The sequence below is a fragment of the Numenius arquata genome, chromosome 23 (assembly GCF_964106895.1).
Source record: "Numenius arquata chromosome 23, bNumArq3.hap1.1, whole genome shotgun sequence".
Lineage (NCBI taxonomy): Eukaryota > Metazoa > Chordata > Aves > Charadriiformes > Scolopacidae > Numenius > Numenius arquata.
Window position 1 is genome coordinate 2,043,639 of NC_133598.1, and position 282,702 is coordinate 2,326,340.

At 50.8% G+C, this 282,702-nt stretch overlaps 7 protein-coding genes across 9 annotated transcripts; 4 read left to right on the forward strand and 3 right to left on the reverse strand.

Annotated features, from left to right (window-relative positions):
- The first annotated feature begins 17,625 nt into the window (after positions 1-17,625).
- On the forward strand, positions 17,626-69,405 carry WNT3 (Wnt family member 3). The gene is made up of 4 exons (XM_074162990.1): positions 17,626-17,705; positions 57,303-57,544; positions 66,670-66,935; positions 68,926-69,405. Exons 1-4 carry the CDS (start codon positions 17,626-17,628, stop codon positions 69,403-69,405), a joined length of 1,068 nt encoding a protein of 355 aa, XP_074019091.1.
- Positions 69,406-73,494: 4,089 nt separating this feature from the next.
- Positions 73,495-170,166, reverse strand: NSF (N-ethylmaleimide sensitive factor, vesicle fusing ATPase). Of its 2 annotated transcripts, XM_074162988.1 has the most exons (21): positions 170,106-170,166; positions 152,141-152,226; positions 143,959-144,058; positions 139,519-139,558; positions 134,716-134,882; positions 133,365-133,472; positions 132,645-132,720; positions 127,238-127,393; positions 115,227-115,426; positions 113,235-113,400; positions 112,648-112,722; positions 108,563-108,750; positions 101,217-101,312; positions 100,453-100,609; positions 97,755-97,888; positions 96,373-96,439; positions 96,106-96,185; positions 85,559-85,693; positions 84,616-84,729; positions 75,611-75,666; positions 73,495-75,014 (listed from the first exon to the last, which is right to left on the reverse strand). In XM_074162988.1, exons 1-21 carry the CDS (start codon positions 170,115-170,117, stop codon positions 74,996-74,998), a joined length of 2,232 nt encoding a protein of 743 aa, XP_074019089.1. In that variant the 5' UTR covers positions 170,118-170,166; the 3' UTR covers positions 73,495-74,995. The 2 variants fall into 2 exon arrangements, with proteins under 2 accessions (XP_074019089.1, XP_074019088.1); XM_074162987.1 differs by lacking the exon at positions 170,106-170,166 and having other exon boundaries at positions 74,958-75,012; positions 152,141-152,223.
- A 6,341-nt stretch (positions 170,167-176,507) lies between these two features.
- Positions 176,508-192,233, forward strand: MEIOC (meiosis specific with coiled-coil domain). The gene is made up of 8 exons (XM_074163057.1): positions 176,508-176,513; positions 178,040-178,165; positions 179,197-179,354; positions 179,480-179,584; positions 181,028-182,882; positions 184,547-184,681; positions 188,517-188,697; positions 192,010-192,233. Exons 1-8 carry the CDS (start codon positions 176,508-176,510, stop codon positions 192,231-192,233), a joined length of 2,790 nt encoding a protein of 929 aa, XP_074019158.1.
- A 5,399-nt stretch (positions 192,234-197,632) lies between these two features.
- Positions 197,633-208,611, reverse strand: CCDC43 (coiled-coil domain containing 43). Its single transcript, XM_074162961.1, has 5 exons — positions 208,409-208,611; positions 201,976-202,063; positions 199,737-199,872; positions 199,102-199,160; positions 197,633-197,902 (listed from the first exon to the last, which is right to left on the reverse strand). The coding sequence occupies exons 1-5, from the start codon at positions 208,586-208,588 to the stop codon at positions 197,715-197,717; spliced, it is 651 nt and encodes a 216-aa protein (XP_074019062.1). The 5' UTR covers positions 208,589-208,611; the 3' UTR covers positions 197,633-197,714.
- A 363-nt stretch (positions 208,612-208,974) lies between these two features.
- Positions 208,975-222,035, forward strand: DBF4B (DBF4B-CDC7 kinase regulatory subunit). Its single transcript, XM_074163059.1, has 11 exons — positions 208,975-209,085; positions 212,234-212,425; positions 213,522-213,572; positions 214,233-214,302; positions 215,216-215,286; positions 215,864-215,900; positions 217,927-217,969; positions 218,846-218,962; positions 219,177-219,303; positions 219,984-220,093; positions 220,664-222,035. The coding sequence occupies exons 1-11, from the start codon at positions 208,975-208,977 to the stop codon at positions 222,033-222,035; spliced, it is 2,301 nt and encodes a 766-aa protein (XP_074019160.1).
- Positions 222,036-227,113: 5,078 nt separating this feature from the next.
- On the forward strand, positions 227,114-236,942 carry ADAM11 (ADAM metallopeptidase domain 11). 2 transcript variants are annotated; one of them, XM_074163019.1, is made up of 26 exons: positions 227,114-227,171; positions 228,452-228,633; positions 230,047-230,123; positions 230,489-230,555; positions 231,037-231,122; positions 231,215-231,281; positions 231,450-231,498; positions 231,601-231,668; positions 231,988-232,062; positions 232,158-232,229; positions 232,747-232,913; positions 232,990-233,074; positions 233,165-233,255; positions 233,366-233,417; positions 233,571-233,670; positions 233,985-234,056; positions 234,160-234,252; positions 234,367-234,447; positions 234,533-234,583; positions 235,060-235,123; positions 235,215-235,314; positions 235,405-235,524; positions 235,615-235,783; positions 235,869-235,983; positions 236,266-236,356; positions 236,897-236,942. In XM_074163019.1, the coding sequence occupies exons 1-26, from the start codon at positions 227,114-227,116 to the stop codon at positions 236,940-236,942; spliced, it is 2,298 nt and encodes a 765-aa protein (XP_074019120.1). The 2 variants fall into 2 exon arrangements, with proteins under 2 accessions (XP_074019120.1, XP_074019119.1); XM_074163018.1 differs by having other exon boundaries at positions 228,452-228,631; positions 230,009-230,123.
- A 14,060-nt stretch (positions 236,943-251,002) lies between these two features.
- On the reverse strand, positions 251,003-257,220 carry GJC1 (gap junction protein gamma 1). Its single transcript, XM_074162776.1, has 3 exons — positions 257,107-257,220; positions 255,313-255,388; positions 251,003-255,181 (listed from the first exon to the last, which is right to left on the reverse strand). The coding sequence occupies exon 3, from the start codon at positions 255,160-255,162 to the stop codon at positions 253,981-253,983; it is 1,182 nt and encodes a 393-aa protein (XP_074018877.1). The 5' UTR covers positions 255,163-255,181; positions 255,313-255,388; positions 257,107-257,220; the 3' UTR covers positions 251,003-253,980.
- Between the last annotated feature and the right edge of the window lie 25,482 nt (positions 257,221-282,702).

Genomic DNA, 282,702 nt, shown 5'->3' on the forward strand with positions numbered 1-282,702 from the left:
TCAATGGCAAGAGACAATTGCCTATATTCCACGTATGTTTCCTGTCTTGGTCTCTAGCAGTAATTCCTGATGTTCTGCTCTCCATGATGAACACCCAGGAGATTTGAGATGATATTTTGTAGAAAGCTGTACTTAATTAAGTGCCTATTGTATTTTGGAAACTTATTGTCCATAAAGAGAAACTGGTGAATTAGCACAGATGTCCTATCACTAACAAATGATAGGATGAGGAAATGGCCTCAAGGAAAAATTCCTGCACCAAAAGGGTTATCAAGCCTTGGAACAGGCTGCCCAGGGTGGAATCACCATCCCTGAAGGTATTTAAAAGATGGGCAGACATGGTGCTGAGGGACACGGTTTAGGCAGTGTTTTGGGCAGTGTTGGGTTGATGGTTGGACTCAATGATCTTAAAGGTCCCTTCCAACACAGACAATTATATGAATCTGTGTAGACATTCACATTGTAGACATCTTTCTGTCATGAGATGGAGGACTCTTCTCATGTCATAGAATCATAGAATCATAGAATGGTTTGGGTTGGAAGGGACCTTAAAGATCATCAAATTCCAACTCCCCCCTGCCATGGGCAGGGACACTTCCCACTAGACCAGGTTGCTCAAAGCCCCATCCAGCCTGGTCTTGAACACTTCCAGTGATAGTGCATCCACAACTTCTCTGGGCAACCTGGGCCAGGCTCTCACCACCCTCACAGTAAAGAATTCCTTTCTAATATCTAATCTAAATCTCCCCTCTTTCAATTTAAAACCTTTCCCCCTTGTCCTATCACTACATTCCCTGATAAAGAGTCCTTCCCCATCTCTCCTGTAGGCCCACCTCCCGCTGTGCTGCATTATTCTGCAAAAAATAATGCTTTTTCCCCCAGCTATCCAACTAAGGAGTAAATAAATCCTCAATTCATCACAGATAATGTGGAGGACAGAATTCTACAGCTGACTAGCTCTTCTAGAGCTTCTGTACTTCTTGACCTAAGCACTGCTCTGCAGCTTTACTAACACTCAACTCATCTGTATTTAGATGGTTTATGTTCTTCCTCAGCTCATGCCAACAGGAACGTCAAGAAACAGACACTGTTGTCTGTGAGCAGTCTGATTTCATGGTGATTTAAGTTGAGAACCAGGCATAACTCAGCCCTTGTCCCATCTCAGCTAGGGGTGTAATAGAGCTAGGGAAGGTTTGGAGAATTACAGCAACGCTGATCAAAGAGAAGGGCATCTGTAGAATGAGCTACTGAGTAGCTGGGATTCTTTAGTCTGGAAAAGAGAGAACTGATGGGGATACAGTAGAGGCCTTCCAGAGCAGGTGGCCAATAGAAGGTGGACAAGAACTTAAATATTGGGACATTAAATTAAGCCAACTGGTGTCATTAAAAAAAAGCCAACCAACACTGGATGCAATTCTTCACACAACCAAGATATAGTCACCAGGAGCTGTGGGACTGTAGGCTGCACCATGTCACAGAGGCCAAATGTCTGCATGCAGTTTAAGGAGAAACCATATAGATTTATGGAAGAGAAAAAACCCCTGTCACTAAAACCTTCAACGCTACCTTGGGCTGGGGAAGTCCCTGAGCTGCAAATTCTTGGTGCCTGGGAAATTTTTCAGGGGAAGAGTCTCTACGTGCACATTCTGTTCTTGTACTTTTCCCAAGGAATCTGCTTTTGCACAGTGTCGCTGCTGGGCATGAGCCAAGTTTGAAAACCTAAACAGAAAATCGGGAAAATTGGGAAACAGATCAAAAGTAAAATCAAATTACAAAGTTGGTAAAAATGAAAGCAAGGGACAGGTCAAAGGATCAGAAATATGCAAAACTTGAAAAGAAGAAAGGCAGAAGGGAAACTGATGGAACTCCTCTGGAAATGCCCACTGCTCCCTGAGGGCCCCCAAGTAGCTGGCGGGAGCTTCCTAGTGTAGTCTTGTCTGGAGACGCAACGGGGCCAGGGACCAGCAGTTGGATCCACAGTCACCTGTGGTAGTGGGCAGCCATGTGCACCTCCTTGTCCCGTGGGCAGAAGCTTAGCCCAAGCAGGGGGACACTGATGGGAAATCCAATGGCTCTGTGCGCCCTCAGGTGAGAGGGACACAGGTAAAAAGAAGCATCAGCAGGAGTGTCTAGAGGACCTGAAGGACGGCTTGCAGCCTTGAAGGACATGTTCACCAGGGTCTGCCTCTCACCACCAAAAAAACTGTGTGAGGGGTGCTGTGAACTACACTGTGAGCGCATCCACCTCCACCACGCAGTGGTTGATTTTCCAACCTAAGTCCCAGTCTGCACCTGATATAAACTGAAATCTTGGATTTCCACCTTACTTGCTAGTGAAAGGTCCTGCCACCGTACGTCTGTGCAGCAACCCGGGAAAAAAAGGGAGGGAGTGATCAGATATTCCTCAGACCCAGTTTGAAGTGAACCATTGTGGTGTTACTTGTCCAGATAAAATGTTGTGTTGGGCCATTCAGGAAGGCTGGTGAGAGTGAAGTCCAACAATGAATCTTGCAGAGTCAACATGAGGAGTCATCAGAGGCTGCACAGCTGTTTGATTGCTCAAGGTAAAGAGAAGAGCAGGGTCAAGGTAGTCCTCGCGCCCTGGAGGAAACAGGAGAGTAGAGAGGAGGTCATCCATCTCTGATCATCCCAAAACACTGTCAGTTTTGCTAAGGTCCTAGGAAAAGGCCAGCAGCTTAGAGAGACCTCCAAGAAGGTATCTTGGATGAATGAAAAGAGCTGTTGATCATAATTAATATACGAGCAATTCATGCAGAGTTGCTGGGATCCAACAGAGAAATCTGAGGATGCCAATAAATGACAAACTGAGGCAGTCTAACAGCTCGCTGCTGCCTAAAGGGGAATCATTCTCCTCCTCCTTTCTCCATCCCCCTTCTGCTCCCAACAGCAGTCCTGACCACTATTCTGCACAAGCTCTTTTTTGTCATATTCTGCGTAATCAGTGAGCTGAACTGGTCCATGGAGATTTCTGTGGCCACCAAGCTGGTTCTGGCTGGGATGTGTGGGTTCATAGCCCTTGGTGGAGAGGCAGAAAAGACGTGGAGAGCAGACCCCTCCTTTTATGATGTTGGATGATGACCTGTCAGGTCTTAAACATCGGAGAAGATTCCTTAAAGTATGCCGTTATTACTTCTTTCTGGAATTTACTGGATGCAAAACATTAAACTTCTAGACTGTGACCATAACTCAACAATTTCTAGACATAAACTATGTCTCCATAAATGTTTGGGGGCTGTGGAGAACCACAACACTGGAGTAAACCTGTAGTTTTGATTTTCAATCAAAAGTTTTCAATCAAAACTGCCCTCCTGATGAATCTGTAACTCTGAAGTATTACGGTCCTTGTCTTACTAGAAAATTTGGTATTTCCTTAGTTGCTTAAGTTGCTTAATTGCTTAGTCCTTTTGTGAGTAGCTAGGTGTTAGCTGAGCTCACACCATCTCATGGAGATTCCCCTGTGAACATCCAGTCCCAGACCCATGTGTGGCCTGGTGACCAAACCCTTCAGCCACAACGTGGACCAGGCATTAGACGCCCTGCTCGGACTGAGCCCTGCATCATCAGCATCTGAGCTCAGGTGGGCTGAACCTTACCCAAAGTGTCTTGAACTCAAAACCATCATCTTCAGTTTCGTCCCTTTTCCAGTTAACCCCGGTGTGTCTACAACTCCCAGGTGCTGCAATAGTACAAGCTGATAATTTTGCAGGTATGAAAAAAATTGTTATTTCCAAAGCACTTAGCACACCTCTCATCAGTCAAGTGCATTTTGATAGATCAGTCAGATTTCAGAAAACAAAATCCAGGGAGTGTAGCCAAGCAGGGACTGTAGGGATTCTCCTGTCCCTTCCTCATCCTCAACCAGTGGGACCACATTCCAAGTGTGGGATCAAGTCCTAGATCGTATTTGAACCCACATAGCTTAACAATTGCTTTCAGGAGTTGTGTTTTGAATCCTCTGGGTTTTCTTCAAACCACGGTTTCCTGGCCACATTGTGTGGGCTAGTAGCTAAGTGCACAGAGCTTCCTTTTGCAGTCAGCTCCGTGCTCCAGAAGACAGAAACTGCTCTCTCAAGTAATCAAGGAGAGGACAAACAGCAATGCACAGGAGCAAGAAAGTGATGAAGAGGAAACAAAGAGTGAACATGGCTACCAGACTTGAGGGTTCTGAGAGCAGGAAGGAACTATTGACAGCCTCAAATCAGTTATCTGCTATTTTTTAACCAAATAAATTTAAGTGGCGTAGAGCCTGGGAGAGTTAGAGGCTAAAGACTGTGCCGAGATGAACAGAAAAGAACAGAAATAAATTTGGGCTGAGAGGGAAGGTAGGAAAGGTTGATGTAATGCACACCCCCGTGAAGAGGAGGGGAGGGGTTGAAAACATTACTGTTCAAACTACAGCTTAGTAAGAAACCAAAGAAAAAGCTATAAAAATCTACCCAAATAAAACTTCCATGCAGATTTGGTAAACTGGGCTCTGTTTTGGGATTTGTGTTCCCTTCCTTTTGCAGATGGAAAAAGGTTGCAGCCTGAACATCAGTGATTCCAACTGTCTGAGGGAAATCTCTCCCTCACGAGGATGGCTCGACTTTGAGGTATAAACCTTCAACCTAAATATTTAAAACTGGACAGCAAACATGAGTCTTGCTCTAATTCTGGAAAAGAACAAACTGCCAGGGCTGGTTTTGATCCCTGTGTCCCCATCCCTCCCTATGCTACCGTCTCACTGCCAGCAGGTGGTACTGTGCCCCCAAGGATCACAGAAGGAGCGAGGCCTTTGGAGGGGCTTTTCCGGGAGAAATCTTTCCAAACAATTGGGAAAGGTGCTGGCTATTTTTCTCTGCACATCTTACTCACCCTACCACTCCTGGAGCCCTTTTCTCCCCTTTTCTTGCCCTGTCCTCCTGCGATGAGGTGCATGGAGTGTGAGGGGGCGGACCTCCCACCACTCCTCGGCAACACCAACCACACAGGTGAGTGTTAACTTGGATTTTGCTTCCCCTCCTTCACCTGGAGTAGCTCGATCCTGAAGCGGGGGGAGATGGGGTGTGATGGACCTGTCTATGGTTCTTCCAGAAGACCCATTTCCTCCTGTATCCTCACAGCTGGGACACCCAAGTGATGGGCACTGTCAGGTACCCAAAGGGGTATCTGGCACCCCCTTGGGGAAGGTGTTTTCAGGGATATAACCTGTGCTTCACTGAACAGCCCAGGTTTGTTTGGGGTGGGACCAGGAAAGCATCATATACAGCCCAGTGCCTCAACACACATCAGGAGTGGCCAATGCTACGTTATAATGCTACATGGTCAGTGGCAGCAGCTCCACTGGATGTCACTGTGTCCCACACTCCCGAGCTCTCCTGGCAAGTCACTCTCATCACACTTATTCCCCAGATCATAGACCACAGGGAACATAGGTCGGCTGGTCTGCAGGTCAGCAGTAGTTACTGCACCGCCTGTATTGCATTTTAGGACACTCTTTCTTTAAAATATGGGTGGTCTTTGAGAAACACTAGTAACTGAGAATCAGCCACTGGTTGCAAAAGTATGAGCAGGACACAATATGCTGCACATCTGAGTTCTGGTACACGATATACACTCTCATGATCATAGAGACAGTGGTCCTGCTCCAGCACACAGAAACCCTACTCATTCCTGTATGTGCTTTCCACCAAAAATGTGATAACAAAACAAAAGGAACAATATTTGAAGGTGTCACTGATGTAAATAGAGATTATCCCTCCAAAACAGGTTATTTGTACAGCAGCTCAGTCCCCAGTTGTGATTCACCACTTAGCCCCACAAATAGGGTACCAGGATAGCTGAGGGGGTAATAACAGGAGAGGAATATGTGGCTGTGGCAACACTGTGATGAAGAAATTAAAGCCAGGACATCACCAAGGAGGGTCTGAGGAGCTTTCACCACCCTCTCTGGACTAGGAACACTGTGGGGCAGGTACAAAGAGGACCGCACCAGCTGGGAGATGCTCCACCTGGCTTTTCTGCTTTATTATGGAACGGAAGTGGATTTACATGGATCAAAAGTGAGGCTTCACTAGCTTTTTAGCTCCAGAAAGCTCCAGCTTCCCCTGGCAAGAAGACCTCCAAAGGTGACACACTTGCCAAGCTACATGACAGGAAAACACTCCAAGGGATGCAAGTTCCTTTTATTTTTGTCTGAAGACAACAGGCAGGAGTGTCCTCAGACAGTGAAAAAGCATGAATCACAAAGCCTGGAAATGACCAGCTGCTCTGCAAAGCAGGACCATGGTAGGAGCTGAGAAATAAGGCCCACCTGGGGGTTAGGAGGACAGGCTGCAGGTTGTGTCCAGGGAGCAGAGGTGGGAATGGGAGCCATAGCTACCCAGAACGCTAAAACCTGGCAAAGGCAGGCAAAAACATCTCTACAAACATCTGTCCAAATAATTCTCAGTTGTTGCAGCTGCTCTTCATTTAATGATATTAACTTCCCTTCATTAAAGGCAGGTCCCTCCTGAGCAGAGAAGTTCACCGCTGGGAATGGGTTGTCTGCCCAGACATCACTCAGCTTCTGGCGAGCAGGCAGGGTTCATGTCTGTATTCCTGCTGTGATCCCAGGACTGTGCCCACTTTCGGGACAGTTCCCAGTGGACATATGTCTGCTTGCACCATGCACAGCGTTTATCTGGCCACCCACACACCTTACCTGCTGTATGGGGCCTGGGAGAACAGGCAACCAGGATCTTTGCTTTGTAACCCATTGGTCAGATGACTCCTGTGAAGGTGTCCTGGACTATTTAAGCATTTTGTGTTATTATCATGCACAAAACCTGGACTAAATAGTTGATTAACTTGTGAAACAATACAGCATCATCATCAACTCATAGAAGTGCTGGTGGGAAGGAACCTCTGGAGGTCTCTAATCCAACCTCCTGCTGAAAGCAAGACTAATGCCAGAAGGTTTCCCATGGTTTTGTCTGCCTGAGTCTCCAAAACCTCCAAGGATGGATATCCCACAGCCTCTCCACATAATAAGGGCCCTTCAAACACAGTTCTGGGTTTAAAAAGAAAAACGGGAAGCTGATGGAAATAAACTGAGGGCTGCGCAACCGTATGAACTCCATCAGTCTGCCCCCGGCACTGGCACTTTGACCCTCCAGTCCCACTTGGTGTTTGGCTCCAGGAGTAGCTCTGCTCTCAGCAGCGGAAGACTAATGCAGAGTAGGAGCCAGAAGCAGGTCACCCACCCTGGCTTGGCCTCTCCCCTCTGTCCCTCTGCCTCACTCATGTCACAGCATCCAACACCACAGCACAAGAGGGGCACATGGGCTCTGGAGCAACTTCCTAAGGGTTTGGAGGGAGCGGAGCCCAGCGTTGGTCACCACCCCATGTCCCGAGCCATACCTGCTCTTTCATGACTCACCATGACACTCACAGCACCAAAGAGCCAAGAAGACCTGAATACCCCTGACAACACATGAAAAAGGACAACTGAACTCTGATAACCCAGCTGGGTCCAGCTTTGCTCCCAGCGCTGTGCTGTCCCTGCAGGAGACTCATTTCTCTTGCTGGCACCTCCACTTTCCCTTTGCTTTTTTGTCCCTTGTGTAAAACATCAAATGGGCCTGAGCAGGACGTTTTGCAGCATGTTACATTATGGACTGGAAGTGCAAGCTCTAACCCCACGATGAGGAAGACTGAAGAGCATAACCTGAGCACTGCAACACATTTTCGGGGCTTGCATTATGCAACTGTCACTGAAGAAATTGGAGGAGGCAGCACAGAGCTGAATTTATCCCTTTCACTTTAATTTCTGGCATTTGGTAAGCCAGATCCCTCCTGAAAACCTGAGAGCTGTGGCAAGCAAGAAAGCTGTCTCCAGCTCCCCTGGAAAAGGTCTTGAGCCCCCCTTCCTCATGGAGGCTGTTTCGTTGCAGGGGCTGGTGTGACGGCAGACGGCACGAGCTGTTCATCAGCTCTGAACACGAAAAAATTTCATAACTACAGAGGAAATGGGGGTGGTGCATTTTGGAGGGGGGAATAATGGGCTGGAAGAGGTAGGGGTCTGTCTTGCAGGGATGGGTCCCCAGGGCAAAGGGTGCACCACTTGTCCTAGATTTTTTTTTCTTCTTCTTTTTTTCCTGAGATCCGAATGTATAATTGCAGGAGGGGACAAGGGGGAAAATGAGCTGAAGCCTCGTAACTGCAGAGGCCGGTCCCTGTGAGCAAAGGGCCACATGTCTCCTTTTATCGCCAGCCATAATTCCCTCCTTGGCTCAAAGGCGGCTGTGAAAAGAGCAGGACTGGTTCAAACTTCCTTGGGGTCTCCGTGGCAACCAGCCCTGCAGGAGCCTTTTCTTCCTTTCCCCCCTTTCCTCTTTTGTTGTTGTTGTTGTTGTGTCATTAAAACTTCCCGGATTGAATCCCTACCAGGCTGCTCCGCAGGCACTGCTCCAGACCTCCTGCCTGCCTCCAGCCAGCTGCCCTTGCCTTTTCTCATCCCCTGGACCAGCAAAGATCAGACCCAGCCCAGAAAAGACCAGTCCAAACTCAGCCCCAGTCCCAGCCCCAGCTCAGCAAAGCCCAGCCCAGCTTCCCTTGGGGACATTTGTCCCGTCCCCCCTACTTCATTCCTCCCTGGTATTTTATCTTCTTACAGTTCAGCCCTCATAGTGATTAAGCAAAAATTGTGATTCTCTGCTCTTTCACACTGAGCTGTCTCAGAAGGGGCACAGGACAATCCAGACCTGGCATCCCTGCTCTGCTGTGCCCACACGTCACTGAACCAGGCCAAGCTGGAGCAGAGCTCCTCTTGCATCAAGTGTTTGGGCTTTCAGGGACCTGCAGAGCACTGTGCCCTTGAACAGTCAAATTCTTGGCCATGCCCAGCAATGCCAGATCCAGCACTGACCTGATACCTGTTCTGTGAATGCGGGTGAGAACCCAAGATGCAAGAAAGACTGAGATCTGTGTCATCAATCCCTACCTTTGGCGGTAGCATTAGCATGGGGGAATACAGCTCCTTAGAGTCACATAAAATAAGCAAAAAATATTGTTCATACCTGCTCTTGTGTTGTGTTGGCTCTGCTGGACTATGACACTTCCCTGCTGGCATGCTCAGGACTGAAGTGTGAGTCGATGGGGACCTTATAGATGGGCACTGCAGCCTGGGCAGGTGGCTGAGTCTCAGTAAGGAGAAGATCTCCAGTCCTGGCAGTGTTCCCATGGCAGTGCTGACCATTACCCTACAGCATGGCTGATCAAACAAGCCCAGGAGATATGCAACGTTGACGTAAAATGCATGCAGCACCTTTTGCTCCAACAGCACAAGCACTTACCTACATCAGGGGCCCCCATGGTTTCCAGCTACAGCATCGTGGAAAGCCACAACCTGCAGCAAAACATATCTGGGCTCATTTTTTACCATATATTCTCCAGCTTCCAGGATATTGCCAGGCTAGAGTCCTGGGGAAGGAAGGAAGGGAGAGGAATGACTCTATTCCCTTTGCTCTCCATCCCTTCCCCCCATCCCCAGGATGCATTCCTGCAGATGTCAAGGTAGACAGAGCTGTCTTCAAACAAGCCCAGGACCTGGGGCTTAGTTTCTTCATATGCTCAGCTCATCCAATTAGTCAGATTTACTGCAGTTGTGAAAGGCAGCTCAGCCTCTCCTGTAGAGCAAGGTTGTCCGCAAACACACCAGGCATAAAGCTGCCCTTCACTGCGCAGTTTCAGAGAGACAACGTGCACCAGCCTTACATTGCTTTTTATAATGGGCCAGTTCCCCAGAAATCTCTGGGACTTGGCTTGAGGCTGCTTCCCCATCAGCAAGGCCTTATGCACCTATAACCACTCTCAACCATCTCTGCTTGCTCACACATACCTACGTATAGACCATGTATACATACGTTGGCAACCAGGGCTCTCCACATACTCAACCATCCTAAACATACCTCTCCTGAGCTATTGCTTCACACTCAGGAAAAAAATCACAACAATGTGTGAGAAATCCTTCTGAGACCTCTTCCACTGGGTGTTACTCTGCCTGAAGAGGCTTTGGTGAAGACTGAACAGAACCGTAAAAGTTGTCTAGAAATAATTTTACCACTAAAAACTGGTGGCTGATGGGACAATTGTCCTTCTCTACCAAACTCGGATCCCCCTTTACTTCAGAAGAGAGTAGGGATGACTGGATGACTTGATGACTTGGATAGAAGAATAGAAGGTTAACAGAGAAGACCTTAAAGCTTCACAAGTACTGCCTCTTTCCAAGTCCATTGCTGTGCCAGTCAAACGTAGTATTTGTGTCCTTGTGTTTACTGAAGTTCGAGATGGGTTTCATCGCTAGCTGTCTCTGTTCCAAGTTGTCATAGTCACTAAAAAAACATGCATCTTAGGGTTTCATTAGGTGATTATTCTTTTTCTGAACATCTGCATGGCAAGATAGAGGAAAGATCTGAAAATCTAACCAGAGTTTGAACTGTGAGGTGCTAAAGAAATTTAAGTTAAAGTGACAGTGAAAGAAAGATGTTTTTATTCTGCAACATCTCCAGTTCAGCAGTACCCAGGCACTGAGACCAAGTGTCCTTGGGAGATTTCTGTCTTACTGGAAATGGTGGAGGAACCAGCAGTCAGCATTTCCACTTCACATACTTCCTATGATCCCCCGGCCACAGAACAAGATATATGTGAGTAAAAAGGGGAAGAAAAACTAAACCACAGGGAGCACCGTTTATCATTCTGTCTGCACTTCAAATGCAAAGGACTGGGATTCCAGTTCTGCTCATATGCTCAGTAACAGTGCTACTGTTAATAATGAAAAATATTTTTATTATTAAGGCTGTGATTCATAGATGTCACAATGTTCTAGCTCAGGTCTGCACAAACAGAGGGTAAGATAGTTCCCTCCTGAAGGAAAAAATAGGATACACATAAAACCAATTATTTCCCAACTTTTAAAGCGAGAGATACAGGGACAGATAAGGAACCTGAGCCATCAAAATCATATGAGGAGTCATTGGCAAAGTTGAGACCACAACCCAAGTTTTTTGAGTTTGGATATGACAACAGGTACTACAGCAGGTACAACTACCACCAGTGTTTTAAAAATGTAATCTTTTGCTTCTAAACAAACAAAAAAAAAAAGAGAAAAAAAAAACCCAGAAGTCCCAGTCCCATAGTCACATGATCTTCAGGGATATTGCAGCAAAAGTTTGGTTCAAAAAGTTTCTACCATCACTGGAAGACAAAAAATATCCTAAGTGCAGGATTTCTATACCATGAGCTTAGAAAAGTTTGTAAAAAATTGGAGTGAGGTAAGGATATTTGCAGGAGGGGGGGGAAGCCATAAAGTTAGTCCTAAAACACTAAAAAGAGTGTTAAAGTGTTTTGCTAAACTCAGAACTTTCTATTACCATCCTTTCAACAGCCACCAGACCTTCAGCTAAATCACAGAATCACAGAATGTCACGGGTGGGAAGGGACCTTCAGAGACCATCTCGTTCAACCCCCTGCCAAAGCAGGGTCACACGGAGCAGGTTGGACACGAACACATCCAGGTGGGCTTTGAACATCTCCAAAGAAGGAGACTCCTCTAGGTCTCTGGACAGCCTCTTTTTTTAATTTTTTTTAATATTTTCAGAAAAATATTAATTAGAAACAACATCATGGTGCTCACCTGAACAGGTGAAGATCAGTTTTCTTGTAACAGTGGATCCTTTTTCCCTGTGGCTGCCTCTCCTGCAGGCACCTAACAGCTTTACAGGTCAACCTCAGGCAGCGTTCCACCAGGCAGACCAGGCAGGCAAAGGCAGAAGGCAGATTTCCCTCAACCCCACGTGAGCCATGAGCTTACTTGGAGGTGGCATTGAAGTTTTGCTGGAGTAGACGTGGAGAGGAGGCACCGAACAGGAGTGAGGGGAGTGAGGGGTCAGCCCATGCAATGTCAACATGCTGGAGGGTACCTCCCAGGTCATCAGTGACAGGGCACATCGAGAAGATACGTGGAAATATACCAAGATGTTCCTGTCCAAAGAAGATCAGAAATGATGTAATATCCATAGAGGCCCTTCTTTACATCAGTCTGCTCAGGGGTTAGTACAGGATTACTGTTTCCAGGTAAATGACTGCCTTGGTGTGCTCTGCTAACACGAACTGAGATATGAAGAACCAGGAGCAGCAGAGGAGGACATTGTTAGAGCCAGAGGGACCATAAGAATCCAGAAGAGGGGAGATTTTACCATGAAAACTGAGAAAAGGGTAAGTTTAGAGAGAAATGTTAAAGTTACCAGTTGTAAGTTAGCAGCAAACACAACCCTCAGAAACACAGGATTTGAGTCTTCTAAGATGGAAGGGACCCAGATGTGTCCTTCATACTCTGGGAGAGGATTTCTTCAGCCCTTTACATACTTTTTAATAATGATTTGCTGATGGCCATAGCTATCAAAGAACTAATTTCTATTTAGATACTAAGACCAAAATTTAGGTCTTCAACAAATTCAGCTGCTTCTGAGACTGGAAGCCCCCTAAAGGACCATGGTCCCAAGGGACCCAGATTCTCAATTACTGTTTCTGGCCATGCTCAGAAGTGCCCGAATGTGCAATTCAATGTCCAGCGCCCAGCTAAGCCACCCTCCACCACTGAACATGAGTCGATCTGCAAACTGAGCACTCCGATGCCATTGTTTAGCCCTGCACCATGGTCTTGTACGTTCCCTGCCTTTCCCAATACACCCAACCAGGTGTCTAAACCCCCTCTGTCATCCATCTCTTGCCCTTCACTGTGTGGTTTGAGTCATCCTCTTCACATCATACTGACTGTGGGGGAATTCCACCAAGGGCAGCTGAATGGCACCAGGAAGGGTTTGAGCTCCTGGTGTCTCACACTCATCAGCGGGTTGGTATGTTCAAAGACACGCTGAGAACAAATCCAGGAGACTCCATGGTCCTGTCACCTTCCCCAGCCACTTGGTTTCTTCCTGCTGGTAGATTCTGATGGAGAAAGAAAGAAAAGCTAAAAGAAGGAAAAGTGACAAAAGTTAGTGTCGAGGGGAAAGAGGGGCACGTTTCCAATGTGATTGCATTCCTCCTTCACTGGAGGGTCGTTAGAACAAACCAAAGGATCCCTCCGGATGCCTTGGCACCTACAGTGGTTGAGTTTGCAGTACCACAATGTTACCACAATACAGAAGGAGCTTTATACTGACATTGTAAAGGCAACAGGACTTTTCTTGAGCAGCCAAACCTCTAGCTTCCTCAACTTTTTTCATTTCTGGGCATACTGAAACTGGTCTATAAGAGTCAATATTGCCAAACTAGACAGACCAACGTGATTGAAAAGACCCGCAGTAAATAAAACTGTCAGTCAGCAGCACAAGGAGGTATCTATGAGTGAAATTTTGAAATTGCACTTTTTCGGATAACTGTCATTTGCTCTTAGAAATTACATTTAAAATTAATGTTTGCTGTAGAACTTATAAATATTTGTTCAGGCTAGCACGAAATATCCCCAGGATAATTTTAGCATGTACGCATCAGATTTTCATTTTACAGCAGAGAAGACTGAAAGTAAGTCTGTTCATTTCACAGACAACGTAGTCTTCATCCCTGTGAGACAGGGCGCACTCCTCGGTGAGGCATGCCTGCCATTTTAAAGCTTTGGGGGTGTAGGCTGATACAACCAGAGACACAACTGAAACCTGCCATTGTTTTTCTACTCATTTTTCTACTAATTTTACTACTCATTTCAGTGGGACAATCTTGGAGCCAAAGTCACTGTGAGTCACAGGATTAGAGACAAGTACCTTCTACTCACAGGATCTCCCGGGATCTCCAAGCCAAAGCAACTGTGGGAACACTCAAATCACAGTCTCTTCCCAAAAGGTAGGACAACATGAATTCCTCATGATACTGGTACAAACAGTCCATAATATCCAGAGCAGACAAAGAGAACAGTGGATGGGTGAAGTTAAAAGGTGTGGGAGGACAAGCAACTCATGAAACTTCATCACATCTTTGTCCAAGTCTATAGAGAGCTTTCCCTTGACTTCAGTCTGCTTGGGACGAAACCTTTACTAACACCCTGTTCATCCTTCAAAACCTGTCTGCGGCCACATCGATATGACATTGGGCAGTCACTGGGATGGGGGTGTGTACTTTAGCATCTTGGCTGCTTTTGTAGTGTAGCCCTTCCTGAGGCAACACTGGGATCTCTGCCTGAAGCACAACAGCAAGTAAAGTCTCTGGGGTTTGGGTCTTGGGTTACTTTCCCCCACTTGGTTGTCGGCAGCAGCAGCACTTTATAGCTTTTTATTGGCTTGAATTATAAATCCTAGCATCAAGCAATGGATAAAGAGCACTTTGTAATGCTCCCCTGTGTCTGATGGGCAGGAACACCCCAAACACCAAGACCCTGATGATGAGGAAATCCTTTTTCCCTGTTGTCTGGCTGAGTGTCCACATATGGTCCAACCAATTACTCCATTCAGATTTCAAAAGCTTTCCCCAGTGGGATTTCTGCACTGTTGTGGATTTTTTGTCCTTTTCCATGGGATGTCAGTCACCTGTAGTATCACCTTAGATATTTCACTTCAGTCTCTCTTTTTGCTGCCTCTTTAGCAGTTTGACATTTTAATGATGGAAATGCTTTCACTCTGTATTTTCAGTTCTTGTTCTGTTTATGCAACTCCAAGACATCCACCAACAGAGGTACAAATCCGTGCAGCAATTTAAGGTCTGCTTTTGCTAGACGGACTTATAGGCTCTTTAGTGAGAATTCACATACACCGTGGCCCACTTTAACCAGTAAGTTAAAAGTGCCTGCAACCATTCCCTGACACTGGAACCAGAGAGACAGGGATGCATGACCGCCTTCATCTATCCTGCTAAACTCACTTAACCTCCAAAAGAGGTGGGTAACATCTTAGGGATCTATTTGGAATAGTTCTTGCCCAACACTAACCCCCAAATTGTGACTAAAATTTCTTCAGACCTGAGCAAATTGGCCAGCTCAAGCTCATGCCAGGGTCCATCATTCATAGCTAAAAACTTGGACAGTAGAGTTCAAGATCTGCTGCCCAGCAGAAAAGGATCTGGGGGTGTTGGTAGACATCTGGCTTAACGTGAGCCAGCAGTGTACCCAGGTGGCCAAGAAGGCCAACAGCATCCTGGCTTGTATCAGGAATAGTGTGGCCAGCAGGAGCAGGGCAGTGATGGTGCCTCTGTACTCGGCACTGGTGAGGCCTCACCTCAAGTGCTGTGTTCAGTTCTGCAACCCTCACTACAGGAAGGACATTGAGCTGCTGGAGCATGTCCAGAGGAGAGCCACCAAGCTGGTGAGGGGTCTGGAGAACAAGTCATATGAGGAGAGGCTGAGGGAACTGGGCATGTTTGGTTTGGAGAAGAGGAGGCTGAGGGGGGACCTCGTTGCCCTCTACAACTACCTGAAAGGAGGTTGTAGAGAGGTGGGTGTTGGCCTCTTCTCCCAAGGGAATAACGACAGGACCAGAGGAAATGGTCTGAAGTTGGGGCAGGGGAGGTTTAGATTAGATATTAGGAAGAATTACTTTACTGTCAGGCACTGGAACAGCCTGCCCAGGGAGGTGGTGGAGTCGCCATCCCTGGAGGTATTTAAGAAACGTGTAGACATGGCACTTCAGGGCATGCTCTAGTGCCCGAGATTGTTGGTTGGGTTTTGTGTGTATGGATGGACTCGATGATCTCAAAGGTGCCTTCCAACCATGAAGATTCTGTGATTCTGTGATCTGGGGAAGATTCCCAGGTAGTGTTTGATTTAGTGGAACAGATTAAATCCACGTCTCCTAACGCTCATTTGAAAATCATGATTTTCTTAAACCCAAGTGATTACGTTCAATAAAACAGCTGGGTGCCAGGTAAGAGATTTGCCAGGGTAGACTACCCCCAATAAACACTTTTGGGATTTGAAATCCCACAAGAGAAACAAGCCATGTTTAACACCTATGATGGGTCATAGGCAGCTGAAAAACCCATAAGACTAAACCTGGGGAAGCTTCGCCTCCTACTCCTTGCAGCAGATGCAGAGACTGGTGCAGAGGTAAGGTGCAGAGCAACCAGCTGGTGGATGTCCTCTCTTGGAGGCATGATGGCCAGGAAACCAGTTACCACTTATGAGAACAGCTCTGCACTAACTCAGTGTCCAAATGCACTAAGATTTATAAGAACCAGGAATCAAGGAGGACAGAGGAATGGGGCAGGTGCATCCCAGTAATTAGATATCAACAAAGAATGCATTTTTATCCAGAGCCTTAACATCAGGAGAAGGTCTGTAACTTTCAAACCCATGCGATATGTTGGGCTGCCCCAGATAGGACCTTGGACCCCAGAGCAACCCCCGTTGCTCTGCAATAAATTGATTTGCTGGCTGCTCCTAAAGTACCCCATCTCCAGGTGGTTATAAACCGGGCAGCTCCACTGCGGGCAGCAGAGCTGGGATTGTTGAGTGTGCTTTATAGGCAAAAGCACCTTTTTCGGCTTCTCCCCTTTCTTTGTCCCATTCTGTTGAGTCATCCCCTAAATCTACTCTGACTCCATAGTTCCTGTAAAAATAGCCTCTCCGTGCAATAACAAGGATTTTCAAGGAATATCTTTGTTGGGTCTATTTGCAACATGCAACCTCTATACAGAAGTGATAACACTTGTGATTCTTTTTTTTATAAAGTATGTGGGTTTCTGATAATATTTTCATCTTTTGGCATCCAGAGATGCACTTCACGAGAAATCCATTAATGGGACATCTTTCCATCTGCCTGCTCCGCTCTCGCCATGACATGGCTTGCTTTTCTCAATAGAAAACCAGGTTCCCAGTGCTTCCCCCCTCCATCCATCCCACCCACACACTTTGAAAAACCCAATTTCGTTTTAAGTTCCTAATGAGTTTTGCCCACGTGGCTCACATCAATGCTCTCAGAGGGTTATTCTGCCTCCTTGGTGCTCCCATGAGCCCTGTGTCCTGCAAGGGTTAATGTTCACCTCCCTCTCCACCTAAAGAATAAGTCATCTATCTCACCCCCACGATGAGATTAAGCACAATCGCAGTCACCCTTCATCCTTACCTTGCAACGCCTTGGCATGCCAAGCCAGAATCAGGGTCTGCACCTCCTGGGTTTCTATGTGAAATTAAAAAAAAAAAAAAAAAAAAATTTAAAAAAATTTAAAAATTGGGAAAAAAAAACCCAAACCCAAACGCCAAAAAATCTGACTGCCCCAGTAAAGTCTCTTGCAAAGAGGGTTTGTCTGTGGAAGCGAGGGCTAGGAACAAAGTTGTGGGGTGGAGGGGGAGGAGAGCGTGATTGACAGCCCTGAGCTGAGACTCATCCCTTACCTTGGGCCATGCGGTCTGATTGGCTGCCTGCTGACATCCCCAAGCCCTGCACTTTTTAATAGACGCTTTTGGATGATCTACAGGGAAAAGGCTTGGAGAGGTGTGTTTCTGACAAGCCAGAAAGTCATCCGCACTACAAGGGACTTTGTTTAACTCTTTTTTTTTTTTTTTTTTTTTTTTTTCTGGACAGAGGGGGATTCTTCATTTTTCGCACTTAATGTTTTTCTGAAAACTTCACTGAGATTTTCCCCTTGCACCAGCCTGGACTAATGGATTACCACCTGCTTGGACTAATTTTATCTTTTCTCTTCAATGGCACAAAGGTCTTAGCCGGTTACCCAATTTGGTGGTAAGATTCCCTCCCCCCTCCTTCCCTCTTTCTATGATTGATTAATGAATTAATTAATTATTAGCTATGGGATTTGTGTGTATGCATGTTCCTTCCTTTTCACCCTTCGCCCTGCTGAGCTGGGCACAACTGCATGTTTGATTCTAGCATAATTTCTTCCGATTTGACCAGTAATTAATCAAAAGTTTGGGGATTATTTTTAAAGGGCAATGTCTAGGTTTCCCTTTGCGCAAATGGAGTCTTCCCCACCACTCTTAATTTCTCCATTTTCGTCACTGTAGCAATAGGCATTTGTTTTAGATGTAAAAGGATACGGTTTTATTTTCTTGTGCAATAGGAATTTTGTCTGTGGCGTGACTGTGTAGCAGGCATTTTCTTCCTTTCCATTAAACTGTGATCAATCCTTTAAAAAAATATTTAATTTTATTTTCTTTTAGCTGCTGCAGTTTTTGGACTTCTTTCTCTTCTTTTGTTGTATTCTGTCATGTGAATTTAGTCCGGCAAATAAGCTGAGAACGCAAATGGCACCTGAGAAAATATTCATTAGTAAAATTCCTCAAAGACGGATTTTGTGCTTTTTAATCATGGAAATGTCACTTGTTTCCTTGCACCAACAATAAAAATAATTTTTAAAAGATTTGGTTATATCTTATAATGTGGCTGTTAAGAAACCTGAGTGAGTTATTTTAAAAATAAATATAATAGTATATAAATAACTATATTAACAAAATGTAATTGGGAGCACTTTAGGAAAAAAAAAAAACAATAAAACATTTCAGGTCATTTAAACACAGCAGACAGCGAGTTGCATAACAGAATTTTTCAGTTAATTTATCTCTTTATCGTGTAGGATTTCTCATTGGAATATATCTTGTTAAGTTTCTGTATGTGCCAGGTAGGGGCTGTGAGCCCAATGATCTGTAGGGGAAAGAGGGAGATGTTGGAATTTGGTGCTACTGAGATTCTTGGGTTATTTTCACCTTTCCAGAAAAGTCTCCTTTTTTTTATTACTGAATTAGATCTTTTCGGTACCAACATGGAGATGGAAAGAAGTAGGTGGGAGTGAACTTGAAAATGGACTGCCATGTCTGGGAATATTTAGAAATTAGAAGGGAAAAGCCTAATTTTTTTTTTAATAATCCACTTATTACCGTGGACTTTGAGAATGAAAATGTGCAGTTCCAGTAGAGAAAGACCGAGAATACAATGAGAAGTCCATGCTCAGGAAGCATTTAAAAGCTACGCAGGTTCATGAAATGGCTAAATCACAGCATGTTTTCCTGAAGAATTAAATTATTTCCTCGCCCTGAGCGTGGCTGCCGAACTTCAGGACCGAAGCCTGGGGCAGGGGAGCCTCCTGAAATAGAGACAGCATCGCTTTGATTCCTTACATCCCTTTTCTCCTTCATCTCGGGGCCAATGTGTCTGAACAGGGGTGTGCGGTGGGTTTAGAACAGGTCAGAATTGCGTGGCTGGATCTAAAGGCGAGAATCTGTGTGGGGCAGCGGTACCTTGCCGTGACATCAGCTCTCCTGGGGTCTCACCAGCTCCTGACCTGCCTCGGGCTTTGATACAAATTGGTATTTAACACCCGAATCGAGGAGGGTTCCGACTCTCAGAGCGAGGAACCGAAATCTTCTTGAAGAAAAGGTCTGGGTTTTTTTTCCCTGTGAAACAAAAATGTCCCTGTGAGCAAAATGTCTCTCCCTGCTTTCAGGAGAAGAGGCTGCAGACAGGTGCCTGCCCCATGTCCTTGTCTTCCCCAAAATCCCTACAAGTTCACCCAAAATGAACAATATAGAGTAAGACAGGAATACCAGGGGCATGGCAAGCAGCATCCATGGGAAAGGAGGGAGCTGAACAAGCTCCCTGCAAAATTTCATTCAATAAATCCATATCTTGCAATATTTTTTGGAGATTCTGGCAACACTGATGTGCCAAAGAGTCTCCGCTGTGCTGAAGTATGTGATGAGGTGACCCACGTAGGACTGAGGGGGCTATCAAAAACGGCACAGGGTTTTAGAGGCCTCGTGAAGGCTGAAGGAGCAGAAGGGCAGAAATATCTAGGCCAGGGCTCCCCAACTGCTCGGGCAGAGACAATGTTTCCCATAGCACACAAAATTAAATATCTCCTTCAGTCCCACTGAAGGCTTTGAATATCTGCTCTGTGGAGCTGAGATCTGATATATGGTGTACTCTAGCATGATGTGATATGTAATCTCCAAAAAAGCATGCTTTTCCAGCTGTCTTCCTGATGCTCTGATCTTTAGGCAGGCATACGGCAGGCTTTGGGGAATAAGTCCCACTTGCAGGGTTCAACACACCCCAAAACAGGGGTGTGGAAACAAAAATGGGGCACGGCATCATCCCAGTCACTTGCACTGGGCTCCTGCGCCCGTCCAGGCCAGGCTGGACTGGAGATCATCAGGGCGTCCTTATCTTCAGCTAAACCCGAGACTTTCAGGAGGACTGTTCATCTTGCAGGACCCCAAGACTGCTGAAGACAGTGCCCGGTCCTACTGGTGCAACCTTTCTGGGTATTTTTCTACTGGGTAGGGAATATTTCGGCAGCAAAATCAAAACAGATCATTGCTGCTTTGGGCATAAATGGGAAAAACATTTATTCCTGTAGCAAGGAGGAAGTGTCTGAACGTGCACAAGAAGGAGGAGTGCAACGAGAGCAGGGTCTTGGCACCTTGTAAATGTGTTTTGGGGTGGCTGGAATAATCCGTCTGCTCCACAGTGCAGTCAGACAATGCCAGCACACACGACACCGATGACAGTGTGGTGGAAGGGATAAAAGCGAAAAGATGAAGCTGCTGAGGGTTTGCGCTGAGTGGTATTTTTATTGAGGGCCAGGGAAGGATGTTGGTCACCTGGTTATATTTTCTAGAGAGAGCCCAACTCAACAGCACCCCTCCAGGTTGCTCCCCATCATGTCGGAGGGTGGGTCCTGCCCTTGGCCTCGGTGGTGAGACGTTGTATGCGAGGCAGCGAGGCTCAAGCCATCAGCCCTCGGCGCAGGGAGCAGTCCGGACGGACAGCACGCAAAGGGAAAGACTTTGCAGTGCAAATACACATCTGCAGTGCCCAGGCTCACTGGTGGCAGCGGGACAGTGGAGCCCCTGGGCTGCAAAGCCAAGAGCAGGGGTTGCAGTCCAGCCTGTTTGATTGCTAGCACCTCCCTGACATCCTCCTGTCCACGACCAACAGGGCAACGCCTGAGCAAGGTGGAGGGGTAGCACAGACTGTAGATGTAACCTTCAGCGAGCGGGGGTAGTATTTTGCTATAGGTCCAGCCCTGCTTCACATGGTCCCGTCCTATTATAGCAGTGAAAAGGAACAAATGGGGCACAGATGGGAAAAGGTCATCTAAATGCTGCCTGTGAGAGTGTTGACAAGAGGAGCTGAAGCCAACAAAAGCTTCCTCAGATGTGTGTCCAACACTTATGCTGTCTGGGTTGTTGCTGCTAATAGAAAGGCAGACAAGGAAGAGACTGAGAGATGCGTTGAGGCCATGGGGACCCAGGACTTTCAGGGATGGCATGGATGGAACCAAAGTAGGCGGCAGGGCTGAGGCAGGCACCGCAACCCCGCAGGCAGCAGTCATGGGTCATACCAACAGCCTTTTCAGGTGCCAGCAAGAAGGGATGGTGGTGACATCAATCACACCTGCAGTCACTTTTTTAATCGCAGATAGCCTTATGGCAGTGTGGATAACAGAACATCTCAGCCACTGGGGGTGGGGGGTGTGAAGGTATGAAAGACTGGTCAATGCAGGTATAGACAGGCTGATGGATCAGCCCAGAGCTTTCTGGTAATGTCCTGAGAGAATTTAGATTAAAATCTAGCCCATGGTCAGAGCTGTGTCAGTGCAGGCCAACAGAGATATTGTGGCCCAGGAAACAGCTAGAATGTGGTCCCAGGATGCTAATACATGTGCAGGGACTCATGAAGGCAACCAGGGAGACAATTCCACCCATGAACTGTGAAGAAACACCACATACTCTCCTCTTCCATGACCATCATTCACCAAGGAGTCTTGGAGACCTCTGGCGTGTGGCCTGGAGAAAGGAGCCAGATTTGGAGTCATTGACGTAAGCAGGGAGTTAAAAATTCAGCCCCATTCCTCTCATCGTTCCTCAATGCATAGTATTAATAGGTCACTGCCCATAAATGTGACTCTCACCAAGTGCATCTACCCATCCAGCATTTGTTGGCCTCTAAGCAGACAACTGGGCAACTGGAAGAGTGGCTTTGACCATCATATGTTATGAAATTTTATTTCTATCCCTCAGAAATAGCAGGAGGCTGGAGGCTTTGGCAGCTGGCTGAGCATCCCAGTGAGCCCTTAGGAAGAGGCAGATAGAAATGTAAAAACATGTTCTCACCGGTCTCACAGTAGCTTCCTCGTTAGGAAAAACCTGTATATGAAAACCATTTGCATGTAGATGCAGTTTGAGGCGACAGGTAACTCTTCATGTTCAGCTTTCAGTGTCTCAGCCTGCTGGAATGAATGGGAGACTTCTTTCTCTTGGCGCTCTTGTTTTTTTCATTCTCTGAAGGTTCAAAATATCTATATCCTGTAGTCTGTGTTTTGTTACAGGCATGTGGCCCTTAAAACTTTATTCAAAAATAATAGAATTGCAGAGCAGCACCAGACTATGGGAGTGGGTTTCCTGATGCAAATCCAGCTGCTGTAGCACTGCAAAGGAAGAAACAAGACCCCATGTATAATTTTTCTACAGCTAAAAACGCAGCCAGTTCTGGGGAAAAATGACTAAGATAATGACGGAGTTTGTCAGTGACAGAGCTTACCGTGCAAGCCCAGAGGTGCTGCTCTGACTCCTGGTCTGGCACGGGAAGCCAAAGCACCTCCACCAGCAGCCTGCGCTGGCACGTGGAGCTCTGAACTGGAAGAGCTGAGGCATAAACCCCACGTCGCCTTCTGCTGACGCCGCTGGAGGGATGTTAACAGCCGCTGGTGGGTGATGCTGCAGATTGCTGCCCCTGCATGTGTCAAAGCTTGTCTGCCAGAGCTGTAGGTGAAGCTACCTGGGATCAGGGCTGATGAGGAGAGGGGCCAGGGTGACATGTGGCTGGTCATGAAAACAGTGGTCAATAAATCGCCACAAGCATTCAGGATCTTGTGGGTTTAAAGGTTTTCTTCAGCATTTTACGCAGCCAGGCATGGCCCGTGGGAACCCACATCACCACCCTGCCAAACGGGGTGGTTGGTCCAGGCCATGAAAGCAAGAGCTATTCAAGCTGGAATTCAGATTCATCACCTGTCCTGTACAGCAGACACACATGGGCAGCCCTAGACATTGCAGAGGAGAGCTTCTGAGGGTGCACAGCCTCGTGAACCTCAACAGACCCCAGGTCCTGGCAGAGTGTTAGCGTGGGCAGGCAGGGCCTCTTGTCAGGACCAGTGGAGTCCTGAGTTCAGTAACAGCTTCAAAATGCTACTAGAACACACCAGTAAAGAGCAATAAGAAAAGTACGCGTTTCCCCAAATATCAGGAAGTCTCATTCCCTGGAAAACTCAGCACTCACACCTCCGGGATTGTCCCAGCACCAGGAACTCTGCCCTGCAGGGCCAAGGCAAACCTGGAGCCAGAGGAACACAGGGAGAAGGGCTCAAAAATAAAGACTTGGAAGTGTTTCTGCCCTTAAGCCAGAAACCTCTTGTCACCATTCTTGTAACAAAATTCAGAGGTAAATTTCAGTGGTCACAAAGAGCTTTTAAGAGGCCATTTCATTGCAAACCAATTGCTCTTCATTTGAATCTTTCATTAAAAGTAGCATTTGACAAAGTGAAGCATCTGCCTAAGGGACTCCATGCAAGAGCACGGGAAATTCAAGGGGGGCTTCTGGCCACCCATTACTCTCAGCTCAGGTCTGGCTGCGGGGTGTTGGGGATGCTGGAGGCCACCAGCCAGTGAATTCACATGCCAGATGTTCTACATGCTGACTTCCTTCCCCAGCTAGATGTTAACACACACCTTGACATGGACAGGTCGACATTTCACACCCACGAGCACAGTTGTGTGTGTGTGAAGGTGGGGAACCGGTGACGGTGGTTACCAGTAGGACTGTGAGTCCACAGCTGTGCTCATCTCAAACAAAATGAACTGCGTGATCAGCTACACTGGGAGGAGGAGTGTGGGCAGCAGGTTGAGGGGAGCTGTCATCCTCTGCTTGGCATTTGGGGCACCTGTAGTACTGTGCTGAGAAGTTTCCTCTTCCCCACGCCCTGCTCTCTTGAGATGCAGAGAAACTGGAGGGTGTCCAGTTTCTGGATGCTCCCAACATGGTAAGGATCCCGGACGCATGGCTTATCAGGAAAGGTGGTGGGGTCCGGGCTCATTTAGTCTGGCCAAGAGGAGACTGAGGGGCGTTCAATAGCAGCCTATGGCTTCTTGAAGGGCTCGTAGAAATGTGATGGAGCCAATCTTTTCTCTGTAGTGCCAGACAATATAACAAAGGGCAATTGCCACAAGCTGGGACTTCAGAGGTTTATGCATGAGGAGACCCTCCTTGCTCAGGAGGGTGGTGTGGCCCTGAGGCACGTGCCTGCAGAGGAGAGGAGGCTCCTTCCTTGGACATTTGCAGGACTCAACCACACGAAGCCCTGGCCACCCTGGGCTGGTGCTGGGGAGTGCCCAACCCTGAGCAGATGCTTGGACTAGAGACCTCCAGGGATCCTCTCAGCTGTCATTTCTGTGACTGTGATACACCCTTTACTGAGGCCAACAGCAGTGCTACAAAAGATGCAAAGTGGAAATTACAGGTCCTGGATTACTCAATCCCTGGCCTATGTCTAATGGGCAGTGGGACCTTCATTAGGACCCTGAACACAACAAGGCAACTCTCATTCACATGACAGCCCAAGGCTTATGATGGCAACATATGGCTCAACAAACACTTGCCAAGGAGAAACCTGATGGTCACTCCTGTCACCCCTGCTATACGACACACATCTTCTGTGCCCAGATACGGTCATTGCCACTCCAGCTAGGTCAGGACAGGTCTTTAGCTAATGCTTTCTCACTCTGTCTTGGCTCTGTTGCTCTCCAGCTCCTGCACTGCAGCCACTGCTCTAAGAGGGCGTGAGCCAAGGAGAGATGCAAGGAAGCCTCCATCCCTTCCTCCCACCCTGTAGGCACAGCACAGACGTGGGCAGTTTGAACCCTCAGAGGACATGACTCTAAGGTCACTAAATCACTTCTGACTTTTAAATTGCTCTTTAATATTTAGCTGACACTCTGAGGGCACTTGATTTCCGCTGCTCTCCCGGAGGCCCAGTGGACACTGCCTACATACTCACCAGGGCTGGTAACCAGGAGGTAGAAGGTTATCTTCCACCTGACACTGGTGACAGGATCTTGGTGGTACTCATCAGGCCTTTCCACTGCCAAGTCAAACAGTTCAACCTAAACTAGTGGCTGGGTTTTGTATGGAAAGGCAGGAGAATATCCAAGTTGCCAGTTTTAAAGAACCGAAAAGCAAATCTTAATTATGAAATCATAAAGAATTGTTCTATGTATTGAAAATATGCAGATATAATACACAGCACTTTAATTATCTCTGTCATGTATTCAACTGAAAAACGCCTTCATCTGGTGTGTGCTACAAATCCCAGTTTCTAAGGCTCACCAGCAGACAGGGCATCTAGAAAGACACCCCATCTACTGTTCAGACACAGAAGCTGTTGGTCCATCTGCCGACAGAAATATCTGTGTGAAGAAGAGTGCAATACCCCTCTTGTATCATGAGCACCAAGCTGCCTTAATCAATGTATGCTTAACATACACCACAAATCGTAGTCCGTTGGGTTAGCGATGGTATTTGTTTAGATACCCCTCACTGCAAATACCCTCAGCCTTGTAGATCCTATTTGCATGACTTGTGTTGAGCCCAAGTAGTATCTATGGCAATTTGGCTCAACTTGAGCCTGTTTTGAAATTTTTGCCAGGCCTGAGTGAAACATCCCAGGCACGTCTAGTAAGAGTCTCAGCAGCTGCTGCTTACTGTGTTCCTGCTGACTGGTCTTTGGCTGGTTTTAATATGTGACAGCATATCAAATATGGAACATTTCTGGGCATTAAAATAGAAAGAATTATGGATTCAAAGTCCAGATATTCAGCAATGTGGACACGCGCAAAGTCCTTGATGAAAGTCAAGCACTTTGTACACCCAAGAAATATTTCGGAAAAGTTATTAACATTTTTACAACATCATGAAGCTCATACCAAAGGCTTTTTGAAGGTGAATCCATGGATACTATTTGTGTCCATATGGATAGGATCATGTCTCAGGAGATATGATCAAACAAATCCATTAGGATGACATTCCTTCTTTATTTAAGCACGCTCTTAACCTCGGTTTCCTAAAGGCAATGGCTCTAAATGGAGCTCATAGTGGAAATCATGCTCAACCTGGCATAGTTCTACAAGGTTATAAGTTACTTCTCAAAGTAATAATCTATGGCAAGAGAATTGTGATGGGATTTCTCTCCCAGAAAGGTCAGATCCTACTGTATTGAAATCTCCAAGGCACAGTCTGCTGCCGAGGGGAAGATGCTACCTCTGTAAGGTAGACCTCCGGAAGATGTCTTAGATCTGACCTTGGAATGGAGGAAATCACCTAGTCTCTTTCCTCTGTTGGTAGACAGAGCTATCCAATACCTGCAGACTAGACACCAGTTTCCCACTGGCTGTTGTTGGGATGAGACAAATATGACATTCACCAGCTCCAGCATATGCCCATAATCTCATCCTTCTTCAGTTCCCGGAACTGCTGAGTGGATCAATCAGTGATTTTGCTAAAACACTTGAAATGGGAAGGATTTGTCAGGAACTTGGCTGCATAATTTTCAAATCTCATATACAGAGAGTTATTGCTCATGTTCCTTAAATTAAGGTTCCTTTGTATCTACAAATGGAAGTGTTTCAGTATTACTCAAGTTTGGAGGTAACATTACAGCAATACTGAATACAATGAGAAGCTTCTGATATAAAGGGGGTATCAGGCAATATTATTTAGGTTGTTTAGTTGAAGTTTCAGGACAAAGACCATATCAATATCAGGAATGTGACATGGTAAAAACCACATCTCAGGACCAACCACAGGGCTCAGGCTGAGAAACATTGTGTTATGTTTAATATTTAGTGCCTTTTTAACACTACCTGTGCATTGACTGCGTGTGAATTTACAGCTTTTCCTGTGATAATACCTGAAAACAAAGTTTAGGATTAGGCATATCTTGAGAGTCCCCACCTCTTCCAGTCCAGGAGCCCTGTGTTTCTTACTATTTACTCGGTGTAGGAGTGTAGCCAGGACTCCTTAAAAATTCCAGACTCACCCCAGAACAGAAGGTATTTGCAAACCGCTGGGTAAGACAGTGGTCCTTTACAAATCGTTTCCCTTTTCTAACACATTACCATAGCTAGAGGATGCCTGTTTCCAAACCATCCATCCAGCCAGCGTATTTAGTAGACAGATCAGGTAGTGCTGATGCAGGTTAGTCAAGAAAACCTCCACCACCACCTAAGAAAGAAACTGTGAGCCATTCTTTGCTGAAAGGGCTTCTACTGCACAGGCTTGAAAAATGGAATATTTACCCTGTAACAACAAAAATGTTTATCGCCAGGATTATTAGTGTAGTTGCTTTGTCATCTTTGAAAACATGAAAGAACTGTGCTTTGATAAGCAAATTTGCTATGATACAGGAGCCAAACTCTTTCTAATTCCTTTTCTAAAGATGGGTTTCCTGATTTGCTAATTTGCTAATTTGTTCTCTGAACACAGTTCTCTGTTCACAGTTCTCACAGTTCTCTGAACCTGTCTGGTTTTAATTAATCTTACAAATCTAATCAAGTCTAACTGGCACTTTTCCCAGTACTTGCACCTTTCATATTTGAATGAGAAGCACTTCCCCTGAGCCACTCCAGCATCACGTTGGCTCAGACACCGGAGATCTTCCTCCACCTTTTCAGAAAATAGACCCTCTGAGTTTAAAACAGAAGGGGTTAGTGTTAGCTGATAAATTCTTGGTTTTTAGCTGATAAACTCTTGGGGTTTTTTTATCATGGTCGTATTCCTATGTCTCACAGTCATCCAGTTTTCCTGCAGTTACTTTCTAGCCATTGTGAAGAATTATAATTAAGAAATTTGCAGTGATCCTTGAAAACTGTCACAGGGGCTTTTCACAGCTCCAGTGGAGTCCCAACAAGGGCCACTCAATTCCTCACTCCTTATTTCCTCCGCCCACTGGAGATACCTGCAGCTCAGGGAGCTTCACCTTAGCCAGTTGCCTTGCTAACAATGGCATGTTGGCAGCCTGAGTTTTACTTGCAGAGGTCTCCGATGAGATGAGTGTCTGTTTTGCTCCTTGGGCTACGGTGGCCGACCAGGACAATGGTCTCAGCTGAACAGTCTGCAGTCCATCAGATCATAGAATCACAGAATCAGATGGCTCCCATCATCTGCATGTACAGTATAGATGGGTCCAGACTTATCTGCAAACCCACAAAATTATTTATTTTCTGTGGGAGTCACTGGTTCAGCCTCCAGCCCAGATTTCAGCCAAGAGCTCAGAAATCCCACACCTCAGCCGTGCAATTCCCTCAATCACTGATCTGTTCTCACCTGATTTCCTAATATGTGTTTCCCATGATTGTCAATGTTTTCAATAGTTATGTTTTTCTTTTGGCTTTGTTATTGCAGAACATTTTCAATGGTCTTTTAAAATTCTAACTGATTATTGCATTGTACGTGCTCTGGCCTCATTATCCTTGGTAACAACCAAATTGCCTTTAATAAGTTTTTAATGAAATCCATCTGATTTCTGTTTGGCAAGTAATTTATGTCAAACACTGAGTTATGGTTACCTGTATATTTTCATATTTTCATTTCAGTTTGCTCATTTTTTCCTGTGAATCTCCTAAAATCAAATTCTCCAGAAATTAAGATCTCCTTTGTGCCTTTTGTGGGGCACAGCCTGTTGCTTCTCTTTGGTTAAGTGAGAAAGCTGAAAGAGTCTGGGAGCTGACATAAGCCCTTACAAAAAGCAAACCTTTGCCTCAGACTAAGGCAACAGTGGTGCAATGTTCAGGATTATAGTTTTGGAGACTTAAGTTCTCCCAGAAGCCCTGAAGGAGTCTCGCCCTATGTCTGCTGGGGCTGTGTCTGCAGTCCTCACAGTCTTATCACGAACAGTGGTCTCACACCTTGGGGGCAACCCTAATTCAACCTTTGATCAGATAAATGAGAGCTTGCACAAAGGCACTACAAGGAGAATTAGAAACAGCCAGACAATAGGGAGACACACTGGTGACAGCACTATCGTCTACAGCCTAAATGGTCTAGTAGAAGCTCTTGAAAATAAGCCTTAATACCCAGAGGACACAAATGAGTTTTCCCAGATGTTCCAAGATGATGTTACTCCATTTGCAGCTTTTTCTAGAGCTGAGGCAGATGTGCATTGCCATGGTGGTGTCTCCCACCATACTAATTAGTATTAATTAATGCTACTCCACTTACCTGCACTGCAATAATTACTTTGGTTTAATCCAATCCAGGAGGCCTGGCTCAAAGGGTTGTGGTTAGTAATAACAAAATGATCAATACAGTATCCATGGTATTAATGGTCTGTGAGTCTTGAGTCTTTGGTGAGTGACCCTGCCTGAACTGTGATTCCCTGTTATTCCATTCAGCCCAGCAGCCCTGTAATCCAACATCCAGAAAGTGGGACTGGTGACAGCTGATGGGGCTTGTCCATGGGTTAGGCTTTGGTGGAGAAAACATTTGAGTTCTACTTTGAGCCTTGAGACCATGGCTATTAGGTGCGTGTGGTTTTTGTTGCATGGGTGGAAACCATACACAAACTGGAAAAACAGCTTTCTGATGTGGTTTTGAATATTGTGAATTCAAGCCTTGCTGGTAACCCATGAGAAACGGACAATTCAGTGTTAAAAATCTCTGCTGAGTTCTGGAATGACTTACATTAGAAAAGTTTTCTTTAGGAAAGGATGTAGATGTTCAAATAACATTTGCTTCAGGGTTGTGCTTTTAGCCTTTTTTTCCTGAGTCATATCAGGCTCCAGGGTACCACTAATGAATTTTCAGTAATAAGTCAACAGCCCAGTTCTGCCTGGCCTTACACATTATACCATCTATTAGAGGGTCCCCACCCCTCCACCCAGTTCCTTAGGATGCTTTGAACTTAACCTCAATATAGCTGCTATTGGCTATATTGAAAAAAAAAAAAAAAAGAAAGCCAGATCTCCAATGATTTAAAAGAACAAATTTATTGGCAATAATCAAACCTGTAAGAAAAAGTATCATTTTTCAGATTGAATCTTCTCAATTCATGACTGAAAACTTCAGGAGGAAAGGATGTTTCCCATGACTCCAAATCAGGCTATTTGTTAGAAAATATGGAAAAGGTAATTTTTTACATTGGTAAGGAGTTGTCAGTAGAGTCTGGCAAGGACAGACACTGTCCAACATGTTGAAAAGGATTGCAGTGTGGGAGCAGGGATGTGGTGAAGTTTGCAAACGTAACACATTGCTCAGGATGGTCCAACATGAAGGTGACAACAGAAGACAGGAATGGATGACACTGAATAGATAATTAAAACACAGATTAATTGCAAATGACTATGAAGTAATGTAAATTGGGAAAAGAATCCCAAATCTGCACAACATTAATATAGGTTAGACTTTCTATTACAATGGACTTTATCATGAACAGGTCTTTGCAGTTGGTAGTTCAGTGCTCAGTAATCAATGGGTAGAACAGTAAAATATCTACAAGCTTTTCACCTTGCTGCTCTCTCCCTTGCCCAGATATTTTGGGTCTGTGTTGGTTAATAGGTGACAGAAAATGTGTGTTAGGACCCATTGCTGGATTTGTTCTCAAAACAGAAAATATCTGCATTTCATAATTTCAGTCATTATTTATTTTCTTATTGCACCCTGGGGTTTGTTTGCAATCTGATCGTTGCATTTCCCAAAACAGTTACATAAAATGAGAAAAGCACACAAACAAGACAACAGCAACAAGGAACCAGAAGGGTTCAATGCTTTCAGATGAGGAGACAGTATTTAGATTTGCAGCTTGGAGAAAGAGAATTATGAGTGAATACAATACAGATCTTGCAGATCGTGAATAATGACAAGAGTGTGGCTAGAAAAAAGATGTTTATTTCTCAGCATATAAGAACCTGTTGTGGGTTAACCCAGGTAGGCAGCTGAGCACCACACAGCCACTCACTCCCTGTAAATGGGATGGGGACAGAATTGGAAGGATAAAAGTACAAAAACTCATGGGCTGGGATAAAGGCAGTTTAATAGATAAAGCAAAAGCTACACGCACAAGCAAAACAAATTAAGGAATTCATTTAATACTTTCCGTTGGCAGGCAGATGTTTAGCCATTTCCAGGAAAACAGGGCTTCATCACGTATCATGGCTACTTGGGAAGACAAATGCCATAACTCCAAACATTCTCCACTTCCTCCTCCTTCCCCCCACATTTTGGTTGGTTGATAATTCATCTTACAGTGGGAACTCTTCAGCATGACTCACCTCCCCTGGCTCCAAATTTCCACCTTCTGGCCAGTCATAGGATCATAGAATCATGGAATGGTTTGGGTGGGAAAGGACCTTAAAGCCCCCCCAGTGCCACCCCCTGCCCTGGGCAGGGACACCTCCCACCAGACCAGGTTGCTCCAAGCCCCCTCCAACCTGGCCTTGAACCCCTCCAGGGATGGGGCAGCCGCAGCTTCTCTGGGCAACCTGGGCCAGGCTCTCACCACCCTCACAGCAAAGAAGTTCTTCCCCACATCTCATCTCCATCTCCCCTCTGTCAGTGTCAAACCCTTCCCCCTCCTCCTATGGCTCCCCTCCCTGATCAAGGGTCCCTCCCCAGCTTTTCTGGAGCCCCTTTAGGGACTGGAAGGGTCTCTAAGGTCTCCCCGGAGCCTTCTCTTCTCCAGGCTGAACACCCCCAACTCTCTCAACGTGCCTTCATAGGAGAGGGGCAGTCCATGATCACTTCCAGGATTCCTGGGTCATCTGGGTTTTCCATTCAAGCCTGTGATCAGTGTGATCCACTTACTCCATGTGGCATCAGTTGCATGATGCATAGAGGGGACCTTCCCTTTGAACGTCCAGCCCAGCACCAGCAATCGAGGTGCCAGGAGGAGCTGTGCTTCAGCTGTGGCTCACACCCCTTCATATGTCACTAATATCTCTTTTTTCATGCTTTCGTGCTTTCAGGGTCTAAAGCACGCTTCTCATATCTTCTCTTGTCTGGACTGGCCCAAGGGCTACCACAAGAACTATCTCCTGTTTAATTTGTTCAAAGATTTATTGCTGCTCCCCAGTGAAATTATTGGTCCTTGAGTTTAAAATTAAGTGAGAGAAGTGTGTAATTATATTGTGGAACTTGTTCTCAGGATGCACTGTGGAGGCTACGTATTCTATGGGGTGAGAAGTGGATTGGAGAAAATGGCTGAGAATCACTCCATCAGTAGTCCTTAGGTATGAGAATCCAGAGCTCAGCTTCAACTTGGGAAATCCCACATCCCACCACTGCTGGAACCTGCAATCACTGGGCAAAGTGATCTTTTACCCTTGCTTTGTTTCTCATGGTGTTTCCCTCCGTAGCTGAGATTACTTGTGAAGGAGGCAGAACACTGGCTACACTGACCTTTGGAGCAGACCCAGTGTGTCAAATGCTTCAGTATTTTCTGCAATATTCATGGCAGTTTGTGTCTCACATCTTTCTGGAGCCCAGTACCCCTTCTCTCCAAAGGGCACTGCTTTGCTCTCCATGGAAAGAGGATGGCAGAGGCATAATTTTTCACCACAATAAAACACTGGGACTAGTTCTAGATTTGTTTTCCAGAAGATTCAGTTCAGCTTTTCCATTTTGTATCTGACATAAGACACTTTCAGATCCAGTTCATCCAGATAAGATAGGACTAGGTGCCTTAGTCTCAGCTATAGTGCTCAGGGTGGGCAGACCCAAGCTCAGTGCAAGACCTTGGCACACAGTTTCCTCCTTAGCCAGGGTATGTCCTTTTTGGGGTAGCCTCAGGCTGTTTATAGGAGCAGAATCACCCCTGTCATCTTTAGTCCTTCCTGGTCTCAGGGCACACCTCTCCAAAGAGAGGCAGCCCAGGCATCCATCTTAGATCACAATTATGGGACAGGGTGTAGTAATTCTCACCCACAGAGTTCAACTGGATGTTCCTATAATATCTGAGCACTGGACAGGTGCTTTTCGGTGCCAAAGTTGGTGGCTCACAGTGAGTGACTTCCAGGCAGTTGGCACTAACCACTTATTGAGGTTAGATCTCGCCAAGTGTCTCTCCAAAGTGACACCCCCAACTGGAGGCATGTGGAGAGCTCTTGGCTGACCAACAGGGGATGACGAGCATCTCTGAGTGGAGAGATCGCCTTTCCCTCCCTCCATTTCTGCAATGCTCCATTCTGGAATGAGTGTTCCATCACCTCCTCCTTCCTGGTGGGAAATATTTCCCTCCATCAGAGCCAGCCTTGGGGAAAGAGGCGGGAAAGAGGCAGGAAAGGAGGGCAAACTCGAGTGGTGGGTTATCCATTTACTGGGAACACCTCACAGGCAGGACAGGTAGTGGGAGTGTTGGCAAAGGGGCAGCAGCACCAATAAATGAGGTGGCCTCAGTCACACAGGGGGCATATGTGCATCTGCAGCCCTGCCAGGACTCGCCAGTTTGTAGCAATCAGGTCTCCAAACAAATCTCAGCGTCTCTCTCTCTCTCTCTTTGGAGGAAAGGTTTTGCAGTGCTGAAAATCTTGCTGTGTTTATTGCGGTCACAGCCTGGAAGCCTCCATTTGCATATGCAAATCATATGCATTTATGTAAATTCATGGGCGAATAATATTATCACAGTCCCTGCAGAATAGATTCTCTCCCATGCCAAATCACTTGATTGTATTTTCTAAACTGAGAGTGGCATTGCTTTGACCAGGCATTACTGAACATAACATTTATATCTGATACAAGAAACAATAAAGGAGCCCGGTTCCTGGACACACACCCTTGTCAGCAACTTTATTCAGGCTGCGTTCGTTAGGAAGAGAAGCAGACTCCAGCTCCCAAGCCCTGCCCCCCCTCACCCCCTCATCCTTCCAGCATTTGCTGGCAAATAAGTCAGAGCCCAACCATGTGCGATGCCAAGACAAAGGGGTGGAGGCAGATGCCAAATCACTTTCAAGCCCATGACAGAGCCCTGAGTCACCCAAACTGGAGCAGCTCTCCCAGAATGGGCTCCCCTTACAAAAGTGCTGTTGCTGCAGCAACACTAATCCACACGCCAGTGGGCAAAGAGATAATGCAAGGGATGCAATGGCAGATCCGTTCGCTCAACGCCGTGCTCAGACAAGGGGAAATTATAGTAAACGAGAGGGATCTGCTTGCTCTGTTTTGAAGCCCTTTGTTGTGGGTACTCTGCAGGCAAAGGGCTTCTGACACCGAAGGGAACCGGTCTCAGTGCAGGCGAATGGCTGGGGTCTGACCCCGCTCTCAGGCTGGGACATCCCACAAACTGAGCGAGAGGTGATTCAACAAAGCTCCCTTCACTGTCTGGGCTGGGAGAGGGACACCTCCACGAGGCCACTTGAGGCCCTGAGATCTCAGCTGGTCTGTGCATCACACCCTGTTCTGACCTGAGGAGGACTCAGGTCCTGTCTCCAACCCCCCCCGGCCATCACTCTATCACCAGCAGGCTCCAAGGCCACCAGTGTTGCAGCAATGACCCCACTCTGCACACCCATCCTGTCCTGCTCTATATTGCTCCTCCAGTAAGGAAGGTGCTTCTAGGGCCAGGCAGGCAGTGCGATCACCATCACCAGAGACTGGTTAATGGGGTAATATGAAAAACATACGCAAATGGGAACATTGGCTGGTTGGGTCAGTTGAGGCAATAACCTCAGGAAGTTACACAAGATTTAGGGTGGGCTAATTGTGCCTCGCTGCCTGTTCACTCACCCCATGGTCAAGCAGGGGGTGAAAGCCAATTGTCCCACCAATGAGGCTGGAAAAAAAGGGATAAAAAAATAGGGACAACAAAAAAAGTTTCTATAAATACATCAACAAAAAGAGAGTGACAGAGAATGTCCATCCCTTACTGGATGCGGGGGGAAACCTTGCAACCAAGGACGAGGAGAAGGCTGAGATACTTAATGCCTTCTTTACTTCTGTCTTTAATAGTCAGACCAGCTACCCCCAGGGTGTTCAGTTTCTTGGGCTGGAAGATAAGAATGGAGAACAGAACAACTCCCCTGTAATCCAGGAGGAAGTAGTTAATGAATTGCTTATGCACCTGGACACGCATAAGTCTATGGGGCCGGATGGCATTCACCCAAAGGTTCTCAGGGAGCTGGCAGGAGAGCTCACCAAGCCTCTCTCTATTATTTACCAACAATCCTGGTCAACAGGAGAGGTGCCAGATGACTGGAGGGTGGCCAATGTGACGCCCATCTACAAGAAGGGCCGGAAGGAGGATCCCGGAAACTACAGGCCTGTCAGCCTGACCTCAGTACCGGGAAAGATCATGGAGAGGATCATCCTGAGTGAGCTCTCAAGGCAAGTGCAGGGCAGCCAAGGGATCAGGGCCAGCCAGCATGGGTTTATGAAAGGGAGGTCCTGCCTGACCAACTTGATCTCTTTCTATGACCATGTGACCCGCTTTCTCGATGAGGGGAAGGCTGTGGATGTTGTCTACCTGGACTTTGGTAAGGCCTTCGACACCGTCCCTCACGGCATTCTCCTGGAGAAACTGGAGAATCATGGCATAGACAAGTGTACCCTCCGCTGGATAAAAAACTGGCTGGATGGCCGTGCCCAGCGAGTTGTGATTAATGGAGCAAAATCTGGTTGGCGGCCGGTCATCAGTGGTGTCCCTCAGGGCTCAGTTTTGGGGCCAGTCTTGTTCAATATCTTCATTGATGATCTAGACAAGGGGATTGAATGCACCCTCAGTAAGTTTGTGGATGACATCAAGTTAGGTGGGAGTGTTGATCTGCTTGAGGGTCGGAAGGCTCTACAGAGGGACCTGGACAGGTTGGATCAATGGGCCAAGGCCAATGAGATGAGGTTTAATAAGGCCAAGTGCCGGGTTCTGCATTTCAGTCACAACAATCCCAAGCAACGCTACAGGCTTGGGGCTGAGTGGCTGGAAAGCTGCCCGGCAGAAAATGATCTGGGGGTGTTGGTGGACAGCCGGCTTAACATGAGCCAGCAGTGTGCCCAGGTGGCCAAGAAGGCCAACGGCATCCTGGCTTGTATCAGGAATAGTGTGGCCAGCAGGAGCAGGGCAGTGATGGTGCCTCTGTACTCGGCACTGGTGAGGCCTCACCTCGAGTACTGTGTTCAGTTCTGGGCCCCTCACTACAGGAAGGACATTGAGCTGCTGGACCGTGTCCAGAGAAGAGCCACCAAGCTGGTGAGGGGTCTAGAGAACAAGTCATATGAGGAGAGGCTAAGGGAGCTGGGCATGTTTAGTTTGGAGAAGAGGAGCCTGAGGGGAGACCTCATTGCCCTCTACAGCTACCTGAAAGGAAACTGTAGAGAGGTGGGGGTTGGCCTCTTCTCCCAAGGGAATAACGACAGGACCAGAGGAAATGGTATGAAGCTGCGGCAAGGGAGGTTTAGATTAGATATTAGGAAGAATTACTTTACTGAAAGAGTGGTCAAGCACTGGAACAGCCTGCCCGGGGAGGTGGTGGAGTCACCATCCCTGGAGGTATTTAAGAAACGTGTAGACGTGGCTCTTCAGGGCATGCTCTAGTGCCCGCGATTGTGGTTTGTGGTGGGGTGTTGTGTGTGAGCTTGTGGGTGTGGGGTTTAGTTGGTGGGTGCTTTGCTTTTTTTTTTTTTTTTTTTTTTTTTTTTGGGGGGGGGGTTGTTGTTTGTTTGGTTTTGTGTGTTGTGGTTTTTTTGTTTGTTTGTGTGTTTTTTTGGTTTTTTTTTTTAATGTGGTTGGACTCGATGATCTCAAGGGTCCCTTCCAACCACTAAGATTCTGTGATTCTGTGAATTGGCCTTTGCCAGGGCTCAGAGTTGCCCAGCTCAGAAAGCAGAAGTACGTCTGGAGAGGAAGCAGCGGTCACCCAACAATAAGGAGAAAGGACCACAAGAACAGCGTGGAAGCACTAAGCGTGATGGATGTGGAGGTCAGGATCACGCAGAAAGAGCCTGGCTTCAAGGGAGCAAAGGCAATATGGAGACTGCAAAGAGGGTTGACAGTAGCAAAGGACATGGGGCCAGGCTGTCCCTTCAAGGATATGGGCAGGGGAGCTGAGAATAAAGTGCATCAAAAGACTCAGGAGAGAAAAACAGAGCTGGGGAGACAGTTGGAGCTTTAAAGGGAGGGGACATGGCTCAGGACACAACCAGGAAGAGATGCATGAAGACCAGGAGGTAAAAAGAGACCTTTCAGCACCTGGAATAGGTCTTGGAGGCAGAGGAGGGGAGGGGATGGTTGGGAACAGTAAAGCAGAGGTGTAGGTGACATGAGAAGAGGAGGGATAGTTAAGATTACAGTAGGAGACAAGAGGCTTGCGATGAGTAACAGGTAAAAGAGAAGGAAGAAAGTCCGGGAGTAGGAGGTTTATGGAGGAAGAAAGCTGTGACTGGGCGAAGGCAGTGTAAATAGAAGATATTTTTGGGATGAGACATTCTCCTGCCAAAAAGAGAACGGTTTTTAAGCTTGGATTTTCAACAGGTGATGCTGGGTGATAGTACCCAAACTGGAAACAAGAGGCTTTCCAGGCCAGGTGTTAAAAAAACACAAGGTTAGGAAGTTTGAGATTTTTGCGTTGCCAATTCCCATCTCAGTACTGACTGGGGAGGACACAGGAAAAAAAGAGGAGAAATAAGAGACGGGGAGGAGAGTGAGAAGAACTGAACTAGCAGTTATGCTGGCTCTGGACAGACAGATGACAATTCCAGCTCCCAACTGTCTAAGAAAGCTCAAACGGGTAGGAACGGTTGCAAGAATCGTTGTCCTTGTGGCAATGGCATTCACTCCATCTAGTACATCCTTCTTCGTTTTACACTCTTCTCCCCCATCACCCCACCACGTGTCTCTCCATCCTCCCCTCACAGCATGATGAATCCCAGATGTGGACCAGTCAGATCTACCCCAAAAGCCCCACAGCAATGCTTTTGGTCCTTCAGCATCAAATCCATGGTGTGTTGCCAAAGAATCTAAATATTTAGTCACAGAATCAAGGAATAGCTGAGGTTGGAAGTGAGTTCTGGAGATCATCTGGCTCAATCAGCCTGCTCAAAGCAGGGTCAAATGGAACAGGTTGCCCAGGTCTGTGCCCTGTTGGGCTATGAGTATCTCCAAGGATAAAGTCTCCACAAGCTCTCCAGGTAACCTGTTCCAGTGGTCAGCCACCCTCACAGTAAAAAAGAGTTTTTCATATGTTCAGACAGAATTTCATGTGTTTCAGTTTGCTCTCATTGTCCCTTGTCCTGTCACTGGATACTGCTCAGAGGAGTCTGGCTGCATCTTCTCTGCTCTCTCCCACCAGTTATTTATACACATTGACAAGATCTCTCCAGGGCTTGCTTCTCTCCTGACTACTCAGTCCCAGCTCTCACAGCCTCTCCTGATGCTCCAATCCCAAAACATTTTCGCTCTTCCATCAGCTGTACGGATGATTCACAGCCCCACAAAGGCCAATGAGGAGATAATTTAAATGCTCTTTAGTCCTCTTACATGCCTACACGTCTTACATGACTACGTCAGCTTAAACAGAAAAGTCCCTTGTTGGCCAGAAGGTCAACGCCACTTCACTTACCTACATCATTTACCTGCATAAGCTTTGTTTGTGCAGAGACAGGGGTGCTGCGGTGGTACTGATAGAGGTACCACCAATAGTGGGACCCAGCTCACCTCTGAGTGAGTTTGTCCACTGGCCATTGTTATTTCTGTTATAGTCAAACCCTTCCTGAGCAATGAGAAATAAGTAGCACAGTCCATGACATCCCAAGCTTCCAAAACAGCTTTTCTGAATTGCTCTGTAAATGGCAGGCAGGTTTCTGGCTTTCACAGGGCATCACTACAGGTAAGGTCCATGTTCCTGTGCTGGCTTGTGTGAGAAACCTCTCTGTGGCTTTTCTAACACATTGGTTTTTCCTGCTTACCTTTCAAAAAGATAATGCTCCCTTCATGGTTTGTGCTTGCAGCCTCATCCGACCCTGGTGGGGATGAAAAGTCAGTAAGTGCCATCTGAGACAGATGTGTAGGCACAATTTAAAACCGAGTGTCTAGACCACATGTCTAGACCACAGTCCAGAGAAGTTCATTCAGAGGTAAACAGGTAAAACAGGCCAGTGGATCATGTTCTAAAAGTGCATAATTTTCTCTATTTGTTACTAAGTGAGGCTGAGTGACTGACTAAGGTGGAGATGGCCATAATGGGAACATCTATAGGTGAGTTCCCCAAGCCAGCCACCTTTTCAGTGTAAATTAATCAATGGGGCATCAACGCAGGTGGGTCAACCTCCAGTCTCAGGTACTTTTCATGGCGTGCAATGGGAAGTAACCTCCCATGGGTGCCTGTTCTTCTCTATTGACTGGAGGAGGACCCAGCACAACCAGCTGCAATTTTGACAACTAGCTTTTAGATATCTACAGTTTGGAGAAAAACATCCACCACTATGAACTTCACAAACCCACTCTGAGTGGGTGACCAAACCAGGATTGTGCAGCGCTCATTGAATTGTTGTATCATAGAGTAATTTAGATCAAAAGGATCATTTGTCGGTTTCTTATCTGGAGGGCTTACTCAAAGCAGCCCCCTGACCATCATGGTGGGCTCCGCTGGACTACTTGTGTGTCCCTGTCATGCCCGTCCTAGGGAGCCCCAAACTGGACATGGGATTCCACTTGTGGTCTCACAAATGCTGAGTAGAGGGGAAGAATCACATTCCTCGATGTTCTAGTTCCTGTCTTGCTAATGCAGCCCCAGGATGCAGTTGACCTTTTTTTTCTGCATGGACACAAGGGACTCCTGTTGTTGTCCCTCCAGGATCCTCTAGTCTTTTTCTGCAAAGCTGTGTTCTAGCAAGTCAGCCCCCAATCTGTCCTGGTGCATGGGGCTGTCCCACCCAAGAAGCGGGACTTTGCATTTGCTTTTGTTGAGGTTGCCATCAAAACATTTCTCACCCTGCTGAGGAAATTCTTTCTGAATACCTGCCCTACCCTCCAGCCCATCACAACCAGCTGCCAGTTAGACTTTGAGCCATTGACTGAGCTTTTCAGCCCAGTGGGCCACCCACCTCTCAGTTCATCTATCTAGTACATATTTCATCTGTTTTTCCATAGAGTATTGTGGAAGATAATCTCAAAGGTCTTGCTAAAGCTGAGTTAATAACATCCACTCTTCTACCCCCACCACAGAGCCAGTCATCTCATCACAGAGAGCTATCAGATTGGTCGGGTACAATTTGCTTTTGGTAAATCCATGCTGGCTGTTCCCAATCACTCTCTAGTTCTTGATGTGCCTGGACAGGTCTTCCAAGAGGATTTTCTCCATAACCTTCTACAGCTGAAGGTATTGTTGCCCATATCCAGGTGCTGAAGCGGGTGCTATTTGTGTGCCAGATTTTTTCCATGTTTGCAAGAAGCAATGTGTCCATATTTTGGACCACCACATGGGAGAACACAAAGCCAGCTGCATCTTAGAGGGGGCTGCTCATGACCACCTGAAGTGTGACAAACCTAAAACACTTGAAGTGCATTTAGCAGCATGAAGGTAGACATAGAGAACAGCACTGAAAAGTGCTATTTCTCAGCAGTTCTACAGCCTTCAAAGGATGAGCAGGGAGGACTCTCAAACAGAAATGTTCTCTAACTTAGAAAAAATCTATAACAGTGCCTAATCAAATTCCTTAGGAACACAGGAAGCATCCATGGAAGGACAGCTGAGATGTCTTTAAATATACTATATACTGGACAATTAGTAGAAGACAAGGAAAGGCACCAAATTTACATTTATTCAGAGATTCGGGCTGGCCATTAGGAAACACTCTTTTCTCAAGGAGGTTGCACAGTCCTGGGAAAGGTTCTTGTGGACATGGGCAATCTTCATCCTTGGAGGTTTACAAAATTTGGCTTCTCAAAACCATCACCAACCTAGTTGGTGGTTGTCCTGCTCCAATTCAGGTGGTCCAGCATCCACTTTTTAATATGAGAAATATTCCTATTTGTTGTTTTAACCAGATACAAGTTGTAGGCCTCAAGCTGAGGGGGGTGGGAAGTCCTTAAATTGCATTACAACAGTCAGACTACACGTTCCAATTGTTTCTTCTAAACTGCTAGTTCCAGATTTCTACAAGAAAGCTGTCGAGGGACTTTTTACAAGGTCATGTAGTGATAGGATGAGGGGGGAAATTTTTACACTGAAAGAGGGGAGATTGAGATGAGATGTGGGGACGGACTTCTTTGCTGTGAGGGTGGTGAGAGCCTGGCCCAGGTTGTCCAGAGAAGCTGTGGCTGCCCCATCCCTGGAGGGGTTCAAGGCCAGATTGGAGGGGGCTTGGAGCAACCTGGTGTGGTGGGAGGTGTCCCTGCCCAGGGCAGGGGGTGGCACTGGATGGGCTTTAAGGTCCCAAGGTCCCTTCCCACCCAAACCATTCCGTGATTCTATGATTTTCTGGATATTTTAGTATTCTTCTCTAGAGGACATTTTTAAACCATTTACCAAATGGAGTTAAATCTGACAGTCCTACTTTATACACAGGTACAACCTTATATTATCTCATTGTCACAGAGAAATTAATATTAATTAATGTTGATAGCCTGAATGGTTTAATAACCACCTTCTTCCAGCCTTGGTATTTCTTGCTTTTGCCAGTTCACCACCACATCCTCCTCTCTTCTTATGTCCAGCAACACTTTAATTCTGCCTCTAAAAACTGCTGCTGGTAGTGAGGACGTTATCTTCTTCTTACACTTCTTACGCTTCTTACCTGTGATTAAAACCCTTGTGCACAAGTCATTTAACAACCAGCCAATATCTTTATCTTCCTTCTGTCTCTTCCTTCTGTGCTTGACATGAGCATCTGAATTTCATTATTTCTTTAATTATCAGCACTTTGAGGGTCAACTTAGATTTCCAACCACATCTAGACCACCTCTTGCGCTTCTTGGTGCCAGACCCCTGCAAGAATCAACACACTTTTGAAGAACTGGAATGATGTTGGCTACTGAGTAATTCTGTGTGACTAAGAAAGAGATTTGTATGATGAGGAACATTCCTGAGGATCAGGAATGCATTTTCTTTTACTTAGGACTCTCCTCACTCCACAAAATGCAACAGTAATTTAGTACAAGTGGCAGGACTTCCTGCCTAGGATGTGGTTTGCCATAGTCCTTTCTCAGTCACGGTGCCTGGTGTTCTCCACCCTTTTCTGAGAAATGTCTGCTTCTCTGACAGGAGATCCAAAAAAAGTGTGGATCTTCCTCAGATCTACACCACCATCAGTGATGAGCTGTTGTTCCAGCACACACAGATGTCTGGACTACTCTTACGAGAGACAAGGCTACTCACAGCCATGTTCTCCTGGCTCCATGCTCTCCTGGCTCCACGCTCCACAATGATCCACATGAGCTAAGAGGAGACAACCGAAGTCCTGATCCAAGAGACATCAATCTCCTATACAAAGGGCTTAGCCCACCTGGGAGAAATATGAAAGCAGCTGAGCAAACAGGGCATGCAGGGCAAGATCCATGCTAGTAGCACACATAGAATTTTGGAAATGCCTAATAAGGGTTCTGCCTCCAGAACAAATTATCTCTGGTAAGGACGGGGAACTGAGGGAATCAGAGGGTACGCAGGAAGCCTCTGACAGATCAGTAAACTGATCCAGGTTTGGTCCAGGGACACTGCACTTTGAGCTGCTGAAGAGGCTACTGGCCCATCTTGACATGCAGGGCTGCTCTGGGCCCTGTAGCAGAGATTGCGTCTGCACTTGAGCCATCAGGACTTGAAACCCAGCTGAGACTCTGAAAAAGGTGCTAGAACCCTGAAAAAGGTGCTAAGACGGACACTGCAGGGCATGGGAGGGAACTAACCAGTCGCCTGGGGTGGTGGGAGCAGGTCCCAGGTTTTCACTGGTATTTGCAGACTGTGGATGCTTCTGTGACATGAGCTGCAGCCAGAGCACTTGAAAAATGTTCAAAGCTAATTTCTTTATAAAGCTTGTTTGGATCAGAAAGGAACAGAGCAGATCCACCAAAGAAAACAATAATCTGCAGGGGACAGAGGAACTTTCCTCAGTGCTCTTCGAATTTAAGGACAATACTTCAGCATCACACGCCATTGCACTGGGAGGGTGTTCAGCACTGCCATTTTGGGGAACCCAGTATTATTCCTCCATCCCTGCGCTGGAGACTCCGGGATTTGTGTATGGTCTGCGGTTATCATAATGTTATTTCAAATTACTGAGTTGGCTTAATCATGTTACATACAATACTCTTATGTCCTTCCATTTGTATTATCTGATAATTGATGGAGGAATTAACCTTTGTTTAGAGAGGAAATAAGGAATATTAATTTCCCAGAAGCCCCCCCCCTTACCCTACAGCCAGATCCAAACTCCTCTAACACTGCCCCAGCACATCCTCCTCCTTTTGCTGCCTCTGTCAGTACAGCCACTATTGATATGCACAGAGGACCATTGTGGCAGAAATCACAGCAAAGCACAGACCATATGGGCTCTCCCTCTTCAGGAACCCAGAGGAAAGGGGGAAAAAAAATCCTCCTTGCAAAGCCAGGCAGGGCTGCGTACTGCAACCACTGAGCTTGATCCTTTTACCCCAAGGGTAAGGAATTCATTTGTATTGGCTCAAACAGTTCTTTTCAGAAAAGCACAGGCTGGATTTGAGGACAGTCGGTGTTAAGAGACTCTGCAACAAGTGTTGGACATTTGTCTTTTTCTTTGAAACTTGTGCCTTTGCATTTTGCTGGTCTGAATTCCCACTCACCAGCCATTGTCCTGCCCTCTTCTGCTGGACAGAAAGTCTTAATCTTCCCCTTCTTCTCACTGTAACTAAATAATCTCTCAGAAGTCTTTCCAATAGACTAATCAAACTGTCAACATAAGCCACTGCCTCAGCTCACTGCTATTGCTCTTTTGTCCCCTTTCCATGTTTAACATCCTATTTACAACAAGGAGGAGGCTTAAAACACTCCAGTTTCTGCAGTGATGGCTGCAGCATCATGTGCTCTTGACTGGGTAAGAGAGCACAGGCCTGGCCAGAACTTGATGAAGGCAACAGAAGCACAAAACCATCCTTAATGTGTCCAGGAGGGAAGATGTAGGCAACCCTCAGAGCCTGGGAGCTGAGTAATCCAATTTCATAAACATGACACTGTCCTCTTCCCCCTTGGATGTCTTATTTAACGTTGCTGAATGTCAAAGGAGGTGGTTGCATTCTCATGGAGATACCATTGTAGAAGGCGATGACTCACAGCCTCCATGAGCTTCATTAACGTGCTGCGCGGCTGCTGTGTGAGCCGTCTGCCCTCAGAGAAGTCACGTTTCTGATCAGGCTTTGATGTGCCCCCATAGTACATTTACACTGCAGTCTTGAGCAGATCTCTTACACCAACAGACATATCCAAAAGGCTGTCCTTGTGTGAAAGCTGCTCTGTCAGTAGTGTCCTTGGGCTGCTGCCCATGGGTTTGGTCAGTGCCAGGGTGTCACGATGCCTTAGAGATTGTTTCTGGCTCATGAGTCATCTTGGAACTGGCCACTTCCCATCTTAGTTAATCCTAACTCCTGCCTTGGAACTGGGGGAAAAGAGAGGTGTTGTCATGGCAGGGGGACAGTGGGGTGCCACAGAAGGCAGCTGGGTAGTCACAGCCAGGTGGTGACCACCACCAAGGTCATTCTTGAAGAACTTTATCCTTCAGCATCCTCCACCATCTTTTTCCTTTTCAATAGGTATTCCTGAGCTTCCCACATTCAAAATGCAATTGCAGTACCTAAGAGATGAATGCTGAAGCTCAGATTAGGTGTCCTCTAAGGGTTTTGCATTTTTCCAGCCAAACTCAGCTGACTTCCACCTAGAGAGAAGGTACCAGCAGCAAAGTCGAACAATTCACCCCTCTCAGAAGGGGACAGACCTGCTGCTCCATCTCTCTTCCCTTTGCCAGCACCTGGTCCTCCCTGCCAAGTGCTCCCCCACCCATCACTTGTCTCAGGTCTGGCACCTCTTTTGATCAAAGCCAAAACCAATTTGACTTGCTAAATCCTCAGAACACTAACTCAGCAAAACCAAAACTCGAGTCAGTGGCAGGGGGAACACCTGGGGCTTTGGTCAGGGGGGCAGGTGAGACACCCCATTCTAGTTTATTCCAGCCCAGCTGCAACCTGCGCTGTGAAAACTGCACCAAATAGTGCAGAGCGGATGCAGGGATGTGGGTGATGAGTGGCAAGATCACACATAGGAGGACAATCCTCAGGACAAAAGGAGATAAGAAAAAAAAATAATGGAATAAACCAACAAGGTTGAACTCAGTTCATGTGGCAAAAATCTCACCCCAAACCTTCTGCCCTTGGCCAGCCCTTGGAGATCTGCCCTTGGTCATACTTCTCTGTAGCTGGCCTTCACCCAGTAAAGCCCATGTGCAGTCTGTGAGTCAAGGGCAGGTTCCTCTGACCTAATTTGAGAAGTCCTTCCCTAACTCTGTGTGGAGTCAATGGAGCTTTTCTGGAGTGTGATACCTATCCTCTACAGTAACTCTACATGGACAGATTAGCTGTGCCCCACCAGTGCCTGCTTTTCTCCATCAGAAAGTCTGGGAACAGCCACCTGGAGTTTAAAGTGGAGAAGTGAACCCAGTCCCAGTGCCAGGGAGAACAGGAGGTCCTGTCAGTTCGTTGCCACACTCAGGTTAGGAGGAAAGCTAAAGACATCGATGTTTTCTGAAACTCTGATGCTGGGTAACAGCACTCAATATGTGCTGGCCCTTGCACCCAGATGAACTTTCACCCACCGATGCCACTTCTGGTCTCTGTCTGGACCTGTTTGTACTGGCAATATTTGCATTTGCCTAAAAACTTTCACATCAAAGAACTTCAGCTCTCCTGGTAGCAATCCCTGTGAGGCACTTCCCAGGGCCCACAGACCTCACCGTCCCTCCAGGCAGACCACGCAGTGCACAAATGGCAGCACTGAACTTCAGCCACACCCAGGTTAATTGCAGCATCCTGCGTATTTCAGAGATGGCTGTTAGTTTTCCACAGTCCTGTCTGAAGAAGGATGCTTCTCACAGATGAGGGTCACCATCTCCAGCCCATCCGAGGGCACAAGACATGAACAAGTCTCTGCAAATAGGCTCACATGTGAATTTGCTGCGTCCAACCAGCAACAGCTCTCCTGCATGTGTAAAGCTGAGCTTGTTTTCTCCTTGTCACCGTGCAGCATGCTAGTTTACCTTGGCAGCAAACGCAGTGAACAGGCAGGTATTGCTGAAATGCTGACCCAAAGCATGATCATGCTGTATTATTTTGGTGTTATCCATCAGCTTCATGCAGCCTCTGCCAGCATCACTGACAGAGCTGACGGTCGTGCCACTGAGGGGATGGACACTTCCCCTTCTGCCTCAAAATCACCTGTTACACCAAGTCACAGCAGTGCTGGTGGGAAAGGAACACTTAGGGACCTGTAGTCCCACCTCCCCTGGAGCAGAGCCATCCCCAGAACCACCCCAGGGCAGCAGGGGCTTTGTCCAGCTGAACCCCAGCTGAACCCCATGGATGGAGACCCACACGCACACTTTTCTGGGTTCCTGGAAAGAGAATTTTTTCCTAATATCCAACCTGAACTCTCAAGCCTCACTTCTAGTTGTTGCCCCTTGTTATATCATCTGGTACAACGAAGAAGAGTTTGGCTCCATCACATTTGCCTCTGCCCCACAAGTAGTTGTACGTTGTTGTTAGACACCCCTCAACCTCTTTTCCTGCATCCTAAACCAGCCCAGCTCCCTCCCCCTCTCCTGGCACACTGCAGTCTCTTGGCCCCTGACCATCATGATGCATCTGAGATGGTAAATATGATGCAGATTATTTGGTAGGTCAGTGGGAGATTGAAGAAAACACATTTGGGGTTTAGACATTGAATAAACTGACCACACTATCCATGTGGAACTCCTTCTTTCAGCCAAGAAACCATCACATGATATAAGCCCTGAATGAACGTTTGGGTTTTAAGTGATGCATTTCCCCTACACCCCTGTAAGGACCTAAGAGTCATTAAACCTGCAGAATTTGGATGCACTTTATAAAGGGAATGAGGGAAACCACATCCCACTGACAATAGTGACTTTTCTTTTAGAGCGGAGGAAGAAGATAAAACACAAAGAGGATGGTCCTCTTTAGGAGGGATGCGCTGTTGTTACTAGGCATCCATTGGCAATTTTTTTAATGGTTGAAATCACAGAATGAGAACTACATAAAATGATGGCTAATATTTCCCTGAGTGTAGACACTGACAGAGAACCACCCGCACTGAGCAGGGCAACCTCCTCCCCAGCTGCCTCCTCCCAACACTCCCCCTCATGCTTCCTTCAGCCTCATCCTGGCTTCCTCCTTCTCTGGCTTTCCCTTGTTGCCATATCACTGCACCCATTAACCTCCTTCCCATTCATGTCTCCCTGGGATTAAATGCTCAGAGCTTAAAGTAATCCAGCCTCTGCCAGTCTGTCTACAGGACAAGCCTCTTCTTGCCTTCCCTGCCATCCATCCACTTGCTGGCACTTCATTTTCCTGCTGCGGTGTCTCTGCCAGACTCACCACCCCCCTTCAGTGCCCAGTTAGCAATAATCTGGGACAAGGCTTTTTGAGCCCTTCGAAAACCAGCTGGGGACCCCCATCTCAGGAACTTTGGGAGACACTGGCCCCTCTGCTCCTGGAAGGCTGGCCTGGCCAGCCCTGGCATCAGCATCAGGAACCGAGCCGTGGGGCTGAGATCCCCCATTCAACTTTGAGTGGTCAACGCAGGGCCTTTGGCAGGACCTTACTCCTTCCTTTTTCCAACAGATTTGAGGAGGAGATAATTTAGCGAGGACTTTCCAGATGGCCACACGACCAGTGCTGGCAGCTGTAAATCCACCAGCTCAGGAGGGAAGGGCACTCTGTCCCCCCAGACTTTGCCTGTCTGCAGTTGAGCCTGGTATTCAGCCCCCTTCATTCAGGCAGACCCCATGTCTGGTCAGAGGAATTGCACACTCCATCTGTCTTTGGAGGCTGCTGCCTGCCCAGTCCTGTCTTCTCCTTGTCTGCTTGAACTGCCAGCCTCAGGTGACTTTGGGCAATTTTTGGGACACAAGTGTTTCTTACAACCCCTCTTTCCCATCCATTATGCCCTGCTTCACTTCCCAAGAAGTGGCAGTAGCTCCTAGGACCCAGGCCAGACCGAGAGTTTGTTTGTCCTCCTCTGTCTCCTCCAGCAGATCTCAGGGGATTGACCTGGTGTCCTGCAGCCCAGGCTTTCCCAGGTTCAATTTCCCATCGAACATACCATCAGCAGGTGACAGTCACCATTTCACTGGTGCCTCTGTGTGATTTGACAGCTCTTCATACTTAGCAGGACCCAATCCCTCCACCTCTTGCAGAAGATATTTCATTATTTTGACATTGTTCCCAAATGACACAGCTAATGGGAAGGATGGAAACCTGCTCACAGCAAGCCCAGGAGTGAGTTCAGGGTGGATCAACTGCTGCAGACCTCAGCACCAGCTCACTCATGTGCTGTTCACAGCAGGAGTCACAGGGAGCTGCCAGAGGGCTTGCAAATCTTTTTTGAGTGAAATAATCATACTTTGCCCCACTTTGAGAGGCCCTTAAAGCATCATCTGTAAAAATGGCTTTATTGAGCTCTGCTGCCTCCTCACCTGCAGTACAGTCGAGTGGTAGGTCACAGGGAAATGAGGTTATCACTCCAGAATAACCAGACCATTTGGAATCCAGACAATGTGAAAAAAGTCTTTGTTTACAAAGAACAATTTCTCCTCTGTGCAGATATGGGGCTTTTTGTTTGACCTAATGTAGATATAGCCTGGGATGTGTTTCAATAGCTCCTTCAACATCAGTGTTGATTGGAGGCTAAAATAAAACAACATCAGCCCCTCCCTCTAATTCCTCAGACCCTAAGCAGCCTTCTCTTCAGCATTCCTTTGTAGCATCCACTTTTTAGCAACACCTGAGAAATCATCATTCTGCTACCTCAAATTAAAAGCATGAACATTAATGGCACCTCTCACTTCACCTGGGATTAGCGGCAGGATACAAGCTGTCCAACCCTCGCACACTGATCAGGGGATCATTTCATTAAGTGCTTTCTCCTTGTGTCCTTCTGGAAATAATTCACATTACTCAGCCTGGTCTAATGGAAGGTGTCCCTGCCCATGGCAAGGCATTGGATCTAAATCCTCCCATGGGGCACTGCCCCACCACTGGGAATGTCTCTCTGTCCCACGTGCTTGGAGGAAGGATTAACCCCTCCTAGACGAGGTTGCTGGAAGAGGACTGTGCAGCTGTAGGTAAGACACAGCTCATAGAGGGAGACACCACTGGGCTGCACAGACAAGAAATAAAAATCATCCAGGACCTAGAGGAGTTGAAATACCCTGAGCTGTCCCTCTGGAAGAGCTCTCAGAGGGATGTTTAACCTGTTTCTAAATAGCCACAGGTTTGGGAGTGATTCCTGGGTGAACTTTTGCCTTTGTGAAGGTTTTAGGAAGGTTTCTAGCCCTTAGCTGTGACTAAATTGAAAGAGAATCTTAATTGGACAGAATATGGCCTCATGGGCTGCTGAATTTTGTGCAGATCATGCAAACTATTTAATGAGGTAATTTTCAAACACACCAAAAAAGCCCTCTTGTTCAAGAGGTCACATCACACTGGTGTGTAAAGTCTACAGAGACTTTCCAGGGCAGTAATACAAAAAAACCCCACATCCGTGCTCATGCCCATGGGGCTCGCCCTTGTTTGGGGAATCAGCCTCTAATGCTCGGGCAGCTGAATCTCATTTTTTTAAAAAAATTACATTCCTGTCTGTTTTGCAGAGCCCACCAATGATTGCAAAGATTGGTGGCGAGTCTGTGGTACCGGCGATATCCCACACCAGGGACACAAGTGCCTGCTCTACAGAAAAGCTCAAAACTCAAGACACATTCAGTAGAGATGAAATAGTGGGTGATTTATGAGCAAAGGCATGCGATTCATTACAGCTATCCAGGTCCCTGGTAAACGGCAACGTTCCTTATTTGAATTCTGTCATCTTTTTGTCTGTTCTCCGTATTCCGTCAAGACCTGGTATTTCTCAGGCTCATATGTGCATATGTATTGCATGCTTTGACTTGCAAAAATTTCCCTCTTGCTGCTCTTGATCTTCAGACAAACCCAAGAATTTGTGTCTTACCCTGTTCACAAAGGGCTGCAGTCAGCAAATCACAAGAATTAAAGGATATGAATATTATAGCAGATGTAATACCCCCTCAAAGGCCAGGCAGCAGAACAGAGTTAGCAGCTGGAGGCACTTGTTCGCGTACGAGGACACCTCTGTCAGAGGTGGGGTGAGGTTCGTGATCTCTGAGCTTAAAACGAACGTCTGCCACTTGGTAAAAACACTTTGAGCATTGCGTTAGGCTGAGTTAGAGAGTTCAAAATGTACCATAGGAAAACAAACAGGGTCTGGCTCTCCTGGAGGGTTTGTGCTAATCGTGCACCGCTGCTTGCAGTGATTTTGCACAGCCCTTTACTTACCCGGACAGCAAGTGTGTGATGCTGCCTCTGCCAGGAAGGGGGAAAGGGCAAGATTGGTGGGAGCTGGGAAGGGCTAATACGGAACTAAATAAAGAGAGCCAGCGTGAGAACGCCTGGCTCCCAACGTGCATTTCAATGTATCACCCCTGAGCCACTCAGCTCTACAAAACAGTGGGGTTCCAGCCTGTACTACTGTCCGTCTTAAGGAGAACATGGTCCAGAACTGCAAAATACCGAATATGTCTAAAAATAGTACAATAAACCCCCTCTTCAGGCAGAGAAAGGCTTTCTCCCAGACAGTGGATGGCAAATGAGATGTGAACTGGAACCTGGTTTCCTCCTCCTGGTGCACAGCTTTCCCGGTGCACTGTAAGAATCGCAGGGATCAATACGGGACTTCGACAAGGTGTCAGAGGGCACAGGCAGGACGGACCTTTGCCTTGTAACATTGTGCTGCAGTGCCCTGGATTGCCATGGGAGGAAATAGCATGGTTAAAAGAGCCTGATTTCTACCAAGGAGTCCTCAAGGAGTGTTGCCAGCCAGGGCTATTAAGCCTTGGAACAGGCTGCCCAGGGAACTGGTTGAGTCACCATCCCTGGAGGTATTTAAAAGACAGGTAGGTTTAGTGGTGGTTTTTGTCAGTGTTGGGTTGATGGTTGGACTATATGATCTGAAAGGTCCCTTCCAACCTCGGCAATTCCATAATCCTATGATTCTGTGGCTCTCAAAGCATTTAGGAAGAGCAGTTGCTATTTAATTGATGCTGAGACAGAGGGAGAGGGAGACGGTGCCGTGGCCCCCAGGACTTGCATGGCAGAGCCCTGGTGGGAGCTTTGCACAGCCCTGCTCTGGCTCTGGGCAGGAGGGAGCCAAAGGAAGGCTGAGTCTGTGAGCACATGGTACTTACTAACCTACACGTCCCACGGGCACGGCGGCTGCTGTGACCTCCCTCCGTCACTGGAGTCACCACCACCACCAGCATCCTCTGGGCAATGCTCACAGCCAGGCATTTCTTCATGGATCTCCAGGTGTGATGGGGCCTCCAGGGATGAAAATATAAGCACTTTCTAACAATTTTGTCAAGGGAAGTGGCACAGCAGGGTACAGGATCCCTATAGCATGTCTACATTTACGTGGGAGATCCCTCAGGAGAGGCACGGAAGAGCTGCAATGCAGGGAGTGTCCAGCTCCATGGCACAAGAAGCTCCCTTGGAGACCTGCAGCTCTACGGCCCAGAGCTTTCCTGCCCGTCTGGCCACAGGGCTGGTGGGGTCCTCAATACGCTGGGAAAAAGAAAAACTGCTCTTCATTCATCTGCTTTCGGCTGCTGATTTTAGAGCTAGAAAACACTCCCTTAGCAGCACATCCCAGAATTTTTGTCCCTGCATTTTAGCACAGTCACAGCAAGCACAAATGCTGCCCCACTTGGGAGCTCACTGGAGACTGTAGTACACTCCTGACATAAATGTCAATATTTTCCAGGGCTGAGACAGGAAAAAAAATGTTCTTGTCCATCCAGCTGGGCTCCCAGGACTCACTAAAGATGGCAACAGGTTTATGGGACTGTAGAAGAAACAGAAAGGGGTGATCACACCGGATTGTTTCCCAGGAAACTGGTCCCCTCCTGGCACTTCACTTTCACAGAATCATAGAATTGTAGAATGGTTTGAGTTGCAAGGGACCTTAAAGCCCATCCAGTGCCACCCCCTGCCCTGGGCAGGGACACCTCCCACCACACCAGGTTGCTCCAAGCCCCCTCCAACCTGGCCTTGAACCCCTCCAGGGATGGGGCAGCCACAGCTTCTCGGGGCAACCTGGGCCAGGCTCTCACCACCCTCACAGCAAAGAAGTTCTTCCCCACATCTCATCTCCATCTCCCCTCTGTCAGTGTCAAACCCTTCCCCCTCCTCCTATGGCTCCCCTCCCTGATCCAGAGTCCCTCCCCAGCTTTCCTGGAGCCCCTTTAGGGACTGGAAGGGGCTCTAAGGTCTCCCTGGAGCCTTCTCTTCTCCAGGCTGAACCCCCCCAACTCTCTCAGCCTGTCCTCACAGCAGAGGGGCTCCAGCCCTCCCAGCATCTCCGTGGCCTCCTCTGGCCCTGCTCCAACAGGTCCATGTCCTTCTCACATTGGTGGCCCCACAGCTGGAGGCAGCACTGCAGGGGGGTTTCCCCAGACTGGAGCAGAGGGACTGAAACTGGAATGCGAAACATGTGTGAGCAAACCCTTTGGGTCAGCCTTCACCATGCCCTACACATGGAACAGTCAATGGACAAACCTCTTTCCAAGAATCTGCTTTCTTGCCAGACAGCAGCCAAGCAGGACATCACCCCCAGTGAGGTTTTCAGTCCCCTCGCTCCACAGGGGCAGTGACTCACCAAGGTTTGTCTCTGGCTGGTAAAACCCAGCCTGTGCCGCACTGGGCAGTCCAGTCCTGCATGCTCTGAGAAATGCAGCTTCCAGCCCCTCACAGAGAGGAAAGAAGAAATGTCCCAGAGCTTTTGCTCTCACTGGCAGGAAGCCTTTCTCAGCGTTCGTCCTAAAAGCTCCTGTTCATATGTTTTGGCACAGTTTTGGCCAAATCCTGCTACTTTCAAATTCTCCTGGGTCTAATTTCTCTTGATGCCGTGTGTCTTTCCAACCAGTGGCCCAAATAGAAGACAAGTTTTCTGGCCGTCTCGATAGGAAGGATGAAGTTGAGAGGGTGGGCACAGGCACGGTATCTTCCACACTGAGGCAATGTGAGGATGAGTCACCTCTTCAAGGATGCACCCACCAGAAATTGCAGAAGGAGGATCTGCACAAGACCATTTACTCCCAGGGCTTCAAAAGCTCATCCCAGACCAATGGGATCCACGGAGAGTCAATTGGAGACTGCTGGATCCAGGGCTGTGCTCTGTCTAGCACTATCGGACGGGAACAAAAGGAGTCACTGGCCTGACAGACAGTGTCGGGACTCCTGAGAGATTTAAGGGATTAAGCAGGGAAAGAGAAAAGGGATTTCCCATGTGTTTGCCACAGGCACTCATGCTCCTTGTGTCGTGCACTGCACTCACACGCACACACACAAAAGCCTACCTTTATGTGCACATCTGTCTGCTCACACTTGTACACGCAGCAATGAAAGGGAGTCTCCCAGCCCAGCAGAGCTGTCTGGCTTTTATGGCTCCTACCCTTGAGTGTGCAGAACCTCTGGGTTGTGAGTTGACACGTCTGCCGCCTTCTGTGGGTAAAGCTGGGGCAGTGGAGCAGGGGTATGACACGGCTATTTCCCTTTGGAGTGATGGGAGCTGGAGAAACATAGGCTCAGGCAGCAAGGACGGGCACCAGCGCTGGAAGAAAGACAGGGCAGTGTGGGGTCTGTCGCTCCTGCCGTTGCCAGCCTTGGAGTTTGTGTTTGTGCTCTAAAAATTGCCCATGTCCTCTCCCTATCCCAAATTCACCCTGTGGTAGCTCCTCTCCTCATGTATCCGCTTCCTCCCCGTGAGCTCCTGTGATTTCTGTGTTAGAGCCACACAGAGCCAAGATGTGCCTCTGGGATCTCAGATCTGGGTTTCAAATAGGTTTTGTTTCATCTTCACATCTGAGCCACTACATAGAGAGATCATCAGTCCATGGGACCCAGGTGGTCAGGGCAGAGCTGCAGCACCTTAACCACAGCACCCTGACCCATGTGCCCTCCCAGGACTTCTGGGGAGATGAGCGGTGATGGGCCAAGAGGAATGAGAATTTTTTATATCTGTCTTAGAAGGATCAGCAGTGGGGAAACCACAAGTTCATTGACACAAGAACAAAACTGAAAATTAGGTGGTGACTGGCGAGAAGGTGCTCTGAGTAATCATCAGCAAGGAAAATTAGGAGCAGACCCTTAGGAATGATGGAGACCTGGCGAAAGAGGAAGAAAAAGAAAAGGTGGAAAAGCTTAGAACAGATCATCAAAAGCAGATGGATTCCATATGTGGGTAAGGAACTTCACCAGCTGGGTGTGTGACCATGTGCAACTAAGAACAGCCTCCACTCTTCCACACAACAGATCACAACTCCAGCCCCAAAGCAGATGGACCAAACTGACTGCGCATCTCCAGTCCAGCCTTCCAGGCAGGGAAGTCTGTTGTGAGATGGCTCAGGAGTTTAAAGAAGGGATTTGACCAACTCTGTGGTTGAATGAGAAGATGGGTCCTCCCAGGAGTTTCCTTGAACTTTATGGGAAGTTCCAGATCTTACTTCCTCGAGGCCACTGTTGGTTTCTGCAGGCCCCCTGAGGGATCAAGCTGCTCATCCAGATAAAAACATTGGGACAGGTTTTACACCAATGAGCTACAGCAGAGTCAACCTGCGTGCCACAGTGTGGAGCTCACGGCCAGCAAACCAGGCCAAGCCTCCACCACTACCGCTGGGAGAAACTGCTGCTGCTGGCCCATCCATGTAAACTCTGGCACTGAACATGAACTTCACTTCCACCACTGGACAAACCTGGGCAGGAGACAGCACCTCATAGCGTTCCACCCCCTGAGAATGGAGTCTGTTTACAAGAGTGGGTGTCTGGAGAAAAGCAACGTGCTCTCCTGCCTCTTCCCCACCTTCCTGGATGGAAAATGAAGTTAAGGTTGTTCACAACTGTCGCTTGGAGCTGACGAGTCTTCCCAGCAGTGGTGACCTCCCCCCATCAGATTGCACTTGGTGGGAGCTGGAAGCACAGAGCAGCTCTGCGAACCAGTCCTGGTGTGCTGCCTGGTGTGCTGTGTTGTCTCCCAGCCATATCTGGTTGCCTCTCTTCTGTGTGTCCCATCCAAGGGTGTGGGAGATGGAGTCAAAACACCGCATGCAGTGCTACAGTCCTGAAGTCTTGGGAAGCTGTCCCACTGGTGGGTAAGTGGGCAGGGAGGTGCAGGAGAAACAGGGCTGAGAGATGGATGAGCAGGGAGCTGTGGTAGAAGACAGCATTGGGACAGGGTGGGAGTCAGATCTTCTCGTTCAGTGTCTTCAGAAGAGATGCCTGAGCAGGTACCCTGGGATTCCCTTTACATCCTAAAACCATTAGCGCGCATTAATTTAACCAACTGGTCTCAACTCAGCATCCAGCCTGAGACCCCAGGCTGGATGAGCAGTTCAGGACAAGGATGGTCAACCACAGGTCTCAGAAAGTGGTGGCATCTCTGTCCTTGGAGGTTTCCAAATTGTAGAAGGACAGGGCCCTGAGAAACCTAATCTGGCTTGGAAATTGGCCCTGCTCTGAGCAGGAGGTGGGACTAAAGACCTCCTGAGGTCTCTCCCAACCTGAATTAACGAAGGACTACAAAATGATTGATTAGCTCACACACAATATTCAGGTGTGGGCAGGTGGGTTAGGGAAAAACACAACAAAACTGGGAGAAGTGTTTGATACCCCAGATGGTTGAGCTGCCGTTTGAGGGGACCTCTAAAGACTGGGCAATGGGAAGACAGGAACATTATGAAATTCAACCAAGGGGCCTGGGGAGAAATAACCTGGGGGGAGAAACAACCCCATGCACCCATAAAGGCTGGGGTGTCGACCAGCTACAAAGCAGCAACAGAAAAAGATCCATTCGTGCTTGTGGATGAAAATTTGAACATGAAGCAGCAATGTGCTATTGCAGCAAAGAGAGCCATTAGTGCTGCCCGAGGAAAAGCATTGCCAGCAGGTAGAGAGAGGAGATCCTTCCTCTCTACTCAGCACTGGTAAGACCTCACCTCGAGTCCTGTGTCGAACTGTGGACTCCCTGGTATAAGAGATATGGACGTACTAAGTCAAAGCTCTTTAGTATTTGCCTGTGTTAGTATCTGAAGGGTGAGATTTCTGCGCTGGAAGCAGTTGAGTTCCTCACATCCAGACTGTTACGGAACCGGCTGATCATTCACAGATGTGATCATGTGTTCTGCAGGATGGTCTGGATCTCAGGCAGGGCAGTAGCTGTAGGACTATCCCTGTTTGTGTGTAATGGCAAGGTATCTCCGTACTTCTTTAAACAAATATGTATCTTCATCTTTCAGTGACAATTTCTGGCCAAATGAGAAATTTGACCTACATAATGCTGGACAATTGGCAGGTCCTTGAACCAGTAGGGAAAGGTCCTCTCAAATCTGCCCTGCAGCACCTTCACCATGTACCAGCACATCTGCCCGACCCACAGCTGCAGCTAGATGCTGATGTCCATCAGGGTGGAACCGTGGTGGTTCATTCTCTGCTGGGACCACCTGCAGAGGTGTCACAATGGCCTGGGACACGTGGCATTGGGGTGCCTGACCCCAGAGCAGCCCCTCTCCAGAAAATGGCGATCCCACTGCTGATGAACTTAGCATTGGACAGAACACTTCCCACCTTGGCCAGAGTTCAAAAGCTCTCATGTCAGTGTCTTCTGACAGCTGAGACACCCCAGGGGATTCCCCAGCCTCCAGGTGTTCCTCCCCCAGATACAGCTCCTTGCAGGTCCTGTCTCAGATCCAACAGCCCCATGGGAATGTCTCGGACACTTGGGAGTACACTGGATGGCTCTGGGTGGCTCCATGCAGGGACCTGAGTCCCTCCCTCTGTGTCCACAAAGGACCAGGGTGCCTTCAGGTGTGAAAGTTCGTCAGTAGGAAGTCTCTTGTTTTCTTAAGAAATCCCTGTTTTTCAGTACTTTGTCTCCCTGAACTATTGGTTCACCTTGGCTGGGATGGGGGGGGCGGGGCAGGACCACCCATGCCAGTTGGTTCCCCAACCCTCACACCATCTCCTGTCCCTTGCAGGTCACTTGCACTCGGTCAGCAGTACAGCTCCCTGGGGTCCCAGCCCATCCTCTGCGGCTCCATCCCCGGCCTCGTACCCAAGCAGCTCCGCTTCTGCCGCAACTACATTGAGATCATGCCCAGCGTGGCCGAGGGGGTGAAGTTGGGCATCCAGGAGTGCCAGCACCAGTTCCGGGGCCGCCGCTGGAACTGCACCACCATCGACGACAGCCTGGCCATCTTCGGGCCGGTCCTGGACAAAGGTAAACATCGAAGCCGGGGGGCTGTGGGGCAACAGGCTTGCCAGGGTGGGTAGAGCTGTCACATCTTGGCTTTTGGACAGGCTGTGAACGTCCTGGAGCACATTGGGGAAAGAGTCTGATGTCCTAACTTTCAACCTTAATTTCTCCAATTTCCTTTTTCCATTTTTTTTTTTTTGGTGTGTTACATCAAACAGGGTAATGAGGGTACGTGTCTGTTCCCATCCCAGGAGCTCTCAGTAGGGCCTGGCAGGATAAAGTACAGGAAGGGGAAGGTCTAGCCCCATCTGTGCTCAATATGCCCTGGAATCATGGGCTCCATCCTCCCTGCCCAGGGCATGCAGCGCTTCCAAACAACAGGGTCCATCAGAACCAGAGGAAAAGCCAAGGAGAGGGGTTATGGTCAAGTTCCTTGGGGTCAAGGCAGGCCTTTTGAAGCATGAACTGTCTGCCCCAGGAGGCCAGTGGGCAGAAAATTCCCCACCAGTGAGAAGCCGTGGTTGAAATCCATGGTCCTGATCAGGCTTAGTTGGGATTTCAGTATCTTTTTACAAATGAGCCCAAAACAGTCAGGGCTAGGAATAAAAAGAAGGAGAATAAATGTCTTTTCCCTCTCCTCTCTCCAAACACGTGTGCTTGCTCATCTTCATCACCTCCTCCTGAAAGGCCACCTCCCTAGACCCAGTGGCGTGGACCAGGCACACTGGAAGCACATTGATGAGGCACCATAAAGTCGGGATTCCCCATGAGGTCACAGCCTGGGTATGACACTGTGAAAAGTGAGATGTTGGGTCCCAAGACAGCTGTGCACCTGCAGCCAAATATGGCCTGAAAGGAGGGTGTCGGAGGACTTTGGTGGCAGATAACCCACCCCATGTCTCAGATGTCCAGTTAGCAAAGCAAGACCTTAGATTAAAAAGAAGCATTTCCATGAAACTGAACCAAACGGTGGCTAAAAACTTCCCCTTCTCTCCACCCCATCCCATGGATTTTGTGACTCCATGTCGAGTTTAGCACAAGGGACGGCCTCAGATAATGTCTTGGTTTCACAGCTTCATAAATGCAACCCAAACCATTTCTGAAGCTTAGCTTCATTGGTATCGACACGCACTGAGTCTCTGCAGTCCAAAGAAGTCTGTTTATTGAAAAGAAATTATTCTTTCCAGTGCTGCTTTGGAAATGGGAAGTAATTGACCTTTAAGAAATGGGAGAAATTGGGGTTGGAAGCTGGGACATTAGACTGTTTCCCAATAGTCTCCCAGAGTGTGCATATCTCCTGGGGAATCTTTCCTACAGAGCTATAATATTCTGCATATAAACAGCTCGTGATGCTTCTTTCAAGCTTCAACCTCCGAATATAATGGTACAGTTTCCTGAAACATCAGTATTATATTCCAGTGAAAATGACTCATTTGGGTTGAAGCGCGATTCTTTGCAGAAATCAGGATTGTAAAGTCACATTAAAGTGCTAATAGGCACCAGGAGATTCGATTCCCCTCTGTTTTGCCAGGATGTATTTTGGGGTAATTTTGCTGTATTTACTATCAAATAACTTGTCACCAAGGCTCGCCACACTATAGCCTGCCACCCAATAAAAGCATGTCCTAAACATCAGTGCTTACAACATCAGAAAGTTTTAATTTTCTTAAAAGCTATCATTAAAATTTTAAACACGTTATGAAAGAGCTGTTATAGCATCCAGGCACTGAAAATCTCTCACCACCATTTCTGTCAGCATGAAAGCACTTAAAACTTGGATTTGAACCATCCTCCCTGTAATGAGCGAACTGAACTTTGAATTTATGAAGAATATTTTCAGATTCTTTCGGCTGCAAAACCTCGTGTGTGGACATGTCTCAGCATTTCCGTGCACTCCGAGCTGACAAAGTAAAATATCACCCGTAGCTCTGAAACTCTCCTGACAGATGGGGGAAAATTATTGAGCACATTTGTTATACAGCTTCCCTGATCAAACCCTGGCGCATCCAATAGTCTCCCAGACAGTACTGCCAGGCAATTAGCTAGAAAAATGTATTTATTCTCCTGTCTCACTAATCTGTAAGTAGAACAGTTAAAAATAAACAGTATCATCTGCAAATAACGATACATCAAAGTCCAACCCATTTGATTGTGGTTATCATTTACATTTTTTAAATGTGCTAATGCCTTTCCACTCCTGCCTTGGAAATTAATGAGCGGAGACGGGATGGGGCTCATCTCATCCAGGTGGCAACGAGCAGCACCAGGAAAGCCTCTGCGATGCCCGAAGTTGGCAGCAGGAGCAGTGGCAGAGGAAACCACCTTTTCGGCCGCTGCTCTCTCAGCCAGAGGAAGAGAGAACCTTGGCAATAAAATAGCTTTTGTCCTGCCCTGAGACATCTCGTTAGCTCTGATGAACCTGGGGCCCAGCGCAGCTCGTCGCTGCCGCGGGGGCTGTGGGTGAGAGCTGCTGGACACATCTGTTGCCTTCACAGCATCGCCTCCTCCAGGCTGTTGTCCCATCCTCCTTAGATGCAGCAACAACCGAAATCAAGAGTTTTGAGCAGTTTTAACCTGGAACTGCGACCTGTGATCGTCCCTGACTGTGTGTTCTACGCCTGGGCAAGCCCTGAACGGGGGCTGTGTTCTCTTCCTGTTGACTTGCAGGACACGGGGAGGGGCGTAACCCCACAAACTGAGAATCATTAATTCATAGCAAGACTCAGATGACACCACTGCAGTTTGCACCATACATTAGGCCAAGAGGTATTAAATACTAAGCCCAAAATAGCCAGTATTTAAGCTATGATAACTACCGGGATGAAGTCACCACTAAGTACCAAAGACCAACATTTAGGTTAATCTCATCTACTACTCCCTTAGGTAGATTGAAACTATTCTGGAAAAAAACTTCAAAGGTGTAGCTCTCACTAAAATGGCATGGAAAATCATTTCTAATACAGCCTGAAAAGAAATTGAGGATAATTTCATTTTTAAGGAGCTGCAAAAAATGTTAATCATGGTCGCTTCCATTCAAGGAGAGCTCAGTCTGCAGAGCCATGTGGTGTGGGAAACGACGGAGCCGTTCGCGGTGGTTTGGCTGCGCAGACGTTCTCCCGACACACGTGTTCCAGCCGTTCTTGGTTGCCCGTTCTGGGCACATCATCCAGGCTTCGAGTGCTCATGGCAGCGTGGGAGCACAGGGCATCCCTCCCTGAAACAGCCCAAGGGATCCCTGCCTTTCCCAAGGGACAGCCTCCCGTCACATCCCCTTCTCCCCTCTCTTCCCAGCTCCACCGCACCACTCTCATCTCTCCTCTCGCAGTCTCTTGCGCGGCTTCGAATCGGCAGCAAAGCAATAAACAGCAAATACAGCTCCATGAAATCCCCGGGGGGGCAAAGTGCTCCCATTCGGGGGTTCCGAATACCGACCATGGCTACGGCTCCGCCTTGACCGGCCCCATTTCCTCCCACGTCCCCCACTCGAAACTCAGACTCGTGAGGAATTCGCCATAAAACGTGTGGCAGCCGTAGCTGGCGAGGCTTTGGTTTCCCAGGGCACCGATCATCTTCCTGCGAAGTTGTATTTTGCTCACGTCTTATTTTCTAACCTGGGCTATGAAAAAAAGAGGAAAAAAAAAAACACCAAAAACTAACCCCAGAATGTGGGGTAAGATCATGTTTTTACAAGCAAGTTCTCCGAGATGATTTATACTGCAGGTGTGCAGTCTGGGACAGGGAGGGAAGAAAAACCTGCTTTCCTCCTTCTCTCTTCTCCCTCCCTTTTCTTTTTGAAATAAGGTCAGTTTTTATTAAAAGACAACCTCTCTCCCAGCCAAGTCCTGCCCCAGAGCCAAGGTTGAGCCAACAGCCAGGTGACCTGCTGCTGCTCTGGGAGGGCGAGCAATCGCCATTCTCTGGGCTAGTGATAAAGTCCGTGATTTCGGTTAAAGCGCAGTGCCCAGAAAGAGCTGGTTGTGAGTGCATGGGGCAAGAAGGCCCCACAGGCATCTGCAGACCGACTCCTGGGATGGAGAAGAGGTCTCTGAGCCACAGACAGGTCTGGATCTGCAGAGTGAGTTTGGCAGGAGCCTCAGCAAGCTCATATGTTTCATAGAATCATAGAATGGTTTGACTTAGAAGGCACCTTAAAGTCCATCCAGTGCCAGCCCCTGTCCCGGGCAGGGACACCTCCCACCAGACCAGGTTGCTCCAAGCCCCCTCCAACCTGGCCTTGAACCCCTCCAGGGATGGGGCAGCCACAGCTTCTCTGGGCAACCTGGGCCAGGCTCTCACCACCCTCATTTCACCTTGAGCGCCGGGGCAACCGCTCATCCCCTGCCTCCCCGCACCACGGCTGCCCGTTCCTCCCTCTCCTTCTCCAGGAAGGTGCCACCGGTTCTCCAGAAAGATCCTCCTGGGCTGCAGCCCCTTGCCAGGGGTGCCACGGGCAGGGTCTGGCCGTGCGTGGCTGCGAGGAGCGTGACGGCAGCGGGGCCAGGTGCAGAAGAGGCAGCTGGGCCTGGGCTGCCTTCGGGGGTCCTTGTGTGCTCGGCTAAGCCCCTGACACGAGCTGTGAAAAGGCAGACCCGCACCAAGATAACCCATGGCTTTTCTCAGCCATGACACCCGCAGTCATTTGCATCTAAACAGGGGTGTGTGGGATCAGGGGCCGTCTTGATATAAACTCAGCAGCTTAAAGGGAGGGGGAGGGAAAAGAGAGAGGGAGAGAGAAAAATAAGCTTATACCGATGAGAAAGAGCTAAGCTTCCTCCCCTACTGTGAGGCAGGGCGAGCGATACCGTCCCAGCGCCGCAGTCGTTTCAAATCGCTGCAGCATTCACACGCCCTTTAGCCATTCTGATCCGGTGGCGGGGGGCTGGGGAGAGCCATCAATAGGGATTTCCCAGCCGGGCTGGCGGGATTGGAGGGTGACGGCAGGACAGGGGAACATTGCCCCGTTGCTACGAGGTGCTCCTGGGGAATGCCAGTGCTCTGTGCCGTGGGTACGCTGGCCGGCGGAAACATTCCGCATTATGCTGGTAATACAGTGTGACACCGCGGGAACAATGGCAAATTGAGTGTCCCAGCAGGTAACGGCCCTGGCTGGGAGACAGTCGCAGTGGTGCACTGTCAAGGCGGCTCTAATCCTCCCTCGCCAGCCCCTCCCCTGGTTCTGGGAACGCTGCTCCCGCATTTCATCTCTGGGAAATTCTCCCGGCTCCTCGCCCAGACCCAGGGGAGAATTTCAAGGCGAGGCATTTATGTCCACGGCTGGCTCCCCCCCAGCCCCGCCATCGTGGGGAGAGCTCCTGGACGGGCAGAGGTGGGGGGTGCTGGGGGGCCAGCGGGGTGTATCCCACCCCCCGGGGCTGGCGAGCATCCCCTGGGGCCGGCGAGCATCGCCCCTCTGTCCGGCCGCGGCACCAGCCCCGGCTCAGCTCCCGTCCCGGCATCCCTGCTCGGCGCAGGGACGTACAAAACCTGCAGCCACTCTCCATCTCCTGCCCATCGCTTTTTCACCCCCCCACCCCCGGGATAGAGAGCAAAGGGACGTCAGCAAGGAGAGCGGCTCGTGTCCTCCCCCTCTGCCACCCGAGCTGTCCTGGGCTGGGGCCAGAAGGGCTCACTGGCTCCTCTAATCTCGTCTGCTTTAGATCACAGGCCACCCAAATAGCCTTTGTCAGGCTGAAACGCTCCAGTTGGAGCAGTGATCTCCAACCTGCGGCCCGTAGCCCCCGGTGCTCCCAGGATAAGTGGTTGGTGATAGATATCTAAGCAAAATCTCGTTAGGTAGAGGCTGGATCTCTGCTGGCATATCAGAGGTGGGAAGGGCAAGGAGGGAAGAGTTGCAATTAAAAGAAAGTGAAATCCAGCACGGTCCGACTGGCAAAGACAGGAGTGAGCACCCCTGGTTTGGGATAACATTGGGCATCTAGACCCGAGTTCCCCGCGCTGCAGCGGAGCAGAGATGTGCGTTTCCGCAGCTGGAACGTGCCCATGAGCTGCATCTTTCGTTGCCTGCAGGGAGTGAAAGTAGCTCAGTTTGAGATGCCTGTTTTCGGAAGCTGAACTCCACCTCTGCAGAGAAGACCATGGGCCAAGGAGCAAGACCTGGTGCAGAGAAGACCTCCCCGGAACACAAGGCAAGAGCAGACGACAGATTCATGGGGCAGCTGAGAAGAGCATTCATGGCTTCTGCTCTGGAAGAAGAGGATGGTCTCCAGGGTCATCGTTGTTCTGAGCCAGCAGAAAATTCTAGCTTCGTCCCCCAGCCACTGATGAGTGTCCTGATCGTTCGGTCCACGAGGCAGCTGGAAACACCTCCTGCAGTGCAGCCAGGGCACCATCCACCAGTGATGGTAACCCCGACACCATGGCCATTTCTACCTTCAGCACTTCTCCGGTCTCCTGCCATGGGTTGACTCCAACATCTACTCTGGATTTAGAGACCTCAAGTCTCCATCTTGATAAGATGGCACGTAGGGTTAAAGCCCTCCAGTGTCATTCACCAAGACCCTGTGCTTATGCAGACTGTGGCAGACCGGGGAGCACAGTTCAACCAGAGAGGGTCGGAACCTAAAGATGTCCCCAAGGATAAATCTGACCAAGACATTATCTTGACTGTGCTTGGAAAAGCCAGTATTTAGTACAGCGTTATGGAAGTCAATGGCCAAACTCCCGTTGATTCCGAAATGAGTAAAAATAGTAAAAAACTGCTTTATGAAAAAAAACCCAAGAAAAACCACAACAAAACAAACAAACAAAAAAGCCCCAACCAAGAAAAACAAAACAAAACAACAAAAAACAACAAAAATAACCCCCAAGAAATCTTTAAAAACATCCCACGCAGAGCTCTGCAGCTGAGCAGCCAGATTGCCACTGCAAGAACCCAGACTCCAAGCCCAGGGACCGGAGTTTCTGTCGCTGTGCTGAGCAGGGACACACACTGGGGACTTGTCAGTCTGTGTCTTAACGCAGGAGGTCCCTCTGAGCCGTCACGAGCTGTGGCAGGACTTGCTTTTTCTTCAGCCCCAGCCAGTCCTCAGCTGGAAGGGAGCGTTTGTTTCTCTTCACCCTTCTGGACAGAGGAATCAAACCCAGGAGCAGATGCGGAGATGGGCAGCCAGGCTGATGAGTGCATCGGACAACATTTTATGGAAAGAATTAACAAATATGGCTCTTTGCACACAGTAAAATGGAAGTTTTGCTCTCTGCAAGCACCATGAAGTAAATACAGGGGCCATTAAAAGCTACTTGAAGATGAAAGCCAATGTGAGCACAGGAACAAAGGGTATAAATTGGCTGGGCTTTAGTCTGGGTTGAAAATTCAAAAAAGTTCACTGTGGTCCTGCTGGAAGAGCCACCAGTCAGAGCATCAGCAAAAAGAGCAGCTGGAGTTCAGAGCTGGAGTTCAGAGCATGTCACAGCTTCTACAACGGCCTCCTGAAGAGTTAACGTACCAAAATTTATAATGCAGGAAATTCCCCTTTTATTTGAGAGTCTGTTGTCCACTTACTTACTTATAGAGCGCAAGACTCCCCAAAACATGACATTGAACTCACAGACCTCAGGGTAGGAAGGTGCCACCACTCTAAATGGACAAGGTCATCTCCTTTTGCATCCTCTAAAGCTAGGTCTAGGTCTTCTAGGTCTTCTCACAGTATTACTATTGTGTGCTTCTAATATCTCAGAAGTTTCCTCCGAGTGTAGCAGGCCAAGTTAATGTGTCTTGATGGCTTCACGCTCCATGCTGCATTGGGTGTGCTATTCAGAACTGCCACCCGTGCTGTCCTCTCACAGGTGTGCTTCAGTGCTGGGCTTCAGTCATTTCCACCCAGAGCAACCCACCCTGAGTAAGGTGTTCTTTGTGTTTACGGCAACCACCACTGAGCAAGGGAGGACCCTGATGCTCTAGAAGAAGGTATTGCAGCGTGATGGGCTGCTGGAGAGGTTTGGGTTCATGATGAAGAACAGCAGCTCCCTGGCTTTGGGCACTTGAGGGGAGCTGGGAGGCTCCAGGCACAGAGCAGGCAGTTCTGGTCTGGTTTCCCAGCCATTTTGCTTGGTCTCATTGTCCTTCTCAGAGCCAGGTCACGGTAACATCCAGCTAATGTAAACATCTTTATGGCTTCTGGTGGCTTCTACATACCCTGCTGCTGGTGTCCAGAGTCCAGGTCAGGGCCCCACAGAGTGACCAGGGAAGGCAAGGGCCGAGGTCCCACCATGGTCACAGGTGGAAGAGGTGATGGTTCAGAGGTTCAGAGATGATCCAGTTCAGCAAACCCATTGCACCTATCTTGAACCCATCTTCACGTGGATATTCTGTTTTGTCCCACCTGCTGCCCAGGTACCTCTGTTCAGCTGAAAGAGTTTCTCTTGCTTGGCAGAGGATCCACACGTGCTCCGGTTCCCAGCCTCACTCCACCCAGGCATCCTGGGCAATTTATTTCACCCTTTCAGCATTCAGCACTTTCAGGACTTTCTCCAGCCATTGGGCCAGTAGAAATTCATTCACGGCAGCCATGTACCTGGAGCACGTCAATAGCTACCAGGTCAAAGAGGCTTGAGTGCTGTGATTTCCTCCAGGATTGCTCAGTAATTAATGAGCAACTTCAAGGTTGTCTTCACACCCTCGCCTGGTTTTATTCCATCGCTGAGGAGTCACACGTTGGTCAGTCTAGATACATTTAACAGCAATTATGAGCTCTTAGGCTTTGTCTGTCCTGTATCATCTGAAATCATTTCAGCTCGAACAGAAGCTTCTTCATCTCTGCTTGGATTAACTCCACGCACGGAGTCCCTCTCTGGGTTTCCAAACCAGGAATTACTCCAGTAGCTCTCTTCTGAGGCCCCTCATGCTCTTACTGATGTGTTGTGCAGCCATTGGCACCCGTGTGGGATCAGATCCTGCACTGTCGTATTTGGGGGAAAATTCTGAGCTTGTGATACACAGAGCTGGAGTCATGCTTCTCCTGCTGCCTGCTTCTAAAGGCGATGCCAGCAGCACCTGATTCAGAAAATGTTTATTAAAATATTAATGAAATAACTTTTTGCTTGTTCATGAGATGTAGATGATGAAGGAGGTTGGGAAGGAACACACAAGTGTTACGTTGACTGATAATCCCATGGACTCTCTTTATTCCCAGCCACGCGAGAGTCTGCCTTCGTCCACGCCATCGCGTCGGCAGGGGTGGCCTTCGCCGTGACCCGCTCCTGTGCCGAGGGCACCTCCACGATCTGCGGCTGCGACTCCCACCACAAAGGACCTCCGGGAGATGGCTGGAAATGGGGGGGATGCAGCGAGGATGCCGACTTTGGTGTGCTGGTGTCCCGGGAATTCGCAGATGCCCGAGAGAACCGGCCAGACGCCCGCTCAGCCATGAACAGACACAACAACGAGGCCGGCAGGACGGTGAGTGCCCAGAGATGGGTGTCCATGTCTGCGTGAATGGCCCAGTCTGGCTCCCCCTCATGTAATGGGACCACAATAATGCCCAGACAGGAGCTTTCTAGGATTATTTTTCAAGGCACAGCATTTCCACTCTCTCCAAACAGATGGGTGGGGGTTAAGAAGAGCTAAAACACTCACTGCTTCCGGGGGAAACATAGAATCACAGAATGGTCAGGTTGGAAAGGACGTCTGGAGACCATCCAGTCCAACCCCCTGCCAGAGCAGGTCCACCCAGAGCAGGTCCCACAGGAACGTGTCCAGGTGGGTTTGAATGTCTCCAGAGAAGGAGACTCCCCCACCTCCCTGGGCAGCCTCTTCCAGGGCTCTGCCACCCTCACAGGAAAGAAGTTCCTCCTCATGTTTAGATGGAATTTCCTGTGTCCCAGTTTGTGCCCATTGTCCCTTGTCCTGTCACCAAGCACCACGGAGAAGAGTCTGGCCCCATTCTCTTCCCACCCGCCCTTTAGCTATTGCTCAGCATCGATGAGATCCCCTCTCAGTCTGTTCTTCTCCAGCTGAACAGGCCCAGGTTCCTCAGCCTCTCCTCAGCAGAGAGATGCTCCAGTCCCTTGATTATCTACGAAGCCTCTTCTGTACCCTCTCCAGCAGTTCCCTGTCCTTCTGGAACTGGGGAGCCCAGAACTGGTCCCAGTGCTCCAGATGTGGCCTCCCCAGGGCAGAGCAGAGGGGTAGGATGACCTGCCTCCACCTGCTGGCCACCCCAGGAGACCATTGGCCTTCTTGGCCACAAGGGCTTGTTGCTGGCCCATGGGCAACTTGCTGTCCACCAGGATTCCCAGGTCCCTCTCTGCAGAGCTGCTCTCCAGCAGGTCACCCCCAACCTGTACTGGTGCAGGGGGTTATTCCTCCCCAGGTGCAGGACCCTGCACTTGCCCTTGGTGAACTTCATTGGGTTCCTCTGGGCCCAGCTCTCCAGCCTGTCCATGGCAGCACAGTGGATGGTGTGTCAGCCATCCCTCCCAGTTTCGCGTCCTCAGCAAACTTGCCTTGATCTCCCAAGGCAGCGCATAGAAACCCAACTCAACAGCCCAAGACCTCAGGTCAACAGTGAAGAGGACTTTCCTCCCAAGCTGCTCCTTCCTGCTTGTTCCCCACTATAACAGTGCCCCACCCAGTGATTCCTTGCTGATGATGGATGTCAGTCCCTTTCAACCCAAATATTCTACTCTGTTCTCGCTGGCAGCAGGTCCCTGGGCCACCGCCTGCTCTGGGTCACCTGCAAACCCAGTGCGCTTTAACCCTGCTGCAGCCTGAAGCAAACACTAGATATCGCTTTTCCAGACCGCGGGCAGAGGTGGAAGGGTAGAAGCTCGAATCTCTAACTTGTGTTAATGACCAACAGCTTCCGGTAAAAAAACCCACACCCCAACTCTAGTAATTTTAACAAAAATCAGTGATTATTTTGCTCCACACAGAGGAGGGTTCTGGGGATGAGAGAGCGTCATGTCCTTAGATTCACAATTTCATTTACTTCTTAGTGCAAATTATCAGACTTGGAGCATAAAATGAAGGAATTTTAGCAAAGCCAGGACAAGGGGCTCAGTCTACATCCATGTGTGTCAGAGACATCCTCAGCCCTCAACTTCTCTGGGCTCTGATTGTCCACACAGACACGACAGGGAGGACCCCACTGAAAGGATCGGGCCACGGGTTTAGATTAGATTGGATTAGATTGGACTTGATGGGATTGGATGGGATTGGATAGATGTTTAGAGCAGCTTCCCATCTCACCAAGCTTTTCTAGAGCAACGTCTCCACCAGGAGATGTTTCTGACACACATCCAGGCTCCCATGCACCACCCAAGCCTGCGCTCTCCAGACCAAGCTCAGATCAGATGTTTAGACCCAGGTAGCCACAGCAGGCGATTGAAAGCAAACGCCGGGCACCGTAAACTTCTGCTGACCACCTTGTCTTCTCTCCCCTGGACAGACCATCCTGGACCACATGCACCTGAAGTGCAAGTGCCACGGTCTCTCGGGAAGCTGCGAGGTCAAGACCTGCTGGTGGGCCCAGCCCGATTTCCGGGCAATCGGTGACTACCTGAAGGATAAATACGACAGCGCCTCCGAGATGGTGGTGGAAAAGCACCGGGAATCTCGGGGATGGGTAGAAACTCTCAGGGCCAAGTACGCTCTTTTCAAGCCGCCGACGGAGCGGGATCTGGTCTACTACGAGAACTCCCCCAATTTTTGTGAGCCCAACCCAGAGACGGGCTCCTTTGGGACGAGGGACAGAACGTGCAACGTCACCTCCCACGGCATCGACGGCTGCGACCTGCTGTGCTGCGGTCGTGGCCACAACACCAGGACAGAGAAACGGAAGGAGAAGTGTCACTGCATCTTCCACTGGTGCTGCTACGTGAGCTGCCAGGAGTGTGTACGCGTCTACGACGTCCACACCTGCAAGTAAGCGTAGGGAGGTCTCCAGCCGATGGGAGGTTGCTCCAGAGCAGGGCCGAGGGGTCCATCAACCCTGTGATCAGCTTCCCCCATCCCCCATGGTGGCCTCACACTTCAGAGGATGGCATTAAAAAAAATCCCAGTGCCCTTGGTCAGGGCAGACCTTCCCACAGCCCGCCCCAGCGCTGCGGAGGAGGCTCTTGGCATCTCACCCACGCAAGGAGGTCCAAGGCTTGACCTGGTGCTGCAGACACATGAGATCCTGGTGTGCTGGCTTCTCTCAGGCTGTTCGGGGTGACAGACCATCTGTGGAGAAGCAGGGACAGCAGAGGTCCCAGTGAGGCACGGCCACACCAGTCCATGTGCTGCTGACACGGCATCCACAGAGCTTCCAGACCTGTCCTCCTCTGCGGTTCTGGCCCATGTAGATGTCAATATGGGGTTTCAGGTGGAAATGAATTTTATGGGATGAAAGCTGAGCAAGTAGAGGCTCCCCTGCCTGCTGGCATGGCCATCGTGCTCTCAGACGTGGTGAGGAGGAGGAGGAAAGGAGCCAGGTCCCCACACCAGCCGGGCTCCTTCCCCCTGCTGCGAGGAAATGAGGTTGGAGAAACAAACCTGTTGGAGCAGGAGAACAGTGCCCTTCACCCCATCCTGTCTCTTGCCTCCCCTTTGCCATGTCTACCCTCCACCACCCCGAATCATCTCAAAGGACCCCCCCTGAGGAGGGCAGCAGGAAAACGGAGCCCAGAGTGGATCCTCTGGCATTTGGCCCAGGGAAGGAGCAGACGCCATGTGGTGAGGTGGCCACCTCTGACACAGGGACACATCACCACTCCAGGGGCCTCCTCACCACACAGCTGTCCAAGGGGGATTTTGAAGGATCTGGGCAGATCCATCCAGCACCTATTTACTAATCGTTCCCCAGTATGACTTCATGTCCCAGGGCGAGCTCAGAGCGTCTCTCTGGGGACAGGGCACCCACCAGGTGAGCTGCTGCTGCACCAGCCCCGAGCATCAGCAACGGACGGGGAGACAGAAGCCATGGCAAGAAGAAATCTCTGTCCAAGCCTCTCCTCAAGGCAGAGACAGATTTGTTCAAACCACTTCACAGAACTGTCTCAGTTGGAAGGGACCTTTCAGATCATGGAGTCCAACCATCAAGCCAACACTGCCCAAACCACCACTGACCCATGTCCCTCAGCACCACGTCTGCCCGGCTTTTAAATACCTCCAGGGATGGTGACTCCACCACTGCCCTGGGCAGCCCATCCGGCAGACAGGGAAGGGAGACCTTTATCCGACAGCACAATCCCAGGCAGACCCTTTTTCTTCCCATGGGATTTCCTGAGTTACCAGCAGTTTGTTCCCAAGGGGCCCACATCAAGCGCAGAAGCTCCGTACCATTAGCAGGGATTTGGCCCCAGGGTGACCACACAACCCCCATGGCCCATCCGGCTGCAGAGGAACCAGCGCTCATCCCTCCACCCGCTCCCCAGGAACAGCCCCTTCCCTTGGCCACATCCCCCTCGTTTTGAGCTTCGGTTTGCATGGTGTATTGACCCTTGAAATTAAAAAAACAAATATCTCCGTCCTGGTGGGCTCCTCTGCAGATGTCGAGGACCAATAACCACGTTCCAATGCCGCTTCTCACGCGTCAGTGATTTCCACACAGAAATACGCCCAAACCATTAAAGCTGTGACTTCTCCGCTCCCTCCTTTGTCTGCGGCACCGCGAAGAGCAATAAAGAGCGGGGTCCTGTCACCCAAACCTGCGGCTGGAGAGAATCGGAGCAGACGCCCCCGTCCCTCCTCTGCAGAGCAGGACGAGGAGCTCCCGGGCGCAGGCAGCTGGAGCAGCAGCAGCAGCAGCTTCCTAAGACGATAAACACAGGAGAGCTCCACGGCACCTCCCTCCCCCCTTTCAGAAATAAGCCGCCTTCTGATGTGCATTCTATTTAAAAGTATATATTAAACTCTGTGTCCGGCCAGACTCCAAGTACCTGACTTTAAACAAAAATCCCTTGTTTGTTTGTTTGGGTTTGTTTTTTGTTTGTTTTTTTTTTTTTAATCAAGAAAAGGTATTTAATATTAAATAGAACATTTATTGCCTTGTAATTATTTTACTGTAGCCAGGTATTCTAGCACTGAAGGGAAGATCTCTTTCCGTCAATCTGCTGTATCCAAAGTTTTGTATAAAGTTGTAGAGGTCGATTTTTTTTTATTTTATATTCAGAAAATTTCTCTTTTTATAAGCATTATTTATTATACAATGTATATACTTGAGTTAACTAAGATTATATATTATATAAATATATATATTTGGAGAAAAATATATTTCAATTGCATTTTTTTTTGGTACATCATTAAAGAGAAGGTAAAAAACCAAAAACACGCATTTGCCGGCCTGTGTGGTTTTGCCCCCGGAGGTCCTTTAAGTCCTGCCGAACGACACCGACGGGAGCGGTGGTTTGTCACCCAGCCGCTCCCGCGCAGTGACAGCCAGGAGGATGCAAGACAAGGGTAAAATGTAGGAAATGTAGGAGATTTCACAGCTGAACGCTGAGGGTTTTATTTATGGAGTGCCACCACACACGCGCGTCCAACACGGGATCCCCGGACTCAAGCAGGGTTCAGGCTCCCCGTCCTCCCCCACCCAGGTTCTCACCAACCACCCTTTGATGGTTTGGACAAAGATCCAGATCTTCTCATGTAAAAACACCTTCTCCTGTCCGTGGGTAATTTCGTGGGCGTTTCTGCAACATCTCCCCTACATTAATGACGCTTTTTAGTGCACACAATTTCCCAGAGCACTGGCCTCAAACAGACCTGTCCGAAGTGTAAAAAAAAATAATAGAGTCACAGAATGGTTTGGGTTGGAAGGGACCTTAAAGGTCATCGAGTTCCGGTCCCCCTGCCCTGGGCAGGGACACCTCCGACCAGACCAGGTTGCTCCAAGCCCCCTCCAACCTGGCCTTGAACCCCTCCAGGGATGGGGCAGCCACAGCTTCTCTGGGCAACCTGGGCCAGGCTCTCACCACCCTCACAGCAAAGAAGTTCTTCCCCACATCTCATCTCCATCTCCCCTCTGTCAGTGTCAAACCCTTCCCCCTCCTCCTATGGCTCCCCTCCCTCATCCAGAGTCCCTCCCCAGCTTTCCTGGAGCCCCTTGAGGGACTGGAAGGGGCTCTAATAAGATTCCCTATTCCTACCCTGACCCCCGGCTCACACAGCACAGTCCCTTTGAATCTCGGGACGCGCCGCCTGACACACAGAGCTGCTTCTGCGTGGAGGGTGCCCCGCTCCGTCCCACGCCCCACGTTGCAGAGTGTCCCTCTGCCAGAGCCATCTCCTGCTGGGTGGCAGCAGGGACACCCTCAAAGCCACCCACTGTGACCCAACAATCGAGAATTCCAGCCGTGGGGAGTGTTTTGAGCTTAACGGCTTTGAGTGCAGCTCTCCCTGTGTCTGTCCTTCATCCCGAGCCTTTCTCCACCGCACTCCATCCCCCCAAAACCCATCCCAACTCTTTGAAATACACGTGTCCTCCGTTAACAACTCAATTTTAGAGAAGGTTCAGGAAAAAGCAGCAAGAAGGTAAGGAAGGGGATGGAGAATTCAGCCTTTACTGTTTAAAGCAATGCAGTTCCCACCACAAAGCCACTCTTGCCCGTGTCAGAGCAAACCTGGTGGGAAGGCGCTGCCCGGAGTCATTCTCTTCTGCCACCTGCAGGAAACATCTTGGAGGGAGATGTTGGAATAGGCTGGAATGGCTGGGATGTCACCAGTTTGCCCTGGTTTTCCAACATGGCCTCCTTAAGTGTGATACCCCCAGCTCACACCACTCAGGGACATCTTTGGGGCCTCCCCAGCACTGCAAGGTCCAGAAAACTCTAGGATGGACTGAGGTTCTTCTCAGTCAACTCCCTGTGGCCAAGCCCTTCAGGCAGGGGATATACTCAATCCATCCAGGCTTAGGGACCAACCGAGCGTCCCTCTGGCCACCAGCAGCCCAGGAACAACCTTGCTGTCCTCGTGCCATGCATCAGCGCCCTGCAGACACACAGCCCCGGGTTCCACCAGCACCACAGACACAGATGGCTCCCAGGTCATCACAAGTAGTTGTGCTTTTTATTGAATCCACTGAATGTGCAATTAAACCAGATATTTATTCATCAATATAGTTCCGGACAAAGACACAATAAGGTTTACATCATTTACTCTGAAATATAAGTTAACGTGTGCTGCTGTCGCTGGGACCAGCAGAGGGAAGGAAGGAACAAATAAATTCACAAGATCGTACACAAAATGAGGGGGAATAATCACCACTGGGACTCGCAATGTCATCACAACACAACAGCATTGCCAAAGGAACAGAGACAGCGGGGAGTGACTCCGACACTCCGCCTGCTGTAGGTCGGCGCGAAGGACCACGGTACCTTCTCCCCGGGGCCTGGGGAAGGGGAAGCACCCTCTTCCCTGGGAACGCCGCGCTGGGCAGGAGCTGCGAGCCCTTGGCAGCGCGTCTGATCAAGCTCAGGAAGCTCCACTGACTAATATCTCATAAATGGCTTTGATTTCATGCCCCACCAAATTGAGGTATGTTCCACGAACCTTATTAAACGCGTGGAGCCAAAGGAGCAGAGGGGAGGAGCCTCACGCGGTCACCGTCGACAGCACCCCACCGATGCCGGGTGACTCTTGGGGAAGGACCACATAGTAAAGTCTGATACATTCCTTTATTTCAGTGCAAAAACATGGCAATACACACCTGGTGCATCCGCAGAGCTTGGCTTCCCCTCTTATCTCTAAGGAGGAATTTCAACCTTTGGTAACACGGCAGAAAAACGGGATACAGTGAGGCTGGGGAACGCCAAAGCCGCCACCCACACTGCACGCACGCTGCAGTCAGCATCTCCAAAACCGCTGTCGAACCAACGACAAGCTCTGATGCCTTAAATACTGGATTTGGAAGCTCCCTCTACTCTGATCCCCGTAATTCCTTGCCTTCACCCAGTCCCTAACGCCATCAGCCAGTCCCTCTCATCAGGCCACACAGCACCCGGGTGTAAAGGGAAGCAGGGATTAGCATCCGGGCGGTTCTGGAGCTGAGTTATCCTGGGCACTGTCTGCAGGGGATCAGCCTGGCTCGGTGTTCAGTGAGGCGTGGGATGACATGGGAAGCGTTCATCAATCAGGGTAACACAGAGCGGGACTTTAATATACCTTCACCACAGACTGGCAGGTTTTATTGGAAACGGGGATTTCTTTCCTATCGTAGCAACTGGACACAAGTGAGCGTTGGCTTCAAAACGTACAGGACATTTCCCCCATGCTAAAATCAAATGAGAAGGCAGCCTCGCCTGCACAGAGACAGAAGCACAGTGTTCTAGGAGACACTTCCACATGACATCAGAATATTAAAGACGAAGAATAAAGATACTGTATTGCACTAAACATGCAGATTCCACATTGGGTTCCTGGAAAGAGGGGAGCATTTCGCTTTGTCCAGTGTGTTGAACGCAGAGGAGTAAAGATCCCAGGGGATATTCTCCAGGTTGGTCACTTTTCCAGCTGTTGATCTTGCACTTGGTCCACCTTCAGTCTAGGGTAGGAACTCTTGCAAAAGAAGCCAAATCCATGAGGAAAGCATGCACACGTACGAAAGCATCAAGCACACACCGGCACCCGCTCACATGTAGCCAGGACAGACCCTGCTGTGAGCTCCCCAGCACAGGCACTGCCCTACACGTATTAGAAAGTCACTTTTTAGGAGGTGCCACTCTCAAGCCTGGGCTCAACTACTCCCTGTGATACCTACAGGGGAAAGAGTAGGACATCCTTCTCTCAGAGAGGAGAAATACAAGAAATCAAAGTTCCCGATTTTAGATAAACAGCTGGGTTTTAACTCTAGCAGAATCTCTTTGGACTCACTTTAGCTAAAGCAAGCCAAACTGTGGTCCAATATCTCATTTAGATGTTAAAGTCACAGGTAAATTAAGAAAAGCAGAGGATTCAAGCATGCGGATCCTTGAAAAGTCTTCAGGACCTCCCCGCTCCCCGAACTGGCACACAGCTGGAGGGAGAACTGACCCCATACAGCGGGGGGGCCACCACGAGATCAGATACCCTGCACCGCCCTTTCTCCTCGGAGAGAAGCTTGTTCCTGAGGAGAAGGGAACTTCAAAAAATGCTTTAAAATTAAAAGTACTTACGTTCCTTCTTCTCTCAGAAGAGCCAAGAATTTTTTCACCCGATACTCAGGGTCCATCTAAACACCAAACAAAAGAGATCTCTGTTAATGTCACACAACCTTCCCAGCAGCCAGGAGGATGAAGCCACAGAGATAACTGGAGCTGTGGGTGTGTGTTTGCTTTGCCCATCATCAGCCTGGCCAGAGGACACCCTGCCTGGCCAGTTCTGCAGCGAAGCAGCGCCGATACAGCGCTGCAGCCAGAGAAAAAGCTCATTAGCACAAGCTTAATGAGCTCACATAGTTACGAGATGAGCCAGACTGGAAACACGCACCAGCATTTCCGTTTTCGCGGTGATCTGCACGTTGGCTTCATCTCACGCTCGATTCTCGCCTGGCTCCCCGGGTCTGCCCCTTCCCAGAGCCGGGGCAGCAAATTAAACAGTCAGGAGTGGAAGGGACTGAAGGTGTCCTCGATGTTCCTCTGTCCTCCTTACCCCTGGCAGCTCCAGCAGCAGAGGAGCCGCGCGTGGTGGGCTGAATCACAGGTCACAGCTCCACCAACTTGCGTTGTGGCTCCGTCAACCAGGATCAGACCTGCCTCTCCCCAGCACCGAGACAGACACAACAGGGAAGGGGGAGGAGGGGCTACCAAGGAGACAGAGACACAGCTGCCATCAGAAGACACAACGTTCAACTGCATCCGTTCTTTGTGCCAATGATGGTTTGTTGATCCTCTCTAATGTGAGACGTGACAAACTGCATCACTGCACCAAGAGACAGTGAGTTCCGACTATAAACTTTGGGAAACTAGAGACCGTTGGTTCTGGGGGTATCTCTGTGTTGTGTCACACCAAGTTCCTTTGGCCCAGAAACCCCAGCTTCTGTTCATTCTGCAATCTCCATCAACACCTTATCTTTGACACGCTGTCGAAACTCCAGCGGGTTCACGCTGAAGACATTCAGTAACAGGCACTACGAAGGTGACCGGCTGTGAGATTCCCAGCTCTATCTCTCACTTGGTAATAAACCAAGTGCTCCGCTAAATCATAAAACCAGGACTTATCCTTGGAGGGGGGAAGCAGCGTTTCAGACGGGCCCTGGTCTCCCCCCAAAGAGGCCGAACGAGGGCTCTGGGAACTCCTCTGCCACGTTTTATATTCCTAAAGGAAAATTTCCACCGATTCCTGATGTGAAGAAACCATCTATTTAAAACCATGACCACTGCAACTGAGGGCAACACAAATGTCTTCAAACCCAGCCTGGAAGAAAATAAATCCCAAACCAACACCAGTGTTACCAGTGACACAGGCAGGGAAGAAACAGACAAGAATTTCTGCTTCGTGGTAAGAAAAGCCTAAAAATGTGTAACTTCCTCTCACTTTGAAATATGTCAGCAAGGCCAATGCCTCAATACCAACTACTGAACTATTTTTAGATCAGAAAATAAATGCACTGAAACCAGATGAGCTGAAGGAACTCACTAAGGATCACTGAGCTATCAAGTTGGGTTTTTAACACGCAAGGGAACCCTGGCCACGTTCAGGATCCCAGAAGAACAGAAAGGCTTCCCCACCACCCAACGCCGTGTTTGAAATGTGTAATACAGGGGTACTGAGAGAGGGGCTGCTGTGCCACAGAACTGGAGACCAGGAAGATGGTGTCTGCAGCATCCCTCCAGCCTAGGTCTTCTCCACAATCTCTCCCAGTTGACACTTGGCTACATGGGAAAAGCATCTCTCACTGCTTCAGTTCTCCCACTGCTATGTGTAGACGTGGCACTGAGGGACATGGGTCAGTGGTGGGCTCGGCAGTCTTGGGCTTATGGTTGGACTTGATGATCTAAAAGGTCTTTTCCAACCTAAATGATTCTATGATTCTATCAGAAAGGCTGAGGTCAGTTGGGATTTACACCCCAAACACCGATTACTTCCAAATCTCCTTTCTCTGGGGAATGCCCAGGTGTCACCACGCCACAGACTAAGCACCTGGCAAAGGGTCTCAGAGCTTCCCCACACAAAGGGCTCTGGTCTGACCACACGGCTGATCCTGCTGAAGCCGGAGCCTGGACTAGATGACATAATAAAAAATGAGAACTTTGTAGTGTAGGGTAGATGGTTGGACTCGATGATCCCAAGGGTCTCTTCCAACCTGGACGATTCTATGATTCTATGACATCCTGAGGTATGTTCTGACCTCTATCCTGTGACAACTCAGCCACCTCTCCTCCTGTATTTCTGCATGTTTCCAGAATGGCTGGTACTTGATAAAGGCATGACCACAACTCCAGGTGGCCACACTAAGTGGCATTTACTGGTAAGTACAGACTAAATAACTGGGACAGCACAATGGACTGAAAAGTGGTTAAACTGGTGGGCAGTTGTGATCAGTGGCATGAAGTCCAGCTGGAGGCCAGTCACTAGCGGTATGTGCCAGGCGTCCAGACAGGAACCAACAATGTTTAACCTCTTTATTAACAAACAGGACTTGGGGACAGAGTGCACCCTCAGCACGTTTGCAGATGACAGAGAAGGTGTGCTTCAGGCACTTGATGATGGTGCTGTCATTCAGAGAGAACTCAACTGGATGGAGATACAGAGACAAATCTCATGCAGTTCAACAAAGGGAAATGCAAAGTCTTCCCCCTCGGCAGGAGTAACCCCAGCACCAGTACAGCTGGGGGACAACTGGCTGGAGAGTGACTTTGCAGAAAAGGACCTGAGGGTCCTGGAGGACAAGGTGAACATGAACCAGCAATGGGCCCTTGCAACAAAGACGGCCAACAGCATCCTGGGCTTCATTAGGAGGAACGTTGCTACCAGACCGATGGAGATGATTCTGCCCCTCTTCTCAGCGACACCACGCCTGGAGGACAGTGTCCAGTTCAGGGCTCCCCAGTACAAGAGAGACTATGACGTAGCCGAGAGAGTCCAGCAAAGGGTCACAAGGATGATCAAAGGTCTCGAGTATCTGTCACACAACGAGAGGTTGTGAGAGCCTTTGTTTAGTCTGGAGCAGAGAAGACTCAGGACTGGGGAGAGAAGGGTGGCTCTTACCAGGGTGTATAAATACCTGATGGGAAGGACTAAGGGAGAAGAGAGAGATGCTCTTCTGAGTGGTGCCCGTTGACAGGGCAGGAGGTCACAGGCAGAAACTGAAATGTAGTTCCATGTAAACAGAAATGTTTTCATTGCAAGAGTGATCGATCACATGCTTTCAGGGATTGCCCATGGAGGTTATGGAGTCTCCATACCTGGAGGTGTTCGTGGCCCTGAGCAACTTGTTCTGGTTGATCATGCTTGGTCAGAGCAGGGGGTTGGACTAGACAAAGATGAAAAAAATGCTATGGGTGCAATTAGCAGAGTGTATCTGTTCAGTACCTTCCTGCTCTCTGTGCCACTCACCCCAAGAGAAGGCGGCCAAGAACAGCTTACCCCAGAGAACCAGACACCACCTCCACAGTGAGCTAGATGAAGCACTCACTGCAAGTCCTGGACAAGAGGCTCAAAAGTGGCTCAAACCTCAAGTTACAAGGGCAGCCAAAGCAAGGCTGGGAACCAGAATTACCAGTGCCCCTCTCTCAACAAGCTTCGGATAGCCATAAAAGAAAGGGGTTTGAAGAAAAGGACAAAATACATTTGATCTTTGACCATGAGTAGGAAAGTGCATCTGAGAGGGATCCTGGGCCTTCTCAGATAAGACACACAGCATTTTTGTAGATACTGGCAGTAAAGACGTTTACTTCTGAAAGGACTTCTTCAGAGGAGTTACTCAAGTAGCAGCCCACCAAGGCCTCAGATTTGACTTCTCATCTATGGTCCAAACTCAGAGATTCTCCATGAGCTTCGCTAGAAGAGTTGGGCAAATGAACTGCCAAGAAATAGACCTTGCTGGCAACTGTCCAAAACCCAAACTTCATCCATTCCTGTCGGAGCTGGAAAGGCCTGGTCCCCATCAACTGCTGATGTTGAAGAGAGGGGTGAGATGTCTGTAGTCACCTACACACACGCTTCCTGAAGGCGTGAATTGGATTAGATGAGGTCCTTTCCAACAAGAACGAGTCTGTGATTCTGCAGATCAGGCAAACCAGTGGAAGGCAGTGTGATGGTCAGAGGAGCAGCAACTCACCGCGTAAGTACCTGCACTCCCCACAGAACCACTGCTGAGGGCCAGAGGCAAACCCCCCTATGAGCACAGCAAGTGTTCCTGCTGCCGGGCACACCAACGCCAACAGTCTACTGCATTAGATGGGGGGAGGAAGAGTCAAGACACTTTGCAGAGGCCACAAACCCAGGCAATTTGCTCAGCGAAGAGAGAATCTTTCACATCTCAGACTGATGCAAGGAACCATGAGATGGAGCAAGGCATGGCTTCTGGCCATCCTCGGAAAGCCCAAAGCTGTCAGAAAGAGAATGTCACACAGAACAGTCACAGCACCCGGCTTATTCAAGGATTACTTATCGCACTGACTCACACAGGGACCAAGAGTACTATCCGCCTGCAAAGATGACGGTCCTGTTACCAGGACCCTGGTGAAACCTTAGGAAACTACAGAACGGTCATCACAATCAGGAAATAGCAACAAAGGACCGATCAGTTCTGTTAGAAAAACCCAACATGGTCTAAGATGGATAAATACAAACAAATCTCTTCTTTTCACTCCTAGAAAATTTGCACTAATGCCACCAGCTGAAATTCAAACTTGCCAATCCCAGTGTTCTGCTTCCCAAATAGACGCTGCCTCCCCAATCCCTGTCCACTCGGACGCAAGAAAGGGGCCGCGGTCAGACCCCATGTCCATAGGCTGTGCTGACACAGTCCCCCTTTGAGGGAGGAACGGCATTTCTCTGCAGACAGAATACCTTGTCCAAGGGCTAAAGCAGGAAGCTGAAAGGCAACAAAGAGGCAAACTTGATCAAATTGCTGATTAAAACGGGCAGACACAAACCCAGCAGGTTGATGTGCCCTGGAAGGAGCAGGAGATGGTGTCAACAGAGCGCAAAGAGGAAGCAGGTTCAGGACCCTTGGAGAGACCCTCTCGCGGCCTGTGAAAGCAGAAATGCTGCTGTCAAACTGGATGAAAGATCTCCTGGAAGAACAGCGCAGAGACTGATCCCGGGACACAGCTCAGCCGGGTGGCAAGAAAACGGCTGTTCCTTTCTAGGTAAGACGGTAGCCCCAGGACGTGCCTGGGAGCCCCTGGGAAAAAAGGCAACTGAAGAGATGCCGTTAATGTCCAGGCCAGAGAAGAGGAGATCCTCCTCCAAGACGTGCATGCCCTTGGGTCACAGAGTACTCCTGTGAAACCACCAAAACATCCAAACCCTCAGGACGTCCAGTGTTTAGTTTCAAATAACACAGGCAATATCATATGATGACCTCTCAAAATAAGTTCCCGTGTAAGCTGAAATACATTACAGACAAACAGCTTAGATTAATTAAGTTTTATTTACGCTAAACAGAAGTTACCCAATCAGGAAACGCTGGAGGTGCAGAAAGGGGCTTTCTGGGAAGCTGCCAGCTCTTTGGGGTTTCTGCTCCCAGGAGGAGAAAGACCTTGGGTCTGGGAGTGTTGCCAGGGTCCAAGGGCCACAAGAGAGGGCAAAACAAGGGAAGGAACCAGTCCCCAGCTGTGGAAAAAGGGGGCTCAGGTGTCCAGCGGGACCCGGGGCAGGGCAGGGAGAAGCCCACACGGCACCTGAGAGCCCTGGTCCCTGCACCGCAGCCAAGGACACCGCGAAACTAAGCTTTTCTGGGTTCACGTGGCAGATCCTGAGTGTTTCCATTCATCAAAGGATTCTTTGGAACAAGAACAGAACATCATTCCAGGAGACTCGGTGTATACAAGATGACCAAAGGATGTGACACTAAATACGAGTCGTTCGACATTAAAGAAGGCTGGGAATAGCAATAAACACGCTTTGAGGGAAATTAAGCTGCCAAAAAGTGTGGGTTTACAAGGCTCATTAACAAGGTAACAAAGCAACCCGAGATCCCAGAGCACCGCGGTGGTTCAAGAAAACATTTTGATATTGAGAGAGTGGCTCAGCAAGACTTGGGGCTGAAACAAACTTAAGAACATCTACATATTTCCGAGTCTAATAAAACAAAATTCAGTGACTGAATCAATGCTTATAAATACTCAAAGGGTGGGTGTCAGGAGGATGGGGCCAGTCTTTTTCAGTGGTGCCCAGTGACAGGACAAGAAGAAATGGGTGCAAACTTGTACATAAGAAGTTCCACCTAAACATGAGGAGGAACTTTCCTGAGTAACATGCTCTGACGTGCTCTGGGCAATCCTGCTTCGGCAGGGGAGTTGGACTAGATGATCTTTATGGTCCCTTCCAACTCTAAAAATTCAGTGAAATTCAGTGAAATTTCTTTCCTGTGAGGGTGGCAGAGCCCTGGAAGAGGCTGCCCAGGGAGGTGGTGGAGTCTCCATCTCTGGAGACATTCAAACCCCAACTGGACATGTTCCTGTTCAACCTGCTCTGGGTGGACCTGCTCTGGCAGGGGGTTGGACTGGATGATCTCCAGAGGTCCCTGCCAACCCCATAGCATTCTGTGATTCTGTGACTGCAGAGAAAGAAACTAAGTGCACATTTTTTGCAAAGAATTAATTCACCGTGGGATCTAATCAGCTCAATTTTGAGAAATTTCATCCAGTACTTAGAATTTTGAAGGGATTTCAGATTCAAGTCTCTTTCTAAAAAGCTGTGGTCCAGCTCAAGAAAAAAAAGTAACTAGTGTTAGACTTCTCATTTGGAGAAGTTCTGCTTTCCTGTAAAAACCAGCCAAATTTGACATCATTGTGGTCTTTCAGCGCATTCAGATCTGAGAGTTCTCTCAGTGAGAGCCTGGATCATTCTCCTGTATTTATAGCGGTTCAGCAGATGGAGTCATGTAGACACCTCAGACCTTTGGGAACAGAACTTCTTCATATTTAGCTGCCATATGCTGTTACCTCAGCTATTACACAACTACCTGAATTGAGTGTAATAACAGAAGTCGCTTTGCCACCAACCACCCACGAGCAGGAGCACAGGGAGATTATCAATCATCGGTATCGGCAGCAGCAGCCCTTCATGTTACACGTGTTCAATCTGTCAGAAATGGCACAAAGTCACAGTTCTGCCTGTCTTCTCCCAGCCTGACTGGTCACAGCCTCAGCTACAAAATGATGGTCTGGTTAAGATAAGACCTAAGACCAGCTTCCCAGTCTGCCCAGTCTACGGCAGGGTGAAGCCTCCCCACTAACAGCATCCCAGCCACAGGGCGATCATAGAAACACAGAATCCTATGGGGTTGGAAGGGACCTCTGGAGATCACCCAGTCCAACCCCCTGCCAGAGCAGGTCCCACAGGAACGTGCCCAGGTGGGTTTGAATGTCTCCAGAGATGGAGACTCCACCACCTCCCTGGGCAGCCTCTTCCAGGGCTCTGCCACCCTCACAGGAAAGAAGTTCCTCCTCATCTTGAGATGGAACTTCTTCTGTTCAAGTTGGTGCCCGTTACCTCTTGTCCTGTCACTGGGCACCACTGAAAAAAGACTGGCCCCATCCTCCTGACACCCACCCTTCAAGTATTTATAGGCGTTGATCAGATCCCCCCTCAGTCTGCTCTTCTCCAGACTAAACAGACCCAAGCCCCTCAGCCTTTCCTCAGCAGAGAGATGCTCCAGGCCCCTCATCATCTTCGTAGCCCTTTGCTGTACCCTCTCCAGCAGTTCCCTGTCCTTCTGGAACTGGGGAGCCCAGAACTGGTCCCAGTGCTCCAGATGGGGCCTCACCAGGGCAGAGCAGAGGGGGTGGATGACATCCCTCCATCTGTGGCCACGCTCTTCTTGATGCACCCCAGGAAATGGTTCCCGATGCCGGGAACAAGTCCGGGGTGAGCATTTCCACCCACGCTGCGGACTCAGAATGGCCCATAATTTACATAACCCTGAGTTCTGAAAAGAACCAACTCCTAAGGTCAAAGCAGCAAAAGAAAACGTTCTGTGTCAGAAGAAGGAATCCATTGTCAAGGGGAAGTGAAATGGGCTGCAACAGAGCCCGGCGGCCCCTGAAGGCCTGCACCCCTTAAATACATTTAATACATGTGAGCTATGACTTACTGACTTGCCTGTAGGTATGGAATTAAAAGCCAAGGAAAGAAGAGGAAAAAGTAATCTAGATAAATGACTTTATTCCCTGAGGTGACATCCAGTCAGAGCACATCCTCGGCGCTGTGCAAGTTTTAACAGAATCGTGAAGAGCGAACGGAGGGATACATGACTTATATGCTGCTAAACTACATGCCTCTTAGCTTATGCTCAGCCTCTCCTGGGAAGATCTAAGGACAGTTCACTCAGCTGCACTAAATCCATTTGATGTGAAAAGCGAGTGTGTGTGTCGGGGGGGGGATCCGAAGGGCGCTCAGCATCAGAGCGGAGGATTAGGGCCACACGCTACGGCCCCGCGTCTCCAGCGCCGATCCAGCGCCGAGCAGGAGCCCGACGGCTGGCTCCGGGCACAGGGAAGGGCGCGTGGAGGCGGGAGAACAGCCACATACTTCTACCCGCTGCAATTATTCTCTTTTAAGTGCTGAAAGTGGAAAATAGAGAGGAGAGCAGCTGAACAGCCTGACAGATTTATCTTCTTCAGGGAAAGAGCACATACACCTGCACAGGCACCTTCTTCTTTAAAAAAATAAAATATTCTGAGTGATTGCTATCTGCAGTCGTGACGAGCTGGGTGCAGGGAACAAATTTCAGGAAAGGTGAAGTTAATCCAATCCCTCTTGTTGCCAGACGCTCCTCTCTGAAGTGCAGCTCTAAACAGCCCATGGGCACTAAGGTTTTTAAAGATCTCTCCACGGACCGACACCTGGCGATTTCTTTGTTCAGAAAATTTCTTCTCACCATAGCCCTTTTCTAAATTAAACCCGTTCGAAGGCTCCTGCCCCACAGCCAGAGTCTGCAGAGAAGCGGGAACCCCTCAGCCCATCCTCTTTAGCCCAGTCCTTCCCGGACCAGAGACCTTCTTACCTGTAATGACATCTCTATCAGCATCAGCAGCTTCTTGATCCCGATCCAGACAGGCTTCCCCTTGACATTCTGTGCAATGGTGCTGCGTTCCTTGTCTTTGAAGTTACCCAGGAGCTGGCGGGGGGGGAACCCAAAATTTAAAATCATCAACAAGAGACTGTCAGTAGGAATAATGCTGCCTAACTCAGGAAAAAAGGAACGAGAATCTAGAAAGCATTTTCTAGCTTAGAAGGAAAATTAGTTGCAATATATTTAAACAAAGCAAAACACTGAGATTCTTTTATTCCATAATGGAATTCCATATTCTTTTCATAACATCCCTCATCAAACAGTTACAGACTCTATTTTAGGATCCATCCTAGGTTTTCTCCAGATCAGAGTCCAGAAGGAACACGGCAGCTCAAGCCACAGTAACTTTTCAAAACTGCTGCAAGAGCATCCGTGTCTTTCAGGCTTTGGTGACACCATCACAGTCACAACTTTGCAAGTTTGCACAAAAGATTTGCCTGTTAAGTTTATTTTAACAGCCTTCAACATTCACTATAATTTCTACTACAGCACAGAATAAGAAGCCATTAAGGGCAGCAATTTATAAAGAACCTATAATCTCCTCAGCACCAAACACCTTCGTTTGATGTTGTTCCAGTTAATGAGAGCTTGGAACCCTCCAGGCACATTCAGTTTAAGTGCCCCAATTACACTCATTACCTATTTCCCAGCCCTCGGAACCTTTCAATCCGCTCCACAAACCTTTCCCCTGGACCTACCGCTCTCTCATTTTGCCTTCATTTATTGTATGAAAAAGTAATTTGGAGAAGCCTGAGAACTGTTATGTTATACCATAACGTTGAGTGGGACAGGGCTCCCAAATGCAGAGCTACTGCAAAATCACTCCTTTCCGGCACATTTTGAGGTTATCCGTCATTCTTGAGCTTTTTCTCACCTCCAAAGCCTCCATCAGCTGCTCCCCTGTTGCGATGTTGGGCACGTGGATCGTCGTGCTGAAAGCGTTCAGCATTTCCATCTCCTGCAGGACGTCTTTGCGACTGGTGGTTCCAATGATCAGGAGCTTGCGACCCTGCCCACACAACGGAATAAGCGTCAAGAGAGGAAAAACGAGAGAGGAACCAGAGTTGCGAAGCTTCGGCTAACTGCAGAGGAGAAAGGAAACGGCCGTGTAAAAACATCACCTAAAATAAAATTAACCGGATTAAACGTGTCAGTAACTGGAGCAGTCAGCATCAGCCACGCAAGAGCAGGATCCCGTTCCAGCAGTCAGGGCAATGCCACCAACGGGGTCCACAAATTATGGTCCACAGAAGACCCACCCAACACTCACAGCTTTCCCACCTTACCTGTCCTTCTACATTCATCATTAAATAACTGAATCCTCATTAAATTTAAAAGCAGGAGCAAAGCCCCACTCCCAAAAGCCGAATTACAGGTGATTTCTCAGGGGAAGAGCCCAGCTTTAGAAATCCTGTGGGTGCGGGGAATTCTCTGCCACTCTACAGACAGTTCAATGGTTCCACAGCTCGGGCTTTAAGAGCGGAGGTTGCCGTGAGTTCCCCAGGCTTCCCACCGCCCGTGTGGTTGTATAAAAGGACAGAAGCACGTCTGGCAGCCTCCGAGCTCAGACCAACACCGCACACACCAGCTCCACGTCAGCCTGAGCAGTAACAGGGTTTATAAATAATAGAGCAACGAACGGCACCCATCAACCGCCAATAAAAATCAGCTTTTGTCAGTTCATCTTGCCCATGCCGTTTCGATGCCGTTTGAATTTTAGCGTGGAGCGTTCAATAAACGCTGGCTGATGGAGGGAGCTGCTGGGGCTACCAGCTGTGACCAGTCCCTGCTCCAGCTCAGCTCACACGGCGCCCACGGGGCCGGCCAAGCATCCTCCTCCTCCGTACAGAGGTTTAGCTGGTGCTCAGAGACAGAGTCAAGGTCTTCAACTTTGTGACACAAACCAAACAGAAAAACCTAAAGAGCAGCCAGAATTCATTTCGCAAGCGATTTGCATTCCTTTGACAAAGGATGAAAACTTCTTTAAACTTAATACATCTTTGATGACGATGACGCACCTCGCAGCATTTGTTTGGTTTTCCGCAAGTGCCGCCGTATTCCCCGAGCTGTCGTGTTTGCAGAAATCACAGCCCTGCTCGGGGTGACGGACAGTGAGAGCGCGCCAGGGCTGGGAACGGACTCAAGGGCTCACTTCAAGTTTGTTTTTAGCCCAAGGGGGCCCAAGGATGCGATGCCCAGCGGGTTGGGACCAGAGCACCCCTGGGTGTGTCAGGGAAACACTCACCCTCCCGTGGGGCACTCACTGCCCACGCGTGTGTCAGGGAAACGCTCACCCTCCCGTGGGGCACTCATTGCCCACGCGTGTGTCAGGGAAACGCTCACCCTCCCGTGGGGCACTCACTGCCCACGCGTGTGTCAGGGAAACGCTCACCCTCCCGTGGGGCACTCGCTGCCCACGCGTGTGTCGGGGCCACGCTCACCCTCCCGTGGGGCACTCACTGCCCACGCGTGTGTCAGGGAAACGCTCACCCTCCCGTGGGGCACTCATTGCCCACGCGTGTGTTGGGGCCACGCTCACCCTCCCGTGGGGCACTCATTGCCCACGCGTGTGTCAGGGAAACGCTCACCCTCCCGTGGGGCACTCACTGCCCACGCGTGTGTCGGGGCCACGCTCACCCTCCCGTGGGGCACTCACTGCCCACGCGTGTGTTGGGGCCACGCTCACCCTCCCGTGGGGCACTCATTGCCCACGCGTGTGTCAGGGAAACGCTCACCCTCCCGTGGGGCACTCACTGCCCACGCGTGTGTTGGGGCCACGCTCACCCTCCCGTGGGGCACTCATTGCCCACGCGTGTGTCAGGGAAACGCTCACCCTCCCGTGGGGCACTCACTGCCCACGCGTGTGTCGGGGAAACGCTCACCCTCCCGTGGGGCACTCGCTGCCCACGACTCAGGAGGCAGCACCGCGGGCACCTCTGCCGAGGGGGAATCCTCAGAAACCCACTGGGCAACAGAATGGGGAAAAGCAGCCAATTCCTGCTGATGACGGAAATGCCAGGTTTAAAGCCGCGGTGGGTGCAGGGAACACTTTATTACGAGATGAACCTCGCCTGCTGGTGGCACGCAGCAAGCAGAAAAAGGTCTGAGTGCATAAAACTGTCTGTAGCCTTGAGAAGGGCACCCAACGTCCCCGGAATGCAAAAATACAACTGTTCTACAGGCTGCTGCTTCCACTCCGTTCTGCATCCCCCCGGCTTTACAATCGCACGCTATTTGTTTCCTTTTTGACGGTCATTGTGTAGCAAGGCCAGGAAAATATTTTGTCATTTTACAAGTTTGAGCCAAATTTGAGCAATTCAGTAAGATCTTACGTGCGAAGCTGAAAAAACAACGCACTCAGTGGAGAGCACATGAAGGGCATCTCAGCCTCACTGCTCCCACCAGGGGCTCGTGTTCAAGTTCAGCACTTAACAGATCAAGAGTAAATGATGCTCAGCAACCAAAAAGCCTTTCACCAACATGGAGACAAAATTTCCGTGGTCTTTGTCTTTAGAAGGGGCTGGTAAAACAGGTTAAACACAGGCTCGGGAGCTGCGTGAAGCGAGTCCCCCAAGGACACTGGAACCGTCACCTCCCGTGAACCACAGGAGCACGGCACCTCTGACATCCACTCCGAAGGTACCACCGAGGACAAGGTTAAAAGGTGCCTTCAACTCGCAAAGGCACACTTGGGGTAACAGCACACGCGACAGCCCAACTGGTAAATGCTTAAAGTCTTCCGAAGGCAAAGCCAGGGATTATCAGTAGATCCCGTGGGGAAAATTTCATCCCGATTCTGCTTGACTTTGCTTTCACGGTTGCTCTGGATTTCCCTCGACACACGGTCTTCAGGGAGTTTTTGCTCAATTCATAACGCTGCTACAGCTGATATTATATATGCTAGAACTCAGTAAAAAGCATAAGCCCCGTAAGGAGAATTTCTGCTGCCTTATTCCAAAGATTGTAACAAGTCCCACGGCCGCTGTTCGGCACCGTCACACCGTTTCTCGTTACACAGGGAAGGTACCAGGGTACCAAGGAAGCCAAAGACGGACCCTTGAACAGAACCGAGATCTCCAAACCACGCACCAGCCCTTCCTGCAGCACAAACGCACTCCGGGCTACACCACCCAGAGCGATCCGCTCTTCAAGCTACAGCAATTCCTCTAAAAAATTGATTATTATTGTCTTTTTTCAGTGTCTTTTTTCACCACTGTCTTTTCTCAGTGGTGCCCAGTGACAGGACAAGAGGGAACGGGCACAAACTGGAACATGGGAAGCTCCATCTAAACATGAGGAGGAACTTCTTTCCTGTGAGGGTGGCAGAGCCCTGGAAGAGGCTGCCCAGGGAGGTGGTGGAGTCTCCTTCTCTGGAGACATTCAAACCCCACCTGGACACGTTCCTGTGGGACCTGCTCTGGGTGGACCTGCTCTGGCAGGGGGTTGGACTGGATGATCTCCAGAGGTCCCTGCCAACCCCGTACCATTCTGTGATTCTGTATGTAACTCAAAATCCAGAACAGTTTGGGAAAGAGATTGTCTTAATTGTTGTTTCCCCTGAAATACGAACATTTTAGGGCGGGAAAACTGCTCAAGTGCAGCCAACGAGGCAGCATCTGTTCCCAAAACCCAGCTAACAGAGAGCCTGGTGCAGCAGATAAAACACCAATCAAGGGAATGACAACTTGCAGACTAATTGCTTGAAGGATGTCACCTGAGCAACTTCTACATCGACGGACTCCAAGCTTGTTTGTAATAAAAAATGGAGCCTAGTGGAGTCTGTCTCTAGAGACATTCAAACCCCACCTGGACACGTTCCTGTGCGACCTGCTCTGGGAGGCCCTGCTCTGGCAGGGGGTTGGACTGGATGATCTCCAGAGGTCCCTTCCAACCCCTACCGTTCTGTGCTTCTGTCATCAGAGATGGAAAGGTCTCACCAGGGAAGGATGTAGCAGCACAGAAATGTAATCAGTGAGGCGAGTTTTACCTCCTCTAACTTCCGAGGTCCACGTGTGATCTCATGCTCCGCGTTTCCTTCTCCATTAATGGAGCCTCGATGACATGTCCCTGCTCCCAGAAAGGCTGCCCACACCCCGGACTCATCCAGGGAACTATTTGCTGAACAACCAGCTCAGCGGCAGAAACCCAACCCGCTGAGAGCCACCGTGAGTCAGAGCATCCCAAACCTGCTGTAAATCAGGCCAGCAGACAGTAACCACACACACAAAAATGACTCTAAATGCTTATTACCATTTAGAAAAGCCACTGGAATGGGTCACTGCGGCGAGTTCAGAGAAAACACCAGCTCAGGGCGAAACCTTGCTCAAAATGCAAACACCAGACATTTTTAGAACGGGAAAAGAGGAAAACAAAAGTCATTATTCTAGGGTATGGATGCAGGGTGCTCCTTAAGACACCGCGCATTTCAAATACGTGACTGAGTTGGAGAAATCAGAGGAAAGCGGTGGGGATGGTCAGAAACATGGAATAACTTCCCAAAATAGACTCCTGGTGAGTTGATGGGGGGCAGACAGAGAGGTCTATAAAATCAGAAATGGTGTAGAGGGGACAAGGGGGGAAACTGCTGTGTCTCCAAATAAAAACCAGGGAGCACAACATGAAATCATCAAGCAGCAGTTTTAAGCGGAACAAAAGGATGTTTGTTTTCACCACAGAGTCCAGTCGAACTCAAACCAGCAGGACACTAAGAACGGCAAACCCTTAACGCGGCTCAAAAGCAACAGGACGAGTTAATAGAGATGGGATCCACCAGCAATTTTTAGGTATCTCTGTTTGGATCCGCCCCCAGGACCCTGAACCACGGACGACCGGATGGTTGAAGCTCCTCGGAACGGAGGCTACTCTGAAGGACAGCGCTTACATTTAACAGTTCCACCCAAAATATACCGATTCTTTTCCTCTGCTTTCTTCCAAAGCAGCCACGGGCTTCAACTTGCCGCCTTTAAACTTGACCCACTGGGAAACCAGTTTCCGTAAACCAAGCATAACCTCTGCTGTATCAATTACTGAAAGAAAACGAAGCGTCAGGAGCCCCTTGTAACTTTTCAAAGTTTCGGGCGACTTGCTCAGCAGAGAAGTGGAAAACCCACAAGTCAGAAATGTTTTGCCCCAGGCATCGCCACAAAGGCATGAAAAGCCGTCAGGGGAAACTGCAGAACCTGCCCCGCGGCGCCGGCCCCGCAGCGAGCACGGGGTTTGCTGCCGCCCCGGGGAGATGCGCTGCCAAAGCGCCCCCATCTTCAGAAATCCTCACGGTTTTGATCCTTGATTTCCACAGCAGCCATCGCAAAGGCAACGGGCCACGGGTTCAGTCCGTAGAAGATGAGGATTCAAGCTGAATTTCCAACAGTCAGGCATAACAAGAGAGTAGGTACCAAGTAAGCAGGAACTTGGCTTTTCAACAGCGTAAGATGTTTGGTGTCAGACTTGTTACGGGGCAGTTTCACTCCCAGTTCCTCCAGCACCAGAGATTAGATACAGGCACCTCCCTTCAGTCTGGGTTCATCTTGCCCATTTTTAGGCAAAAAAAGCGCCCATTTGGGAGCCCAAGATCCCTCTGTGCTGATGGGGGACGCCCGGTAGAGGTGTGTGTCTCACCCCGCTGCCTCCTAGAAGTGAGACAACCCCAGATTTCACCTCTCTGCTGCAGGGATTTTACCCAAATAAAGGATATAATCGCGCAGAGAACTACGGGATCCAAATATCACAAGAGGAAGTGGCATAAAATGACTCTGTTTCCAAGCACAGTGAGATTGGTTCTTCTAACGCAGTATTCACTTCCCAATGGGCACCACGTTCCTGCACGGACTACCGAAGACAAAGTAGAATATAAAAGAACTACGTAGACTCTGCTCCAAGCAAAAGGAGTCTCAACATGTCGGTGGAACATCAAATTCCTGAATTTCAGCAAATCTCCGGGAGAGGGGAGCTGAGGGGAGCTCGAACTGCGCTGTACCCACCTACTGGTGGACACTGAGTGTCTCTGTCGGTGCCACCAGCTTCTTCACCCACCTCCGGACCCTCGTGTACTTTTATGCAAGTGTTTTGGGGCAGCCACCATTCTTCACTTGTAATGGGATATCATTTGAGACTCCACCTGGAGCACTGAGTCCAGCTCTGGACTCCTCAGCACAGGAAGGACATGGAGCTGTTGGAATGGGGCCAGAGGAGGCCATGAAAATAATCAGAGCACTGGAGCCCCTCTGCTGTGAGGACAGGCTGAGAGAGTTGGGGGCGTTCAGCCTGGAGAAGAGAAGGCTCCGGGGAGACCTTAGAGCCCCTTCCAGTCCCTAAAGGGGCTCCAGGAAAGCTGGGGAGGGACTCTGGATCAGGGAGGGGAGCCATAGGAGGAGGGGGAAGGGTTTGACACTGACAGAGGGGAGATGGAGATGAGATGTGGGGAAGAACTTCTTTGCTGTGAGGGTAGTGAGAGCCTGGCCCAGGTTGCCCAGAAGAAGCCCGTGGCTGCTTTGGAAGAAAGCAGAGGAAAAGAATCAGTATATTTTGGGTGGAACTGTTAAATGTAAGCGCTGTCCTTCAGAGTAGCCTCTGTTCCGAGGAGCTTCAACCAACAGAGACACTCAGTGTCCACCAGTAGGTGGGTACAGCGCAGTTCGAGCTCCCCTCAGCTCCCCTCTCCCGGAGATTTGCTGAAATTCAGGAATTTGATGTTCCACCGATATGTTGAGACTCCTTTTGCTTGGAGCAGAGTCTACGTAGTTCTTTTATATTCTACTTTGTCTTCGGTAGTCCGTGCAGGAACGTGGTGCAATGCATCTTCCTACATATGGATTCTATTTCCTCAATGAGCATTCCACCTGTACAAGCAGAGGATATTTTCAGCTACAAAATTTTGTCTTCTCATCAACCTAAAGGTTAGGAATCTGGTAAAGATTTAGGGTTTAACTCTTCTGACAACGTGCTGTGATGCTTCCACAGAACAGAGTGTCTTTTACACCCTGTTTACAAGCTGTGGCTGCCCCATCCCTGGAGGGGTTCAAGGCCAGGTTGGAGGGGGCTTGGAGCAACCTGGTGTGGTGGGAGGTGTCCCTGCCCAGGGCAGGGGGTGGCACTGGGTGGGCTTCCAACCCAAACCGTTCCATGGGAGAAAACACAATTCCCCAGGTTTAGCTGTATAAACGTCACCTCAGTGTTGATTGGAGCTGCCTCCAGTTCGCACCAGCTGACGTGGAACCAGGAATGCATCTGGGATTCTACCAAACAAGGAGATTATTCCCCCTTTTCCCCGTCAACTTTCATAAACGGGCAAGAGCTCCCGGTGTCCCGGCGAGGGGCATTGCAGGGCATCCCCGGGAGCGGTGGAGGAGCATCCCTAACCCTGCCATCTCCTCCCGCTGCACAAACTGCACGTCCCGCTCAGCGCCGGGACGGGCTTTCACCCCCTGAGCCGATTGTGAGCTTTTCACGGGAAGCAGCAGGGAAGCACATGTGAAACCTCCGCGGGGCCGGTGAGTGTCCCCACGCCTTGTGTGACTCTGCATGTAGATGAAGCAGCTTCGGCTTTCGGAGCTGCTGCCGCTTAGTTCTCAGAGAAGTCCTTTTTCTCCCGCCCGGCTCCCTGCTGCGACAGCCCTTTTCAGTCTTTCTATCCACCCCCCCAGCCCCTTCTCCTGCACAACACAGGGAAACTTGATTGAAATAAAGACCCAAGAGAACATGGTTCATTTTCTTCTCTTCAATCCGTTTTAGAAAAGCTTTTTAATTGGTTTAAAAAAAGAGATGCTAAACAAAACGTAATGTTTTTCAGTCTTGTTGAACTCATGGTAATAGATACCACTATTTAGGGATTGCTGAGGGGAAGTAGCATGAGCTGTGCCCGGGAATTTAAAGCAAACTCGGAGATGTTTCTACTTTAACGTATTTACTCTCAAAACTTCTGCAAAGTACAAACAAGCCAGAAAGCCCAGAAAACCAGAAGCTTCGAGTATGTGCCCTTCCCACACCACGTTAAAATGCTAGGGGAAGAGGGCAGCCTGGGAGGCAGCTTTCACAAACCAATTCAACAGAGACATCCACCTCGATGCATAATTAATAAGGTTTCAGCCCAGAACTGCTCCTCTTGCACGCGTAGCCTACAGGAATCGTAGGGAGCTGCTTGCACACTAAGAATACTCTCAGCGAGCGATGTGACAACACGGTGTGAATGCATAATCCCGGGCACAGCGATGGCAGCAGCCGAGCCGCTTCCTCCCGCTCCTTCCTCGCTGTCCCAACCCCTCCATCGCTCCCGTCTCTAAAGCTTCTCAGATCATCTCTGTATCTCGGGTCCTTCTGACTGTGAAAGGGTAAAGAGCCTACCTAAGAGCAACGGGGAACAGGCATCGTCTCCCCAGCATCCTGCCAACAACTTCTCCCAGCGCTGGCACAGCCCAGGATACTCCATTTTTATGAGGAATGAACCTAAATCATGATCCCAGTCCCACAGAAACTGGTGTTGATTTGACCCCGTGGAGCAGGTCAGCGCCACCGATGCTACTCATGTACATTTCAAGCACGTACCTGCATCACAGATTACAACAAAACCCCTGAAACCAGCCATTACTTCCAAATAAATTGCTCCCCAAGGGAACTACTCATCCCGGAGGGAACTGGGAGGGCACTGATTAACCACAGCGTTGTCTCCCTCGTGGCTTTCTCACTTGAGCTTAAAACCCTCAAGAGTCTCCATGCCCAAATCCAATCTTTTTCACAGAAAACACTCACAGCAGAAAAGGCCTCTCCCGTATGACTCTACCTCTTGGACGCTGTTGGTTTTTTAATGAAGACAATCCCCACACGCCACGACTCTCACAGGGAACTCGCAAGAAACAAACCCGCCAGGAAGAGCTCTGTCATCGGAGCTGCCAAACCAGGTCAGCCCAAAGGGCTCTGCCCCACAGCCCTCATCTCCACAGTAGCCAAGAGTGGACACTTAGAAAAAAAGAAAAAAAAAAAAGAAAGAAAAAAAAACAACCAACCCACATCATCAATCAAGCAGTGACATTTCCTCAGAAAACACTCTCTCTGCCCTCCAACAATTTATGGCTTAAGTCACCATAATATTGGCTGTCAACCCCAAGTCTTCCAGCCTCAAGGGCATTTCAAACCCTGCGATGTACAAATCTCCACAACATGCATAAACTTGGCAAATATCTGAGCGCTCCGAGCCCCACATCCCGCTCTGGGGGAGCCGCGGGTGCCAGCAACAGCCCATCTGAGCGGCAAAATACAGTCAGAGGGCGCAGCGTTGAAACGGACAATTTCATATTTTAAGTTCCTTCGACAACCGAACCAAATCGAGTTCTGTTTTTCCCCTGTTGATTTACGGGAACAATCGTTTCCCGTGCTGTGGGAATTCCCAGGAATAGGTCAATGATTACAGGAGATCGGGACGATCACAAAGGGCTGGGCTGTTCCAGACAGGCAGCTTTTCTGTTCCAGCCTGCGCGATACCAGAATCCAAGGTTTATGTTCGAGACCTCAGGTGGCAGAGAAATCTCACCGGGAGAAATCCTTGTTCTCCCTGGTTGACAGCCTCAAGGGGAACTTCAGAGCCCATGGCATTATGATTTAGTTTGAAGTTCTGTATTTGAAAGGTCTTTCCACCAAATTCTCTAACGAGAACAATACTCACACGTACGTTACTGTTTCCACGATATTAAAAATGACTAAAAAAATTTAGTTCATCCAGGCTTTGCTTCTCTGCTTTTTTCCTGACACCAAGTCTCAAGGTTTCCCCCTTAGTGTGTTATTTATTCCTGCAGGTACTTTCACACACACGGCAGAATTCCAGCGAACGACAGGAAAAATGACAAACAGAAACGAGTCGTCCCTGCCTGTTTGTCTCACTCAGTGCAAGCTTCAGAAACGTTATCGCTTGTGATGCTCCTAAATCACAGCCAGCCAGAGAGTGCAAACAGACAGGACCAGCATGAGATGTCAGGTCTTAAGCTCTCCTCACCCACTGTAATTAACACCTGATAATTTCAAGTAAAGAACAAATTGAAGCCCTGACACCCACAATTGTACACTACTTTGAAATCGATTTCTGCATCAGGAGGGAGCACGTGGCTGAGCCAGGGATTGATTAACAGTTCCTGAGTTAATCAGCAAGCAGAGAGCTCGCACGGTTTTGAGTTTTACACGGTGAAGGTTAAACTTGTTTCCTTAGTCAGTATTTCTAGGGCTAACTGCAGAGATTCAGCCTTAAGTAATTAGATAATTAAAGCTGAATCCCTGTATGGTGATCCCAGAACTGAGTGAGCAGCAGGCAAGGATTAGCCTGGGGGAAGCAGAGACAATAGGGGCGAGGGCAGCGCAGCAGCCCCCAGCCGGGCACGGAGCCCTCCGCTGCCCAAATTACTGCAGGAACAGGGCATCTCGCCCCCCGATGGCTCTTACCTGAGGGGGGGCCTTCTTCAGCAGCACGAGAAGGGCCTGCAACACCAGGTTAGAGAACCGCGGTCCAATTGGGACATAATCTGAAATGAAAAATGCATTTTAACACCCGCTACAGCGAACGCGCATTTCAGCCGCTGCAAACAGTTCAAGGCTCCGGAAGTAAATTGTTCCGGATCGTTTCCAGTTTGCAATACCGAAATATGGCAAATATTTCAATATTTCTGCACAGCAGACAACACAGCTCTCTCTGTGAGTCTCCTGACTCACCTAGAAGTCTCTCAATGTCGTCCACAACAACACAGCTGAGTTGGGACTTGTACGCATCGTCAAAGATCTGAAAAACAGCAAAATGACTCACGGTTAAATTGCAGCAGCAAAACTACAATAGTCCTGATGGGACCTGTTGCCGCGGGGTTAGCTAAACACAGCAGTATTTAGAAGAATAAAAAAAAAAAAAGAGAAGTATCAAGAGACCAGACTCTATCTGCATTTAATAAAACATTGCCATCTCACCGCGTTCAGAGCGCGGTGCTGTTCACCTATCCCATACACTTTGCAAAAAAGCCGGCTGCCCCGCGTTTGATTGTAAGCAACGGGCAAAACAGAGCACCGTTCCTGCGGGGTTTGGAGCTGGGACAACACTGATAATATAACAATACACCCCCAGGTGCCCCACAACCGCAACGCAATGAAGCGGCTTTTCCACCCGGGCTGGATATGGGTCACTTTTGGTCACAGCACAGCGCAGGGAGAACGGACGGAGCCTCCCCGCGGCCCTCTGCCGAGCAGCACACGCGTGTCCTGCAGAGCCCTGGCTTTAACCAGCAAGTAGAACTGGAGACATCAGGGGAACGGCGGGTCCAGCCTCCAGCACGGGCTGGTTCAGGTGAAGTCCAAAAGGCTCCTTTTTGAATCTAAATTACAATCTGGGCTTCCAGCTACGAGCACACTGCTCTTAGAAACTCTGCAATCCTGCGGCAAGCTGACCTCAGCCAGGAGAGTAAGCGCTGGCTTCAGTGAATGAGATCTCCTTCCTTCCACCCGGCTACTCGAAATGATTTCAGATGTTCAATTTGTTTGCATCCCCCTGCTCCCCAAGTTGTTAAAACTGATTTAACTATCCCCTACCACTCCTGAACCGTTCCCAGTCTCACCCAGGCAGGAGCTACTCTTCCCAAGCGCAGCCCTAAAGCCCTTCCTTTCTCCATCTCTGCAGAGAGAGCTCCAGACCTGCCCATCGCAGACCAGGCATTCTGTCCCTCTCAGCCACGATTCCGTGTCAGACCCAAGGGGGACAGAGCCTTGACATTCTCCCTGAGTCACTTACTGTCAGTGCCACAAAAACACCTGTTCACCTTTATAAATAAATATATGCACAGGAATTTAGGACCTACAGAGACCTACTCTGGTGACCTAGCAAAGCAACCAGGCCCAAGACTCTGGAGGACGCTGAAGTGAGACAGTCGGTCCTGGAAGACCCATCGGTGACACACAACATTTCAGTTCGAAGGACTGAACGCTGTTGGAGACCATGCACATCTAGAAACATCTTTTCATATACCCTCAACACAAGGATAATTCCCTTTTCTGTCCACTAGAGAACACAGAATTGGGTTGTCATCAAGCAGAAGTGTGGGACACGTAAGTACCTTCTTCATAGCCTGGCACTTGGCCGTTTCAGAAAATCCGATCATCTTATCAGGAGAACAGATCTTGATAAAGGGGAAGTTGGATTCTTCTGCTATTTTCGCTGCTAGAGCAGTCTTCCCGCTGTGGGGGGGACCTGGAACAAAGGACAAACGCAATGAAAAACCAAGGGAGAACACAGGTCTGGAAGGGCTCAGCACGGATGGAACTTTAAGCAAGTTTATAAATCTCATTCGGAGGCATCTGCATTTTAAAGTGACCTGTTCTTCTACTCGCAGAAGGAACAGACCAACTCCCAGTGCAATCCAGGCCTCCAGGTGAAGGAAATAATGCACCTATTGAGCACGTGCAGACTGATTTGCCACGAAACCACCGCAAAAGAGGATGTTACACGTTTCTGTGGGACTGGGGCTGCACCAGAACTGGCACATCTTCGTATTGAGGAGCACCTTCTGGAACTACATTCATGTCACTTGCAAGTATGATTTCTGCAGGTACCGTGGTCAACAAGTCAACAGCACGAATGTCAGGTAAATATTGACAAAGACAGTGTGTAATTTGCCTGAATTCACAGCAGAATAATTCAGAGACCAAAGACACATCCTCATCAACCCACCCAACACAAATCAATTCGGAGCGCAAGAAGGCACTGCACACAAGCAATACCCTGGCCACGACCCCCCACAATTATCCAGGGGATCTATTCAAGGTTAATTTCAAAGCTACAGACCACTGAGCAACAGTGGTAAATCCACATTTTCTGACTTCAGGAAAAGAAAGAAGGAAGCACTGAGTAACAAATTCTAGTCCAATATCTCCAGCATAGATCTTGGAACTAGTTTCCTCGGCTCTTCATAGTCAATAAAAGTCTAGATAGAGGGCAATCACCTCTAACAGCAGACACCTCAATGTGGCCAGACAAACTCAGTTAATTACACTGATGAACTCAGTTAATTATATTGATGAGCTCTCCAGTGACTTCGGAGAGAATTCAGACAACTACCTCAGCTAGGGATGTCCGCGCTGTAAAACACCCGTGTTCAGGTTATTCACTGGGTGCCTCCACTTCTCCATCGTTCCAAGAACTGGATTTCTCTCGGGCTGAGAAGCCAGTTTTAACACCCAAAGCAATTCCACCCGAGTAAACTGGAAGAGAGCAATTCCGATCTTCCTCCCCCGTGTTCCTTTTACGTACAGTTGCAGGATATAAGAGGTGATCACTGGGCCAAATCAGAGGAATAGTTTACAGAAGTCACTTGGGCATTTTATATCACGGAATCACGGAATCGTCAGAGTTGGAAGGGACCTCTAGAGATCCTCCAGTCCAACTCCCCTGCTGAAGCAGGGCTGCCCAGAGCACATCACTCAGGGCTGCATCCAGGTGGATCCTGAAGGTCTCCAGAGAAGGGGACTCCACCACCTCCCTGGGCAGCCTGTTCCAGGGCTCTGGCACCCTCACCGGAAAGAAGTTTCTCCTCATATTTAAATGGAACTTCCCATGTTCCAGCTTGTGCCCGTTGCCCCTCGTCCTCTCACTGGCAACCACTGAAAAGAGTCCGGCTCCATCATCCTTCAACCCACCCTTTAGATACTTGTAAACATAGATAAGGTCTCCCCTCAGCCTTCTCTTCTCCAGGCTGAAGAGTCCCAGCTCTCTCAGCCTTTCCTCATCAGGGAGATGCTCCAATCCCTCCATCATCTCTGTTGCCCTGCACTGGACTCTCTCCAGTAGTTCCCTGTCTCTCTTGAACTGGGGAGCCCAGAACTGGACGCAGTATTCCAGTTGTGGCCTCACCAGGGCAGAGCAGAGGGGGAGAATGACCTCCCTCCACCTACTGGCCACACTCTTCCCTAGGCAGCCCAGGATCCCATTGGCCCTCTTGGCCACAAGGGCACATTGCTGGCCCATGGGCAACTTGCTATCCACCAGGACTCCCAGATCCTTCTCCTCAGTAGTGCTTTCCAGAAGATCCACCCCCAACCTATATTGGTGCCTGGGGTTCTTCCTCCCCAGGTGCAGGACCCTACATTTGCCCTTGTTGAACCTCATGAGGTTCTTCTCTGCCCAGCTCTCCAGCCTGTCCAGGTCACGCTGGATGGCGGCGCAGCCCTCTGGAGTGTCGGCCAGCCCTCCCAGTTTGGTGTCATCAGCGAACTTGCTGAGGATACGCTCTGTCCCCTTGTCCAGGTCACTGGTGAATATGTTGAACAGGACTGGGACAAGTATTGACCCCTGGGGGACACCACTGGTTACAGGCCTCCAACTTGACCCTGCTCCATTAATTACAACCCTCTGAGTTCTGTCACACAGCCAGTTCTCAACCCTCCTCACTGCCCCCTCATCTATCCCACACTTCCTTAATTTCCTAATGAGGATGTTATGGGAGACAGTGTCAAAAGCCTTGCTGAAGTCAAGGTTGATGACATCTGCTTCTCTCCCCTCATCCAGCCATCCAGTTATAATGACATAGAAGGCTATCAGATTGGTCAAGCATGATTTACCCTTGGTAAATCCGTGTTGACCACTTCCAGTAACTTCTTGATCTTCAATGTGTTTGGAGATGACATCCAGAACGAGTCGCTCCATTATTTTCCCAGGGACAGAGGTGAGACTAATTGGCCTGTAGTTCCCTGGGTCCTCCTTCTTGCCCTTTTTGTAGAAAAAATATCTGATATATACGTCTTTTTCTTAAAATTTACCTTCTAGAAGCACGCTAACCAAAGGAGTGCGGTCACTGTTCTTAGTCTGTTGAACGAGCAGCTCCCCATCATCCAACACCCTCGTTACTGGGTCACCCCACTTAATAATACCATTCATGATGTAGCTTGCATAGTCTTCCTGGTTGGTTCCAAACGCCTGGATTAAGAGAAGGAACATTTATTTAACCGAGAGATTTTGCATCACATCAGAAAAACATGAGACAATTAAACATCACTGAAGTGACCAGGCCCAGGACTCTGGAGGACGCTGAAGTGAGACAGTCGGCACTGGAAGACCCACTGATGACACACAACATTGCAGTTCGAGGGACTGAACACTGTTGGAGACCACGTACTTCTAGGAACATCTTTTCATATACCCTCGAAACAAATTCTAATCAGTGCAAGTTGCCAATGGGTTCTGAATCCATGCTATTTAAAGACAAGTCTCAAAAATGAGGTTCAAGCCTCCTACTAGAGTCCATATTAAAGCTGTCATTCATTAGCTGAAGCAGCCCAAATGGGAGAGGGTAGGAGAAGAAATTCCAAGTTTATTTGTTCTAGTCCTTCTTATGACTTCCGCATGCAAGTAAAGCTAAAAACAGAGCCAGCACCGCGGGCAGAAATGGGGTCACCATTCTCATTCCACCACAGGCCACAGAATGGCAGCCCACGGGCACCACGGCACGTGGCGCAGAAGTTGCCACCTCACGTCATTAGCTGTATGGGGTGGCTGCACCAAGAGTCACAAAGTGCCTACTTACTGGTTTGATATCATTCTCCAAAGATGCAAAGAAGTCTCCTCTTGTCACACGCAAGCTCTCTGCCTTCTCCATGTCCACTTCCACCTTGTTGCTGGCCTAAAGGCAACAAGAGACACTGAAAGACAGCAGGACCACACAGGACCCCTCATCGACCTCCACCCGCAGATCCAACCCTGCAGCTGGTGGAATCAATTAGCAAAATGCTTCTTAACCAGACATTTGTTGGACATATGCTGGGTACCACTGGAGCAATCATCGTCTTCAGAGCCACATCCCCACACCAGCACCATGAAGTCATTCATTCAGTGCCAGCTGTTCCACTCCACTGGGTGGAAGCCTGAAGAGTACGGTCGTGACCCCCAGTTTCAGAGACCACCCCCCAGCTACGAGCAGGAGGGCAGCTCTGCACCACCCGTCTTCCTGCTGCCCTACCTTGACTGCACACAGCCAGTGTCAGCAAGGCTCAGACTGGTGCCCAAAGCGGGACTGATCTCACCTAAGTTTAAATTTCTAAAGGTTACTGGAGTTATGTAGGTTCCCTTTAGGGCAGGGAACTACTTTTTCCATTTAGAGGCTGTAAAAAAAATTCTTCTTTATGCTTTCTGGGCGGGAAGGGGGTGAAGCCCCCTTCATTGTGTGACTTTTTTCAGGAAGAGAAATTAAAGTTTGGTTTAACCCAGCTCTGAACTCACCCACACCATCTGTGGCAACTAAGCCAAAAATAAAAATTATTCACACACCTCTATTTCAGGAGGTTTTAGTTTTCTATTCAAACCATGCACTCTCCTCTCTGTACAAGAAAGACTTTCAGGGGATTGGTAAATATTAGATTTCTTTCTGCTTTGGCTTTATTTGCTTCAGTTCCACCAAAGGTACGAGCCCTCCCAAGGCAGCGCTATCGGCAGCACTCAGAATAAACACGCTGCGGGCAGCTCAGCTCCCAGGGCACCTCTCTAAATGACCAGCATCACCTTTTCCCTTCTGCCAGTCCCAAACCGCCCAGCGGCGTTAAAAATCCAACGACCGGCAGCAAATACACCGCAGAGACAGCACGAACCCCTGCAACCTTCTGTAAATCATCTCAGTCACAACCAGAGGTGGCCCAAAGCTGCTCCCGCTGGAGCCAAAGAGGTTTTTAATCCTCGAAAATAACTTGGGAGTAGCCTTTAAGGCTGGAGACCTCACTCAGACGTCTGTCTCTTCAATCTGTAGACATTAAAGCGCGGTGTCGGTGTGTCACCGAGAACGGCCACAGCCCCGCAGGACGGAGAGCTCGTTACTGGGGTTATTTGTAGACCAGCAAGGATATCGATTGCCTTGGGCAGCAATCAGGAATTAAATGGATTTGAAGCAACTTTTCCACTTAATGGCACACACAGCCTGGCTCTTCCGCACTAATCCTACGGGTGCAGTCGGCTGAGCGTCCCGAGCGGAGCTAGAGATACCAGAAACAGGATTAGTCACGAGAGAGGGCAGAAGTTGATGTGTGAAAATCAATTCATCTCACTGTTAAGTGGTAAGGCATAAGGCAGAAACCTATTTTTAAGCAGCATAAAGATGAGGCCAAAGATCTTCATTCTTCCCCACCGAAGTGCAGCTTTGAAAGGCTTTTGATAAATTCTGCATTTTCCAATTATATCAAAACAAATTTCTCTAGATTCCAAAACAATTCTAGATTCCATAACAAATTTCTCTAGATTCCAATAATTTTCACTGAAAGTTACCCGAGTCTTACACCGCCACCTGCTTCTACCTGAGAATATAATGTCCCTACATGATCTGATAGCTCAGGAGGTAAAAATTTGGGATTTCAAGGAGTTTCTTGGAAGACACAGCAACCTCTGCCGCCTTTGCCTAAGACCAAGGTGATGGATGAGTGATGACCCTCAAAGACGTGTCTCAGAGACCCCCTCTCCTGACCAGGATGATCTACCAGAGCAAGGAGCAGTGCACTTGGGCGTGGGAAGGAAAAAATAACAATAAAAATAATCACATCATGCTTGTCTTGTAGAGCAGGAAACGCAGCCTCTAAACAGCCACCTCAGGAACCCAGACTGGCCGATAACACCGTGCCAAACAAATAGAATCACAGAATGGTTTGGGTTGGAAGGGGCCTTAAAGCCCACCCAGGGCCACCCCCTGCCCTGGGCAGGGACATCTCCCACCAGACCAGGTTGCTCCAAGCCCCCTCCAACCTGCCCTTGAACCCCTCCAGGGATGGGGCAGCCACAGCTTCTCGGGGCAACCTGGGCCAGGCTCTCACCACCCTCACAGCAAAGAAGTTCTTCCCCACATCTCATCTCAGTCTCCCCTCTGTCAGTGTCAAACCCTTCCCCCTCCTCCTATGGCTCCCCTCCCTGATCCAGAGTCCCTCCCCAGCTTTCCTGGAGCCCCTTTAGGGACTGGAAGGGGCTCCAACGTCTCCCCAGAGCCTTCTCTTCTCCAGGCTGAACCCCCCCAACTCTCTCAGCCTGTCCTCACAGCAGAGGGGCTCCAGCCCTCGGATCATTTTCGTGGCCCTCTGCCGGGGCTATATATAGCTATAAATAGCTACAACCAGGCCATGGCTGAGACGCTGGAGTCCCCCCTCACCCACCAGGCAGAAGCTGAGGATGCCAAACACATCACATCAGTGGGTCTTCAGCACAGGTTGCTCACTCTTCTGCTTTGCAGAGGGAAGTGAAGGTACTTGAAACACTATTAATATATTCCTGAAGTTGCGTGTACGTTTAAAACCAGGGAGATTTCTTTCTTTCCTAGCCTTTAATGAGTTACACAGTTTAATTTTTAACACACACACACTTTGAGAGAGTATCAGAAGAGCGTAAATGATTCAGAAGAACAGTGCCCCCTGATTTTCAATTTCTGCTCTCGCTTCTCGCAGGTGCTGCTGAAAACTAGGTCAGGCCTATGATGTATATTTTAAATTTTGCAGTACTTGTAGGAAAGAATAAAACACCTCAGTGCATCATTTGGCTGAAGACATCTTCAGAATAAACAATAAGATTCTCCAAAAATACTACGGCAAAGTGTTTGAGAAGAGAAACGAAGCGTGGCCGCTCCACATCTGGGCCAGAGGGACAGACGTTATTAAGGTGTCGATCACGAGCCAACCCAAAGCAGGGGCTTCTCTCTCCCATTTCTGCATTCCCATCTTCTCCTCTCCCACCCTGACATTTCGGCACAACGGGGAATATATCGAAACACTAATGGTCCCCAACCTCACCCAGAACTCAAGCTCTGAAAAAACATCAACTATACGCAAAGTTAATTATTGAAGGAAATGTTTTGCTTGCAAAGGGATGAAAATAACTCCAGAAGTGCTGATTTTTTTTTTTTTTTTGAGACAGAACACAAGAAAATTAGCAACTGTTGATGTCTGTGGGTTTTTGCTGTGGGAAACAATTAAGAACTTTTCAAGTATTATGGCTATAAAAGAAAAATTAGCAGAAAGAGCTATTTTTCCTTTAGAAAGAGTGTTCCCAAGAGATATAAACATCTCTGCAACCAAATGATTTATGATTAAATGAAGACATGGTTTGCTTTCTTCATATTTGAGGCTGAACAGACTTTTTACTTAAAACTATACCAGTGCAGTGGAACTGAGGGCAAAGGCTTTTCTCTGCGTAATTCACACTGGTTCTTGGCCAGGGGAGCGAGGGGGCTGCGTCTCTCAGCCTCCTCCTTCTTCACAAACTCATCACCACGTATTTCAACACCATCGAATACCGTGGTTTGCATCTGGATTAATATAACCTGACATTTCACGGCCCTTAACTCCTTTAAAGACACAGAGACCTCCCGCAGTCAGCAAACACCGGGAAAGCAAAGCGATGCTCCTCCGGAAGGAAGGATGCCAAGAACTCTACAAGTCTCTACGCCCACAGAGACCATAGAATCATAGTTTCCATAGATCCAATCCAACCTAGGTTGGAAGAGACCCTTGGGATCATCGAGTCCAACCATCTACCCTACTCTACAAAGTTCTCCCCTACACCATATCCCCCAACACCACATCTGAGCGACTCTTAAACACATCCAGGGATGGTGACTCAACCCCCTCCCTGGGCAGCCTGTTCCAGTGCCCGACCACTCTTTCTGTGAAAAATTCTTTCCTAATGTCCAGTCTAAACCTACCCTGCTGGAGCTTGAAGCCGTTCCCTCTCGTTCTGTCATTAATTTCCTGTGCAAAGAGACCAGCACCAACCTCTCTACAGCGTCCTTTCAAGTAGTTGTAGAGAGTGATGAGGTCTCCCCTCAGCCTCCTCTTCCTCAGACTAAACAGTCCCAGCTCCTTCAACCACTCTTCATAGGATTTATTCTCCAGGCCCTTCACCAGCTTCGTTGCCCTCCTCTGCACCCGCTCCAGCACCTCCATATCTCTCTTGGACTGAGGTGCCCAAAACTGGACACGATACTCCAGGTGTGGCCTCACCAGTGCTGAGTACAGGGGGACAATCACCTCCCTGCTTCTGCTGGTCACGCTATTTCTAATACAAGCCAGGATGCCGTTGGCTTTCTTGGCCACCTGGGCACACTGCCGGCTCATATTCAGCCGCTTGTCCATTAGAACCCCCAGGTCTCTTTCTTCCAGGCAGCTCCAGCCACACTTCCCCAAGCCTGTAGCGCTGCTTGGGGTTATTGTGGCCCAAGTGCAGAACCTGGCACTTGCCCTTGTTGAAACTCATGCCATTGATTTTGGCCCAATGCTCCAATCTATCTAAGTCTCTCTGTAGAGCTTCCCTATCCTCCTGGGAATCAACACTCCTGATTAACTTGGTGTCATCTGCGAACCTGCTGATGATACACCCTATGTCCTTGTCGAGATCATCAATAAAGACGTTAAACAGAAATGGTCCTAACACTGAGCCCTGAGGCACACCACTTGTGACCGGCCGCCAGCTGGATTTAATTCCATTGAGCACCACTCTTTGGGACCTTCCAGTCAGCCATTGCTTGACCCAGCGGATCGTATGCTCATCCAGGCCGTGTGAAGCCAGTTTTTCCACAAGAATTGTATGGGGGACAGTATCGAATGCTTTTCGGAAGTCCAGGTATACAATATCAACAGCCTTTCCCTCGTCCAATAATCTGGTTATCTTGTCATAGAAGGAGATCAGGTTCGTCTGGCAGGACCTGCCTTCTATAAACCCATGCTGACTAGGCCTGATCCCCTGGTTGCCCATTATGTGGGTTTTGATGGCACTCGAGATGACCTGCTCCATGACCTTCCCTGGTATCGAGGTTAGACTGACAGGTCTATAGTTTCCTGGATCCTCCTTTTTGCCTTTCTTGTAGATGGGTGTTACATTTACCACCCTCCAGTCCATTGGGACCTCCCCAGTTCGCCATGACTTCCTGTAAATGATGGAAAGCAGTTTGGCGAGCACGTCTGCCAACTCTTTCAGCACTCTTGGGTGTAGCCCATCCGGTCCCATAGACTTGTGTGCATCCAAGCGGCATAGCAGGTCACTGATCTCTTCCTCTTTAATCGTGAAGCTTGAAGACCATCATCAAGCGAGTTCTTATTTGAAATGGAAGACATTGTACAAGGCCCTTCTGAATTCCACCAAGATCTTGGCATCAGCGACATCTTGGAGCAAAGGTCCCTTCCGTCTTCGCTCAACGCACTTCTCCTTTTCCTGCCTTTGAGCAGGCCCTGCTGGAATCATTCACCGTTCTCCGAGTTCTTCTATTAGGAAGGAGTAAACACACGTTCCCTGTTCACTGATTCCAGTTCACTCATGATTTCACACACTTTTCGTAACCCTTCACCGTATTTTTTTCCAGCTGAGAAATCCCAGTCGAGCCATTCTTCCCATCCTCCCGTACCTCTGCCCGTCCCTGCTGCCCCTCCACGCCCCAGTCCCACCACAACCTTCTCAAGGTGGGTGTCCCAGGGCTGCAGAGATTCACACACACCAGGGATTTCATCCAGGACATAATCCCAGCCTCACTGGCTCTCTACACCTCTCCTAGTAAATTCTAATGTTGCGTTTGGTTTTTTCACCACTAAGGGCTGAGCTGACATTTCCAGACCATTGTAACTCCAAGCAATGGTGAGGTCAGGCCCCGTCGCTGCCTACACCGTCCTGAATTTTCTCTCCCCAGCCTACACTTAAATTCACTGACCACATCTTGTGCACTCGCTTTATGTCAAACACCTTCTGCAGTTTTCCATAGGTGACCTTCAGCTTTATGACCACAAAACAGCCATGAGCTCGTAATCTTCTCTTTGCCCCCCCCCCTTTACAGATCATTTATGAATGTAGCGAGCTGCAGGGGCTCCAGCAGGGATCCCTCCTTACGACGGGCTGCTTCATTTCCACCTCTTGTCTCCTGGGGTCCGATCCATAAGCTGAGATCAAGACTGAATTTCACTGAATTTTTAGAGTTGGAAGGGACCATAAAGATCATCTAGTCCAACTCCCCTGCTGAAGCAGGATTGCCCAGAGCATGTCAGAGCACGTTACTCAGGACTGCATCCAGGCGGGTCTTGAAAATCTCCAAAGAAGGGGACTCCACAACCTCCCTGGGCAGCCTCTTCCAGGGCTCTGGCACCCTCACCAGAAAGAAGTTTCTCCTCATATTTGAGTGGAACCTCCTATGTTCCAGCTTGTGCCCATTGCCCCTCATCCTCTCACTGGCAACCACTGAAAAGAGTCTGCCTCCCTCCTCCTTCAACCCACCCTTCAGATACTGATAAGCATTGATAAGCTCTCCCCTCAGCCTTCTCTTCTCCAGGCTAAAGAGTCCCAGCTCTCTCAGCCTTTCCTCATAAGGGAGATGCTCCAATCCTTGAATCATCCTCGTTGCCCTGCGCTAGACTCTCTCCAGTAGTTCCTTGTCCCTCTTGAATTGGGGAGCCCAGAACTGGATGCAGTATTCCAGTTGTGGCCTCACCAGTGCAGAGCAGAGGGGGAGAATGACTTCCCTCGACCTACTGGCCACACTCTTCCCTAGGCAGCCCAGGATCCCATTGGCTTTCCTGGCCACAAGAGCACACTGCTTGCTCATTGTCATTTTTTTTTCATTGTCATTTTGCTGTCTACCAGGACCCCCAGATCTTTCTCTTCAGAACTTGACTCCAGCACTCTCAGTTTTGATCACAACACACTGACACACAACCACCTCTGTTCTCACGGAGCTGCGCAAGAGCCTCTTAGGAGATGAAAGAGGTAATTCAGACCCACCTAAAAACACAGCAAAAAGGTGGTGCCCGTATGAACCTCATCTCCTAAGGTGTGCTGAGATGCCATCACCCATGTGGAAGTAAACGCTCAAGAAAGGACTTCAAACAATTGTTTTGCCTGTTTGTTGCCCCAGTGAGAGACGACGGGACTGACCTTAATGTGCCTGTTCATGGCAGTCGACTGAGCAGCTCGGACCAAGCCTTCCAGCTCAGCACCGCTGAAGTTTTTTGTCTCAACTGCCAGCTCTGCGATGTCCACATCTTCCGCCAGCAGCTGGTGCTCCCGCATCCGCACCGTGTGGATGTGGAGAATCTGAAATCGACCCTTCTCGTCCGGCAAACCTGAGATTTTAAAGAGAACACACATCATTCCGTGCCTCGGCACAGCAGCTGCAGCAAAGCCCTTCCCTCTCCTCAATGGTCCTACCCCCAAAGGCTCTTCTCACCATGAGCAATTCAGTCTTAAAAGCAAAATATTTGACAATGCTTTCTGTTTGAGAACATTCAATGACACTAATTGCCCTTGGCAAACTGATTCGTATCACTAATTGCCACTAGCATCGCCAAACTAGAAAGAAAAAGTGTAATGTTTAATTTCTTTTCTCAGGGTTCCTCCAAGTTCGTTACTCTCAGACCTCCATACCAGGAGTTCTCCTTACACAAAGGCAATCTGGTCAGTCCCTCGGCATCCCCAAACCTAGTTCCCATCTTGCAATTACCATAGAATTGTAAAATCATAGGGTAGTTTGGGTTGGATGGGAACTTTAAAGACCTAGTTCACCCTCTGCTGCCATGTCACTAAATTCGGTTGCTCAAAGCCCTGTCCACCCTGGCCTTGAACCCAGCCAGGGATGGTGCAGCCATCTGAGCAGCCTGGGCCAGGGTCTCACCACCCTCAGAGTGAAAAATTTCTTCCTTATATTCAATCTAAACCTTTCCTCTCTCAGTGTAAAACCATTTCCCCTTGTCCTGTCACTACAGACCCTGGTAAAGTCTCCACCTTTCTTGTAAGTCCCCTTTCAGCATTGAACAGCCGCTAGAAGGTCTCCTCAGAATCTTCTCTGTAGTTCCCAGGGTGCACCTTATTACTCTTTTTTAAAATGGGTGCGATATTCCCTTTCTCCAGTCACTGTGGACTTTGCCTGACTGCCAGGACTTTTCAAATGCGATGGAGAGTAGCTCAGAGACTACATCAGCCAGTTCCCTCAGCACCCTGGGATGCATCTTGTGGGGTCCCGTAGACTTGTGTATGTTCGGGTTCCTTGGGTGGTCTCAAAACTCCTCTTATGATGGGAGGGACTTTGTTTCCCTAGACTGTGCCTTGAGGTTCAGAGACTTCAGAGGTGTGGGAAGGGGGATTACCAGCGAAAACTGAGGGGGAAAAATTGCTGAAAACCTCAGCCTTCTCCGTGTTGTTGCCACCAGTTCTCCTGCCTTTTCTACTGGGGGGAGATGAGGCTACACATTTCCTTTCATCTTCCTTTTCTGGCCAATACACTTTTAGAAGCCCTTCTTATCTTCACATCCTTTGCCAAATTCAGCTCCAGCTGTGCCTTAGCTTTCCTGATCCCATCCCTGCGCATCCCTGTGTCCCTATGTCCGTCCCAGGACACACATCCCTGGTCCCACTGCCCATGCGTTTCCTTCTGACACCAGTTTGACCAGGAGGTCCTTGCTGACCCAGGCTGGTCTCCTGCCTTCCCTGCCCGATTTCTGACACGTGGGAATCAAGAGCTCCTGCACTCTAAGAAAAATGTCCTTAAGGAGCTGCCAACTGTCCTGCTCCTTTAGCCCTGGGGGCAGTTTCCCAGGGGGATCCCATCCACTAATTACTTAATCAGCAGAAACTTCGCTCTCCTAAAATTCAGGATCTTGGTTTTGTTCTTTACCGGGTCCACACCATTCTCACAGAATGTTCGTTTTCTCCAACCGAGGTGGTAATTTCCTGGTTTGCACCTTAGCGGGTCCCTCCTGAAACGGATACAACGGAAGGGACAGAAAAGCCTTTCTGTAAAAGAAAGCGTAACCCGTCGGTCGGGCACATCGGCCTCTTGGTAAAGCCACGCTGTTCCTCAGCTCACCTTCCAACCTGTCCTCACAGCCTTCCTTACCAGGAGCTGATCACGTGCACCGAGCAGCATTTGTGCCGAGGGTATGTGAGGAGACATTTTAAGTCGCGCACAGTCCCCAGCAGCGTTCAGTCCTTATTATCTGATAATTTATTCTAGGGATGCCTCGCTCAGCCCCTGGAATTTACTGAATTTAATTAACTTCTGTCAACTAACGATGCAGGTACCACACCTGCAATACAATCGATCTCACCTGTGTTTACTAACAACAGCTGCTATTGGGAATTTGAGACTGTTCAAAGGCGATGCCGTTGTGGCTGCACTTCTTTGTCCCTAAAACACACCCTTTATCGAGTCTTTCCCTCAATTCCCTGTAGCTGTGTCAGTTTGTACCGACTGTACCTGGCTACAGTTTTAGCCAGTGCTAATTCTTTCTCATCACTATTCGTCAGCCTGACTTCTAATATACTGCTATACCCTTCCTACCCAAGTTTCCTTTTCTGTGTAGTATTCCAGGAACGGGCACAAATCTCTCTCAATATCTTTTCCTGCATCTAACAAATGTCTTATTCTCTTTAGTCTCCAGCGTATCTGACACCACCCGAGCTGTCTGTGCCCCACAGCCGATGCTCTCGCTGAATCTCCCGTCCTCTCACCCCGCACGAGCCACACGCGCAGTAACTCCTGCTACAAACTGTTTTCTATGGGATGCAGGGACAGCGTTAACTCCGGAGCATCGGCACCAGCTCACTGCCCCGTTACCTCTGCGGTGCCTCAGGCATCAGTTTCGCCTCCTCATCCCTTCTTTTGCCTAAAATCTTTCCTTTTCAGCTATCACAAAAACTCTCTCCTGTTTCTGGCTCTTTCAAAGAGCGACATCCCTTTAACGATAAGGGAAACAACCCCAGCAGCCGGGGTTACACTGATAAATCGGTGTAAATCAACGATAAATCAGATTTCAAGAGTTTCCCCACAGCTCAGACCAGCAGAGACAGTTACAGTCCCGCCAGCCGCTCCAGTGTGATAACACATGATTTTTAGGGTAATATGGCCATTTTCATCTGATTTTCTGCAATCGAAAGGAAACAGACCGTATTAAAGCTCACGGCCTCGCCTGCCCCTTCTTTGTGACTCGCTGCAGTTTGAGCCTTTTTCCCTTTGCAACTGTGGCTGTGCCTGGCTCAGAGCACAGAGAGCACCCTGGGATGGTTGTGCGGCTGTGGAAGGTTGGGGAAAAAGGTTTTATGAGCTTTTCCAAACCGCACACCTCAAACTGCATTTCCGATCTTTAAATTAACCACGGATCTCAACCAATTTGAGTTTCCCACTGCAAGGCAGGATCATTAAGCCTTTAATCAGTCCCGGGCTATTCTCTGAGCATTCAGACTTTGTTCTGAACCTCGGAATTGAGCACCACGGTCCAGTCACCCTTTAGACTCCACCATGACCTTTACTGATCCAACTTCTGACCTCAAATGCAAAGTCAGAGACTTGTTTTCATGAATCTAAGATGATCTGGGCTTAATTTCTTAATAAATGCTACATTACCAGATATTCCATTATTTAATTAGCAGTGGTGTCGGGCAGGTGTGTACAATTACAAAAGTCTCTTTTAAGTTACTGGCAGAGAGCGTCCTCTTCCAGCTCAGTAGTTGGAAAAGCCCTCTCTTAGTCCTGTTGTCGTAATTAATCCAGACCTGCTGATTTCAGAAACAGCCAGCGCTGCTTAACAACTGAGTTCCTGCAGTGAAAGTAACCGTTATCACCTCATGCAAATAAAACAATCTGCACTTCCTCCCAGTCAGGAATCGCTCACGCTGCACCTTCCCACTCTACAAGTTCCACAGTTGCCCAGTTTCCACCTGGGAACGGTCTGGTGCCGTTACTCGGCTCCTTTCATTCATGGCCAGAGACTCAGGGTCCTGCCTGTGCAGACCCACCCGTTCTGCTGGACAGAAACCGATACCAGGTCAAGGGCTTATCAGCAGGTGAGTATAAAATGGTATTTTAATTGATTAAATTTACATGTGATATTATGGAGGGAGCTGCATGAAGTTCAGCACCAACGTCATCCTGCTTAATTGCTCCCATCGTGATATATATTTGCTTTACTATTGTGCATTTACTATTTACACCTGAGCTTCGTATGGCGAGACGCCAGCTCGCTTACCGATCTCCATCTTCACCTCCAGCCTCCCCGGTCTCAGCAGAGCCTCATCAATCAGGTCAGGTCTGTTGGTCATTCCTAAATTCAAAGTTAAAAACAAAATAAGCATTATCTGAGCTTACTCAGTGGGCTCCCAGCTCCTGAACGCAGCCTGTAGAGCTAAGAAGATACCTCAGTGAGCGCCAAGAAAACAGACAAAGGATCCCCATCTCCAGAAATACTGGAGAAGTCACGCCATGAGGTTGACTCAGGGCAAGAGGGATGAAATCTGTATCTGTGACTGCATCTGCAGGGCTCCCACACCACAGCTGGAGATGCCTCACTCCATACGCTGATATATCAACGTGTATCATTCCTTGTGAGTGTTCTTAAACTACGAGACACTTGTTGTCACATGCTAAAGGAGGAAATCGTTGAAAGCAGGAGTATCAGCCCATTACACCCCCTTTAAATATGCTCCTGATGCTGGATAAACAGCAGTCACTCCGTCTGGATTAGTCCAAACGGATCCCACACCAGTAGCCACAGCTGAGCTTGGCCAGCAGTGAGCAAACACCAGGCCCCATAACAGAGCGTAAGCACCATCATACCGATCACCAGGATGTTGTTGAGTTGCTCGACTCCATCGATTTTAGACAGCAGCTGGTTCACGACGGTGTCGTGGACTCCGGTGCTCCCCGCCATGCTGCCCCTCTGCTTGCAGATGGCATCGATCTCATCAAAAATGATGATGTGCACACCGCTGTTTGCGCCAAGCTACGGGAGAGAAACCCACGTCAGGGACAGGACGTGTCATCGCGGAAAGAGATCCAAACAAAACAAGTCACTTCCCAACAAGCTCAGCCCCAGAGATGCAGAACATCGACACCTCCAAGTGGTTTAGTATCACGTTATGTACCTATCAGAGCCCTTTCCAGAATAACATCCCACCATCGTCCAAACTGGGGGGGTCGGTGGGCTCTGCCCAAACACAGGACTCTGCTGAGGGTGGGAAGAGCAGGAGCGTTTCAAGGACGACTCGGGGAAACAAGGAAAGCACCAGCCCAAAGCTGGAACACACAGAGGGTCGCAGGACTCGGGAAGCCTCTGGAGGGAAATGGAGCACGAAGCTCGTCTGTGGAGGGATGTACCCAGAGCGGGAAATATCCCGGGCTCTCCTGAAGTCAGCAAACACACGAATTGCCAGAGCAGCTTTGCTCTTAGTATTTGTAAGGAGCCCGTTCGTTCCGTGCCGATCGGGAACAGAACTGCTCATTTCCAGGTTCACCCAGAGGTGAGGCCGTTGCAGCTGGTAAGAGAACAGGGCACTTTTTGTGACCACATTATGAAGGTTTTTCCCTGCAAATTCCACCTCTAAAACATCTTTTGTGGACAGTGGCGACCACGTTAACGCTGGGTAAATGCGCTGTCCCTGGCAATCTGCCCCAGACAGGAGTCAGTACAATACCAACCTTTCCCAGACCTTTCTAATCTCCCAGCTTGTCATCAGGACCGGCCCCTCCAGCCAATGTAAAGTCTATTTTAACAGGTGTGTTATTGTGGAGGAGAAGGAGCTCACGGCTTTCAGGTGTATTGCAGTCACCAGAGAGAGGAGACTGTTCACATCTGCACGGGTTACTACCCAAAGCTGCCTTAGTGATTGATAAATCTTTTGCAGAAGAAAATTAAATGATTTCAAGCCACTGGCAAAATGTGCAGTCTTGTTAGGCATAAATATAATTAAAGGAGACAATGTCCTTTGCTAATGTCTGCTGAAAAGACTTCCCGAAATTTAACTGTGACTTGTCTGAAATTGTATTTTCTCCACCAGAAAATCTTATCAAGATTAAATGATCCACAGCAGAGAAAAATTACCACAGCACACATGAAATAAGTATTTAAACCTTCAAACTAAAGGCTGGGCTTTTGCTAGCCAGCTAAAGTAACGGATGAAAAAAAGTTTGGAAAAAACAGAATCTTTATCTCCACTTCCAGTTTCAAAGATCTATGATCTCTAGTTTTGAGACACTACTCTCATCCGTTAGCTTTCTGCTGAGAAGAATTAACGTGTCAATTATAACACTTCAAGGATTGTAATGTGTTTAGAGTTACAACCCAAAAACCTGAAACCATGAAAGCTTATTTGAAATCCATCCTATGTTACGTGCCACCTGCGTTTAGTAGCAAAAATCCAAACAGATTCATTCTCTCCCCCACGGAAAAGGGAGCAAAGTTTTTGCAGTCCTACTTTAGGGCGCTTTCTGCGAGGGTGCCCCGTCACAGAACACAAAGCCCAGAGGACGGGCCCTACCGTGTTGCTTTAAAATAACTCTGCACGGAATTGGAACAGCCCGTCCATCCGCAGCACAGCTCGCCAGGAGACCAGCTGCCTTCTCAGGTTCTAAGATTATTTTTCCGACTGACGTCGTGTGAATCCGTAGAACACTAATATTCGATGACTTGCAAGGACTAACTATAACCACAAGCTCAGCAGTGACTCAGTCTTTTAAAGCAAGCAGCAATTTTCTGATTATAAACCTCCTTTCCGGCCATTCCTCGGGCACGCTCGCACTGACCGCGCTATTTCTCTATGTCTGCGTTACCCTCCTCTGTTCTTCTTCGGCATCGGCAAACAGCTTGCGGATGTTGGCCTCCGACTCGCCCACGTATTTATTGAGGATTTCGGGACCGTTGACCACCTTGGGCTCTCTGGCATTCAGCATCTTGCCAATCTGCCTTGCCATGAGCGTTTTGCCGCAGCCCGGAGGCCCGTACAGGAGGATGCCCTTCACGTGTTTGCAGCCTGGGGAGAGAGGACAGGCATAGACAGCGGGGTTTAATGGGAATAGCACTAAAGAGGGAATTGCTGCTCGGAGCAGGGAAGCTTTCGCAGGGACCTGGCAGAGGTGTGTGTCAGCCCGAGTGCCACTCCCTGCCTTTATCCGTGAAATTCAGACACGGAATCGCCCGGCTGGACCAGAGCCGTTCCGGTGATCTGGCAACGGCCATGGGGAAGGATCCCCGGAGCAGCACAAAGGCTCTGCCGTGCGTTGGGCACACCGAGGCAACAGCCAAGGACTGAACGCCTGAATTCCAAATCCTGGTGAGCTGTACAAAGCAAGAGAGGCCACTGGGGACTTGGGTCTTCTTAGTCTGGAGAAGAGCAGACTGAGGGGGGATCTGATCAATGCCTATAGATACTCAAAGGGTGGGTGTCAGGAGGATGGGGCCGGTCTTTTTCAGTGGTGCCCAGGGAACAGGCACAAACTGGAACATGGGAAGTTCCATCTAAACATGAGGAGGAACTTCTTTCCTGTGAGGGTGGCAGAGCCCTGGAACAGGCTGCCAAGAGAGGTGGTGGAGTCTCCATCTCTGGAGACATTCAAACCCCTGGACACGTTCCTGTGGGACCTGCTCTGGGTGGACCTGCTCTGGCAGGGGGTCGGACTGGGTGATCTCCAGAGGTCCCTTCCAACCCCATAGCATTCTGTGATTCCATGATTCTCTGCAAGTAAAAATTTTCCTGCAAAAATCACGAGATGGAGCTAAGAAGAATTCATTAGTCAACTTTCAGGCATCTACAAGTCAAAAAAAAATAAACATACTCTGTCAGTAAAGACGGATTTCACACAGGAACGAATGAGGCATAAATAAATGAAAAGCTACTCCTGTCAAATCGAGGTCACGAGAGGCACCGTTCGGGTGGTTCCCAGGAGAACACGATCACCCATGAAGCCGAACAGCTCACGGCAGGATGTGGACGATGAGTGATGCTCTGAAGGGAAACCCCAGGCAGCCCCGTCGCGCTCAGGCCACGAGGCTCTCACCGGGTCTGGCAAGTCGGGGCACAGGAACACAAACAGACCTGGGAGCACCCTCAAAGAGGCAGGAAAATGGTGCTGCAGAGTGTCCTTTGTCTCTACTACACCTTCAAAAACCAGATGCAACTACAGAGTCCTATTATTTTTTTTCCTAGTTTTCCTGCAATTCACAATCTCCCTCCTAGAAGGGGGTACAACCCAGTTACAGCCACTGGAAGCTTCTCCTCTATAGCCCAAAGAAAACTGAAGTCCTTGAAAAGCCCAAGTACTCCCCTGCTCTGGGTGACCACGTGTTAGCGAAGGGCTCACACGCTGCCCCCGAGCCCCCATCGCCCAGAGCAGGCACAGACGGAGAGCAAAAGGCAAACTGGGAGGTCACAGCAGGATGGCTCAGGGAAAGAGGGCTTTGGTACCCTCTAAATACGACTAGAGACCCCTCTGGAGCAGAAGGACCAGCTCTGGGACACAGCAGAGACAACGTGACAACCACCCAGCCTCACCCAGATGAGCCGGCAGTGTGCCCAGGTGGCCAAGAAAGCCAACGGCATCCGGGCTTGTATTAGAAATAGCGTGACCAGCAGAAGCAGGGAGGTGATTGTCCCCCTGTGCTCAGCACTGGTGAGGCCACACCTGGAGTATTGTGTCCAGTTTTGGGCACCTCAATCCAAGAGAGATATGGAGGTGCTGGAGCGGGTGCAGAGGAGGGCAACGAAGCTGGTGAAGGGCCTGGAGAATAAATCGTACGAAGAACGATTGAGGGAGCTGGGACTGTTTAGTTTGAGGAAGAGGAGGCTGAAGGGAGACCTCATCACTCTCTACAGCTACTTGAAAGGACACTGTAGAGAGGTTGGAGCTGGTCTCTTCTCACAAGCAAACAGCGATAGAACAAGAGGGAATGGCTTCAAGCTGCACCAGGGTGGGTTTAGACTGGACATTAGGAAGAAATTCTTCACAGTGAGAGTGATCAGACACTGGAACAGGCTGCCCAGGGAGGGGGTTGAGGCACCATCCTTGGGTGAGTTTAAGAGTCGCTCAGATGTGGTGTTGGGGGACATGGTGTAGGGGAGAACTTTGTAGAGTAGGGTAGATGGTTGGACTCGATGATCCCAAGGGTCTTTTCCAACCTAGACGATTCTATGAGCACAGCCAGTGCTGGGGGCCCACACTCGGGCTCTAACGCCCCACACGTGTCCCCCCATGTGGGAACAAAGCCATCGCTGACCAGCTGCCACCAGGCCTGGTTGCCACTGGATGGGCAACGTCGAGAGCTGGGTCTCACCAGGGGGAAGAACGAACGTTCCTGAAACCACAGCATGTAGTTCCTCTTTAAATAAAATTGCCCCAAGCTCCGCCAGCAGAGATCTCCCTACAGCCACCCTCACCTGGCCAAAATTAAACTTTTAAACACAAGCGGGACTTTATTAAAATAGAAAAGTGATGACAAACCCCAAATGTTACGTCTCAAACCACAGCGGGATCCTCTGGGCCAGGCAGGAATTTTGATTAAGTTTATCTCCCCTTTGCCGATTTCACCAGCGCAGCCCAAATGTCAATACTATTATGAGAATCTTATAAACAGCAATTAGCAGCAGTGCAGACATCTCGGACTCCTTAAGCTCACCGTTAGGACTCCAAATCAAAGGTCGCTCCTGGAACGTGATACTTAATTACGCAATTTAATGACATACAGTTAGAGGCCGAAGGGGTACGTCACCAGGAACTAACATACACCAAAATGGGACACTTGCTACACAAAATATTAGGGAAAAATCATGAAAAGTGGTAAGAATGGGAAAGTTATTAGTGTTACCAAGAGAAATCAAACACCTTTTTGAAGCAGAATGTCACTTACCCAAAGACAAGATGAAGTTTATTTGTTCAGCTCGCACTGCTCACTTTTGGTTTCGAAAGATCAGAAGAGGTGTTTTAGTGTAGCAGGGATTTTCTACTTGGGAGTGTAATTCCCCTTTTAATTAAAATCAAAGCATTCTGGTGTGATTGTATCATTCGGAGGCACCTATGGGGAATCTCCACCGATCCCAAACAGGAGGGAGAGATCCATATCTTCGCCCATTAATCCTCACGCGGGTCACAGTAAACTCAGGGATCCCAGCCCTCACCTGCCCCACAGACAGAATTCCCCCAAAACCAGAGCTGGGTGGAATTTCCCCTCCTCCCCCCAGGACGCCCAGCATCACTCCAGCCCCCTCCACTGCCTCCAGTTAATCCTCCCACGGGATTTACGCGCTACCGACAAGAGCGAGGCTGATGTAACTTGTTTCTGCTTTTAATTCCGAGCTGGGACAGGCAACGGGTTGAGCCTGAAACAGAAGGGTTTATTTTAAGAGGACTCCCAACAGCCAGGTTTGTTTGATCCATCGAATCAGCTGTAAAGAGAAGACAATCACGTCACTAAATTCTTCCCAGAAAAGCTCTCTCATCACACCTCGTTGGGCTGTGAGAAGTTTAATGCGCACGTGTATAAGGAGGGAATAACCAGATTTACGGCAACGGCAGGATATTTATCAATTTCTGATGGAATGTGACAAAAATGAAAATAAATCAGCTTCAGAGAGGCTTCCAAGGGAACGCCTTTGGCTACACAAACACAATCACGGCTCTCAGAAAAAGGGATTTTGATAAGACTATATACAAAACAAACCACTCTTTAAAAGAAGTTGCCACTGAGCGAAAAAAAAAAAAAAAGTAAATATTTCTGCCTCTTAACAGAGGGACTACAAAAACGTCGCTAATTTAAGACAGAGATTACGCAGAGCTGTCGGACGGATCGCTGAACTCAGCACCGATGTTCAGAGCCTCATCCCACCTGGATGTTCACAGCCATAAATCTCATCAGCATTTGCTACTTTTTGGAATAAAACTGGATTGTTTCTGTCTACTTCAAAAGTCAATGTGATGTAATTCCTAAGCGCCTTACGGAGCGCTTCCCCCAGAGCATCACACGGTCAACAAGACCCAACGCAACGGGGGCACTGAGATGTCTCAGGACCTGGTTTTCCAGCTTGAGACAAAGCTGCTGGTGATGGTGCCTCTCAACCAGCACCTCCACCTCAGCCTTGTGAAGTGAGAGCAAAAGCCCCCTCGGTACCTGGCAAGGACTATGGCCATTGACACAGAAACCCCTTGCAGCCCCTTCCCTTCCTTCCAAGCCACCTGCGACCTTCCCTTCACATTTCCACGTTCCTGCCTTGAAAGAGAGTATTTTTCTTCCCTGGCCATGCAGAATTGTGAATCCCTCTCTCTCATACCCCTCCAACCGGTCTCTTGCCAAGGCTGAAGATCTTCAAATCAACCCCCTCCAGGTACAGATGCTTTTCTGATCCGACCATCCCGGTACCCTCCTCCAAAGTTTTTCCAGTTTTACTGCGTCCTTTCTGATACAAAGACCACGACTGCATCCAGCAGTTCAATACGTGAAGAAATTACAGGTTTGCACAGTGGCATAATTATATTCTATTTTGTGGGGTTTTATCTAACTTTTCTTAATAATTTCCAAGTTCAAGTAGGAATTGACTGACCTCTACTGCGCCTTTGAGCAATTGTTTTCGTAGATCTCCTACAGCCCCAAAATTTTGCTCAAGTGGAAAATCAGCAGCACCAGCATCTCACGAGTTGTGATTTTCCTGCACGTCATTTTTCACCGCTCAACATGAGGTCTCGTTTGTTGGTTTATTGCTGAGTCACTCAGTCTTGGAAAGTCCTTCTGCAGAACCACAGAGGAGCTGAGGTTGGAGGGACCTCTGGAGATCACCCCAGAGCAGGCTTCCCAGAGCATCAGCCGCTCCTCCCAGCGGTGTGTTATCTCCAGACGTGCTAAGGGTACACCCCGTCCAATCACCCAGGTCATTAGTGAAGAGATTAATGAAGAGGTTAAACACTACTGGCCCCACTATGAACATGGGATACACCACCAGTGACTGGCCTCCACACGGGCCTTGTGCTGTTGATCCCAGCTCTTCAAGCCCAGCAGCTGAGCTGGTTTTCAGTCCACCATGCTGCCCGCTTACCTGATGCGTCTTCCACCAGATTTTCTACAAGACTGTTACAGGATACAGCATTGAGAGCCTTGATACATTAGAGACAAACATCCACAGCTCTCCCTTCGTCCCACAAGCTAGGCATTTCCTTGTAGAACGCTATCAGGGACATTAAACACAATGTCTACTTCATAAAAGCATGCTGACCACTCATGATCACCTTCTCATCCTTCGTTTGTCTGGAAATGGTTAGTTGCTCCATCACCTTCCCCCAGACTGAGGCAGACAGGCCTGTAGTACCTGGCTCCTCCTGCTTGCCCTTCATGGAGACAGGAGTGACACTTGCTTTCTCCCACTCCTCAAGAACATCTCCTGACTGCAATAATCTTCCAAAGAGAACGGAGAGTGGCCTCGCGATGCCACGGGCCACCTTCAGCTTCCACAGCACCCATTGGTGCATCCATCAGACCCCAACTGCAGTTCAGTCTTCAGCTTAGATCCTTTCCCAAGTCATCCATGAACACGCTGAACAGCAGATAGCTCTGCAGCTCCCCTCCACCGCGAGTGCGGAGCAGCTCTTCCTACAATTGTTTATCAGCCATTTATCCACCCACACACGACCTCTCCTCACCATACCGGCTTCTTCAATTCCTTCCAGTCTCTCTAATACAGGGGATGCTTGGGTGGCCTGAAGTCAATCTCGATGGTTTTAAGAAAGTGAGGGAAAAGACAGGTATCAGGGAGTTCTTACCTGTGCTCCCCAAAGAAAGCACACACAGAGGTCTCTCCAGATCCGTGGGGAAGAGTTAAAGGCCCAGATTGAGCCTTACTGGCCACAGGGAACACATGCTTCAGGGTGAGCAGAGCACTTCGTTTTATAGTCACACCAGGAGAAGACCCAGGAAAGCATCATTCCACGTCGCAATAAAGAAAAGCCAACAACGGAAAATGCCAAGTTCAAACTACTAAATGGGCAAGAATAGGAAATAGGGGTTGGGAAAGAACGAGACAGCCCACAAGAGTATTAGATATTTGCAGACTACCTGGATGTGAACTTCACCCAAGAGCACTCGGAGCAGGTGGAATCATCTCCGAGTCACTGAGACCTTGGACGGGGTGGGTGAGACACCGAGGGGAGAAAGTGAACATCATCCCTGAGGTTATAAAGGGAAAAGGGAGCCACGGGGTTGGACTAAATCTCAAGAGATCCCTTTCAATCCCAACTATTTTCTGATTGTGTGGTACAGACCTATCGCTAACTTAATTGCTGGAAAATTCTGGCACAATGTCTTTTTAAGTAGGTAGAAGAAAACAAGGATACAAGAAATAGCCAAAAGGAATTTATTATATCAGCCTGAGAGAACTTCCCTTCAGGAAAAGGGGAGGAGGTCACACACAGAGGGGTTGGGAAAGCAAAGCAATAGAGGAGATTTAGACCTTCATAAAGATATAAATAGATCTTGTGCGTCTTCATAAACATGTAGGAAAAACACAGACTGATAAACCTAAAGGCAGACGAAAAAAGGATGGAAAAAAAATCCACAAACTTCAAAGCACACAAGAAAAGTTCCTGAATTTACTGGTATAGGGTGCTTTTATTAATAGCCTGGAAGATGGAACAAAATGCACCTACTAAATCCGCACATCACAAAGCCAAGACCTACAAATACACTGACGGTCAGGATTAAATTCATTCAAAAACAACGTAACTTGATGCACAAGTTTCTAAATTGGGGCAGGAATAATTAACTGCATGTTGCAAAACAAAGAAATCATCGTGTTGAGGGTTATAAACGGGCACGTACACCCTGGCACAGCCAAAACCCGCTAATTGCCCTGGAATTGATTAGCAGCTCCGTTACCATGCCCCGTTCTGGCCATCACCCTCCTACACAGCGAAGAAGGACGGAGGGAAGAGAAACAACGCTCAGTGATGGAGGGGTTACGAGAAACGGTGTAAGAACCTGAGCTCCAGCCTTGAGAACGCTGAAGAGAAACAGAACAGACAAGTACCTAAAAGCTTCCTCCAAGAACATAAAAGAAATGAGCAGTATCTGGTGAATTGCTGCGAGACTGAGAATAAACACCGGGAGAATCCTGGCAGGGACGATGCTCTAAGGAGCAGAACAAGCTGCTTTGGGAGGATCTGGCATCTCTGTCACCTCAGTTACAGGTTAGACACGTCTGACCCTGATTTTTCATTAAAATTACCCTATTTTAAGAACAGATGATTGATGAAAACCTTTCCATTATCACTTGTCTCTTATAGCATCTCAGTACTTCAAGAACATTAACTTATTAATTTTTAAGGTAGCTTAACAGACAAGCCTCCACTTCACAGGCAGAAGCCAAGAGAGAAAATAATATCTGAGTGTCTGCTAATTTGAAGGTTCACCTTGTGTTCTGTCAATACTTCACTTTTACATAGTGAGCTGTATTTCAAAAACACTGAGCACTGAAACCCATGGATCCCACGAGGTCAGAGGACAAGTTAAAATCATAGAATCATAGAATCGTCTAGGTTGGAAAAGACCCTTGGGATCATCGAGTCCAACCATCTACTCTACTCTACAAAGTTCTCCCCTACACCATGTCCCCCAACACCACATCTGAGCGACTCTTAAACTCACCCAAGGATGGTCCCTCAACCCCCTCCCTGGGCAGCCTGTTCCAGTGTCTGATCACTCTCACTGTGAAGAATTTCTTCCTAATGTCCAGTCTAAACCCACCCTGGTGCAGCTTGAAGCCATTCCCTCTTGTTCTATCGCTATTTGCTTGTGAGAAGAGACCAGCACCAACCTCTCTACAGTGTCCTTTCAAGTAGCTGTAGAGAGTGATGAGGTCTCCCCTCAGTCTCCTCTTCCTCAGACTAAACAGTCCCAGCTCCCTCAATCGTTCTTCGTACGATTTATTCTCCAGGCCCTTCACCAGCTTCGTTGCCCTCCTCTGCACCCGCTCCAGCACCTCCATATCTCTCTTGGATTGAGATGTTACCAGGAAACAGAAATCACCTTGGAAAAGTCTGATTTAACCTAATTATTGACGGTAACAGGAGAGGATGGGGAATTTGGGTTCCATTTCAATCTCTTAAAAAGAACATCATCCCTAACACCAAACATTTCTATACCTGTTATTAAACCGTAACAACACGTACATACGGAATCAGCTCTTTCAGTGGCCTCTACGACAATTAATGAGCCACGTAAGTCAGAAGAATCACTTCCCTGCTGAAAGTCAAGATCGCATTTCAACGCACGGAGACACCACAGTGCTCTTTAAAAAGAAAAACAAGAGTCAGTACTAGCATTTTCTTCTCAGGTCTGAGAAAATGCTTCTCAATTTTGTTAAAATTTACAGCTCCAGGCACCAAATATCAAAAACTTTAGTTCAAATGACTAAATATCTTTTGTTTTTTTCTGACCGCAACAAAGAGAGAAGAGCATTATAATACGTATTCTGCAATCTTAATGTTAGAAAATGGCACAAGCCATTGAACGAGCTGAATTTAAAGTCTCAGCAGAAAAAAGAGCATTAAGCATGGATGTGAAGGAAGGACTTATCTGCAGGAACAACTTAGAAAAATAGAATATTCATCAAATAAAAGGAGGCGCTTTAGTTTTGAGCAAGAGGATGCTTTGAACAAAGAGTAGCCAAAGCAGCCTGCAGTTCAGCGTGAAGCTGCGCGGCTTCAGTGCGAGCTGGGCGTCAGGGGATCCGGAAAGGGCTTGGAAAGGAGGATGATTCCCTGGAAACACGGCTTCTGTAGGGCTGTCCTCAGAAAGTGACACCCACCTCACGCCCAGCGGTGCCCTGCATGGGCAAAGCTCCTTCCTTGGCACTATCACTGGCAGGACAGAGAGGCCTAATGGACATGGGTGGCACTAAAGGACACCTTTGGTTTCAGGACACCTTTCCCAATCCTTGTCCCAATATGGATTTATTTCCTGTTGGCAGCCAAGCATCAGGTGACAGAGAACAGCATCACCAATGTTCATAACGCTAAGGAATCTCCAGCAAACTGCAGCCACAAGCAATCAGCTTAAATTGATGAAGGTCCCACTGTGGTTCCAAAGTGACCTTCCCCTACTGCCCACCGCCATCCTCCTGCCACCCGGGCATCACGCAGCGATGGCACATCAGGCCAACAGCGAGATGATTGACCTCAATGTCGACCCCAGACATTAATTTTTAGTAGCAGTATTTTTTGCTTCCAATTGTGTTCGCTCCTGACAGAGCCGTGCAAGCCCAAGGCCAACGCAGCAGAGGTGGCAGATACACGTGTGGGAAAAGCAAACTGTCCCTGCCCAGGGCAGCAGGGGACACGGCAGGGCTTCATGACCAACTGAAGCTGATCTCCGATTTCTTTTCTTGGATAAACCAAAGATTGTAGCAGCAGAGTCGTATTTACACCCTTGGATGATACGGTTTAACTAACATTGATTTATGTGCCCCAACCCCAGAACATTCCGTGGAAGTTAGATAAACCACACACAAATTGCAAGTGATTTCTGCAGGGTCTGTACAGCCTCTGCGCACTTACGGGACAGAAATATTTATTGTATTTGGCATGGAAGCCGCAGTCCGTGAGCACCGGGCAGAAACCAGAACCGGGTGAGCACCGGAGCACCAGAGAGCAAGAAATTCTTTCTTTTCCTTTCCCAATAAATTATATACAAAGGTGAAGAGCTGTCACCCTGACATTTCAGATCTGAAATATAGTTAAGAGCAAGTTATAACTAAGGCAAAGAAAATGAATGTCAGAAAGTTTTGTTTTTTCAAATTTCAGATAAGCTCTTTCGCCCTAGGGTTGATCAGAGCTGGAGAGCTCTGCTTGGAGTCCAACCTCTTACCAGAAAAATGTTTCTTTGTGTAGTATGTGTGTAAACACGCACAAGTAAGGCTATATGTATTTATATAAATAATATGGCACACCTTTAATTCATTGCCCAGGGTAATCCAAATACTAGTGGTCCTTCAGAGAATCTTTTTCTTCCTGTATTAAGCAACACCAATTAGCGAGAGGAACCACCTGAGCAGCACACACCCTGCCGAGCAGCTCCCCGGCCCCAGCCTGCCCTCAGCCAGGTCCCGACCTTCTCCAGAGGAACCCGGTAGATGTGGTGGACACACAGGTCCTCCACGGCCATGTCAACTCCTGCCATCGTCACCAGAGAGCCTAGCTGTCAGGTTAATTCAGCTAATGATGACACCGAGGGAAGGTATGGCACGACTGCTCAGCCAGCCTGGGGAGTCGAACGGGAGAAGCCACAGCGAAATGGAAACAAGCTCTAATTATCTCCAGTCTGTGAACAGATTTCTCATCACAGCCCAGCGACACTGACGAGAATTCCCAAAGTCTAAATCTTTTACCGTCACAGATGGTCACAGCTAAGGACTCTGCGCTGCAGCCATGAATATATACGATAGTTGCTTCAAAAGGTAAAAAGATTTCAGTTATGGGATGTTGGGCCACCCCAAGGCCAGCTGTCGGCAGCTCGGCTGAACTGGGCACAGCAGAGCGTCCAGGTAAAAGCTTCTCTTTCCACAGCCAACACCATTTCTCTCATCTCCTCTCTCTGCAGAGCAGCTAAATATTTAACCAATCCAAGCATTTGATATTCCCAGGCAGAGAAGCTATGACTCGCTCTCAGCCGCAAAAGCCAAGAGACCCAAGATCAGCCCCGAAGGCCCTGGCTATCGGATCCACACGGAGCAGAGAAAGAATCATGCACTACTTGGATTTAGCCTACAGGGTTTCTTCAGTGTTCCTCCATAAGTGTTCAAATCACTAAGATAAGACACACCTCATGGGGAAGTTTACTTTAACATCAACTCCATAAGCCCTGGAAACGGCCACGCTTCACCCCGCCGCACACAAACAGGACGTATCTTCTGCCGAAAAATCTGTTTAGTAATCAAAATCTTGATTGCTTCACTTGTGGGGAGAGGGAAGGGGGATCAAGAAATATAAACATACACAGAAATTGTACAGCTATGGATTCCAAGTTTAAATATGAACCCACAGGGATCATATTTAGAGAACGAGGACCAGCTATAACATCCCCAGCCACTTTATGTGACAAAATAAGACACCTGCAGCTGCACACTGCTCACTAAAAATTAAAAGCAGAACCATTTATCCGCCTGCCAGCACATGTTTGCAAAGTAATGGGACTGCCTTGCCTTCCCCCGACCCCAAAAAGAGAGTTATATTTAGAATCTGTGCTTTTATTTCACGAACCCCAAGACGTGCCACGGCCTGTGCATCCTCTCCGGCGTTTCACATCCCACCAAGCACGGGTCACACCAGACACTGCGTTTATCGGGCTAACGCCGTGAGAGGGACATCGGGTTACAGCGCAACTGCCAGGACAACAGACATGTAATATAAAAGGAGGGATCATTAAGAGAGAATTTCCTTTGCCCTGTATCGACAGCACATTGGAGTAAGTCAGGAATAGGAGCATTCGGTCTCACTGCGGTGAATAAACGAAGCGTTCAAAGGAATAGGGAGCGTTTGAGTTCCGAGAGCAAAGTACCCAGTTAAACCGTGTATCTCATTCGTTCAGACATTTCACGTTGAGTATTCCTGTTGCTTCTCTGTCCCCCTCTCTCACCAAGTACCAAGAGCACAAAATACTCAGGAGCAAGGGAAGAAAAGGCTGTGTCAGTCTGTCAGATCCCCGAGCAGCCGCCGTGTCACCGTACCGTGAGGTCGTGAGTTGACATCCAGGCTCAAACCAGCCACATGCCCATAACCCGTACCCCGGCCATGCTGCTCCCCCTCATACTCACCCATTTGCTCCACAATTTCAGGTGGGAAAACTCGAGAAGCAAAAGCTCGTCGGAAAATATCTGAGAATTCTTTGTCAAGGCCCCCGATGCCCATTTTCTCAAAGTTCCAGTCGGGGTTGATGATGGACTGACGGTTCTCCTTGGTCTTTGATTTACCTGCAAAAAACAAGAAATCATTTCAACCCTGCAGCACCGCAGAACAAAAGGGAACAGAAGGAACAACAGCGGAACGGCTCTGCCAGGTCAGACCCACGTCCGGCCAACTCCATGTTGGGGTTCAGCCATCAGGCAGGAGGAGGCACCACGGCAGGGAGGGGAGGGCAGTCACAGACTCAGCTTATTTAGCAAACTCTTTTCCCAGCCCTCCAACCGCCCAGCCCAGGGATTTCTCAGGCCAGGGGTTGCTCTTCTGTGTGTAAGAATCCACAGTAGATTTTTCTCTGCCGCAAGTTTACCCGGGTCCCCTCGGACGCAGAGCTCCCTCCAGCACCCGGCTCACACCTCCGCTACCGGCCAGACAACCGCACGCCTTCCCTGTCCCGAGCCAGCTCCTGCCTCACCGTGTCCCCAAGGCTCATCGCCGAGAGACGGCAAAGAGCGTCAGCGTCCCCTCTCCCAGGCCGCCTGGGGTGACGTTAGGCTTGTCCTGTGTCCTCAGCCCTGCCCCTCCAGGCACAGCGGCTCTCCTTTGCTCTTCCTCCCTCGGGCACCCCTTGTCCTCACAGAATCCTTCTCCTCTCAGTCCTCTCTGCTCTACTACATCCTTCCACAGACAGCCAGGCTAGGACCGTGGTTTGGTCGTATCTTAAACACAGGTACAACATAATGCTCCACTTCATTCATATTCCTTTATTATTGTATAATCATTCTTAACGACTCTTCACAGGGCTCAGGCTGCCACCAAGCACGGGTCCAGCATTTCCTGAACCTGGGGCCCCGGCCCAAAACACCGATCACTTTTGACCAAAGTCAGGAGCGTTCTTCCTCCCGTGCATCGCTTTACATTTATTTATATGGAATTTCCCCTGCCATTGTACTTTAGTCACCGAGCTCCGTAAGAGCCAGCTTTGTCACCTCAGTCTTTTTTCCAGTTTATTCAATGATCATAATGAAAAGCAAAGGCCCAGCAGAGATTCCTGCTGGATTCCACTGGCTATTTACTTCCATCCTTTCATCACTCGTCTACTCAAGCAAGGACCTTCTCTCTTACAGAGCTCTGTTTAGTTTCTTTGCAAAGAAGCTTTGCTGAGGAATTTTGCTGGAGGAGCTCTGAACAAGCAGCAGATATTCCAGCCCCTGTCCCCTGCTTGTTGGTTCCCGTGATGAACTCCAGCGGGACCAAGGAGCAGGAGCTGCCCGTACGGAGGACAGGCTGACCCTTCCCACTGTGCCATCTCCAGACAGGAACCCACTCACTTGATTCTTTAGTACAGTTTCTGTGGATTTTTTCTGTACAGATTCCAGGTTAAAGACCTGCAGCTTCTCCAGATGTTCTCCGGAATCCCTTTCAAACCAAAGAGCACATTCGCCATCTCCAGTCCTCAGACACCAGAGCAGTTAACGGGGTTACACAGAACAGTTACGAGGTCAGCCAGTTCCTCTACGGCTCAGGAGAACAAACGCCAGCCTTGGCAAACCACCACCGTTCACTTTGTCTGTTTGTTCCACAACCTCTTCTAGAGCTACCTCAGGCTCAGGCAGAGGTTTCACGGTCTCCGTGCGATGGTGGAACCGCTCTCCTCTCCCTTCTGCTGACAAACCACATGAGTTTCAGTCTTACAGAGCCCCTCACTACCTTTTCAGAGAGGCTTTATAGTTCTCAGGGCATTTAGGAGGGAGTAAGCCCAAAGGCTCCTGTAAGGACACTGCTGAGATGTGTCAGAGCCACACGCTCTCACCTGAGCTTTATTCCGGGGTATTTACGGACGGGCACTGACATCGCTCAGACCAACGCTTCCAAATGCCTCTCACCAACATGGCTTTGCTCAGCTCCCAGAGAAACCAGCAGCCATACTCAAACCCGGGGAGAAAGCAAAGATTGAAGATTATCCTTAATTCATGCAGAAACTGGATGTCTTATATTTTCTTAGAGTGACATCCAGGATTGGCCCTGGCGACCAATTTAACCCCCCTAAAGAGCCAGTCCTGGCAAACTGCAACTGTGCGTTTTGCTGATTTAGAATGGTTTGGGTTGGAAGGGACCTTAAAGATCATCGAGTTCCAACCCCCTGCCCTGGGCAGGGACACCTCCCACCACACCAGGTTGCTCCAAGCCCCCTCCAACCTGGCCTTGAACCCCTCCAGGGATGGGGCAGCCACAGCTTCTCTGGGCAACCTGGGCCAGGCTCTCACCACCCTCACAGCAAAGAATTCCTTTCTAGTATCTAATCTAAATCTCCCCTCTTTCAATTTAAAACCATTACCCCTTGTCCTGTCGCTACACATTTGTTCCATAACCTCTCCTAGACACACTTCCAAGTGGAGCTGGACGAGGAGTTGGCATCTAGGAGCCCAGTAACTGCACTAACCACAGGTTCAGTGTTCCCTGAGTGAGGCTGCCATTAATCCTGCTCCAGGAACAGCTGGAATCAACGCTTCAATTCCAATTCCAGTAAAAAGACCCCAAACAAGAACACCCCCCTAACACAAGGGCTAGGGACGAGGTGGCAGAAGGTGTAAGGTATGGCACCGCCACACGGGACCCCGCAGGGCGGCAGGAGCAGTGAATTCCCCGATCCCGGTGTCCGGATTATCCGCCGGCCCCAGCCCAGCTCCGGAGCAGAGGCTCGGCCAGGGCTGCTCCTCCCGCAGCGCTGAGCCAACACCCCCCCCTTCTGGCTGCGCCACAACAAAACTCTGCCAGATTGAATTAAACCACCATCCATCGGGTTCACAGCGCGTGATTCTACGCTAAGGAGAAGAAAGAGAATTGGCTTTTTTTTTTTCAATTATCGCAATTCTTTCCTATTGAAAAAAACTCAAGGCCCTTCATTGAAGGCAGTGCTCAGTGACGCTTACTGTACTTTTATCTCCTCTCTCAGAATTTAATTATTCACAACTTTACAATTCTCCAGAGACTACCCAAGCCCATGAAGCAGCTCTGCCTCAGATCGAGGAGGAGATTAAATCAAGCACCGATCTGACGGAAGAAAATCGAGGCACAAGAAACTCTTTTGCCTTGTCTGCAGGTAATGAAATGGAGTCACCGTGAAAGATTCCTGCTTCCCACCCACCAGCTCCCCCCCAGGACCACCCTTCACACCCCCCCGGGACCACCCTTCACCCCCCCGTGCCGGGGGGAGAGCACAGGCCGTTACACGGCTTTGAATATTAACCAGGTAAAACACCGCTGCCTGCTCTGATGCAGTAAATTGGATTATGTTAATGCTCACCTCAAACTGTCCCGTCAAAGCACAGTGAAAACTAAACAGGCCGTAATCATGTAATCACAGGTAGGAACTAATTGCCCATGCAAATTTTATTCGGTGCTCTTAAAGCCTGTATCTTTGTTAACGTGCTTAATTACAGTCATCTCCAGCTCAGCCCACAGACCCCTCTGGGGTTCTCTCAGCACCGATGCCTGGCTGAGCTTTCAGATGAACACATCCTGGTAAGATGCGAGGTGTGGGGTCACACGACAGCTCCCCGTCTCCCCAGTTTTGGGGCGACTGTAGCACGTGAAGCAGCCAACTGCAGAAGGGGAACCCACTGCCTCACGGCCGAGGGAAGACACTTCAGGGCAGCGTCAGAACTCAGCCTCTGCCATGAGCTCCTGCAACGCTGAACGAGTGCGATTTTACCTTCCCAAGTGGCTACTACCCTCCTCTGGTTTATTTCTGTACCAAATACTCACAGTACTGAGGCCCGCAGTCAGGCAGAGCCGTGCTCTGAAGCCTACTGCAAAAATAAGAAGTATGAAAGCTCAGCTGAGCGCTCGACTGACGCTCGTCTGAGCGGCCGGGGTCACAACAGCCTTCACCAGACACTTCTGAGCTGCACAGCAGCGGCAAAAGCAGCAGCCGCCTTAGCTCATGGACTCCAGGAAAAGACAAAAATAGGGAAGGAAAAGAAGAAAAAAGAAAAAATAAGAGTGTCTGTTCAAGCCCAGAATCACACCCAGAAACAAAAGCCCAGAGCCGTATTACCAGCAAGTGAGGTCTGTGCAAGTGTCCGCTGGTGCGGTATTGTCCACCTGGTAACACTGGTAAGAAGGGAACAGCCACACTAAGAGAGTGTGTCCTGTTCTGCAGGAACCACCGCGGTCCCCAGAACACACACGGCCAGCGGCAGGGAAGGGCCCTCAATGCCCACTTTGTGCCCAGGTCCCCTTTGTTCAGGCCGGTGGCTCCATGGGGACATGCCAGATTCCTCCCCAGCACTACTCTTCCTTCTAAAGGAACATGTGGAGACACGTCAATTATCATCCAATTTATTTGCCAGTAAACTCTGAAACTGGGCACAAAGATTTGGGGTTTTGAGGTTTTAGAAACTTTCAATTTTTTAAAAAAAGTTCAGAGTTTTGTTAATAATCTTGTTGTGTAAACAGTTAAACCCACACGAGAACTCTCTGCTGTGTTTTGCCGCTGCCACCAGCTTCTAAGGAGCAGGACTTCCAGAAGTCAGGAGAAGGGCAGTGCTCTCAGACGCCGTGCTCTCTCCTTGGAGAGCAGATCTCAGCAGAGCTGGGACTGCCACCAGTCCTGCGCTTGGCTTTGAAATTCTGGCTACAGATTCAAAAAAGTTCTCAATTTCCTATTTCCCTGCTGTTTTAATTAAATTCAATTAAAGAGGCGCTGGCTTATTAATGTCCCTGAAAATATCATTCTCTGATGTTGAAAGAGTTAGAATACTTTAACTACTTGCTGACTTTTGTTTACTGTTCCATGGTGCCTTCCTAATCCGGGCCCAGGAGTCCACGGCGCTTAGGACAACTTCTCATCTAACTCCATTTGCTACCGTCACAATCTCTGCAAGTCACACTCACCTCTTCTCCTCCTACCTCTGTGTCTGGGTATTTTAGACACACCGTGGTCATAAGCACAGTGCAGAGACCCACAGAACCGCTCTGGTATGTCAGTGGGTTGTGGGGCTTCATATGGGGAGGGCCCCTGTTCAGAAGCAGCATCGTCTGCTGAGGGACGGTGTCTTCTCGGAGCGGTGGGCTTTCAATAGAGTCCTGAGCATCTACAGACTGCTTCCTAAAGGGTGTGACAGGTTCCTAAGGGATCAAACCCAGTCAACTGCTAGTTCAAAAATACCTGGGAGACATTCTGAGACATTCCGTTTTCAATGGATCAGGTCAAGTGATGTAACCAGCAAAACAAACCTTGAGACACACAAGTCTCAAAGGCCCGAAAAGCAGCAAACTTCAGGCACAGTTTATCTCCTTGGACGCCGTGGCACTTACCGATCAGATTGAGAGAGGAGTTCTCCGCTTTTTCAAAGGCAACCTGACTGTTTCCAAGAACCAAACCAACCTCAATCTGCAAAAGGGAAGGAAACAAATCATTACATTAAGCCATTTGGCTCAACCTCAGATTGCTCCTTTGGTATCTCCCCAAGCCCATCTCAGAGGGCAAGAAACAGCAGCAAAAGCTCCACTACCAAAGTCATTGGGAAACGTGTGAAATATCAGCACCTCCTCTAAAACCAACATCATTGAACGGAGAAGCTCATCAGGTGTAAGAAGTCAGCTTTTTAAAGTTATTTGTTTAGTTCAAAACCAACTATTCTACTTCAGTAAGATCTAGCAAGAATAAAATAAAATCATGTCCTTTCTACAGAAGGAAAAAAAATCCAAACTGGACATATCTGGAAGACAAAAATGCTCAAAAGTGGATTTTTCCATGAATTAGTACATAAAGGCCAAAAGATATTCCCTGTATCTTCCCCAGCTCTGCACTTTAGTGGGTGCAGCTCCAAGCTCCCAACTACGCAAGCACAGGAGACGGCATTAAACTGAGAACAACGCTCCTGATCTTCTCTGAGGCAAAAGATGCAGCCAGATGGAATAAATGTGCAACTTCTCCAAACAGAAGTAACCCAAACTCCTCCTCGCAGCGAGATCCGATCAGTACCTGAGTCTCTGCAGGCCCCAGGGAAGGAGCGTGAGCTCCTGCCAGCCTACCTTCTGCTTCTTGCTCGCTCCAGACTCTCCTTTGAGAATGCTGGGGTCCATCGCTTCCATGTCCTTCACCAACAGGCCAAAGAGCTTGTCATTAAAGCTGAACACAAGCTGTGGCAAACAAAAACGGAAGGGGATTTTAATTCATTAAAAAGCTAAAAGGGATTTTGACAAAGCTACTGAAGAGAAGAGAAAGAGGCCTGAAGACTGAGTTTACCACCCAACAAATTCCACATCGTTTTTACCCTGTAAAGGTCCGTTGTACTGAACGTGCCCTTTTCACGTCCCGTACTTACGAGAAACGGATCAAAAGTAGCAGAAAATGAAGTGGAAAAATTCAAAGAAAAATTCTCCTTCCAAGAAAGCCTTCTCTTCCCCAGCTAAATCTTCTATATCACCCTCTCGACATTTTCCTCTCGCTTTACATGTTGGTGCTAGGCAAGGAGAACAATTTAGCCCAAGTCTTTTTGTTCTTTCACGTTTCAGTCTTACAAGGGCACCTCAAAAATAGTGCCAGAGTAATGAGAGACAGAATGGATATTACAAGAAGCAGGGTCGATCCCAGAGAACAGCAGGCTGTGTCTGCACAAGTCCTTTCCTCCAAGATTACGTTGGCAACTGAGTTCAGATTCAGACCCTGCAAGTCACAAACTATTGTGAGACAGACCTCGACCTGTCCTGAGAATATGGCAAACCAGAGGCTACCTCTGATGTCCACGGGGGTAGGAGCCCATCTACTGCAGAGCTGAGAAGCTCAGTTACAGGGACAGCAGCTTTCAGAGATCCCCAAATCAAACCTTTCATACCTATTTGATTTACTCTCTACAACTACTTGAAAGGACACTGTAGAGAGGTTGGTGCTGGTCTCTTCGCACAGGTAACTAATGACAGAACGAGAGGGAACGGCTTCAAGCTCCAACAGGGTAGGTTTAGACTGAACATTAGGAAAGAATTTTTCACAGAAAGAGTGGTCGGGCATTGGAATAGGCTGCCCAGGGAGGGGGTTGAGGCACCATCCCTGGATGTGCTTAAGAGCCGTTTAGATGTGGTGTTGGGGGATATGGTGTAGGGGAGAACTTTGTAGAGTAGGGTAGATGGTTGGACTCGATGATCCCAAGGGTCTCTTCCAACCTGGATGATTCTATGATTCTATTTACTACTGGAGTCTGTAGAGCAGCAAGAAATGTTACAATAAAACACACCACACTTGAAAGGCGCTGCTGAGAATTAATTAAAACTGGCGTTCATTTTCATCTTATACAGAAGGAAGACAAAAGTTACTCCTCAAAAGATTCCAGGAGCTGTGCGTATTACTTAACATTTTATCTTTAAAAGACCAAAGTGAACCCCCCACCTGCTGGCCCACGGAGAAGGCCTGGCTGTTGAACTGCTGGATGAACTCCGCAGCCATCTTGTCCGTGTCGTAGGGGTTGGAGTCAATGTTCTTCTTCTGCAGAAAGTCTATCTCGATCGTCATTGTGCCAATACACTGCTTGGCCTTGTCAAAAGTGTATAAGGAAACTGTTAAAAAAAAAACACAGAGAAACAGCACATTTCAGAACAGCAAGGTCTTCCCACGATATATTAAACATCCTGTAAGTTTAGCAATCCATGTTCTTCCATTCAGAATGAGTTTTTAATAAAATTGAATGTATTATTTCTGATAGAGACCCTCATTTCTCTTACATCCATGTTGCACTGCAAGATCAAAAATACAGCGAATGTATCTCCACTGAAAATCCCCGCATTTCCTTAAAACCTCAAATAGCGTCCTTTGAGACACCATACGAGCCTTGGGGGATGAGGACGACAGTGAACTCACACACGCTGTGGCACCACAATAGCTGTATCTACATCTAAGGGTTTGGAGGACACGTCTTCAGAAAGCCCAAAAGGAAGCACTAAGAGTGGTCTTGCCCAAAAGAGCAATGACGAGAGGTCATAACTGGTTTTCTGTAGCAACAGATTGACTAGCTCTTCTCCAGGTTCATAGAACCATAGAATCATCCATGTTGGAAGGGACCCATCAAATTCAACCGTCAACCTAACACTGCCCAAACCACCACTAACACATGTCTCTCAGCACCACGTCTGTCCAGCTTTTAAATACCCTCTGGGGATGGTGATTTCACCACTCGCCTGGGCAGCCTCTTACCCGCATATTCAATGCAGTGGTGTCATCTATCAGGCTTCTACAGCCCAGAACGAAGCATCAACTGCCCCTCAGCTCTGACACAGAGGAAACAGCCACTACACCAGGGCAGGTAGGCCCACCCCAACACGCCCCAGGTTACCTTCAGCAACGCAGAATCAACTGAACGGCCCCTGAATGGGGACAGAAAGTCAAGTGGCGCAGAAGGTACTTCACGGTCATCGCCAACCGCACCTAAACCCCACAGCTACGTCAAGTCAAAAACAAGGGGCCACTCAGGGCTGATGCTGCTGGAGGAAAGAGGGTAGAAAGCAAAGAACTTGGTCCACAGCTTCAGGGATAGTGCCACAGCACAACCCATCAAAGAACAGGATCTCACAGAGCAGACAGCCCTAATAATTCACAAACCAGGCTGCAGCAAAGGATGTTTCTCCAGAAGGCTGAGGAACATTACAGGTTTGCTTTGAATCTAGAGAAGGAAGTCCCAGCTAAGGATAATGCAGCAGGAGGTGAACATGGGAAATGTACTTCACCCACAACCTACTATTTCCTATCAAGCCTCTTAGCAGTAGGATGGTTCCAGAATAAACCTGCAGGCTCCTGGGAAGATGTGACATCAAAACAAGCACCCAGGGTGCTATGATACGGGATTCGTTCACGTTAGGAGAATAAAGAGAGCCTTCCTCTTGCTTAAGCTGTTACCAGAAGACACGAGGGTCATCACAGTATGTGAATTTAACATCCTTCCTGGTATCAGAATAGGTCACCTGGAACTGAGCTGTCAAGAAAGATTTTGTGGGAAATTGGGATAAAGATGGAACACTGAAGCACTTCCCAAATTGAGGTATATCCACTCTATCAACCAGTTCTTTCAGAAATGGGAATGACAGCAGGGTTAGTGATGGTTTTCATCAGTGTTAGGTTGACGGTTGGACGAGGTGATCTGAAAGGTCCCTTCCAACCTAGACCATCCTACGATTGTGTAAGTCAGAACTAATGAGGGAGGGAGGAACTAATGAGGAGGGACTTTGGTCTTGCAGGGGCACAACAGGACCTCTTCTCACCTCACAGGTCACTTCAGGGCAGTCATTTCCCTTTACCTGCCCTTCTCAGGGCTCTGTCAAATAAAAGCTTCCAGAGAGAACCAGTCCCAGGTCACATCACAGAGCTGAGGTGCCAGCTGCATACGCAGTCCTTACATCAGGGACCAAACGCTGGGGATGCCTGATACAGCCCAGAACGGTAGAGCCGTGCTGGGGATGAGGTCCAGCAAGCACCACACAGCCCCAGCTCCAAACGCCTGGACACGTCCTAGAAAAAAGCCTGAAACGTCCTAGGAACAGCAGGGCAGGCTGAGACGGTGGCAGCGACCTCCCAGGGCTGAGGATGCAGCTGAGGCCCCTGGGTCCAGGTTCAATTCTCCAGCAGTAACCCGGGAGCTGATGAAGCTGAACCACGCTGAGGGCAAGACAGCAAGGAGTTGAAGGAGACCTCAAGCCTCACTTGAAGGAGACCTCAAGCCAGCACTCAACCCTTCCACAAAGGCAAATTCACAAGATTCAGTCCCCAGGAAAGCCTCTACCACAGCATTAGGGGCTTGATGGGACTCAGCTTCACTGCACCACTAAGCAGTGGACTGCATTTAAAACTGACATTTAAATCATAGTTTTCCCATTATTAGGGGAGCAAGACAAAGAGAGCGCCCTGGTAAATCACTAGTTTTACGAACGCTTCTCCCTACCTGTAGAACAGCTTTACAAATCCCTTGCGCTCAGGAGGGAGTCATCTGACATTTAGTCACTCCGCAGAAAACTACTGCATGATTTTTGTTAATACATGTTCCCACGTAGCTGGTAAGTTTATAGCAAGGTCTGGTACAAGTGCAATCACAAATCTGCTCTCACAGCTAATCTTGCTGAATATTAGTGCTTCTTTCCCCAAACAACATTAGTACTAAAAAGCATTTATGTGTAAGCCAGCTGGCACATGAACAGCAACCAAACAAGGGTGAGAAACAAATTAATTTATGGGTCTCCCCCTCTCCTTATAGCTTATTCTTCAGTTTAAAAAACAAAACAAGGTCATCTAGCAAAAAGAAATGGCTTCCAAGCAAGACCTGTGAGGCATCCAGTTGTGTAGAGAGGGACAGACCCGCTTTGTCACTACAAAGAGAGATCCACCAATACCTCAGATGTCACACACGAGAACTGACCCATGCCCAGGGACCTGCTGAGACCAAGGGAACTGGGAGACAAACAGCCAAGGAGTGAGGTTCCCTCACAACACCTCACATCCCCAGCAGTACTGCTTCTCCGTCTACGTCCTCCTCACTTCTTGACACAGGATGGAGTGCTCGGCTCTGCCCACAACCCTCAAACGAGAGCAGAATTCCCTGCAATCACTGTGAACACCTCAAAAGGCAACACAGTGGCAGAACAACCAGTTTGCTCCACCTCAACGACCATGAGCCAGTCAAATGTTAGAGCAGGCTTCATCACAGCATCCTCCTCGGAGAAAAGGAGATGGCTGCCCCCAGGAGCACACGGGCCATCCCTGATGGTCAGAAGAACAGACCTGATCCACTACCTTGATCTGCTGTTGCAAAGAACATGGAGACCCTCCTGTAAGAAGCTGCTGCCAGGAGTTCCCTCACTACAGGAAGGACATTGAGCTGCTGGAGCGTGGCCAGAAGAGAGCCACCAAGCTGGTGAGGGGTCTAGAGAACAAGTCATATGAGGAGAGGCTGAGGGAACTGGGCATGTTTAGTTTGGAGAAGGGGGAGGCTGAAGGGAGACCTCATTGCCCTCTACAACTCCCTGAAAGGAGGGTGTAGAGAGGTGGGTGTTGGCCTCTTCTCCCAAGGAAATAATGACAGGACCAGAGGAAATGGTCTGAAGTTGGGGCAGGGGAGGTTTAGATTAGATATTAGGAAGAATTATTTTACTGAGAGGGTGGTCAGGCCCTGGAACAGCCTGCCCAGGGAGGTGGTGGAGTCGCCATCCCTGGAGGTATTTAAGAAACGTGTAGACGTGACACTTCAGGGCATGGTCTGGTGGCTGAGATGGTTTGTGTCTGTTTGTGGGGGGTGTGGGGTGTGGCTGTGGGTGTTTGGTTTGGTTTTGGTGTTTGGTGTTGTGGGGTTTTTGGGTGGGGTTTTTTTTTTTGGTGGTTGTTTTTTTGGGGGTTGGTTTTTTTTTTTTTTTTTGGTTTTTTGTTGGTTGGACTCGATGATGTCAAAGGTCCCTTCCAACCAAGAAGATTCTGTGATTCTGTTTGGTCAATACTTCAGGAGCTACAGAGTCAAGGGCAGCACCTATACGTGACAGCGAAGCCAATCGTTCACAAACCAGAGGTATTGGTGACAGACAGTGGGAATAACTGAAAGATAGAGGGTGCTTGTCCGATTGAACATTGGCAAAGGCTCGTCAGGCTCAATTAAGACTTGAAATTGGAATACAAATCTTCAATCTGCATAAACCCGAGATGGCGCCCCCTCTCCCTTCACCGTACTGCAGAACATTCTGGTCAGTTATTGGGGAAGACACCGGCGCTGATCACAAAGCTCATCACTCCAGAGCACATCGCTGGCTCCGGCAACTCTCAGCGCTGAACCTTCCCCATCCTCAACACTCAAACGTCGATGCCAGGAATACCCCCAGCACCAGCTGGTTTCTGTGAGCTGGGGAGAGTTCTCCAAAGCCACAAGAACAGACCACCCAGGACACATTAAATGTTCGATCTGCCTGTGGACACTGAGTCCCACACAGAGCTATGCCGACAGACCAGCAAACGCCTGAAAATAACAGTCAAAATAGTCCTCCAGGTTTGAAAGTGTTAAAAGAGAGAAAGCCCTGCAGATACCAGAGCAACTCCCTTTCGCTAATGAGGGCCTCGTGTTACCTGAAGAAGGAAGATCTGAAATTTTCCAATTTGGTTTCACTTCAGTACAGAAACATGGAATTCAGCTTTTCTAAACACACATCATGATGCTGGTGTCTGACTTACCGTCTATTTCTTGTCCGATGGAAAGCCCAGCCCATTTTCTCTGTGAAAACAAGACAAAACCATCAGAAATCCTGTCCTTCAGCAGAACAAATGCCCACTCAAAGCCAGCTGCCTCACCCAGAGAAGCAGCTCCCCCAGGAGAACCTTAAGAAGCAGCAAAAAAGGACACAATGGGATTTTACAAAAAAAAAAAAAAACAAAAAAAAACAAAAAAAAAAACCCAACCAAATTAGCAGGAAACAAGTCAAAACCATGGAATTGTTTCTATTAATAATTTGATTTTCTGACCTCGGGAGGCTGTTCTGTCCAACCTCCTTCCCATTATCGGTCACTGGAGAGTCACGGAGGTAGAGGTTACCGTGCTGGGTGGGGATTTTGTCATTCTGCTCATCTCCTACCAAAGCTCAGATGCTGATCACACCAGAGGCTGTGCAACAGGCAGGACAGGCTGCTCTACACCCCAGGATCATTGGCAAAGCTGACATAGAACAGAATCATAGAATCGTCTAGGTTGGAAAAGACCCTTGGGATCATTGAGTCCAACCATCTACCCTACTCTACAAAGTTCTCCCCTACACCATGTCCCCCAACACCACATCTGAGCGACTCTTAAACTCACCCAAGGATGGTGCCTCAACCCCCGCCCTGGGCAGCCTGTTCCAGTGACTGATCACTCTCACTGTGAAGAATTTCTTCCTAATGTCCAGTCTAAACCCACCCTGGTGCAGCTTGAAGCCATTCCCTCTTGTTCTATCGCTATTTGCTTGTGAGAAGAGACCAGCACCAACCTCTCTACAATGTCCTTTCAAGTAGTTACAGAGAGTGATGAGGTCTCCCCTCAGCCTCCTCTTCCTCAGACTAAACAGTCCCAGCTCCCTCAATCGTTCTTCGTACGATTTATTCTCCAGGCCCTTCACCAGCTTCGTTGCCCTCCTCTGCACTCGCTCCAGCACCTCCATATCTCTCTTGGATTGAGGTGCCCAAAACTGGACACGATACTCCAGGTGTGGCCTCACCAGTGCTGAGCACAGGGCGACAATCACCTCCCTGCTTCTGCTGGTCACGCTATTTCTAATACAAGCCAGGATGCCGTTGGCTTTCTTGGCCACCTGGGCACACTGCCGGCTCATATTCAGCTGCTTGTCAATCAGAACCCCCAAGTCCTTTTCCGCCAGGCAGCTCCAGCCACACTTCCCCAAGCCTGTACCGATGCATGGGGTTGTTGTGGCCCAAGTGCAGGACCTGGCACTTGGTCTTGTTGAAGCTCATACCATTGATGTTGGCCCATCCATCCAACCTATCTAAGTCTCTCTGCAGAGCCTCCCTGTCCTCATGCAGATCAACACTCCCGCTTAACTTGGTGTCATCTGCAAACTTCCAGATGATAGATGACATGTATACAGCAGTTGCAGGAAATTGTTGTAATGTGCCTTCGGTTATAAAAATGACCTAAATCAAAACTTGTTCAGAGAACTAGTACAAATGGAACTGTTCAAATCCTTTAGGTCCCTTCAAATTCCTCTAAGAAGATTTGTGCCGCGCAGAGCTCCATGAGAAGTGGGAAACGGTTCAATAATTATGTGACACAAAAATCTATGACCTTTACTGTGCCTGAAGTTCTGGCTTGATAATTGCAGAAGTGGTATTTTTCCGATGGCTTTTGTGCTACAGGCTGGTTAGTGTATATTTACAGTCCACATCTCAGGCCATGCAGCTTTCACCACCTCTCAAATATCTAAGCCTTAGAGAGGCATGAATCACAAAAACACATAAGGATCGTTACACAATGCTCTGGGAAGATCACGTTTGAAATGTTGTACTTTGTGGTCATTTATGTTTGGCTTTTTATCTGGAAAGAAGAAGGCTGGGAGAAGGAATACAATGACCTTTTTTTAAAAATGAAAATTCCCCCCTATACTCCCTCTGCAATATGTTCGTCGTTCAAGACGGAAATTGGGCTTTAGGAAGGAATCCCCTCGGCACAACAGGGATCAAGCTGATAGAAATCAAAGCCCAGAGCAGGAATCCTGACAGGTACTTACTGGTATTCCCAAGAAAGTGAAAACAAACTATGCTTCCATATTTCATCTCATATTTTACAGCTCCCACTGCCTACACGCAAGGCCAGGAAGAATTCAGAGTCATAGGATGGTTTGGGTTGGAAGGGACCTTAAAGCCCACCCAGGGCCACCCCCTGCCCTGGGCAGGGACACCTCCCACCAGACCAGGTTGCTCCAAGCCCCCTCCAACCTGGCCTTGAACCCCTCCAGGGATGGGGCAGCCACAGCTTCTCTGGGCAACCTGGGCCAGGCTCTCACCACCCTCACAGCAAAGAAGTTCTTCCCCACATCTCATCTCCATCTCCCCTCTGTCAGTGTCAAACCCTTCCCCCATCTCCTAGGGCTCCCCTCCCTGATCCAGAGTCCCTCCCCAGCTTTCCTGGAGCCCCTTGAGGGACTGGAAGGGGCTTGAAGGTCTCCCCGGAGCCTTCTCTTCTCCAGGCTGAACCCCCCCAACTCTCTCAGCCTGTCCTCACAGCAGAGGGGGTCCAGCCCTCCCAGCATCTCCGGGGCCTCCTCTGGCCCCGCTCCAACAGCTCCATGTCCTTCTGCTGTTGGTGGCCCCAGAGCCGGAGGCAGCACTGGGGGGTGTCTCCCCAGAGCGGAGCAGAGGGGCAGAATCCCCCCCCTCGCCCTGCTGGCCACGCTGCTGGGGATGCAGCCCAGGGTGCGGGGGGTTTCTGGGCTCCAGTGCACGTTGCCGGGGCGTGTGGAGCTTCTCACCCACGAGCACCCCCAAGTCCTTCTCCTCAGGGCTGCTCTCAATTCTCCCCTCCCCTGGACACTCCAGTTCTTCTGCAAAAGACACCCTGAACTTCCCCCCACCAGGAGCACCAGCGCTGCTGAACGGCCACCAGTGCAAGAACAGTGGGCAGGGACACTGGTACCCCTGCAAACACCGGGCTTTGCCAAAACCCTCCAGGTTAAGCCTTTTGCCAAGTTTCAGGACAGCAGGAAAGCTGTCCAAGGTCAGCTAGAGAGATTAGTTTGGATCTTCTCTGTGGCAAGAGATACAGCTCAATTCCTGTCTTCATTTGGGTACGCTGTGCTAAGAAGTGTGTCATCGCTGCATGGCCCTTCACCTTTCGGGCTTTGCAAAATACTAAATTTTTCATGGTTTTCGGTATTTAGGCCGAAGAGTTAAGATTATTAGAGAATGAAGGTGGTCAAGAACTTTATGCATACAATAAATGGACACCAGGCTTTCTTGGAGGTGTCAGATCCTAAGTGCGCACTACGTGACCCTCCCTGAATACATGAGATAATCACCCATTTTGCGTAACGCTGGTTGCAATTGTCCAAGGCTTCAGGAAATACTGGGAATTAAATCCTAGCACCAGGAACACTCAGGTAACACATTCCCAGACCAGCAGCCGTTACACTTGCTGCCAGAGTCACTTTTCAGGGTTAACCAACAAACCTCATTCCCTTGCAGAGGAGCTCTCCTGGCTTTTTGTAGATTCTGGAATCTACAAAAACCAACCCCAGACCACGGGTGCATCTATTTTAACCCTGCGATACAAATATCTTCTCCTGGTAACTGGTTTTCAGTTTGGGCATCACAAACATAATAAGCAGGCACATGGTTACCATAACATCCTCTTCACCCACTCGTACGGACAAATCTGAATTTCAACACGACATCAGAACGCAAAAAGAAGTTCTGGGGCCTGTGCCAAGTCATCTGCTGAGGAAAAGAAATCTTGTGTTTGCAGCAGAGGCTCAACGTCTAGGCCAGTTACCAGCAGGAAAATAGCACAGCATTAAACCAGTGACCTCAGCTGTTGCAGTTCCATGTTACACGACTCCCTGTGTAAGACAGTGAACAGTTACAAGATTCTTTTTTCTATTTAGAAGTTAATTTTGTCAATTATTTATCCTAACCATCATTTAACATGTGATCTTAATTAAGAAAGAAGAGACAAGTTAAATCCATTTTGTACATTACATTGCGTTTTTCATCCAGAAATGCTAACGATGAGCGAGCACAGTCAATAGAACAGGTCTTTAAAAGAGCAACACAGCAAGGAAAACCCTTCAAAGTCAAGGGAAACCAGGGAACAGTAAAAATTTAAAGAACACCAGACATTGCTTAGGCTTTTCTTTTTCAAATAGTTTGTTTCTTGTGTTTTTTAAAAGGTTAAATTACACCTTTTCTAGTATTTTTTTATCCCACCGTGCACTAAAAATAGATCAAAGTAGCATCAGCGAGTTTGCTTCAGCAATAGTAAAAGTCTTCTTAAATTTTTGCTGCCAGAAATCAAATTTGCAGCATTCATTTACGCAGAGGTCTCCCTCCAATTGAATAGTTATCTCCAATCCTGACCTGAAAAGAGCCGCTGTTTATTCTACAGCAGAGCCAAGTCACACCACACAGTACCTGGGGCAAGCTGAACGCGATGCTGCCGGGAACAACCGAGGAATGGGTTCTCAGCGTGAAGATGTACTTGTGGTTGGGAGAAGTCTTCACAACAACATGTCTAGAAGAGAGAAAAACCAGCATCTTACTCCAATATATACCCAGTGGGATTCCGCATCACTCCCAGTGCTGTGAGAATTCAGAAGAAAGAACCCAGGCTGTATCTGGTCCTACACAGGGCAAAGCCAAGGCTCTAGAGCTGCACCACGATGCAGGCACAGCAGCCTTCATGGGCGTCACCTTCCCCGACACAACGTGATCTCAGAACCCAACTGCAAGACATTGGACTAATAATTACTGTTCACATTCCCCCACCAACAGCCCTTTGCTTCAGGAATTGCACTATACAAATGCAAGAGAACCAAACAACGACCGCAAAGACCTGCTGCTATAGCTAAGAACCAACACTGGTTTCACATCTCAGGTGTCAATATTTTACCCCCACACAAGCAGATATACCCTGGCTGTGATTTCAACAAGAAACAGATGCAAAGCCTCCACGAGGATCTTAGCACGTTGTTTAGAAGTCTGATCGCAGGAAAAAATGGAAGGAATTTCATAGAATCATAGAATGGTTAGAGTTGGAAGGGACCTTAAAGATCATCGAGTTCCAACCCCCCTGCCATGGGCAGGGACACCTCCACTAGAGCAGGTTGCTCCAAGCCCCATCCAGCCTGGCCTTAAACACTTCCAGGGATGGGGCAGCCACAACTTCCCTGGGCAACCTGTTCCAGTGCCTCACCACCCTCACGGTAAAGAATTTCCTCCTAATATCTAATCTAAATCTCCCCTCTTCCAATGTAAAACCATTACCCCTTGTCCTGTCACTCCATCTCCTGACCAAGAGTCCCTCTCCGGCTCTCAAAAAAATTTCTGCACAAAAAGTAAAACCACGCATGGGCTGAGGCTGCTCCTCCTCTTCGCTGGTGACCAACAGATCCTGAACTCGGACAGCTGAAGAGCAGGAGCAGTTACAAGAACAGAACGACACGGTCAGGAGCGGACACGGCAGCAGCTGCACGTGCCTGTCTGTCACTCCCAGAAGCTGTGAGGAACAAAGACACCCAAAAGCTGCATATATATATATATGTGTCCCGGTTTGAAATAAAACTGAACCAATTTTCTGTTCTGTAATTTTACATCTTAGCTCGGCCTCTTCTGTCTGAAATTAACGGCATATTGTGGAGAAAACTGCTCGTTCTCAGAACGATAAGCCCAATGTTTGTGCTCCGTGCCAAGGGATGGGGAGCAGACAGGCTCTTGCTTATCCTTATTGCTGTAACAACCAAGGGCAGCCAATTTCGGTATTTGCCCCCTTAGAGGGTCGGAAACGGAAAAACATAGAGGGGTCACATCGGTGGGGAGGAGCGGACAGGACAGGTGACCCAGACCTGACCAACTGGGGTATTCCATCCCATCTGCCCCATGCTCAGTATAAAAGCTGAGGGATCAAAGGGTCAGCCCCTTCCTGCGATGGCCGACGTCCAGAGAGGACTCTGTCTGTCCATCTGCCTTTGATCCCGATCTGTGTGTTCCTGACTCCAGAGCTGGAATCCAGCTCCCACTTGTCACTGAGTCCAGCCTGGGACTTCCCCAGTGCCTGCCGGTGACGTGACTGTCATCCTGGGAGCTTGATACGGTTTTGTATATATTGTATCTATTTCATTATTTTCTTCTTTATTTTTATTTTAATATTAAGTCTTCATTAAAGTAGTTTAGTTCATTCTAAACTTCTAAATCTCCTTATCTCTTTCTCTCCTCTCTCCTCTTTTTTTTTGGGGGGGGAAGGGCCATCTGTCGGTCTGGTTTTGGTAAATTTGGCTGAAACCACAACAATATATATATGCATATCATATATATGACATATGTATCCCCCGACTACTCCTGATAGCTCTGCTCATGCGATAGGCAGAGTCCTTTTTGGCATAAGACGGCAAAACAAAAGCAAGATGGGATTTGTGTGCTCTGGTGGCAGTGGTGAGGGTGGAATCAGGTTCCACCTCATCATCTCAAGGGAGGCGATTCCACCCCTCTACTTTGCTCTCGTGAGACCCCACCTGGAGCACTGAGCCCAGCTCTGGAGTCCTCAGCACAGGAAGGACATGGACCTGTTGGAGTGGAGCCAGAGAAGGCCATGAAAATGCTCAGAGGGCTGGAGCCCCTCTGCTGCGAGGACAGGCTGAGAGAGTTGGGGGGTTCAGCCTGGAGAAGAGAAGGCTCCGAGGAGACCTTATAGCAGCCTTCCAGTACCTGAAGGGGGCCTACAGGAGAGATGGGGACTCTTGACCAGGGAGGGGAGCCCTAGGAGGAGGGGGAAGGGTTTGACACTGACAGAGGGGAGATTAGATCAGATATGAGAAAGAACTTCTTTGCTGTGAGGGTGGTGAGAGCCTGGCCCAGGTTGCCCAGAGAAGCTGTGGCTGCCCCATCCCTGGAGGGGTTCAAGGCCAGGTTGGAGGGGGCTTGGAGCAACCTGGTGTGGTGGGAGGTGTCCCTGCCCAGGGCTGGGGGTGGCATTGGATGATGTTTAAGGTCCCTTGCAACTCTAACCATTCTATGATCTTCTTCCCAACTGCCTGTACTTTAACTACCCATAGGGCACATGAGGCCACTAGCTTATGGTGGTTCCACTCTCACCAACCCTCTTACCCATGGTCACAAACCAAGGGCTGGATGAACAGCCAGAGCCCACACTCCTGGCCATGCTCCCTCCTGGCAGCACATGGATCACACCCACACACGCTCCCTACATTTTCATTTGCACACACACAGCGAATCCAGCACCACCCAAAAGCAGATCTGCTGCAGACGTATACGGTGACTACATGGTGTGTATGTGACAGCTTCAGCCACACAGAAGGACAGAACATACAGCCCCTGGAGAGCAGAGGCAATCCATGCCCTGCACAGCCAAATCCAGGAGACATCACCAGCGTCAGCCCAAACAGAGAGGGAACCTTGCAAAACCCTTCCAGGAACTGGCAGCGCTCGGTGGCACAGCAGGGTGAGAAAGCATTTTAAACATATCACACAGTGACACACACCTTCTCTGGCAGGTGACCGGTGATGTGGCTCTTCCCTGGTTCTGGCCCTAAAACCCCAGCTGAGGGATGTGCACCCTTCCCTTTCCATCTCCTCCTGCCCCAGGATTCTGGATAAACCTGTTACAGGTGGTTTGCTCCACTATAAATCTTACAGAGGGAGAACAAGACATTTAATGGTGCCTCACGGTGATCAGGGAACGTTTCTGAGGACTGGGAGAAAGCAGATGTCCCTCGTATCTCCAGGAAGGGCAAGAAGGAGGATCCAGGGAACCACAGGCTGCTCAGCTCCACTTCAGTCCCTGGGAAAGTGACAGAGCGACTAATCCTGGAAGCCAAACATATCAAAGGACAAGAAAGTGACTGGGAGCAGCCAGCATGGATTTACAAAGGAAAATCAGGCCTGACCAATATGGTCGGGCTCCAAGGGCTGTGACCGGCAGCACCACGTCCAGCCTCAGGCAGCTCACAAGGGGTGCACCCACCCCAGGCGTCCCATGGGGTCAAAACTAATTAAACCCTTCATTCGTGAGCAGGGTGATGGGACAGAGAGCACACTCAGCCAGCCTGCAGGTGACACACCTGATGGTGCCATCACTCAGAGGGTCTCTGACAGGGTGGAGACATGGGCTGACACAAACCCCATCGAGTTCAATAACGGCAACTGCAAAGTCCTCTGCCTGGGGAGGAATAATCCCATGCACCAGTACAGGCTGGGGGCCAACTGGCTGGAAACTGGCTTTGCAGAAAAAGACCCGGGGTCCTGGTGGACAACGAGTTGAACGTGAGTCAGCAACACGTCCTTGCAGCAAAGATGGGCAACAGCATCTCCGGCTGCAGTGGGAAAATGCTGCCAAAAGGCCAAGGGAGATGACAGAATGATGGTCCTTCCCAGACCGAACGCTGCTCCAAGGACCATTTCATTTTAAATTGAGTAGTGGATAAAACAGAGAAGCTGCCCAGGAAGGAGGAGTGAAATCAGGAGGTTTCCAGCACAGAGTGTATCAGCCTGAGTAATTCAAATTAGTATCGATACACAACCTACTGGAAAGCAAGGTATTACATTGCAGAGTGTTAGACAAACACACCCAGAGGCAAAATACAAGCTCCAGCCACGCTGCTGGAATATCTCACCGAGAAATGCACTTGATGACAAATAACACCCGACTAGAAGCTGCTCATCTGACAGGAAAAGACGCGAGATTAAAGCTTCTTAAGCCCGAGATGGATCCTGAGCAGGGCCCGAGGCTTGGCTCGAGACACAGCAGTGACTGTAACGTGGGTAGATTCGGCGTCTCCGCAGGAAGGAGCAAACTCCACCACTGCTGGGCTTCATGTCAAAGAAGCAAAATGCAAGAAAATTCGGATACCCGGGGAGGTGGGGGGGAGGTTATCCACAAAGATTTGATTAAAATTACTACATACCATTCCCAAAAAACATTTCCAGCAGCTCAGAAAGACAGCAGAGCCTGACAGCAGGCAAAGGGATGCCAGGAATAAAAAAAGAAGAAAAAAAAGATCAGCTTTCTGAAAGAAATCTCTAGCCAAGTGACAAGATAAGGAAAGGTCAGACCCTGAGAGGTTCTTTGAGAAAAATCCCCAAAAGGCCCAGGAACAACCATGCTTCTCCTCAAAGACAGCAGGAGCAGGCAGTTTCCAGCAGGCTATAAGCAACCCGAGTATTAAGAATTTTCAAAATAAGGCAACAGCAGGGAAAACTAAATGCATTTCTCTCCCTTGATGTTCTCCAGGAAGGAGCTCATGGAGACACGTGGATGAAATCTCAGCCTCATTAACAGCTTCTGCTTATGAAGGACCAATGAGTCATCAGGGCCAGACACTTCCCAGCAGCTCTAAGAGATGAAACTGCTGCTGGAATCCGGGTGTAAAGCCTGGCCTGAACCGACCAGAACCAAACCACAGCCACGATGCCAATCCTTACGGGCTCCAGGCTGGGCTCAGGGCGCTGACGGTTGGTTTGTCTGGTGCCAACGTGGGCAAACCAACGGAAACTATAGCAGATAACATTAACCTGTGTGTCCTCTAGTTTTTATGTTTGTGAAGAAAGAGCACAGCTTTTCTAAGAGAGGATAACATCTATATCTATGGTGCCCATCAGCATCTGAGCAACACAGGCAGATACTCCTCTGGTGTGTGTTTGGACACCCGTGTCAATTATTCTGCAGGGCTCCACAAGGGCTCTCCAGAGAACCCACCTGGCAAGAGACAAGAGGGATGGTCTTCCCAGATAAAAGGCAGGAATAAAAGGTAAGAATAATTAGTCCATTCTCAACATTAAAAAAAAAAAGAATGCCATTTAGATAACCTGGCCTTGCTTCCTCCCAGACCGTCACCTCCCTCGCTGCCTGGGTGCTCTCAGCACTTGTTTCTCTCTCCAAAATCCGTTGGGAGTCCTCAAGCTAGGAGCATGTCTCAGGAACTTAGGAGAGCGGAACTCACCAAGCCAACACAGTGCTCTAATAATGCATGGCATTCCGTGAGCTCACGCATCACAGAACAGTGACTCACACTCCAACTTGCAGGATGCGGAAAACGAAGCATGAAGAGATCTACAGTAGCATCTTGGGGATAAAGCAGCGCAGAGATCCAAGGTCTAACCCCCAGCTCTAGACCGGGAGCACCAAATGGAAGTGTTAAAGCAAAGCCCCGTGTGTGTTACCAGAATTATTCCGTGCAGCCAGTCATGGTTCGGACGGTACGAACCAAATCTGCTGACTGCGTGCAACCGACTGCAGCAGCTCGTGAGGACGGTCCTGCTCTATCTGCAATGCAGCAGGATGACTACATCCTTCAGCAGCAGCTGAGTGCCGTGATGCTTCTCTGTGCTCCAGCCTCACGCTGTTCAAAGTGATTTATAGCATCTGCTCACAACCAAACATATGCTGCTTTCTCTGCGAGCCCCCGTTTCTCGAAATAAGCAGCTCTCGGGGAGAATCGGTGCAGCCAGAATGACGGCCAGTGGCTCACCAGGCACGTCCCGGGGTAGTGTTTCCTGCACGTTTCCGAAAACGAATGAAAGAGGGTTCACAGAGTACAAGGAAAGAGGCTGCTGCTGCAGCTCTGGAAGCTGGGTCCCTCCAGGACATTCAGATTTGAGAAAATAAACATTTTCATAATGCATGAGGTACGATGCTCAGTTCAGGTATTTTTGTAAGTCAATTACTTTGAAAAGTATCTACCTGGGAACAAGTATCATTTGAAGAGACCAGGACATGCCACCCTGTCCAAGAGGATACTTTCACCTGCTTCTGCCTCTAAAAGTTGTGCTCGTTTGCATTTTTCTTTTGGGGGGAGGGGTGGTTTTGTTTTGGAATTTTATACCTAAGTTGGGCTTGTGAAATCCCAGTGCAATCCCCAAAGGGCCAGGACAGCAGCGCAGCAGAGCGACAGCACAAAAACCATCAAATCTTAACCCACATCGCTCCCTTGTTCCCTGCAGGTCAGAGCCACCTCATCCTCCAGCCTTAGCAGAATTCACCTGGGTCAGACATTCCATGCCAAAGGCCTAAGTGCAGCAATCTATCTTTTTTTAACATTTTTTCCCAATTTTCAAACCCAAGCTCTTTTGCTTTCAGCTGCACGTGATGCTCTCTCTGCTGAAATTAATTATTTCTGTCTATAATCTACATATTGGAGTCTTTTAGAGAGCCATCGCACAGTTGCAGCAAAGCAAGGAAACCAATTAACTGAATCGGCTTTTTTTAATACAAAGCCCTTCTGCGTGGGCTGGGCTGAGAAACTGATGTGTTTTCTCCTTTTTTCATAAAATTAAAATCCAGAGTCAGCTCCTATCAGTCACCACAGAACTGGAATTAAAGAATCCAAATCGTCGTGCCCACACACCCTGGGTGTCTTCCCCTTTCGCTCTGGTGCTTGAAAACCCCGAGAAGAGGAGAGAGTTTCTACCGACTCTGCTGAGCACTCCAGTGCAAGGTGAACCCCGTGCAGCGCTACAGGCTTGGGGAAGTGTGGCTGGAGCTGCCTGGAAGAAAGAGACCTGGGGGTTCTAATGGACAAGCGGCTGAGTGTGAGCCGGCAGTGTGCCCAGGTGGCCAAGAAAGCCAACGGCATCCTGGCTTGTATTAGAAATAGCGTGACCAGCAGAAGTAGGGAGGTGATTGTCCCCCTGTGCTCAGCACTGGTGAGGCCACACCTGGAGTATCATGTCCAGTTTTGGGCATCTCAATCCAAGAGAGATATGGAGGTGCTGGAGCGGGTGCAGAGGAGGGCAACGAAGCTGGTGAAGGGCCTGGAGAATAAATCTTATGAAGAGCGGTTGAAGGAGCTGGGACTGTTTAGTTTGAGGAAGAGGAGGCTGAGGGGAGACCTCATCACTCTCTACAACTACTTGAAAGGACACTGTAGAGAGGTTGGTGCTGGTCTCTTCGCACAGGTAATTAATGACAGAACAAGAGGGAACGGCTTCAAGCTCCAACAGGGTAGGTTTAGACTGAACATTAGGAAAGAATTTTTCACAGAAAGAGTGGTCAGGCATTGGAACAGGCTGCCCAGGGAGGGGGTTGAGTCACCATCCCTGGATGTGTTTAAGAACCGTTTAGATGTGGTGTTGGGGGATATGGTGTAGGGGAGAACTTTGTAGAGTAGGGTAGATGGTTGGACTCGATGATCCCAAGGGTCTCGTCCAACCGGGATGATTCTATGATTCTATTCTATGACTCTATGAAAGTGAGATGGCCCCAGTAAAACAATTAAATGATAAAAATCTACTTGAAATAGATCAAATATTCTAACTATGGAATAGGAACAACAGAAAAAAAAAATAAAATAAAAGATCAAAAAAGGCCTGAAGTCCTTCATTAAAACAGCAATCATAATTAGTTAAGCAAATCCAGTTTTCAAGCAAGAAATGCTTCAGAGAAAAAAACACCACTTTTTTTTAGTATCTCCATTTCTGAGAAAGAGGCACATTTCAAGTTTTGGTCTCTAAAGATGCAGAAGTTTTGTTAATTAACCTGCTGTATTCACCTTCGCAAATCTGAAATTCCATTCCACCTCCATCCAAATTCTGAAAAAAATTCCTTTTTTGGTTAAAAGTTGATAGAGCAAGAGTGCACACTTACTGCCCGGACGGGAAGTCCTTCTCGTTCACCACAGCGCAGTTGGTTAACGACAGCTCGTCAGTGGGACACCTCGCTGCTTGCATGGACTACAGAGAGAAAGAGGGAGAGGAAAAAAAAACTATCAAATCAAATTTTATTTTTCCTTTACTACGTCTCATGACTTCTGTAAATCCATAGAACGCAAATAGGTCTCACGAGTATTAACACACTGAGAGCAGTCTACTGGCATTGCCAAGCTCCTCTCTCCCATCACGGCTTCTCCAAACGCTTCTGTTTGATACAGATGTTTGTACCCAAAAATCACATTTTCTGAGTCTAATATACCTTAGATTTTCTATCATACCTACGGAAGTACCTAAAAATTCCCTAGGAAAGAGCCTGCAAGACAAATGCTGAGAGAGTTGGGGAGGTTCAGCCTGGAGAAGAGAAGGCTCCGGGGAGACCTTAGAGCCCCTTCCAGTCCCTCAAGGGGCTCCAGGAGAGATGGGGAGGGACCTTTTACAAGGGCATGTAGTGAAAGGATGAGGGGTAACGGCTTCAAACTGGAAGATGGGAGATTTAGATGAAATATTAGGAAGAACTTCTTTGCTGTGAGGGTGGTGAGAGCCTGGCCCAGGTTGCCCAGAGAAGCTGTGGCTGCCCCATCCCTGGAGGGGTTCAAGGCCAGGTTGGAGGCAGCTTGGAGCAACCTGGTCTGGTGGGAGGTGTCCCTGCCCAGGGCAGGGGGTGGCACTGGATGGGCTTTAGGTCCCTTCCAACCCAAACCGTTCTATGATTTTATGACTCTATGAACTTGCTAGAGAACTCTGGTGTTCACACCACTTCCTGAACCCCGCAGCAAAACACTCACTTGGAGGCATTTCCTGCCAAATAACAAGATATTGGGATATTTTGAAAGCTGGTAAAGGCAAAGCAGCCTAGAGACAGACCAGCTCCACTGCACCCCTGGGTACCCCTATCCCATAACGCCGTGTTGGTTTCAAATCACAGAATTGTCTCAGTTGGAAGGGACCTTTCAGATCATTGAGTCCAACCATCAACCCAACACTGCCCAAACCACCACTGACCCATGTCCCTCAGCACCACGTCTGCCTGACTTTTAAATACCTCCAGGGATGGTGACTCCACCACTGCCCTGGGCAGCCTCTTCCAAGGCTTGACAACCCTTTCCATGAAGAAACGTTTCCTAATATCCATCCTAAACCTCCCCTGGTGCAACGTGAGGTCATTTCCTCTTGTCCAAATCCACATCCATTCCGGACACACGCACTGCACACAAGGCAGCACTGAAACTCCGCGGGAAGGTGTCATTCTCAGCCAGCTCATACCCAACTCCACTGAATCTCTCCGTAAAACTTCTCAAAAGAACTATCACGATGCAAATAATATTTCCTACGCTATAGAAAACATCACAGATGAGTAAAAAACAGAAGAAAATTAAGTTAAACAGGCAGTTCCAGCCTATCGCTCTTTAAAAAAAAAATCACGCAACAAATTTTGTGGGGGTGTCCTCCCCATGTTGTTTTTTTTTTTCCTAAAATCAAAGGAGCAATCCTATTTAAAGTGTATCTGTTCAGTTCCCCCCCACACACACCACTGTTACTCACCAATCAGCAGCTGAAATAACCAAATAGCACCAGTCTGAGCCCACGCTGCCCCATCCCATCGCAGGGGAGTAACCGATGGGAAACCTCGGCCCTTCCCACATCCCTGCCACCGCCTGCTTCCGCAGAGTTATCCCACAAAACAGCGGTTGAAAGGTGAAAATTGGGCTCAAAATGCTTCAGAAGTGGAGAAAAGGGTGGAAAAGGCAGGATGCCTCTAACATTAGCTACAGACTGAAAAACATAATTTGGAGAAAAGCTAAACTTGACCCCCAGGATGTTATTTTTAGAATCGAAGCACAACTGTTTCCTTTGCCAGACCCAGATCTGCAGGCAGGGTCAGTGCCCACCTATGGCTAAAGCAATCCAGAGTGGATTTTCTTGCAAGACACCCTTAAATCCCAGCGAGAAGATAAGGAAATGCTCCGATCCTAATGCACGCATCCGGATACTTTCCCACGAGTTTCTCCCTGAGGAGAAGGACTTGGGGGTGTTGGTGAATGAGAAGCTCAACATGAGCCAGCAACGTGCACTGGCAGCCCAGAAAGCCAACCCCATCCTGGGCTGCATCAAGAGAAGCGTGGCCAGCAGGTCACGGGAGGTGATTCTACCCCTCTACTCTGCGCTCGTGAGACCCCACCTGGAACACTGTGTCCAGCTTTGGAGTCCTCAACACAGGAAGGACATGGACCTGTTGGAATGGGGCCAGCAGAGGGCCACGAAGATGATCAGAGGGATGGAGCACCTCCCCTGTGAAGACAGGCTGAGAGAGCTGGGGTTGTTCAACCTGGAGAAGAGAAGGCTCCGGGGAGACCTCATAGCAGCCTTCCAATATCTGAAGGGAGCTACAGGAGAGCCGGAGAGGGACTCTTGGTCAGGAAATGTAGTGACAGGACAAGGGGTAATGGTTTTAAATTGGAAGAGGGGAGATTTAGATGAGATATTAGGAGGAAATTCTTTGCTGTGAGGGTGGTGAGGCACTGGAACAGGTTGCCCAGGGAAGCTGTGGCTGCCCCATCCCTGGAAGTGTTTAAGGCCAGGCTGGATGGGGCTTGGAGCAACCTGCTCTAGTGGAGGTGTCCCTGCCCAAGGCAGGGGGGTTGGAACTAGATCATCTTTAAGGTCCCTTCCAACTCCAACCATTCTGTGATTCTATGAGTTACGCTCCCGATCAGCCTTTCTGCCCCGCTCCCTTTGGGCCGTCTGAGAGAAGAATCAGAGAAAACTCATCTCCCTGTGGGCTGAAGCTCCCTGCCCTACAGCTCAAACCAACCTTTGATGTCGTAATGTCATTCTTCTCGAGCACTTGCTCTTTAGAAATGGACTAATTCATTATTTCTATTGAATAATGTTCAATTGCCCTTGATTGATGTGACGAGAGAAGGATTCCATTTTCATCCTTGAAACAGATTTCTCTACCCGAATCTCAAATGTAATAAGAGACTCAAATATTCTTGTAATAAAAAAATATATGAACATGAGTGGACTTCTGGAATCCATGACCTGCCTGCTAAAGCTCACCGTCTTTGGGCACTTCACACAAAAAAAGCGCTCACCATTTTCTCACTTCTCCTTCCGTTTGCGAGGGGACTCTTTCGTGAAGGGCATGCCCTGATAAAACGCATTAGGTAGGATATTTCTGGAGAAAACTGAACGCAGAGCTCCTGGATTAAGCCCTTTTACAGCACGAGTCCTCGACTGCATTTTTAATCCTCACTGACAAACTGCTTCCCACACGTTAACAGCGAGCGCCTGGCAAACTTGTCGTCGTTCTGTGTTATTCCCGTCCCTGGGAACGTGCGAGCTCTGCGTTACGGAAACACAGAAATATAAAGGAGAGCATTTCAAACCCAGCACCACGTGCTCCTTACGCAAGCTCCACAATACGATAGACACACGCAGAGCATCCCTGGGGACCTGGGGTGAAATAACAGAGCTGCTTGGGCAGCAGTTCCTCCACTGATTGTGCTAGCCATCCCGTAGCCCGGCATCCTCTGCTCCCGCTGGGCTAGCCACCCCGTAGCCCAGCACGCTCTGCTGCTGGGCTAGCCACCCCGTAGCCCGGCACGCTCTGCTCCTGCTGGGCTAGCCACCCTGTAGCCCGGCACGCTCTGCTCCCGCTGGGCTAGCCACCCCGTAGCCCGGCACACTCTGCTCCCGCTGGGCTAGCCACCCCGTAGCCCGGCACCCTCCGCTCCCGCTGGGCTATCCACCCCGTAGCCCAGCACGCTCTACTCCTGCTGGGCTAGCCACCCCGTAGCCCGGCACGCTCTGCTCCTGCTGGGCTAGCCACCCCGTAGCCTGGCACCCTCTGCTCCCGCTGGGCTAGCCACCCCGTAGCCCCGCACCCTCTGCTCTCGCTGGGCTAGCCACCCCGTAGCCCGGCATGCTCTGCTCCCGCTGGGCTAGCCACCCCGTAGCCCCGCACACTCTGCTCCCGCTGGGCTAGCCACCCCGTAGCCCAGCACGCTCTGCTCCTGCTGGGCTAGCCACCCTGTAGCCCGGCACGCTCTGCTCCTGCTGGGCTAGCCACCCCGTAGCCTGGCACCCTCTGCTCCCGCTGGGCTAGCCACCCCGTAGCCCGGCATGCTCTGCTCCCGCTGGGCTAGCCACCCCGTAGCCCCGCACACTCTGCTGCTGGGGAGTCTGGCAGAAGCCCACGTCTCCCTTGGCAATGCCCGATGTTCCAGACCCCATCCCCAGTCTGTGCTGTGCTCTCAGCTCCCCGGTATTTACCCTCCTCCAGCTCCTAGACCACTCTGCAGAGCTTCGATACATCACCAAAACACAAGTGTTTCACACACTAACACAGCTCGGGCAAGAAGAAATGGGCGTCACTCAGCGGGTGCAGGTTTCCATGAGTGCAACAAGGACAATTTGAGGAAATCTGGTCATTTAAGAGATGATGATGAAACTGGAAAGCACCCAGACAAGGAGGAGGAACACATTCTAGTGAACTGCAGGTGCTTCCTCTTGCCTCCCCTCACCCAGCGCTCACATCCCCAGCACGACGCTCACGGGGATCTCGTCGGGGATCCCCTCGTGCTGTCGCAGCAAGGACGTGGGCACTGGCTGCTCCCAAGGAAGTTTTTCTGGCATAATGCAGCAGCCCAAAGCCATAACCTGAGCTACCGGCGCGCGGGGGGCTGTCACAGCCGGTGGTGGTACTGCCAAGGAACACTTCAACCTCTTGCACTTTGGGTTCCAGCTTCCCCGGACACCGGCACAAGGACTCCGGGAACCCTCTCCATCACCCACCACTGACCACCCCTCACACACCACACATCAGGAACAGGGGAAGCAAAACCCTTAAAAGTATTTGTAAGAAACCTTCAAGTATATTTACAGAAGCTAACTTTAAGCTAACAGGCAGGTGACTGCCAGCAACTGGGCCGGGCAACAGAAAGCTCAGCTCCAGCAACCCACTCCAGCAGATCCTGCAGCTGACAGTGAATGCCATCTGCTGCAGTGACACCGCTGTCGGAACTGGTCTGAAGGTGACCCAGATCCATCTTCACAGCTTGCAGTTACACCCATGACCACAATAGAGGCATATTATACATGCTGAGACCCCCCCTGCAGTGCTGCCTCCAGCTCTGGGGCCACCAACAGCAGAAGGACATGGAGCTGTTGGAGCGGGGCCAGAGGAGGCCACGGAGATGATGCAAGGGCTGGAGCCCCTCTGCTGTGAGGACAGGCTGAGAGAGTTCAGGGTTCAGCCTGGAGAAGAGAAGGCTCCGGGGAGACCTTAGAGCCCCTTCCAGTCCCTCAAGGGGCTCCAGGAAAGCTGGGGAGGGACTCTGGATCAGGGAGGGGAGCCATAGGAGGAGGGGGAAGGGTTTGACACTGACAGAGGGGAGATGGAGATGAGATCTGGGGAAGAACTTCTTTGCTGTGAGGGTGGTGAGAGCCTGGCCCAGGTTGCCCAGAGAAGCTGTGGCTGCCCCATCCCTGGAGGGGTTCAAGGCCAGGTTGGAGGGGGCTTGGAGCAACCTGGTCTGGTGGGAGGTGTCCCTGCCCAGGGCAGGGGGTGGCATTGGATGATCTTTAAGGTCCTTTCCAACCCAAACCATTCTATGAATAGGCTTAAAGTAGCAAAATAAGTCTTTCCTGCCTCCAGTTACTGCTCTGGTTTATGAAAGGAGGAGACTCCAAGGACAGCAAAGTTCTAGGGAGGTGACTCCAAATCTGAGACAGTGTCTTCATTCTAAAGCACCCTCAGTGAGAGGCATCCCCCATGGATCATGCAGCATCCGCTATTAAATCCACAACTACACAGAGGTCAACTCCAATTCTCCTTCTGTTCACCAAGAGAAAAATGAGATGACAAGATGCACTGATAAATCTCCTGCTGAAAGACAAATGTGAAGGACCTCACCTTTGGATTTATGACAAAGCAGTAACGTTGTCTCTACTCTTCTGCCACCGAGCTGGTGCTAACCATGGAACCCCAGCACCAGGAGGATCATTGACACTGACATATTTTGCTTTTGCAAATAAAAGCTGCCCCAAAGAACAAACAGCTCCGTAACAGAAACACTCACCAGAATATTGGATCTTTCAGAGATATTTTTTTTTCCCAAAGTTGCATGGATTCCAGTTTTCCTCCACAAAAATATGAAACTGAGTTATCCTTGCATTTCAGGAGAGCTCAGCCCAGAAAGCAACACCAAGTTATTCGGATATTTGCACATATACATAAAACACACCTTTTCTCCTTCTGAATTTCAAAACAAGCACCTGAAGCAAAACCAGAAAAGTGCTGGTTTAAAATATGACTGGGAAAAGGAATGAATAATAAAATGCCTGGAATATTACACATAGTGCATTACGTTGTTGCGTGGGCGAGCACTTAGTACAAAAATATAGTTAATATTTGTGACTCGTTAAGGCTGATGAGAGAGGAAGCTGAAGAAAAACATGCTTCCCATTACTCAGAGCCCACAGAGAGAAGCTGGTGGTAGATCCCAGAAGCGCCTGTCACCTGCTGCTGAAGGGAAGAGCTAGAATATTATACGCTGAGGCAGAGATGCTCTTCATTTGAACCAGCTTAACTCCTTTAATTTCCTAATCCTACCCAACAGATTATGGAACAGCTTCTAAAGCTGCCCCGAGAAGCTGTGGCTGCCCCATCCCTGGAAGTGTTTAAGGCCAGGCTGGATGGGGCTTGGAGCAACCTGCTCTAGAGGAGGTGTCCCTGCCCAGGGCAGGAGGGTTGGAACTAGATCATCTTTAAGGTCCCTTCCAACTCCAACCATTCTATGATTCTATGCCGAGGCAGGTTTTGTTTCTGTCCACTGTTTCTACAGGGTTTGTATAAAACAAATAGTGCTGTGTGTTTAAAATTTTCTTTTGTGTAAAACATATAGATACATGCATACACGTATCTGCCTATGTACAGCTATATAGTCTGTCACACCGATGTTGGCAGACGAGCGTTAGGAAACACGACAGCTCTGGGTACTCCAAATTTCGGTTTCCCCTGGGGAACCCGCTGCAGCTGTGCAAAACTGGGGATCCCCACCCCAAAACCCTCGGCTGTAGCAGCTCTCGGGCACCGCGGTGCCTCCGAGCCCAGGGCTTCCTCGCCCAGAGAGAGGGCAGCGAGGAGCCTGCGCAGGAGATACCTCGGGCAGGAAGCGTGGTCCCTGTTTCCTAGGGAGCGAGCAGACGTGTCCCTGCCTGGTGGCTGCACGGCAGCACGGCTGACCCAAAGGTGTTGGAAGCCAAACACCCATTCACCATTAAAAGTCTGCCGATAAAACTAAGTTTGAATAGTGAAAGGAAGAATTATCCTAGAATAGAATCATAGAATCGTCTAGGTTGGAAGAGACCCTTGGGATCATCGAGTCCAACCATCTACCCTATACTACAAAGTTCTTCCCTACACCATATCCCCCAACACCACATCTCAACGGTTCTTAAACACATCCAGGGATGGTGACTCAACCCCCTCCCTGGGCAGCCTATTCCAATGCCCGACCACTCTTTCTGTGAAAAATTCTTTCCTAATGTTCAGTCTAAACCTACCCTGCTGGAGCTTGAAGCCATTCCCTCTCGTTCTGTCATTAATTTCCTGTGCAAAGAGACCAGCACCAACCTCTCTACGGTGTCCTTTCAAGTAGTTGTAGAGAGTGATGAGGTCTCCCCTCAGCCTCCTCTTCCTCAAACTAAACAGTCCCAGTTCCTTCAACCGCTCTTCATAGGATTTGTTTTCCAGGCCCTTCACCAGCTTCGTTGCCCTCCTCTGCACCCGCTCCAGCACCTCCATATCTCTCTTGGATTGAGGTGCCCAAAACTGGACACAATACTCCAGGTGTGGCCTCACCAGTGCTGAGCACAGGGGGACAATCACCTCCCTGCTTCTGCTGCTCACGCTATTTCTAATACAAGCCAGGATGCCGTTGGCTTTCTTGGCCACCTGGGCACACTGCCGGCTCACACTCAGCCGCTTGTCAATTAGAACCCCCAGGTCTCTTTCTTCCAGGCAGCTCCAGCCACACTTCCCCAAGCCTGTAGCGCTGCTTGGGGTTATTGTGGCCCAAGTGCAGAACCTGGCACTTGCCCTTGTTGAAACTCATGCCATTGATTTTGGCCCAATGCTCCAATCTATCTAAGTCTCTCTGTAGAGCTTCCCTATCCTCCTGGGAATTAACACTCCTGATTAACTTGGTGTCATCTGCGAACTTGCTGATGATACACCCTATGTCCTTGTCAAGATCATCAATAAAGACGTTAAACAGAAATTGAATTACATTATGACATTAAATTATGACATTAAAGGAGCTCTGAAGATAAACAGGGAACCGAGATGATGATGTGTAGACCCTGCACTACCCAGGACTCTGCTCCTGACGGAAAGCAGACATGCCTGAAGCATCGCCCGACATAAAATCCAATGGACCAAGTGACAGCAGAACCTGAGATGAACACTGAAAGGGCAAACACCAGGAGGCAGCCGCCCACAGATGGCAAACAGCAGCCCTGGCACACAGAACGAGGAGCTGGAGCAGAGCGGGGTCAGCAACAGCCTGGGAGGAGATGACACATCAAGCTCTCCCAGGAAGGAAAGCCCAAGGAGGTTATGACTGCTGTCTCTCTCCGTATGCACACACCATAGAGCTGAAAACGGAGAGGAAAAACAACTCCACACTAAAGGACAGGAGAAATTGGTATAAAACAATAGCAACACTATCACAGCTACTGATTAGAGAGAAGAAAGGGTTCCTGCCCGGAAGAGGAAGCCTGTAATAGCCGATAGTGGGAAGCAGTGAAGACAAAACCAAAACTCCTTTAAAAGAGGTATTCAGTAATATTTATGAAAGGAATGACAACACGATGCCTACATCAGGGACCAGACTCAGCAACAGTAGACGTCCTAAATGCTGTGTTTGTAAAGTTAACAAAAAAAGAAGAGTGAGAAAAAGGAAGTTAAGGAAGTTTGCAGAAGGTTTTTCTGGACATCTCAAGAAGAAATACTTGAACAAAGGCCTCCAGAGTTCTGCAGCTCCAAGGAGAGATCAAACACCTACAAGTAACGTTTTGGCACAGCAGGCTTAGCAAGACAGGTCTCCTTTCCAGGTCTCCAGTCCCTCAGAGAGCCCTGCTGTGCCTGGCAGGAGAAGCTCACTGTGCCCCAGGGACAAGCAGCCCTGTCTGGCTGCTCAGGACCAGCCTTTCCATCTCCTCCATTTGACCTCTAGTTTACTTTGCTGGGAGCTTTTTTTCTCACCGGGAAGGAGCTACATTCTCTTTCCATAATAAGCTCATAAATTCCATTTTTCTTCTGCTGTTAAAAGAGGAACACATTAGGAAAGTTAAAATCTCAGAATTGATATTCAAATTTTTGTCAAAGGAGGGAACCATGAGCCAGCCACCACCAGGACAGCCTCAGCACAGAGTCCAGACAGGCCGAGGGACGAGATGCCACCCTCCTTCCCGCACCCCAGGGCTATGAGTCCCCTCCCTGTGCTGGCTCAGGCACCCCCCCACACACACCCTCCGGCCCACGCAGAAACCCAAACCGCTTAAAATACAGGTGAGGCATCACTACCCCCTCTATAACCCAGGGCCAGAACGGGCATCACCACCCCCTCTATCACCCAGGGCCGGAACCGGGCCAGGGAACGTTTTTCCCCAGATTGTTCCATGCCTGGAGGTATTTAAAAGGCGGGCTGACATAGTGCGTGACATGGGTGAGTGATGGTTTTCATCAGAGTTAGGTTGATGGTTGGACTCGATGATCTTAAAGGTCCCTTCCAACCTGGACAATTCTATGATTCTATGCCTGAACCACCGGTAACTTTCTCCTTCTCTTCTGATAACAAACAGTCACCTACACAGGCAGAGGAGGCCAAGCCCAATGGTCAGCAATACAGACACCAACAGTCTTCACTGGCAGCTCTTTATATACAATATACACCTCACATATTTTCCATTTTCCTTATCTAATAGCACTCCCCCCAGGGGCCTGGGCAGTAATCTAGAAATGGCTTCCGTCTGAGCACACCACAGCCACTTAATTAGCACGGAAGCACCCATCTTGGCAATTAGAGGCTATTGGTTTTGAGGGCGGTGACTGCTCCTCGCCCTCTGTTTGCAAAGTTTACAGCCAAAGGAATTCCGCTCTGCCACGGGAGACTGTAACCCCAACACCCATTTACCTACGTAGCTTTGGGAATCTGACTGCACTTTCCATTATTTTGCAGTTATCGGAAATACAATGTACAGTTCCAAGAGGGAATGGTTTGCCTGATCTAAAAGAGCAGGAGAAACAAGTGTGCTAAAGGAGAACTTCTACAAGCTACTAGTATCACACACATCTGTGATCTACCTGAACAGGCTGACCTGCCCAAAGACCTCATTCTCCAGAGCAGTTCTTCACAGGGCTACCAAGATGATGAGGGGCCTGGAGCATCTCTCTGATGAGGATAGGCTGAGGAACTTGGGGCTTTTTAGTCTGGAGAAGAGAAGACTGAGGGGGGATCTGATCAATGCGTATAAATACTCAAAGGGTGGGTGTCAGCAGGATGGGGCCAGTCTTTTTTCAGTGGTGCCCAGTGACAGGACAAGAGGGAACAGGCACAAACTTGAATACAAGAAGTTCCATCTAAACATGAGGAGGAACTTCTTTCCTGTGAGGGTGGCAGAGCCCTGGCAGAGGCTGCCCAGAGAGGTGGTGGAGTCTCCTCTGGAGACATTCAAAACCCCCTGGACACGTTCCTGTGGGACCTGCTCTGGGTGACCCTGCTCTGGCAGGGGGTTGGACTGGATGATCTCCAGAGGTCCCTTCCAACCCCACAGCATTCTGTGATTCCGTGACATGATCAGTGATTTCAGAGAACGTACCTGTACCTGTGTACCCCTGTGTACCTGGACATCTGCTCCGCCACATAGCCCAGAACCTGCTTCCTGACAGTTCAGCACAAACATCAGCTCCACCTTCCCATTAAGCAATAACGACCCAGAACATGTGCATTTGTAATTAACACATCCACTTCTGGAGTGGCCGTTGCCTCACATTTCTTCCGCGAGCCAAGGTGATCAACAATTTAATTACAGGGGAATTGCTGCTTGTGGTGTTTGATTGAAACCTCTTATAAAAATGCTTAAAGGAATGAAACATCACACAACCACGTCCGAGACGTCAGCTGAGGAGGCGAGTCACGGGGTTTTGACACACCAGCTGCGAGGACACCTCAGGGATGCAAATTTTTTCCCCATTTATTTAGAAAAGTTACCCAATAACAATAGGGACAAGACTAAAAACATCCCCTTCAACTTGGAATTTCCCTTGTGAAAGCCCGAGATGCTGCTCTCCCTGCAGATTCACAACTCACCCCCCTGACGGGCTGTGTCTGGCACTAAACTTCGAATCATAGAATCACAGAATCACAGAATGGTTAGAGTTGGAAGGGACCTTAAAGATCATCGAGTTCCAACCCCCCTGCCACGGGCAGGGACACCTCCACTAGAGCAGGTTGCTCCAAGCCCCATCCAGCCTGGCCTTAAACGCTTCCAGGGATGGGGCAGCCACAGCTTCCCTGGGCAACCTGTTCCAGTGCCTCACCACCCTCACAGCAAAGAATTTCCTCCTAATATCTCATCTAAATCTCCCCTCTTCCAATTTAAAACCGTTACCCCTTGTCCTGTCACTACATCTCCTGACAAAGAGAACCTCTCCGGCTCTCCTGGAGTCTCCCTTCAGATATTGGAAGGCTGCTATGAGGTCTCCCCGGAGCCTTCTCTTCTCCAGGCTGAACAACCCCAGCTCTCTCAGCCTGTCTCCATAGGGGAGGTGCTCCAGCCCTCTGATCATCTTCGTGGCCCTCCGCTGGCCCCATTCCAACAGGTCCATGTCCTTCCTTAACTAAAAGGAACTAAAACTTAAACTTCTCCAGGACACCGAGTCAGGTACCAAACGCTACCCCGTTATAATCAGTTTGTGTCTAAGATGCAACAACTTGGGAGTATTTCTGCATTTTCTACACAAAAAGCACGTAGCTTGACACAGCTCTGGGGCATCAATCACTCCACATTTCTTGATAGAAAGTCGCACTTTATTGCATCCCCGAACCCTAGAGAAAAGTATTAAATCTTTTTATTCTGCAAACATTTGACTTTCCTGAAGTGAGCATCTGACATACCCAAGAAAGGACAGACCAGCGCAGGGGCAGGGCAAGGGAGCGCCTGGAGAACTATATATTCAGCCTTGACTTAACGAGCTGTAACGTCATCAATTGGCTCAAACATGGAGTAACAGGATACCGTGCTGAAAGCTTTTCCATTAATTGTAGTGACTGTGTTCCTTGCTGAATTTTTCTGTTCCCAGGTCTGCTCCAACACAACTCTCCAATTCCTGGAGGTCAACAAAAACTTCTTTACTTTCACATAAAGACAGAAATCAATGACAACTTTATTCCACTGGAAGGGATGTCCTGCCTCATGAGCAATTTAGCAGAACGTAAGTACAGCTATTTTCTAAAAACTGGTTTTCTGTCATAAAATCAGCTCTGCTTGAATCCACAGAAAATCCTCCAAATTTATATCAGGGCATCTCCTAAACCAAAGGGTCTTCTCCTGAACGACCTCTGAGCTCCAAGGTACAGGACACAGAACAGAGGACAGGAAGAGAGAAGACCCTGCTGTGCTATGGAAATAATAATTTTTAAATGGGTAATATTTAAGAAATTCACACTTGAAATGACCCTCAAAAGGATTCTTTGATTTTTACAGATTTTTCCTACTAAGAAAAATCTGTAACAAAACATAGTCATTCTGCCCTGTCCACAATCAGAAGAGGTGTGACATCCCAGCACCCCAGAACCGGAGATGTAGAGGCAGCACTGCCATCTCCCCGTTGCGCTGTCTTTTTAGGTACAAGCTTTGGACACTCTGCTTCTGCAGAACTAAAGCAGGCAACAAATTAAAGTTAATCAGAGATGACAAGGTCACATATCCCATGCCCACAAACATTCACATGGTTGTCAGAATTTTACTCTAAATAATTCGGCATGGGTTTTTATAATGGAGAAGTCACAGATCACAGAATGGTTAGAGTTGGAAGGGACCTTAGAGATCATTGAGTTCCAACCCCGAAGTCCTGTAGAAGGACACAAGTCCATTTGTGGTGATTTCACAAGACAGGTACACCATTGCAGGAGAGAGCTCAGAAAGAGAGATTCAGATTTAGTTTTCTCTCATTTCCCTAAAACATTGTTAAAAACCTATTTCTTCATAGTACGTATTAGGAAACACTAAAAAAAGACAAGTGATGATAGAAGGATCAGCACCACACTGCAACAAGGAACTAAGCTGATTGACAAATGTTTCTTTAGTTGCCTGATGACACCTGCATCTGTGAGGGCTGGTTCCATATGTCAGCAGAAATCAGACTTTACTGCTTTAGCCCACAAACATAAAAATCCAGCCCTCACTATTTCAAAGTTTCCACCAAACTATCCAACCTAAAACTGCCCCGGGACTGGCTGCAGGTTGTACAAGAGAGTACACATTAGTCACAGAATTATAGAATCGTTTGCATTGGAAGGGACCTTAAAGATCATCGAGTTCCAACCCCCTGCCCTGGGCAGGGACACCTCCCACCACACCAGGTCGCTCCAAGCCCCCTCCAACCTGGCCTTGAACCCCTCCAGGGATGGGGCAGCCACAGCTTCTCTGGGCAACCTGGGCCAGGCTCTCACCACCCTCACAGCAAAGTTGTTCTTTCTAGTATCTAATCTAAATCTCCCTTCTTTCAATTTAAAACCCTTCCCCCTCCTCCTATGGCTCCCCTCCCTGATCAAGAGTCCCTCCCCACCTCTCCTATAGCCCCTTCAGGTACCCCCAGTGCCACGAAGCATGGAGGGGTACAGCCTGACCCTCACCACCCCTCCCGCTACAGCTGCACTTCTCACCCTGACAGTCGGTTTCAACAGCCACACACCTTCTGCTCCAGACACAGGCTCCTCTGGAGCAGTCACGGCACAATTCCGCAGGTAAACCAACATCTGCTGGTAGCTGAGTGAGACCGAAACCACTTCCAACCCCATACAGATGGGAATTTCTTCCAAGAAGCAAACAGGCGAGTGTCTCCTATCGCTGGGCTAACGGCAATACCATGCCAAATGAGTCCCAGACAGCAAATAGAGAAAAATTAAGGCTGTTATAACATTTATACCACATAAAACAGCCCTTATTTCTAATCATCATGAACTGTTATACAAGTTGCAGCTATTATAAGACTTTAATATTCTTTAAAGAAAGCACCAGTCTCTGAGAGGGGACCGTCCCCAACATCCACGCTACCAAACCCACAGTCAGCAGGCAGGGCTTCCTCTGTGCAGACAGACAGACAGACCGACCGACCGACCTCCCGCCAGCTGAATCACACAGACCCGCTTCATCCCCTACACCATTTCCCCACGCAGCTCTTCAATCTGGTACAGGCACAAGCAGAAACGCGGCTCGTTCTGGATCAGCAGCGTGACGCCGGCTGGAAGAAGGCAGAGAAATCTGCTGGCCTTTCTACATCCCCTCGAGAACCAGTTCCTAATGAGGTTCAAAGCTACAGACAGCTCCAGTTAGCTGCCAGGGGTCCAGCCTCGGTACAAGGGCTCCATAACCAACCACGGACACAGTGACACGGCTTTGGCCCCTTCCTCCTTCCGCAGCAGACACTGGCTGATGCCTTGGCAAGCCTCAGAGCCCTGTTTGCGTGCCTAACGATCACCATGCAGAGAGAGAGACAGAATGAAGTATAACAGAAACAGCCATTATTTCTAATCATCATAAACTATCTTTCCCGTAAACTTCAATCACCTTTAATCACCGTCTCTTCCTCGCGATTGAGGAAATCCAGCACAATTAAGGGAGCAGAGTAATACACCTGAAACAGCACTAGATAATTAATAAGATGTGGCTTATCATTTGTCTCAATTATTTAAAACATAACCAGAAGTTTAAAGGTTTTGTCTCCTTCTACATCAGGAAAGTCATTCATTACACACACAAATCAAATCACATGGGTCTAATAAAAAAGGCTAAGCTCTAAATTGCATTGCAGGACATGTTTTCAGGCCAGAAATAGTCACTGAAGCTTTCTCTCCGCATTCTCCAGGTTTAAGGACCTCTTAAAAATGCTGACAGCAGAACAGCATCAGTGTTCCAGGCTCAGACCCACCTGTTGTACCCAGCGGTATCACACACCTCCATCCTCCTACCCACTGTTCCTTACTTACACAGACAAGGATCACAATGGATCCGATGTCACATCCGAAGTGCCGGCTGTTCCTTGCTCACCCTGACCTCGCTCCCTCCTCGGAGCTGCCACTATCCCACTGCCAGCTGGAGGGAGCAGCCAGCTCGGTTGTTAATTTACACGAACAGCGTTCAGCACGCTGCAAGGTTGGATCAAGCTCAGAAGATGGTATTAAAGGCTTTTCTTAAGAAGTCTCTTTGCAGTATTGAAGAATCTGATAATTCTGCAATGATTATATTTGTAGAGAAATCATGAAAACACTGGAAGCTTCCTGGTAACCCAAGGAAAGCATCACCCACTCAAATTACAAGGCAATTAAGCTCCAATCTTTCTCTTAATTTGCATAAATCTCCCCTTTCCTCCACCAGGCTTCCAGGATGGCCAAATAAAGGTACATTTTTTTCAGGTGTTCAGTAGCACAAAAGCTCACAGCAGCAGGAAAAAGTTGGGGCTGATCCTTTCCTTCCTCCCCACACCCCCAGCCACCACCTCCAGCACTCAGGCCCTTCCCTGAGCCTTCCCAGTACACGAGGGCAGCCAAAAATTAACTCAAACTACACAGATAGTTTTCCCTGTCGACTTAGCACACTGAAGAGGCTCAGGGGAGCAGTGAGCAGGGGGTAAGACAAGACCACTGCAGCCAGGCTGGTTCAGGCTACAAGGAGTCTCAGAACGACGTTCATTATCACTAAAATGATCTCACCACTGATGAAAGCGCTGGCCTCCTGTTTCTGGCAACAAAAAGCAGAAAAAAAAAAGCTAGTCAAAACACACAGATTTCTCCTGGGTCAGCTGCAAACGGGAGGTGAAGGAAAAAAGGTGCAAGGAAGAAAGTGAGACCACGTATCTGGAGCAGGAACAGAAGAAAAGCTCTTAACAAGAGAGAGAACACAAGACATGATATATTTTTTTTCCCCTCAATTCATCAGCCACATTTTAGAGATGGCACTTGAGTAGATCTGCTCACCTGCGACACACAGCTTATCACCGGGCCAAATTTCTCCCCACTGCTCTAACCTCCCCTGCTCTGCATCACACCACTGCACCATCTGCCGATGCATCCACCAGATAAGCCACAGCACAAAAAACTATGAAAAAAAACCCCACAACTATTCCCCGAGATCTCACTGAATTGTTTGGCCAAGACATAAGATTTCAGGCTGAAGCAGGCATTAATGAAAAACGTGACTTTCACAAGCTGATACCCAGCACAGCATGACGGAGCTGATGGCAAAGAGCAATCGTAACTGCATCCTGCAGCACTTGGAGATGGACATCTGGAAACAGAGGAGATGTACAAGGCACTACAAAAAGTGATTTGACAGACAAAAATGTGCCTTCACATTTCAAGGCCCTTTTGGCCACTTGCTGATGTTATATAAGCAGTCACTGATAAGGCATTTTTTATTTTTTAAATAAATAATGGAATAAAATCACTGCACAACCCTTAAGGTGTGTTTTAACACAACACAATTTGGACTCTGACCACAGCACGGTGCTTGGCTGCTGCCCACAGGGCAGAGGAGTCTCTAGGGCTTCAGAGAGCCCTACAAACCTCCCCCACATCCCACAGCACTGAGGGGTCACCAGGGCCTCACAGCACCCTTAGGGGACTCTAAAATCCTGCCGCACGCCCTATGGGGCCTCAGGGAGGCCTCAGGGAATCCCACAATCCTGCCCCACATCCCAGAGCACCAAAGAGTCACCCCACTCACACAGCATCCATAGAGGGCCCTGCCCCACAACCCACGAGGAGCGGGGTCACCACAGCCTCGCAGCACCCCCACGATACCCTAAAATCCTGCCCTGCTCCCCATAGGGCCTGAGGACCGCTGCAGCCTCACAGCACCCTCAGGGGACCCTAAATCCTGACAACAGCACCCAAAGATCACTAGGGCTTCATCGCACTCTTGGGGGACCCCAGGATCCTGCCCCACACTCCATGGGGAGAGGGGTCACCCCAGCCTCATGATGCTCCTGAGGGCACCCTAGAAGCTCACTCCGCAGCACTGAGGGGTGACCCCAGCCTCACAGCAGGCCTAGGGCACCCTAAAATCCTGTCCTGCATTCCACAGGGCCACCCCAACCTCACAGCACCCTTGGGGAGCCCTAAATCCTGCCTCACACCCACGGGGAGAGGGGTCACCCTGGCCTCAGAGCGCTCCTGAGGGAACCCCACAGTCCTGCCCCACACCACTAATCACCAAGAGGCACCTCAGCGCCACGGCACCCCTGGGGGCCTCTAAAATTTTGCCCCATAGGGGAGGGGCCACCACAGCCTCACAGCACCCTCAGGGGCCCCCACACCGCTGAGGGGGGGTCACCACAGCCCCACAGCACCCTCAGGGGCCCCCACACCGCTGAGGGAGGGGTCACCACAGCCCCAAAGCACCCTCAGGGGCCCCCACACCGCTGAGGGGGGGGTCACCACAGCCCCAAAGCACCCCCAGGGGACCCTTCACCCGCCCAGGGCTAAACGATCACCCCGGCAGTGGGGCTGCGAGAAGCCACCGAACCGCTCCGGCACCCAGCGAGGAGCAGAAGCGGGGGGGGAGAGGTAGCGGCAGGGCGGGAAATGTCTGTGTCCGTCCCCCCGACTTACCCGCCCCGCCATCTTGCCGCTGCACCCGGCCCGTAGCGCCGCGCCGCCCGACAGCCGCGCCGCAGCCGCGGTCCCGCCCCGCCGCCGCCAGGGGGCGGCGCAACGCAGGCGCAGCGACCGGGCGAGGCGGGGCGGTCCCGCCCCCCTGCACGGCCGGCGGCCTCGGATTGGCCGTTCGGCCCACGGCGCCCAGACACTGGCGGCCGCTTCCCGGTACCGCCCGCCCATTGGCTTGGCGGCAGGGAGGGGCGGGCGTTCTGCTTTGCGTCACCTGGGAGCGCTGTTGGGATTGGCTGGTGGGGACGTGCGCGAGGTGCTGTGGGAGGAGCCGCGTTTTTCCTCAGTGCGGGCGGGAGTTGCGCTCTGGGGGCTCCCGGTCCCCGGTACCGCCGTGAGGGGGCCGGCTTCGGGCGGGCCCGGCCGGGCTAGGCTTTGCCCGGAGAGAAGAGGCGGCGGGCTGGGGTGGTGGTGCGGTGGCTGAGCCCCGCGGTGCGAGGGGGCGGCGGGGACGGACCGCCAGGCAGAGCCCCGCCAGCGGCAGGGGTTCGTCAGGGCCGGGAGCCCCTCAGGCCGCCGGGCTGAGGTGAGCGGGTGCGGTGCTGCCCTGGTCTGAGCCGCGCAGGACTGATTTGTCTCTCAGTAATTTTACTTTTCAGCAAGGTCTTTTCTAATCCTCGGAAAAAGCGTATTTTTAGAGGACTCTAGCGCCCGAACTTGTGAAAATATTTCCTTCACAGCCAGCTCGGGGCGGGGGTTTCAAGGTCTCGGTGTTTTCGAGCTCCCCAGGTGCAGGGATGAGGAAGAGCAAGACCCGGGCACTTGACCCGAGCTGCCAACAGGGTTATTTCATACCATGAACGTCACATTCAATAGAAATTAGGAAGTTTGCTGAGGAGTTCTCCCTCTCTCCCTTGATGGCTGCCATCCCGGGAACTCTTGCCCCGGTGCCGGAGCCCTGAGCCCTTCCCTTCCTCCCGAAGCCGCAGGGTCCCACATTGGCTGTCCCTGCGGGGGGTGCAGGGCTTCTGCTGGGCTAAGGATAATCCTTACATGTTTTATAATCGTATCAGGATCAATATAGGTTCTTTAATGCTACTAATGTTAAGTATTATTCTATTAAATCTGTTTATATTTCAACCCACAACCTTTGTATTTTCCCAGTTCCCCTTCCTGGGTGGGGAGGGGTCATCGGTGATGGAGAAATTGTCTAAACGACAGTCATAGAATCATGGAAATGCCTCCAAGTGAGTGTTTTGCTGCGGGGTTCAGGAAGTGGTGTGAACACCAGAGTTCTCTAGCAAGTTCATAGAATCATAAAATCATAGAATGGTTTGGGTTGGAAGGGACCTTAAAGCCCACCCAGTGCCACCCCCTGCCCTGGGCAGGGACACCTCCCACCAGACCAGGTTGCTCCAAGCCCCCTCCAACCTGCCCTTGAACCCCTCCAGGGATGGGGCAGCCACAGCTTCTCTGGGCAACCTGGGCCAGTGTCTCACCACCCTCACAGCAAAGAAGTTCTTCCCCACATCTCATCTCCATCTCCCCTCTGTCAGTGTCAAACCCTTCCCCCTCCTCCTATGGCTCCCCTCCCTGATCCAGAGTCCCTCCCCAGCTTTCCTGTAGGTATAAACAATAAATTGTTGTGGGTTCTTCAAACCATAACAAGTGCTTTGTGGGGGGGAAAAAAAAAAGGACTTTAAATCTTTGAAACGGCTCCAAATCAGCAGAGCATCAATACGGCAGCTCCTTTAAATGGGGTGCCGTGGCCGCCTCCGGTAGCACATCCGATGGCTCAGCTTTCTTTCCGTGGCTTTCCATTCGACAGTGTCTGGCTCACACTAATGGCATGTTTTTATGCTTTGTGCTATAAATTACAGGTGTGTGCGAGCCTGAACGTAGATAATGGGAGCTCAGCTGCTACTCTGGTCTCTCATGTCAAAGCCTGGAGTTACCTGCTGCGGTGGTAAGGAGCGCTGGGGGCTTCTAGAGCCTGATGCTGGGCCTTCGCTCACGACATGGGGGTCTCTGCCCACTGTAGCTCTCGCTCCTACACGGAGCTGGCGCAGCCTGGGCCCGTTTGAGCACTTACCGAGGGTTTGCAGCCAGATCCCGGGATATGGATCCGTATGGAGCCCAATCCCAGGATTTGGCTGGGTTGCAATAGTGCGTCGCTCTCAAAAGCCACAGATCGTATCGGATAAACTGTCTCACCCTGAGAGATTAAAACAGCCTGTGCACAGACCTGTGTAACGTTCTGCAGGAGAAAGAAAGGCCAATTACAGTCTTTGGGCTTGATTTTGCTCTGAGGGAGGAAGGTGGCAAACGCCTGGGGTCCAGCGTGACCTGGACAGGCTGGAGAGCTGGGCAGAGGAGAACCTCATGAGGTTCAACAAGGGCAAATGTAGGGTCCTGCACCTGGGGAGGAAGAACCCCAGGCACCAATATAGGTTGGGGGTGGACCTGCTGGAAAGCACTACTGAGGAGAAGGATCTGGGGGTCCTGGTGGACAGCAAGTTGCCCATGGGCCAGCAATGTGCCCTTGTGGCCAAGAGGGCCAATGGGATCCTGGGCTGCCCAGGGAAGAGTGTGGCCAGTAGGTGGAGGGAGGTCATTCTCCCCCTCTGCTCTGCACTGGTGAGGCCACAACTGGAATACTGCGTCCAGTTCTGGGTTCCCCAGTTCAAGAGGGAGAGGGAACTGCTGGAGAGAGTCCAGCGCAGGGCAACAGAGATAATGGAGGGATTGGAGCATCTCCCTGATGAGGAAAGGCTGAGAGAGCTGGGACTCTTCAGCCTGGAGAAGAGAAGGCTGAGGGGAGACCTTATCTATGTTTACAAGTATCTAAAGGGTGGGTTGAAGGATGGAGCCGGACTCTTTTCAGTGGTTTCCAGTGACAGGACGAGGGGCAACGGGCACAAGCTGGAACATGGGAAGTTCCATTCAAATCTGAGGAGAAACTTCTTTCCGTGAGGGTGCCAGAGCCCTGGAACAGGCTGCCCAGGGAGGGTGTGGAGTCCCCTTCTCTGGAGACCTTCAAGCCCCACCTGGATGCAGCCCTGAGTGATGTGCTCTGGGCAACCCTGCTTCAGCAGGGGAGTTGGACTAGAGGATCTCTAGAGGTCCCTTCCAACTCTGACAATTCCATGATTCCGTGATATCGGATAAACTGTCTCACGCTGAGAGATGGAAACAGCCTGTGCACAGACCTGTGTAACATTCTGCGGGAGAACAAAAGCCCAATTACCGTCTTTGGGCTTGACTTTGCTCTGAGGGAGGAAGGCAGCAAACGCCTGGGCTCCAAAGCAGGTTCAATACCGTCTCCGAAGCCGACCGCAACAGCCTGGAAATCAATTCGGGGAGTGAGCTTTAACGCATTAGCAACTTGTTACATCAGCTTCCTGCGCAGGGCTTTGACAACATAATAAAATATTAATATTGATCTTAACTGCCGGTTTGCTGCCTCAAACAGGTAGCAACCTCAGCCATAACCCCGAGGGGAATGCCAAGCTCACGGAAAACTGGGGGGCGCTTCAACGCAGTCACCCAAAGTGGTCGATAGCGCAGACCCACGGACGTACCTCAGAGCAGAGTATGGATAAAGAAATCGGGTCGATGCCTAAATCTGTTGTGGGCAGCTCAAAAGAGGGCAAGAATTCGGTTTCCCCCAGTGAGACCCCGTTCCTCCTGCTTGCACCGCAGCTCAGCAGAGTTCCTCTGTCCCCAACAGAAGTCGCCGCCATGGGGAAAAATCTCTGAAAAATGGTTGTTAAATACTGCAAATAACCCAAATAGCCCCCCGGTTTTGGGAAGGTAACTGCGGGGAGGTTCTCGCTGGAGGGGATTTTCTTCCCGGCCTCTGTTGGGGGTGACACCGACAGGTGAACACCCGCGTCTGCTGAAACAGCGTTTTCCTCGGCAGCTGGCAAAGGTGTCTGCCCTGGAGGGTCCTCCGGGAGGAGTCTGGCGCTGCTGCACCCCCAGCAGTGAATTCACTGAATGACATAATTTGGGGGAGCGTGAGGGGGGTTCTCACTGCTCGGAGCTTCCCAAATCTCTCTGCGGTGTGGCCTTGAATGAGTCTCCTGCGGAAACAGATGCTGGAAATACGATGTCTGAAGTTTTAGGGAAATATTGACTTGAGGGGACAGCGAGGGTGGAGCGGCCAGAGTCCCCCATTTCAAAGGGGGAAAAGAAGCAAAGCAAAGCTCCCAAAACCAAACGCAAAGGTCACACCGGTTCCTCTTCCGATCTGGGACCAAAGGGGACACCAGCCCCATGCTGTGTTGGTCCTGAGCTCCAGCCACCACCTGTCTCCCTGGGTGACAGCACTGCACCTCGAGGAGCTTTGGGCACAAGGCGCTTTCCCAGGCTTGTCCCAAAGCTCTGCCCCACAGCCAGCCCTGAAGCTCTGCCCCACAGCCAGCGCCTCCCCGGGACACGGAGCCTGGGATGGAGCAGGAGCAAGGTGCCCGCTGTGGAGCTGAGACCCTCACTGACAACCTCTCTGTGTTCCTGTGGTCTCCTGAGTGACACCTCCAGCAGATACAACATCTGCATCCTGACCCCCCAGGTGGGCCGAGTGGGTTTAGGGGTTTAGGAAGGAGTCCTGGGCAGGATCCGGCCCCCCAGGCTCGTGCCACCAACGTCCCTGTCACCGGCTGGCTGGCAGAAAGGGAGTAAGGAGCCTGGAGGCTGGGTAGCAACGGGAAATAAAGGAGATTATCACAACGCAAATGTCCACAATTCATAACAAAAATCTGTGCCTCTGTTGTCATGAAGTTATCTGTGCACTGCCTTTATCAGCCCAAATAGAGATGGCCCTAGAGTCCGTAAAAATAGCTTGAGAAGGGAAAAGCTAAATAGCTTGAGAGCTGAAAAGTAAAAAAAAAAAAAAAAAAAAAAAAAAAAAGGGGGCAAAAAAATAGAAAGGGAAAAAAAAGAACTAAAAAGCAAAATACCTTGAGAAGTGAAAACAAGAGTAGGTTTGGTTTCAGGGCTTTTAGGTTTTTTCCTTAGGCTTTTTTAGTGAAAACAGTGATATTCATACGCTTGGCAGAGTATCTAAACCAGCAGCATCAATGAGACCGGGCTCCGAGCAACCTGATGCAGTTGGAGATGTCCCTGCCCATGCAGGGGGTTGGACTTAGACGGCCTTTAAATGTCTAGTCCCACCCAAACCATTGTATGATTCTAAGGGAAGAAGGTCTGGTGTCACCATGACCCTGCTGTTGAGCTGAGCTCCCTCTTCCACCAGGTTCCCTGTGGACTCTCCCACCACCCCAGGGGCTCTGGGCCACCCTCAGCCACTGGCTCCCAGCAGGGGCTCAGCCTGGCAGGCCCTGCCATGAGGCCAGGGACCTGATCTGTCACCGGTGACGGGTAAAGGAGGTCTCCTTTTGCTCCCGTGGAGGACGCACAGGGCGGCCAGGGCGGTTTGGCCCAAGGTCCTGGTGCAGAGCCTGGGTGGCAGCTGAGGGCAGCCTCGCTGACAGGGACCAAGGGTGAAAGGCCCCAGCAGTGGCAGGGCGCCAGGGTAGTGGGGCCTGAGGGGGTGACAGGGCCCGAAGGGGTGGCAGGGCCCATGGGGGTGACAGGGCCCAAAGGTGGCACAGCCCGAGAGGGCGACCGGGCCCAGAGGTGATGGTACCTGGGTGTGACGGGTCCTGAAGGGGTGACAGGGCCCAGAGAAGCGACAGGGCCTGGGGCTGGTGAGGCCCAAAGGGGTGACAGGGCCCAGGGGAGTGACAGGGCCTGGGAAGTGTTGGACGGGTCCTGAGGGGGTGACGGGGCCCAGGGGAGAGACAGGGCCTGGGGGTGGCAGGTCCTGAAGGGGTGACAGGGCCAGGGGCTGCCTTACGCTCTGCCCCGACAGAGTGGCCAGGCCTGTGCCAGCCCCGCGGCTCTCGGGAGGTGCCGGGGCAGCGCCCGCCGCGGAGGCTCCGGCTTCAGCAACGGACTCGGGAAAAGCCAAGACCGCTTCGACGGCCGCGGCGCTGTCTCCAGGTTAACAACGCCTCCGCCGCTCCTCATTGGCGGAAGGGGTTAGGGAGGTGATTTTTCATTGGGTGGCGTTAGCGGATAGGGGCCAATAGAAATAAAGCTCTGTTGCCATGAGACTAGCTCCGGGCTCTCGATGTCTAGGGGCCGCGTGGAGCACAGCGAGGGTCACGCGGCGCGGGGAGGTGCGAGGGAGCGAGGCGGCTCCTCATTGGTCAGGTGGCTCCGGGATTGGCCAATCCCCTGGCGCGCGCGGGGCGGGGCGGCGGTTGGCCCTGGCGCGAAGCTAACGGCCGCCCGTCGCCTCAGGCGGCCCGCCATGGCCGCGCGTCGTAGGGGGGGCCGCGCGCGCTGCCGGTAGCCGCCGCCGCTCCCATCGCTCCCATCGCCGCCCCGGGGTCGCCCATGGAGGTGAGGGACGGGAACGGGGCCGCGGCCCCGCCGCGGGCTGGGAAGAGGCCGGGCTGCGCAACTTTCCTGTCATAATCCCAGCGGTCGGTCGGAGCTGTCCCGGGGCTCGGGCTTCGCCTGGGTGCCGGTAACCGAGCGGGGCTGAGGCCGGGAGAGGCCCTTCGCCCTGCAGTGCGGGTCTGACCGGGCTCTCCTGTGTGGGACCGTCTAGACCTAGGCCTGTCTTGTGGTAACGGGTGCTGTGAAACTGCTCGAAAGCTTCACGAAAACGCTTTTCAGTGTCCTGAAAAAGCTCCATTTGGGGAAAAACTGAGCGTGTTTGGTTTGTTGGGTGTGTGGGGTGTCACAGAGCTGTAGCAGCTCACCATTATGTTACCTCATTCTGTGAGGTGACAGATCATGTAAGTGCTGGGTGTCCTTACTGAGCATGGGCAAAACTAAGGAGAAAACATGGCATAAATAGTATAAGAAAAGGGGCGGTGCTGCACACTCACTCTGGCTTTGCGTGTTCACGTATTTGTAAAACGTGCCTGGGAAAAACAGGGTGTTAATCCATCAGTGTAAGCGTGGCATAAGCTAGAAGGAAGATTGTGGTGTGGGCCATGTACATTAGGTACAGAGTCTGTTTTCATCCTCAGGTAGCTATAGAAGAACAACTTTTTACAGAGAAGGCGCTTATTCAGAATACTTTCAGAACACTAGTCCTGTGAATTCAGTAAGCGTTTCAAATGAGCTGCTGTTGGGTCCTGGTTGATTGTTCGTCCGGGGGGGGGGGGTGGTTCGTGATGAACCTGTTGGGTTCTCACATCTGCTATTTTAAATATTATGCAAACAACTTTTATTTGTGAGCTAAGGGTGTATTTTAACTTTAAATTTGCCTTGTGTACCTCACCTTCTGAAGAAGGGAAGAAAAGACACCCAGCTTTTTGTTTTGTTTCCATTCCTTGCTCCCCCTGGCCAGCCATTTCTGAGCACCCCCCAGCTGGCGATGGGGAGAGGAGTGCTTTTGAGGCAGGAGTTGTTTCTCCCAGAGTTACAGAATGGGGCAGGTTTCCACCATAGCTCCCAGAGTGTGTATTATAGCAAAATCCTAGCTCCTGAAATCTGAAAATGCACATATATGCATTTGTGTAATGTAAACAGTGTAATGGGAGTGGTGATGAAAGGACAAGAGGTGTGTAGCGATGCGCGGAAGGATAATTCTCCCACTTCTGTAGTTGTTGTTCTTTAGTGGTGATTCAGCCCTTCAGAAGCTCAGCTGGTGTAAATGGGGAGAACGCAGATCTCCTCTTATTCTGCACCTCTCCTGTCTCTAAACACCTTGCGAATTTCCTGTGGTTTGTTGGGTTAAGCTTTTCTCCAAGGGCAAAAAGGAAATGTAGAACCATTTCCTTGAAAACACAGATGGAGCAGAATTCACGAGTAAATTAAAAGTGGTCGAGAAGTTCATGTTGGTATAAAACCTACAACTCTCATGACTGTGTGTAATTATGTCCTACCACTGTTTTTTGCCTTGTTTTATATAGCCTAAAGTCACGTTCAGAGGCGGCAGTCGCTGCTGGAGTAGCACAGAAGCTGGCGGGAGGCTGACGGATGTATTCAGCAGCGGAATGACAGGCTCAGGCTCGCTCTATGCTTGCTACAAATCACAGGTTCAGTTGATTAAAAATGACTTCTTTTATATTTGTGTAAGAGTTTGGGTTGCTTGTAAATTAAACGGTCAAAAAATATTTCTAATGCAGTTGCTTATACTGATGAACATAAATCACCGTGTTTGATTTATTCGTAATAAATCTCCATCATCATGATGTTAATCAGAAAGGACAGTGACTTTTTTTAATACAGCCACAGATGAAGGAATATATAGTGTTTAGAAAAATATTTCACTGTGTTCTTTGTTATTCTGTTAGCATAAACAATTGTAGATAAAGTGTGGAGCAAATGACTATTTTTAGGAAAACTGGGAAGTTGGTAAGAAGGAGAGGCTTAGGTATTGCAGGAGATACGTCTGTGGCACACCACAGACAGAGTCCAAATGTTGGTACAAACCAGGCTGTTCAGCAGGGGGTTCTTAGTCTGACCGGTGGAGAATGTCAGGGCAGGTAACTACATCAGACCTCTCTTTTTGTTTGGCCTTTCATAGCAGTAAATTTCCTCGAGATAAAAGACTCAAATAAATGAATGGAAACTCCTTCCCAATACCTTCAAGAATAGACCTATTACTTACTCTATCCAAGCCTTGCGTGGCTTTGTTCTTCCATGTCCTTTAGTCCAGAAACTGGGCATCTTTTTTGCTTACAGAAGTATTTTGCAGACACGGGGAACTGAGACATGAAGTAGACATCTGCCCATAGTTAGGCAGAAAGCCTTACTGGGAATAAAGCTTGATTTTGTGTGTCACTGCTCTTCTCCATGGAGGAGTATATTGTGCATCTTTAACATTTAACCCTGTGAAAACACTGTTAATGTTCCCAGTTACTAAGAGTTTACTCCCTCAGGAATTGTGCACTGGGCAGCAGTCCCCAGCAGAAGTTGCCTGTAGCGTTGTGTCAGAAGTACGTGGCTTGCTTCTCGTGCTGTGGTTACTCCAACGGTGAACTCGGTTACAACCTCATAGAATGAAAAAATGACAATTCGATGTGTTTAATATTAAAATCGGTGCTTTTGTTGTAATAAAATGCAGAATGAAGAAAATGTAGAGCTACCTCAGACCTACAGTTCTTCCCTTTCAACATCAGAGTTCTCTGCACCTGTGGACTCTTCCCTTTTATACGCACCATGGTCTACCTACGGAGACGACACCAAGCCTCCTGCTGCTTCTCAGAGCAGCGTGAAGTCCAGGTAGTCGCTTTTCACAGAGAGAGAATGTGTGTGCTGATGGAGTAGATGGAGTTTGTTTGTTTGCTTACCTTATGAAATATTTTGAACAAAGTAATTGTTTTCATTAATATGCAATTCATTTTCAGGATTCAGCCTGAAAGGAATGATTATGGCAGTGAAACAGATTTATACGGACTTGTGTCTAACATCTTGGAAGAACAAGATAAATCGCAGCCGTATTGTGCTGAGGGGTGAGTGTGTTGCTGTGCAGGCGCTGGTGTGTTCTGTTCCTCAGTGTCTGTGTTCCGTTAGTCAGCTCTGCGTCTGCTGCTGGCGAGTTCTCATGCTCTTTACAGTTTCCCTTCCTTCCCCCTAATCTTCTAATATTTCGCTTGTGACACTTGAAAGCTTTTCTCTGGGTACTCGAATTACATGATAGTTTCTAGCTTTCTGGTATTTGCAGAATTTTTTAATTGGCATTTTTAAAGTAAGTTGTGGAAAGGCTGTATTCAAATAAATCTCTTGGAATATGTGCCTCGGTCTATTTAGATCGACTGAATTCAGACTTTAGGTTTCTTTTTTGATTAATTTCAGTTTGCAGAGAGTACACAAAACACGAAATCATATTCTTTCACACTTTCCTGAACCGGCAGGAGAGAAGAATTCATGCAAAATGACTATTTCTTGATGATAGTCCTACCTAAGCAATGTTTGCCTGTCAGATTTGTTATGTCTGTGTTCTAGCCCCAGAAGAAACTATTAGACAGTCATAATAACTTGACACAGAAAGATTCGGATCCAGCATCCCCGAGATACTTAGAGAGCTCACAGTCTCCTGCCCAAATCTGAGCGTATCTAAGGGATAAGAAAGGGAATGCAGTTCTCAAGGTTCCCAAGCCAGGCACCACTCATCCTTTCTGTCTTCTCCCGAAATTCCAGTGATTTCTGTATGTGTGCTGAGTGATGTGGCTGAAGTGAGGGAAAACTTTAGAGAGAGTCAGTCTTGATCAAGAGATAGCGTACGGATTCCTTCGCTTCAGATAGTGAAGGTTGGATTTCTGTTTTCAGCGCTGCCAAATTTAGCTGTGACTGTAATGACTTCCAGGCACAATTCCATTCTTAGTCTGTTTACAGCTTTTCTTGACAGTCAGCCATCGCCCTGCGTTAATCCATGGTAATTAGTGGAAGGAAAGGAAATGTGCTGGGATGCTTATTCTTGATTTACCTGCAGGAAGCAGTGTAAGCCAGTGTAACACGGGCCGTTCTCAAGCAATAGGGAAGATGATACAGAGAAGTGTTTGTCTGGAGGGCTGGGACGTGGCTTTGAAAGGTTGTGGGCACTTTGGGAAGCATGGTTATCTTAACTTGTTGTTTATCCAGGAGTAGTTTGGTGGTGGTGGATATTAAATCTCTTGACGGGGTTGACCTGATGATAATTTGGTGCGTACATGTTGCTTGCAGCTTGAAGGTATTGTATGGATCTCGTAAGGCATATGGGTTTAGACAAGCCAGAATCAGTTTCTTCATCTAGCTAAGGGAAACTGCGAAGATGCCAGTAGTGGATAGAAGTTGGCGTAAGACATCGTTGAATCATTCGAGAGAAATTCAGGGGTTTTTAAACCTGTTTCTGCATTCGGGGATGGAAGAGGAGCATGATGGATAAGAACCTAATCGTGTATTTCTTGTTTTTCAAGGAGCTGCCCTCCCAACTTGAAGTCAGTGTGGCCCGTGAATGCGACCAGAATCGCAGACCACCATGACCTGCTGCCAGAAACTAAAAGACCGGTTGTCGGAGCTGTCTCACAACAGGGTTTTTATAGTAGCGAATCCGCCTCTGCTGCTGAAAAACAGTACTTGCAAAGCGGTAATCTTGCATCGCAGCAGAAAGTAGAGGAATGTTGTTGCGGGTTTACTGGCATAGACCTTGAAGAGCAGTGTTTGTATCCTTCTAGGAATGATCATGCCAACTGTTGTAACATGCAGACTAATGAGAATATGAAAACAACACCCGTATACCAGAACTATCCATACATAAAAAACGCCTTTACACCCCAAGTTGGATATTCAGAAGTAATCAAAGACTTGGGAGACGATGCTTATTCTTACGGAAGGGAGAAGGTGTGTCCCAAAGGAGCAGATGGGCAGTTGCACCAAAAGCGGGCAGAAACGTTTCTTCCACAATTTCACAGATATAATGAAAACACAGATTATAGTAGATACAGTGAATATTCTCATGCTAGTAAGGCAAAGCCAAACAAGAGCACTAATTGTAGCCTCCAAGAAAATAAAAAGTTAGTAAATGGAACCATTGAGGCACCATCTCTGGATGCAGAACCCTATAGTAAATTATTTCAAGTTAAATCAGGAACTCAGAAAAAAATAGAAGATACAATTTCAGATCAGCAAAACTTTACATTTCCCAAGGCTGTAGGACTTCTATCGGAAAAGCAATTTGCAAATGAAGCTTCATTCTGCACTGATTTGGGGCAAAAATTTGAATATGGACTAAAGTCATTTGCAGCTTGTCCGGGGAATAGTGACTGTGCCAACGGTGTAGAAAAGCAGCAGTTTTCCAAGTCCGATCTTCAGAATTCTGACTACTGTAAATCACTTCTGTTATTACCAAACCCAGCAAACCCTTCAGCGGGCACTAATGTAAGGCCGGCTTGGATGAACACGCAAACCAAAACCGCTGCTTCCGTCCCATTTCAGAATCCAAGTCCTTTGTTGAAACTGAATAATCATTTACCCGCTTTTCCAAAAAGTTCCAGTCACTCTAATGATTTCTTTCAGTTATCGTCTGCAAATTTCCCTTTAAATAGTAATTTATTTCACAAGTTTCAAGATAATCCATTTTTTTCAAGTCTCGATTTTGGTTATAACACAGCAGAACGAGCTCGGTCTGCTGCTTGCATGGAAGCACTGGTGAGGAGCGGAGAAGAGAATCTCATCGAGTATTTAAGTGAAAAGAAATTAAAGCAGCCAAACGGATTCTGCGACAATTACTCAGCTCAGCAGTTTGGGATCATTGAAAATATGAACAAACACCGTTTCCAGTTAAAGCCACAGAGCGAGCATTATGATCTGGAAGGACAGAAACACGCGGATGGGTTGTTGCAGACCATGTACCAGGATTTACTGGAGTCTCAGGGTCAGTTTAGTCTCAAGCAGGGGAGCGGGGACAGTAACGCCGTCAATCCCACGACTTCCCTGCAGGCACCGGGCTTTTCCAGCAATTGCATGATGGGGGACTTCAGGCGCAATCAGCAGCTTGGTTCGAGCGCGTTCCCCTTGAGATCACCTCGTCTCTTTGGCCGTTCCATCGTCCCCCTGATGGAGTCCCGTGACTTGTTCTCCCGCGACGATTTAAAACGCTTCTACCCTTATTTGAACGATAAGATGTACGGTGACGGTTCTTTTTCTGGTTTTGTACCGGCGTTTGGATTTCAAAGGCAAGTTAAAACCCGTAGTGGGCCTGCCAGCGAACTTCATGTTAGACTAGAAGAGTGTTATGAACAATGGAGAGCTCTGGAGAAAGAGAGAAAGAAGGTAAAAAAAAATCAAATTAAGATGCCGTAGCACAGATTTGATGTAGATCTCCTCCTGCTCAGTTGAGTTAAGAGGTCATGGGTAATTCTCCCTGTTAGGAGTTGAAATGTTTAATGGGACTTCAAAGGTAAAAGACTTTGCTTTCCTTTATATTTGGGACTGAAAACGGAAGTTTTGAAGGTTTGTAGCCTGGTTGGGAACATAACTCCTATTGAATGTTGCACTTAAAGCAGGAATTCAGTGACTCTTCAGTCTCTGTTGGGGCTGGGGAAGGTGTGTGTGACTAGCAAAGCCATCACGCTTCCTTTTTTTAATACAATAAATACAATTCATTTCAAAACTTCGAAAGCAAACCCATTAATTATATTTTTAATTGGGATTAATTTTTAATCTTTTCAAGAATTAATTAAATTTCTTAGGTCCTACACTTTTAGCTCTTTCAATAAGTTCTTCTCACCTCCTCTTTCCCTGTAGTTTTAAACCTAAGATATATTTGAAGGGGCTCTTCCCTCCCCCCCCGCAGACACAAAGGCTGAAGAAAGGGTAATATTAAAACCCTTGATCACAGCTCAGGTAGTTCTGTGGGAAGCCCTACTTGAAGCAATTATGATGGCCTTTTTGGTCACCAGCAGAAGTGCTTCAGGCTACCTTTGTTGAATGTAAAATTTGCCTTAGTTTCACCAGTTTTACTGAAGTTAACGCTTTGAACTTTATTGAAGTTCAAAAACAATCAGGAGCTGTGACTTTCTAAGAGGGAAGCTTGGCCAGCGTCACCTGGGGATGGTGGGGTCTGGCCATGTGGCTGTCACCTCTGTGGAAGCTCTGTGGGGCCAGTCCACCCGAATAAACTTCATTGTGAGGGGACGTAAGGGGGGGGTTGCCAGAGTGTTTCCTGAGAAAAGGCAGGTGTTTCATTGAACAGAGGGGTTAGAGAGAGAATGAGCTTGACTTGAGAAGGGGAGATTGATGTCCAGGCTTGCACAGAAAAATGCAAAAGGGAAAGAGTTGACACGTGCTGGGAAGTGGGGAGGGGCGTGGAGAAAATGAGGCTGCAGCTTCGTGTGGAGCATCACAGAACTATCTAAGAAACGCAATTTTAGAACAGATTTAGCTGTATGGTGTTACACCTGTTCCAGAGTGATGTAACAATAGGGTGAGAGAGATTGAAATTTGAAATCTTGCAGTCGGATATGATTTCATTTTAACAGAAAAACCCCAAAAACCTTTCTTTAGTTTGACTAATCTGTACAACAATTTAGGTTAATTGCTGAATTAAACAATTTTATTTTAATTTTGTGGATGAGGTCCAAACCTGTTTGCTCATTCTTTTTTGCCTTGTAATTCCAACTTGCCTCCATTTTATTTACAGGCAAAATTAGTACAGGCTGTAGTTAGAGTGCGAGAAGCTCTTCTAAAACACATTATGTTGGCATAATTACTTCAGTTGAACTGCTTTGAGTAAAGTGGTTGTTCACTTAAAACAGGTGATTGTCTTACCAAGTGGTTAAATCCCAAATGACTGAATCCTCGTTATCTGCTTTTAAAAAAAAAATCCAAAACCCTAAGGGAAAAGAATTGTACATCTGATATTTCTTCTTGTTTCTGTAATGAAGCACACTTTGCAGCTTGCGTTCTTAGGGAGTTATTCTTTTGTTTTCCTGCAGACCGAATCGGCTCTTGCTAAGAATTTCCAAGGGAAAAAGGTTTCCAGTGCTAACAACACTCCGATTCCAAGACCGACATCAAACCCATCAAGAGTTGATCGCTTAATTGTGGATCAGCTACGTGAACAAGCCAGAGTGAGTTGTAGGACTAAAAAAAAAAAAAAAAAAAAGAAACCCAAAAAAATCTACTGAAGTTATCACACAGAACTTAGAGTACAGTATAAGATACGTAAGCTGATGGGAGCAGCTTTTCCCAAAATAGCTTTGTTCTTAAATGCTGTGCAGGGAATAATCTTTCAGCAGTCCCTGCTAGAGTTTCTGTAGCTCCAGGTTCGCTGCTGCTGTTACCAGGGAACGCGCCGAGGAGCTGAGGCTCACGTTGATGTGCACGCGTGCCAGGAGAGTGTGTTCCCTGGTACAGGAGCGGGCACGAGTTGCCAGAACCCACTCATCTGGCCTGTCCACTTGCACAGCTCTGAGATGGGCCTGACCTTTGAGTTCTTCTGTTTCAAGCAGCTCAGCAGAGAAATGTTCGCTATAGATTTGTAGACACTGTATTAGAGGAGGTGTTTGTGGGGGAAAAAAGCAAGTTTAGTTAATGTTTGTGAGACTTTGATCCGTATTTGCTTGAGAGTCTTGTATTTTTTTTTAATGCAGAATGGTTATTTGGTTCAACTTCAGCCAGAATTTGTGTTACTGGTTTGTTTCTTAGGCCAAACAGCCATAACCTGTAGGGCGAGCGTGACTGGTGTCTTTTGAGCTGCCTGTGGCTCTGTGGCCAAACGATGGTGCCAGTGCGCAGCGTCACGCTTCTTTGCGAGGCAGCAGCAGAATTCTTCGCGGGAGAGGAGAGGGAGGAGGTGAGCACAAGCAGAGCTGCTCTGTGCTGCCAGCAGATCAGCAAGGGTCTGATCTGGCCCTTTGGAGGCCAAGAGAGGAGGAGAAATGTGGGCTGAAAGCAAAGCTGTCCCTGCGAGGGGACATGGGATTAAAGGCAGCGGTTGTCATTCTGAGCAACGCTGGTCATTGGAGGAAGCAGCACTGCTGAGCTCGGCCGCTCCCTGGGCAGCAGTGCTAAGACGCTGTCTTTCCTCCCAGTGTCATACAGGTGAAATAAGCTGGGGAGCCATGTCTGCTTACTGCCTGCTGAAATCTGTCTTGGGCAGCTTCCCACTCTTTTTCAGGCAGCTGAGTGTAGGGAAAGATGTGTTGCCAGGCTTAGTGTAAATTTTTTTAAACTACTGCTTTATGAACCCCGAAAGAACAGTGGTAGGAAGTTTCCACTTTGACAAGGCTTGCCTGTCCTTGTCCTGGTACTTTAAAAATGCATCTAAAAAGAACTTAATCTTCTCTAGCCATTTGAGGAACCAAACTTAAGGGTATAGAACCTCAAACACTTGTTAAGTAGCAACTGAAAGGTAGTTCTAAGGATGCTCAAAAGCACAGTGGGGCTGTTAGACCTGGGTTCTAACATCAAAAGCTTAGTGATGGCCAAAGAGGAACACCGGTACAAAGGTTCAAGTGGAAGTTGAGGTGGCTGAATCTGGGATTAACTCTTCATAGCGTGGAGCACCTACTTAAATCTCTTGGTGGTCACGCACTTGACTTGGTTTTTCTCATTGGAGACTTGCAGTTGTTTTCAGTTCCAGAACAAAGCGTAGCTGGTGGAGAGGTGACAGTAGCTTCCTTCACTATGTTATCGGTAGCTATTACACAAACTTTAAACCAGGTTCTCCTCTCTATAGACTGTGTCCCGTCTCCCCTGTCTGGGGACATGTAAATCCACAGCCCTGTTGTAACTGGGGAATGCCGTAGTCACCCTGCTGTGGGGTCCTCTGAGGCTGGACAGCCAGTCTGTTCTGTTGAAGCTCTTCAATTCGGGACTGATAGTGATTTTTGTCACAGAGGGGAAATACCAGTTTATTTCCAGTAGTGAGGGCTACTCTTCCCCCATCTGTATGGGCTGGGGAAAGCATTCTAGTCCCTGTTTTCTGAAGAACAGTCATCAAAGCTGGGCCTGAAATGTCAGTCCTCACCCCATGGGGCATGCTCACCCCTGGACTGCAGGCTCCGTGGTTCTGCTGGCTGTTTCGCTGGGACCCTGCCGCTCCAGCAGTCAGCCCCAGTGTTGCTCGTGGCTTGCTGCTTTTCCCAGTGAAGGATGGGAATTACTCGGCAAGCCCTGTGGCAGTCAAAGGGATCAGTGGTGCTTTGCCAGGAGAAGGGCGGGTTCGTTAATGGCTCTGAGTCATGAGCAGAAGGAAGTGTCTCTTGGGAGTGCAGGATGAACTTCTGAAAAACCTGAGGGGATGGGAAAGCGAGCATTTGAGCCTTCAGTGGTTCCCATTGGGTTGCTGGGGCATCCCAGCCTCGCTGACTTGTGTGGATTTTGCTTTTAGACACCTGGCACTTCTCCCAGGCTTAGTATAAAGAAGGTTTATTTATTTAACTATCAGCTGTGGATCCCACTGGATGAGGTTGTGGTGCCTGAAAACCAGGTCTTCAGAACCTAAGTCCTTTTGTGGATGTGCTAGTCAGCGAGAGTGGGAAATGGCTGTCAGGTTCCGCTTGCTTTGTTTCACTTGCTTATGTAATCCTGCTCTGCCACTACTGAAAATCTGGCTTTTTCTTCAGAAACAAATCTAGTGATTCTCAATCGATCTTACCTGCTTTAGTTTCCCGTTGTAGTGACTGATTGCTCAGTTGTTTGTGTGAAGTTCTCCCTTCACTTTTGTAAGGAAGCTGAGAGTTTAAAAAATGGGAAATGTCACTTTTGGAGTGTATTGGTTGTTGCTGCTGTCACAGTAACCTCTGCAGTTTATTTCTGCCTGCGTTTTTTTTCCACCCCCCAGGCTTTTGCCGGATCTAAGGGAGAGCAGGACGAGTCTGGCAGTGGGAGCTCGCTCCTTCTGAGCGCTCTCACCAGAGCCCTGAGCGAGGAGTGGGCTGCTCTGCTCTGCTTCTGTGGGTGCTGCTGCCAAAATAGCTGTCCTGGCCAGCAGCCTGCTCTGAGGGTACCTGTGGCATTTTGGGCGAATTCTCCTGGTCCAGATGCCTTTGCCCGCCGCTCTTTCTTACATTTTAAAAACTCCATGGCAGTCCTTTTGCTAGGGAAGACTACAATCGTTTTGTTGCAAGGAAACATCAAGCGTGTTCCTTTGCACTGCACTCCCAGACCTTCCATTTCTTATTTTTAACCTGTGGATGTCCATGAATCATCAGGCTTCTTTATAGGTCATGGAGCGTAGCCATTGCCCAATAAACAGTACAGTTTTGGAATTTTGGGGTTTATCTCTTTCTGCAGACCAGTAACCAGGTTCTTCAGTGCTCTGTGAGCCATGATTGAGGAATCGCTCACCCAGGGGAATTTTGTAGAAATGTGACTGTTACAAAATAAACAAAGATGCAGATTTTCAATTAGCAAATCCAATCCCAGCTCCTCTCCGACGCTGCCCATGGCTTTGTGCCGGCACAGCACAAGGAGATCAGCTGGGTGAAAACTGGCTGGTGTTTGTAGGACTGGTTTTCACATGGATAATTGCAGCAGTGCGTTATCCAGATGGATAATTCCATCCGGACGGAATGGGAGGGAGGACCTGAGGGAAGTGCTGATGGACAGGAGGACCACAGTGGTCTTGATTCAGAGAAATGCACATTGTCACGGAACCACCTCCTGTCACATGGTTATCTCAAAGTTGTATATATCTGTTATTAATTAGTAAGCTGGGTGTCCTAATAATTGGGAATTTTAGCTTTGCTGTTGCGCTGTGCACACCCAGGTATTCTACAGCTTCGGTTTTGGAGAAGAAGAAATCCTAGGTAAGAATTTAACTACTTCACCTGTAACTATAAACTGTTCTCAAAAGAAAATAATGGTTATTGTTAACCTGTTCTTCCTAATCTAGTTAATTTTCTTGTAAGTCTAGATGAGTATAGTTTGAACTCCTGTAACGTGTAAAATGTTCATCAGGTTGTGACTTTACTGGGAAAAATGGAGCGCCTTCGCAGTTCTCCCCTTCATGCTAACATTTCTACTGCTCTTGATAAACACCTGGAGGTAATTCATGTAGTGCAGTCACGTAGAAAAGATGAAATTGTAAACGCTTCAAATCGACAGAGGCAAGGAGCTCCCCGATGCCAAGATGACAGAGGTATAACTATGCTTATGTACTTTTATAAGGTAGCTGAAAAATTCTACACGTGTTGCAAGTCTATAAAAAAGTGTGAGGGGTTTTGTGTTAAAGTTTTAATTTATTTTTCAGTGTCTAGAGCTTTGAGAAAAGCAGACTGGGGGGGTTTAGATGACGGTTTTGAGAAGACACTAAAACCTGGGGTTTAGAGACAAATGTGTTAAATCAATTTGGAGTGCGTTTATTCAATTAATGAACTAGCAAGTCATGAAAAGGTGGTGGGGTGTTCTTGTAATGCAGCTTGGGATTGGAGATGGTACCAAACTATTGTCTCTTTCTTCCCCCTGTCCCTCCCATTCCCGTCCCTGTCACCCCCCCGGCCCTGTCTGTATTTCTCTGTAGAACTGCCATGCTATCTCCAGGCTGAATCTGTGCAGAGACCACGATGGCCTTGCGTTATGAATGGATTTGCTCTTCAGGCATGTTCTGTCGTAGATTGACATAAAATGCAAATCGTATTTTGGATGGATACACAAAAATATATTGGTCAGAATGTTTTTATTCTTGATGGTGTCCAAAATATGCAGAATATTCAGTTTAATCCTTCACTAGCGCACAGGCAGAATGGCAGGATCCCTTCTCTCTCAGATATGAAGCAGAGTACGTTCCTGCTGCCTGTGATGCTCTGAGCTGTGGCGTGGTGTTGGATGCTCCCTTACATTTCTGCGAGCCCTCTGTTCACTTCCTGCCTTTCTTTCCACAGCTGAATTGGATGGATTCTTTCCCTCCTTTGGGGTGTCCCATCATGCAGTTCTGTAATTCTCAAGGTTACTTCAGCAGATACCCTATAGCAATTTTTCTTTTCACCTCTTCATTATCATTCTTGTTTCTGTCAACCTTGATTGAAGATGATGTGGCTTGTTAAGATGAAGGGATTTCTTTTGAGGTGTTTAAGCCCATTAAAATAATTGGCACTGGCTTTACTTGGCGTTACTTCTTAACCACATCAGTGAGCTCTTTGGAAGCGAGTAGCCTGGAAAAGAGGAGCTGTCGCACCCCAAGATCTGCTCCCTGGTCAAAGAGAAAAGAAAGAAGAGGGCTTTGCACCACACGATCTGATTTCCTTCTCTGCCTCGCATCCCATGTACTGCCTGTCTCCAAGGTATGTTCGCCTGTTGCAGCAACTGGGAAGGACTTTTCCAACAGAAGATCATTGAATGAGTAACTATATCTGCTGCACGTCCAGGAGAGCCTTGAGGAGCACGCCTGAAGCTCTGCCTCTCCTCCCTTTGCCAGAGCTCTCTTGTTTCATTTGAGAAGAGCTCTTCCCTGGCCCAGCCTTGTTTCTGCACCACCTTTCTATTCCATCTGATTTGATATTAAGTATCTTATCAGGCAGGACCTGTCTGTTGTGTCCTGTTTTCCAGGAATTTTGATTTAATTAAAATTCATAGGTGGGCCATGCTCTTGTCTTCTCCTGGCTCCCCGGCTTTAGTTGCAACACAGATTTCCTTCAGTGGGAAGTGGGTGGGTCTAAGCTGCATCGTATCGGTTGTTTTCACCCACAACATGGGTCTGAAAAATTCTAATAACACATGTGGAAGTTGTGGAACTGTATGAGGTGTCTGGCACTTGTTTGTGAATGTCTTTGAGCACTTAATGAAGTTCTGGAAGAAATCACAATGATAAGAAAAAGGGTTTTATGGAGTGCCATCTGTCACCCAGAACAACGTCGGGCCTGTCAGAGCACTGACCATACCTCTGCTTTGAGATTGCCCTTGATTCAGCCCTGAAGATTTTTCAGAAGGGTATAGAAGTTAAAAAACACCTTTTGAGGGGAGAAAAGACCTTTTTAATGTCTGTAGCTCTCAGGCATTGCATTCAGCCAAAGACTTCACAACAGCTCTTCCTTATTACTCCGGGATTTTCCCTTCTTCCCTGGTAGTGACCCAAATGCCAGCCCTGTCTTACAGCTTTGAGACACAAGTTTGTGTCACTTGTTTCTAAGCTGCTTTTAGGCAGCCCAGGTGACACCATTCCTGGTGTCTCTCCTTGATTCCACAAAGCTTGGTGTGGAAGTTGGAATTCTGAAAACACAAGACCTCATAATCAGATCCTCCCACTCTGTTCTATCTCTGGAGTTACCCTTCCATATTCTCCCTTCTAAAATTCTTTGGATGGCTGACGCTTGTGTTGGACAGGTGGATTTTCATGGTGATTCTTTACAATTACCTGAATTTTCTGTACCGCTCCTTCCAGACGTTTCAGCGGTGGTCACTGTAGGGGAATTGGTGGTCGCTCCGTGCAGAAGGAAGGTGTGATGTCTCGGAGCGGGTTTCAGAGAACCCAGCCCAGGGAGCGCGAGGCAGAGGAGGTGGTGAGGAGGGGCTGGGAGAGGGTAAGGTTAGGCCTTTAACTCAGTCCTTTTCTGAGGCACCCCTCGTCCCAGCAGAGGGGATGCTGTCACCCAGAACAGTGAATCCCAGAGTGTCGGTTGAAGGTAGGTGCCAGCTTTTTGGAATAAATGAAACTGCAGTCGCGCTCCCTGAGCAGGAGGACGTGGAAGGGCAGACTGTGAGTCGGTCTCCCGCTGGTTCCAGCCCCACGGCAGAGTGTGAGCAGGGAGGCCGGAGACACGGTGTAGTGTGACCCAGCTCCGAGAGGAGCGCCTGTGCCCCTACCCCAGAGTAACGTGCAAGCTCTGGCTGGTAACTCTGCTTTCTAGAAGAATTTGTGTCTTCACACGGGCTGGAATTGAAATCAAAGCATTATCGATGCATTAAGTGATTGCTGTTGAATAAATGGACGCTGTACCACTTCTGTATTTTAAAGTAGTGGGTTTTGTCAAATTTTTGCAGAACATGATCTCTTTATCAAAATGCCATAAATGAGCTATTCCTTCATCTGTCTTAATAATTTCTTGGGTGAGATGAGCAAAGGATCCACTTTGTGGATGTGGAGGAATTGTGAGCATCCAGCCATGAGCTGGCGCAGGAAGGGGCGAGAGGCCTTTAGTGGGTGTTGCAGATGGGACACTTTTTAAACCAGGGGTGACCGTGAGGCTTTGGGTGCTCCTGGTACTAGGTGACAGCTAAGTGGGAGCTCTAACAAAACAAGTATCTAAATTCCATATATTGTATGTACGAGGGCCTAAAAATCAATGCTTTCTTAGATTCAATTTTACAACCTTACAAAGAGACGGATACAAAACCAGACACTAACAAGGGCCTAAAAAGTTTTGCTGGTTTTAGCGTTGCTGAGGTGAATTAATCACAAGTAGTGCTTGCTGATGGCCTGTGTAATAAAGACTAAAGCACCATTTCCTCCCTGCAGATGTGTTTGCTCTTGCTTTGGCAATTAAAGAGATGAGCGTGGCAACGCGTAAAGCACGTACGACTCTGTGGTGCGCGTTCCAGATGACCTTACCGAAATCTCCAGCTGGAAAATCCGATCGAGAGAAAGCTCTTCGGGAGACGGTGCAAGCCGAAGAGAAGGTGTGCGAGAACACGAGTAGCTGCGGCGTCCCGACCCGGAGGGCTGAAGTAAGCAAGCACTAATGAGATACCGGTTGCGTGAAAAAAATACACTCCGCAATCTGGATGTATGAGAGATGATACTAATTCTTTTTTAATTATTTGTGAAGTTTGAACTACTGATATTCGTATTTAAAGCTGTACCTCGACAAGATGTTGAATTTGCTTCGAGGGCTCTCGGGTTCTACGTAAACTGTTAATGCGACAGGCAGTGTCAGAGCATTGTAAAGCCAAAGTGGTGAATGTTAACTTAAAAAAAAAAAAATAATAATCAGACTAATTAATTAACAGCCAAGCTATTATTTAACTTCTGCGGGTGAACCCTGGTGTACAACTCTTCCGATAAACTTCTTTTAGTTTTGCCTTAGGAAATAGGTTTTAAAATAATGATTCTTAAAGACTGTAGTCTAACGGGGTGTCCGGTCAGTGTCAGATCAGATTGTGATGTAAAAATGGTTTCCTTATCAAACTAGAGCCTGGAAACAGGAGGAATAAAAGGCTAAGAATACCCAATATTCATGTAAAATTAAATATTTAAAATACAAATATTTATGAATTTGAGATTTTAGAATGTAAGTTTGCGAAAGGAGATGCACCGGGTTCCACTAAATTACTGGTATGATAAAATCGCTGTTGTGAAACCATGCAATTCAGTAAATGTGTTCCAATCATTTGGGCGTGCTCTTGGGGAAAAAAGAACCTCTGTTTTAAAGTATTTAAACATAATCAAAATATGCCACACACACAGGATTATCCTTTAAAAAGCTGTGCAGCAGCTGAAATGATGAGTATTGTTTTTAATGCCTTCACTTTAAAATGGAAAAGGTATCACAAAGTTCTGAAATTTAGGTTTTCTTAAAGTTACTCTTCGCTAGTTTGGTTTGGAATTTTGTTGTCGTATTTTAGACTTATTAGTTCACCTCTGCATTTTTGACAGCTCTTAATACTTGGTGTTCCTCTGCATATCTTAATCCGTATGGAATAGAAGTAACTTATTCACTGGTACGAGATGTTGGTATTATGTGGCTCAGGAGATACGGGGTTTTAACACTTCTAGCATCGCGTTTATAATGTGTGGATTAAATTTATTCCGCTGGCCTTGCCTGGATACCCTGCTATTTTAAATGTCCGTGTTCTTCCTACTTCTGGAAATCCTGATACGTGAGAGGTGTGATCGCACCACACAAATTGTCGTGAGATGATGTGAGAGAAGCTGAACGCGAGTGCAGCAGAAAGCGGAGGATTTTGATCACTGAAAGGACCGAAGGCACTGCCGGGGGGGGTGCTGGGGCGGGAGGACAGCGCACAGCTTCATACCGCAAGTCACCGCGTTAAGATTTGTTGAGTTTAACCTAGGACGTGTTGATGTTAAAAGAAACGCTGTACTGACTTTCCTCTGTCTGGTAAGAAATAAATTAGCTCTTGTTGACAAGCGTTTGTTCTGCCGTCGTCTCCACAGGCTCAGCTTCTAGAGCTGGGTCTGTTACCAGGGACTGTAATTCTCGGTTCGTTGCCAAAGCGTGTTCAGAGGTTGGTGCAGGAGAAGAGCTGGAGATCCCTCGGGGTGACCTGCTCTAGGAGTTTTAAGTTCTAATCAGTAAATTTAGGTGTGTAAAATACTGAAGTACAAATGGATTTGCAGTCACAGAATCACAGAATGGTGCGGGGTCAGCAGGGACCTCTGGAGATCATCCAGTCCAACCCCCTGCCAGAGCAGGGTCACCCAGAGCAGGTCCCACAGGAACGTGCCCAGGTGGGTTTGAATGTCTCCAGAGAAGGAGACTCCACCACCTCTCTGGGCAGCCTCTTCCAGGGCTCTGCCACCCTCACAGGAAAGAAGTTCCTCCTCATGTTTAGATGGAACTTCTTCTGTTCAAATTTGTGCCCGTTCCCTCTTGTCCTGCCACTGGAAAAAGACCGGCCCCATCCTCCTGACACCCACCCTTTATAGGCGTTGATCAGATCCCCCCTCAGCCTTCTCTTCTCCAGACTAAAAAGCCCCAAGTCCCTCAGCCTTTCCTCAGCAGAGAGATGCTCCAGGCCCCTCAGCATCTTTGTAGCCCTCTGCTGTACCATCTCCAGCAGTTCCCTGTCCTTCTGGAACTGGGGAGCCCAGAACTGGTCCCAGTGCTCCAGATGGGGCCTCCCCAGGGCAGAGCAGAGGGGGAGGATGACCTCCCTCCATCTGTGGCCACGCTCTTCTTGATGCACCCCAGGATGCAGCAATACTACACTCTAGTATGGGATACAAAGATCATTGTGCAAGCTCACTGTAGGTATCTCCGAGCTCACTGTAGGTATCTCAAATGTTCCATGCAGGCAAAGCTATCCCTTAGGAAGCCATGGGTGTCTGGTGTGGGATCTCAGCTTCCAGGGGTGACCTGGAGAGGTGTCCCTGCCCCAGGGGAGGTCCCCACCACCCAGCTGGCTGCTGTGGAGGAGAGCTCACAGGGCCCTGGTGGCTGTGGGTATTTATGGCCTCAAGTGGCTGATTCACAGTCGGATTTTCTGCTGTGTTCAGGCGATTTTGATCGCTCATCGGGCCGGTCTCCAGCCAAACTGGGAGTTTGGGGCTCGGTGCCAAGTTCTCACCAACAGCCTCACAGGGTGGGATTAACTGGGTTCGGCCAAGTTGTGGAGCATCTGCCTGGACCAAGGGTCGGTCAGTTCAGACAGGAGGAGCCCGAACCGCTCCGTCAGAGCAGTAAAGCCGGGGTGAGCCTGAAATCGCTGTTCTGCAGAGAAGAATGACTGTGACCTTGGACAAACGGAGGGCAGATCCTATCAGTGCGGCGCAGGGTGGATGTTTTTCCCTGCAAAGTATCTCCTTAGTCACGGGCTCCGTACTGTCCGGGAGCAGCTCGTGCCATCGTTTCAGTGCCTGCACTGGAAACCTTGGGACTCGGTCTGGAGTATTTATTCCTACTCCGTGCATTCCTTGGTGCCGACGCCAGTAACGCACTCCCGAATATCCCGAGTCTCAGCCCAGCGTCAGCGTGCAGCTCTCCAGGGGCAGCGTCTGCTCAGGGCACTGAACCGACAGCAAATGGTGACCCTGGTGACAGCAGCTCTGGGGTCTGAGGCCAGACCCGCAGCCGCCCACCCTGGGGAGCACCAGCTGGGCTGAAACGGGCTGGTGGCCAAGGGGCAGCTCCAGCCCTTCAGGTGGAGCAGATTGAGGGGTTTGGGGGTTTCCACAAGCCTAAGCCCACCCCAGCTGCCTCCCTGCGGTGCTGCTGGATGGTTGTGGTTCTCCTGCTCCGCCCCAGGGTGTTTCTGCTGACAACCACGGGGCTGGACCTTCCCTCTGCTCCTGGTTCCCTCTCCCTAAAGGGCCTTTCTCAGCTGGCCAGAAACAACCAACGCACTCCCCCCGTGTGCTGGTCTGTGCCTGCAGGGTGTGACTGGTACCAGCAAAGGTGATGGGGAGCTCCATGGTGTGCTCCTGACTGCGCCCTTCTTAAATCCATACACCCCTCTATGGAACGGACACATTTTGGCACGTATGGTGTAGCCTTGTGTTCTTCACCTGGCTCCCGAGCTCCATGGTGGGCAGAGGGGGGTGTTTGTGTCCCAAGGGGGTGAACACAGCCTTCACAACCTCTGGACCTTCGCACCCGAAGGTCTGAAGAACCTGCACCAGGCTCTGGTGGGCAGCTCCGGGGGGCAGCTCCCACCCTCAGCTGCTTCCCGTGTGGAAGCAGAGGTTTGGAGAAGTTTGGTACCAAGTCGCAGAGCTCTTGGTGCCCAGGAACGTGGGGGAGAAACCAAGACTCTATCACCTTCCGCTGCTGATAGAGGACCTGAGCTACAGGTGGAAGCGTGAGATCACCCTGGACCACCAGCAGCTTCCTCAAACCACGTGGCCAGGGCTGTTTCAGACAGGGACTGCTGAGCCACGGCTTGTGCCCCCACTCAGCCCCAGCCACCCCAAAAAGCGATGCTGCCACCAGGATGCACCACAGCGCCCCAGGCTGGGCTGGGAAGCGAGTCCCGGGGACAAGCAGAGGAGACGGAGGAGGTGAAGGGAGGCACCGCAGCCCCGGGAAACGGGGTGTGAACAAATGAGGACCAGCACCCCCGGGAGATACCGCTGCTGGGTGAGGGACGCAGGACCCGCCCGTGGGGGGCCCCCCACCCCGACGCTCACTCAGACAGAGGAACCCACTTCTTGGCCAACCACTTTTATTATTCAAGTCCAAAGATCAAGCAGTTCGATACTCACACTCGCAGCAGCTGGTTCTACAGGAGGCACGACCCTTCGCTGAAAGCAGGCGCTGGGGACAGGCTGCCCGGAGCAACCTCCGCAAACGCGGCAGCCGGAGCAGGAAGCAGCACAGGGGCGAGAGACCCCGGTTCCTCCCGCACCCCCGAAAGCACTGCGGGGCCTCCTTCACCCTCGGTTTACAGAAATTAGTGTTCTTCCCAGAAAACAGCTGGAAACAGCAGGTAACGAGCCTTTCGGGGGCGAGAGAAGCCTTCAGTCCCCGCAGGCGGCTCGACGGCAGCTGCGCCCGCTGAGAGCAACCGGCCCGTAAACCCCGCACACCCCAAGGGCTTACAGCCACTGCGCCCGCGGCAACGCACCCGCCCCAGCAACCGCCGCAGAAATAACAGTCGGCAGAAATAACAGTCGACGTTCACCCCCACAAAACACCGGGGAGCACTACTTCCCGGCTACCGGCACAAAGTCTTCAGACAGCGTCACGGGTTTGAGCGATTCGCTGCCGCCGCTCAGATCAGCGCGGCCCTTCCCTCACCGAGAGCCCGTGGGCGACGCAGGCCGGGAGCTGCAACTCATCTATATTTCATCACCTTTCCTTTCTCTGCAGAGCAGCACTCGCCGAGCTCAGCCCCGAGACCTAGGCTCTCAGCTCAGCCACAGCGTTGTTCTTGGCAGCATAAAATACAAGGATTTGCAAATAACGTTTTCCAAGGCTAGTGTCAAGAAATTCCCGTGGGCCCGGCAGCAGCGTGTCCTCGGGTGCGGGTCAGGGAGGGGCTCTGCGCTGTTCTCACTTGGGAACGCGCTGTCGCTGCAAACCAAGGCCGGCAGGAGGATGCAGCCGGCGTGGAAGCGCTCTCCGGAGTCGTCGTTTTGTTTTGCTTGAAGTGGTCAGAAGTTAAAAAAAAAACAAAAAAAAACCAAAAAACAAAAACAAAACAAAAAGAAAAAAAAAACCAAACCAAACCCAAAATAAATCCATCGCTTTAAAACACGGACATAATCACTTCACCGTTCTTTGGTACAGACGTTGGCCACAACAACCGAGCGGGACGTTTGACACCACAAGCACACGGCACGCTTCCAGGTTAGGAGGTGCCTCAAATTTCTTTTTTGCTATTAAAAAAAAAAAAAAAAAAAAGAAAAAAGAAAAAAAAGAAAAGGAAACACTTCCAAAGAACCACTCGCCAGCCACGTGCCCAGAATTTCTGCTGCTTTTTAAACACACACCATATTCTTAATTAATTTTATCCCTTGAGAGTCCAACTGCAAAACCCCAGCTATCGCTTCCGCTCGCCTTTTTGTGTCCTTTTCTTCTCCTTCTCCTTCCGCTCCTGCTTGGCTAACTTGTCCTTCTCCCGCTGGAGCTTATCTTGCTCTTTTTTCTTCTGGAACTCGTCTCGCAGCAGCTCCCGTTCCAGCTTCCTGGCGTTCAGGACATCCTCCACGTTGGTGTTTCGGAACAGCGCTGGGGGCGCGTTAAGGGCAGGCAACGCTCGGCTGGAGCCGCGTTCCGGAGCTCTAACCTAGAAACTGCCTGTATCCTACCTTCACCTTCTGACTCCCGCTTCGGCTCCCTCGCCAAGCGGGTCAGGAATTTGGGAATGGAGAAGGCAAAAGGAATCCCTCTTTCCAAAAAGAAAAGTCAAGTAGGGTAAATGCATGCTCCCTAAAAAGGATTTTTTCCTGGAAAAATCAGGTTGCCTACAGGTTCTCAAGACTGATACGTAAAATAATTTGTAAAACCTCTACAAACCTAAGAGGAAGAAAAGCCATAGCCATGGTGCAGGTTCCTCCCGTGGATCCACTACGGCTGTGTACGTCACATGTATGTTTTCACATGCACATACATGTGTGTGTGCGTGTACCTGCAGGCACTGATTTCAGCTGACAGCCCGCGGGTACGCAGCATCCCCAGCCGCTCCCGATCGGTCCCGGCTGATGGACGGGACGGTGCCGCGCAGGGGAGGCTGCAGGGGTGGGAACAGAGGAGGCAGTTCAGTCGAGGACCACCACGTTCCCGTGTCCCCTCTGCTGCAGCCACCAAAGGCTTTGGGAAGAACATTAGAAGGAGCGAGTGGGCATCCCTTCCGCTCTCTCTTCCCCCTCACCATCAATAATGCAGGGACAAGAATAATTTAGCTTTCCCTTTTTAATTGTGTGATAAAACCCGTTTCCATCTTAAACCTGGTGAGCTCGAGGAACATCCCTAATCACTGTGTTGGGAAAAACACGGGATACTTGGTCCTTCTTCACCATTAAAGTTGAGCTCACCACGGCCTCACGAGTTTCACAGGAGGTTTGTTTCAGTTGCACTTTTAATAATTCCTGACATGATTTACCTCTCCAAACACCAGATACCATTAAGCTGGTTTTCTGGGAGAATTATCTGTATTAATAGCATGTTCTGTGAAGCTCCTGAGAGGGTGGAAGAGAGGAGGAAGGAAAGGAGGAGAGAAAAGAGAACAACGGGATCGGTCCCAGCTGTGCACGTGGGACAGGGGGCAGAGGGGACCTCTCGCCTTTATTGCCAGCAAGGTCAGTCCATGGAAAGAGAAATGAACCACCAAACTTAAAGGTGCCCTAAAGAAACGGGGAGTATCAGCCCGGAGAAGGACGGATGGGAAACTCACCAAAACCCTGGGTCACTGACAATTCAAAGGATACATTTCTCTGATCCGATATTTACTGCTGTCGCAATCGATCCGTCCTGTTCATCCTCGCCAGTGAGAGAATTAAGGAAATACGGACATCAGTAATGAACAGTCACACTTAACTCAGAACACGTCAAATAACAGAAGCAGCTAAAAACTAAACGCAGGCACTCGAGGAGCAGGAAAGCGCAAACCCCCGGGTCCAGGGAGGGTTCCCTGCTCTTCAAGAGCTGCTTCAGCACGAGGAAGAGGGAACCTTAACTCTCCCACTCTCCACACACTCTCTCTAAAGAAGATCTTTTCAGCAGATTTCGGGTCAGAAAGCAAGGAAGAAATTAAATACATTAACTACTGTGCACAGAGTTACCGGGAGGGGATTCAGTCCTCTTCTGCCACACATCTGGACCGGGCAAACCCTTCCCAGCCACGCGCGGCGCGGTAGGGAGCGTGGAAAGGGCAGAGAAACACACTCAAAGGAGCACCTGCTCGTGGCACTCCACCAACTAGGAGCTTCCATGCTGTTTTATCTTGGAGAAGGAAGACTGAAAAGTTTCTCCAGTTCTCCCCACCAGACACTGCCAAGCTGGAAAGCAGTTTTAGGAGATGTCTGACAAACACCGAGTCTTGACTGGGTCAGGAAAAGGATATTCCTCCTCGTCGGTCACGTTGGCGTACTGGGCCAGGAGGGCAGCTTTCCTCTGCTTCTCTTCCTGGGACACCTCCTTTGGCTTCACCACGATCCTAGCCTGTTTCTCCATCATGCTGGCGAGGGCCTGGACCTCATCTGGCAAAGAGAGGAGTCAGAGCATCAGTCAGTCCCCCGCAGCCAAGTCCCAGCTGGCAGATGCCACACGCTGCCGCTTCCTACGTCCGCAGTCCCCAGAAGGCACCCAAAGGCGGTGTCCCGTCTGCAGGGAGGCAGATGTCGCTGGGGACAAGTGCTCTGAGCTAAAGGGAGAGGTCTCACCCAAAAACACCCCCCAGGAGCCCTCTCAGAAGGTCAGCAGTGGTGCTGCCAGCGCGCAGGGAGCCAGCCGGTGTGGGAATTCCATCCGAGGACAGCGGGAGCAGCAGCCGCCGAAGGGGCAGCGAGGGGCGGCTGGTGCAGGATGTGACACCAGCCTCTCCTCGCCGGAGGAGCCCCCCGTGCTCCGCGCAGCCACCATCAGACGCTGCTTTTCCGGGAGCAAGGGAAGTTTCACAATGAAACTTTGAAATCAGCAAGACTCTTGCTAATGAAAACCCATTTTACTCCAAACTGCCTTCTCTTCTGGTCAAAAGAGGGAAAGTTCATTTAACCACGTCCTTAAAGCCCCGCTCAATAGGAATTCTGAAAACCCAAAGTGACGGTCACTTTAATATTCTTTCTCTTCTCTACCTGGGGGAACGAAGAGCTGATGGACCTTTTAACACTGACGTTCTGCTGCCCATTTCTTAAAATGACATTTGGGTTGTGACACCAACTTTTTTTTAGTTTGTTAATAACTTAACCTTAGGATTCTGTTATTCTAAGTAGATATTGACTTCACTGGGGATTTATCCTTTTATGGAACCACAGTGAAATAATCAAATCCTTGCGTTTCTAACCACCCCGACACAAACTGCCGCCTTCTTTCTGTGACAAGAGAACTCCTTGTGGGTCACCAATGGACCCCTCCTGCTCGTACCAGCAGCAGCTCCAGCAATTCCAGTCACTTGTCCCCGAATTTTATTTAATGCAGAGAATGGCGTTAACTTTTCCCTGTCCCCAGCCAAAGGCAAGGTTAGGCCAAGGACAGGCTGCAGTGAATTTTCAGGGAAAGCCACCAAACTGCTGTGCGGTTCTATAAAGAGGAGGTGAGCGGTGTTTGTGAGCTGCTGAGGGTTAGACAGGAAAAGCGCGACATAAACGCGGGCCTCATGGGAAGGGCTCACTGTTTCTCGGATGACATCGGTCAGTGACAATATTCTGTTTGCAACCAGAACCAACGAATAAATGCAAAGCAAACAAAAAGCAGGATTTAGCCCAAAGGGATGTTACACTGTTCGGGGCTACGGTGAGGTCCGTGCAGGTGGGAGGTTACTAACTGATCCGTGCAGAATGTTTAAAGCAGCAAAATCCCTCCAGCGCGTGACTCCAGAGCAAAACTCAGTCACCAGAACTGGCCCCCACGACGAGCAAGAACGAGACAAAGCTCTTTGCTCCCGAGCCGACAGCTGAAGACGAGGGGTGAATTCAGGGGGCACAAAGACACGGTGGGGCTACATGCAAAGGGGAAAGGAGCAGCGTTAGTGCAGCAGCCCCACAGAGCTTCCCCCCACGAGCATTTATGGAAAAAAAAAAAAAGAGAGTTTTAAGAGAAGATTTTGAAAGAGGAAAATAAGGATGCTTTCCTGATGTGCACCAGGACCTTCTCCTGGGGCAAGGGGCAGCAGCGGGGACACACCGCTCCCCACAGGTGCGGTTCAGTGGTATAAAAACACTTGTTTTCCAAACCAGTGTAAACTAAAGTAGCACCAGCATTTTATACCATAACAACTGCGCTAGCTGCCATCGCCACATCGGTAGCTTCTAAGGGTGTTCTGTGTTCTAGCCCAGGTGTTCTGTGAAAGGAAATTTTAAAAATAAAAAAAAAATAAAAAGAGAGCTTTTCCTCTGCAGGATTACGACCCCAAAGAGCAGCAGAATGTGAGGGGACAGCCAGAAGTGAAACTACTCATCCTCGTTTCGTATTTCCAGACAAAACAGTAAATAAGCAGCAATGGCAACGAGAAGGGAGTGAGGTCTGCAAACACACGAGCAGCGTTGGTTTGAACTCCTCACGGGATGAACGCGCAGCTCCCAGCTCGGCGAGGCCCTGCAGATCACCCATAGCGGGAGGAAAGGTGCAGCCAGCAGTGACACTACCTTCTTTTTCCTCTTTGGCGTCAACAATCTGAGACGCAGACCACTTCTCCACTACTTCCCTGCAAACATCGTTTAAGAGATCTTCTTCCTAGTAAGGGAAAAGAGACTTCTCAGTCTTGGAGCAAAGTTGATCTGCTTTTAAACGAGCACGAATCGGGTATGAAAAGCACCGGCTGCAGAGAATCTGAACACCCGGCGATAAGCTCACAGCTTCGCACACAAAATCTACGCGTTAAATGCACGCTCGGGAATTTACACACACTTTGGTTAACCGGGGCTGACACAAATCATGCACTTACTTGCTGACACAGCTCAGGACTAGAGCAGCCCTGACCCACCACACAAACACACGGTGTCCAGGCTGCGTCCAACAGCCCCGCGCTGGGCAATGCCGGATCACGGCGGTGGGCTCCATTTCCCATGACAGAGCTCTAACAATACACACTGGTTCACAGCAGCAGGCGCTCCAGGTGCAACAGCCCTACAAAGGCTGAAGAGAGGCAGTCGGGGTGTCTTCACTCTAGAAATCTACCACCCAGCATCATCTCTCCTCTCGAGCAAAGCTGCAGAGAAGCAACTCGGAGGCCACCTCCAATGGCCAGTCTCACTGAAGCGAATGGATTAGACTGGACGCAAATGGTCAGGGTCAGAACAGAGCTGGAACCACTTCAGATGTACTGACGGACCGTCTCCTCCCACCCACAGGGATACTCTTGTGCCCCCTGACCCGCCTGGAGCATTAACCATGATCTAGAGGTGCCAGTGGAATGCGCTCACACTGTTCTTCACTGCTGAAGAAGACTTTAAAATGAAGGAAGAAAGGGAACACACCAACCAGCAACAGGACGGTATTCCCACCACCAGATCATAGAATTGCAGACTGACAGGGGTTGGAAGGGACCTCCGGAGACCATCCAGTCCAACCCCCTGCCAGAGCAGGTCCACCCAGAGCAGGTCCCACAGGAATGTGTCCAGGTGGGTTTGAATGTCTCCAGAGAAGGAGACTCCACCACCTCCCTGGGCAGCCTCTTCCAGGGCTCTGCCACCCTCACAGGAAAGAAGTTCCTCCTCATGTTTAGATGGAATTTCCTGTGTCCCAGTTTGTGCCCATTGTCCCTTGTCCTGTCACCAGGCACCACGGAGAAGAGCCTGGCCCCATCCTCCTGACACCCACCCTTTGAGCATTTATAGGTGTTGATCAGATCCCCTCTCAGTCTGCTCTTCTCCAGCTGAACAGCCCCAGGTCCCTCATCAGAGAGATGCTCCAGTCCCTCATCATCTCTGTAGCCTCCGCTGTACCCTCTCCCGTAGTTCCCTGTCCTTCTGGAACTGGGGAGCCCGGAAATGGTCCCAGTGCTCTAGATGTGGCCTCCCCAGGGCAGAGCAGAGGGGGAGGATGACCTCTCCCCACCTGCTGGCCACACTCTTCTTAATGCTCTCCAGGATGCCATTGGCCTTCTTGGCCCCAACGGCACATTGCTGGCCCATGGGCAACTTGCTGTCCACCAGGACTCCGAGGTCCCTCTCTGCAGAGCTGCTCTCCGGCAGGTCACCCCCAAACTGTACTGGTGCAGGGGGTTATTCCTCCCCAGGTGCAGCACCCTACTGCTTGGTGAACCTCATTAGGTTCCTCTCTGCCCAGCTCTCCAGCCTGTCCAGTTCTCGCTGTATGACAGCATAGATCCTTCTCTTGTGGAGTCCCACCACGACTATGTCTCCCCAGTGCCTACATACAGCTTCTCAGGGGACCGATCAACACCGCAATTCAAACTCCAGCAGCAGACAGGCGACACACTATCACACCTCAGCACACACAGCGACAGCCTTTCTTCGAGAACTGCCCAATATGCGAGTTCAGGTTACCGGAGCTGAGTCCAGGCAAGAAACACAATCCTGATGAAAGAGAAAAGTGTTGTGAAGAGTTACAGCTGGGAGCACTTCACCGGGAAGACTTATCTGTAGGACGGGCAGGATGTTTCTTTTTTTTATTAATTAAATTTATTTTGCTCATTAACACTAAATCAGTTTTGCCCACAGCTTGAGAGGCAGAGGGGCTTGAGGAGAACTGATATTGAACAGATATCTGCTGGCCAGGGACACCTGAGGAACCGAGACACCCCCATCCCCTGCACCTTGGCACCGCCAGCGTTAAGGCTCAGGCTCCGTCCGGCACTGCCTGCAGGTCACTGAATTTCACTGAATTTTTTTTAGAGTTGGAAGGGACCATAAAGATCATCTAGTCCAACTCCCCTGCTGAAGCAGGATTGCCCAGAGCATGTTAGAGCAGTCCCTGCGGTCTCCTGCTCTGCACTGCACCCAAATAGTGACAGTGACCTCTTACAGAGCTCCTCTGCCAGCCCTGACCATCGCCTGCCCTGCCTAAGCCAAAAGCTAGCTCCGAGAAGCAGAAAACGTGATAAACTCTACCTAGAAAAGAATTTCTTGTAAAGTTGTGTAGGAACCAGACCTCTGCCCTCTGCCCCTTTCCCCACCCACACAGCCGGGCGTGCAGCAATGGCCATTTCAAACGCCAAACGCCTGTGCACAGACTTCCCACCAAAGAGACACCAAGATCCCCATCCTCATCTTGAGAACTTGGGCACTGGGTGCCTAGAAAAAAGCACCTCCAAGCTCCAGGACAGACTGTCACTGAAAACATTACTCGCCCAGCAGAGCAAAGCTCAACTCAAAAGCAGTTGAGTTCTTCCCAACTGTGGGACAGACAAGGAGATAAAAACATCCACAAAAATCTCTCCACCTTTTGCTCCAATACAAATAAAGAGCAACTCGGAATAAAGTCCTCCCACCCTGAGCCTACTACAGCAGAGCACAAAATTCCCCACATAACAGGCAGACAGCAGAACCAACAGACAGCAACAGCATCACATGGCAACACCATCACACGGAGCGGCCCAGCACCGTTCAGGGCCATACACACAACAGAACACAGTCCCTGGGCTGGGGAGGAGACGCTGCAAGGACAAACACGTAGGACACTTGAGGCTGTGGGAGGAGGTGATCTGCAAACAGAGAAACAGCAGAAGGATAAAGGGTTTGTGATTCCCACCAATATCAGGCCCCACTTTAAGAAGTCAACGCGCCTTTAACCCGAGCAGATCCAGAGGACAGGGTGCTGCTGCCAAGATGACGGTGGTTCAGGTCTGGAAGAACCCACCAACCCCACTCCCACTGGGAGACGACACAGATCCTCACAGGAGCACGCTGGATGAGCAGAGCAGCAATGAGGATGATGTGCACGTTTCAAATGCCAGTGAGAGGAACCCTTCCAGCCCTCAGAGACACAGCTGAGTCATGAAAGGATAATGAAAGTCAGCGTGGGCCAAGGACAGGGAAGACACGAAGGTTCTTAATGGCCAGAAACACTCACAGTAAAAGGATCCTCCTCGATGGAGGGGCTCCCCAAGCGCAGGGAATACTGGCCTGCTGGAATCAAGGCTGGCAAGACTCTGAGCAACTTAAGCCAGGAGAGAAGGCTCGGGGAGACATGTTCCCTGGGTGCCTGGTTTCAGTGTGCAGGAGGAAGAAAATCAGGCAAGCGTTGACAGAGGAGTGGCCGTAAGCGGGAAGGAAAATAAACAGCAGAAAAGTAATAATGATGGCAGAGACCTGCGCAACCTTCGAATGAGGGTTTGAGCAGTAAGAAACAAACCATGTATCTGTTTATCGGTGGAGACAGGCCTATGAGGGGTGAAGAACACAAAAGTGAGGTGTTCTAGCGATCCCAGAAACGGGACGAAAAACCTGCCTTGGAGCTGGAGAGTCCTCATATTCAGAAAGGAAGAAAGGGAAGACCAAGATGGCAGCGTGTGAACGGGCACAAATGAAGCACGAGAACAGAAACACGATGGGGCAGCCTGGGCAAAACTAAACCCTTACGGAAGGAAGCAGAGAGAAGCTGTGTCTCGCGGTGAGGCTGTTGGCTGTAGCACCCTCCCATCCAGCTGCGGGCAGGACAGAGACCTCCAGCGTAGCCCCGGCTCCTGGGGGACTCTCATCCTCGCGTAAGAGCAAACACAGTAACAGCGGCAGAGCTCTGAGAGCTGAGGGTGCAAGGACCAGTTATCTTTGTCCAGTATTCCCCACACAGAGAGAAAATGATGTTGCTTTAGAGGTTATCAAATAGAGACAAAAATTAACTACAGAAAATACAAGTGATCTGGCATCTGTCTGGTTTAAAGAGAAGAACTGAACAGAAATAGATCTCAGTCCTAAGTTTCTTGATTTGAAATTGTTATGCTTTAATAAATCCGGAGAACTAATGAATGACACTGTCAGGACTGAGGAGCCACAGACACGAGTGCAGAGGTCACCTGAAATTTATTTCTGTGAGGGTGTCAAAAACAAACAAACAACCTGGAATTGGTGAAAAGGACAAAGAGAAAAGACTTGGCAAGAAACAACCCCACATTAACGAAATAAAACATTGTTTCAAAAGTCAATACAGAAATAAGCACAGAGTCTACAAATAAAGAAAAAATGCACTGACTAAAAAAAAGTAATTAAAAAGTTGGAGTGTTCAAGAGGCAAAAAGGTTTTACAAGAATTGTAGAAAAATCAAACCAAGTTCAAACTTGCAAACGAAGCCAAAGTCAGCTGCGACTGTGACACAAAAAAGAAAATGAAGAGAAGAAATGGGGCTGTGGTGTAACACATGCAGGATAAGGACAGCCCAGAACTCGAGGAACATCAAAACTCTGCACCAGGTCCCTCACAAGAGAGGGGTAACTCAGCACTAAAGAGAAAAGGGGACACGTCAGCCCCTAACGCAGCCCAGACGGCCACCGCGGGGCAGGGGACGCACCATGCGCCCCCGGAGCCGGCGCAGCGAGCCCCAGCCCAGGCTGGCCAGTCCGCAGCCGATGTGGCCAATGATCAGACACGGGCTCTGCCTTTGGTGATGAAATGGAGCGAGTCTGGTAATTACAGGCAAGTTAATTAACCTCAGCTATTTCAGAACAGTATTTTCCAAAGATGTTTCGCTCTCCCCTAATGCCAGCAGGATGCACTATTTGCTTCTCTGATTATTTCAGGCACAAAGCCAGAATGGCAGTGACGTTGCTTTGAGAAACCACCTTACCAGCAGCGCCCGGGGCGGGGAAGGGATGGCGGAGGAGTGACGAGGTGTTCTGGCTTTTAGGAAAAACGATTTTAAACAGCACACAGTCAGTGAGCGGAAGGAATTACACATTATAGTCACCTACGGTAACAAAAAGCTGATTGTAGCAACCAAGTCCCTTTGGGATTTGTGTTCCCATACAGACATTTTGGGAGGAAATCAGTGATGGCCACTGAGCACTTCTTCAACAGCAGCACACACTCACTATTTCACATTTCACTCTAAAAAACATCTATTTATGGAATATCCCAAGATACATACAGAATCACAGAATCTCATGGGGTTGGAAGGGACCTCTGGAGACCATCCAGTCCAACCCCCTGCCAGAGCAGGGTCACCCAGAGCAGGTCCCACAGGAACGTGTCCAGGGGGGGTTTGAATGTCTCCAGAGAAGGAGACTCCACCACCCCTCTGGGCAGCCTCTTCCAGGGCTCTGCCACCCTCACAGGAAAGAAGTTCCTCCTCATGTTTAGATGGAACTTCTTATGGTCAAGTTTGTGCCCATTTCCTCTTGTCCTGTCACTGGGCACCACTGGAAAAAGACTGGCCCCATCCTGCTGACACCCACCCTTTGAGTATCTATAGGCGTTGATCAGATCCCCCCTCAGTCTGCTCTTCTCCAGACTAAAAAGACCCAAGTCCCTCAGCCTCTGTATAAATCTTACAGCCCCCAAAGGAAATGACTGTCGAAGAGAAACTGTTTTCTGCGCTCTCCTAACTCTCTTCTGGAATTTTTTGGAGGGGAGAGGCAACACTGCCCACCCCCGCGAGCTCCAGCCCCTGCCCTCCCACTGTCCCGGCTGGGAGACGGACCCTGCTCCAGCCTGATCCAAGGGATCCGGGAAGACAACACGGTGCTGTGAGGAACGAGACCTGCCGGAGGAACGATGACCACAGAACACAGCTATCGCTGAGCCACTCTAAAGGATATATTGTTAAAAATTACCTCTTAAACTACACTTAGGAACCACCCAGCTCGCACGCTGAACCCTGTGGCCTCCACACAAATAAAAAGCAACCCTTTTTCTTCCCCCGCCGAACAGCCACGCTCCACAGCGGCTGCCCAAGCTCCTGGTCACCCTCAAAACCGGCACCAAAGAGAACCCCAACCAGCAAAAACCCCAACTAAACCCCGAGCACCTGGAGGGCCCAGAGAGGCAGTTGTCCACCAGTTGGCTCCAGAGGAGCGCTGCCCGCCCGTCCCCCACGGAGCCTCCCAGCCCAGCGAGGCCACGACCACCCATCCCCTCCGAGGGGGCCCGTCCGGTGAGAGGAGCCCCCCGGCCCGGCCCTCACCAGGCAGGCAGCCAGCACACCGCGCAGCGCCTCCAGCCGCTCCTCATCGCTCTCCTCCCCGCGGAGCAGCCCCTCGATGTAGGCGCCGTAGACGGCGCGGTCGAGACCCAGCTCCTCCAGCCGCACCGCCAGCCAGGCCGCAAACCCACCCTCCGCCGCCTCCCCACCGGGCGCCGCCATCTTGGAGCCGCGCCGCCGCCACCGCGCATGCGCGCCCCGCCGCCCGCGGGAAGGGGAGGTGGGGGGGGGAAGCGCGACGGTGGCCGCGGAGGACAAACTTGTGGCGGGGCCGGCGGGAGTACGGCGGCGAAAGAGGGAACCCCCCCGCTCCGTGCCCGCGGCCCGGGAGCGGCCGTGCCCGGCGAGGCGGCTCCTGGTGTCCGGGAGCTCCTTCTCCTCAGAGGCGGCGAACGCGGCGCCGAGCCTTCGCGGAAGAGGGAAGCGTGTCCCGACGCGGCCGCCGTAGCGCCGCCGCCGTTAGGGGCGGGGCGGGAGTTTAAACTCCCGCCCCGCCCCTAACGGCGGCGGCGCTACGGCGGCCGCGTCTCCCCTCAACTCAGGGCGCCATGTCGGGCCCGGCCGCCCCCCGGCCGCTCCGCGGGAAGTCCTTCTACCTCGACCTGCCCAGCGGGCGGGGTGCGCGGGAGCTGGCGGCCGCCATCGGGCGGCTCGGCGGGGTGAGGCGGGACCCGCTGCCCTTCTCCCCTCGGTTCGCCCCCCCCCCCCTCCCCCTCTCTCTCTGCTCTGGTTTTTAGCGGTTTCTGCCGTTTTCTTGGGTTGTTTCCACCCGTGCCCGGCACTGGTGAAGGCCGTACCTCGAGTGCTGGGTTAGGTTTGGGGCCCCTCATGACATTGAGGGGGTGGAGTGAGGCCAGAGAAGGGCTACGGCGCTGGTGAGGGGTCTGGAGAACAAGGGGAAGGGGCTGGAGAACTTCTGAGGGGCGGCTGAGGGAGCTGGGGGTGTTCAGCCTGGAGAAAAGGAGGCTGAGGGGAGACTCCCATCGCTCTCTACAACTCCCTGAAAGGAGGGTGTAGCCAGGGGGGGTCGGTCTCTTCTCCCAAGTCACAGGCGATGGGACAAGAGGAAACGGCCTCAAGTTGCGCCAGGGGAGGTTGAGCGTGGATATCAGGAAAAACTTCCTCACTGAAAGGGTTATCAAGCATTGGTACAGGCTGCCCAGGGCAGTGATGGAATCGCCATCCCTGCATGGTTTTAAAAAATGGGCAGATGTGGTGCTGAGGGACGTGGTTCAGCCTGGAGAAAAGAAGGCTCCGGGGAGACCTTAGAGCCCCTTCCAGTCCCTAAAGGGGCTCCAGGAGAGATGGGGAGGGACTTTTTACAAGGGTATGTAGTGATAGCATAAGGAGTAATGGCTTCAAACTGTAAGAGGGGAGACTGAGATGAGATCTGGGGAAGAACTTTGCTGTGAGGGTGGTGAGAGCCTGGCCCAGGTTGCCCAGAGAAGCTGTGGCTGCCCCATCCCTGGAGGGGTTCAAGGCCAGGTTGGAGGGGGCTTGGAGCAAGCTGGTGTGGTGGGAGGTGTCCCTGCCCAGGGCAGGGGGTGGCACCGGGTGGGCTTTAAGGTCCCTTCCAACCTAGACCATTCTATGGTTTGGCATGGTAGTAGATCCACCCAGCCCCCCCTTCCCAGTCCCTGTTGGGCTTTGCCTCACCACCAGGGAGCCGCTTGGGGAAGGAGGACATGATCCATTGCCTGCTGCTGTCCTCACCTCGCTGCTGCCTCTGCCCAGGCCCCTCACAGGTCGTTGGGCAGCACTGTCCCGCTTGTTACCAGCTGCTATGGACACTGCTTGCTCCTGCCTTCCAGGGGGTGGCAACTGGTTGCCTGGTCCTACCAACGTCTTCTGGGTGGTGGCAACTGATTGCTTGACCATGAGAGCACCTTCCAGTCAGTGATAACTGGTTGCCTGGTTGTGGGGAGTGCCTTTTGGGTGGTGGTAACTGGTTGCCTGATCCTCCCGCTTCCCCCACGACAGCCTGTGGCGGCTTAATTTTTTTAGGGAAGTTTGTGGGAGTTCCAAATGTTTCCTGGAATTCAACATAGGGTAAAGTAGGGTAACGCCTACCAAGCCTCCTTTGTCACGTAGCTGTGTGCTTGTCCCATGGCTTTCCCAGAAAACCTGTCCGAGCCCTTCGCCCCGTGGAGCTGCTGTTTGGGTAGATTCATTTGTGGCCTTTCCAGATTCCCATGTTCACCAATTCCTTATATCCTCTCCCAAAACCCTTCAGAAAGTAGTGTCACTTCAGTCACCTGGGATGGAACTGAGGATGGGGACTGTGCCCAGCAGCTGGTCGTTCATCTCTTTCATCTTTCAGTTTCCATATGACTCTTAAGTATTAATCGGTCCCAATAGTTGTTGCTCTTTGTTTTCTGACTGTTTCATTTCTCTGTTTGAGGCACCCCAAAATTTCCTTCAATGCTACGCGCAGGTGTAAAATCTTAATTTAGTCCTTGTTGCTGCTGTATCTCTGCCGCCAGGACCACGTGTTGGCTGTAGAGACACGTGGGGAAGCTGGCTTGTATTTATTTCCCTTTTTTTTTTTTAATCACACCCTCATGCTGAACTCACTGATTTCTTTCTGTTCTCCCCTGGACGTGCCATCAACGTTCGGGGACGCTCTCCTTCTCGTAGCGTCTCTCATTTAGCTGTGCATCCTCAAGTCCGAGAACCGCTTGGTCCCGGGGGTCAGTTATGTCTCTGTGTAGCTGCTGCACTACTTGGAAATAATTTTAGCCTTTTGACTGTCCCTCTCGCTTCTTATCAGACACCATCTCGGGTCATTTCCCTCTCTGAAATGTGGTCCACTGGAGTGGAGTTCTCGTTCCTCTTGCTCCTGTGGAGATACTGAGTTCAACTGCACCACGGCCACCATCCCTAAAACAGCTCTTCGACAGTAATATCCAACCCAGGCCCTGTGTGTTGTTCAGGGCATCTTGTGGCCTTGGACTTGCACGTGGTACCTTGAACTTAGCCTTGACGTAGGGGTGGTAATACTCTGGAGTGTTACTTGGACAGGGAGATTGCGATTCACTCTCTGCTGTGCTTGCAGCCCCCTTGATCTCCCGTGACATGGGTCACCGTTGCAGGGCAGCCTGCGGTGCCGCTGGGACCCTTCACACGGGTGGGCCCGGGATCTCCACCCACAGGGATCCTGTCACACCGGCTCGTTCAGCAGCTGCAATTTCAGGCTGCTCAGATCTTGGTCTTTCTGTGAGCCTCATACCTGTGTGCTAGTGCCCTGTGACTGCCTTCTGCTGGGTTTCTGAGAAGCTGACTGTTAGTATCCCAAATCTTGCGTTTCTACCTCTTCCTTGGGCTTCCAGCTTCTGTTCAAAGGGGGGGGTGTGCGTTTTGGTTTCTAATTCCCTACTCCCTGTTCTACATGCAGCTGCTTGTCCCAGCTGTTCACTTTCTACTTTATTTTGCTAAAGTGTGTTCTGTTCTCCTGAGAACAGAGCTCTTCCACGCTGATGAGTGATGTCCAGGGCCTTTTTCTCAGCTATTGCTTTTTTTCCGAAACCATTGCTTGGGGAGTAGATAATGGTAGACTGCATCATGGAGGTCTCAATCTGAAGGTTCTGGTGATTATTTGCGGTGTATCTCTAGGGCATCACGGGATCTCCTCTCCTGGGAGACAGCAGTAAGGGATGGAAGAAGGAACTACCTGTAGAGATGAGTTCTTCCAGCAGTCCCTTAACCGTGTGTGGGGCGGAGCTAAAGGCAGCAGTTCTTGTTTAGCAGGACTCTTGCAGCTTGGAGTTGGGCAGTTTAAGAGCTGCTCCGTTCTGTCTCTTGCTGCAGGTGACTGAAAGCTTCCTAAGCAAAGAAGTCAGCTACGTGGTTTCCAGCAACAAAGAAGCTAAGCGAGACAAAGCCAGGACTCGGACTGAGAAGCAGAGCAATGTAACTTCAGAAGATGCAAAATGCACGAGCCCAGTGCCCTCTACCTCCAAAGGGAACCGTACCAAGCCTCACCACAAGCCACCAGACACAGTAAGATCTGTAAAGGTTTAGGCCACCTCAAAGTTTGGCCCGAGGGATCTATAGAGTAGAACCTGAGACCAGTGTTGGAAGATAAAGTTGTTCCTGCCCTGAGCAAACATGTTGAGTGAGTTTTTCTCCCCTGGTCTGGCTGTTCATATTGTGTGCCCGTGTTCCTTGTATCTGCACATCATTGTCCGCTCAGATGTGTGCGTCACAGCTTTGAGGTGGTAAACAAGGATATCTGCTCAAGTGGCAGAGGAAATAGAGGGGTTGGCTGGCTTCCCAACAGAACAGGCATTGTCCTGATGCAGAGGTGTGTCTAGAGAAGCCGGGGAAATGTAGACAAGACAAAACCATTGCAGGCTCTGGGTGCGTGCTCACACACACAGGTAGGGCGAGGCCATTGTAACATGGAGGAGATCTACAAGGGCAGCTTGCAAGAAGGGATTTCTCTGGGTTCTATTCACCCTGTCAGAGCTGGGCTTTCTGGTCAGTGGTGCTTGTGGCCAAAGCTCCAACATCCTACATTGAACGCTGGTGTCCGCTGGAAGCTGTGACTGTAGGGAGAGCCACACAGGCCCCCACCAGGAGGCCCTGGTGTTTCTGCCAGATGGATCTGGGCTGGTACCGGAGATTTCACTCAGCATTTGTTCCCCTGTCCTTGCTCAGTGCTGCCCCTTTGTCTTACAAAGAGCTTAACCTATTTGCTGAAATCATTGGCTCACAAAAGCGACCCTGCTCCCAGGAAGAGGGAATGAGGATGTCCCTGACCCTCGCCAGCCTGCTGGGATGTGCCAGGCAGCGGTTCTGAGCCGAGTCGCTGCTTCCTTTTGGCTCGCTCTGGAGCATTCACTGCTCTTCGATAAAAGCCAAGCCTTGGCTGAGCAGCTGCTTAGTGGAGACCTAATGGGTGCCTCTGCGGTTTGCATTCGCTGGAAATGCACCGTCCTGCTGTCCTTGAGATGAGGTCTTGGCCAGACTCCCCTGCCCAGCAGAGAGCGGGTATCACTAGAAATCATTTGTACTGGACAGCCCTGCTGTCCTCAGCTTGCCACTGCCTTGTAGCTCTTTGCTCCAACGAAGTACTTGCCTTCTTTCTCTGCAGGCCCTGATCAGCAGGGGAAAGGAACTGCTGCAGAAGGCCATGAAGAATCAGGTGAGCAGCGTGCGGATGGGCTTTTCTCTGGCTGGGTAGGTTCAAAGTACTGCTGAGCAGTGCGGAACCAGTGCCAGCCACTTCTCCCGAGCCCCTGCCTGCTGAGGAGAGCAGATTCTGGGGCTGGTAAAGGTACGAAGCAATTGCTTGTGGCTCTGCAGAATATCGTGTGGTGCTCCTGGGCGCTGTTCTTCACAGAGCCGTGTCATCCGTCCATGTTAAGTACCTCTAAGGCCTGTCCCGGTGATCTGGGTGCTCAGCACAAGAGCACTATTAACACAAAGATCCGTTGTTAGATAAATTTTTAGCCCAGAAAGAGCTAAAGCCATATAGAAAGAGCTAAAGCCATATAGCTGGGGCAAAAGGCTCCCCTGCAGTCCTTTCACTGATATCACAAGTGGCCAAAAAAAAAATCTCAGTGCCCACTTAGAAGCTCATGCTATAGCAGGGATTAAAAATTTGACCTGGATGCTACTGTTAATTTGGGGTAGATAAAGCACAAGCTCGAACCTTTCCTGCTGTGCCCTGATTTTAATAACAGCTACGCAATGGTCTGTCAACTGGGCAACAGGAAAATCTCTCAACTAGATTTGGAGCTGCATGTGCTCACGCAGCATCTCTGCTCTGAGCCGTACCTTGCCAAACCCCTCTGTTTTACAGGACACCTGCGGTGGCAGCAGTATCCTCGCCAACGCTCGCCTGTGGGGAGTCCAGGTCCTGCACGTGGACGGTATCCTTCTCTGTAGGCTGAAATTTAGCTGTGGGTAATTAGTGATTTTTCGGAGACAAGTGGAGCAGAAGTGATGTAGGGAGTGTGGAACAGGAGGAGGAGGAAATTGCAAGCAGTACCCGGTACTTGGCTGATGCCGTCCTGTCCGCGGCTGGGGCTGCCCGTCAAAAACCAGATTCATTTCCATGTGTAGAACACGCTACTGTCACAGTTACAGCAGCAAACGCTGAGTATGTTGTAACGTACTGAAGCTGTAATATTAGAAAATGTTAATAGCTTGGTCAGTGCATTAATTTGTTCCAAAAAGACCATTTTTACTAATTGACCTGGAAGTCCAGATCGTGATAATGGCAGGATTTGGTGGTTTTTAATTAGGAAGTGCTGATGTTTGAGGACCTGTGCTGGAAGGCGCTTCCTGTCTCGGTGATGAATGGGGAGGGGGTGATGGGAAAGACAGATGGTGAAACTCTGATTCTAATAATAGGTCTGGAGTAAAAGGTTCCCGAGCGCCCGATGACAGTGACATACAGCCCTGGCTGAGCCCGTCTGGGTGCGCAATGCAGGCGGCCACTGCTCCTCCATGTTCCTGGGCAGCCGAACCGCCCGTCAGGGCATTTCCCCATCAGGGGCTGCAGGATTCCGAACAGTGTCTCCTTTCTGCAGGGACTTAAAGCCAGCCTCCAGCTCTGCTAAAGACCAAAACAGGGTGTTGTCCCTCAAAACACTCTTTCTTGAGCAAATTATTGGTGCAGTGGTGATGCTGTGCCGGGCGATGCTGTGGTGGGCGATGGCAGGCCCAAGTGCTACGTGCTTTTCCCCGTCGCAGCCGGGGAGTTAGACCGGAGCTGCAGTGGTGGAGGGGAACAGCTCACCTTCTCTTGAGCTATGGCTCTTTGACATCCCGCCTGCGCAGAAATGTTGTCGTACGCCCAGCAGCTGCTGCGTGCCGTCTCGGGAGCAAGGAAACGGGGGCAGAAGACAGAGGTAACTGACCTAACTCCGGCCCGATTTGGGATGCTCAGGATCCCTCAGTAGCTCTAAGCAATCCTTCTGGCTCTGGTGCTAATGGGCTAGTAAGCAGGGGGATCTCCTGGGGTTTTCATCCAGCACTGGGCTTCAGTTTATTGATGGAGATGTCAAAATTCAAAGAACTTTTCCTTTTATAAAGTGGGGGTAAAACCAGATGAGAATGGGGCAGCCACTAGTTATCAACTTATCTTTAGCACAGCTAATACTGAGTTTGACTTGTGAGGGACTAAGGGTAAAACAAAAATCATAATGTGGCTGCTACGCTGGCTTTCTGAAGTGTTCCTTAGTGCCTTGGAGAGGTCAGTGAGAAGGTAGGGCATAAGATCAGAGGGTGGCAGCCCATATATTGTATTTAAAGTAACTCTGTGTAACTTGGGAGACAAAATATCAGGGGGAGGTGCTATAGTCTCTGATGGAGGAGCTCTGAAGTGGTGGGTGAGACTGCTGTAATCTCGCTGTGCTGCTGGGGGATCAGTAATTACCGTTCTGCCTGTGCTGGCTCCCATGCTAAATATGTCACTTTTTCCTTTAGGCGAAATGCCTTGCGTCCGGATCAAAAATTCACAAAGGTAGGTCTGGAACTGTGCTCCTATTTACACGGGGGTGCGGGGCTGCTCGAAGAAGCCTTGTTTAGAATTTGAAAATCCATCTGAAACTTCAGCAATCCAAAACACGCCAACTGCGAAGGCAGTTTCTCTCGAATGGGTTTTGTGATTCCTTGTCTGAGTGGAGCTGCAGCTTCCTAATGCGGCTGAGCACGTCCTGCCTTTGATTTCAGGCAGCGCTTTTAAAAATCCCATCAGCCGTTTGCAGCTCCCCGAATCCCATCAGCAGCTTCGGCTCCCCAAATCCCGCGGCGCCCGAGAGCTGTGCTGCTGGCACCGCGCGCTGAACCCACTGGCGCAAACCAAGTTTCGAAGAATAATGCATCCTACAGAGGAGAGCGTGTTCCTCACAACCCACTCACTTCTGTTAGGCTGGAATGTGCTGCTGAGACACCAATCTAGGGATAACGCTTCCAAAGGAGGAGGGAGGAGGAGGGAGGAAACCAGGTTCTCATCTGCAATTAGACAAGAGCCAATTGTGCTGCTGACATTGGCACCGGGGATGGGAGTTAATTTGTGATTTGTTTGACTTTGCTCGTCGGAGAGGGAACGCTCAGTGATATCTCCGAGCAGATTCCAACCTGGATTCTGTGTGTGACACGTGGAAGATTATTTTCCAGTTTGGGGTGAGGGGGGGAAGGTGGTGGGGAAAAAAAAAAAAAAAAAAAAAAGGCTGGAAAAGCTGTGGGATAAGGCAGATTGTCTGCTGCAGGCTCAGAGCTCTCCGCCGCGGCACACTCCGAACCCTGCCTGGGGAATTGTGGTGACAGCTGAGCCGTTTGTCACCATTCAGCGCTCTGCCACGGGAGCCAGGGGCCTGCGCACCGCTCTCAGCTTTATCTGGGGCCCTAAACGTGGCCTTGCTTTCAGAAGTGCTAAGCATTTGGCAGCATTTACTTGGAAAAATTGATCCTGTACTTAAATAGCTCCTTTAGTGACGTAACAGCACATTTGCTGCAAGCGCAGGACGGGGCTCGAGGAACTGACGGGTGAGGATGGGGGGGACTCAGCCTCCCTGGAGGTTAAAATTTCTTTGGAGAAAATAGCACTGAACACCGGGATCGCAGGAAAACAAAGCTCCTCGCCCTTCAGAGGAGGTAAGGGAGGCCCGAGAGGTTTGGTTTCAGGGTCAGGCAGGCGCCCTGTGGAAATACCTTGCTGTTCAGTTGTTTCTTGACCGATCCGTGCTCAGATTTCCAGGCTGAGCGTAATGTTATCACTCGCGAGCTGAACAGACCTGCGAGGCAGAAGGGACCTGGTGCCTCTTCTCCCGGCCTGGCTCTGAAAACCTTTTCCCTGAGTGCGCTGCTGAGGCTTTCTTCTGCTCCCTTGATATATATTATGCCTCTGTAGGAAGCGTAGCTGCTCTTTGCCCTCCTCAGGGACCACGCCAAGGCCAGATACTGCTCTTCAGCAGTGTTCCCTTGCCAGGTTTGGCTCTGCAGCATCTTGGTTTGTCTCCAGCAGCTCTGACTGCTTTGACTTTACCGTCCTGACCTGAGCCTTCTGAGCTGTTGTGTAAAGGTGAAGGGAGGCAAGGGTGCTGGAGGGATTGATGTGCTCTGTGCTTGTGCAAATGCTGCTGCAATTCTCATAAACTCATCTCTTGTGCTTGGAGAGGTGTTGCGTTGAGGATGTGTGACAGATTTTTGGGATTCAGGTCAGAGCTGGAATGTTGGGGTTAGACCAGTGGCTGATAGGAGTGAGCAGACACTAAAGGTGCAAGGGGCTTTGCTAGGTGGGCTTTCCAAGGTGGAAATAGGCCACGGTTGGCTGCCTCCAGGGTTTGGTCACCCTACGGGATGCTCTGGAGGTGAGGGCTGTTGTAGATTACCCAAAGAGCTGGTTTGGCTGCACGTCCCGTCACTTGGCATTCCCAAGTGTTAGGAGTATTGGTGAGCGTGGCTCTGTAGCCCCGTTCCCTCGGGGAATGAATGAATAAGGAGGGAATTCGGTCAGAGCAACTTCTAACCAGCTTGCTTTCCAGCAGGAAAACTGAAGCCCCCTTTTCTGAAGGTTGAAGACCAGAGCAGGTAAATGAGATTTTTTTTCAACATCAAGGCCAAACTATATTAAAACCTCAGGGGTTTCCAGGGAGGGAATCCTTTACTTGTTCTGTTTGCTTGCGGGGCAGTGAATATTCTGTCCATGAGGCAGAGCGTGGCTTCTCTGGAGACCCTCTTACGCACCGGGAAGCTGACCCTCTCCTAGAGGGAGGCAGATGGAGTTGAGAGAAGCAATCTGGGTGGCTCGTGTGTCATGGGCGGGGGGGGGGGAAAGTGTTAAATGAGACTCAATAACAGAGTTTACTTCCTCGCTCGGATTCCGTTTGTGATCCTCAGCAGGTCACTTAATCTGCTCGAGCCCTCTGAGATGAGGAAAGAGATTGAAATGCACGAGGTCAGGGCCTGTAACTTGATGACAGCCTCCAGCACAGGGGGATCCGATCTCTCTGGTGTTTCTAACAACTCTGTAACTCTAACAGTATCCCGAGCACTAATTAATTATTCTGAAGACAACATTTAAAGCAGCTGCAGAGTCAAATATGAGGTTTTACATGCTGCAAGCAATAAAGTGTGAAGAGAGAGATGTGGTCTGGGAATCCAAACCTTCCCGTGCTGCCGTGTGGCTGGAAATGCTGCACTGGCTGCTGCCACCACACCTTGGGGCGAAAGGTGGGTTCCGAGCTGAGCAGCCCAAAGCATGGCCCCACCAGTGCTGTTACTGGGAATGGGGTTTAGTCCTTCCAGAGAAAAATGGGAAATCTCTGGAACAGCCAAGTGAAAGGACTGCCACGGGCAGTATCTCATCACAAACGAGGTGGCACCTTGAACCCCTCTGTGGGAGAGACTGCTCTCTAACCGTGCTGTCACTGCCAGAAGTCTCATGTCCTGATCTGCTGCTTTCAGGCAATTCCGGCCCTTCCATCACCAGTTCAAAACCTTTCCCGACCTGAACTTCCTGGCACCCAAAAGCTCCAGCCCGTTTGAGCCTCTGAAAAACCTCTCCAACTCTTGCAGAGCCAGGTAGGTTGTAGCTCCTCCGGCACAAGTTTTTAACCTAACCCCTCTGCCAACTGCTGCCCTGCTGGTTCCTGGGATTTAGGGAATTCCTTGTCTTCTGGATGTTGGGGAAAGGAGCCCTGTTCTGGGTTAAACAGAACCTTTTGCAGGCAGCTGGGTACCTGCTGGTGCTGCTGAGTAAGGTCAGGGAAGATGTTTGCTGCATTGATGTTTGCAGGGGTGCGGAGGGCTGTCCCGTGCCCAGCGACGGGGAGAAGAGCCCCCGATCCACACCGGTCACCCTGCCAAAAAAGAAGAGAGGATTTTGTGAGTGCTGCCAAGAGACCTTTGAAGAGCTGCAGAAGGTAAAGGTTCCCCTGGGACCTGATTCCTTGCAAAAGTTGTGGGGGCCACTTGGCGGCTTCATTAATCGTGATGTGCCTGTTAGCAGTACAAAGGGAGGCAGGTTGCTCTACCTACAGCCTGCCTTATATCGTGAGCTCAGCCGCGGAGATTAAAGCCATAGTATATCTGGGCTCTGACCTCCTCGTCTGGGCAAACAGTGGTTTTGAAGATTGGATGCTCATCTCCTGGGCAAGGAAAGCCTTCAGGATCATCTTGTGGTCTGGTCTGTGAGGTGGGAAGCCCATTCCATGGCAGTCAGTGAGGGCGGGGGGCACAGGCTGATTTTAAAAGGTGCAAAGAGGTGGGGTTTTTAATCTCCTGGAAGATGCCAAACAACGAGGTTCTTGGAGCCCAGCTTTTAGTGATAGACAGTGCGTGTTTGGAGTCTGCATTTTCCCCAGCTGCTGGGGAAGCTGTGGGCTGCTGTTCCACACAGCCCAACCTCCTCACCAGCGGGTGTCTATGGGAACGGAACTCTCCCCGTAAGCAACCGGGGGAACAGCCCTGCCTGCCTTTCCCAAACCTGCTCCCTAACAAAGGCTCTGTCTGCTGAAAAGGCTGTTTGGGAAGTGGCTGTTACTGCAGATTTCCCTCCTGTGAAGGGATAACTGTTGCTAAAAGGGCCTCTGCCGCCTTCCAGCATCTCCAGAGCCCCCGGCACAAGCGGTTTGCGCTGGACGACTCGCAGTACGCCCCTGTGGATCGTGTCATCTCCCAGCTCACCAACAGCTTTGTGGAGCACTCAGCCGAGTAAGTCTTTGCGAATCTGGGAACTCCTGGAGCTGAAAAGCAGCACGGTGTCACACAGCACGGGGGTGGGGACCGAGTCTCCGTGCTGCTGTGATACTCGTCCCTGGCTCATGCCCTGTGCCAGGGGATCGGTCAGCAGGGAGCTGTGGATGGCTGCAGGACCGATCTGGCACCCACCAGACAAGGTTTAGATGAGCTGTGGGAGATGTTTTTCTTGAGTTTATGTGGCTTTTCTGCTTCAGGGAAGTCCCTGTGGACTTTTAGTGCCTCTTAAATGAGAAAGGACAGCTGGGCCCGTCTCTTCCATCCCATGTCTGAGGCAAACCTCACTGCTCTGTAGCACCCCTGAGCCCAGACCCTGGGCTGCTGAGAAGGCTGAGAGATCCCTCATGCTGCCAGTCTCCCCTGTAGCTGCAGTGTCACTGTCTGAGCCTCACTGCTCAAAAATTCCTGACTATCCCCTTAGTAAGGGCTTCAAACATCCTGCGCTGCAGAAACCGCTCAGTCTCGCTGGGGGGAGGGTGTTGCTGGGCCTGGAGAGAGTGAGCATTAACCAATGGTTCTTCTTAGGGTGCCACGGTCCTGCCTGACAGACGAACGCTTGGTGCCTCGAGCACAGGTTACTGGAGGAATTGAGATTCTGACAGCAGAGCTGGGAAAGGAGCGGCAGCAGCCTGAGCACGGAGCTGTGGAACCAGTAATTGATACGGAGCGTGATCGTGTCTTGAAGACCAAGGGCTGCTCCCCTCGCGGGCCCAGAGACGGGGTCGGTGATCCCGGAGAAGGAGGAGGGCTGTTGGACGGCTCTGGGGGGCTGCCTGTTGGGGCAGGACTTAGCGGAGGGGTCTGTGCCATGCATGGCTCCATGGAGGAGTCTGTGGTGGGGGACACAGGCTTGGGCTTGGCTCCTGACCCGGCTGCAGCAGCCACTCGTGTTGGAGAGGCCGTTGCTTCTTCATCTGAACCTCACAAACAGCAAACGCTCAGGTCTATCGACCATCCTCTGCAAATGCTGCCTGCCTCCAGGAAACGCCAGCTCTCCGGAGAGAGCAGCCAGGCGGGGAAGAAGCCCAGGCTGGAGCTGGGTGGTGGCCTCTCTCCACACAGGAGCCCCACGGACGGTGGGACGGGGGTGCAGGGCGCAGGACCGACGTCTGAGCCAGGCAGGCCTGGTGTGGTGGAACCTGGCAGCTTGCCCCGAAGCACAGAGCTCTCCAGCAGATCTCACGGCTCCCTTAGTCTGGAGCTGTGCCCGTGTGGAGACCTTGGGGACCCTGCATCACCACCGGGTCCCCTTGAAGCTGCCTCTGTGGGTTTTGGTCCCCCAGAGGCTGCTGCAGCCAGCACTGTCAGCGAGCGGGGCCGGAGCGGAGCCAACGCGAGTTCCCAGGGGAAGCAGCTCATTGGGGAGAAGGAAAACGCACCCAGAAATGTGGATAGTCCTCATCTGGAGAGCACAATGAGCAGCTGTCCTGCTGGCCACTTGCCCTCTCCAAAACCGCCTGTGGCTGAAGCCAGATGTTCCTGCTCCCCCTCTGTCACAACGGCAGAACAAATAGCCCCCGAGGTACCCGACTTCCTGGGCCACGGCCGAGAGCGGGCTCCGAGCCCTGGGCTCCTCCAGCCTCTCCCGCAGAAGGCACGGGTTGACCATGACTTCAGTGAAAGCTCTTCTGAGTCAGACTGGGATGTCCAGCTCCTCTCCACGCTAACGGGTGGCCAGGAGGGCAGGATGCAGCCTGTGGACAGGGAGTTGCTCCAAAGGACACATGTCAACGTGAGGGACAGTGGGTACGAGTCTCAGCTCTGCTCGGTCCTGAGGCAGAAGTCGGAGCTTGCCTGGGCAGGCAAAGAGGACAAGAACTGCCGGAACTGCTGCACGGAGACCCAAGGAGCCTCTTTCCCCATATTTGAGACCTGTTTTGGCAGCTGGACTAGTTAAAGCCACCTCCTGGCTGTTCTCTGGGCCCTTAGAGGGAGCTGTGAAGTGCCTGGAAGGGGATTTAAGGAGCCACCCTCCCTGTCAGGACCAGGAGGTACAACCAGGAGCCGGAGTGGAGACCCTCGGCTGCACGGTGGTCTCCAGACAACCAGGGCAGGTGTCTCTTGGGAACTGCTGGGTGATGTGGTGCTTTCACTGTCCTCAGATCCGCCAGGAGTTGGGGTCTTCCCTGCTCTCTGCTGGTAACGTTCAGAGCCAAGAGCTTCCTTCTTTATCTCCTCACTGGGCTGCTGACAACGTGGACTTTCTCTGGAAGCATCTTCAGCAGGAATATGCTCTTTGCCCTGAGAGCGTGGTGTGTTCCTCCTCTCCCCCCTGGAGGTGCAGATGGTGGAGGGGAGGGCCCTGGGGCTGAGACCTGTGTTCTTCATGTGGTTTGGGGGTTGTTGAACGTCTTTGAGTATTTACAGATGTTTGTAGCTGGTACTAAGCTGGTTTTTTTTAGCAAACTTTCAATCTTTGAAATAAAATGGATGGTGAGATCCTACTCTGCTCTTCACTGGGTAAAACTTCTCTGGTGGCCTGAAGCACAGATAACTTACGTGAAACGTCCATCAGTAGAGGCCAGACGGTGGGTGGGCAGAAGCTTTGCTGGAAAGACTCAGCTTTGCTGAGGCAGCGGTGGCTCTGGTCACATAATGTCCCTCCGTCCGTGGTTTGCCTTGGGAATGTGGCTGTGGGACACCCTTGTACCCAGCGCAGGGATGGTCCCGGGTACAGAGGGATGTGGAGAAACTGGAGAGCAGTCAGTGGAGACCATTGACCTCTCCTGGACAGGGGGCTGAGGAGAGGAGACCTGGGCTGGGTTTGTCTTGTCAGGAGGAGGCTGAGGGGTGTCTAAAAGCAGCCCGTGACTTCTCGAAGGGTGGTTCCAAGCAGGATGGAGCCAACCTTTCAGTGGGGGCGGATGTCCCAAGCTTGGGCTTCCAGGGTGCAGATCAGGAAAAGGAAAAGCTCCCTGGCCGGGGTGGGGGGGTCAGCCCTGGGCCGGGCACTCAGAGCAGCGGGTCTGTCTGTCCGTGGAGACTTCTCAGCCTCAAGTGAAGAGCAACCATCCTTCTTCACTCCAGGCTTGAAGTGAAGCTGAGCAGCTGGACAAGGAAGCCCTGCTGTGAGCTGGAGGCTGGACTAGAGGCTTCAGAGGGTCCTCCTGAGCTAATTCTCCAGTGCAACAGCTGAACTCCAGCGCTTTCCCGAACAAAGATGCTGAACAGATTAACAAAGGGCTGAGCAAAGCATCTGCAGGGCCATGTCCTCAGCAGAGCTCCAGTCCTGGTGTGGTTCAGCTCCAGACTCATCCCTGGGAGAGAGGTGGAAACAGGCTTTGGTGCATCAACTGCTCAGCATCTCCTGTGGTGTCTCCTGGAGGCAGCAACCAGCTCTGTGCCCCACAGACAGCAGAGGGGTGACCTGGCCAGCAGGTGAGCCAGGAATGGCCCCTTCCAGGCAGTGCCCAAAACTCCAGGTGCTCAGTTGTCCCCTGCAGGGAGTGGGTCACCTCCTGGCAGCGCTCCTCAACGGGGTAGGCCATGAGCTTCCCTGGGGCGTTGGCAGGGATGGCGTTGGGACATCAGCCCAGGAGTGAGCGTGGTTGTCCTTCACCAAGCTTGGCCCTTCCATGGAGGGGAGAGGGAGCCCTGGTTGCAACCTGTCCCCTCCTGCTGTTGACCAGTGACCTACATCATGGGGGGTGCCTGGTCTTGTAGGAGCTGCTTTGGGGACCGGTTAGACCTTGGGTGAGATGTGCTTGCTGTCATCCGGTGTAGACCCCCTCCTGTGAAGCACCTTTGTCACTGTGGTCCTGAGGACAACCAGGAGAGGCTGGTGGCCTTGCAGACCCTGCGGTGCTGAGCGGCTGCTGGATCAGCCCTGCTGCGCTTGGTGCTGTGGGTTCCTCACCTTGATTGCTGCCTTTGTGGTTAATTATTGCCTGGAGGATGATGAAGGCTTAAGAGCAGTAGGTCATGGCTTCGAAGCCCTGCCGGCCCTGGGCCGAGCTTCCCGGGAGGGCAACGTGGGGCTCATCGGGGCCGGGTCTGCCCTGGAGGAGCCGCTTGGCCACCAGCAGCCACCGTGGCCAAGGAGATGATCAGCATCTTCCAGAGCCGGTTCCCCGGTGCAGCTCTGTGACGGCGCCCATGTGGGAGATGCTTCTCCACACACACGTGTGCCAGCCCCCGTGCGGGGGGGGCGGGGGGATGTGAGCCCCCCAACCGGAGCGTGACCTCGCGGCAGCTCTCCTTGGCCAAAACCAGCCTGGGGTGAACCCGTCCCCTCCATCCCGCAGCTCCTGCAGGGTTTGATTCGTTAAGGCTCTGCAGAGAGTTGACGGTAACGAGGTGAGGGCAGAGCTCGGGGGGGGGGGGGAAGGAGGAGAGTTGGGGCTTGTCCCCGAACTCAGGCCTGTCCCCGTCCTGTCCCCGTCCTGTCCCCGTCCTGTCCCATCTTCCCTCCTGCCTCTGACACTTCTGCACCCCCGTTTTTGCACAGAAGTGATGAAAACCGAAGCAGCTGCTGTTAACGAGGGTGTCACGGTGGTTTTTGGGGTGAGCGGGGAGGGGGCCCGTGGCTCCGCCGTGACTCCCCCCTTCAAACACTCAATAAACTTCCCGGCAGGTGAAGCCCAGTGCGTTCACTGGTGGCTTTGAGCTGCCACTGGGTCCCCAAAGGCTCTTGTCACCGGTGGCACATGAGCCAGGGGGGGGAGAAGGGAGCGGGCACGGGGGTCCGGAGGAAGGCGCTTGGACAAGAGGGGGCTCTACGGGGAGGGGGGGCACATGCCATGGTGGCTCCTTGATGCCCCGTGCAGAGGGGTTGGGTGCTGGCACACACGGGGAACCCTTTCCCGGGGTTCATGGTGGCCGTGGGAGGTGTGGGGGGAGGAGGTGGGGTGCAGCGATGTCCCTGGGAGATGTGGGGAGCGCCCCCCCCGGGTACTGGTGGCTGCTGGGAGGGGCTGAGCCGGGCTGGTAACGCAGATGGGTCAAAAAGGTTTGAAAGTGGGATGGGTTGTCCTGGAGGGGGGTGAGGGGGGTGAACTGGAGGTTCTGGACCCTCAGCTTGGTCTTTTGGGGGGGTCAGGGCTCTCCTGGGGCAGCTGGGCCCCAGGATGAGCTGGGGGGGCACCCAAGTACCTCAATTCCCGCAGTGGCTGAGCCGTGCCCCTTGTCCCCCCATCGAACGCCCGTGGGGACACCCAGGGGCTGGGGACAGCCCCGAGCAGCCCCCGGGGAGCAGGGCTGGGGGCTGGTGGTGTCCAGGAGGTCTCTGTGTGTCCCCCCCCGGCCCCATCTCTGCAATGGAAGCATGAGTTCCCCCCCCGGCCCTTGTCAGAGCATCCATCACCTCGGGGCTTGGAGCCCCCCAGTGCCCCCCAGGACGGTCCCTGTGTCTCCGGCTGCACCACATCTCCCCACGGGGCTGGGTGTCACCCTCCCATGATGCTGTACCTGTGTCCCCCCCCCCCCCCGCCCCGCAATAAACAGGAGTTTATTGGGGCTTTTCTCCCCCCAGAATTGTTCCATGGTCCCCAGGTGGGGAACGTGGCCACGCGGCACCCCCCCAAAATCGGGGCCACCCAAGGGGGGGGGATTTTTTTTCTGGTGCTTCCTGAGGGCTATGCCTGGCTGGGGCGGGGGGGACCCACAGCACCCCCGGGGGTGACGGTCCAGGACTGACCCACTTCCCCAGGTGCCATGGACACCAGCACCCCCGGTGTCACCCTCCTGCCCTGGACCCCTGGCTCCGTCCGGAGCCCCGGCACCGGCACCAGCTGGGGACCCAGGGACCGAGGACCAGCTGGGGGGCTCAGTGCTGGCTGGGGGGCTTCAGTCCCAGCTGGGGGGCTCTGATAGTGTCTGGGGACCCCAGTACTGGCTGGGGACTCGGTACCAGTTGCGGGCCTGGTACCAGTTGGGAGCTCCAGTGCTGTCTGGGGGGGCTCCAGTGCTGTCTGGGGGGCTCCAGTGCTGGCCAGTGACCAGCCGGGGACTTGGGACCAGTTCGGGACCCGGTACCAGCTGGGAGGGGGTGGAGCTTGGTCCGGGCTGGGGGGCTCCAGCCCCAGCTGGGGGCTCCAACTCCAGCCGGGGACCCAGTATTGGCGGGGGGGGAAGTACTGGTGCGGGAGGGTTTGGTACTGGCTGGGGGTACCAGCAGTGGTGTGCTGTACAGACTGGGGGGGGCTGGTACTTGGTGGAGTGGGTGTCCTGTACTGGCTGGGGGGGGACAGTACTGGGGTGGGGGGGTGTCGCATACTGGCTAGGAGGGCCGGTACTGGTTGGGGTGGTCCAGTACTGACGGGGGGCTGGTACTGGCGGGTGGGGGTCCTGTACTGGCTGGGGGGGCTGATGCTGACTGGGCCACTCCAGTCCCAGCTGAGGGTCTCGTACTGGCTGGGGGGGGGGCAGTGCTGGTTGGGGGGTCTGGTACTGGTGGGGAGGGGGTCCTGTACGGGCTGGGGGGGGGCTGGTACTGGCTGGGCCGCTCCGGTCCGAGCGGGGGGGCTGGATGCCGGTGGGGGCTCCGGTACCATCAGGGGAGCCCGGTAGGGGCTGGCGGGGCTGGGGATGTTGTACCGGGGGGGGGGGGGGGGGTCCGGTACCGGGGGGGGAGGGAGGAGGGGGTGAGGTGATACCGGGCAGGGTCCCGGTGCGGGCCGGGGGGGCGCTCCGGTGCTGCAATGCCGGGGGGTGCCAGCGGCGCTGCGGCAGCGGAGGGGAGGGGGTGGGCCGGAGGGGGGGGGGTCCGGGGCGGGGCGGGGCGGCCCCGGGGCGGGCGCTGCCGCTGCCGGCGCCGGTGCCGGTGGCGGCGGTGGCGGGGGGGGGGGGGGGACAGCACACCGGAGGGGGGGGGGGGCGGCGGGGCCGGTGCCGTGCGCGCGTGCAGGGGGCGGGGGCGGCGCTCGGGGCCCGGCGGCCGCTCCCTGCCCGGGCCGGGGCGGGGGGACGGGCGGGACGGGCGGGACGGTCCCCGGCTCGGCGGGCCCGGAGCGGCCGCGATCGGATTATGAGGGAGCCATGAGCCCGCTGCGGGGCTGGCTACTGGCCGCGCTGCTCTCGCTCGCCCCGCGGGCAGGTAGGTCCCGGTACCGGTCCCCGCTCCCCGCATCGCTCCCGCTCCCCGCATCGCTCCCGCTCCGTCTCCCGGTCCCGCTCCCGGCCCCGCCGCCGCCGCTGCGGCTTTTTCGCTGCATCGACACATTTTTCCGCAGCGCCGCCCCGCAGCGCCCCGGGAGGGGCCGGGCCCGCGCCCCCCCACACCCCCCCCCCCCAGCCCCCGCAACCGCCCGGCCCCGCACCTGCGCCCCCTCCCCGTCCACGGTCCCCACCCGGACCCGCAGCCCCGTCCCCTGGGTGTCCCCCCGCGGGAGGTGTCCCCATGGCAGCCCTTCGTGTCCTCTCGGGAGGTCTCCCTGTAGCAGCCCCCCCCCCCGTGTCCCCTGGGTGTCCCCTCCGGGAGGTGTCCCCAGAGCAGCCCCTCATGTCCCCTCTGGGAGGTGTCCCTATATCCGCTCCCCTGTCCCCTGGGTGTCCCCCCCGGAGATGTCCCTATAGCAGCCCTCCATGTCCCCTTGGGATGTGTCCCCATAGCAGCCCTCTGGTGTCCCCTGGGTGTCCTCCTCCACCCCAGAGGTGTCCCCACACCAGCCTCCTGTCCCCTCGTGTCCCCAGTGGGCGATGTTCCCATAGAGGCCCTCCATGTCCCCTCGGGAGGTGTCCCCATAGCAGCCCTCCTTGTCCTGTTGGGAAATGTCCCCATTCCAGCCCTTCCTGTCCCCTGGATGTCCCCCCTCCAGGATGTGCTGCTGTGCCCATACCCCCTCCCTCCCCCTCCTCCAGCTGTAATGGCATTCCTGGGTGCCCCCACGTCCCCTGGGTGCCCCCCTCTGGGATGCGTTGCTTCACCAGCCACCCATGTCCCCTGGGTGTCCCCTCCAGAATGTGCCACCCTATCTGAGGCCCCCTGAGCTTCCCCTCCCAGATGTGTCCCCGTACTGGTCCCCCACATCCCCTGGGCACCCCCCAGCCCATGCTTCCTGGGTGTCCCCTCCTGGACACACCACCCTGGCTGTCCCTTCCCCCCGCATCTCCCCCAGGCATCCACGCTGAGACCTGTCCCCATACCCAGCCATCCCCCACGTCCCTTGGGCATCCAGGGGGACAATGGGTGTCCCCTTTGGGATGCAATGCCACACTTGGGTCACCACCAGAGGAGGGTCCCCATCCCTCCTCATCCCCATCCACCCTGTGTCCCCACCTCTCCCTAGCCCCAGCCCCCCGTGTCCTCATCCCTCCTCGTCCCCAGCCCCCGTGTCCCGTCCCTGTGCCGCGGTGACCCGTTCCCCTGGCCCGCAGGTCCCGCCGCGCAGGCCGGCTCGCTGCAGCGGCGGCTGCCCCGGGCCGGATGGCAGGACGGGCGGGTGGTTTCCCAAATCACCCACCCCAGCAGGTTGATGGGGCAGAGTGCGGGAGGAGAAGTCCAAAAGCATCAGCTGGACACCAGGGTCAGGAATGAGCCAGGAGGAGGAGGAGGCCCTGTAAGTGAACCCAAACACCCCCCCCACCCCCCCATCTGCTCTCTTTCGGGTGTCCCCGGGTGAGTGGGCAGGTCCCCAGGGAGCTGCCATCGCCGGCCTGGCCGCACCCCAGCACATGCATGGCCACCGGCATCCTGAACGGGAGCCTTCATCCCCCTGGGGACCATAAAGCTCCCGGGGGGGCACCAGAGTGTGCCATGAAATCCCATTAAATCTGGGTGCCGGCACTGGGAGAGATGGAATGGGAGCTCGTGAATGGGCTCATGGCTCCGGCGCCGCCGAGGAGGGGTCCAGGCCACGTGGGAGCAGCCCCACAGTCCCACCGCTGCCGACCCCCAAACCGCAGCCGTTCCTTCCTCCCGGGGCTCGGTGCATCCGCGGCGGCCGGCGACCTGAACCCCGGGGCCGGCAGCCGGTTTGCTCGGCGTTTCGGGGAACCGCCACACGCACCCCATCCGGCACCGGTGGGGGGGGGAGGGGGTTGATGCTTTCAAAGAGGCGGCGGCGGCTGCGGAGGCCGGCGCGCATCGATCCCCCCCATTCCCGCCGGATAAAAGGCGAAATAATGAGCTGCAATTGCCGCAAAGGTGATTTAAACCCGGCGTTAAGTAAAACCGCCGGACGCTGGGAAGCGCCGGGGTGGCCGGGGGTGGCCGGGGGGTGGCCGGGCCACAGCCAGCGCTGGAGGGGTCTTAGGGAGGTGTTAAGCCGGGGCGTCCCGGGGGGATGGAGTGGCTGCAGATCCCAGGGGATCCAGGGCTGGGATCCGGTTGAGCCCCAGTGAGGCTCTCCGGGCCACGCTGCCCGACCCAGCGGGCACGGTTTTGGCTGGGGGTGATCCCTTCCCAGGGTCCTTGTCCCCGTGTCGCCGTCCTGAGCTGCACCCGGGGTCCCAGCGAGGGGACGGGGCAGCCCAGGAAAGGTTTGGCTTTCCCTGGCCAGCATTTATCCCGGCGCGGAGCCCGAGGGCTCCCGAGGGAGATGCCGGTGGTGATGGAGCCTGGCGCGTGCGGTGAGTTTGCCGGGTCTCAGGCAGGCGCCGCAGAGCGCGGCTCCCGCTGCCGCCGGCAGGAATTAGGTCAGGAGCGACGGGCGCCGCAGGGCGGGCGAAACGCCGGCTCGGCATCGCCATGGCTCAGCTGGGCCTGCCGGGGGGGGATGCTCCAGCGGCTCCCCCCCCAAATACAGCTCCTGAGGAGGTGGGCAACGGGATGTGGGTGCCCTCCCAGCAGCTCAGGAGTGATGATTTTGGGGCAAAACTCCAGCATTTTCCTTTACGTTGAATTGTTGGGGGTTAAAAATAAAAGCGCACCGTTAGAGAGTACGTTTGGGTTGGAGTTTTTTAATTATTTTAATTTTTAATGTCCTGCGGGGGGGGGGGGGGGGGGGCTGACGGCTCCGTCTCTCTTGCAGGGGCTGCATTTGGCCCGGGTGAGCTTCGTGGTGCACGCCTTCGGCTCGGCCTTCACCCTCGACCTCCGCCTGAACCAGTGAGTGCCCCGGGGGTCCCGGTGGGGTGGGGGGCACCCACCGTGGGGCTGGGGGCACCCCTGGGCAGGAGGGAGGGGGTGGAGGAGTCGGGGTTTCTTGGGGACGGGGGGTGGGTTGTGCGGAGCCGTCCCAGCGCCGGTACCGGGGCTGAGCTGGGGGGGGGTGAGGGGGGCCCGTGGGGTGCCAGCACCCTCCACAGTGAGGGGGTCCCGTGCCGGGGTGATGCCGCGTGCACGAGTGGTGGGTGGGTGCACCATGAGGGTGCTGCTGGCGGGGCCACGGTTGCTGTCGTCTCTCTCCTCCTCCTCTTCCTCCTCTTCCTCCCCACCACCGTGCCCTCTCACCCCCCGCCTGCTCCCCGCAGCCACCTCCTCGCCTCCCACTACGTGGAGCAGCACCTCGGCGCGGGCGGCAACGGCAGCCACAGCACGGTAAGCTCCGCGCCGTGCTCTACCACACCATGCCGTGCCGTGCCACGTTGTGCCGTGCCACGCTGAGCCTTGTCAGCTCTGGGGTTGTGGTGGCAGATTTCTAGGTCCAGGAGAAGTCCAGGAATGGCCACCAGCAGTTCCGCATCTCCACCTGGGTGGCCTCAGGGTAACCCCCACCCCTGAGGTGCCCAGCCCAGGCATCGGGGTGCTGCCCCCATGGGCGATGGGGGGCTCTCCATCCCTCGGGTGCTGCCGGGACGGGTGACCCCCAGGGTGCTCGGGCACATGCCGCCGCGCTGCCGGCCTTGTGGTGGCTGCTGTGGGTGCCGGGCACACCCCGAGGGCGACGGGCAGCCAACCCCAGAGCCACCATCTCGGGGGTGCGGGCTCAGGAGGAGATGCCGGCGATGGGGGGCAGCTGCCTGGGGGGCACCGGGCAGGATGGACACGTCCGGCTGAGCCCCCTCTCCCCGCTCCGCAGGGCGCAGGGGAGCACTGCTACTACCAGGGCTGGGTCCGGGGGCAGCCCCGCTCCTTCGCCGCACTCTCCAGCTGCCAGGGCCTGCAGTGAGTACCCCCCGCCACCCGGCGGGACAAAAGGGCTGTCGGGGGGAGGCTGCACCCCCCTGCACCCTGTCACCCCCCATCTCGCTTTGCAGTGGGGTCTTCTCGGACGGCCGAGCCACCTACCTGATCGAGCCCCAGGCGGGCGCCGAGCACGGGCAGGTGAGCGGTGGCACCGGGACCCACCGTGTGCCTGCCTCGGTTTCCCCAACCCAGCCTTACGGGTCTGGCTGCAGCTCGGGGACAGCCCTGGGGACATGGGGACATGGTGGTCCCCCCTCCCTGCTGTCACGTTCATGCATGGCCATGACACTTGTCTCCCTGTGGCAGGGCCTTCAACCACACATCGTCCAGCGTGTCCCCAGCTGCGCCCGACCGGGTGAGCCTTCGCGTGGAGCCAGCACTTGTCCCCAGGGACTGGTGACGGTGGCCCTGGTGGCCCTGTGTCCTGTGCCCCACCAGCTCTGTCCCTTCTCTCCAGGCTGCCTCTTCCCTGCACTGAACCAGCGCCTCGCGGGCGGGTTACCAAAGCTGCGGCGGCGGCGGCAGGTTAGTGGGGACAGGGGACATGGGGCAGGGGACAGGGACGCTTGACCCTGGTTGGTCTCCAGCTGCCGGCTCAGCCTTGCCTTGGTGGCCACTTGCCCACGACGCGGGTGCAGCCGGGCTGGCTCGTGGGTGCTGGGGATGTGCTTGCAGGATGCTGCTCCTGCGCGGGCTCGGGGACACCCTGGGGACTCACTGGGAAAGCCGGAGGGGATCCGTCCCCGAGCCCACCCAGGCGGCTCCTGCCCCCGCACCCCAAATACCCCTCAAAAGGGGTGAAAAAGCCCCTTGGCCGGGGCTGAGCCGTGGCTCTCGCTGGCAGGTCCGCCGAGCCCAGCACACGGTTCACAGCGAGACCAAGTACATCGAGCTGGCGGTGGTGAACGACCACCAGCTGGTAAGCGCGGAGGTGCCGGGGCTGGTGGGGTGGGGGGTCAAGGTGGCCCCCCCCCCGGAGCCCAACCTGGTCCCTGGTGTCCTCCCCCTTCCCAGTTCCTGCAGTTCCGCAAGTCCGTGGTTCTCACCAGCAACTTCGCCAAGTCCGTGGTCAACCTGGCTGACATGGTGAGAGGGTTGGCTCCTGGGGGGTTTGTCTCCAGGGGTTTGGTTCCTGGTCCCTGGGGGGTTTGTCCTCTGGAGGGGGTTTGGTCCCCAGCATCTGGGGGGTTTGTACCTGGGGGGTTTGTCCTCTGGAGGGGGTTTGGTCCCCAGCATCTGGGGGGTTTGTCCCTGGGGGGATTGTCCTGTGGGGGTTTGTCACCAGCAGCTGGTGGGTTTGTCCTTGTAGAGTGTCCCCAGTGGCTGATGGGTTAGTCCCTGAGAGAAGTTGTCCCCATCACCTGGTGGACTTGTCCCACTGGGGGTTTGACCCCGCTGGGGGTTTGACTCTGGAGGGCTTGTCCCCAGTGCCTGGAGAGTTTGTCCCTGGGGAATTTGTTCTCAGGGAATTTATCCCCAGAACCTGGTGCATTTGTCCCCAGGGGGTTTGCCCCCGGTGCCTGGTGGGTTTGTCCCTGGGGAGGGGTGTTTGTCCCCGGGGAGGGGGGGGTTTGTCCCCAGTGCCGTCCCCTCGCCCCTGCAGATCTACAAGGAGCAGCTCAACACCCGCATCGTGCTGGTGGCCATGGAGACGTGGGCCTCGGAGGACCGGATCCGGATGGGGGAGGACTCCCTGGAGACCCTGAACGAGTTCGTGAAGTACCGGCACGAGGGCCCGGCGGAGCAGAGCGACACCGTCCACCTCTTCTCGTGAGCGCCGCGGCCACGTCACCTCCCCGGGGCCGGGAGCCCCCGTCCCCTGTCCCCACCATCCTCTTCCTCGCAGGGGTCGGACCTTCCAGAGCAGCCGCAGCGGCACCGCCTTCGTGGGGGGCATCTGCTCGCCCGCCCGCGCCGGGGGTGTCAACGAGGTGGGTGCAGCGAGACCCCCCCCAACCATGAGAGAGGGCTGGGGACAGGGTGAGGGGTCCCGCGGTGACTCCCCCGTCCCTCCCGTGCAGTACGGCAACGTGGCGGCCATGGCGGTGACGCTGGCGCAGACGCTGGGGCAGAACCTGGGCATGATGTGGAACAAGCACCGCGCGGCGGCAGGTACCCGTCACCCCCCCGGGAGCGGGATGGGGACAGCTGGGGGACACCACAGTGCCACCAAGCTGGTGGCAGGACAGCCAGCACCCCCAGCCTGTCTCCTCTCCTCCCAGGGGACTGCCGGTGCCCGGACTCCTGGCTGGGCTGCATCATGGAGGACACAGGGTGGGTGCCCACTCGGGGTGGCACTGCCACCGTCCCCCGCCTGCCCTGTGTCACCGCTCCCAGTGTTGGCACGGCTGAGGGTGCTGGGAGCCCGGTGATGCCACCCGGGCGGCACAGGGTGGGTGACGGTGTCCCCTGTCCCCTGCCCCGCAGGTACTACCTCCCACGGAAGTTCTCCCGCTGCAGCATCGACGAGTACAACCAGTTCCTGCAGGACGGCGGTGGCAGCTGCCTCTTCAACAAACCCCTGAAGGTAACGGCCCCCCCCCGGACCTTCCCAACCCTGGGGTGGCCGTCACAGCGGGGGGGACATGCCCTGGGGGCTCCTCCAAGTGCCCTGGGTCCTCACGCTCTCCTCCAGCCCCTGCCACCTCCAAGCGGTGGCATCAAACCCCGTGTCCCCGGTGAGGGACAGCCCCTGATGGCACAAAGCAAGCGGTTTGGGAGGGGGTCCTCCCATCCCCTGGGGACACCATGCCCTTTTCGGGGGGGCTCACAGCAGCACCCAGCTCGGGGACACCCCCCCCCAAAGCATCTCTTGCTCTCCCCTCCCCTCCATCCCGGCAGCTCCTGGACCCTCCGGAGTGCGGCAACGGCTTCGTGGAGGCAGGAGAGGAATGTGACTGCGGCTCACTGGCGGTGAGCAGGGACCAGGCTCTGCTTGCCACGGCCACCAGCAGTGCCGGGTGGCTGATGGCGGTGCCGGGTGGCTGACGTGCGGCGGTGGCCGCTGTCCCGGCAGGAGTGCGCGAAGAGCGGGGGCAACTGCTGCAAGAAGTGCACGCTGACCCACGACGCCATGTGCAGCGACGGGCTCTGCTGCAAGGGCTGCAAGGTGCGGGGTGGGGGCGGGGGCTGGCATCCTGGGGGGGACCCGATGACACGGTGACCTGCCGGGGTCCCTGACATGGCCACTTCACACACATCACCCCCCCCCGCCCCGGTGCAGTACGAGCCACGCGGTGTGTCCTGCCGGGAGGCCGTGAACGAGTGCGACATCCCCGAGAGCTGCACCGGGGACTCCAGCCAGGTGAGCCGGGCTGAGGGGGACATGGGGGGGGACACGTTGTGCAGCCACGTGGTGTCACCTGTCCTCTTCTCTGTGTCCCCCGCAGTGCCCCCCCAACCTCCACAAGCTGGACGGCTACTTCTGTGAAAACGAGCAGGTGAGTCGGGTCCGGGGTGGTGGGACATGGCTGTGGGGCTCCAGAATGTCCCCGTGGGCTCCAGCCCCATGGCTGAGCCATGCACACGCGTGTGGAGTTTGGGGTGAGCTGGTTCCTGTGGCAGCCAGGTCCCTGGGGGGGGTGTGAGCCCTCCCCGTGCACCAGCTCACTGTCCCCACGCTGTGTGAGCAGGGGCTGTGGTCCCTGTCCCTGTGTGCATGGCCATGGATCCCGCATCCCGCACGCTCTCCCGGCAGCCACGGGCCGTGCGAGCTGCCCTCCTCCACGTGCAGCCGTGCAAACCTTCCACGCGCATGTGCCCTGAGCACCGTCCCCTGGCTGTGCACACACGCAGTCCCCGGACCATGCGGTGGTCCTGTGGCTGAGCACGGGGTGGCCACCATCCTTGCACCACCTCCGTGGCCACGCACACGCGTGTGCGAGCCCCTCCCCGTGACCCCTCTCCTGTTCCCCAGGGACGATGCTACGGCGGGCGCTGCAAAACCAGAGACCGGCAGTGCAACGCGCTGTGGGGCCGCGGTAGGTGCCGGCACCGGGGGGGGGGGGGGGGCTTTGCCAGGGCGGGGGTGCACAGGGGGTGACAAGGGGGTGACACCCGTTTTTCCCCCAGCCTCGGCCGAGCGTTTCTGCTACGAGAAGCTGAACGTGGAGGGGACCGAGAGGGGCAACTGCGGGCGCGAGGGCCTGGGCTGGCTGCAGTGCAACAAGCAGTGAGTGAGCCCTGTCCCCCCCTCGCCCCCGGCCGCGTCCCCTCCCGGGTGCCACCCGCCCACCCCGGCGATGCCACCGGTGCCTTGCAGGGACGTCCTCTGCGGCTTCCTCCTCTGCGCCAACATCTCGGGGGCGCCCCGGCTGGGCGAGCTCAGCGGGGAGATCGCCGCCACCACCTTCTTCCACCAGAACCGCTACGTGGACTGCAGGTGGGGGCCGCCGCCGTGGGGACGGGGACATCCCCGGGGTAGGGGTGTGGGGGGGTCCCGGTGTCACCCGCTCTCGCCGTCCCGGCGCAGGGGAGGCCACGTGCAGCTGGTGGACGGCTCGGACCTGAGCTACGTGGAGGACGGGACGCCCTGCGGGCCCGGCATGCTGTGTCTCGACCGCAAATGCCTTCCAGCCACCGCCTTTAACTTCAGCTCCTGCCCCGGCAGCTGGGACGGGAAGATCTGCTTCGACCACGGGGTGAGGGACACAGAGGGGGACAAAGGGGACGCGGCAGGGTGTCACGGCAGCCCGGGACGGGGTGACACTGTCCCCCTCCCCGCAGGTTTGCAGCAATGAGGGGAAGTGCATCTGCCGGGCGGAGTGGACGGGGAAGGACTGCAGCGTCTACGACCCCATCCCTGAGCCGAAGCCGACGGGGGAGACGGAGCGATACAAGGGTCCGTGCACCCCGCGGAAGGGGGGGCAGGACAGGCTCCCCGTGTCCCTGCTGTCCCCACGGGCTGAGGTGTCCCACTTTGTCCCCAGCCTCTCCCAGGGGGTCCCGTGTCCCTGTTCCACCCCCCCCCACCCCGGTGCCGTGGCTCCGCTGGGCGCAGCTGAGTCCTGTGTCCCCCTCCCCAGGTCCCCACAGTGCTGGGGCTGCCCTGGGGCTGTGTCCCCACCACCCCCCCTCACTGACGTGTGTCCCTGTCCCCTCCTCCCTGTCCCCTCTGTCACAGGTCCCAGTGGCACCAATATCATTATCGGCTCCATTGCGGGGGCCGTGCTGGTGGCCGCCATCGTCCTAGGGGGGACAGGCTGGGGATTTAAGTAAGCAGCCATCGCATGGCTTGTCCCCTTCTGCTGCTGGCACTGGCCACATGTCCCCCGTGCACTGTCACCACACCAGGGCCAGGCCCCTGCCCTGCTGGGGACATCCTGGGCATCCCTGGGTGGGGGCACCACCAGTTGTCCCCCCCGGCTGGGCATCACCTGCGATGTGGTCCCCTGGGGCTGGGGATGCCTGACCCCTGTCCCTGCCTGGTCCCTTGTCCCAGCTGGGTCCCTTGTCTCTGCCTGGTCCCCTGTCCCTGCCTGGTCCCCTGTCCCTGCCTGCATGTGTCACTGGGGGTTCACTGTCACCCCAGCTGTGTCCTGCCCGTGTCTGTCCCCAAGCATGGGGTGCTGGGGGAAGGCTGTGTTGGTGGCCCCCCATGTGTGTGCTCCTGCCTGGCACTGGGACACATCTGCTGCCTGTGGGGACACTGCGGGGGGTGGGGGGATACTGGGGTGGGGGGGGGATGACAGCGGCGACATGGGGGTGGCACTAACACTCCTCTCCTCTCCCCCCCTCCCCGCCGCCCCCCCAAGGAACATCCGCCGAGGAAGGTACGACCCGGCGCAACAGGGAGTGTAACCGTCCCCCCCCATCATCTCCTCCTCGTCACCGTCACTGTCACCGTCACCGTCCGGCAGCCTGACGGCGTGGGAGCCCCCCCGGCCGGGCCCGTCTGTCCGTGTTGCTGTGTGTCCGGCCGTGCTGTCTCCATCTCTGTGCCCACCACAGCTGAAAAGAGACGGCGGTTGAGGGGGGGGGCCTGGCAGCAGCCCCCCCCGTGCTGGCTCTTTTCAGCTCAGTGTCCCTCCCATGTGTCCCCCCTCCGTGTCACAGCCCCACACTAAACGCACCCCACTTCTGTGTTGCAGGTCCGGGGGGTCCTGAGTGGGGCCACTTTGCCCCACGCCCCACCCCCCTCCCCAGCGCCTCATTAACAGCAATTAAACGGGGCGCCGCTGCTGCCAAGAGTCCGGCCAAGGAGGAGAGCGGGGGGGGCACCTGGGACCACCCCCCCCCCCCCGACCCCCACCGCGTTGCCACGAATGTACAGGCCCCCCGGCCCCCGCCCCGGGGCTGGCGGCGCTCTCGGCACCGGGATGAATGTACCTGCGGGGCCAAGCGGGGACCCCCTTTTAGCCCCCCATCCCCCCCCCTTTGCCTCCTCCCTCAGCATCTTCCAGCTTTGGGGCCTGGGTCCCCCAAATGGCAGGCCAGTGTACCCCAGTACCAGGCCAGCAACACTCCCCCCCCCCGCCTCAAAGCGCAGGGCCTGGGAGTCGTGTCCCCCCACCCCAGCTCTGGGGTGGAGTCTATGGGGGGCCAGGTCTGCACCCCCAGATGTGCCCCCCCAAAACAGCTCAGCAGCACCCCCATGTGGGGTATGTCCGCCCCAAATGTGGGCTGTACCCACCCAGCCATGGGTCCTCGATGTCCCTGGCGGTGGGCACAGGCACCCACGGGTGCCCAGGCTCTTCCTCCGGGGCAGGGGCTGCCCCCTTCACCCCCCCCAGCACAGGCAGGTGAACCCCAAACTGGTGGCACTGGGGTGGAGGGGTGGAGGGGGCAGGTGACAGCAGGGCCCACCCTGGGGAGCTGGGGTACAGGGTGAGCCCTGGGCTGGTGGCAGGTGGGGCTGGTCGGTGGGTGGCATATGTCACCCCAGCCCCATGGCAGGGTGGTCACAGCACCCACTGGGTGTCCCCCCTCCCCATGGCAAGTGGGTGGAATGTGTCACCCTGTCCCTACGGCACATGCCACACGTCACCCTGCATGGGGTGGCTCTGTAGGGCCACCCAACCCACAGCACCACGGAGCACCGGGGGCCACACTGGTCCCTTCAACCACTGGTGACACTCAGCGTTGACGGGTGGGGGGGAGAGAGGACACCTCTGGTGACACTCAGCGGGGGGATGATGGCAGTGTGGGGGTGTCCCCTCTGTGTTCTCCCTCACCCAGCGTCCCTGCCTGCCACAGGCCCCTTCACCATGGAGGCACAGGGTGACCAAGGGTGCCCCCAAGCCCATGGCTGAGGCACATGGTGGCCCCCAGCGTTGTGTGACAGACCAGCTGGGTGCCTTGGCTGTGGTGGCACCAGATGGGACAGGTCACCAGTGTGCCAGGGTGTTGGGAGGTGACAGCGGGACATGGGGTGGCTGGATGTCCTCAGGCTTGGCTTTGGAGGTGGCTCTTCATATGGCATATCAGTAATGGGCTGGGGGACATGGGGACATGGGGCCACCACGGGCACAGGGGGGGTCTGGACCAACCCCCCCCAATCTCTATCACTGTCACCACAATGTCCCCACAGCTGTCACAGCCACAGTGCCGGGGCAATCCCCGCGGCAAGGGGACACCCCTGTTTCAGAGCAAGAAGCCACCATTGTCACTGGGTTTGGGGACATTAATATATATATATATAAATATTGGGTTTTTTTTCTTAATGATTTTAACGCTGTATGGTCAAGCGGTGCCGCCGCGGATGCACCGGGGAGGGCCCGCGGCCGGGCCGGGGGGTGCACCCAGTGCTTCCAGAGCCAAGAGAGCAAAACACCCCCCCCAGACACCCCCCCGCAGCAGGCTGAGCCAAAGGGCCCCATCCCGGCACGCGGCGGGGGGGGACAAGCACACCAGGGCGGTGACAGACCCCCGCCCTGCCAACTCACCGCCAGCCGCACCGCCGTCCCGCGCCGTCCCGCACCGCCTCGCTCCGCGCTACCGCCCGCAGCCGGGACCCGGCCCCAGGTCGTGGCGGGGGGGAAGGAGTTCGGACGCCCCCCGGACGCCTGTGCCTCGTCTCGCGCTCCTGCTTTGCACGCGCTGGGAGTCACCGTCGCTGGAGCCGCCGCGTGGTCCTGGCTCGGCTCCGGCCACGGGAAGGCTCCTGCAATGTCGCAGAATTTATTTACAATAAAGATTTGGAAAACGGTGGGGGTTCTGCTTTTCACCGGTGCCAGGGGTGGGAAGAACGGTGTGAATTCCACCTGCGAGGATGCGCCGGTCCCTGCTCCCCTCCATCCCACCGATGTCCTCCCCATATCCCACACTCCGCCCTGGCCTGTCCCCAAAGGCTGGCAACATCCCAACCTTCATGTCCAGCTCAGGGGTCCCATCACACGGAGATGATGGCCCATGGCGAGTGCCACCGAGCTGCCTCCCCCTGACCCTGCCCCACCGTGGGGACATGTGGCTGCTCCCGGTCCCACCACAGAGATGCTCAGTCCTGTGCCTGTCCCAGCACGAGGTCACGGCCCCATCCTGTCCCACCATGCGCACCACTCGCTGTCCCAACACGGTAACCGGTCCCTTGCCCAGCTCTGGGACACAAGAGCAGTTCACTGCCCCATTGCAGGGACACGGGGCCAGGTCCCTGTCCCCTCCAGGGACACCCCAGGCTCGGTGAGCTCCATGCGGGGTCCAGCCTGGCTTTGCAGTGGGGTGAGAAAAAGCTGGCAGAAGGAGAAGCAGGGATGGGTCCCCAACTCCCAGAGGGACCCAGGAGGATGGAGCATCCTCCCCTGGGACCAGTCCGGGTGATGCTGAGCTGGGGCTGGTGTGGAAAGCTCAGCACAGTCGGACTGACAGGCACAGCCGGGCTGTTTGGCACAACCGCACTCCTTGGCACAGCCAGACTCCAGCTCGGAACATCGGCCACGAGAGGGCTCCCCCAGCCCAGTCCATGGACTGGATGGCGCAGGAGATGATGCTCTGACGTCCCCAAGATGCTCCAGGGCCACACACGCCCCTGCAGCCCCCGGCCAGCGGGACAGAGGCTGAGGACAAGGGCCCAGGCTGGGGAGGGGCTGCAGCCACGTCCCCCCTGTTCAGGGGTCCTTTGACGGTAAAGTCAGTGGCAGACGGGGGACACCACAGGAGCACCAGCCCCCCGCAGCCCTGAGCAGCAGCAGGAGAGGCCCAGCACCCCCTGCCCACGGAGGGTCTCTGGGGAACCCCCTTCTCCGCCAGCCAGGGACGACAGGCGGGATGCAGGACAACGGACACTGCAACAGCCCACCCCGGAGGGGCCTGAGCCCCCAGTCAGTGGAGCTGAAGGTGCCCCTCACCCTGCAGAGCCCCAAGGGGACACGTTCCGGTGTCCCCCTACGTGGCGTGGCACAAAAACACACCCGGATTCACCGGGGCCCACACACACGATCCAGGGTGCTGGGGTGGGCGAGGACAGGCTGCTGGCTCTGCCCCACTTGCGGTGCTGGGGGTGCCCAGGAGCATCTCGGGGCAGTGCCAGGGTGCTCTTTGGGGTGCTGCCTCCCTCGGGGGGACACCCAGCCCCAGGCAGGGTCCCCTCTCCCGGTTTGAAGAGGAGTCAAGTTCATCTTATTAAAGCAATCACCATCGTCCGCTCGCTCTGTCCCCCGCGGCTGCGGCCTCGCGGGAGATGGCATGGCGGGGGTGGAAGATGCTGCTGGAGCCTCCGGCCACAGCAGGGAGCTGGGGGTGAGCACCCGGCTGAACCAGCGGGGGTCTGCGCCAGGAGCTACCCCCATCCTCGCTGCCTCCGCAGCCGCAGTGTCCTCCCCACCCAGGGCAAGGCTGGGAGCAAAGGGCGCCGATCCTCCCCCCGCCGCAGCGGAGATGTCTTCATACCCCTCCAGGATTTTAGGCGGAGATTCGCCACCAGATCGGCTGAGCCACATCTCGGCGAGGAGCTATTTTGGGCTGGTGTCTAGATACCAGCCCGATGAGTGAGCCAGAAACACTCCAGATGCACAGACTGCTTCTGAATCTTGAGGTATTCGGGGCCTGCAGGGTCAGGAGGGCAAAAAGCATGAGTTAAACCCGGCCCGGCTCCGCTCTGCAGCCCCACAGGGTCACACAGCACCCACACCACGCGCTTAGGGCAGGGTCCTGCTCACCGGCACCGCTGCGTGTGCCAGGGACACTGGGGATCACAAGGACACCGTGGTGGGGTTGGCCATGCCTAGTACAAGGGAGATGCTCCTTGGGTAGCTCCCCAGGACAACAAACACTAAGAGAGAGTAGGGTCCGGTGCCCAGAGCCGCTCGATGCCCCAGGCCACCGCTTCCCTCCTTCACAAACTTCTCCAGCTCCTTTTCAGCTTCCTCCATCACATCACTCGGCTCCTGCGCCTTGAGGAGCTGCCCCGAAACGTGGCGCCCAGGCTGCCGGATGCCGCAGCGTTCCTGCCCATCCTCAAGCTCCTTCTCCTACTCTGAACCCGACGGTTCTATGTTAGAGACCGTCCTCGCGCTCAGCTCTGACCCACACTCCCCACCCACCGCTGCCAGATTTTAGCCGTGGTCGCTGACGGTTAAACACAGCGGCCGAAGGAGAAGCCACAGTCTCCCATTCCCGTGCCGGTGCCGAGGTGCTCCTCCGACGAAGGCTGCGAGGTCGGCATCGGCTTTTGGGTTCCCCCGAGCTCCCTTGCAGAGCTCTCCCCAGTCCCGCTGTGATACATCCCCCCAGGAACACAACGCACCCGAAAGGACCCGTGGGGAGCAACGGCTGGGGCTGGCCTGGGCTGCGTCTGTCGGAGCAGCTCTGACTGATGAGGACAGACTCAAATCCGCCCCTCTTTTCCCTGAAAACCCCAACGAGCCTCTAAGGGTGGACCTGCCAATCTCAAACACCTGCTATGTGCAAAAAAAAATAATAGCAATTCCTTCATTATTAGTAAAACCAAAGAAATAAGAAACCAACTCTTCCGCAGCCGCCCCGGTGTCTGTTCCATTATGTAATGGGAAACCCTTGAACCTAAAGTATCTCCGGCTCCTTTGGCTGCCGAAGCTGATGATTGACCATCTGGCTGTGATTTTTCAGCTATAATCTAACGAGGCAGATCTTGCTTTTAGGGTGCACGTGAGGAAGAAAAATCCTCAAGGACTTCCCAGGAACGTGGTCGCGGCAGAGGCTGCGGCATGGGGGGCCGCCACGTGAGCGGCAGCTTGCCTGAGCAGAGGGAGGCTACGATTTTTCAGCTCTCGTGCTCCTAAAGAAGCCGAGACGCCTCGGTCAGCTCTTGAGAGCAGAGGGAGCCGTCAGATGGTCAGGAGGCAACGCACGGGGAAACGTCCTCCTGAAGGGAGTTTTCTTTGGGGGATAAATCACAAGCGAGAGAAAGTCACACCCCAAATACTGGCTTCACAACGCAGCCGAAAAAAACCCACATCCTCATTTTCCATGCAAACAAATGAAGAACCCGAACTGAACTCCGACCACAAACCAGGACATGGGTTTTCCAGCTGGGAAACCCTCTGAAGGCTGACACAACCGCACGGCACAGAAGCCATCCCTCTGTCTCTTCCCTGTTGGAAGCTCTTTGGCCGCGCACCCACACCCTCCAGCAACAGGCGCTTTCTACTCCAGTGCCGGTGCTGGAAGACAGCGTGACTTCTTTCAGCTGCGTCACTCCCGGATCCTGGTGGGAAACTAAGGTCTGGAGAGGGAGAGAGGAGAGAGGGGAAGGGAAGTGTGGAGCCCGCTCTGGCTCTCCCCAGAGTCCCCCAGCACACGGCATGGCTGGGACAGAGCAAGAGCAAAGCAATCCCCTTGCTGTGCTAATCTGAGTCGAGGCTCTTATTTGGTGCCTGGAGATATCGCAGAAATTCACCTTTTTGTCACCATGGAGAAACCGCGCAGGCAAACAGCTGAGAAACGGTCAGCAGGAGTAGGCACACTTCAAGTGAAAGCAGATCCCAGCTCTGTCTCGCCCGCTATGGGAATTGTGCTGTTCAGGCTCCTGCTGGAAACAAGAAATGAGTCAGTGCGGAGCAAAGAGGCGGTTCGGGGGAAAGCGGCGAGCACCCCCCAGCAGCCTCGGCTCCGCGCGTCTTACACAGCGCTGTCATCCCGATGGGGCTGCGGCGCGCTGAGCAGCACCCAGGCACACCGGGGGCAAGGGGAGCGGCGGCGGCTCCAGCCACTGAGGGTTTGCCGAGCACAACGCGGCTGCAGCGGAGGCAACTCGAGCTTCGGGTGGACCAGGAGGATCTGGAACGGGTTAGACCGAACAAAATTCACAGGAATTTTGGCCAATGCTTGTCACAGCTTTGCAAACACAACAGCTCGTGGTGACCACTCTCTTCTCTTCAGTTGGGGTACTGAGCTCATTTGGGCTAATAAACATACCCGGCGCTACACGGCGCTGGAAGCATTTTGCATGGGAAGGCTGGGTATCGTTCTGCTTTTAGCTAAACACAGAGATATCAAAGCTGGAACCTTCTGCTGACCGATCTGAGCCACCGCTGACCCCACGTCTAATGGCAACGAGGAACCCTCAACAGCAGGGACCAAGGACATGAGCAAAAAACCAGACTTTCCAAGCCTGCACACAAGCCAGACACACATCAAAATCGCTTTTAAAAATTCTTTAAGGGTTAACGAGTTCAGGTGGGGGCAGCTGGTCCCTGTCCCATGCTAAGGCTGCTTCAGTATCCCCCCAACACTGCAATAGCACTGACCCTGCAAAGTCAAGGGGGGGAAAGAAAAAAGAAATGAGCTGAGCCTCCAAGGTCACCTGAGCAATGGGAGGGAGGTGAGAGCAGCCCCGTGGCACTGGGGGCAACAGCCAAAGGTGGATGGGGATAAGATGGGGCTGCTCACAGCCAGGGGACACCCACACGCCGGGGGCGACGGGGTGGCTTTTGTGTCAAAGCGCGGCTGCATCAGTAGCTGCTCGCTGGCCAGAGGGGCCCAGGGGCTGGAGGAGCAGCCCAGCGCCTCAACAGCCCCCGCCGACACGGGCAGGGAAGGATTTCTGCTAGCCCAGAAGACAGCCAGTGGCCTGAAAACGTGATTGAAGGCTGCGCTGCGCTTTGACTTGGGCTGCGCAGCCGCCAGCTCTGGGGGGAGGGCGAGAATATCCTGGGGGAAGCGGGGGAAACCCAGTTCCTTGAGTCTGTTATGACTAGACTGTACAAAACAATTTCCAAACGCCCTTTAAGAAGCAATCTCCTGCTGGCCAGGAGGCTGGCTGCGCTGCCTTGTAGGTCTTTTCCAGCTCAAAGGCTGTGTGGTTCCAGGCGTGGGCCAGCCTTGCCGCTGCTTTTTATCAGCCGTCCCCCCCCGAACGCTTGAGTTCACATCTCTGCCGCCGGTGAGCTTTAACCCGCACGCAGCCGAGGCGCAGAGAGGGGCTGACTCAAAGAGCGGCGGCCGATGGCTTCTGGGATGGGGCGTGCAGGGTAGGGGCAGCCTGTTTTACAGCTCAGCAGTTCAAATCCAGGTCAGCAGAGTTTAACTGGGAATCCCCAGTGGGCCCATTTCACCTTGTCAGCGCAGTCAGAGCAGAGACAGACGGCAGCCGCACACACCGGGACCCGCGTGGCACTGACCCCCGCATGGAACGGCAAGCGCGTCGTTAAGCCCTCGTTAGCTTATGTTAAACCGCAGGAGTCAGGGATCAGAGATGGCTGAGTTAAACTAGCATCTCCATTTTCCTGTTTTCCTCCTCTTTTCTTCCTAATCCTTCTTAAGAACTTAAATTCGTAACTACAAACCAGCCATTTATTTAATTAGCTCGGAAGTCTCCTGAGGTCTCGGCTCTCCTCTCGGGACACCGGCAGCACCGTGGCACAGCGGGTCACAGCCCTTTGTGGAACCATCTCTCCTTACCCCTGCACTGGCGACTGCCACAGAATCACAGAATGCTATGGGGTTGGAAGGAACCTCTGGAGATCATCCAGTCCAACCCCCTGCCAGAGCAGGGTCACCCAGAGCAGGTCCCACAGGAACGTGTCCAGGTGGGGTCTGAATGTCTCCAGAGATGGAGACTCCACCACCTCTCTGGGCAGCCTCTTCCAGGGCTCTGCCACCCTCACAGGAAAGAAGTTCCTCCTCATGTTTAGATGGAACTTCCTGTGTTCCAGTTTGTGTCCATTCCCTCTTGTCCTGTCCCTGGGCACCACTGGAAAAAGACCGGCCCCATCCTCCTGACACCCACCCTTTAAGTATTTACAGATGTTGATCAGATCCCCCCTCAGTCTTCTCTTCTCCAGACTAAAAAGACCCAAGTCTACTTTTTTTCTGGGATCTCCTTTCTAGCAAGGATCTTCTCCTTCCTTACTGGCCACCAAAACACACATACAAATGGGAAATGTCTGAAATCCTAGCACTGCAGAGGATCACAACTTACTTTTTTTTGTTAAAAACACAAGCGGGTCATTATGCAACACTGCTGCTCCCACCAGCTCGTCAGCAAGAAAAGGCAATGGGTGGCAAGAAACCAGATTGCAGAGCCACCGATTAAACCAGAACTTCAGGGTCGTGGAGTCCCCTTCTCTGGAGATCTTCAAGCCCCACCTGGATGCAGTCCTGAGTGATGTGCTCTGGGCAACCCTGCTTTGGCAGGGGAGTTGGACTGGAGGATCTCTAGAGGTCCCTTCCAACTGACAATTCCGTGATTCATCTCACAGCCCCGTGGCACACTCCTGAGCTCATCCCCTCCTGTGATGGTCCAACAGTGAACTGCCCTCCTTCCCCCAGAATAGGGGGAAAGGATACTCAGGGACAGTGATCTAACAGACATGCTGATGAAGGAAACTTCAGGGCTGCCTGAGTTTTCTTGGAAATACCACGTTCTGGGTGAACCAAGGTGTAAAGCTTTCCTGCTTGCTCTCTGTCTCGCTACACACTTCTAACAAAGGGCAAAAGTGGCTATTTTTATACCTACAGAGCTCCGTGGTCCCCAGTCTGCCCGGCAGCACCGCGCCGCTATCGCAAGACACGCAGCAGCAAGGCCTGTCCTCAGACAGGAGAGACACTGTACAACGTCAGACTGTGCCGGGTGGGTCGTGCTCACGCTCTGCATGGAGGCAAATCATCTGTCTGTACCTCAATCCCCATATTTCATTTAATAAACTCATTTTCTTTTCATACAATCACACCTCTCTTCTTGCTTTCGAAGTCTCTTACTGCTGGAAGGCTCCTGGCCGTGTGTCCCCCCGTGTGCCATCCCCCGGCCGGCTGCAGGTGCTGCTGCGTGATCTGGCAGCTCTCCAGCCACACTACGAAACTCCTCAATAATAGGCATTCTTACCCATTTTCAACAGAAGCACTTCTGGCCCCCACCTTTTCGTGGGACTGGAAATGTCCCGAATTTCTCTTTAGTTTGCTTGAGGTGACCCGACACCTGCAGGAGGGCTGAAGAGAGACATTAATAAAAGGGACAAGGCTGCTCCCATTTCCACACCAAAAAGCAGGTTTTTCTCTGGGGAGGGGGGTCACTGAGCATCCAGGTTCTGCAGGGTTGTAGCACCAGTAACGGCAGCTCCTGTCCCCAAACCTTCACCGCCTTTACAAGGCGCCTCCCAGTTCCACGCTACCTGCAAATTCCATTCGTACTTCTGATAACCGGGGGCGGGGAAAAAAAAAAAAAAAGAATATCAAAATATCAAAAATTTCAACCAAGAGATCAAAATATCTTGGTCTGAGGACCAAGAGCACAGTTCCTTCTGCCCTCCAGAATGGCCTCCAGTGGTGATTCCCTGTTCTCCCTCCTGTGCCCCCACCACCTACAGCACTGCTCTTGGGAGAATAACCCCTCTTATCTGGCCAAACAGTTTCCTACACCATAACAAGGCGGTGACTGATGTCCAGAATGTTTACATTTTACCACTTTCCTTCTCCGAGTCATGTGTCTCGTCACAAAATTTACCAGAGCAATCCAGTCCTAATTTTCAGAGATCCTCACTTTTTTTCCACGGCTCTTTCCACCTCATTTTAAGAGCCTTTACATAACATAGCATATATAACGTATCTATAACATAATGTATAACACATTGCACATTTATGTAAGCCAAGTTTTCTATTTTTCTTGTGGAAAACATGGAAACTATACTCGCAGGGAACCCCTGTGTTCCTCTGGCAGCTGACCGTGCTCTGGCCCCAAGGCCACAGAAATCCAGCGTGATGATGTCATCACACTGACTTTTCAACAGCTCCCTCAAAGACCTTTCGAAGCGTTAACGAGTTTATTCCCAAGCACGGTTGACTAATCAGCCCCGTGTTCTGATTCATGCTTTACACGTCAGATAAGGGGCTCTGTCGGGGCTGGAGGGTCACCCTCAGCGCAGCGGGATCCAGCTCCAAAGGGCCGGCCTCTTACGGAGGATATAGAACCTATAAAACATCCAACATACCTGTGAACAGAGCACTGGCCTCCAATTAGCGCTGGAACCAATTAATGAAAGGTGGTGCTTTGCCGAGCAAGCTCCAGGAAAGCTGATTCTGTCCCAGTGCTCCTCATCCTCCTCCGGGCAGGTCCTCTGGGTGACGCTGAGCTGGGTACGGCGTTTTCGGGGTCTCTTCCCTCTGTTAAAAACCACTGACAACCCGCAAACTCCTCTTTATAACTTCAGACTTTCACAGCGTTTTTCACCAGTGCACACCAGTGGGACTTACTGGTGTAATCCCAATTAATGCAAACGCTCAAAGGACAGAGCGCAAAAAGGATAAGAAGCTCTACAACGCATTAAGTCTCAATTTTTTGTATAAGACATAAGAATATATGCAGCAACGAGTCAGAGTATTATAATACCAGCTTCAGGAGAAAAAAAATAAGGAATACTGCTATCAGCAATGTAAAGGGAGAGGGGAATTTCGTTGCAGAGCTTGGAGTCATCACATCTAAATTCAGGTATCGTGGGTCCAATCTCCTCACCTCCTTCCCTGCACAAAAAGTCCAGGGGAATAAGAGCCAAAGGTGACAAGGCAGCTCCAGAACTAGTGACACACACGTACTGACACTGCTGATAGCGACGTGTTACCAAAACCATCTCCCACACAGAACAGGCTTTTAAAAAAGTTTTCTGAGAGTAGATTTTCAGGTGATTTCAAGTTTATGGAAAAAAAGATATAAAAAGCCTGGCAGACATTCATTAATGGGAATACCGAATTTCTGGGGACAAGAAATACCCAGAGAGGGATAAAAAAGTAACTCGCTTAAGTCACAATATGTCTTTAAATAAGATGAAAGCTGAGGAGTTGGCACGATGCTTTCCAATGCTCACAACAGAGCTAAAATACATCACCGCCTCTTTGCTGACTTCAGAAACTTTCTTCATCACCAGAGATGGGGATCCTCGCTTCCATCCGAACACCGGGACTAACCTCCTGGGCACAGGCGTTTCCCACGAAACAGGGGTCTGCGTGGCTCCAAAGCAGAGGGATGGGCCCCATGCCCGGGCTCAGGCTCCGGCACTCACCACGGCCATCGCTGGGTGCGCAGCTCCTGCCTCGGCTCGTCCAGGCTTCGCTCCCGCCCAGAGGAGATCCAGGCCAGGAGGCAGCAGAAGCCACAGACCCCAACACGGGTCATGGGTAAAAATCCCAGGGTGTAACTCTGCAGTTCTGCCCCGGGGAAGCAGCAGGCTCAGGTCCACAAATGGTTGACGCATCCTTTGCCAAAGAATAACCAAACCGGCCTGTTCAAGAGAAAAATACAAGGGAGGAGGAGAGCAAAATCTGAACTGTACAGAAACTGTCCCACAGCCCCAGCGAGCATTGAGCGGATGCCTTTAAATCCCCTTTCTAAGGCATTTTTCCCCAGCTATCAACACAGAATTTGCACAACACGGATAATGTCACGCTGTAGAAAACTAAATGTCATTTTCCAAGCAGTGATGAACTGATATTTGAAGTCTCCTCTGATACAGAGGAAATGAATGGCAAGCCCCGAAGGAGCGGAAGCCCCCGAGCTCCTTTCCGTGCTGCTGCAGAAAGGTGGTTACATCTAGTTACCCGTAAACAGCAAATCATAATTTAATTCACGCAAAGGGATCGGTTTTTCAGGCACTGTTTCACGGTAACTGCCCAAGGCACAACGCAGAGCACCTCTGACTCACAGGAATTAGGCGCACGGCGAACGCCCCGAGAGCAAACGAGGGCATCTCAATAAACAGCTCCTTTTGGAAGCAACCTCGCACTGGCAAGTGATGCGCCCGCTATCAAGAATTCTTGAATTATTAACAAATCAAGCTACAAGAAGAATGGCGTAATTGCTACAGGATTGTAGCTAAACTACAGGCAGGAACACTTAACGCCAACGATATTAAACCCCTAGCCTACACTTCCAAGGGGAAAATCACTCTGCAGAGAGGATGGAATTTATACTCGCAACACCCGGTGCACAGTAAGTCGAGTTATCTCACTTTATGGCAGAGGAAACCGCGGTGGAGCTGTCAGCCAGCCTGCCCAGTGACCCAAAGGGACACCTGGGACCACAGCAAGGCGCTGTCGGAGAGGTCCTTGAGCACCCAAGTCACCCGTGCGGGGCTGGCAGCTGTGACACGGGGCCCCTGGGACACGCGCCCTGTCGGAGCGACAGCTGGAGCCACCCCAGACAGGCAGGGACATCCCCCACGGCAGCCTGCGTCCGTGGGGAGCGACTGAGGCACGCCTGGGGTGACGGTGTCGATCCCAGCTTCGACCTTGGGGTCCTCTACTCCCGGCCTGTGTCTGAGCACGAGACCAAACACCGCCTTCCCGCCACGGCTGCTCTCAGACCCCAAGAACGTATCGCAGCCGTACCCTCCCTCGGCAGTTCCGGTTAAACACCTGAGGCGTTTCCGAACTTCTTCCTGCAAATTCCTCCTTAAACGGAGGCTTCTGCACTTTCGAACACTTAAGCACACGCTCAGCCGGACGCCTGTCGCTGGCTGCGTTGACTCACAGGGAGATAATCACACGCTTAACGATACCGGCGATGTCAAGCGTCCGCCCGGCGCAGCAGGGGCGACGCAGCGCCTCCTCGGTTATCCCTGCGCTTGAACCCGCGCCGTGCGGCTCAGCCCGGCGTTACCCTGCCCGGGCACGAAGCCGGCGGTGGTGTCTGGGCTGCTCCCTGCTCCACAGTTTCCTGGTCTGCGGAGGCTGCGGGATGCTCAGGTAACTGCCAAGCTGAAAAACACACAGCGTTATCACTGCTGGATCCTGCCTCCATCACCATTTCTGCCACCGCAGCCCTGGCCGAGGCCGAGGACAGGAGGCCCTTCTTCCTTTAACTCTTTCAACTTCCCTTTAACAATCAGCTTGTTATTCCAAGCCCACACCACCGCATCCATCTCACTTCTCACTTTCGCAGCTGCAGGAGAGGACAAACCCCCGACCGCCTCCTCGGACACACTCCCCACGCTGAGCCGAACCCGCGGCGCGGGGACAGCACGGGACACTCACAAAAGCCATCTCTTGTGACGGCAACACAGACGGGCATTCAGCTGTGATTTTTAAAAGGAGCTGGGCAGCCAGCTCCCGTATGTTCCGTGGAAAACCGCAGCTAAATTAGGCCAGCTAATGCGGCACAGTTCACTGGACAATATCAGCACGCTCATTCATATGCATAAATGCAGATTTTCCTGTTTTCGTAAGTGGGACCCTGCTCAAGGTCTGACTTCCAAAGTTTGTGGATTTTTCTTTTTTTGATGCAATTGTTCTTGTCACTGAAGAGCAATTTGCATACAGGAAGGCACAGTTAGCTTCTAACCGACCCTTTATTACACTAAACAAGGTCAAATATATAAAAATTCTGAGTTGTGGCTCTAAGACAAATCATTAAAATACCCCTCATTCTCGCTCACGTATTCTATTGCTGGAAAAAAGAACCATCTCACTCAGACTGGAGTAATCCACTGGATTTAATCGATTTTTTTTTTTTTTTTCCAAACTGCATCCAAAACCAGAGAATGACAAGACAAACCCAAGTTATGTTCAGTATTTTTTTTTTTTTGTCCAAAAGTCTCTTCTGAACGTTTATTTCGGAATGGCCTGCATTAAGCCAAAGCAAGAGAGCATTTTAAAGTAATGCATGTATCATTTCTTCAAAAGGCAAAATCAAGCCCGGAACTTTGAAACTGAATAAAGTCACAGACATGAACACTTAGAGCTTTAACAGACATCCCCTACTAATAACAAACACTCAGTTTCAAAGAAAATGTGCACTTTATACACAATTAAAATTAAAACAAACAAATAGTAATAGAAACAGCTCCATTACTTTGCATTTTCGGAATGAACTCGGTGCTGGGATTGGAATATTCTACACACTCTGCTCGCTAAGGGCAGGACTTACTGGTGTGGACAAAAGCTCACGGGACAGACCTGAGACGGGAGCTTTAAGCGGGTAACGGTTTAGATCGTTAATTGGGAAAGGGCTAATAGAAAAAAGGGGTGAAGCATCTGTCATGGACCCAGTTTTATTTTAAGCCATGAGTAAGAAATGGCTGCGGTCTGCGCAGAGAGCAGCCAGGGGAAAGGATTTTCACTTCTCGCCATTCGGCTGGCGAAAGGTTGCTGCGAAGCCACCGCAAAGAGTTAAGAGCAACGTCACCCTTTTGGGATGCTGAAAAGACCAGCCCAGCAGTGGGGGACAATGAGCGGATTGTAGCCACCATCGTTTATCTCCAGGCTCCAAATGCTTCTCCCTAGTACTTTCTGACAACACATTTTCCACTCAGCTTCTCCATCCCACTCCCAGCTTTCCGCTGGCAAAGCCTCCTTGCCCATCTCCAGGCAGCACGCTCCTCTCCAGGCTGCTCTTTAATTAGAGGAGCATTGTTAATAACCTCCCTCTCACCCCATGCAGCGGGTCCCAGCTCACCGGAGAGCTGTCCCTGTCCACAAGCCCACTCGAGCTTTTAAAAACTGCCGTCTATTTACTATGTCACTTACACTTACTTAAAGACATCACCCTGAAACCCTTCTGCCTAAAATTCAGAGGTTGTTCCCTTGCCGGAGCGGCAGCCAGGAGTTGCCGCTAAACAAGAGCCAAAAAGCAAGTGCACTTCCAAATGTCTCTGCTGGAGAGGACCTGGAGAAGCTCTGGCTGAGCCTGCGCAGGGGCTCGCGGTGGCTCTGGGCACACTTATGCCGCTCGAAAGCAGAGCAGAGAGAGAGCTGGGACCTATACCTGGGCTGCCCCGTGTGCCGGAGTGAAAACAGACTGAGAACAATTCAACAAAATACCTATTTTCAGCAAAATACCTATTTTCAACACGTGCTCGGGCAGAGGATAACTGCAAACATGTGCTCGTATCCCCTTAGTTTAAATCTAAACATAAAGCCTACGCTTGGATGCTCTGGGGGGTCGGAAGGGAGCAGGGTTTGCCCGGGTCTCCATCCTGCTCCTGACCAGGCTGTAACGAGGGCACTAAGGACTGAGGTAGCCTCGAAAGAGAACAGTCCTGCTTGAAACAGGCCCCCAAAATATATTAAAATGCACAAAAACCTAACAAAACAAAAAAGAGAGCGAAGCAAGGTCCCGAATACATTATAAATAGTAGCAAAAAGCACACACATTTATCAGCGTCTCTCAAACATTAATGCGCATCCGTGCCAAAAAGACACTGCCAAAGGCAGTAAAAACTGCATTCTCCTTTTTCTAATTATAAATTCAAGTTTAATGCCAAAACCACAGAATGCCAAATCTGACTGGTCTCTCAAGCAGAAATCTAAATTATACATATTGCTCTGTCTGAACTAAATTCCGCGGACATAATGGAAGGAAGAGGGGTCTGGAATAAGGCAATACCATTGATATTCAGAAAGGGCTTTGTAAAAACTGCTACAGACAGCTCGTGTGTCCTGGCAGGGGGAGAGGAAGGTTATTCCTCGAGTGTAATGCAGGGAGAGACAGAATTACCGTGACTCCATCTCCCCAGATTACTTTGGAAAAGACAGAAATCTTCTCCAAAAGGTACTGGAACAACTTCATGCCCGTGGGGAGCGGGGCTTTATGTAACAACAGACCTCAAAGACATCTACTTCCACAGATATCACATAAATATGTGGAATTACTGAATCCAGTAATTTCTATTTCCTTTTTTTTTGGGGGGGGGGGGGAAGGGGGATGTTTTACAAGAGTTTGCAGTCTGTCTTCCCTCCTGTTGCATAAAGCTGGCAGGGAGGTCCGAGCCCTCTCTGCGATACGGCTGGCACCTTACTCTGAACACAAGTGCTCCCACACACATACATTTTCCTGGAAGTAATTTTTCCATGGGGCAAAAAAAAAACCCCAGTGGCACGTGACAGCGCTAGCACAACACTTCCATTTTATAAGCAGCACATCATTTTTGTAAAAGACAGAGTCAAGAGCACCATTAACAGATGTTTTCCGACGGTTCACTGCTCCGCTGCTCAGGGAGCGACACCCCTGGGCTGCCCGGACAACCGGAGACTCCTCCCTCTGCACGTTCAAGGCACTTCTGGAACGCAGCATAGAAAGTTTTACGTTTAAAAGAAGAACGACGACGAAACTGCGGACCACGGTAATAAAACTAGTAAAATGCTAACAGCTACCCATCGCTTTCTGCTCATTTATATAAAAAACTGTAACGTCAGAGATCCAGTGTACAAATACAAAAAATTGTGCATAATAAATGTACTATAATACTGTACATACAGCATAAACCGTTCAATGAGAATGATTTAAATATACCTATTTGTCTCCTGACTTGGAAGACAGAAGAATAAAGTTCTATAATCCTAGAATATGCGTATAAACCCTTTCTGAGAGGTTGAATCACTAGCCAACGGTATCCCTGAAAATAAGCAGAGTCAAATATTTACTTAATGGAAGCCATTATTCAAGGGGTTGCTGGTTATAATAAACTAGGAGAAAAAACACAATATATAAACTCAGCCAACATTAAATCCAGACAGAGTTCTTCCCATCTCCCGACTTGCTACTGGCGCTGCTTTTGTTGGAGCCTGCTTTGGATTTCTTCTCTCTGGAACTGCCGGGGTTGTTTTGGTTGTTGTAAGCCTGGATGGCGAGGTCCAGGCGCTCCTGAGCCACTTTGATTTCCCTCTGCAGATTTTCCAGGTCGGCGGGAATGTTTTCCTCGTTGCTTCCATACTGCTGTTCCTGAGCTATGTTGGCTTTGTTCTGTTTGTAGGCCATTTTGGCGTTGGACAGTTCAGTGTATTGCATTTGCTCTGGCTTGACGGCGATGTTATAGCCAGGAGGAGCAGATGGCGTGTTCCAAGTAAAAGGGTAGTTATAGGTACCGGAGTCTTCCAGCTCCTTTCTCTTGTTGTTCAACGTGTCCCGGATTGTGCCAAATCCCAAATGGATCATCTCCCAGACATTCAAAAGCAAACACATGCAGCTCACCCCGTACATTATTAGCAGGAAAATGGTCTTTTCAGTTGGCCTGGAAATGAAACAATCTATTTTGTGCGGGCACGGCTTCCTGCTGCACACGAATATGGGGCTGACCTCGAAGCCGTACAAAAAATACTGACCCACGAGAAAGCCGATTTCAAACGTAGTCCTCGCCAGAAGCTGCAGGACATAAATTTTCATGAGTCCATCCTCCCGGATCCGCCGCCTGCCATCATGCTTAGCTTTGGCAGGGGCCGGCTGCTCTTTATTCTCCCGCTCGCTCTCCAGCTCTATTTCTGGGTACATCATCGGGTCTTCCTCATGGTCCTCCTCAGTTTCCTCTAAGCCACGGTGTTGTTTCCAGCGCATGGAAAAACCTTTGCTTCTGATTCTTCTGTCGGCTTCGCTGTGTTCCACCATCCGGGCAATTTTATGTATCGCGTAGCCTAAATACATCACAGACGGAGTGGCAACAAGAATGATCTGAAACACCCAAAACCTGACGTGCGAAAGAGGAGCGAAAGCATCGTAACACACGTTCTCGCAGCCCGGCTGCTCCGTGTTGCACACAAACTTGCTTTGTTCATCGTAATAAATGGACTCTCCTCCCACCGCAGTTAGAACAATCCGAAACACAATCAACACTGTCAGCCAGATTTTGCCAACAAAGGTGGAGTGATTGTGGATCTCCTCTAACAGACGGGTCAGAAAACTCCAACTCATGGTGGTCAAATAATTTTATCTAAAAAACAAACAAAACCCCCAAATATTTATGAGTTTATCAGCTTGAGCCTAAACGTTGCAAACATTCAACCAAGAGTCAGAAGACTCAAAAATTTAACAGCCAACACACAACCACGTTTGTAGCATCACCTGTTATCGGGAAACTCCAGCTGCCAGAATTTGCTTGAAGATCCTACGTCTCCTCCACAGGCTTTTGAGAAGTTTGCTACAAAAAAAAGCAGCAGTTAATTGCCATTTCACAAACAAAACGTGCTCCCAAAGCTACTCCCGAGCAGGACAGAAAGACACGGCTGTTCTGTACTTCAATTGTTAATAAAAACATTTACACTTGAGGCTGAAGTCTCCAAAACACAGTGGATGGAGAGCTAAGCTCCCGTGAAATTTTATGGGTGCTGTTGGCGACGTCCCACCGCCAAGAGTGAGATTTATTTGAGCTGCACGGAGGAGGCCAAGCCCTGTTAAGAGCCTGAGCTGGCAACCTCGGCCTCGACCACAGCCACAGAGAGAAACGGCTCTCCACGGGGCAAGGCCATTTCTCCAGGCAGAAATGAATCACCCGCCCAAACCGAGAAGGAAGCAACCGCTGTTGTCTTTGATTTAAAGGCTGGACAACCCAGTGGCCTGAGTGGTGTGACCCTGCAGGTCCAGCCTAGAGACAGGGCTTGAGCTACGGAACTTCTAACCTGATGCTCAAACTGTTGTATGGATTTGGATTCGGTCCCTTAGGGAGGCTAAAAGTCTCCCTTCCAGGGCCAGAGAAGACTTTAGTATGTACTTTGTAGTGTTTTGGGGGAGAGTAGAAGGAAAATCTAGTTAAAAAACTTATCTGCCAAAAATTTTAGAAGAGATACTAGATAGAAATCAATATAAATTTGCAACCCTAACGGTAAAAAACCCCATCACTGGAACTCACAGCTGGCAACAGCGTGAGGTGAACAAAACCCAGCGACGTTCCAGGCCCAGCTGGAGCTCTAAGAAATAAAACTGGTCAAATATTGAGCACAGAAAGGACTGTTTGATGTTGTTACAGCACAGGGGATAAGACATCTTTCAGTCCTCCGATGATGCCAAACGTTAGTTTGTCAAAGACCCTAAAACCAGAATTGGATGAGTCTCTGGCACTCTGGTCTTAAAAGCGATTTATTCTTAGCCTGGAGGAATTCCAGGAGACTGGAAGAAAACTAGTATTTGCAACTATTCAACTTCTTCCACACAACCCCGGAGTTATTTGTTCACAGGCAAAATAATGAAATTTGAGGGGATGCAATCAATACAGAATTAAAGGATATAAATGTAATCCCCTTCTGGTGAAATTCAATGTTTCATTGAAAAGGCAACAGCACAGCCACGATGCGGATGGGCTGGGTGGGACATTTGATTTATTACATCATGACAGTGTGAGAAAAAATAGTGCAAGAGAGTATTAAAAAAGCCCATATTAAGTGGATTAAAAGTAACAAAGATCTTGACAAATGATTCCCACATTAGAACCAAGAGCAATTGTGTGTAATTACAGCAAGTTCTGCAAAGACTGGGAACAGGGCTGGCAGCGAGGCTGTGTTTTCCCCGGACTCGACCAGGCTGCTGACGGATCTGCAAACGGCACAGAAGTTTGCGGGCTGACAAATAAAGACGAGAGTTAGCTAGCAGCGATGCAGAAAAACACAGACTGCTCAAGCGGCTGAGTCCACTGAAACAAACCCACTGCTTTAACCAGGCTTAATGCAGAGACACACAGCTATGACAAAGAACTATAGTGGTTTTTGGAAAGAGGGGGCTGTCACTCTGGGCATCAGTTCCCAGGGAGGGGAGTGAGGGTCCCAATGGATGAGCATCCCAATAGGAGCTGGTGGTAGAGCAGAGCTGGTTAGTGCAATCCCTGGCTGGGTCACGTGCAAACGGGATCCAGGAGGGGGATCTTACCTCCTCGTTAGCAAGACAGCACTCAATGCCTGTGTCTGCATCCTTCAAGAGTTGATTAAACATCACAGCAGGAATTTATTAGTCTCGAAACCAGCTGAAGGACAGGGAAGATGCCTAAAAGTGAGAGATTTAGAGAGTTCAATTTGTTTAGCTGGGAAACATGGGAAGAAAAAGGAAGGATTACCGGTGAATCACTTAATCTAGCAGCTGTCAATTGAGCATGCAATCAATCCAAGGTTTACAGTCCAACATCTTCTTTCTACGCAACCACTCTACCACTACGCCGTAGGCAGAATTGGCTGAAATAACAGTTTTGTAACAGGAAAAAAGACCAGAGGGTTCCAGTCCCAGTGCAGCAGTTGGCTTCATCCCCTGAACCCCCATTCAGAGAACAGCTCTGGAACCCTCATTCTGCACTAGTGAGACGACAGAGTGCTTCAGACACTCCCACATTCAGCATTTCCCAGGGGCTCACTTCCGATTAGGAGTCAAAATGGGTGGCAGAACAATTCTGGGGGTACTCTATGTGCCTGAAGAGTCTCCAGTACCAAAACAGAAAAGGCAAGTGAACCCCACACCTGGAACTGGGGGTTACCGAGGTAAGAGCCACAACACCCACATTCACACCACGCTGCACAGCCGATTTAGTCACCGCAGACGTGTAACGGGACACACATGTTGGCAGCTGACATGTTGTGATTTGTCAATTAAAAATGAGACAAAACCCAAATGAGTTTAAGGAGGAGTTAATTTCCGCTCACTGAAAACACTAGGGCCAAACTCTTTTCTAAAAGTAAACTACTAAGTAAATTTGAAATGAATTAAATACTGTTGCCAGTAGTGTAAATCTGGAGTAAAAGCAGGAACTTGCCTTTATATTCTCAGATACTGTCAATGTTTACTCGTCAGTGGTGAACAACAGAGAAGTTTGGAACTGGTGCTGGTTGCACTAAGAGAGGGGACACCGAATCTTTAAGACCAGCAGCTGCCTCGACATCTAATAAATTCTTTCGAGGTATTTATCAGCCTCTTCACTGTGTGTTTTCCATCTGCAGACCTTACCCCTACGGTCGGCTCGTATCACACCTCACCAGCCATAAAAAGGAAGACCAGCTGGATCACCCCCGGGGCTCCCCGGAGACAGCCACTGGAGGGCACAAGGCATCTGGCCGGATCTGAGCTTGCTTCGGGAGAGGGATGGGATTCACTGCCTGGATTCCACCGGTTATATAAATGAGCAGCGTGACAAACCTACAGCCAGACACTGACCGCACACTCTTGTACATTTAGGTTAACCACAGCCTTCAGACGCAGAACGCAGCATTATCAGACACGTGCTTAACAGCCAAGACTTCTGTCAGTTAGAGAGTTCTGGCTGCCGAGATGTGAAGTTGCTGAAGAGCTCTGATTCTCTTCAACAAGAAACTGTCACTTATTCTATATTTAGTTTTAGTCCAGAGCAGAGCTGGTGACACAAATATGGGAGAATCCACCAGCAGGCAAAGAACTGCTTTGTCTTTAAGGAAACACACATTTCGGTTCAAGCAAAATGACCTGTCGTTAAACCTTTCTCTCATCGGAAACGTTCAGCCCATCCAAATTAAACATAATATGAAAGCAAAAAAGTTGTTCCAGGCAGAAGTGTGGTGTTTGAAATGGTGGCATCCTTCAGTTTCAGGAGATCAGCCAAGGTTAGAGACTGCGTGTTTCTGCCTTTCCAGCACATGTACTGCGGGACCCAGACACATCGCAGTAACCTTCACCTAACGTACACTTGGCGTCTCCCGCCTTTGTTGTTCTGGCAACATTTAACTCAATAATTTTCCGTTGTTTGAAACAAAAGTCTATGGACACTGACACACATCTCAAAAAGGCAAAATGTCAGCAATTTCAGCTAATTTAAGTCATGCCAGGAAGTGCATTTGAGAGAGACTTTCATTCCTTGTATTTGTCATAAGTTCATTCCGGCACTCGCAGCGGAGGAGGCTCCTCAGAGCAGGCAGGAGATACGATGCAAATAACATGACGCTGATCTCTGACAGCAAGCTGGCTCCCACGAATTAAAGTTTTGCAGACACTGACATCCAGAAAGAATAAAGAAGAATTTGGAGCAGGTACATGGGAAAAAAAGAAATCAGCTTTAGGTTAAGAGATTCTCTGCAGGAAATCTCTGGAGTTATTTAACACGGCTATTGTTCACATCCAGACAGCGAAGGGCCTCAAGCGCGCAGCTTCCCCCACCCAGCCCATATGTGGGTCTGAATATGAATTTAAACATGGGATTAATTTCATCCCATTTCAGCTTTCTCATCTAGCTGTGACGGCCTCTCGCCCACCAGGGAGGGAAGAACCGCTCCTCGCAGGAGCCATTTACCGTAGCAACCTTGAAATCCTGCCTTTGGATGAGACAGTTGAAGTGTGGCAGGGAGGGACAGTGGGACAGGGAGAAGGGAGGCAGCTGGAGGTGCAGTTACTCTGGTGAAAGGCTCCCAGCAACGCCTCGTACCCCCTGAGGTGGACGGCACCTGGAAAGCGGTGCAGGTTCCAACAGCCAAGCTTCAAGAACAGCCTCGCTCCAGGCTGTCGAATCCCCAATGCCTTCGGAATGTATGACATGAGGACTCGTTTCCCATCATTCCATCAACGACAGAGAGCAGGACTGAGCGCACCCTCGGCAATTTTGTGGATGACACCAAGCTGAGGGGTGCCACTCCTCACTGGAGGGAAGGGATGTCGTCCAGAGGGACCTGGACGGCTGGAGGAGTGGGCCCATGTGAAATTCATGAAGTTGAACAAGGCCAAGTACAAGGTCCTGTCCCTGGGTTGGGACAATCCCCAACATCGGCACAGACTGGGGGGTGGGTGGATGGAGACAAGTCCTGCAGGGAGGACTGGGAGATACTGGAGGCTGAAGAACTGGACATGAGCCGGCAATGTGAAAGCCAGCTGTACCCTGGGCTGCATCTCCAGCAGCGTGGCCAGCAGGGCAAGGGAGGGGATTCTCTGGAGTCCTCAGCAGAAGACATGGACCTGTTGGAGCGGGTCCAGAGGAGGCCATGGAAACAGGGGGCTGGATGGAACAGGGGGGTCTGCTATGGAGAGACACTGAGGGAGCTAGGGTTGTTGAGCCTGGAGAAGAGAAGGCTCTGGGGAGACCTTATTGCAGCCTTTCAGTACTTAAAGGGGACTTCTAAGAAAAATGAGGACTTTTTACCAAGGCCTGTAGTGACAGGACAAGGGGCAGCAGTTTTAAACTGACAGAGAGCAGGTTTAGGCTATGCTCAGCACTGGTGAGGCCCCACCTCGAGGGCTGTGTCTGGTTTTGGGCCCCTCACCACAAAGAAGACATTGAGGGGCGGGAGCGGGTCCAGAGAAGGGCAACGGAGCTGGTGAGGGGTCTGGAGCACAAGTCTTGTGAGGAGCGGCTGAGGGAGCTGGGGGTGTTCAGCCTGGAGAAAAGGAGGCTGAGGGGAGACCTTCTCGCTCTCTACAACTCCCCGAAAGGAGGGTGTAGCTGGGGGGGTCGGTCTCTTCTCCCAAGTCACAGGCGATGGGACAAGAGGAAACATCCTCAAGCTGCACAAGTGGAGGTCCAGATTGGGTATTAGGAAAAAAATTTAAACCGAAAGGGTTATTAAGTCTTGGAATGGGCTGCCCAGGGAAGTAGTTGAGGCACCATCCCTGGAGGTATTTAAAAGTCGGTCAGATGCGGTGCTCAGAGATATGGTTTAGTGGTGGTTTTTGTCAGTGTTAGGTTGATGGTTGGACCCGATGATCTAAAAGGTCCCTTACAATGTCAGCAATTCTATGATTAGGAAGACATACTTTACCATGAAGATGGTGAGAGCCTGGCCCAGGTTGCCCAGAGAAGCTGTGGCTGCCCCATCCCTGGAGGGGTTCAAGGCCAGGTTGGAGGGGGCTTGGAGCAACCTGGTGTGGTGGGAGGTGTCCCTGCCCAGGGCAAGGGGTGGCCCTGGATGAGCTTTAAGGTCCCTTCCAACCCAAACCATCCTGTGACTCTGACTCTGCTGCAAGGACTCTACAACTGACGTCTCCACCAAGGCTAACCGACTGTGCTGGGAAGGCTGACAGGCCAACCCACCCTCCCCAGCCCAGCTCACCATCTCTCCACAGCCAGAGACACCCTGCCCCAGTCCATCCCCAGGTACGGGCTTCAGCTCACAGCCGAGATTCCCCGGAGCAGAGATGAAGCAGGAACACGGCTTCCAGCCCTGAGACCCAGCGCCCAACAGGGAGCTGAAACTCTCGGGTCTCTCCGAATTCCAGTAGTTCACTAGCACCTCCTCCGACAAGGTTTGTCTTAAACTGCGTATGTAGGAGAAAGATTTTCTTGCCAAAAGGCAGTTATTAAGGGGAACATATTTACAGGAAGACATTTTTTTTCCCCTTAAAATATGTCATCAGATGTCACGCTAATGAAATTTGATTAATGTATTAATGATTTATTTGTTTTGTTTTGTTTTTAAGCAGTTTAAAAGACGGGTGCTGAGCAGAAAAAAAACTTCAAGAATAAATACATGGCAATTCTGTTGATAATCAAAAGAGGTTTCATGCTGCATGAAAGTAAAATTGGGCCCACAGGCTAATTAAAATAGGATTTGAATTAGGATGAATGAATAATTAGCATTATTCACTCAAATCTCATTTACATTGAAATATAAGAAATTGCATGATTTAAAATTATTTTTGAGGAAGCACGGGCTTCCTTTTTTTTTTTTTTTTAACCTGAAAAATGAGTAAGACTTTACTGTTCAAGAAAGGAAAAAGTCATGGCCAGACCCAGTCCCACAAGGTACCAGCACACCGCAAATCCTGCTGAGTATAATGCCAATGCCACCCGCCTTCCCAACAATTCCAGCATCCATCCTCCTCAGCGACGTGAGGGGAAGGACGCGGGGATCCTCCCGGGGTAAGAGCAGTCACAGCTATCACCCTTCCGTCATTTGTGAAGGAAGGGGGTTCAATCACCACCACCTTCATTCCTGTTTTTCAGAAACGTTCACAGCAGCGTGCAGCTGAAAAAGAATAAGGAAACAACTGCACTGAATTTTAGTTTTTAATCAATATTATAGAATATTTGAGAGTGAAAAGGCTGGGACTTTCCAGACAACACAGCACTTTTTCAAGCAAATACTCGGTCATCTGGCGAGTCTCACGTGGCAAAAAGCAGAGAATGGTTTTGAAAAAGCCCCAGCGTCAATGTCAATTTGGAAACCATTTCTGAATGGTGCCTTCAGATCCCAGGCACGTTAACAAGGGGCTGCTCATCCCCAGACCGATGCCCTCGAGTCTAAAAAACCCCTCGTCGAATTATGAGACCGCAGATCCTATGCAGGATATAAATAGAACACTAAAATATGGGTAAGAGGTAGAGATATAATAAGATTCTTGCGCTGTCAAAAAAATAAAGATGTCAAGTACGTATCTTTTTGAAAATCAACACGCACATACACACCCGAGCATTCAGCTTAAAGATAAACTGGAATTTGCAGATAAGACATGAACCTCCAGTAGCCTCAGCGTGCCCTCTAGGTAATGCTAACATGGAAAGCCAGTGACAATTTTAGCAACACTCCCCCGCAGTGACACAATTCAAATGAAATCGCTATGTGTTTCGTGCTGGCCAAAACTAGCATTTACTTCACCTACAGCAACCGCAGTCCTCCTGGAAGCAGCATTTCCAGGGCAGACTCCCCAGAGCACGCCAGACCCCAAGTTTGGAGGAGCGGTGTCCGTCGGGGCAGCCCGTGCACCCTGTGCTGCAGCACGAGGACATGCCGAGGTTGATGTGAGAGCAGAAGCAGAAGGCTTCATCAAAAATGGAGGCCGGGCTGCAGAGTCCCTGTTACCTCATAACATTTTGGGAGACCTGCTTTGGGGCCTGTGTCAGCTTGAGCCCCTTCATACGTGTTTCAGCGTCCCCTCTGAGGTGTACCAGCTCGGAGACTGGCACAGCAAGCTCCTGAATTCGGCACTGCTGTAGCAACTCGGGACAGTGTCATAAATGCTCTGCAAACCTGAGCAAGCCGCTCATCAGATCTGTCCTACAGACTTCAGGTATCAAGAAACAGAAGGAAGCCCCAGGTGATGCCTGCACTCTGGTGATGTGAAATGTAATAATGGAGAAAATAAAGCGGTCAGCAGATCACACGGCGAGACGCGGTGCGCTGTTTGACAGGCTTTGCAATGAAACACTCGATCCTCGGGGCAACAAACCACAGCCAAACCACCACGGCATCGTGCCAAACCTTGGTCATACCAGCACAGTACCGGGACTGAAGCCTGCAGCGCGAGCAACCCCTCTGCCTTCACACAGCCTGGGGACTAGCACTGACCCCACCATTGCAGAGCTGCTACATCGGAGCTCAAACACAACCCAGGAGTTAACTCTGCCCGAGCTCTCCAGGGCATTCCCTCTCTCTCTCACCCATCTCTCTTTCCTAGTCCCACACACTGCAAAGCGCTTCTCTACAATATTGTTTAACCCTACTAAGCCCAGATGGTTTCGAGCAGCTCCGTTACGAACTGGCCTCATACAGCGTTGGCAGGTCCAGCACGACTTACCCACCCGGGCTCTGCCCTGCTCTTGGCCTCAGCGTTGCTGCGCTCGTTCCTCATTAAGTAAGAACCAGTAATGTACAGCAAAACTCTTTCCCTGAGTAATTTAGTTGGATGTTGAAAACAAGGAATTACAGGGTAGGTAAATGGGCAATTTTTTTCTTTTGCAAAGAGTTTGAATCTGAAACTCAAACCATAGTAGAGAAAACACCCAACACTGCTTTTTTGAGACCAAGGCCAAGTGTTTAACCAAAACCTGAGCTCTTGGATTGCCAGCCCAGGCTGTCTGCACACAATGTGGCCAGGGACTGGTATTCGTACCCTTAAAATCCAAAGATCAGGAGGGTATCCTCAAGAAAGACTGTTCCTACCACCAGAAGTGACAATGAGACTGGGTGAGAGTGGTCTCAGTGCACATTCAGGCCCACAAAACACTCCCGACCGTGAGCTGTCAGTTCCATTTCTTCCACACCAAGCGGATCCTGCAGGCTTTTCCACGAGATGATCATACACATAGAGCACTCATCTCCCAAACACCACCAAGTGCTCTCCAGGAGCTGCTCCCAAGCTGGATACCCGTTTGGTAAGACACCACACGCTCCTTAGCTCAGGGCTACTAAACCCTGGATCAGACACATGAAGCGTTACCACTTGCCAAAATATTCAGAGATCAAACACACCAAACACCTAACAAGTCCGATGCTACAAGAGCTTCTTTGTAAGTGACAGAACCACCCACTTACTTCAGTCACTCATTTATATTTTGAACATGCTTAACCTCTAGGTTCCCTGGGACCCATATGTGCTACCCTAAGAAATGTGTAATATTCCACCAACCAGTAATTTAAACTATTAAATTCTATCTGCCAAAGAAGGGTCAACTAGAGCAGGTTGGGAGGTCCATGTCCAGCTGGGTTTTAAATACCTCTGAGGACGGAGACTCCACAAGGTCTCTGGGCAACCTGTTCCTGCATCTGACCACGCTTTTCTTATGTTTAAGTGTTTCAATCTGTGCCCATCACCATTCCCTGGGTACTGCTGAGAAGAGTCTGGGACAACAGCAGCAAAGCAATCTTTCCTGCAAGAATTAAGGTAATAGCAGGGGACAAGTTACAGGGACTTGAAATACACTGGCAAGTGATCCCAACCTAAGATCCTTCCCGTTCCCAGTGCAGGACAACTGCTCAAAAAATCACAGGCTGCTGCTGTGTAGTCACCCCCAGCACGCCCTGTGCAATTCCCCTGGCGTCAGCATGACAGAAACACAATACATTACCAAAATATTAAAAATACTGTACTGTTGACTGTTGCAGCTGTGTTCTCAGCAGTTATTTTAACAAATACAGGCAATGGCAGGGTAAAGATGGAAAAAACGCAGCAGGGATGACACCAAAAGGTAAGTACTAAGTGACCAACACCACTTCAAAATGACAGAGTGCAATGACAGCAGAACTGCGGTTACTGCACACACCCCCCAACAAACCCCACAGATTCAGCTCATTTCAGGACGCACACGTCAGCTTGTGAACAGCAGAGGGAAAGAAACTGCAGGACGGCGTCCTGCTTCAAACTCTGCAACAGAGCCGTGTGGGCAGGCCCGGCACCGTCACGCAGGGCGGCACCCGGGGACACGCAGGGGAAGAGCAGAGCCAGGCAAAGCAAAACAACTCCTGCATTCAAAGGAAATGGGAGCACGATGTCCTACCTGACAGTTCAGACCTAGGGACGGGCACTGCTGCACCGAGACCCAGGAGAAGAGCAAGGAAAGAAGGAAAAATGGTATTCTCCCAGACAGACCCAAAAAGTCTCTGGTCTAAATCGAAGAACGCACGAGTATGGCTGTGTGTTACAGCCACAGCAAAGCCACCGAGGGACACGTGCTGCTGAGAGCAACAGCCTTTGCGTGGGCCAGAGCATTCACGCACTTACCTGGGTGCCTCCATCTCTCTCGCAGCGAGGCGTGGTTAAGGGCATCCTCCCTCGCATACCGTTTCGGTCAGGCATCAGGGAGATTTCTCTGCCTTGACATGATTAGCGATTCGAATAACCACAACACCCCTTTAACTACTCCTGATTCCGCTGCAGCCAACAGCACCACAGCATTTCCCCATCGGGCTCCTCCTATATGCTCAGAGGGATGAGTGTCAAAAGAAAATGACACTCTCGAGGCAGCTGACCCAAATATCACTCTCACGGCCATTTCGGGAAAGGAGAGGGAAGCCAAAAGAGAGCAATTCTGTCGGCTCCTGTACGTCAAAAGGCTCTCACTCGGCTGAGCTGGATACAATCGCATGGGGATGAACACCTAATTCATCCACCACCATATTATGACAGTCAAAAGAAACTATGATAGCGTTTGCTTCATAGATAAGCCTCAAAAACTAGTACGAATGGCTTGTAAATAAAATAGATACCACATACAGTCTGCCACAACGTCCCCAATCACCCATTCTGCAACATTTAAAGATGGCAGTTGTTTCACTGTGACCCAAATTAAAATAAAGAAGATTTTTCTTTCCCAGCTCTGTCATCTGATGAGGCACGAGATGCCACCACACCCTACAGTTGTTCCAAATTCATCTAATGTTTTCTTCAACAGCAGCTTTGTGACTAAGCTTTACAGAGAAGGAAGGATGTTCAGAAGGCAGACGAGGACATTGCAGTGAACACTGCAAACCCGCACCACCAACTGCTTTACAAGACTTTCCAAGTGCTTGGAAGAGCTCTGCTAAACCTGGTCAGGACTTCCAGAATCACAGAATGATACGGGTTTGGAAAGGACCTCTGGAGACCATCTAGTCCAACCCTGTGCCAAAGCAGGTCCATCTAGAACTGGTTCACAGAATCACAGAATATTTTTGGTTGGATGGGACCTTTGAGATCATCGAGTCCAACCAAACAAAAAAAACCAACCAAACAAAAAAAACCAACCAAACAAAAAAAACCAACCAAACAAAAAATCCCGGAACACCAACACCAAAACCAAACCAAAACAGACACCCACAACCACACCCCACCCCACCCACAAACAGACACAAACCAACCATCTCGGGCACTAGAGCATGCCCTGCAGTGCCACGTCTACACGTTTCTTAAATACCTCCAGGGGTGGCAACTCCACCACCTCCCTGGGCAGGCTGTTCCAGTGCCTGACCACTCTCTCAGTAAAGTAATTCTTCCTGATATCTAATCTAAACCTCCCCTGCCCCAACTTCAGACCATTTCCTCTGCTCCTGTCATTATTCCCTTGGGAGAAGAGGCCAACACCCACCTCTCTACAACCTCCTTTCAGGTTGCAAAGGAACATGTCCAGGTGGGGTTTGAATGTCTCCAGAGAAGGAGACTCCACCACCTCTCTGGGCAGCTTCTTCCAGGGCTCTGCCACCCTCACAGGAAAGAAGTTCCTCCTCATGTTTAGATGGAACTTCCCATGTTCAAGTTTATGCCCATTACCTCTTGTCCTGTCCCTGGGCACCACTGGAAAAAGACTGGCCCCATCCTGCTGACACCCACCCTTTAAGTATTTACAGATGTTGATCAGATCCCCCCTCAGTCAACTGTCTCAGTTTCCACTTGCTGAGATACGGAGGACCAGGAAGCTTTGCAGACCCCTGTGACTTTACACAACCGTACGTCTCCTTAGGTGGGGAGCACTAAGCCCAGGAGGATGGTAGCCAGCCACACCAGAAGGCCACCTTCTCACCATCAGTTACCTGTACACCACAATGTATGAGGATGGTGTTGGGAACACCTACAGCCTCACCAGACCATCAAAACCAGTCTCTACAGCAACGCGGTACCCCGCACACACATGGCCGCACGCTGCATGGATGCTCCTTCCAGAGCGCCATGCGGAGAGCCAGGGGTCCACTACAACAAGAGAGCAGCAAACACACAAGCTCTCCTGCCAAACGCTGGCCCGCTGCTTCAACTTCTCCCAACTGCTACTACACTGCAGAAATAAATGAAGAGTTTCGTTTCAGTAAATCGGTTTGAAGTAGGATTTGTTTTGGGAAAAGGAACGCAGTAAATCAGAGCAGACTGCTGCGCTGCCATTAAGATTTTCCTCCAGCTTGAGTTCAGCAGGAGTCTTAACAGCTTTATCTTGCCAAAGATAAAATTTAGAATATAAATACAAACATAAATTCACTATGTAAATTATTTGGTGGAAAAAAATATTTCCTATAGTAAAATAAAAAAAACCAAACCCAAATTGTCATTTTTTAAAAGACTTGAATACTTTTTTAGACCCCCTTGGGAAGGGACCTGAAGCACTCACTGATTGAACTCGCTGCGCTCCATCACACCAGCCGGGAGAACACACATACCAACTGGGTTTTTTCTTTCTGAGAATAGGAGCAAATAACTTCTGTTTTTTAAGAGGAGGTTAGAAGTCCTTTTCCCACCATGCCTCATGCCACAGAGAAAGGCACACTTCACCAAGCACAACGTAGCAGGCGGGTCATTTTTTGCCACTGCTTTACATGGCCATGTATTTTATCAGACTTCCTATCAACACAGATTATGAAAATTAGCAGCAAATTTAAGGCAGATTAGCCTCCCAAATGCATGGAAGCTGCTCAGGTCAGGCATGTGACTTGATCTGAGACGGCAGATGGGACAAGGCTCTGCAATATACTGCTTTTTGGTCCTGCTGGAGATGGAAAAAAGCTCACTGAGGTACTACAGGCACAACTGTGGGCAACGCGACAGTTCCAAGCTTCCCCCAGCTTCTCATTTCCAAGCTTTCAAGATTTTAGGAGGGGGGTCACATCTTGATACAACCTCGCTGGTCACCGGGTGAACTTTATGTTTGTTGTGTACTTGTTCTCTTCAAGCTCCAGCCAGGAGACAGCAGATCACCACCATTTAGCAAGACCACAGAGAAATCACGACTCGCCCTCTCAGCACAAAGGGGGTCAAAGTAACCAGCATTATACAGCACCGGCCAGGTCAGTGGTCTGGCCTTAAAAGATCTTAGAAAAATATCTAAAACACCAAAGATTGAAAAAAAACCCTTACTTTCCTTATAACTAAAAGAAAATAATAAGAGCATATAACAACAGACCCCGTACCAACAAGAGAATCTCCAGGTGGCCTCTGCAGTCTTTGGACAACCCGGTTCACTCCCAAGCCTGGCTAAGGCCACGCTGCAACTCTGGATACGAGTTAATTCCCCATCTGCATTACCAGAATCAAACAGTCACGGGAAAATAGGAAGTAGAGACAAAAAACATTAACACACTAGATCACTTTAGTGATGAATGCAAACACAGCCTTACCATTCCACCCAGCACACATCCAAAGATCTATCACCAGCTACACCAGCCATCGCTCTACCAGGTCTCTGAAGGGTTGAATCCTTGGTAAGCACAAGGGGCACAACTATTTTCTAACGGGGAGGTGGACAGGCCTGCTTGCAAAAATGTTCTTAATACAAAGGATACTTAAGCATCTGCTGTGTCACATCTCCTCATTCACGGAACAAAAAAGGGGATTAGCTGGAAGCAACGCATTTCCCAAGTAGAAACCACTAATTATTTGGTGGATTCTCTCACTAAGGCAAGCCATACGTACTCTGCCAAGTTCACTGAATCACAGAATGGTTCGGGTTGGAAGGAACCTTAAAGACCATCCAGTGCCACCCAGGGACACCTCCCACCAGACCAGGTTGCTCCAAGCCCCCTCCAACCTGGCCTTGAACCCCTCCAGGGATGGGGCAGCCACAGCTTCTCTGGGCAACCTGGGCCAGGCTCTCACCACCCTCATGGTCTTCCTAATGTACAGTCTAAATCTGCCCTCTGTCAGTTTAAAACCATTACCCCTTGTCCTGTCACTACAAGCCTTGGTAAAAAAATCTCTTACTTGTAAGTCCCCTTTAGGGACTGGAAGGCTGCAATAAGGTCTCCCCAGAGCCTTCTCTTCTCAAAGCTGAAAATCTCCCAGCTCTCAGCCTCTCTCCATAGCAGAGCTGCTCCAGCCCTCTGACCACCTCCATGGCCTCCTCTGGCCCCGCTCCAACAGCTCCATGTCCTTCTGATGTTGGTGGCCCCAGAGCTGGAGGCAGGACTGGGGGGGGGGTGTCTCCCCAGAGCGGAGCAGAGGGGCAGAATCCCCTCCCTCATTCTGTTGGACGTGTTGCTGCCATCTATCCTATGATTAAAATATCCACCCGCATCTTGAGGGAGCCTCCCTCAAGGGGTCTGCAAAGCCACCACCAGGAACAGGTCCATTTCTTAACACTACTAAAAGAGATGACGATGCCACACAAGAAAAATTAAGCGACACACCTACCCACAGAACTAGAGACAGAGCCAGCCTCCTCGCCAGCCCCACTCCTCCAGCAACTCTCTGGGACGCTGGCTCACGCTGAAGCGAGGGGAGAGGAGGTTAGAAAGAGCCAAAATGAAGAGTAATTGGCTTGAGAGGACAGGACAGCATTCACCAGAGAGGTTAACAGAGCTCAGACCTGGAAGAGCCAACCTGATTATGGCCTTTCTTAAAATCGCCTTGGTCGGTGGAGGCAAGTGCCGTGCCAGCCCTGTGAGACAAGGGTTGCAAATAAAATCTTGTAAACTGCAGGTCTCCAAACCCAACATTCCTACCGGACTAATTAGACAACATTATACAGAGTAGAACTAGTGGTGATAGATATATCTGTATAAATACAATACATCAGGAGAAAAGTCAGTGTGGCTGCTGTGAAGGGACTTCCAGCCTCACAAAAGGCACCAGACTATCCAGATTTTTAAGATTTGCGAGTCTCATCAGAGCCTTCTGGCAGGGACACCAAACGGCCACACCGGAAAAGGGCCTGTCCCCGTGCAGATAAACAACTGGGTGAAGGATAACAAGGAGTAGGAGTAAACAGTCATTTCCTGCACGGGAGGCAGGTCCCAGCGAAGTTTCACACGGAGAGAGGCTGGGACCGGTGCTGGACCAGGATACTGAGTAAAGCAACAGTGAGGCGGGTGGGACGTGACCAAGGACCTTGATGGCAATAGTCAAGGCAAGGAAGATGAGCAACCACGAAGAATGGCAGAAGGACCTTGTGACTCCAAGTAACCTGGTAATAGAATGGCAGATGAAATTCCACATAGATAAAATGAATTGAATAAAAAAAAGTAAATCTCAGTTTCGTGCCTGAGATGGCCCCAGCAAGCAGGAGATCCTGGGGCTGACAGACCAGTCAGGTCTTAGCGTGGTCCTGAAAGGCAATAGCATTTTACCAGCATTAGAGGAGGACAAGCACATGAACAGCAGACGCTGCTGCGTCACCATGAGCACCTGTGCTTCACCCACATCCTGGCCACAGCATACAGCTCTGGTCACTCTCATCATCCCCCTCGTGGGAACAGGGAAGAAGAGAAACAGCTTTGGAGAAGAGGTACGGACTGGCTGAAGCAGGAACAGTGAAAAAATGAGAAGGCTGATTGGGAAAAGAATAGGGAGCTGTAAATCTGGAGTGCCCCGGAGAAGGAAAGCCCCCTAAAAACTGAAAAAAAAAAAAAAAAAAAAGAGTGCTTCACACTACAGGTAAGTCTTTAGGTGGAAAACAGTCAAAATGCTGAGAGGGGTTTCAGACATGCTTCTCCCATGCTTTCCTGGGGCCTCCACTTGGGCCAGTGTCAGAAACAGGACTCTGGACCAGGCAGACGTTCAGTCCGACCCAGTGCGGCTGTTCCGAAGAAGACAGGAGCGAGTGGCAGGAAGAGTGTGTTAATGAATCAGTTACAAGGCAAAAAAAAAAAAAGCTACCTTAGGTTATTAATCATTGATTAAGTTACAGGCGATTGGTATTCAGTATGTATTTGTCGGACAAATCTCACACAATCGGCACACTTGAAGGGCAGCGCTGATTTATTTCTGTCGATACCTCTCCAGCACAATCCTCCAGGGAATCGGATTTTGTAGCCACCCAGATCGATAAGGTTTTGCCACAGATTGCAAAGAGAGCAGGCAGAGGAATACAAATCACGCTGGGTATTGCCACAGAGCTGCACATTTCAAGCAAACAGGCCAGAAGGAGAGAAGACTTTACGTGAACTAGGGAATAAAGAACATTTCCATATGGCTATATGGAAGATCTCCATGTACTTCCTCCCAAACACTTCAATTTTACTTTATTTTTTTAATATCCCAGGAATCACAGTTTCTACTAAGAAAATTCTTTTCCTTTTAAAAATAGTTTAACTTCATTTTTTGAATGTCAGCTAAGCAACTTCTGTAAATGAATGTCTGCTTAAATTCAAATTCAGTCAATTCTCAACTAAAAAAAATGTTTCTCGTGAAAATGAGGAGATTTTTGGTAAAATCTGGAGGAGATGCTGCACACAAGACAGGACACCTGCAAGATACACGTGAAGAACCTTAATTATTTTTACACCATTTAAAAAGATATTAACAGCCCCATGTGCACGTTCTGCCACCCAGCCCCTCGCCTGCCTACAGGCGTTTCTCTAACCTCACACCCCGGATTACACAGCATCACCCAACAGCTGTGCCCCTGAATCCGTAATGGCGCCAGACTTCCAGGAGTTAATGAGGAGTCAGAAACTCACCCTCAAGGTAGCATGGAAACCATCTACACACAAGAAATACATCACCCTTCCAGGCTCTCTACTATTTTAAGCATGAAGAGAGATAGAGAACTTTATGGATGATGACTTGTTATACCCACGTCTGGCACGGCCGCACCACTCCCGAGTGCCCAACGCTGGGATGTCACCGCAAGGAGTCGATATCCCCCGATGCCACAAGCACCATCGCTCATCCCGAAACCCACGTATTCCTGAGGCGCACCACAGCTGGACCCAGGTTCAGACCCAGACATCCTTTTTCCACATTCCTTCACCAGTTTAGCTCAATCAGAAAAGCAAAGTAGAAACAATCGGCTCCAACGCGCCGCATTTTTTGGGATGGCTTTGGGGATTTTTAGAAGAGAAGCAGCGCTGTGCACAGCTACCTACAAGGCAAATAATACAACCCCGGGAAAGGGGATTAAGGGCTGAGCAGAACACCACAACGGGTGTTCAAAGGAAAAATACTAAAATGCAACTGTCAGCCACCTCTCCAGCACCACCGAACGCAACAGTCACACTAAGAAGAACGGTAGGCACAATCTGCCCGTCACCCATATGTATGCCTTCTCTTCCTACTTCAACAGGACCTTAAACAAGGTCAGGCACACACACTCAGAAGTCTTTTCGGACAAATTTGTAGCTAAAAAGGTGGAACTAATATCTGTAAGAGCCGAAAGCTGGTATCATGTCCTTATTTAGGCAAAAAAGCTGGCTGACTCCAAGGATTTTCATCTAAGCAAGGTAATAGGGAGAAATCCTTTGCTCCTCTGTAAAAATGTAAATCCCAGGTCAGTGAGTCATTTAAGCACATGCCTAATGTAAAGCTTGAAAGAAATCCTGCTAATAACTGGGCTGCTCGCATATTTACGCTTAGGCATGGGCTTAAGTACCTGCATGATCTGGCAATACCCATTAGCCCCCAGAAAAGAGACTAAAACAGGCTGGTTCGTGAATTAATCGCAGTGGTATGAACAGAATTGCTAATATTAAACTAGGGGGGATTGTACGTGTGTGTGTGTGTGTGTTGAAGCATCTGTTCAAGTTCAGGCACATAAAACATTTTTCAGCCCAATGACTCCACAGGGAAATGCCTCATACATCAGCTCATCTGACTCAATTTTTCCATCGCATTTCCCTTTATACAGTTTTGTCCATAAATACACTATTCATTTTTTTCCAAAAATAGCTTTTTATTTATAGAGGCAGAAAACCTTGTAACTTCTGTTATTACTTAAAAGCCCTGGGTTCTTCTTTGAAACGTAATCATTAAGGAATTATGAGCCAATACCGAGGTATCAAACTGTTATCTGCCTTTGCTATCGTATTTACCGCTCTCAGTATTTCTTTCACCAGAAAATAGCCAGTAATGTCGTAACTGCCCAGCCAGACATTGCCACACGTCCATTCAGCCCACAGCGCATCAGGGAACTTTCACCTTCAATCTTCATTTTACACAAAAGAAAGCCAAGTTTTTAAAAATCCCAACCAGATCTTCCAGGCAATCCACAATTTGGGGAGAACCGTGCGTCACTACCCAAACAGTGATAACCGTTCATATTTATGGTATGAGGAGGTCAGAAATCTAACATTGCCTTCTTCCTCTCCAAGGAGAATTTTGAAGATAAAATTCATTTTTGTGGCTTTTAACAGAAAGTAAACAGCCTACCAACACCCTGACGAAGAACGGCTGGCGAATAGGTAATTTACATTTAAAAAGCATCCGGTTCTTTTCAGAGGCAGAATTTAGACATCGAGCAACATTGAACACAGCAAGTGGAATGTGATTTAATAGAATTTGACCATTAATAACCACAATTTGAGTCAAAAGAAAGCGCAGCAAGTTATTACATGGCACAAGTGCAGGACAGTGGAATTCCACTCCCGCTGCTCGCGGGAAGTGCAAAGACCAGCTGGAAGGGCTGATAATGACATGGGGTCCTGCAATAAAACATTCATTCACAAAACAGGGCAAAGGGGATTGTTTCCCCACACGGAGGTGGCAGCGCAGCCGCCCTTAGGGGGGTGACCGGGCTGTGGCACAGGGACCTGTTTTTGGAGGCGCACCTGTGATTCAGGGAGTCTTCCCAGGTGCTGGGTAGGGATGCTCAGAAGGATCGTGTGTCTCCACACGGGTCAGCTGTGATAAAGTAGAGCAAGCATAAGAAGTAGGGAATATTAATGGAACTTTTTTCACTGGAATAATTTACTTCCTATTAACCAGACTAATAAATCTGGGGCAAAAACTCCATAAAACACTTTGTTGAGTGGCAGCACGAAAAACAAAAGCTGGAAATGGGGTAGGAAGAAAGGATCACTTTCCTCCTAATGAGACAGCAGCACCCATCCTCTCGGACCACAGAGCAGCCAGACAACAAAGGGGTCCATTATCTGCCCAGGATTTTACTCCAACTGTTTAACAATCGTTACCGCTGTCCGAGTTCGTGCCGCCATCCAGGGAATTTTGTCTAAGCAATAAGGCAAAGGCATAAAATTGGTACCTGCTACAATTCCATTTGCGTTGCCGATGTTTCAGAAAAGAGACAGTGAAAATCTGAAGTGCCATTAGGAAAGAGCCACAAAATTGCCTCCCTCTTCCCGGCTCGACACTGTTAGAGAAGCTACAGACTGAGCCCGTAACTTTTTTTCTCAGCCCCTCGGCCCTCGCAGGTACAAATGACCGCAAGGGGAACGTCAGCAAATCACCAAAACTCAACCTGATGAGCAGCGTCTGCCTGGCTTCCCCCGATCCCAGCTCGCGCGTTCCCTGCTGTGCTTCAGCAGCTCTCGGTTGAAAGCTCACTATGATGTAACAAGTCCTCACACGCCAGCATCACAGCTCGGTCAAAAAAGAAGTGTCAGCCGCACCGTGAGCGCCTGCTGGCTCCAGCTCCCCCAACACACACACCCGAGGCACAGCAGTAACCAGTAAGTAACCAGGAGTAACCCAGTCCGTAACGTACCAGGTTGCTTTGCTGGTCCTGAGTGGCTGAGCTACACCTACGTCCCGTGGCAGGCACTACAGCCGCATGGATCTCATCCTTTGCTTGGCAAAAAGTGATGTTTTAGGAGAGCCCAGGTTTTTTTTGGACTCACAGAAGTTGCTGGCAGACAGTAAATTACTAAGTCAACAAGTCTGTGTGTTAAAATTCATCGCAAACTCTCCATCAGCGATTAGATTTCACAGCTTATAAGAATTTTGCTCTTGAATCTTGCCCTTGTCAGCTAAAAAAACACATGAAGCCAGAGAAGACCTTTTAATAAGATAAAGTTTCACCTATGCAACACAATTCCCAACTTAATTACCTTTTAACTCACAGAAAATTCTTCAGAAAAACTGTGTCTACAATTAAAACTCTTCAGCACATACTAAAATCTTTGCTAAATTCTTAAAATTGGTCTAAACTTGCCTAGCATCCGATCACTGCCTTCATACACCTTTGTCCCCACAAACACACTCACAAACTGTTTCCTTAACGAGTTTTCTTTTAACCTTCCCTTTGTTAAGAGACTGATGGGACCGCTGGAAGTCCTCACTGTCAGCGCGTTTTCTGACCCTTTCAGGGCTCTTCTCTAGATCATTCAAAGAGAGCCACTGTGATCTCAGCCTGTGACCCTGATTTTTCAGTTATTTGCTGGTATTTGCATCACTTGCAAGTTAGCTGGGATGACTTGGATGCTTGCTTCAAAGTAACAGGTAAAAATAATCACTAATGAAGAGCTAAGAGTGGGTACACATGGAACCCATCTAGAAAACAGGTATTTCATGACAATTCCTCGTTTATAATCATGCACTCAAACCTGTGAGCCGCTTAAAAAAACCCACAAAACTTAATGTTGCTGCATCAATTAGGAAAACACTTAAGATTTTTAAGTTAAAATGCTATTAGCAATAATTCACTGCACCAGTGATAACACAAACTCACAATGTTAGTACTAAAAGTACTAAAGGTTGATAAGGGCACAGCCAGTCATTAAGATTTTTTTTAATAACTTTTCACAATTTATACTGATCTGAAACTTGATGAAGCCAGTTTTAAAAGCCACGGCAAGGATGAGAGAAGCCCGGTGACGAACCCAAGTAGCCACAACGAATAGCAGCTGAATGCGTTTTCAACACAGATGAAGAAACAGAGATTGTCTTGCAAAACAAATTTCACTTTGATCTGAGAGACAAACCTTCAAACACGTGTGTCAAGGCGTACTAAAACCTGCTCCTTGTTCCATTTTGCCCCATCCTTTGCCATTTCAATACAAAAATGGCAGTCGAGTTACTATTTTTCAAGAAAGATGCTGAAAAGGGATTGCTTTCTTACAAGGAGCCACAGAAATACTCCCAGGGCAGAGACCCCCGCCCAGTACAACCGACCCAGAGCAGCAGCCACCCCATCAGCCCCGGCTCACCTGAGCTTCAGCTGCGAGCCCCTCACCCCCTTACCTCCCCTCCTCCTTGGCCGCAGGCATGGTCAGGAGCCCCTGCCCATCCAGGATCCCCGGCTGCACCGTCGCACGGGAAATCCCTGCCGTCAAAATACTCTACACCCTGGCTTCAATCGTCAAGACCATCTACTTGTTAGGAGCCTTTGCCTCTGACCAGAGAGAGGAGAAGGACGGACACCGAGCAGCCTGCGCATTCGTCAGACACAGAAAATATGTAACGGTTCTCCCCACCCACCGCCAAGCCCTCCCGCTCCGCTTCAGTCACCAGCGCGACGCGAGAGGGAAAACAAACATCGTCCCCTCCTGCCTTTTTAGCACTGCAGAAACACTGGAGTTAATTTTAGGATTGCTGGAAATACGGGACTTTCAGCTGTTTGCAGTCGTGTGGGGAAAATAAGGAAGGGCACAATAAGGCTCAAATTACCTGTGTGTTTGTACATTTACTTTTAACAATTCTTACATATCCCACCTCATAGAACTGAGCTCGCTTGTTCCCCCAGGAAAGCACAAGCGTAACTTTAGAATATACTTGGAAAGAATCAAAAATACAAAGAAGGGAAACTTTCATCACAAGTCACATCACAAAAGACACAAGACACATCATCACAAGTCTTGACACAAAACAAAACAGTTTTCCCCTTTTAAGTGACCTGAAGAAAGGTGAGGTTTGGTCCCAGGACAGATGGCTGTCTTGCTGAACATCACCATGAAACAGATTTCTAACAGAAAGCGACAGATTTTTTTTTTCTACCAATTATCCTTGACTTACAGGGGCCAGATGACATGGAAATAATAACGGGAATAATCAATTGTCTGTCAAATGCAAGGGTTTTGTTCGTCCTCTTATTTCTAAATACTAACTAAACACCCAATGAAAAAGCTGGACCCGGTGCTACCAACTGTTGCTCAAGAATCCATACTGTACATCCATGCCCTAATTAAATCTCTGTGCACTATCTCCTATTTGTAATTAATTCGACAGTGGCACAAAATTAGCACTTCCCCAGGAAGCAAAGTCAAAATGACCAGAAAGAGTCACAACTAATTCCCACCAGTAGAAAAAAGAAGTGGCTAAAAAAATGCCACTAAAAATAACTGTATAAATGTCATTCTTGTGAAATTTTATGACAATGGGTGAAAGTTAGGCCCAACAGAGGCCAAAACTTTCATTATCCGATACAGGCGGCGATTTTATCTCCTTGTGCTCTGCGTTCAGATGGAGCACATAGAACTGTCAAACCGCACGGCTGTAGCCCCGGTCAGCTGGAGACAGGTTTAACTCGGGCTATCAACAGCATTAGAAATGTTTATCTGGCCAAGGAGAGCGAGGAGCTGCTGATTTCTTAGCTCGTGTTGGTGCCACAACAGCGTCTGCTGCCGTGGACTGAACGCTGAGGGATCTGCCCAGCACCGTCCTGCCAGGAGCCTTTGCAAGGAGAGTTCACTAGCGACTTGGTGTCTCTTAAAGTAAAAAAAATACCTGTTACTTCCAACTAAGACCAACACAGCAAAAAAAAAAAGCAATTTACCGCTGAATGTGGTAAAAACACCTCAAAGGCTGGGTCCTACCAGCACCCATCTCTCTAACGCCAGGAAGCGGCAACAAGGGCTCACTTGGGAAAAACACACCAGAAGTGCCTGTCCCTGGAAGCCACCTCCACACAGTGGGACCCAAGGCATGTCCCTGCCCTCCGGAGCCCGGTGGGACAAAACTGATGGCACCGGCTGCGGGCAAGCAGCAGGGATGCACGAGCCACGGGAGTCACAAGGCTACGGAGGGGCGACCCGCACCTCGCAACGGCTCCTCTAGGCCCCTTGCTCCCCTCAGAGGCCATGGCTTCCCTCACCTCCCCTCAGACACCCCACCAGACGCCCTGGAGGTTCAGCCTGAGGGGCTCGGTCCCCTCAGAGCCCCCCCCAAAACCCATGGCTGCCTTCAGAGCACATGGCTCCCCTCAGAGCTCCTGCCTCCCCTCAGCCCCCAACGGCTCAGTCCCCTCAGAGCCCGTGGCTCCCCTCAGGATCCCGCCCACCCTCAAAGCCCATGGCTCCCCTAGAGCACCCGGCTCCCCTCCGCCCCCCGCAGTTCGGTGCCGCCTCCCCTCAGAGCCCATGGCCGCCCTCAGCCCCCCCGGCTCGGTGCCCGCAGGCTCCGTGGCACCCCTCAGACCCTCACGGCTCGATCCACTCAGAGTCCACGGCTCCCCTCGGGATCCCGCTCACCCTCAAAGCCCACGTCTCCCCTCAGCCCTCCGCAGCTCGGTGCCCTCAGGCTCCGCGGCTTCCCTCAGAGCCCGTAGCTGCCCTCAGCTCCCCAGGGCTCGGTGCCCTCCAGAGCCCATGGCTCCCCTCAGAGCTCCTGCCTCCCCTCAGCCCCTCTCGGCTCGGTCCCCTCAGAGCCCACGGCTGCCCTCAGATCCCGCAGCTCGGTGCCCTCAGGCTCCGCGGCTCCCCTCAGGCTCCCGCCTCCGTCCCCTCAGAGCCCTCGGCTGCCCTCAGGCTCCGCGGCTCCCCTTAGGAACCCGCCTCCCCTCAAAGCCCGTAGCTGCCCTCAGCCCCCCAGGGCTCGGTACCCTCAGAGCCCATGGCTCCCCTTAGGACCCCGCCTTCCCTCGGCCCCCTCTCGGCTCGGTGCCCTCAGGCTCCGCTGCTCCCCTCAGGATCCCGCCTCCACTCAGAGCCCATGGCTCCCTTCAGAGCTCCTGCCTCCACTCAACCCCTCTCTCCTCAGTCCCCTCAGAGCCCTCGGCTGCCCTCAGGCTCCGCGCCTCCCCTCAGAGCCCGTAGCTGCCCTCAGCCCCCCAGGGCTCGGTACCCTCAGAGCCCATGGCTCCCCTTAGGACCCCGCCTTCCCTCAGCCCCTCTCGGCTCGGTGCCCTCAGGCTCCGCTGCTCCCCTCAGGATCCCGCGGCTGCCCTCGGTCCCTTCAGCCCGCCCCCCCCCTCCCGCCTCCCCTCAGCCCCCCACGGTTCGCTCCCCTCAGCCCCCCGCGGCTCCCCACAGAGCTCCCGCCCTCCCCTCAGCCCCCCGCGGCCGCCTCCGCGGCCGCGGGGGGCTGAGGGGAGGGCGGGAGCTCTGCGTAGCCCCGCGGCCGCCCGCTCCCCACTCACGCCGCCGCCCCGCGCGGCTCCAGCCCATCATGGTGGCGGCCGGGCCCCACGCGCGCGCCGCCGTGGCGGGCCCGCCGAGCCCGGTCGGGGGGCGCGGGTGGGCGCATGCGCGAAGCCCCCCCCCCCGCCCCGGCTCGCCCTCAGCCGACGTCGTGAGCCCACCGGGCCCCGGCGCCAGGTGGGTGTCGCTGAGGGGTGTCACGAGTGGGAGGGTTGGGAATGGGGGGGAGTGGGGGGTGTCGGCTGGGGATGGGAGGTGGGATGGGGACACGTGTCTGGGGACACCAAGCAGTGGGGTCGGAGACGGAGGGGGGGGCGGGTCACACAGGAGAGGGACAGCGGGGGGCGGGGTGGGGGCAGTGGGAGCAGGACGGGGACACCAAGAACGGGATGGGGACAAGGACATTGGGAGCAGGATGGGGACAGGGACACCAGGAGCAGGATGGGGACAGGGACACCAGGAGCAGGATGGGGACACCAAGAACAAGATGGGGAGGGGGACACCAACAACAGGATGGGGACACCAAGAACAGGATGGGGACAGGGACCCTGGGAGCAGGATGGGGACACCAAGAGCAGGATGGGGACGGGGACACCAAGAGCAGGATGGGGACAAGGACACTGGGAGCAGGATGGGGAGGGGGACACCAGGAGTAGGATGGGGACACCAAGAACAGGATGGGGAGGGGGACACTGGGAGCAGGATGGGGACACCAAGAGCAGGATGGGGACAAGGACATTGGGAGCAGGATGGGGAGGGGGACACCAGGAGCAGGATTGGGAACACCAAGAGCAGGATGGGGACGGGGACACTGGGAGCAGGATGGGGACAGGGACCCTGGGAGCAGGACAGGGTCACCAAGAGCAGGATGGGGGAGGGCGACACTGGGAGCAGGATGGGGAGACTGGGAGCAGGATGGGGACAGGGATAGTAGGAGCAGGGTGGGGATGGGGACACCAAGACCAGGACTGGGACACGAGGAGCAGAATGGGGAGGGGGACACTGGGAGCAGGAGGGGGAGGGGGACACTGGGAGCAGGACAGGGACACCAAGAACAGGATGGGGAGACTGGGAGCAGGAGAGGGACAGGGATACTGGGAGCAGGTTGGTGACAGGGACACCAGGAGCAGGACAGGGAGAAGGACATCAGCAGCAGGATGGGGACAGGGACGTGAAGAGTAGGATAGGGATGGGGACACTGAGAATGGGATGGGGACACCAGGAGCAGGATGGGGACAGGGACACAGAGAGCAGGACAGGGACACCAAGAACAGGATGGGGAGACTGGGAGCAGGAAGGGGACAGGGATACTGGGAGCAGGTTGGTGACGGGGACACCAAGACCAGGACAGGGACACCAGGAGCAGGACAGGGACAAGGATACTGGCAGCAGGATGGAGACAGGGACATGAAGAGTAGGATAGAGATGGGGATGCCAGGAGCAGGATGGGGACAGGGACACTGGGAGCAGCAGGGGGAGACTGGGAGCAGGTTGGGGATGGGGGCACTGGAAGCAGGATGGGGATGGGGATAACAAGACCAGGACAAGGACACCAGGAGCAGGACGGGGATGGGGACACTGGGAGCACAATGGCAACAGGAACACTGGGAGCAGGGCTGCAGACAGGGACACCAGGAGCAGCAGGGGGGCACCAGGAGCAAGATGGGGACAGGGACACTGGGAGCAGGATGGGGATGGGAGCACCGGAAGCAGGATGGGGGCACCAAGAGCAGGATGGGGACAGGGACACTGGGAGCAGGACAGGGACACCAAAGAAGAGGATGGGGACTGGAACACCAGGAGCAGGATGGGGAGAGGGACACCAAGAACAGGATGGGGACAGGGACACTGGGAGCACAATGGGGATGGGCCACCAGGAGCAGGAGGGGAGTACTGGGAGCAGGACAGGAAGGGGGACACCAGAAGCAGGATGGGGACACTGGGAGCAGGATGGGAACAGGGACACTGGGAGCTGGACTTGCGCAAAGCGTTTGACACTGTCCCACGTGACATCCTGGTCTCTAAATTGGAGAGACACAGATTTGATGGATGGACCACTCAGTGGATGAGGAACTGGCTGGATGGCCGCACTCAAAGGGTTATGGTCAACGGCTCAATGTCCAAGTGGTGACCGGTGACCAGAGATGAGTGGTGTTCCTCAGAGGTCAGTACTGGGACAAGGGTTGTTCAACATCTTTGTGGCGACATGGACAGTGGGATCAAGGGCACCTTCAGCAAGTTTGCAGATGACACCAAGCTGTGTGGCGTGGTCGACACGCTGGAGGGAAGGAATGGCATCCAGAGGGACCTGGACAGGCTGGAGGAGTGGGCCCATGTGAACCTCACAAAGTCCAACCAAGTGCAAGGTCCTGCACCTGGGTCAGGGCAATCCCAGGCACAAATCCAGGCTGGGCTGAGAATGGCTGGAGAGCAGCCCTGAGGAGAAGGACTTGGGGGTGCTGGTGGGTGAGAAGCTCCACACACCCCAACAACGTGCGCTGGAGCCCAGAAACCCCCCGCACCCTGGGCTGCATCCCCAGCAGCGCGGCCAGCAGGGCGAGGGGGGGGATTCTGTCCCTCTGCTCCGCTCTGGGGAGACCCCACCTGGAGCACTGAGTCCAGCTCTGGAGTCCTCAGCACGGGAAGGACATGGAGCTGGTGGAGCGGGGCCAGAGGAGGCCACAGAGATGCTGGGATGTCCTCTGCTGTGAGGACAGGCTGAGAGAGTTGGGGGGGTTCAGCCTGGAGAAGAGAAGGCTCTGGGGAGACCTTAGAGCCCCTTCCAGTCCCTCAAGGGGCTCCAGGAAAGCTGGGGAGGGACTCTGGATCAGGGAGGGGAGCCATAGGAGGAGGGGGAAGGGTTTGACACTGACAGAGGGGAGATGGA

Excerpts from the sequence above, each read along its gene's own strand:
- NSF (XM_074162987.1), bottom strand. The coding sequence starts at position 152,223 with ATGCAAGCAGCGAGGTGTCCCACTGACGAGCTGTCGTTAACCAACTGC. Across the intron at positions 96,440-97,754 it reads AGTGCCAGGCTATGAAGAAG|ATCTTTGACGATGCGTACAA; the intron begins GTACTTACGTGT and ends GCTGTTTTTCAG. Across the intron at positions 75,013-75,610 it reads CTTCTGAGAGAAGAAGGAAC|TTCCTACCCTAGACTGAAGG; the intron begins GTAAGTACTTTT and ends CTTTTGCAAGAG.
- MEIOC (XM_074163057.1), top strand. Across the intron at positions 179,355-179,479 it reads CAGAGCAGCGTGAAGTCCAG|GATTCAGCCTGAAAGGAATG; the intron begins GTAGTCGCTTTT and ends ATTCATTTTCAG. Across the intron at positions 184,682-188,516 it reads AGCTACGTGAACAAGCCAGA|GTTGTGACTTTACTGGGAAA; the intron begins GTGAGTTGTAGG and ends AATGTTCATCAG.
- GJC1 (XM_074162776.1), bottom strand. The coding sequence starts at position 255,162 with ATGAGTTGGAGTTTTCTGACCCGTCTGTTAGAGGAGATCCACAATCAC.
- ADAM11 (XM_074163018.1), top strand. The coding sequence starts at position 227,114 with ATGAGCCCGCTGCGGGGCTGGCTACTGGCCGCGCTGCTCTCGCTCGCC. Across the intron at positions 228,632-230,008 it reads GCCAGGAGGAGGAGGAGGCC|GGGGGGGGGGGGGGCTGACG; the intron begins CTGTAAGTGAAC and ends GTCCTGCGGGGG. Across the intron at positions 234,584-235,059 it reads ACTTCTGTGAAAACGAGCAG|GGACGATGCTACGGCGGGCG; the intron begins GTGAGTCGGGTC and ends CCTGTTCCCCAG.
- DBF4B (XM_074163059.1), top strand. The coding sequence starts at position 208,975 with ATGTCGGGCCCGGCCGCCCCCCGGCCGCTCCGCGGGAAGTCCTTCTAC. Across the intron at positions 214,303-215,215 it reads CCAGGTCCTGCACGTGGACG|AAATGTTGTCGTACGCCCAG; the intron begins GTATCCTTCTCT and ends CCGCCTGCGCAG. Across the intron at positions 215,901-217,926 it reads CGGATCAAAAATTCACAAAG|GAAAACTGAAGCCCCCTTTT; the intron begins GTAGGTCTGGAA and ends GCTTTCCAGCAG.
- CCDC43 (XM_074162961.1), bottom strand. The coding sequence starts at position 208,588 with ATGGCGGCGCCCGGTGGGGAGGCGGCGGAGGGTGGGTTTGCGGCCTGG. Across the intron at positions 202,064-208,408 it reads GTGTGCTGGCTGCCTGCCTG|GAAGAAGATCTCTTAAACGA; the intron begins GTGAGGGCCGGG and ends TTCCCTTACTAG. Across the intron at positions 199,873-201,975 it reads CGCCAAAGAGGAAAAAGAAG|ATGAGGTCCAGGCCCTCGCC; the intron begins GTAGTGTCACTG and ends TCTCTTTGCCAG.
- WNT3 (XM_074162990.1), top strand. The coding sequence starts at position 17,626 with ATGGATTACCACCTGCTTGGACTAATTTTATCTTTTCTCTTCAATGGC. Across the intron at positions 57,545-66,669 it reads CGGGCCGGTCCTGGACAAAG|CCACGCGAGAGTCTGCCTTC; the intron begins GTAAACATCGAA and ends CTTTATTCCCAG. Across the intron at positions 66,936-68,925 it reads ACAACGAGGCCGGCAGGACG|ACCATCCTGGACCACATGCA; the intron begins GTGAGTGCCCAG and ends TCCCCTGGACAG.